The 236,413-nt window shown below is 39.7% G+C and overlaps 1 protein-coding gene across 3 annotated transcripts; it reads left to right on the plus strand.

Annotated features, from left to right (window-relative positions):
* Positions 1-10,207: 10,207 nt before the first annotated feature.
* SVEP1 (sushi, von Willebrand factor type A, EGF and pentraxin domain containing 1) lies at positions 10,208-210,905 on the plus strand. Of its 3 annotated transcripts, none has more exons than XR_011254209.1 (48): positions 10,208-12,033; positions 46,249-46,504; positions 50,114-50,290; positions 85,266-85,424; positions 86,360-86,539; positions 91,781-91,960; positions 98,984-99,181; positions 101,984-102,102; positions 104,542-104,671; positions 110,030-110,137; positions 110,882-111,013; positions 111,634-111,828; positions 113,096-113,217; positions 115,277-115,385; positions 120,193-120,357; positions 121,385-121,618; positions 123,440-123,601; positions 124,867-125,028; positions 135,329-135,490; positions 136,226-136,317; positions 137,401-137,497; positions 140,073-140,186; positions 141,019-141,132; positions 141,924-142,125; positions 145,714-145,871; positions 148,770-148,971; positions 150,852-151,027; positions 154,187-154,311; positions 155,464-155,587; positions 156,406-156,576; positions 158,045-158,218; positions 158,643-158,762; positions 160,646-160,822; positions 161,244-161,328; positions 162,406-162,597; positions 163,592-163,759; positions 174,575-175,247; positions 177,031-179,822; positions 181,879-182,104; positions 184,778-184,933; positions 189,667-189,730; positions 190,730-191,427; positions 192,594-192,770; positions 197,686-197,856; positions 199,055-199,150; positions 200,902-200,997; positions 205,519-205,612; positions 210,520-210,905. XR_011254209.1 is itself a non-coding variant. In XM_069575440.1 (48 exons), the coding sequence occupies exons 1-48, from the start codon at positions 11,497-11,499 to the stop codon at positions 210,539-210,541; spliced, it is 10,719 nt and encodes a 3,572-aa protein (XP_069431541.1). In that variant the 5' UTR covers positions 10,208-11,496; the 3' UTR covers positions 210,542-210,905. The 3 variants fall into 3 exon arrangements, 2 of the variants coding, with proteins under 2 accessions (XP_069431541.1, XP_069431542.1); XM_069575440.1 differs by having other exon boundaries at positions 191,254-191,427; XM_069575441.1 differs by lacking the exon at positions 86,360-86,539 and having other exon boundaries at positions 191,254-191,427.
* The last annotated feature ends 25,508 nt before the right edge of the window (positions 210,906-236,413 follow it).

Here is a 236,413-nt window from a genome sequence, read left to right on the forward strand (position 1 = left end):
ATTATTATATGTTGGGATTATTTCCAATGTCCCCAACATTTTACTTTTATAATTAGTACTGTAAATTCCAGCCTTGTACATAAATGTGTGTGTGCTCATTTCTGATTATCTCCTTAGAAAGGAATCCTAGGTAAAGGATATACGATCGTTGTGCTGTGCTGTGCTGTGCTAAGTTGCTTCTGTCATGTCTGACTCTTTGCAACCCCATGGTGGTAGCCTGCCACGCTCCTCTGTCCATGGAATTCTCTAGGCAAGAATACTGGAATGGGTTGCCATTTCCTTCTGCAGGGGATCTTCCCAACCCAGGGATCAAACTCACCTCTCTCAAGTCTCCTGCACTGGCAGGCAGGTTCTTTACCACTAGAGTCACCTCGGAAGCCCTGTATGATCATTATTATACCTTAAAAAAAAATCATATTATTGACTCAGACTGCAAAGGGCTAACCATGTGGAATAGCCCACTTTTATCAAAATTTGGGAATGGCAAATACATTCCATATAGAGTTAATAGTGGTGACCTGGTACTCCTTGATGGGAAGGACTGCTCAAGACCACATCTGGATCCAGCAGCAAAGAATGCTAAAATAAATAAGTGGTGTTTAACCTCAATGAGGGATGGAAGAATGGAAGCACATGTGCTTTGTGTCTGCCAACCCAGCTTTAGCCAGTTCCAGTTGAATATATATTCATCAATTTTTGCCAACATGAAATGCAAAAAAAAGTTTATTGTTTTTGCTATAATGCATATTTCCATAATTATAAATGTGGTTCCATAGCTTTTCATATGACTGGTGTCCATTTGCATCTATTTTTCTCAGAATTTCTTTTTCATTATCCTTTGTCTATATTCTCAATTGCCTTGCTAATGTAGACTTACAAGATGCATTATATATAAGGATGATAAGATTTTTTTCTGCCATTTTCCAATTTGTCATTGTCCTTTTAAATTGTTTATGATATTTTATGATGATAAAAGTGTTAATGGCTATGTGGTCAAATAAATTAAAGGTTCTTTTTGTGATTTCTTCCTTTGTTTACATGCTTGAAACCTTTTACATGCTACAATCTTAGAAATGTTCTTTTATATCTTTGGGTTTCTTTATGATTTAATTCATATTTGTCTCTTTAATGCATCAGATGCATGGGGCTTCCCTGATAGCTCAGTTGGTAAAGAATCCGCCTGCAATGCTGGAGACCTGGGCTCCATTCCTGGTTCAGGAAGAGCCACTGGAGAAGGAATAGGCTACCCACTCCAGTATTCCTGGGCTTCCCTTGTGGCTCAACTGGTAAAGAATATGCCTGCAATGTGTTAGACCTGGGTTTGATCCCTGGCTTGGAAAGATCCCCTGGAGAAGGGAAAGGCTACCCACTCCAGTATTCTATCCTGGAGAATTCCATGGACTGTATAGTCATGGGGTCGCAAAAAGTCAGACACAACTGAATGACTTTCACTCCCTCATTCAATGCATCAGAATTCTAATCTCCTCCTCCAAAGGCATTTCAAAGAGAAACAGACTAAAAAAGGAGATAAAAAAGACTGAGTAAGGAAATAGCAAGCAAACTGAAAACAGTGATGCTGATCATGTTGATGATAATAATTATAGTGAAGCTGAGGCATCATCCAGACACAGTGAAATTCAAGGTAAATATATATATATTCAGTGAATTGAGGCTAATTTTATGTTGTCGAAGCTGTAGTTAGCTTGTTTATGAGTAGGTATTTACTCACAGCAAATACAACTTTTAAAATATTTATGGGTAAATTTTAATATATCATGAAAATACAAAGCAAACACTAAAAATATTTTAAAAACTGTCAAAAATGACTGTACCAGATTTTAACATATTTTCAGTCTTAAACAGATGGACTAGATTAAAGTGAATGGGGATATGGAGTGTTTGAATAATGTATACAATAACATTGATTTATAAGACAGAACAATTTATCTTACAGCCAAAACTGCTTATCTTTTATTTCAAAATCTAATGGTATGTTTTACTGTTTGTCATATATTAGGTCACAAGAAATTTTAATAAGAACAAAAATGTACAGTCCTGTTCTCTGACCTCGATGAAGTAAACTGAAAATTAATTTTAAAATAGTTGAACAAAATACACAAACAAATACTCAGAGTTAAAATAATAACATGAAAAGAAAAGAAATTTCCCACTTAATAATTTCTGGACCAAAGAGGAAATAAAAATCTAATTATATGTTGCGTAGAAAACAGTGGGACTTCCCCAGTGGCTCAGATGGTAAAGAATCCATCTGCAATGCAGGAGACCTGGGTTCGATCCCTGAATTGGGAAGATCCCCTGGAGAAGGGCATGGCAACCCACTCCAGTATTTTTGCCTGGAGAATCTCATGGACAGAGGAGCCTGGTGGGCTACAGTCCAAAGGATCACAAAGAGTTGGATACAACTGAGTGACTTAGCCCCCCACCACACACAGAAAACAATAATGACCCTGCACATGAGGTTTAGCTGAAGTTACACTCAGTAGGAATGATATCTTTAAGAGCTCTATTTAAAAGACAATAAATAATAATGAATAAAGGACTCAAGGAACTATAAAATATTATTCAGGATAAGAGCATAAATTAATGTATCAGAAAACAAGGAGTCCAAGCACTGGATCCCTAAAAAGCACCACAAAATAGATGAAATGTTTATGAAAGCATCAAGAGAGAAAAAGTAAAATGACCAATGTATAACATTGAAAAGAAGCTAAATAATACCATTTATATGGAGGAGAATATAATAATTGAACATGCATGCTATTTAAAATTTTTAGTTAATAATTTTTAAATCTGCATTTAAATTAAGGACAATTTCCTAACTTAGAGTGTAAATTACTAAGACTTTCTTAAAAAGAGTGAAAGTTTAAATGAGCAGATAACCTTGGGAAGAGCAGTAAAGGAAAATAAAATTGTTATTTAACTGTGAAGTGAACAACTGAGCATACACACACACAGTGATGCTAGTTCTAAGCAGCAAGATGGTGTAAGTATATTCCACCCTATCTAGTGACAACTATAACATCTAGAGGGTGCATGTAACCATGATTTGAGGACTCAGAAAAGTTAATAAAGCAGGTGACTTGGGGGAGAAGACCAGAATATAAAATACCACTGAATCAGCAATGAGTTTACCACTTTCCCCCTCTGAAATCCCTTGTGGCTCAGTGCTATAGTCTGAAGTTACAAGTAGGCATGGGCGCACAAAGAGAGAGATTCACAAGAGGCATTCAAATTCAGGCTTAGAGTGGAAAAGCGTGTGTGTGTGTGTTTGCTCACCGTGTTTTTGTATTTCCCAAACCTCAGGCAAGATATAAAGAATCAAGTGAAAATTGTAGAACTGAAAAACATAATAACTGAAATTTAAAGTTTACTGAATGGGCTCAATAATGGACTCAAGATAACAGAAAAAGAGGAGTACTATCAATCTAGAATCATAGCTATAATATATATGCAAGTATGGACATGTAGACACACACATACACAGTACCAAGTGCTGAACGGGATGCTGAGCCATTAGAACACACGCATTTCTATTGTGAGTGAGCAATGCTACATGCAGCACCCTGAAAAACATCGTGGCTCCTTGTTATAACACTAAACATACTTTACCGTGCTGCTGCTGCTGCTAAGTCACGTCAGTCGTGTCCGACTCTGTGCGACCCCATCGACAGCAGCCCACCACACTCCCCCATCCCTGGGATTCTCCAGCCAAGAACACTGGAGTGGGTTGTCATTTCCTTCTCCAATGCATGAAAGTGAAAAGTGAAAGGGAAGTCGCTCAGTTGTGTCCGACTCTTCGCGACCCCATGGACTGCAGTCTACCAGGTGCCTCTGTCCATGGGATTTTCCAGGCAAGAGTCCTGGAGTGGGGTGCCATCGCCTTCTCTGATACTTTACCATATGACCTAGTAATCCTACCTCTGGGTATTTATCCTAAGTCAATAAAAATTTAAGTTCACACAAAAACCTGTATACAACCTTAGATGAATTTCAAAGTTATTTTGCTGAATGAAAATAAACTAATCTCAGAAAATTGCATACTATATGAATCCATTTGTATGATTCTTGAAAAGATAAAAGCACAGTAATGGAGAGCAGATCAGTTGGGTTGCCAGGCGTTAGGAGTCAGGAGACAGCGTAACTACAAAAGTGAGCTTTTTGGAGTGATGGAACTATGCTGTATCCTGATTGTGGATGTGGTTACATGAATCTGTGTATGTGTTTGAATTCATGGAACTGTACAGCCACTAAAAGTCAATTTTGCTGCATGATAATTTAAAACTAAATTTTATAAAGTAACTATAATTATGGCTGCCTCCACATGGGAGTTGTGGTGTCATAGTTTGTCAATAGGAAATTAATTACCTTTTCTGATCTTTCTCTATTCCACATGCTGGTGGGAGAAAAAAATGAGATAAAGATAAAAAGAATGTGCCTTTTAAAAACTTTCATCATTATTACTGTTTGTTTTTAGCAGAGCAACCTCCAGAACTATGGTGAAGATCACAAACTGAGTTTGGTTCAAGCCTTGACCTTGGATATAATATCTATGAATATAAATGATACTGTTCTATTTTTTACAGGTTGAAAATGATGAAAGATGAACACATTAAGCTCTTACTTCTAAGTGGGCATGAGGGCTGGTCCTGTCAGTGAATCTAGAGTCCATCAATGCATGTCCTTCTGGAAGAGAGTACCTTTGGAAAGTTGGTTCATAAATTCAAAGACACAGGCAATGTTTTGGGCATGCTCTTTTGTGGATGACTATCTCTGAAGAAGTAAAGGCAATGGTCACTGTAAACATAATAGTCCAAGAGCATTCTAGGGGTACCTTTTGTTACCACATGAAAAATTCTCAATCCATGTGCCTTTCACCAGTTCAAGATGTAAGTCCTTACAAAGTTTAGCTGAGGATAGGTTCAAGGATAAAGGGTCAGGTTTGAGATCAGGTTATCTAAGGCCATGTACTATAGATACAGATGCAGTGATGAACACAAATGATGTGTTAATTACCACCTTCACTGCAAGCTTGCATTGCTAGCAAAAGCCAACACGTAAAACATGCCAGGCATTAAAATGTAATAGCAATAAACTATTTCTATTTCCAGACATTATGGCCACTTCATACAGCCCTATTTCTTCACCTAAAGAAATGGAATGCCCATTATATTTACTTGAGGATTTATGGCAAGGTTAAATGAAATAAGCACATAAAATGATACATATTTAAACATTTTGTAAATCTGTATTTTGTGTTAAAACTGGGCCTCCGTGGTGGTTTAGCAGAAAAGAGCCTACCTGTAATGCAGGAGACATGGGTTCAATTCCTGGGTCGAGAAGATTCCCTAGGAAAGGAAATGGCAACCAACTCCAATATTCTTGCCTGGATAATCCCGTGGAGAAGAGCCGGGTGGCTACAGTCCATGGGGTTGCAAGAGAGACAGGATTTGGCGACTAAACGACAACTACCACAAGGTATTAAAGCCAGATTGACATTTATTTTTATTTATTTAATTGTTTAATTGCTTACAATGTCCACTGCTAGGACTCCATGAACTCCATCTTCAGATAATTCTACTTAAACAGTTGCTGTACAGGGGAGAATGTTTTTTATTAAATTCACAACTGAAAGATAGTCTTATAAAATACAGTCACCAGGTGGCATCTTCTTCCTGTCCCTACTGCCTGTCGCTGTGGTTCACTAACACTTTGATAGATTTTAAAACAAGACCTCATGCCCAGCATGCATGGAAAGTGAAACATTTCCTCCCTCTGCTTCCATTAACTGGGCTTGATTCTTGACATCTCAGAAGGACATTTAGCTAGCACCACTCTCTGCTTTCTTCCTTCTCCTTCCCTCTCCCCTACCTCAAATCCATCCTTTTTACAGCACCTGCTTTAATGCAGGAAGATGGTTGCTGTGAAGGGTGGAGTGGAGGTGGATGTCCCTAATAAAAGTCCCATTGGATAGGCAGGGATTGAAGTTCAGTTTCTTGTTTATCAGTGTGCAGCTAGCGAGAAAAATATGATGTATCCCCCATCCCTTATACCACCAACACACATTGCTTTCTCGCAGAAGTCTTTATGTCATGAGATGAATCCCAGGGCATTTTTCTTAGTCTGGCTATGGTGTCCATTTCAGTACTTTTAGGTTGCTTCTCAGTCTTAATTTTTGCTTGAGTGAAAGGTTTTTTTTTTTTCAATTGAAGTGTAATTAATTTACAATGTTGTGTTAATTATTGCTGTACAGCAAAGTGATTCAGGACATATATAACATACATTCTTTTTAATATTCTTTCCCATTATGGTTTATCATAGGATGCTAAATATACTTCTTTGTGCTAACAGTAAGACCTTGTTGTTTATTCATTATATATATAAAAGCTTACATCTGTTAACCTCAACCTCCCACTCCATCCCTCCCCTAACCTCTTGTGTTTTGCAGCAAGTTTTATTTTTGTTTTAGGTTTGAAGGGCTCTTCAACAAAAGAAACCACTTGTCACACACATAAACAATTCAATATTTAGTAGAGGGTTAATTGACTTAATTTTAATATACAGTCATTAAAAGGAGAGAAATAGAAACAATAAAGAATAGTAATAGCACATATATCAGCAACTGGGCTGACCAACATCCAGATTTAAACAGCGCTGGGAAGTCCCTCATTAACAGCAAACTGGAGTCCCAATTGGGAAAAGGTCCCAGGCGGTGTGTTGACCCAACTGGTGAGATTTCAGATTAAAGTTTGGTGGGCTCCTGCTTATAATCCCAGGCTGCAGACTGGTTTACGTGCAAAACTTCAGCTCTGCTTTTACTTGAACCTTTTTACAATGCTGTGTGTTTAACCTTGTGAATCATAGCATTTTGTTAGAACCCAGGGGGCTGGCCAGACCTCCAGGGGCTCAAGAATTCCAAGACCCACTCCCTTTCTCATCTAAGGTGCTGCCTGACTTGCTTGCTTGCATGTAAGCAGGGAATTCAAGCAGTGTCCAGGCAGAGCAGAAGCATATCAAAGGCTTGCTCTCCTGCTTCTGAAGACTTTTCCACTTTAATTTCCCTAACCCTTGGCAGCTGCCAGTCTGTTCTCTATGCCCATGTTTCTGTTTCATAGGTAAGCTCATTTGTGTCATATTTTGGATTCTACATATAAGTGATATCACATGTTTGTCTTTCTCTCTCTGACTTACTTCCTATACTGAAAGTTTATCTTATTTTGTGTCTGTTAATTGTCATACAGGCCAGAGTTTCTGAGCCTCGGCACTCCTGACACGTTGAGCTGAATGGTTGTGGGAGCTGTCCCATGCATCATAGGATGTTTAGCTGCGTTCCCCACCTCTACACTTGATGCCGGTTGCACTGTCCCCCCTATACACACAGATCTCCAGACATTTCCTGGTCTTCCCTGGTAGTAGGAGTAGGGAAGTCAGTAGGGTGCAAAATCACCCTCCAGGAGAATCACTGCTTTAGACCAAAGAGCATAACACAATAGAGAGCTCTGGGGGGAGTGCCAAGCACAGAGAAGTAACCTTGATAACATACAGGTAAGATTTCTCTAAGTCTCCACTCCTTATCACAAGCATAGGTAATGTAGATCTGACTGTTTAGCTCATTGGAAATATACAATGCTAGAGTATGTTGGTCTTATGCTCTTGCCCCTAGGGCATGTGTCAGAATTATCCGGGAAACTTTAAATGCACTTAGATCCACAGCAGAATATTGTTACTTCATCAATACTTTGAATACAAGGAATTTACTAGAATAGTTGATTGGTAATATTATATAATAGGGTCATGAACAAGTACACATTACTATATGACAAACATAATTTTAAAGAACATTTTAATAACTATTTTAGTATAATTGGGTGGGGTTTTTTTGGTGCCAAAAAAGACAAAAATTCCAAGAAAAGCTGGGATGAAAAATGTAGAAAAGAAGAATTTTATCAAATGCCCACAGTTGCTCAATTACAAATTTCTGCTAGAGTTGACCACTCCTAAGTACTTCACCATAGTTATAGGTAATATAGCAGGCACCAAGTGAAGTTACTATCCCCAACTAAAGATCAGAAAGTCCTTGCGAAAACTGATTTTTAACTCTTTTCTATAGGAATCTCTGCAATGTTAGGGCAGATTAAGCTTCCCAGAAGTTTCTTGATTTTTCTTTTTGAACTCGGCTGTTTTCCCATTTCATATGACTCAATATTGTAATTGTTTGCTATGTTCACCAAATGTTTCTAGCTTTCTGATTTCTAGAGCAATGTTAAGATTGTACTTCACAACCTTTGGAATGATACATGGCCATACATGTTTTTTCGGCAATGAAATGAAACAAGTGATGTGTTTTGGAGCAGTGAGTAATTCATTATATCCTCCTTTCTCTCCCATAGCATTTATGAAAGCATGTATTGAGAGGATAGCTCCCATGGCTCCAGGTTTGAGTTTATTATACAGGATCAAATTCAGCTGAAGGTAATAGGAAAACTCAAAAGGGGTAGAGAGTCAGTCTGAGATGAGTATGGGGGTTCTGCTCTGTGAAGTGTGCAGAATCCATGCTCTTTCTGGATTACTACTCACTTGTTGCTTGAATGTGGCCATTATTCTCATGATCCAAGCTGGCTGCTAGATGTCTGCTGCCAGGTTCATGTTCCAGGTAGAAAATGGAATAAGGGATGAAAGGAAGAGACAGCAGACAAAGGGAGCAGCTGTCTTTTAAAAGAGGTTTTCTGAAGCTGCCACACAAAACCAGGATTTGTATATCATTGCCCAGAACCTAGCTATATGGCTACATCCATCTGCAACGGAAGCTGGGATATATAATCTTCATTTTGGATAATTTTGTGCCCAGCAAAAACTCAGGAGCTCTATTTCTCTTCTAGGCCCTTCTAGAAGAGATGTACTAGATAGGTGACTAAGAGTCTCTGCCACAGTAAGCATATGCCCTAAGTTAGGGCAATTATAATGGCCCATGCATTCCACTGCTTCCCTGGTAGCTCAGACAGTAAAGAATCTGCCTGTGCAGGAGACCTGGGTTCAGTCCCTGGGTTGGGAAGATCCGCTGGTGGAGGGCATGGCAACCCATTCCAGTATTCTTGCTTGGAGAACCCCCATGGACAGAGAAGCCTGGCAGGCTACAGTCCATGGGGTTGCAAAGAGTCGGACATGACTGAGCGACTAAGCACAGCACATGTCCTCTCTAGTGCTGGGCTAGGGATGGGCATATAACCCATGCACACTTCAGTGACATCTTTCTCTAAGGTCATGGTGGTGATTGTTTTTGTTGAATTGTTTTTAACTTGAGCTCCTGGGCAAAAGTCTTTCCTTTTCAGTTCATAAATCTGAAGACACAAACTAAATCTAACATTCTAAGAGAAACAGAAGCAAGAGGAAAATGGAAGACTTAGGTTGTTCTTGATTTCCTTTTCCAAGCTTTTTTTGAGACAAATCCACCCTTACCCTTTCTCCAGTTTAGTTACTGAGCCGAGCAATCCCTTCTTGTTTACAGTGAGGAGAAGCTGGGTGCCTATTGCTTGCAACCAGAAAGTACTAAAACAATCGTCTACCTCTCTGGGTTTTTGTGGGGAACATATGAGTGAGTACACATAGAGGTTGCCATGGTGCCTGGCACATAAAGGTCCTGAAATGTTAGCTCTTAATGATGTATTTGAAATAACACAGAGTAGATGAAATTTGGACAGACTTTCTCTTTTTCAACAGTCTCAGCTCAAATGAGGTCTTGCTTATTCCTCAGGAAGATCCAGGAAGATTGAGAATTTTTTCTTCTTGCTCCCTATTCCCCATCCTTGCAATCATCCTACGACTCTATAATTGTTTGCAAAGTCTGTTTTCTCTTCTGATAGCCTTTGAACTTCTGGAAGATTGGAAATGAGTCTTATTCAGCTTTAATACCTCAGTATCTAATATTCTGGGGGACAAAGGAAATTCTGAGATTATTGATTTCCATCATGAAACAGATATGGAAACTGAAGCTAAGACTTGGAAATGTCTTGGTTCAGGTGATTTATATAATGGCAGAAATGTATCTGCACAAGGCTCCTGACTCCTCACTAGAATTACTTTTGCAAAGTTTACTCCATCTCTTCTGCAAAGTTTACTTCCTCTTTGCACTTGCACTACCCCTTTCAGGGTTTTGTTTTGGAAAAAAAGTAACTACCCCAGGGTGGCAACCTGTGTAGGTATGTAGTTATGTGTTAGGTGCCATTTAAAGTCAAGGAGGTAGGCCTCTGTGAGTCTCACCTGTTGAAACAGGCCATGGGCATACAAGAGAGGACTGGAGGATAGAAACTCTTACTCATCATCAGATTTCAGCACAAACTTCACGTCCTCAGTGAAGGCTTCCCTGACCTTTCCAAGGTCAAGTCTATCTGCCTGAGATCTTCATAGAATTTAGCATGGTCAGATGTAAGTATATACATTATTTATGAAATATTTGGTTAATGGTCATATCACTTGTTACCCTGTAAGTTTCTTGGGGACAAGATCTATGTCAATTTGTGTTCCTCCTTATATTCCAGGTGTCCTAGCACACAACAGGTGCTCAAAAATATTTGCTAAATTAATGAAGGGGTAACCAAACGGATGAATAAATAAATGCATGCGTGCAGCGCCACAACAGTCATTCTAGGGGCTGCATAGGGGTAGATGCAACCCCTATATATTGTGATCGGAGAGGACCCTCAAGAGGACACACACACACCCCACCGATCGGAAAGCCCCACCACAAAAGTCGAATAAAACATCCTCTTGGAGAAGGCTTTGAGGTTTCTCCGGAGAGGGGGAAGAGACACAAAAGGTGAGCAAGCAATTTTCAAAAGATGCTTTCAACTCCCTGGCCAGTCCGTGTGTGTTTTCCTCTACAAAGTGTTTCCAATTACTGTGGCACTCTCGGTATCTGGATCCATCTCCAGTGAATTCCTCTGCGGCTCCTGCCAGACATATGGGATCAATCAGGGCTTCGGCGCTGGTGCGCTTGCTGCGGGAATGTTGACCGCCTGACAGACGCGGGGTTCTGGTGTCATGGAATCTCCGAGAGTCTTTGGCTTGAACCCGGGAGGAGAAGAAGGGGGAGGAGAGAGATAGAGGCAGAGATAGAGGAAGGCGAGGGGAGAGGGAGAGACAGAGGAGGGAGAGAAGGAGGAAGCGGGAGATTATTCTTGACTGCCCCCTTGCCTTCAAACATTTTATAGGCTTCGGGGAGAGCGAGGAGGAGGAGGAGGAGTGAGGGGAGAGAAAAGACGGGAGCGAGAGGGGTAGCGAGCGCGCGCCTTCCCTCCCTAATTCTCGGGCTGCCGGAGGAGTCTGGACTGTGTCCCCAGTGTCAGAGGAGAGAGCGCTGAGGCTCGCGGCCGCCGTCCCACGCCCCGCGCCGCGCACGCCCCTCGGCGACCCCGGCGCCCGAGCATCTCTCCGCGCTGGGCAGACGCCTGCGCTCCGGGCGGCCGCTCCGTCTCTAGCGCAATGTGGGCGCGCCTGGCCTTTTGTTGCTGGGGTCTGGCGCTGGTTTCAGGCTGGGCGACCTTTCAGCAGCTGTCCCCGTCGCGCAATTTCAGCTTCCGCCTCTTCCCCGAGGCGGCGCCCGGAGCCCCCGGGCAGCTGCCGGAGCCGCCCGCGCCCAGCGAGGACGCGGCGGCCGCGGAGAGCAAAGTGGAGCGGCTGGGCCAGGCGTTCCGGCGACGCGTGCGGCGGCTGCGGGAGCTCAGCGAGCGCCTGGAGCTCGTCTTCCTGGTGGACGAGTCGTCCAGCGTGGGCCAAGCCAACTTCCTCAGCGAGCTCAAGTTCGTCCGCAAGCTGCTGTCCGACTTCCCCGTGGTGCCCACGGCCACGCGTGTGGCCATCGTGACCTTCTCGTCCAAGAACAACGTGGTGCCGCGCGTCGATTACATCTCCTCCCGCCGCGCGCACCAACACAAGTGCGCGCTGCTCAGCCGCGAGATCCCGGCCATCACCTACAGAGGCGGTGGCACCTACACCAAGGGCGCCTTCCAGCAAGCCGCGGTAAGGTGCCCTTCCCACCCACCACCGCCTGCCCGGCTATAAGCCGGGCTCAGCCGCGGGCCAGCCATAGCACCCCAAGTCAAGCGTCCCATCTCCAAAGTCAGAATCATACCTATCCTGTTGTGGAAGGGAGGGGGTTGCCTTGAAAGGATGGATTTAAAAGGCTTAAGGAGATGTCAGGCTCATTAAGTGGTCTTTGAGAACTCTATTAGGAAGGAGTCCTTGAGATGCTGTTCACATTCACTGTCGTGGGAACAAACTATGGGCAAACTGTAACACGTGAGTATGTTTTAGGAAGTGTCACTAAAGGTAAGAGGTGGAGTGACCTGAACATTTCCCCAATTCTCTGGGATGTGACTTTATACTTTCAATATGCACTTCATTGCTCTGAGTCCTTTACCAGACTTTTAAAAGAAGGAAGTCAGTTTCAGATGCTGGACTTTTACTTTGCCAAAATGTAACTTTTTCTGATTACAGTGTAATGCATATTCATTTGAAGAAAATTTAGAGCCTATAGAGATGTTGGGCACAGGATAGCAAGCCAGTGTGTGTGGAATGAATGAAACCAGCGGAGGAAAAGGGGGGAAAACCCTCTAATCTCATCACCCTTAAAAAGCCACTGTTTACATATTGTTAAATATTTGCCCAGTATGCACATCTGCTCATACTTTAAAACAAGCTAGTGTCTTGCTGTTTTGTAGCCTACATTTTTCACCTGTTATATCATGAAATGATCTATATCATTATATATCTAATATAATGTAGTTATTATATACTGACCTTACTTGCTAGATTATTATAGTCTATAATCTATTTGACCTGTCGTCTGTTGTTGAACAAAAGTTTTGGTAAACACAAATATTTATAGACCCCTTTGATTACTTCCTTAATACGAATTTCTGAAAGTTGCTTAATTAAGAGATGTGAACATCTGTAAACTACCTGATACATTTTGTCCAGTTCTGCCTTGGAGGGTTGTATAGATTTACATTCCCATCAGCAGAGTTCCCCCACCCCCCACCCCATAGCTCAGTTTGTAAAGAATCTGCCTGCAATGCAGGAGACCCCAGTTGGATTCTTGGGTCTGGAAGATCCCCTGGAGAAGGGATATGCTACCTACCCCAGTATTTTTGGGCTTCCCTTGTGGCTCAGCTGGTAAAGAATCCGCCCACAATGCGAGAGACCTGAGTTCGATCCCTGAGTTGGGAAGATTCCCCTGGAGATGGGAAAGGCTACCCACTCCAGTATTCTGGCCTGGAGAATTCCATGGGCTGTATAGTCCATAGGGTTCCAAAGAGTTGGACACAACTGAATGACTTTCACTTCACTTCAGCAGAGTACCACAGCAGTAAGTTTGCCACAGGGTCACCAGTAACATGTGCCAATATTTTTAATATCTTTGCCTATTTGGTAGGTAAACAGAGGTATCATTTCAGCAAATTCAGTGGTTTTCGTTTTATTGTGGAATGCGTATTTTCTAATACATTTACTGGGCATTTGTATTTTTCCTTTGAGGATTACCTGGTCATTGGTTTTGACCATTTGGCAACTATGGTGTATGTTTGTTTGTTGGTTTGATCATTTGTAAAAGCTCTTCATATAGTAAGACTGGTAACTATTTGTATACATGCTGCAGTTGTTTTTTCCAGCTCGCTGCCTTTTGCTTTTGTTTATCACAGTGTGGTTAAATGGATGATTTAAATTTGTATATAGTCAAATCTATCAAACTTTGTCTTTAAGATCCTACATTTGCTTATATTCTTAGCATGGCTTTCTCATTTCCCATATCAGAGAAATATTTTCCCATCTCACAGTTTAATCTATCAGGAGCTTATTTTAGTGTATGGTATGACAAAGATGTCTAACTTTATTTTTTAATAGTTAACCAGTTTCCCCAGCATCATGTGTTTACCAGCCATTCATCCTTTTCCAATTTAATTGAATGCCTCTTTTGTCATACACTTAAAGTTTATGGGTATTTGAGCTTCTCCTGGCCTCCTATGAATTTTTTATTATCCTGGATAATAGGATAGTTCATCCTATTATCTATTACTTTTAAGCTTTGCAAAAATGATGTAATTATTATAACTTTACAATCTATTTAAATACCTGATCATGAGAAGTCTCCATTTTCTAATTTTTTCTCTTTAAGTCAGTTCTCATATATTTATTATTTAATATGAAGTTTTAATTCATTGATACATATTCCAAATGAAACCAGCCAAGATTTTGATTTCAATATAGAAAATATAGAATTAACTTGGGAATTATTTATGGTTTATAATTATAGTCCTTCCAAGTCAAGACTATAGTGTGTCCATTTTTAACCAGTTCTTTTCATATCCTTCAATAAAGTTATAGATTTCTACTAATTAAGTTCTGCATATATTTTTCAGATTTAGACATAAATGTATTCCATTCAATATTGCTATCATGAATAGTGTCTTTAGAAATTAAATGTTAAACAATTTTTTAAAATTAAAAACATTGTATTGTGGTATAGTTTATTTACAGTGTTGTGTTAATTTCTGCTATACAGCCAAGTGACTCAGTTATACATATATTTTCATATTCTTTTCCATTATGGTTCATCACAGGGTATTGAATATAGTTCCCTATGCTATGTGGTAGGACCTCATTATTAATCCATCCTATATATGCTAGTTTACATTTGCTAATCCCAAACTCCCAGTCCGTCCCTCCCTGACTTCCCTTCCCTGTGGCAAACAGTCTTTTCTTTATATCTGTGAGTCTGTTTCTGTTTCACAGACATGTTCATTTGTGTTGTGTTTTAGAGTCCATGTGTAAGTGATATCATGTGGTAACTGTCTTTCTCTTTCTGACTTGCTTCACTCAGTCTGATCATCTCCAGGTCCATCTGTGTTGCTGCAGATGGCATTATTGCATACATTTTGATGGCTGAGTAATATTCCATTGTATATATGGACCACATCTTCTTTATCCAGGCATCTGTTGTTGATAGTTAGGTTGTTCCCACGTATTGGTTATTGTGCTGCTATTAACAGAGAGGTGCATGTATTTTTTCAAATTACAGTTTTTCCTGGGTGTATGCCCAGGAGTGGGATTTCTGGCTCTTCTGGCAACTCTGTTTTCAGTTTAAGGAGCCTCCATTCTGTTCTCCATAGCACCTGCACTGATTTACATTCCCGCCAGGGGTGTTGGAGGGCTCCCTTTTCTCCGCACCCTCTCCAGCATTTGTTGTGCTGTGCTAAGTCACTTCAGTCGTGTCTGACTCTTTGTGACCCTATGGACTGTAGCCCACCAGCCTCCTCTGTCCTTGGGATTCTCCAGGCAAGAATACTGGAGTGGGTTGCCATATCATCCTCAAGGGGATTGTTCCCAACCCAGGGATCCAACGCGCATCTCTCATGTCTCCTGCACTGGTAGGTAGGTTCTTTACCACTAGTGCCACCTACTTGTAGATTTTTTTGATAATGGCCATTCGGACTGGAGTGAGGTGTTACCTCACTGTAATTTTGATTTGCATTTCTCTAACAATTAGAGATGGTGAGTGTCTTATCATGTGCCTATTGGCCATCTGTATGTCTTTGGAGAAATACCTATTTAGGCCTTTGGCACACTTTTCAACTGGATTGGATTTTGTTTGTTACTGAGTTATATGAGCAGTTAAACAGTTATTCTTAATGTAAAGAAACATTGTTGATTTTTTAAACATGACTTCTATATCTAGATTCTTGTTTTTCTCTTTGATTCATTTTTTAAAAACACATTTTATTTTACTTATAATAAGTGTTTATCTTAGAAGATAAAATAATCAGAAAAATTTTCTGAAAATACACTTTAATATTTTGGCACATATCCATCTTGATCTTTTTGCAGTTGTCTAGGTAATAGGTATATATTCATACATGTACATATACCATGTATAAATAATGTTTACCCAAAGAAGCATCATACTGTATATTATCTTTTTTAACTGAACTTTTCCATCATATTTTGCAGTCTTCTTTCCATAATAAGAAATACATTTCTGCTTTATCATTTTTCATGGCCACACAGTATTCCATTTCAGGATGTGTGTTAATTTGTATCATGTAATTACCTATTATCATGTATTTATGCTGTTACAGGCTTTCCTGCTGGCTCAGATGGTCAAGATTCCACCTATAATGCAGGAGATCCTAGTTTGATCCTTGGGTTAGGAAGATCCCCTGGAGAAGGAAATGGCTACCCACTCCAGTATTCTTGCTTGGAGAATTCCATGGACAGAGAAGCCTGGTGGGCTACAGTCCATGGATTCACTGAGTCAGACACAACTGGGCGACTAAGATACACACAGGCTGTTAAGAGCAACACGGTGAGACCAAATCTTTGCTCATATCTCTAATAATGTCCTTAATACAAATTTCTGAACTGGTGGGTATTATTCCTCCAGAGAAGATGCCTGTTTTTAAGGCCTTTGCTGCCTGTGCCAAGTGGCTCTGCAGAAAATGTATACCAAATTATACTCCAACATACAGTGTGTAGGTTCATATCTAGGATACAGCCAGCGCAGGTATCGTTTGAACATGGCCCTCTGATTTATATGTGAAAAATAGAATCATTTTTATATTCCCCTTTCTTATTAGTGAGGTTGAACACTTTTTTCATATACTTTTTAAATACACTGGCCATATATAGCTTTTTTGAAAAATTCCTCTTAAAAGACTTTGGGATCATTAACCATTTTTTTTTTTCTGAAAGTGGTTCTTTTTCTTAGTGATTTGCAAATACTCTTTAAATTTTAATGATATTAACCTTTCTGTCCCCAAGTCTGCGGCAGGTATTTTTCCTCTGTGTTTCACTTGCCTTTGAATTTTGTTTATGATGACAGCATCTACCATTTTATCAGTGTGTTGAATCTACTTTTCATTTGTGTTTTTTCCCCTGTCTTGTGACCTTTGAAAGGCCTCTATGAGAGAAAAGAACTCACTAAAAATGCCCCTTGTATATTGAACTATTAACAGTTGCCCCAGGCAGGCTTCAGTTTTATAGGCTGTTTTCTGCTGGCCTCCACTCCTGGTGGAGAAGAACCTCGCGGAACCAGGAAGAACTTGCCATAGACCAGCTCCTCTGTTTGGCTTGGCCAGGTCTGCCCAGGGCCTCTCAGTATTGTTGATCCAAAACAGTTAAATGCATAATGAGTCGAGTACGGACTGCTCTCCTCAAAACCTACTCTGTCTTCAGCTTTCTCCTTCCAAATACTACATCCTGGCTCGGAAAGTAGAATTGCCAAAGAGGTCCCAGTGCCTTTCTTCAGTCTGAATCCATTTGTAATCCAACAAGCAGGGATTTCTCAAACGTTTGTGTTAACTGAACTTTCCCTTGACTTTATTTTCCTTTTCTCATTTTGGTTGGGTTATGAGAAGGTGCAGGAGAGGGTCAGCTGGGCTCAGTTCCTGTCTAACCTGGCAACCTGCATGTCATTATTGTAGCTTTGCCAGGCCTCTGATGAGCATGCTTAGGTTTAATTAAATGAGATATTCATGAAGAAATTTGATAAAAGATGATCAGTGTTTAGAAATGGCATTAGAAGAAGTTTCAATGGGAATTTTGGCAAAGGGATCAAAGTCTGTTTTGTCACAAGATTAGTTTGAAAATGATAAGCTGTGTGGTTTGATTTGGGAATTGAGACATTTTTTCATGGAGATGAGACAGTTTTTTAGGTTCCCCTGTGTGCATAGAATGGTGACATTGGAACTGATTGTGGTCTAGCCTTGATGTGAAATTGAAAATCACGGGTACATTTTTGAGGTTTGTCAAACCTCAAAACCCCAGGAAAATGAGTTTTTTAAAACTTTTCTGTTTGAAACTGAATGACCACACAGCTATCCACAGCCACAAACACAGGCAGACAGATATACAAACACATAAACATACATATATTGACACACTTGCAAGTACATGGTTACCCTCCCAGTTCAGACATCTCATTCCTCTTATATAAAATCTCGAGATGGAGAATTTTCTTTACCAACTTGAAATTTGCTGTTACCTGTCAGTACATATGATTGACAAAACAAAAAGGATAACAGTGTTGTTCATTTTTTATAGAGTGTCAGAGTTGTACCACTTAATGAAAGAATATATGCTTGGACACACTTTATTTGAATGGATGAACTGCAATGTAGATATTTTTTCTTGGGGACCACCCCCAACACTTATCAAAGAGTACAGGACAAAAGCAGTGAAATTGGCAGTTAATACAGATCTTTCCAGAGACACAATCAATAGAATAGGAGAAAGACTTAGCACCTTGAACTTAAAATTACATGAAAGTCTTTTAAAAAATAAACGAAATGCTCTTCAACTTTTCCTTTCCAAGGGATGACTATTTCAGAACAACCTTTATTCTTGGTTTTTCTCTCCATCGTGTGTTTATAAATTGCCTTTCCTCAAGTGTGTATTTTTGGGTTGAACCCTTTCTGCGTGCAAAACTCTTCAACATCTAAGCGCTTCACATTATAATAAAATTAGAGCCCCTCCTTCCACTTCCCTTTTGCTATCTGTTATACAAACATAGTATGCAGCTTCCTTTGAAAGAAAGTTCTTTTTTGCTCCAGAGTTCCAGAAATATGATCCTCTGGTGGGGAATATGCTGCCTTTCCAAAAATCTGTGCTTTAGAGGGACACAAGACTGGGAACAGATAGGCAGAAACTCCTCCTAGCTTCAAGGAAAGGAGATCATCGTTATATATCCACACTGGTGCGTGTTCATGCCTTTACCTGGGGAGTATTCTGCTCTCAGCCTCGTAGGAAAAAAGTATCTGCTTTTATGTTTCTGATAAAACCTGGAGTTGTGTGAGAGGCTAGTAGATTAGAGCTATTTTATTTTCATACAATGAACCAATACTGTGCAGCAGTCTTTCTGATGACGTGAATGCTGAAGGAATAAGGAAGGTGTAGGTTCTCCTTCCCTGTTGGAAAGGGTGGGAAGGAGTCATTCAGTCTGCACTGGATTCAGCTGCTCCAGACTCAGAGACCTTTGATTTAAATGTCAGGAATTGCTCAATGTTGAGGGAGCTAAGTTCTTTTCTGACGCTAGAAAGATGATCTTTCTAAATGGGCTTCTGCAAACGGTCTCTCTTTTGTGCTTCTTAAATTTTTAAACAGTTTTCATATTGCCTTGGTCTTCTATAGAAAGTTCTTTTGTAATCCCATCAGTACGTTAGACATGTGAATGAATGCATGAATGAAGCCTCAGTGCTTAGACTGAACCAGACCTCTTATATATTTCCCAGGTAAAGATGGTACTGAAAATCATTTGAGGGAGAGAGAGAGGAAGCAAGGGAGAGGGAGCACGTGCACAAATAATTATCAAATATTGAATTCCAGTTTCTCCTTAGTCTAGTATCTGCATATTTTATTAGTTTTGTTATTCCCAGCATACAGGGCACTGTGAAATGTATTCAGAAGGTGTATCTGTGTTACTGTTAAAGACACGTCACTATTGGCTACCAGTATTCTATGACGTTTGGTCGAAATGTATCATGAAGATACTTGGTCGATGACTTAATACTTAAACATAGAGGAAGGGTAGACTGCTTTTTCTAGTTCACTTCTGTGGTCAAAGGATAGGAAAGCCTCCCCCAGTGTCCTCGAGGTAAAAATGTGCTAGAGAGGATTTCTCTTAACAATGACCGTGAAGGAGAATTATTAAATGTATTCATTCTTGACCAGATATACCTTTAATTTGTAAAGTGACCTGCAATTTACAAAGCACGTTTATGTTATGATTTTACAGAATTAGTTTTACAGAAAAGACATGGATACGAGGAGAGGTTAGGTAACTAAATGCTACTTACAAGGCTAAGTAAAGGCCAAAGGCAGAGTCAGGCAAGATATCCGATTGGTCATCTGGTCTGTCTCCTCCCCTCGCACCACCCCACCCCCCACCCACATCTTACTATATTACCTTTGTGTGTTGAGTTGCATCAAAAGCCAGGGGGAAGCAGGGAATTCCATCTCCAGAACATTGAAAGTGTTACAGTCTAACCCAGAAGACAAAAACTGTGGCTTTAAAGCTATATTCATTCCACGGCTGCTTTTCAATTGGCCTTCAGTATGTGTGATATATATGGCCTATGTGTGTATGTGTGTGTATGCATTTGTGTATTTTAAAATATATATGCATATTTAATATATGTTTTAACTTTGGCAGGCATTTTAAAATCAGGAGATAGCATTTTTTAAAAAAATCTGAGTTTGGAGCTTTACTCTTGACAGACTAGCTGCTGCTGCTGCTAAGTCGCTTCAGTCATGTCCGACTTTGTGCGACCCCATAGACGGCAGCCCACCAGGCTCCCCCATCCCAGGGATTTTCCAGGCAAGAACACTGGAGTGGGTTGCCATTTCCTTCTCCAATGCATGAAAGTGAAAAGTGAAAGTGAAGTTGCTCAGTCGTATCCGACTCTTAGTGACCCCATGGACTGCAGCCCACCAGGCTCCTCCCTCCACAGGATTTTCTAGGCGGGAGTACTGGAGTGGGGTGCCATTGCCTTCTCCTGACAGACTAGAATATGTAACAATTCTGGGTGTGATTTCTCACAACTAATCAGCACCTGGCACTTGGGCTTCCCTGGTGGTTCACTTGGTGAAGAATCTGCCTGCAAGGCAGGAAATCACCTGCAATGCAAGAGACAGACCTGGGTTCGACCCCTCGGTTGGGAAGATCCCCTGGAGAAGGAATTGGCAACCCACTTCAGTATTCTTGCCTGGGCAGTCGCCTGGACAGAGCCTGGCAGGCTATAGTCCATGGGGTCACAAGAGTTGGACATGACTTAGAAACTAACGACCACCACCTGATATTTAGAATTTCATTTTGTGATCCTTGATTATGTTCCACACTCTAACACAGACAGATCATTGGCAGACCCTGAGACGGTTTAATCCCTTCTAGTTTGTCTTCTGAACTTGCTTTTTAACCCAATAAATTAGCTAAAATTAAATTTAGCTGGATGTAGTAGAAAAATCTAAAGTACCACTGGCTTAAACATGATAAACAGTTGGTTCTCTCTCAAACTAAGTTTGACTAGAAAAGTCAGAGCAAATATGGCAGCTCTCTGTCTTCGGGGATCCAGAGTTTTTACTTTCAGCCCTCTGCTCTATCTTCTCTTGCTTACCTCATGGTCCCAGATGGCTATTGGAGCTCCTACCATCAGGGGCTCATGCCAGACCCCAGAAGGAATAAAGGACAAAGATAGTCACATTGGTCTTTAAGAAGACTGTAGCAATTCACACAATACTTTCACGTAGATCTCATTGGGGGGAACCTGGTCTCAATCCCATCCTTAGCTTTATGGAGTTTTATTACTGAAGAGGAAGGAGAATGTGGATACTGAGGAAGTGATGAGGGGTCTTTACCAAACCAGTGTGTCAGGAAGAGTGTGTGTTTGTGTGTGTGTGTGTGTGTGTGTGTGACCAAAGAAATGTCTGGAAATCCACTTGTTTCTTCCTCAGTGGCCAAACCCAGCTCAAGATGGCAGAGCCAAACCTTGCCTAACTGCAAAATACCTTTGTTTGTCCTTGTGCTAAAGTCATACTCTTTTTCTTTAGAAAGAAGCTATCAAAGTTCCTGAGCAATTTGTTTAAATTTTGGCAACAGAAACTTCTTATCTTAGTTTCCCAGAAGCTTCTAAATAATTTGGCATTCACCCCCAAATAAAAGATTATACTGAGCATCACGGGGAAACAAATGCATCCCACAAATATAATCAATATTTTATTGTCGGTTTAGTAAACCCAAATGAATCTTTCTCAGGAAAATGTGGTTCTCCTTTGACTTTTCAGAGGAAGCTGTCAGGTTAAGAGACTTCTACATTAAAAGGAATTTCCTGTTATGTATTATCTCGGTCTTTCCCATAGATTTTTGAGACTGTTCTCTAAATCTCCCCCAGCCGTATGAAGAATGTATTTCTGGCATAGGATCTGCTTACATACAGTAACCTGCTTTAGCTTGGGGGCTAATTGTGGATAGGAAACATTCTCTGAGATGTTGTTGTAGCCCACGAATGTTGTTACAGCGCTTCACTTGAAATGAATGATAGTGGGAAGAAAATGAAATCTGCAGTCCATTAGTAAGTGCATTTTCTTAATCTATTTTGATGAAAAGGTTTTTAAAATATTCACCTTCCTTGCTATCTGTCTTTGTCATGAGGTCATTCCAGCAGTTGCCAATTTCTTTGTGTGAAGGGTCAAGCAATAACAATTTTTCGAATTCAGAGCATACTTTCTTCTTAGCTTCAGTGAATGTGAAAGCTATGACCTTGAGGAGAGGGTCTGATAACTAGATATGTTGAGATAGTGACAGCTACCTTGTTTTGTAGCTTGTTTTGCAAATAGATGTCTTTCAAAATTAAGGACAAAACTTCCCATGAGATTAATAGAGAAAAAAACATTTGAAAGAAAGTTCTTAGCAGGGCTTATTATAAGACTGAATCATTTATGGAGTAAAGTAAGTTTATAGAGTAAATGTACTTAGTCAGTGTGTGTGTGTGTGTGTGTGTGTGTGCACGTGCCTGTTCTCAAATCACTCGGTCATGTCCAACTCTGTGACTCAGCGGACTGTAGCCCTCCAGGCTCCTCTGTCCATGGGATTTTCCAGGCAAGAATACTGGAGTGAGTTGCTATTTTCTCTTTCAGGGGATCTTCCCAACCCAGGAATCAAACCCATGTTTCCTGCATCTCCCGCATTGGCAGGTGGATTCTTTACCACTTAGCCACCTGGGAAGCCCACTTAGTCATTTACTAAGTAAAATTCAAGTTGGATATTTTTCCAGTTCAAGAGTGGTAATAGAAAATATATTTTGAGGTACATGAGTTTGATGCACTATTAATTTCCTCTGAGATGATCCTGGAAGTTTTCATTGTTTAATGTCCATCGTGCTCTACTGGTTATAGGATATCCTGGTTGCTAATGTAAAATACAATTTTATAAAATTTCCAGTGATATTTAAAATGTATGTAATATGTATACAGTTAGTACATATACTTCTAATTTTCTCAGATATGAACTCTTTCAAATTTCTAGTAGTCCCATCTCTAAACTTAAGAGCCTCTGTGTTTAACCATACTTCCTTACCTTTATTAGAGTAAGGGTCTCTTCCCTCAGTCAAGGAAGACCTTCTGGAGAACATTTCTTTCCTCTGTCTTCAAGATCTTTCTCTTAATAGCTGTGTTTCTCTTCATGTAGAGCATTCACAATACATCTGTGTATTTAAACATTGGCAGTATGTTTCCAGAGTGATATGGTAAACTGTCCCTATGTTTGCAGTCTTAAAAGTATGAACAGTAAAACTAAGTTATCACCCATCAAAGAACTAGCTTCTCATAAGAAATCATTCAAGAAACATACAAAGGTTCCTGTAAAAGGCTGTTCATCCCAGCATTGTTTGGAATAGGAATTTAGAAACCATTTGGCTTTGATTTGGGAGGGTTTAATAAATGACCCACCTTTCTTGAATTCTAAGTCAGTTGAATTATAATGCAACAGTTCTAAATCAGTTGAATTATAATACAATCTGGCTGTGATTTGGAAGAGTTTAATAGATGACACCTTTTCCACCTCTGAGTTCTGAATCAGTTGAATTATAATACAGCAGAAGGCTGGTGGAGAATCAAGAATGCCTTCATCAGCTTAATACAGAATGTGGCTCAGGTGCACAACTCCCTAATACTGAACCTTTAAATTAGATTGACTTGCATCCCCAGAAGCAGGTGCTGCTGGACACATGGAACCTATCTTTATAAAACATAGACAGGCTGCCAAAGGCCAAAGAAAAGGGAAGAGGGAGAGGCTGAGGAAGCCCCCTTCCCAGGGGAAGGGTGAGAATGGGGGTATAGGGGTACCAGAGGGTAACTCTGATGGCTGATGCTACATCCAGAAACTAGAGGCAGAGAAAACCAAGTTCCAAGTTTAACAAAATAAAAACATATTCACAGTGAAATATATTCAATAACATCCTATCTTTGAAGGCTATTTAATGGCCTTGTAAATTGGCCAAATATCATATTAAATGAGCCAAAACTTTCTGTGTGTTTATATGTAAAAGTCCAGTTTCATAAAATAAATGTACTCAATAAAACTGGGAAGAAAAATGTCAAAATATTAACCATAGTTATCAATAGGTAATATATTTATTCATTTAAATTGTTTCTTCTGCCTTTGAAAAACTAGTTATAATGAACATGTGTTACTTACGGAGAAGTGACATACCATTGCTCATCTGGACACAGATGATTGAAGACATGCCTTTGGGGCATCTGGAGGTGTAGCCTGAAGCGACTGGTCTCAAGTATAAAAATCCTTTTAAATCTCAGTTTTTACCTAAATTGTTATAAGAACTTTATATTCTCTCCCACATTACAGCTCAGATTTAAGAAATAAAAATGATACTTAGGCTGATTATCAGGAAATTGAAGTGAGACAATTCCAATCTTTTTTTTTTTTTTTTTTTTTGTTAAGCACCAAATGCTGTTGCACCGAGCCCATCCGAACTGGAGGAGTGTCCTGGGTTGAAAGCACTGACCCTACACATTCTGTTACGCCCTCCAGCTGTCCCCTTTCTCCTTCGTAGTGTCACATTGCCTCTTGAGGATCAAAACTCACATAAAAATCTGCACACAGATGACAGTGGTTGTCTGGCCATTTGCTCAGAAGAATTCGGATGGCTGGCCACGATGTGACACAGAGCAGGGTGCAGAGGGTGCAGATGGTGGAAACTGACTCCATCACTTGCTGAGAGGTTAGGGGAACGTGGCCCTCCTTTTGGCTTGTCACACACGGAGAGGGATGCTGACCCACTACCCGTCAATCCCTCTTACTTTCACTCATCAAAGACATTCTTGACGGTAACTGAGGCGCTAGCCCACTGTGCTCTCTCTTTGCCTGGCAAAGAAATAAAGCCACTCTTTCCTTCTCCTTCATTGAAAAAAAAAAAAAAGACATTCTCAGTGCAGAAAGATGTTCTCTAATCCGTTAATTTCCTCGGAGAAGGAAATGACAACCCACTCCAATATTCTTGCCTAGAGAATTCCATGGATGGAGGAGCCTGGTGGGCTACAGTCCTTGGGGTCGTGGAGAGTCGGACACGACTGAACGGCTAACACACAATCCATTAATATCACGACATGTAAATAAATGCCTCAAAGGACCCATTTTCCGTACTCCATTCTTCCTTAGCTATCAAAGTTCTTTTTTTTTTTAATCATGATTTTTGTCCTATGCAGAAACAGGCAGCCTGTTTGCTTGCTGTTGTTGGGTGTTCAGTCGCATTCAGCTGTGTTATTTGATAGACTGTTTTGCTAATGGCATCTCTTTCAACTTGGCCTACACCAATCGAGTCATGTCTGCAAATACAGCCTCATCTTGATTCTGTTTTGTAGGTTTTACCTTTCCAGATGAAACTGTCATTGACTTTTAAAGAAATCAGGCAATTTTTATTTGCTTATTTGTGTTTTTCTCAGTACTTTTTCTAGCCAAGATTTCTCTCTTTTTAGTCACAATTTCCTTTAAAATATGCATGCTTGGCTTTTAAATGTTGCTCCCAAAGTGGTGATTCCAGGCAGATATTGTTGGAAGTTTCTAGCAATAAAGATACCAAAGTTTAGGCTGTTTGTATCTAATGAGTAGTAAAAAGTGTATATTTTAAGTACTCATCGGCAACAGGATGTGATATAGGACTTTCTCTGTGGTCTCAGATTTGGCAATGGGACGCATGGTTTAAAGTAACAAGCACTGAACAGTCCACATTTTAAGGAGAGCCACCCACTAGCTGCGAGTGATACAGTCCTCAGAGTTCATGGATGCTCTGCAGGCCTACAGGCTTCGCAGGTGGTGCTAGTGGTAAGGAACCCACCTGCCAATGCTGGAGATGGAAGAGACGGAGTTTAGATCCCTGGGTTGGGAAGATCCTCAGGAGGAGGGCATGGCAACTCACTCCAATATTCTTGCCTGGAGAATCCCCTGGACAGCGGAGCCAGGTGGGCTATGGTTCATAGGGTCACAAAGAGTAGGACACGACTGAAGCGAGTTAGGACACACACATGTGCTGCTGCTGCTAAGTCACTTCAGTTGTGTCCGACTCTGTGTGATCCCATAGACGGCAGCTCACCAGGCTCCTCCGTCCCTGGGATTCTCCAGGCAAGAACACTGGAGTAGGTTGCCATTTCCTTCTCCAATGTATGAAAGTGAAAAGTGAAAGTGAAGTCACTGAGTCATGTCCAACTCTCAGCGACCCCATGGACTGCAGCCCACCAGGCTCCTCCATCCATGGGATTTTCCAGGCAAGAGTACTGGAGTGGGGTGCCATTGCCTTCTCCACATGTATGTGCAGCCCTACCCAATCTCCTTCAGTGCCTGCCTAGCACCCTCCTCTAGTTTATACCATCAGAGAGCTGAGAAGTGAAGAACTGACCCAGAACTGGGACAGGCATTGGAACCTTTGCCTCTGGGGAAAGGACAGCTCCTACTGAAAGGCTGATCACTGCTGGTCCATTTTTTAGTTCTAGATACTTCTACACCGTGTCTCAAAATGTCATACTGTATAAACTTAAGTCTATAAATTTATTTGCCAAGCCTCAGTATAAAACGTGGTCTTCCAACTAAATTAATTTATCCTGATCTGGGATACTCAGTGTTCCTCTGAGTAATTACATTCCTTTTTTTTTTTCTTTTTAATATGCCGTTCCAGCTCACAAAAGAAAAACAATCACCCTTAAGACTATTTTAGTAGTTTCTTCAGATAAGAAAACCTCACTTTAGCAATCGGCTCCATGATCATCAGTGCTTAGACAAATCTTTCTTTAAGTACCTTAGGTAATGAACTGGATTCATTTATATTTTCAGTGCATAGTTAAGGAACATTGTCAGTGTTCTAAGCCTGTATTTATAAGAATCCTTTAATTCACTAGAGACTATACTATAGTAATTTTAAAAGTCAACACCTTTGAATGATGATGGGTGTAAATATGACTACAGTCTTTGATTAATCACTTAAATATATACATATGATAAGTCTTCTATGCAGACTCAACTGTAAATCATTTGGGGTCTAATTACAGTTTTGTTAAAGATATGAAACACTTACATGATAACAAGTGGGAAGCTGCTGTATAGCACAGAGAGCTCAGCTCAATGCTCTGTGATGACCTAGAGAGGTGGGATGGGGGAGCTGGGAGGGGGGCTGAAGAGGGAGGGGATAAATATATACATACAGGTAATTCACTTGGTTGCACAGCAGAAACTATACAACATTATAAAGCAGTTTTATTCCAATGATAAAAAAAGAGATTTGCAAAAAAAAAAAAAAAGAAACACCGTAATGGCAATTAATGTAGTTCTTCATACAAATTGAAATACAGAGCAAAACAAAAATATTTTTTTTAAAAAAAGAAAAAATAAACTTCCAAATGTCATTTATTTAGAATGCTAATAAATGTTACAATTAAATTTGTTTTTTTGATAAATTTAGGCTAAATGGCACCCCACTCCAGAACTCTTGCCTGGAAAATCCCATGGATGGAGGAGTCTAGTAGGCTGTAGTCCATGGGGTCGCTAAGAGTCAGGCATGACTGAGTGGCTTCACTTTCACTTTTCACTTTCATGCATTGGAGAAGGAAATGGCAACCCACTCCAGTGTTCTTGCCTGGAGAGTCCCAGGGATGGGGGAGCCTGGTGGGCTGCCGTGTCTGGGGTTGCACAGAGTTGGACATGACTGAAGCAACTTAACAGCAGCAGCATACCAAATACAAGACACAGTAAGTTCATGAACTGAGAATCTTCTCTTAACCTCAGCCGTCTTTGAATCTCCCATGCATCAGTGCAGTTGATGTAAAATATGTCTGGCTTTTTGAAAAGTTGGGTTGTTCCTGAAGCCCAGATATTTACAATAGAATGGTTAGATTCTCTGTGTCTTTAGTATATTCTAAACTCCTGCTAAGGGCTTCCCAGGTGGCTCCAGTGGTAAAGGACCTGCCTGCCGATGCAGGAGATGCAAGAGACACAGGTTCAATCCCTGGGTTAGGAAGATCCCCTGGAGGAGGGCATGGCAACCCACTTCAGTTTTCTTGCTTGGGGAATCCCATGGACAAAGGAGCCTGGCAAGCTACAGCCCATAGAGTTGCAAAGAGTCGGACACAACTAAAGTGACTTAGTATGCACACATGTACAAGCTCCTGCTAAGCTTTCCTTCATAGTTATTATTGAAATACCTGGTAAAAAGACATCTTTCCTGACAGCTTTGAGTCATAAATAGTGTGTTTCTACTTTCTCAGTTACATGTTTACACTTGAATTCTCTACACCATGTTTCCTAGCATTTGGTGCTTTTTTGGAAGGACAGTTTGACCTGATAAATTTCCAAAGCAGTTTTTCTGCTGGACAGGTCTAGGCACAGCATTGAATTCTTCCTTTCCCTTGTAGCTCATTTCTTCTGTAGTCCATGTCAACATCCATTTCCCCCTGAGACTCACATCCGTCTTCCTCCTCAATCCTTTGTCCTCCTGTGGAGGTTGTCCCATTCTGGATGGATTGTAGGTGGCAAGCCAGCATTTCAGATGGATCATTTGTAATCTTTCTCCTGGGAACTTGGACTCAGGCACAAAGAACTCTGAGAGAGTAGAACTTTCTTCCCAGTAGGTAGGAAACAGAGGTAAGACGATGCAGGGAGAACCAGAGGAATCCTGTCAGTGTGACAGAAGCTGAAATATGACACAGCAGGGCCCCAGGAGGAAAGAGATGGAAGGTTGGAGGGAGCGGCCACCTCAGTTCCTGTGGCTTGATCATTCCTGGTTCCAGTTCTTCTTAAAGCCCATTTCTTCTCCTTGCTCTTCGGTTTGGAGAGAGGTTTTTATATACTTCCAGTAACCCCCCTGCTTTTCTTAAGCTAACTCAGTGGATATCAAATCTTTATTGACTACCAGGCATGGTTAAAACACCGTTCATCAATTTTATCTTGAAATAGTCCACATGCCTTTAGTTCAAGGGTAACCATTCAGAGATTTTACCAACTTCCATTTGCAAGTGCTTCTCTACAAATAATTTTTGTATCTTTTCCTTATGTAAAAGATCAATTAATAGTTTTAGGTGAAACAGAAAAATATAGCTATTATAGTTTTTATCTTTTACTCTTTTTTCATATGTGTATGAGTACATATATAATTATGTAGTGAAAGAATGTTTTTTAAGTTTTATTTTTAAAGCTGCAAATTGAAAATTTTCCCATACACTAAAATTCTGCAAAAATTGCCTTCCTATTTTATCACAACTGGATTTTTAAGTATTACCAGTCAGTGTCATTTCAGAACTTTGCAGTTAAAACAGTCATCCCATGCATGGCTCTTTCTCAACCTTTCTCAGTATTTCCTCACAATTGAATTCTCTTTCATCTGAAAAAAAATATAAAATTTTTAAATTACACATTTCCATTTCTTGCCTCATTTTATTAGACTTTCCACATAGAAGTAATGAAACAGTCTAGCCTTGTTATTAAATTTAATGAGAATGCTTCAAGCATGTTTTTGCCCACTGGTTTATTCTGTTATATGAAGTTAGTACCCTTGTATTCTTTGCCTCAGTCATTTGTAAAATCATTAACTGATACTCAGGTATCATTCAAGGTTGCTTTCTCCTTTGACCATTTGATGTGGGCAAAAGAATAGACTCCCTAATATCTGTGACTTTATGGGCTAACAGCTACTCAGTTATACTGTATGGACATTTACCATGTCAGCTGAAATCATTTTATAAGTTGATTGATAAAAATGTTAATCATAAATTTGAATTTTTATCTTATTATTTTGTAGTAAATTAGCAGTTTGCGTGACATGTCATTTAGCCCTCTGTCACTGTCAGTTGGATTCTGATAACTGCACATTTTGCTATCCACATTTTCTTTATTCCTGGCATGTTTTTAGAACGGATGGTGGAATTTGGCATTACTGAAAGATTGTTTGATCTTTTGCCTGTTTTTTCTGTTGATTTTTTTTTACAGTCTGGATTAAGTCTATTACTCATCAACTCCCGTGCACACCGTTTCTCAATTTGATGTACTATCCCAGTGGGTCCACTTTAGAATGTTTTGTGTCTGTGTTTAATAACTAAAGCATGTATGTGGGTGGAAAAACTGTGTCCATAAATCTGAGATTAAGTTCTTCTTTGACCCTCGAGGTCTTTTCTGATTTGGCTGCTGCTGCTAAGTCTCTTCAATCGTGTCCAACTCTGTGCGACCCCATAGACAGCAGCCTACCAGGCTCCAGTGTCCCTGGGACTCTCCAGGCAAGAACACTGGAGTGGGTTGCCATTTCCTTCTCCAATGCATGAAAGAGAAAAGTGAAAGTGAAGTCGCTCAGTTGTGTCCGACTCTTCGCGACCCCATGGACTGCAGCCCACCAGGCTCCTCCGTCCATGGGATTTTCCAGGCAAGAATACTGGAGTGGGTGGCCATTGCCTTCTCCGCTGATTTGGCTAGACTTATAAAAAACAGCCTAAATCTTACTCAAGCCAACATTTTATTTTCAGTCTAGAAAGCCTGAGTAAATACAATTGATCTTATATTACAAATGAGTAGGAAAGCTCAGTCGCTGCAGAAGAGTCTTTCTACTTGTGCTCTTGTCTTTGCTTTATTTTTGGCTTGTTTGCTTTTAGTGAGTGGTTCTATTGTATCATCAAATAGAATGATTAAAAATCTGTAGCACAGTGCTTGGTTTATAGCAGAGGCTCAATATTGATTTGGTAGATTAAGTCTAAACTATAACATTCATAAGATTTTTTCATTTCACAATTGCATAGCAAAATTACTGTACCAAAAATTTTGACCTGTAATTTATTAGCTTATTTTGCATGTTGGACATATAGCTAGTGAAAATTAAGGCATCTGCTTGTTTATTGTTTCATCCACTTATTTCATAGTTATTGTTTGATCTTCAGTAGAGTAAAAATATGAGTCAGCCTTGCAGTAGAGTATCTTGCTAGCTTGGGATATGGCCAGATGTATGTGACTCATTAGAAAAGACCCTGATGCTGGAAAGGATTGAAGGCAGGAGAAGGAGGGGATGACAGTACAAGATGGTTGGACGGCATCACTGACTCAGTAGACATGAGTTTGAGCAAGCGCCGGGAGATGGTGAAGGACAAGGAAGCCTGGCGTGCTACAGTCCATGGGGTCACAAAGTGTTGGACGTGACTGAGCGACTGAACAACAAATATGTTAACTGTAATTATGTTGAGGTTGGTGTAATGGAAGGTAGTGGGGGACACTGAGGTGGGTTTAATGTTTGGGAAAGTTTCACTGAGGAGACGAACTTTGATCTGGCTTCTAAAGAGCTGGTACAAGTGGAGATATTCGCAGTGGGAGATAAGAAAGAGCTGTTTATTTCCAGACAGAACAAACAGAAGGAAAGCGTGATATGTCTTCAAACTTCTTAATAGGATGATGTAGCAAGTGTTTGGTGTAAGAGGTAGGTTGGGGAAGTAGAAGATAGGGATGAGGTATGGAATGTGACTGGGAATGTTATTTAAGACTAGGTGATAAAAAGATTTGTAAAGAAATTTTGACTTTATTTTGTAGATGGAGGGAAAAATCATGGAATTTTTAAACATGATTAGTTCAGTATTTCAGACCAAGAAGTTGGATGGCAGGTCAGACAATGGATCCAAACAAAACGAATATCTGGTACCTACACCAAGCCAGGGACTCTAGGATCATGGGGCAGGTAGATAATACAGAGATAAATAGGTCTGGATGGGTTACAGTAAGCGATGGATCACAAAGAAGTCATCACAGATTACTCCAAGGTTGCAGATTTATAAAATGGGATAGATTACAGTGCCATATTTGAAAAACAGGAGGAGGGAACCATTATTTGTTCATGGAGAGGATATATTGAATTTGAGGGACATATGCCATCTTCAGGAAGAGGTGTCCACTGGGCCACTCGAGCTTCACATTAGGAGTATGAGTTTATTTGAATAGATTTAGAAGTCATTAGTCTGTAGGTGAGACTCAAAATTCTGAGTTCACATGACATTCCCTAGGGGAAGAATAGAGAAAAAAGAAAGAGAAAGTTTGGAAATGATACAAAAGTAAAAAATAGAGGTAAATGAAACCCCGTGAATATACTACCAAGAGAGAGTTAACATTTTGATGTACACGCTGTTAGTCATTCTCATACCTATGTGTACATACATGTAGTACCTTTACACACACATGCACACTAATGTAATAAAACCATTATTTTTGGTTAGCTACTTTTTCATTTGATATTATTCAGCAATATTAAGGCTATTTCATGATTGCCTGTAACTTATGACTGAAGTGACTTAGCAGCAGCAGCAGCAGTATAAACCAGTAATCTTTTGTTGAAATTTCATGTTGTTTGTAGTTTCTGGTTTTCAAGTTATTCTCGGATATTCATCCTGTTGATCACTTTTTATGAGTTTCCATGGTTATTTCCTTAAGATATTCTTAGTCGTATAATTGTAGTTCAAATCACATGACATTTTTGCAGCCCTGGTCACTTTGTCATGCAGTACTCCCAAAGATTACCAGTTCAGGTAGCATTCTCAATAGAAGTACTGTTTCCCACATATTTTACAACTTTTAACTTAAAAAAAAATCTTTGACCATTTGAGAAGAGAAAAAATAGTGTTTCTATTATTGAACTTTATTTTGGTTGTTAGTAAAGTTAAATGATTTTCACATTTTCTGACAAATATAATTCATTTTTTGGGGTCTTTATTTTGTTTAAAAAAAGCCCTTGTTCCTGTTATTTTTCAAAATCTTTTGGTTTAGAGATATAGAGAAGTTTTCTCTCATATTTTAAAGGCCTTAATGCTCTATTTGATAAGCTTGATTTGTCTAGTTTGTCCCTTGCTTTCTAATTTTAATTTTTTTGATACAGAGTAGAAACTTTAAGAAATGCATTGCTAATGATGGCTTTGTCTTATTGCTTTGGCTAGAAATTTCAAACAGATTTTAAATAAGAGTGAAAATGCTTAGAATTACTGATTTGCTCCTTATCTAATTGGGAAATATGCTGGGTTTTCACAGCTGAGCATGACTTACAGTGTTTCTTTGAGATCAATACTCTACCATATTACTGAGTTATCTTTTTATTTCTTTTTTAATATAAATTTATTTTAATTGCAGCTTAATTACTTTACAATATTGTATTGGTTTTGCCATGCATCAACATGAATCTGCTACAGGTATACACGTGTTCCCCATTCTGAACCCCCCGTCCTCCTCCCTCCCCGTACCATCCCTCTGGGTCGTCCCAGTGCACCAGCCCCAAGCATCCAATATCATGCATCAAACCTGGACTGGCGATTCGTTTCATATATGATATTATACATGTTTCAATGCCATTCTCCCAAATCATCCCACCCTCTCCCTCTCCCACAGAGTCCAAAAGACTGTTCTATACATCTGTGTCTCTTTTGCTGTCTCGCATACAGGGTTATTGTTACCATCTTTCTAAAGTCCATATATATGCGTTAGTATACTGTATTGGTGTTTTTCTTTCTGGCTTACTGGCTTTTATTCATAAAAAAGCAGAAAATTTTATTGAATGCCTTTTTAGTGCCTTAGATTATTGTTTTCTTTTAATTGGCACAATTATTATGTTGCATAATAGCAAAAGACTTAATTTTAGTCTACTCTTGCATTTGAGAAATGAGCCTTATTGAATAAAGGAAAGGACAAAGATCTTCTGAATCTTATTTTTTATATAGATTAACTTTATTTTTATTGAATTATGTTTGATTTACAGTGTTTCAGATATACAGCAAAGTGATTCCGTTATGTTGTTCTTGTTGCTGTTCAGTCACTAAGCCGTGTCCAACTCTTTGTGACCCCATGGACTGCAGCACTCCAAGCCTCCCTGTCCATCACCGTCTCCCGGAGTTTGCTCAGATTCACCCAATGAATCGGTGACGCCATCCAACCATCTCATCCTCTGTCGTCCTCTTCTCCTCCTGCCTTCAATTTTTCCCAACATCAGGGTCTTTTCCAGTGAGTCAGTTCTTCGCATCATGTGGCCCAAGTATTGGAGTTTCAGCTTCAGCATCAGTCCTTCCAATGAATATTCAGGGTTGATTTCCTTAAGAATTGACTGGTTGGGTCTGCTTGCAGCCCAAGGGACTCTCAAGAGTCTTCTCCAGCACCACGGTTCAAAAGCATCAATGCTTCAGTGCTCAGTCTTCTTTATGGTCCAACTCTCTCATCCATACATGACAACCAGATACAGACCTTTGTTGGTAAAGTGATGCCTTTACTTTTTAATATGCTGTCTAGGTTTGTTATAGCTTTTCTTCCAAGGAGCAAGTGTCTTTTAATTTCATGGCTGCAGTCACCGTCCGCAGTGATTTTGGAGCCTAAGAAAATAATTCTGTCACTGTTTCCACTTTTTTTTCCCACCTATTTGCCATGAAGTGATGGGTAGGATGCCATGAATTTCATTTTTTGAATGTTGAGTTTTATGCCAATTTTTTTACTCTCCTGTTTCACCTTCATCAAGAGGCTCTTTAGTTCCTCTTCACTTTCTGACATTAAAAGTGGTATCATGTGCATCTGAGCATCGCTGTGTATCTGTGTATCTCTCAGCAATCTTGATTCCAGCTTGTGATTCATCCAGCCTGGCATTTCCCATGATGTACTCTCTATGTAAGTTAAGTAAACAGGATGACAGTATACAGCCTTGTCATACTCCTTTACCAATTTTGAACCAGTCAGTCATTCTGTATAAGGTTCTAAGTGTTGCTTCTTGACCCACATACAGGTTTCTCAGGAGACAGGTAAGGTGGTCTGGTACTCCCATCTCTTTAAGAATTTTCCCCAAGTTGTGATCCACACAGTCAGATTCAGCTATACATATATATTTTTTTCTTTATTCTTTTTCAAATTCTTTTCCATTATAGGTGATTGCAAGATATTAAATATATTCCCCTGGGCTATCCAGTAGGACCTTGTTGTTTATCTATTTTATATATAGTAGTTTGCATCTGCTAGCTCCAAACTCCTAATTTATTCCTCCCGCCCTTTCCCCTTTGGTAACCATAAGTTTGTTTTGTCTCACTGCCACCAAGGTGGATTTCTGTCTTTTGTTGCCTGTTTGGTTTCCTGGCTTTCTTTGCTTTTCAGATCCTTCTTCTCCTGTTTCCCTCTTAGCCTGCTCCCTTTCTATGACTTTCAGCTCCTGTTTTCAGGATGCTAAGGCTTTCTAAATCCTACAGATACAAGTGCTGTTCTATCATGTTACTTTCCTCTTTTCTTTTTCACTTTCTTCTTATTTCAGTATTAAATTTTGTATTCATCTGAATCTTCAAGTTGATTTTGCAGGTCTTGAGTTGACAGAATATTTTTATGGGCCTACTTAGACTTTCTGTGTTTTTCCCTTCAAGGATGAGTCTGTATCTAGGCTTGACCTACATGGTCCAGCACTGTGGACACTAGCTAGTTGTGGCAATTTAAATTTATACTAATTAAAATTAAAATTAAAATTCATATGATTCATAAAATTATGAACGTGGTTCCTTCGTTGCAGTGGCTTCCTTTCAAGTGTTCAGTAGCCACATGTGCCTGGAGACTGCTTTATTCAACAGCAAAGGTAGCATATCAATTATCACAGAAAGTTCTATTGGTCAGTGCTGATCTAGACCCTCTGTTTCTAGGCACAGTGTGTGGTTTATTTTTAACCGTCAATGGCAACCCACTCCAGTATTCTTGCCTGGGAAATCCCATGGACAGAGGAGCCTGGAAGGCTACAGTCCATGGTGTCACAAAGGGTCAGACACGACTGAGCGAATGACACTTTCTTCTTTCTTTCTTTCTTCACTAATCACTTCAATTTGTTTCATCAATAATAATAACAATAAGAGCAAATGTTATAGCCATGTATTCCAACACTAATTTACCCAGTTGATCGTTTGCTGCAAACACTTTGACTGGCTATACCTCTTCACTCATGGATGAGGAAAAGGACAAAAAACCCCTATCTGGTTTCTTTGAATTTTTTTGCTAAGTAAAATAGAGTGTAAGATACAGATAAAGTTCAGGAATTCACTATGAAAAACAGAACTAAATCCTAGAAAGCATTTGTTATGTGTACTTACCATATGTAAATAAAACACTGAAATGGTGATGAGAAATGAGATAAACAAAGGGGAGAAAAGAAAGCAAAACTGCCTGAGAAGCTAAAAGGAATCAAGAGAAAACTTTATGAAACAAAGAAATATTGTAACAAGAAAAATAAATGCAATGCTAGGATTCTGTTTTAAAGTGCCAGTTTTTAGGTGATTTTTAAGGAGTTTCTTTAACTGAAGTATAATTAATTTACAATGTTGTATTAGTTTCTGGTGTACAGCAAAGTGATTCCATTATATATATCTGATTTTTCAGATTACTTCCCACTATAGGTTATTACAAGTTATTGAATATAGTTCCCTGTGCTATATAGTAGGTCCTGTTTATTTTATATACAGTAGTGTGTATATTTCAATCCCAAACTCCTAATTTATCCACTCCCTCCCCTTTGGTAGCTGTAAGTTTATTTTCTATGTTTATAAATCTATTTCTATTTTGTAAACAAGTTCATTCACATCATGTTTTTAGATTCCACATATAAGTGATATTATGATATCTGTCTTTATCTCCTTCCTTCACTTAGTATGATATCTGTTGATCCAGGATTAATTTTTAATTGGAAGTAGAAGAGAAGCAACACTGCATAAAACCAGTGATATGAAAGAAAAGCTTGAGACATTTCCACCAAATTTAGAAGGAAGTAGGATGAGATAAAAATAAAAGAATAGAATGTATCTGGAAAAATGATGAACCAACAGATGAATAACTTTTTTCCCAGATATAGTGTTCATCAGTGTAAAGCAATAAACATTCCTTGGACTGAAGAATATTTGAGTATTCAAATTAAAAATGTTAACTAACAGATGAACCTTGGTGAAATTTTGCAATTTGAAGGATGAGGAAAGTAGTATGAATAGCTTATGGTATTTTTTAAAAATTGAAATATAGTTGATTTACAATGTTGTGTTAATTTCTTCTGTATAGCAAAGGGATTCAGTTTATACATAAATGTATGTATATGTGTGTGTATTCTTTTAAAAATTCTTTTTCATTTTGGTTTATCGCAGGATATTGAATGTAATTCTCTATGCTCTATGGCAGGACTTTGTTGTTTATCCATTCTCTGTATATTTCTGGTTGGCGTCTGCTAACCCCAAACTCCCAATCCATCTCTCCCTCACCCCCAACCCCTTGGCATCCACAAGCTTGTTATCTATGTCTGTGAGTCTGTATTTGTTTCATAGATAGGCTCACTTGTGTTGTATTCTAGATTCTACATATAAGTGCTATCATATGGTATTAGTCTTTATCTTTCTGACTTACCTCACTTTGAATGGTAGTCTCCAAATGCATTCATATTGCTGCAAATGACATTATTTTGTTCTTTTTATGGCTGAGTAGTATTACAGTGTGTGTGTGTGTGTGTGTGTGTGTGTGTGTACACACCACATCTTCCTTATCCATTCATCTGATGAACATATAGGGTGTTTCCATGTTTTGGCTATGGTGAATAGTGCTGCTATGAAAATAAGGGTGCACATATCTTTTTGAATTACAGTTTTGTCTGGGTAGGTGCCCAGTAGGATTCCTGAATCACATGGCAACTCAAATTTTTTTTTTTTTGAGGAACCTTTTTGCTGTTTTCCATAGTGGCTGTACCAATTTACAATCCCCAGGGCATCTTGTTTGTACTTAATGTTTCCTAACATGGAAAAAAAAAACATACATGGAAAATAAGCTGAAACACTGGCATAATTTACTAATTTTCTGCTCCCTGGAGGAAAGTGGCTTTGATAGAATCATAATAGGTATCGATTCACAGAATCAAATTTTTATTAAAAGATGACTTATGAGTTCCTCCAGTTGCTGTCTTCAGTCAAGGCTGGCCACAGTGAATAACTGCAACTCAGGTTGTGCTGAAGTTGGTGTTATATCTACATGCAGTTTAATTAATGGAGCCCAAGGGCAAATATTGTACCCACATCAGTATTGTTATAACCTCTCTATTTCTTTCAAGATCATTTTTCAAAGCAGTTCTCTTGTGGTCTAACTTGGAGGGTGTGGGGAGAGGGGATTGCAATCTTGTGTAATGGTGATGGATCTCGGGTGTTAGAACAGCGTTACACAACCCTGCATTTTTATCATTCTAATGACTCTTACTGGACAAGGGAAGCTTACTTCCCTGCCAGATATTTATACAAACTAATCAGAGCTTGATACAATACAGATGGTGATAACCTTTCGCTATACAAAGTTCACATTGAGTTTTTTGTTGGCCACAAAGGGTTTGCCTCATTCAATATTCTGGACAAAAAATTCCATTTCTTAAATGCTTTTCAAAGGATTGCAGATGATGTAAACTATTTCAGGAACACTAGGAGGAGAATCAAGAGTTGGTCCTCTACCACATTCCACCAACATTACCACAGATCTATTTACTTCTTAAATCTGTGGGATGAAAAAATGTTTTTATTGAATTATGTTCTTATTCAAGTATGATGAAGCCCAGAGATTGGGGGAGGGGTAAATTATTTTCAGTAAATCATCCACTCCCCCACCTCGATCGTTAAAGTGCATTCCAAACCCAGATCTTGTGTAATTCTTTGCTTGGACTTCTAGTCCTGCTATTCTTCTTACTATTTTAAGCTTAATATATTGTCTTGCCAACAGATATAATGGTTCCCGTAACAGCAGTTCTGTGCAAGAAAAGAAAAATAGAATCACAGCTTAAGGAGTTTTATACGTAATAGGTAGTACAGCCAGAAATCTCTGCAAATCCTAACCTGGATATTAAGGAATGTTATTGACAGGAGTTAAGATTAACATTGCAAGATGGTATTTGTGTCAGAAGGATGATAACAGCACACAAAGTAAGCTTTATCTTTTTTTTTGCAAAACTGTACAACATATAGCGCGCGCACACACACACACACACATATGCTGTATACTACTGCTCAGTTAAGACCAGCCTACTCAGGTAACTCTCTCCAGCAAATCCTCGCGTTTATCTGCTTCACTTATTCATTCATTCATTCATTGAATAAATGTTTATGAGCATATACTCTGTGCCAGGCACTGTCAAGAATATCATACCAAAAAAAAAAGTTTACGTTTTTTCCTCTTCTCCTCGCCATCACAATTGTCACTTTTTCAGTGTTTTGCTTGCCATTAATTGTCACAGCCTTATAGAAGGAAGAGAGAAGATGAGCAAAAGCTTTTAGGGGACGTCCATAGAGGTTAGGTTATGATTTCCAAGTGGAACAACTCAGAAAGACTTTATCACTTTAAGTAAAGGGTGAGGGTGGTGTAAGCACAACTTGCCCACATCTTGAGGTATTAGAGCTAGGGGTTACCCTTTGAAACATATGTATAACTTTAAAGACACAAAATAATGTCTCGCTTCATACCATCCAAAACAGATAATTGGATTTTTCCCCAGAGGTGACACTGAACTAAAAAATGTGTGTGTGTTTCAGTTTATTTCAGTTATTATTTATATTGAGAGGACTTTTTGCTTGAGTTGTGTGCTAAGTGAAAATGTAAGTACACACACACACACACACACACACACACACACACACACATATATATATATGTATCATACTCAATATATTTAAGTTCAACTCCAATTATTATTTTTACTGATATACTTCTTTGGCCAGAAGGATAGAAGGAACTTTTCTTCAGACTGGCTTCTGATTCACTTTGTTGTGTCTTTATAGCATTTAAGTGCTTCTTTGCTTTCTCTCATGACAGAATATTCCAAGCTCATGTTGTATATTTCTTGACCTGAATTAATCATTTGTTCAAGAATTCTTGGTTCCTCTCAGTGGTAAATGGTCAGGGTTCTAAGGATGGTCATTTCTCGTGGGGCTGGTCCTTGATTCTGTCTTTTTGCTTTTTGGCCTCTGTGTCTTTGAAGAATTTGATAAACTGACTCTCAAGCTGTATTGGAGAAGAGAATTTTCAAGGTTAACTGCAAGCTTTTTAAAAGTGGAAATAAAAGGATGTTAGACTTTCCTCACCAGATACAAAAAAAATACTATGAAGGTATGGTAACCAAAACTATGTGGTATTGACCAAGAGTAGGCAAACAAGTCAGTAAAACAGAATAAAAGAGGCTCTAGCCAGGAAAATAACAGGTCAGTCAGTCAATGATTTGAGGAAAATGGCTTATGAGGTTGGATAAAAATAAAGGGAGTATCTACTTTACATCAAAGAAAAGTGTATGGATTTAATAAATTTTTAAAGAAAAACAGAAGTATTAGAGAAAAGAATATGAGAATATTTTAGGGAGGGGAAGCTTTCTAAAGCAGTATATAAGAAGAGACAACAGGTATGGTGACACCAAGGATTTTGGACTGAGCGCTGGCTGTACTATGGGCTGCTGTTTATTGACTGCTATTCACTGAATGTGTACTATTTGCCAAGAACTGTGCTGCTGCTGCTGCTGCTGCTAAGTCACTTCAGTCGTGTCCGACTCTGTGCGACCCCATAGATGGCAGCCCACCAGGCTCCCCCTTCCCTGGGATTCTGCAAGCAAGAACACTGGAGTGGGCTGCCATTTCCTTCTCCAATGTATGAAAGTGAAAAGTGAAAGTGAAGTTGCTCAGTCGTGTCCAACTCTTAGCGACCCCATGGACTGCAGCCTTCCAGGCTCCTCCATCCATGGGATTTTCCAGGCAAGAGTACTGGAGTGGGGTGCCATTGCCTTCTCCAAGCACCGTGCTAGACATTGGGAATTAAGGAATTGAAAAACACACAAAAATGCCTGCCTTCAAGGAAGTTACATTTGGGAACAAGACTAGGCTTTTGTCTGAAGTTGTCCTTGCCTTTGTCACCTCTGAATACATTTGAGCTGGGCTGCAAGGAGGTTGAACCAAGTGACCCCCTTCTCTCCCTCCCCCTGCCCTTCATCGCTAGTTTTTGTCTCTTTCTCTAAATAAGGTGTGGGTGGTAGAGCTCCAAGAGTTTTTCCTACCTATTTTCGAAGATATCACAAGGTTACATCAGGAAGAGAAACTGTTTATTAAAAAAGAAAATATTTTCCTATCCACCAATTAAGATCTTTTTTTTAAGTCTTTTTTTTTTTCTAATACCAACTGTCATTTCTATTTTGAGACTTCACCCAATGACAGAAAACTTCAAGCCAACTCAAAATCAGACATTTCTCAAGCACTTCACTGTTGGAAACTGAGCCACATTCAGGAAGGGTTTCCTCTTCCCTTTCACTCTCTAGTTGAATCTAAGCTTTGGCGCTTCTGCAGAGCGGCCGCATGGGAGGAGTTGTCCACCCCTCAGTCCTGACATACTCTGCACGTCCATCCTCTGGAATTGTCTCAGTTCTCTCATCAGTGGTCACGATGACCATCGTTGGTCGTCTGCATATGAGTTTGTCATCTTTGTCACCCTTGGTGCCGTCATTTCCTAGGGCTTCCAGGATTTCTCCTCTCACGCAGTCTGAGAGAGGCATGGCTTCCAGGGTCCATTGCTGTCAGCCCCTCAGTTCAGTTCAATTCAGTCGCTCAGGCATGTCCGACTCTTTGCAAAGAGTCCACGAGGCCGTGGACTGCAGCACGCCAGGCCTGTCCATCACCAATGCTGGGAGCCTACTCAAACTCATGTTCATTGAGTCGGTGATGCCATCCAACCTCATCCTCTGTCATCCCCTTCTCCTCCCGCCTTCAATCCTTCCCAGCATCAGGGTCTTTTCAAATGAGTCAGTTCTTCGTATCAGGTGGCCAAAGTATTGGAGTTTCAGCTTCAGCATCAGTTCTTCCAATGAATATTCCTGATTTCCTTCCGGGTGAACTGGTTGAATCTCCTTGCAGTCCAAGGGACTCTCAAGAGTCTTCTCCAACACATCCTAAATATTGTAGGACTTCTCCAGAAGTCTTCATATTGCACTGATTCTCCTAAGTCTCTCCAGGAATATACAAGACTCATTAGGTCCTCTTCCCTTGAACATCCCACATAGTTATGTTCTGTTGCCTCATATCACTGTGACCAGTGGCACTTCTGTGGGACTTAGCACTATCCTAAATAAGCACATGGAATGAGGACTCATACATCCCTATACCCATCCCCACAAAGGGATGTCAGTCATACTCCTTCTGTGACTGAGTTGGGAGATATTAAGAGATTAGTGTACAGCAGAGAACCTCACAGCAATATATAAAATCTCTTGTTCTCCTCGAACTCTCTCTCCTTGGAGTTTTTTTTTTCTTTATTATTTTTTACTCATTATACAACTTTTAAAGGTTACATTCCAGTTACAGTTATTATAAAATATTGGTTTTGTCCCCTGTGTTGTACAATACATCCTTGTAGCCTATCTTACACCCAGTAGTCTGTACTTCCCACTCCCGTAGCCTTATGTTGTCCCTCCCTTTGTCTCGCCACTGGTAACCACTAGTTCGTCTTCCGTATCTGTACGTCTGCTTCTTTTTTGTTATATTCACTAATTTGTTGTACATTTTAGGTTCCACATAATACCATATGTATTTGTCTTGTCTGACTTACTTCACTTAGCCTAGTACCCTCCAAATCTATCAATCTTGCAGCAGATGTCAAATTTTCTTTCTTTTTTATGGATATATAATGTTGCAGCCATGAAATTAAAAGACGCTTACTCCTTGGAAAGAAAGTTATGACCAACCTAGATAGTATATCCAAAAGCAGAGATATTACTTTGCTAACAAAGGTCCATCTAGTCAAGGCTATGGTTTTTCCTGTGGTCATGTATGGATGTGAGAGTTTGACTGTGAAGAAGGCTGAGCACCGAAGAATTGATGCTTTTGAACTGTGGTGTTGGAGAAGACTCTTGAGAGTCCCTTGGACTGCAAGGAGATCAGTCTTGGGTGCTCATTGGAAGGACTGATGCCAAAGCTGAAACTCCAGTACTTTGGCCACCTCATGCAAAGAGTTGATTCATTGGAAAAGACTCTGACGCTGGGAGGGATTGGGGGTGGGAGGAGGAGGGGACAACAGAGGATGAGATGGCTGGATGGCATCACCGACTCAATGGACATGAGTTTGAGTGAACTCCGGGAGTTGGTGATGGAACAGGAGGCCCGGCGTGCTGCGATTCATGGGGTTGCAGAGTCTGACACGACTGAGCAGCTGAACTGAACTGAACTGAATATACACCACTTTTTTATCCATTCATCTGCTAACAGACACTTAGATTGCTTCCTGATCTTGGCATTTGTGAATAATGCTGCTATGAACTTTGAGGTGCATGTATCTTTTCAAATTTTATTTTATTTTGCTTTCTTTAGCTACAGACCCAGGAGTAGGGTTGCTGGGACATATGGCAGTTCTATTTTTAGATTTTTGCACAACCTCCATACTGTTTTCCACAGTGGTTGCACCAATTTACATTCCCACCAGCAGTGTACATGTGTTCCCTTTTCACCCCGTTCTCACCAACATTAGTTACTTCTGTTCATTTTGAGGAGAGTCATTCAGAGGTTCTTTTCTTGTCTGGAGTGAGGAATTAGCTCTCATGTACCAACTAGTCATTCCACGTCTTCTGTCACTCATCAAGAGGGTAGATTTTTAAGCTTTAAGAGCCAAGAATTTTGATGTAGACAGTAAACAGATCTTATTATGATTAGTTTATGCCAATAAAAATTTGAAGCTACATGGGGAAAAAAGCACTAAGAATTTTGAGACTGTCGATTGAGCCCCTTGGTGTGTGTACTTGGTAAATGTCTCCATTAGTATCCTCACGTTATCCTGCAACACACACCTGTCCTCAGTTCCTGTCTTCAGTATGGTCCCTTGGCACTATTTGTTTGTCTTTATTTCACTTTTTTAAAAAAATTGAAGTATAGTTGATTTACAGTGTTGTGCCAGTCTCTACTGGAGAAGGCGATGGCACCCCACTCCAGTACTCTTGCCTGGAAAAATCCCATGGACGGAGGAGCCTGGTAGGCTGCAGTCCATGGGGTCGCCAAGAGTTGGACACGACTGAGCGACTTCACTTTCACTTTTCACTTTCATGCATTGGAGAAGGAAATGGCAACCCACTCCAGTGTTCTTGCCTGGAGAATCCGAGGGACGGGGGAGCCTGGTGGGCTGCCGTCTATGGGGTCGCACAGAGTCGGACACGACTGAAGTGACTTAGCAGCAGCAGCAGCCGCCAATCTCTGCTATACAGCAAAGTGACTCAGTTGTACACATGTATACAGTCTTTTTTTCATATTCTTTTCCATTGTGGTTTATCATAAGATATTGAGTATAGTTCCCTGTGCTGTACATTAGGACTTTGTTGTTTATACTTCGCTTGGTTTTTGCGAAGGAGTGAAGTGTTTGAATACATTTTCTCAAAATGCTGGCTTTCCAGATGTTTTCCAGGGTAATTTTTAGTTTGTTTATAAATTCAGATTTAACAGCGTTATCTTTTGCTCACAGACTCTAAAACAAGTTGGCAGCAATTACTGAATTAGAATAAATACTTCTTGATTATGTACCAATGAAATATGTTTTCTATAGGCATGAATCTTAAAATCTGAGAATCTAGACCTTATAGCTGAGTCTGTCCTCTAATATGAATTGAGGCAAAGTTATTTTTAAGATCATAATATCTCCTTTTAACATTAACAGAACCCTAGGTTCCAATGTTGCTCTTCTTGAATCACTGCCTAAAAACATGGAATTCTTTCTAAGGACTTGCCAGAAAATGTCCCCTGGTGCTTCTTTACCTTTCTGACCCATTTCTAATGAACAGCAACATCAGCGAGTTTAATTATAAACCAGGCTAACCGTTGGATCTTCTGTGCCTCTACAGAATGATATTACAAAGCATCAATAGCAATAAAATATATACCTTTTTAAAAAGGTTTCTTTTTCTCTTTTATCTATGAGAAGGAATAGCATATAACACTATAAAGCATAACTCACTTATCCTAAAACATTAAAGCCCAACTAACAAATTGAGTGAAGCAGTAGTATTTTCTCATGAAGATAGGACACCACCGAAAAAACAGCTGATTTTTGTGCTAATACTGGGTGGTCCAAAAAAGACGAAGTGTTAAAGCAATTCTCCAGTTTTGGAAGAGCAGTGGAAAAACAAATAGAGGAAGCAAGTGAGCCATTGTTAACTCTGGAAAAGACGTATTCTGCTAAATTTTCTTCTGGTCCAGCTTTTACTGTTTGATCATGAAGTGGTTCAGCTAGGTAGGTAAGTGGGTAGCTAGCTAGATATATTTGGAGAAGGCAATGGCAACCCACTCCAGTACTCTTGCCTGGAAAATCCCATGGACGAAGGAGCCTGGTAGGCTACAGTCCATGGGGTCTCGAAGAGTCGGACACCACTGAGAGACTTCACTTTCACTTTTCACTTTCATGCATTGGAGGAAATGGCAACCCACTCCAGTGTTCTTGCCTGGAGAATTCCAGGGACAGAGGAGCCTGGTGGGCTGCCATCTATGGGGTCGCACAGAGTTGGACACGACTGAAGTGACTTAGCAGCAGCAGCAACTAGATATGCTGGGAAGTAGATATATAGGACTCAGATTTGGTCCAAATTTTGAGCCTGAAAATCAATTTTAAAATAGCTTAACAATAATTGATAATATTAATACAAATTCATTCCATAAACATTTGTTGCTCTTTATTAGCAAGCTCTATGCTAAGTAATTTTTATGGACTTCCAGAGTGGCTCAAACAGTAAAGAATCTTCCCTCAATGAGGAAGACCTGGGTTCGATCCCTGGGTTGGGAAGATCCCTTGAAGGAGGGCATAATAATCCACTCCAGTATTCTTGTCAAGAGAATCCCCATGGGCCGAGGAGCCTGGCGGGCTACAGTCCATGGGGTCACACAGAGTCGGACATGACTGAAGCAACTTAGCACGCATGGCAATAATCATAGTGATGATGAGGATGCTGATGATGATACAGAATGCTTTTGAGTTTTATTATGGTTCTGTGAGAGGACCATTGTAGGCGCTTATCTGTGCCTGTTTGTTTTACCCTCATTGATCAGTGTTCCATTCCTCACGCTTGTAGAATGTTAATGGTCGACACAAGCACTCCATTGCCTAATAAGGGAGGCGCAGAGTAGGACACACAATACAAACTCATACTAACTTTCTCTGTTTTATTACAGCAAATTCTTCGTCATTCTAGAGAAAACTCAACAAAAGTTATATTTCTCATTACGGATGGATATTCCAATGGGGGAGATCCAAGACCCATTGCAGCATCTCTGCGAGATTTTGGAGTGGAAATCTTTACATTTGGCATATGGCAAGGAAACATTCGAGAGCTGAATGACATGGCTTCCATCCCAAAGGAGGAACATTGCTATCTGCTCCACAGTTTTGAAGAATTTGAGGCTTTAGCTCGCCGGGCATTGCATGAAGGTAATGGAAACTTAATGGCATACCACAGTGCCTTTATATGGGGTTTCCTTCTTGCTTACTGCTTGAAACCCACCCTGCAGGGAAGACAATAGCAAGCCCTATGGGGTCTTTGCTGAGCATAATAGCCATATGTCTCTTGTGTATTATGAGATGCGTTAAACTTCATACATAGAGATGACACTCTGACCTTGCAACAGGAATATTGTTTTGCTTTTTAACAGCTGTGATATATTTTCACTAAAATATCCATATGCTTCCACCCGAGACCATTTGAATCAGTGGAATGAATGGAGGTGTGTTTTAAGGCCACACATGGAGTCAGAAACCTTGACTTAGATTTCATCTACACTTATCTGGAAGGATGAAGTAAACATTGAGAGACAGGCTTCATGAATCTCACCAGAATGTTTCCAGAAATATTTGTGAAGATTAGAGGGATAATAAATACTTAACACGTATTTATTGACCTGACAGTTTGAAGACTGATATGATATGCTTATGGATAAACTGAAGAGCAGTGAGAGCAATGGAGGATAGCATCAGTAAATCCATTCATTAAGTTCTCTGTACACTGTTTATAGTGTTTAGATGAACTTCCAGGTGTAGTATGGGCATGTATGTTGCTGTGATCCAGAAGAGAAAGTGTAGATTGGAAGTAGGGGATTGAGGATATAGCCTCAGACCAAAGCCATGAAACAAATTAGGCTTGATTTTTCAGATATCCACGTAAAAGATTGTCTGATGGGTAAATCATGGCCACACAAGATTTCCTCACAATTAGTGATAAGCTTCCCTGGTGGCTCAGATGGTAAAGACTCTGTTGCAATGTAGGACACCCAGTTCAATCCCTGGGTCAGGAAGATCCCTGGGAGAAGGGAATGGCTACCCACTCCAATATTCTTGCTTGGAGAATTCCATGGATAGAGGAGCCTGAGGGGCTATATAGTCCATGGGATCACAAAGAGTTGGACACAACTGAGTGACTAATATACATACAAGATAAATGGGTTGGCCCTACTGTAGTTCCAACAGAAGAGTTTGAAGCAGCATCTCAGGCTACCTATGGATATAGCAAAAAAAAGTCCCAGTCAGTCAACTAGTAACTGAGTGGCTTTGACCAAATTATTTAACTTTTGTACTCCTTAGATTTCTTATTGATGAAATAGGATACAAGAAGACTACCTACTTCATAGGTTTGTTCCAAGGAATATATGGATTAATATATAGAAAGTGACTAGAAAACTTACTGAGAGCTTATAACACTAAGCTGTCAATAACTGTCCATTATTGCTATTATTTTAAGCAATTCATCTAACATCAATGACCTTCAGTTTTCTCTGCTTTTAAAATGGAGCTATTATAACATGTGCCATATAGTTTTGTCAAGAGGATTAAATAAAATATTTAAATTTCACCAATGTAATATTTGGCACATGGCAGAAAGTCACTACCTGGGACTTTTTTTGTTTGTCCTTTTCTCTGGGAAAAGTGATATGTTGAGTGGGAAGACACAATGGCTGTTGCACTAGCTGGGATTATGAAATTATGAGTGTTGTTAACTGTGTCGTAGAGGACTTGTTTCGAGTCCTACCAGCATTCTGTCTTGTAGGATGGGGGCCTTCTGCCCGAATGCGAGTCAGAAACTGGATGGGACAGAGTCTTCAAGGAAAGGATTTTGGTTACCATATTGCAACAGGGTTTTGAAAGGCGTAACTTTTATTACTGTAAATTAGTATCTAAAATGTGTACTATTCAGATGGAGTTTCCAGATTCCGTAATAAAAGATCTTGTTTTTTTTTTTTTTCTGAAAAACATGATCAAAGCAAAAGAAATTAACCTCATTTCCCCTGTCTTGATGTCCTCTGAAGTTGCATCCTTTTTTTTTTTAATAGTTTTTTTTTTCATACAATTGTTAAAGGTTACTTTCCATTTACAGTTATTGCAAAATACTGGCTGTATTCCCCATGTTGTACAATACATCCTTGCAGCCTAATTCACATCCACTAGTTTGTACCTCTCACTCCACCACCCCTCTATTGCCCGTCCCCCTACTGGTAACCACCAGTTCTCTGTATTTTTGGGTCTGCTGAAACTACTTTCAATTTGGATGGATCCACTTTTTAGATTCCCAGGGTAGCTCTAGTGGTAAAGAACCACCTGCCAACACAAGAGACTTAACAGACACAAGTTCAATCCCTGAGTCAGAAAGATCCCCTGGAGAAGGAAATGGCAACCCACTCCAATATTCTTGCCTGCAGAATCCCGTGGACAGAGGAGCCAGGAGGGCTACAGACCATGAGGTCGCAAATAGCTGGATATGACTGAGACAACGTAGCACAATTTTGGCCTCAAGACTGTCCGTGTTTGTGGCCATTCTCAGTGGACGTAGGTTCCAGAATAATAGCTTTCCCCATATACAAGTTGTTCACTTATCTCTCCCAGACCTAAATGCCAGTGCATCAATCTCACAGCTCCATTTTTCTTGCTCCCTAGACTGCCGGATCAGCCTGTGTCTCAGAGGTAATTCCTAGGTGCCCATGTTGCAGACCTTATACCCACACCACAGTCTATTGAGTGAGACTTTAATAGGGTACTTGGCTGTACTAGTCTCTTTCCCTTAGGGCTGGAATCTTCCCTTTACTTTGTCCCTGTCTATTATTGTTCAGGTCTTAATGCATTGAGAGAGATGTTCCATAACTGAGGCCATCACCTGTCTCTTTTCTGGGTATTCATTAGCAGTTCATGTATGTTGCTGAAACTCACCCCGAGTTCCTACTGTGAGCCCATCACTGTTTCTGGGCCTACCACCACAGACCTAGTACTGAAATTCAGGCTGAGACTTTTGAATGTCTTCCACAGGGTAAATAGAACTTACTGTGCCTGAATCTAGGCCATTGATTCTTGGTAAGTCGTAATCAACTTTACCCTGCCCTGTTAAGTCACTTTCAGAACAGGACAGCTCTGCCTGGGTTGTTGAATTCCCAGCATGGCTCACTTCAGAGCATGGCTCGAGTAATCAGTAGTGGTCACCTTTTACATGTAAAAACTTATTTAGAATTGAGAGACAAACCAGATCCTAGTTCTATGATTCAACTTGTGTGGTGCCATTGTTTCAGTCTTTAATCAAATAATTACAGAAGTAAAGGTATGTGTTTTAAGTCAGTTGCCCACAATCAACACCCTTAGGCAGCAGTCAGGGCTGCAGCTTTATTTGTTTATTTGAGCAGGGACTCTAGAAATCTGGTTACTGCTGCCTGACCTCATGCTGGTTGGGAAGCCAGGAGACTGACCTGGAGAACCGACTGCATAACTTCCTGCTGCATCTGGAGATTCCTCGCTGAAACGACTCAATTTCTGCCTGACCCTGCCTGGCCTGGAGAACTGAGGATGAGGTCCCAGACTGAAAGAGTTTAACCGGCTGCACCAGATGCCCAGCCTGTGCTTGTGCAAATCACACACTTTGCTATTTGGATGGGAGTGGGGAGCGATTGGGAATGTGACAGAAATGAAAAGATATTTCCTTGTAACAAGAGAATGTAACATTCCACTGCTCATTCTTTTTTTTTTTTTTTTTTTTTTTTATGACCTCCCTGTTGTTTGTGCTTGCAGATCTGCCTTCTGGGAGTTTTATTCAAGAGGATATGTCCCATTGCTCCTATCTGTGTGAAGCCGGCAAAGACTGCTGTGACCAGATGGCAAGCTGCAAATGTGGGACTCACACGGGTCAGTTTGAGTGCATCTGTGAGAAGGGCTATTACGGGAAAGGTCTCCAGTACGAATGCACAGGTGAGTGTCTGGTCTGTGTCAACTCTATCAGTTGCCTTGCAGCTCTGTAGGAAAGAAGCCCCATGCTCAATGGCTTAACCACTAAGAATTTAGTATTGGTTTTAGACTTTTTTTTTTTAATGTGGACCATTTTTAAAGTCTTTCTTGAATTTTTTACAATATTGCTTCGTTTTATATTTTGGTTTTTTTTTTTTGGCCATGAGGCACGTGGGATCTTAGTTCCCCGACGAGGGATGGAACGTGCACCCCCTGCATTGGAAAGCAAAGTCTTAAGCCCTGGACCACCTGGGAAGTCCCAAGAATATTGATATTGCTCATGAATCAGTGAATCAATTGGGCAGCACTTTTGGTCCTCAATTTGTTGTTGACTGAGAGTAAGGTTGGTGGCCCTGCTGATCTTACCTGAGTTCTCTCACCTGTTTGGGCATCAACTAGCTGGAGGCTAGTCTAAAATGGCTTGCCCAGGACCTCTAGGGTGTTGTTCATGTGGCTTCTGAGACTCCATGAGGCCAGCCCAGTCTTCACGTGTTGGGCATAGAGTTCCAAGAGGAAGTAGAAGGCTTCAAGGACCTCTTGAAGTCTAGATCAAAATCTGGAAACGAGGAAGGTTTGGGGCTTTTTATTTGTAATCAGTCAATAGCCAAATCATCAAAATATGCTTCAGCCTCTGTGAGAGACTGGAACAATTGGGATTCTGGTCCTCAGGGTACCTGGAACTTGCGGGATTGTCACCAAAAAATGTAACATTCACTTTATGGTCTTTTAGCTCCTCCTAAGTCTCCACAAAGGAACATCAAAAAGCTCTAAAAAAAAAGTGACATCACTTCAAAATGGAATTCACTTCTTTGACATCTGTAATTTTACCTCTAGGTTTCCTTACCGCAATATCTTTGTAATTTTAATATTTTGTTAGAAAAACAACTTAGGATTCTGGTGTTTTAAATTATATTTTAGGATAGAGCAACTATTTAGAAGTAGTGTGTGGTTTTTCTGTGACAGCATTTTATTTGTTCTACTTTACTTAAAAAGCAGCATGGTTTTTAGAGGGTTTTTTTGTTTCTTTTTAAACAACTCTTCCCTGGTTTGCTGCTTGGGAAAAATGTATTCCCATGGAAATTAACACCCACCAGGAGAATTTCCGGGCAGTAGGCTTACTTTATACTGTCCGGTGTGGTCTTTCACTGCTTGTTTGATGTGAACGCTGTTTCATTTTGACATTTGGAAGGTAGGTAGGTCTGCTCTGTAACACAGAAACGTGGCTCTTCCAGGGCTGAACTTCCCAGTTTTGACCTGCTCTGTTTTTCTCCCTTTTCTTCTCCTCGTGAGACATTTCTTTTTGCTTTTTCTACTTGCTGTTATTTCTTTTTTAAAATGGAAGTGTAGTTGATTTACAATGTTGTTAGTTTCTCCTGTACAGCAAAGTGATTCAGTTATACATGTATGCATCCTCTCTTTTAATCCTCTTTTTCACTGTGGTTTCTCGCAGGACATTGAGTATAGCTTCCTGTGCTGTGCAGTAGAACCTTGTTGACCCTTTCTGTATATAAGTGGTGGCATCTGCTGGTCCCAGTCTCTGATACTGACTTTCATTCTCATTGCTCCTCATCGCCCTTCCCTCAGTTTCTTCTCCTCCTCCTCCCCTACCCCCTCCCACTGGTCCTGATCCCATCTGGCAGACACCCTTCCTGGGTGCGAGCATCCACGCTTGCCCAGCAGAATCACTCCTTTCTTGGCCCCGTTCCCATTCCACCCAGCAGGATTTCTCATTTAAGCAGGGAAAAAAGGGGGGTTGTAGAGAGTCAGCCCAACTGCCTCTGAGTTGGCAAAACGCCTCCCCTTGAGTCTTCCCACACTTCCATGAACAGCGCAGCTTGGCAGCCTCCCTGACGCCCCCTCCTTCCCTTCACCCGTCCGAGCCCACCAAACAGTCAGAAGCTCTCATTTTCTTTGCTGCATGCTGTAGTCAGCACGTCTGTTTCCGTGTGGTCTGAGACTGAGCTGCTCCCTACCAATAAGCCACTGCCGAATGGCTGCCCAGCAGCCTCAGCCATGCTGTGCCCAGCCCCTACTGCTCCTGGGCACTGTAATCTTGCATCCCAGGGGACAGGCTGCATGAAGACAGGGAGGCAGTTCACAAACCCTCTGCCCCCAGTTACCCAAGTCGCTGTGGCTGCCACCAGTTGTGCATTCCAGGCTGAAAAGCACAGCTGCCTTTAAGATGTATGCAGTGGGTGGGCCCATCAGTGCAGCCTCAGCAGAGGGGACAGAAGCACTTTGGCTGCTGGTTCTAGCCAAGAACACCAAGCACAAAAGGATTCATTTATCCATCCCTTTGCTTCAGTTAGTAAGCCTTGCTTATGTGCAAGATTTCAGCTAGATCCAGTTCATTGATATAAAACGTGATGTTATCATCTTTGATATTTGTTTCTTAGGGATGGGAGTAAGTGGTATCAGAACTCTGAGTTGTGCTTTGCACACTTGTGGTAGGCTCTGCTCATCACTGGCTTCTGTATGCTACGAGCTAAGAAAATAAATTATAACCTTCCTGTGACCTGAAGGACTCATTACTAGACTCTTACCGCTTGGAAAGGCAGAAAGAAATATTAGCTCTACATCATCCAGTACTGAAAACCTGGAAGCCGTGAGCCCCTTTTAAAATATAGTTCGCTGATAGATATTCCTGAGCACTTTCTCTGTGCCAAGCCCTGTGCTAGGCACCAGGCAGGGGTTCAGTGGACCGATAGACATGGTACCTACCTTCTAGGAACTTACAATCTAGCTACACAAAGCAATTTGTGTCGCAGACTGTGCTGTGTTGATACAGGATGAAGGAGGGAGCTCAGGGAAGGTTAGACTAATATCCTGCTCTCTAAACCAAGATCTGGGAGAAGGCAATGGCACCCCACTCCAGTACTCCTGCCTGGAAAACCCCATGGACAGAGGAGCCTGGTAGGCTGTAGTCCATGGGGTCGCTGAGGGTCGGACACGACTGAGCGACTTCACTTTGACTTTCCACTTTCATGCATTGGAGAAGGAAATGGCAACCCACTCCAGTGTTCTTGCCTGGAGAATCCGAGGGACGGGGGAGCCTGCTGGGCTACCGTTGATGGGGTCGCACAGAGTCGGACACGACTGAAGCGACTTAGCAGTAGCAGTAGCAAACCAAGATCTGAAGGATGGCTAGACGATAGTTACCTTATTGCTTCAGGAGAGAATGTTACCTTTCGTTCAGAATAGTTGGAATTCTGAGCACTTATCCTCATCGTAGAAACAATGCCTTTCCAAAGCAAATCATTTATCTTTCAAGCCAAAAGAAACCTTGGAGATTATCTGCTCTAAACTCTTCATTCTACAAGAGGAAATTGAGGTCTCAGGGAAAGGTGAGTATTTTGCTCAAGAGGGCATATCCCACCCACAATCAGCAGGACCCAGGAAGGGACCCAAGACATTTTTCTCTAAATCCTATTTCCAAGATATCATACTGCTTATTTTGCATTTTTTTTCCTGAAAAGCTTCTTGGATTCGTTGCTTTTCAGAAACCATAAGCACTGAATTGTACTCAAAGTGTTTAAAAATGCAGACAGACTGGCTCACTTTCAGCCTCTGACACAAACTATGTCACTTTGAATGATTAATTCCTTCTAATTCTCTGTTCCTTTTGTAAAATGGGCTTCGTAATGGTATAGTTTTATGTGTGTGTATGTGTGTGTGTGTATGTGTGTGTGTGTGTGTGTGTGTGTGTGTATTCTTTGTCATCTGAGCCACTGGGTGTATATATACATACACCCAGTGGCTCAGATGATAAAAAAATCTCCCTGGGTCAGGAAGATCCCAGTGGAGAAGGGAATGGCACCCCACTCCAGTACTCTTGCCTGGAAAATCCCATGGATGGAGGAGCCTGGTGGGCTGCAGTCCATGGGGTCGCTAAGAGTCAGATACAACTGAGCGACTTCACTTTCACTTTTCACTTTCATGCATTGGAGAAGGAAATGGCAATCAACTCCAGTGTTCTTGCCTGGAGAATCCGAGGGACGGGGGAGCCTGGTGGGCTGCTGTCTATGGGGTCGCACAGACTCGGACATGACTGAAGCGACTTAGCATAGCATAGCATAGCGTATATGTATATGTACATAGTGGGTTGGCCAAAACATTCATTTAGACTGTTCTGTAACATTGTATAAAAAACCCAAACAAACTTTTTGGCCAACTCAATATATATGTCTACTTAAGTATATCTGTAGATATGGGTGTGTATATACATATGTATAGATAGATAGATAGTTGGGTAATTGAGAGAATACACTTGGAGTGTCTAGGACAGTATCTGGCATGTCATTTCTCAATCAGTGGTAGTTATTGTTATGAGATAATATTGTGAGAAAACTAATGAATGAACGCTAACATGCTAATCTCAAGAACGAGGTACTGGAAGATAAAGGACAGCATCTCTTTTGTAAATCCTACTCTTCTGGGTGAGACTAGTGGCGTTCACTTGAGAAATCGTGCTGTCGGGAGGATAAGGAGAATCCGTGCATGCAAGTGAGTACCATCAAGAACCATTGCAGCTGCTATAGGTGGACAGAATATTGACCTAATGAGTATCCAGTGAAAAGCAAGAATCCTGCATGAGAAAAGGCAGTAGGATACTGTGCCATTTTATACTGAAGTAGAGATTGTTGGCTTGACTGGGGAAAAGTTACATGCTGAGGCAAACTGTATTTGTTAGTTAACTTCATAGAAAAGCGGAATACTAGAGATAGCTATAAGGGTCTTTCTCAACATTTGCTTGGGAGATGAGGAAAGTGCATCCCATGAAGGAAGTTTTTATTTTTTGGCTGTAAGTCAGTGCTTTATGAAAGGCTGTTGATATTTTGTCTTTTTTAAAAAAACTGACATAACTCATCTTCATTTACTGCAGGTATTTTGTATAATTCAGAAATTCAGGTATGGGATTTTAATACTACATGAGCAGGTTTAAAAGGTTGAGGAAATATCCTTCTAGGATTAGTAATTGAACTTAAGCTAAGGGAAGAAGACTGAAAACCTATGAAATCTAACAGAAAGAAGGTGCTTCCAATTTCTAGCTCTAGGTTGATTTCCTCATTCTTCACAGTGAACAAAGGCATTTGAAAGTGATGAAGAGGCTGATGCTGATGATAGCAGTAATAACTGATGATGATGATGATAATAATAGCTAATATCAATATTTTAGTAGCACTTACTGTATGAATCTGCCTGCAATGCAGGAGACCTCGGTATGATCCCTGAGTTGGGAGGATCCCCTGGAGAAGGGAATGGGTAACCACTCCAGTATTCTGGCCTGGAGAATCCCACGGACTATACATCCATGGGGTTGCAAAGAGTCAGACATGACTGACTTTCACTTTCAGTTCAGTTCAGTCGCTCAGTCATGTCCGGCTCTTTGTGACCCCATGAATCGCAGCACGCCAGGCCTCCCTGTCCATCACCAACTCCCGGAGTTCACTCAGATTTACATCCATCAAGTCAGTGATGCCATCCAGCCATCTCATCCTCTGTTGTCCCCTTCTCCTCCTGCCCCCAATCCCTCCCAGCATCAAAGTCTTTTCCAATGAGTCAAAAAAAAAAAAAAAAGCAATTATGGATAAAAAGAAAATAAAAAATAAATTAAAAAAAAAAACTCTTCGCATGAGGTGGCCAAAGTATTGCAGTTTCAGCTTTAGCATCATTCCTTCCAAAGAAATCCCAGGGCTGATCTCCTTCAGAATGGACTGTTTGGATCTCCTTGCAGTCCAAGGGACTCTCAAGAGTCTTCTCCAACACCACAGTTCAAAAACATCACTTCTTCGGCGCTCAGCTTTCTTCACAGTCCAACTCTCACATCCATACATGACTACTGGAAAAACCATAGCCTTGACTTGATGGACCTTAGTCAGCAAAGTAATGTCTCTGCTTTTGAGTATGCAATCTAGGTTGGTCATAACTTTTCTTCCAAGGAGTAAGCGTCTTTTAATTTCATGGCTGCAGTCACCATCTGCAGTGATTTTGGAGCCCAAAAACATAAAGTCTGTCACTGTTTCCACTGTTTCCCCATCTATTTCCCATGAAGTGATGGGACGGGATGCCATGATCTTAGTTTTCTGAATGTTGAGCTTTAAGCCAACTTTTTCACTCTCTTTCACTTTCATCAAGAGGCTTTTTAGTTCCTCTTCACTTTCTGCCATAAAGGTTATTGATATTTCTCCCGGCAATCTTGATTCCAGCTTGTGCTTCTTCCAGCCCAGCGTTTCTCATGATGTACTCTGCATAGAAGTTAAATAAGCAGGGTGACAATATACAGCCTTGACATACTCCTTTTCCTATTTGGAACCAGTCTGTTGTTCCATGTCCAGTTCTAACTGTTGCTTCCTGGCCTGCATACAGATTTCTCAAGAGGCAGGTCAGGTGGTCTGGTATTCCCATCTCTTGTAGAATTTTCCACAGTTTATTGTGATCCACACAGTCAAAGGCTTTGGCATAGTCAATAAAGCAGAAATAGATGTTTTTCTGGAACTCTCTTGCTTTTCCCATGACTTTCACTTTACTATATCTCAAATACCATTTCAAGCATTGATATATATTGATTCCTTAATGTTCAAAATAATTCTCGGGAATAGTGTTCCACTTTAGAGACAAGGAAACTAGAAGTCTGAGAGGTTAAGTAATTTATCCATAGTCACATAGCTAATAAGAGCTGATTTATGAACCAAAATTGTCCAGCTCTGGAGTCTACCATCTAGCCACAGAGATAGACATTTAGCAGATAAACATAATTAAAAATATAATTGCAAAGTGCTGTTAAGTATTAATTTGACCCTTATGAGAGCATCAATATTTGTTTACTTTCAACCCACGAGGTCACAGGTTCATGCAGTTCAATCTAATACAAGGCAGGAAAAGAAGAGAGTGAATGACAGAAAGGACTAACCCGATCTGGCCACTGCATACAGTTTTTTAATTATTACTCATTTACGGAATAAGCTGGGCTTCCCTAGTGGCTCAGCTGGTAAAGAATCCGCCTGCATTGTGGGAGACCTCGGTTTGATCCCTGGGTTGGGAAGATACCCTGGAGAAGGGAATGGTTACCCACTCCAGTATTCTAGCCTGGAGAATTCCATGAACTCTATAGTCCATGGGGTTGCTAAGAGTCTGAGATGACTGAGCGACTTTCACTTCATGGAATAAGCTGTAAGTTCCTTAACAGAGCACAAAGGTTGTATGATTTGACCTCTCTTTACCCTTTGAGCTAAAAGCTGGAACTAGTTATAGTTTCCCCCAAATACCATGATTTCATCCCTCAGACCTTTTTTCCTGCTTCTTCAAGTCCCCTTTCCCACCACAACTAACTGTTTGCCTTGTGCCTACTTCATCAGACTAGTGATTTAATGGGCAGTGGTTTTCTAGTTCACTGTGCATCCCCATTGCCTGCTTTCAGTGCCCATCAAGAAAACAGATATAAGTATGAGGCCAAGTTTAATACCAGAATGTTGAGCAAACAAAGAACTCATTATCTAAATCTGAGGCAATTGCTTGGTGTCCACATCTACCTTGGGCAGCATGGGATCCTTAGCACAAAGGCACGTGGTAAGACTTTTTAAGAATGTATTCAGTTTACTTGAATGCAAAATATTGATATTTGGTTAAATTTTGTCAACAATTAATCAAATACAGTGCATGGTAATGGTTAATTCCCTAGATGAGTCATTTTAAAAGGCTAGTTGTGCATAGCCAATGAACTCCTGTTGTAAATCCAAGCAGTTGCAGCTGTTGTGAATTTCCCCTCAAGGGATTCGAAAGACAGAGTATACAATAGACATCTTGAGGACACTGCTTTGCAGGCAACAGCTCCATTTCAGTGAATTTGGAATGGTGAGCAGGTTGAAAATTATACCTGGATGGGGGCCAACACTGAGGACCAGATAATGAGCCAAAGCCCCAGTTATATTATTTTTCATAAAAGGCTACACAATAGAAATGGAAACAGTGAAATATTTACATAGAAATATCTTATTACACATGTAAATGTATGCACACAAATCCCCACCCTCACCCTGCACACACACTCATTTTCCTGTCTAACTACTATATCATTTCTTTGGAAAGAGAAAGGACAGAGAGCTGTAGACATTCTTGAATAGAAACCAGAACATTTGGAAATCTTGTTCTCTAAGCAGAGCAGAGCTATTTTTTTCTCCCAGAAAACTTCCCTGGCTGTGCCTAATAATGGATTTGTAAGGTGTAAGGAATTTGTACAATGTATTCCTATTCACTTTTTTTATGAGGGAGTGTTGCTGGCATGTTGACAGTGGCTCTCATCAGCTTGAGGAGGATGGGTCACTGCTGCCTAGACTGGGCTAGTTAGTTTGGTTTGCCACTGAATGAGGTAGGGATTCAGTCCTGATGGTGTGATTTCCAGTCTATCATAATTGTTAAAACAGGATGAAATGTATCATTAGACTGTAGGTGTGAAACACTACCCAACTTCAAAGTCAGAATACTGTATTTCAGTTCAGTTATTGTCTTCTTCAGCTCTGTGACTTCTGTTTGGTACTTTACTATAGCTTCTGTTTCTTGTTGAAGTTCTCACTGTGTTTGCTCAGTTTTCTTAGAGTTTGGTGAGCATCTTTATGACCATGACTTTGAACTCTTTATCAGGCAAATTACTTATCTCTATTTAAGGTGGGTTTTTTTTTTTCCCTGAAGTTTTGTCTTATTCCTTTGATTAGAACATATTTCTCTCTTTCTTCATTTTCCTTGTCTCCCTACATTGCTTTCTATGCATTAGATAAAATAGACAGCTCTCTCAGTCTTGAAGTGGCCCCATATAGGAGAGGACCTGTATTTTTCAATCCTCCCCAGCTCTCGGTTGTCTCTTAAACCTTTGTGATTGTCCAAGCAGCTTATTTTATTGTACTTTATTATTTAAAAAAAAAAATTTTACTGGAGTAGAATTGCTTTACAATATTGCGTTAGTTTCTGCTGTGCAGTAAAGTGAATCAGCTCTACCTATACATACATCCCCTCTTTTTTGGATTTCTTTCCCATTTAGATCACCATAGAGCATTATTGTGGAGTAGGAAATGGAAACCCACTCCAGTGTTCTTGCCTAGAGAATCCCATGGACAGAGGAGCCTAGTGGGCTGCTGTCCATGGGGTCGCACAGTCAGACACAGCTGAAGCGCCTTAGTATGCATGCATGCATTGGAGAAGGAAATGGCAACCCACTCCAGTATTCTTGCCTGGAGAATCCCAGGGACAGAGGAACTTGGTGGGCTGCCGTCTGTGGGATCACACAGAGTCAGACATGACTGAAGTGACTTAGCAGCAGCAGCAGCAAAGCATTATTGAGTCAAGTTCCCTGAGCTATATAGGACAGCCTATTTTTATTTTTATGGTACCCCACTCCAGTACTCTTGCCTGGAAAATCCCATGAACGGAGGAGCCTGGAAAGCTGTGGTCCATGGGGTTGCTGAGGGTTGGACACGACTGAGTGACTTCACTTTCACTTTTCACTTGCATGCATTGGAGGAGGAAATGGGAACCCACTCCAGTGTTCTTGCCTGGACAGTCCCAGGGACGGGGGAGCCTGGTGGGCTGCTGTGTATGGGGTCGCACAGAGTCGGACACGACTGAAGCGACTTAGCAGCAGCAGCTGCATTTTTATTTTTAATGGCTCCCATTAGTTGAGGGTGTGCCAAAACCTGCAGGTGTTCCAATGGGGAGGATCTCAGTCAGCACCTAGATTCAGGCTGTTTGGAATGCATACCTTCAGGCAGCAGCTTTTAAAGTATGCAAATACATACAGTCTACTAGCGGAAGACTCACTCGCTGCCAGAGCCGGGCCATCTGGAGGTGTCCCCAGAGTGGTAGTCACAAAAATTGGGGCTCCAGAGGAGCGTCTAAACTCCTGTCCAGGGCGTATCAGCAAGGTGTGGCGAGAGGGAGAGAGCAAGTAAAGATGGCATCCAACTGCCTGGGTTCCCTGAGAGCACCTCTCTAGGCCTCTGTGTACTTGGCAAACCTGAGGCTACCCCTCAGGCTCCAGAACAAGCAAATAGGCCTCTTTCATAGAAAGTCAGTGCAGTGCTTCAGGCTATATAGTCTGTGCAGTGCCCTGGGGGTGCTAGCCTGCCAGAGCAGTCTCTCCCACTGTTATAAGGCCCAGAGGACTCCAAAGCAGCTAACCCCCACCCCCCCCCCCACCCCCCACCATCTCCAGAGCCAGGCAATCCCGGAGCATCTCCTGGGAGGCAGCCTCAAAACCCAGCCACCAGACGCGTGTGAAGCCTCCCTCTGGGAGATCCTGGAATTTTGGTTTGTTCAAGGAGAGCATGAAGTTAGCATCTCCCCTTGGAGAGCTCTGGAAAGGATTGTAAATAGCACTTACACGTGGATTTAATTAGAAACCTGCCCTTCGGGCTGCAGCTAGAATGAATAGTTAATTAACAAAGTCTGTGCTCCCAGGAGCTATTGCCTCTTCCTGTCTCTTGGGGGCGGAAGTGGTTTAAGAACTTTTTCTCCATTGGTTGCTCTTTGTCTCTTGGGACCCACGAGCATAAGTCCCACTCACTTCCAGAGCTGAGCAACCTATGGGTAGCGGCTACTCAGCAGCTCCCAAAACTGGGGCACCGGCCACGTTTGAAGCTCCCCTTTTGGAGGTGCTGTGGCTCTAGAGCATAGCAGAGGAAAAGAATAGAGATGGTGCCTTTTGGGAGAAAGAAGGAAATAAGAAAAAAGATGGTATCCACTGGCCAGCGTGAGGAAGAGAAAGAGGGTAAAAGATGGTGTCCGCCAGCCTGCAGGCCTCTGTGTGTGTGTCTAAACTCAGACACTTTAAGATGAGCAAATGAACTTTCAGTTCAGTTCAGTCGCTCAGTCGTGTCCGACTCTTTGCGACCCTATGAATCGCAGCACGCCAGGCCTCACTGTCCGTCACCAACTCCCGGAGTTCACTCAGACTCACGTCCATCGAGTCAGTGATGCCATCCAGCCATCTCATCCTCTGTCGTCCCCTTATTCTCCTGCCCCCAATCCCTCCCAGCATCAGTCTTTTCCAGTGAGTCAACTCTTCACGTGAGGTGGAAATGAACTTTAGTCCTATCAAATCTGGATGCCTCCAGACCCTCTGCCTCTGTGTTGAGCCCTGGGGCAGGTGAGTCATGAAAGACCCCATTAAGAGGCGTTTCTCAGTTCCTTACAGTCGTGGGTTTCTTGGACTTGAGCCCTGTTGGATTTCAAAGCTAAATGTTTTGGGCTATTGTCTCTCAGAGGCAAGTGTTACAAGTTGGGAGCCTACTGTGGGGTTCAACTCCTCCCTCCCCAGGGAGCAGCTCCAGGCTTTGAGTTCTCTCTGATTTGTGGGTGGCCATGCTGGGATGGGGTTTATGATGAGGTTTTGTCCCAGCTCCTCCTGCCTGCTTCTATGGGGGCTTTGTTGCCTTGGCCCAGTATGTGTGTGTGTGCACGTTCAGTCGTGTCCGACTCTTTGTGACCCCATGGACTGCAGCAGGCCAGGCTTCCCTGTCCATCACCAACTCCCGGAGTTTACCCAAACTCTTGTCCGTTGAGTCGGACAACCATCTCATCCTCTGTTGTCCCCTTCTCCTCCTGCCTTCAATCTTTCCCAGCATCACAGCTTTTTCAAATGAGTCAGCTCTTTGCATCAGGTGGCCAAAGTATTGGAGTTTCAGCTTCAACATCAGTCCTTCCAATTATCACTCAGGACTGATCTCCTCTAGGATGGACTGGTTGGATCTCCTTGCAGTCCAAGGGACTCTCAAGAGTCTTCTCCAACACCACAGTTCAAAAGCATCAATTCTTCTGCACTCAGCTTTCTTTATATTCAAACTCTCACATCCGTACATGGCTATTGGAAAAACCACACATAACGTTGACCAGGCGGACCTTCTTTCTCTGGGGAATCTTCACAAATCAGGGATGACACCCTCATTGGCAGGCAGATTCTTTACCACTGTGCCACCTGGGAAGCCTTGCTCAATGTGTTGTAGTTGCTTAGACGACCTTTAGGGTTTTTCAGAGGAAGTTGTCCCATATGTATTATAGCTGCAAATTCGGTGTGTGTTGTGGGAGAAGGTGACCCAGGGATCATCCTCCATCACTGTCTTGAGTGGAGACCTCCCAAAGTCAGTATGTCGTTTTCTTTAGAAATATTCATAAAAATATACCCAATATTCTGAAATTGTCAGAAAAAAGATTATGAACAATTCCTGCTTCTCATTGTAGAATATTCCTTGTTTCCTTCTTCTTTCCCCTAGTCACACTATAAGTAACTCTTTCCTATAGCGGTGAAGGGGAGAAGGAGGGAAAACAATTAACACCTGCTAAATAAGTAATCTTCAAATATTTTTGCTCATATAAGCACTGAAGAAAGATTGAAAATGCATGTGCCTCTCATTGCTTTTTAAGAGGCCATCCAAACTTTTCAACAGGGTTTTTAAAGATGGCATTTCCATAGCACTGTATTGATGTTTAAAAACCGTTGTGCAACTATACTCCAATAAAAATGTAAAATAAAATAAATAAAACTATTGTATTACTGTTAAACATTCCCACCAAAGTCTAAATACTAGAGCAAATTTGATTCTTTCTAGTAGTATCCATCTATGAACACACACTTAAATTTTTTTATTGTAGTTGATTTACAAGTGTTGTTAGGTGTACAGCAAAGTGATTCAGTTATACATATATGTATTCTTTTTCATATTCTTTTCCCTTATGAAAGTCAAAGGTGCTCAGTCCTGTCCAACTCTTTGCAACCCTATGGACTATACAGTCCAGGGAATTCTGCAGGCCAGAATACTGGAGTGTAGCCTATCCCTTCTCCAGGGGATCTTCCTGACCCTGGGATCGAACCAGGGTCTCCTGCATTGCAGGTGATTCTTTACCAGCTGAGCTTCATGGGAAACCTGCTTTTTCCCTTATAAGTTATTACTAAATAGTGAGTGTAGGGCCTTTCCTGGCAGTCCAGTGGTTAAGACTCTGTGCTTCCTCTGCAGGGCGCAAGGGTTTGAACCCTGGTCAGGGAACTAACACCCACATGCCTAACAATGCAGCTGAAGAAAGAGGAAAATATTGAGTATAGTTCCCTGTGCTATACAGTAGGTTGTTGTTGGTTTTATATATATTAATAGTAGTATGTATATGTTAATCAAAACCCCAGTTTATCCCTCTCTCACCCTTCCCTCTTTGGTAACCAAAAATTTGTTGGTCTGCAAGCACCTTTTTTTTCTAGTGCAGAAACTTTCCATGTTTTCTTAGATCTTCTTACTCCACTTCCACCACATAATTCTGTTCTAATGAAAGTATTTTTATGTCCTAAAGCCTTTTATTGATCACAGACTTCTACTTCTCTGCTACAAAAATTGTTGATATCAGTTGAAATTTTCACATGTTCTGTGACCAAAATTGCTAACAGATTGTTAGTTTTTCAATTGTTATTTGTATATAATGTGTCAAGCATTATTATACATTTTGATACTTATTACATATAAAAATAAGATACTGTTGGAGATTCATCTGTTAATCAGATGGCTTGTTCATTAATTCATGGAGGACAAATCCATGGATTTGTCATTCACGGTTAGAATAAGAGACCTTACAGCATTCATTTCAGTGTTTTTCATTCTTGCAGCTTTTAGTGCTGAAAACCTTCATGCAGAAATGTAGATGGGACTTGAAAGAGTTGGGCTAAATTGATGTCACGTAGTTCTAGGAATTCCTCCTGGGTGGCATGCCAAAAATAAAATGAGTTATCTATTATCAAAAAGTGATTCTAAATGATCTCTCAGCTGACAGTTCCCTTAGGTGCTTTGTCAATTCTATTGAAACTAAGGAATTGGAAAACTTTTCACCAGCAAAAGGAGTTTTTAGCCCATCATTCCAATCATCCACTTCCTCAAATTTCTGGGAAGCCCCCAAAGACTGGAAGTTTACCAGGACTTATTAAACGACTGTCTGTTACTATTTCATTTGGAACCATTTTGCTTAACCTAATCAATTTTGGGAAAAGGAAAATAGTACAAAGTTTAATAAACTTTTTGCCATTGAATAGTTTTTGATAAAGTGATTTTACCCAAAATGTGCATTAATACATTCTTATCAAAATCTTGGAGCCATAGATGTAGCTTGTTTAATTTCTGAACAAATACTACCATATCTATTTGTTAAAATATTTCTAACAGTCAAACCTATCCTCTAAATCAGATTTCTTTTCTGAGAAAAAAGGCTAAGTAAGCTAATGAACATTCCAGTGGCAGTCATATTACTTTAGAATTCTGTGATTGGCAGAGACACTGCCCTGAATTTGTCAGCTGGATGAAATAAGCTGCTGCCACCTTCAGTATTTCTTAAGGTTATTTTCTCCTTTGTTTTGCCCTTGTGGGATTTTTCTTAACAAGTGCCATATGCTTTGACAGTAGTCAGGGGTTTGAAAAGGAACAATGACGAATGAACAGAGATTTTACTCCCACCTCCCCACCCTGCAACATACATGAATTCGAAAATCTCAGGAATGAACCAAATGCCCATTTCTGGTGTCAGGAAATCTTGTTGAAAGATACTTTTTTGAAATATGTGGAAGACTAGAAAAGTTTCTTTAGGACTTGTTTTGTGATCAATGGCTGTGACTCCACGCTCCCAGCGCAGAGGGTCCAGGTTTGATCACTGGTCAGGGAACTAGATCCCACATGCCTCAGCTACAGAGGTTACATGCTACAACTAAAGATTCCAGATGCTTCCAGGAAGATCGAAGATCCTCATGTGGCAACTAAAGCCCAGTGCAGCCAAATAAATAGATAATTTTTTTTTTTAAAAAAGGAAGAAGTAAAAAAAATGTTTCTTAGAGGACTTGCTTATTGTGCCTTAATCTGAAGGGTCTCCAGATACAAGATTTTGAGTTGTGCTGGGGATTTATTGCCTTGGGGCAATGCACCAAGATTTAGAAGAGGTGAAAAGTACATGTTGCTTTTGAAAAGTGAACGAAGGGCAGTTGTGTCAAGGTGCAATAGATGCAAATAAAAAAGGTGCAGTAGATGCTTTCTCTGGCACATCAGTTTAGGTAAGAGTACATAGGGACACTGAAGTCCTAGAAGTTGTCTCTGTAAGAGAATTCATGCCATACCCACATGCCTCTTGCAAAGTCTTCGCCTGCTTATGTTCCTCATTTGCAGAACAGGAGACAGTGTGAAACAATGTTAAATTTTCCTAATGTCATTCATTTCTGAAGATGTTAGTGTGCAGACCCAACTCTCTGGGAGCCCAGAATCCGGCACTCTCTCTGCTCCATTTTATTGCCAGCAGTCATTCCATAGCACTCATTGCACCATCCTTATCTGTCAAAGAAATAATTCAGAAATATTTTGCTGCTCTTTCCAGGCTACATTTAAAATAAACGGTTGCTTCTCAGTTGTAGCTTAGCATCTCCCATGTTTGGTTCCCTGGGCTCTGCATGGAGTTGGTGCTCACTGAATATGAGATGATGAGCCATACTTGGAGGGTAGCCAGAGTTAGCAATTTGAAAATGATAGCCCAATCTAGACAAAAGGACTGATGCTGAAGCTGAAACTCCAGTACTTTGGCCACCTGCTGCGAAGAACTGACTCATTGGAAAAGACCCTGATGCTGGGAAAGATTGAAGGTGGGAGGAGAAGGGGAAAACAGAGGATGAGATAGTTGGATGGCATCACTGACTCAATGGACATGCATTTAAGTAAACTCCGGGAGTTGGTGATGAGCAGGCAGGCCTGGCGTGCTGCAGTCCATGGGGTCGCAAAGAGTCAGACACGACTGAGTGACTGAACTGAAGCTAGACAAAAGTCAGGCTCAGAGAAATAATGGACCCAGTGAGCTTGCTATACACTGGCAGTACTGAGATATGTGATTGAGTCCTTATGTGTGCATGTGTGCTAGGTCACTTCAGTCACGTCCGACTCTTTGAGACCCTCTGGACTGTAGCCTGCCAGTCTCCTTTGTCCATGAGATTCTCCAGGCAAGAATACTGGAGTGGGTTGTCATGCCCGCCTCCAGGGCATCTTCCTGATGCAGGGATTGAACCTGTGTCTCTTATGTCTCCTGCATTGGCATGCAGGTTCTTTACCACTAGTGCCACTTGAGAAACCCTTATACAACCTTGTAAATCCATAAATCTATAAATTGTTACGATTGCAGTTAGTGGCATGAATGCTAGTGATGAATCCTAGTTCTGTCACTTCCTTGCTGAGTTTTTCTGGGCAAGTTTTTTGACCTCTGTGAACCTTAGTTTCTTAGTCTATGAAGTGGGGTTAATAAAGTAGGATTGTTCAATGAGATAGTATGTGTAAAAAGCATTTAACACTGCTTGGCATATAGTAAGTCCTTGATTAATTTAAATCATGATGTTTTACCAGTGGTGGTTCTGAACAGAGAGAGGTTTTGCTGTTTGGGGACAGTTGGCTTTGTCTGAAGACATTGTTGATTGTCACAGTTGGAAGGAACTACTGTTGCCTAGTGACTAGCAGCCAGGGACGCTGCTAAATAGCCTATAGTACACCAAACAGCTGTGACAAGTTGCAAATGTCACCCTCTACTGAGGTTGCAACACCTGCTCTGTATTGACAAAGTGAATTAATGGTTTCATGAAAGACTGAGAAAACATTATTGTATCTCTTTTGAAAGTTTGATAAAAAGATGGAAGTCATGCAATTCTACCAGGCTTAAATAATCTCTTGGGTATGAACATTACAGTATCTTATGTTCCAGCTTTCCTAGGCTTAAAGCCCTTTCATGGCTCCAAATTTATCCTCCTTTGCTTAGACTAGTCCATGTCTTGTCTATCTGTTCAGTTTTACCAGTCCATCAGGATTCATAACAAACTCACGTTTCTTATGGAACTTTCCCTTTCATTCCTTGTTGTCCTGGCACACTTTGATCTAGATTCTTTTGGTTCTCATAAATATCTTTTTTTTTTTGGTTAACACTTACCACACAGCACAGTATCACCATTTTTGGTAAGGTTTTTTTTCCTTTGATATTCTCTGAATCCCTTTAGGGGAGGATTATGTCTATGTCTCTGTCTCTGTCCCCCACTTTATCACCTCTGCTACATGGCTATGAACTTGGAGTCAGCATTAATAAATTTTGAGTGAATGAATGAATGAGTAAATAAAGTAAATTGCATGTTTAGATACTAGAACACAGCATATGGAAACTCTGCTTGGTTCCCAACTTCCTGGGAATTTTCCATTCCTTTTTTAGAGAAATGAAGGTGAACAAGTCTACTGACCCTTAGAAGCACTGGCTAAGAATCAAAGTCAGCCATCTGGAAGCTCAAGTGCAACAGTAGGAAGTGGCTAATCACACATTTATGCCTTTCATGTTATCTAGTTACACTGCGATTATTTTACAAATATAGTTCTAAAACCATGGTATTATGTATGTATGTCTGTTTGTATGTGTAAAGCTATTTGCATGTATTGATGTTTTATATTGATGATTGATAGTTTGGGTAGTATTTTAATTCATAGCACAGTCAAGAGAACATTCCAGGATATTGTGGGGTTTTACCATTTAAGCAGTAGTTGACAAATACAAAGCAAACCATTATTGCTGTATGTAACATATGTTGTTGGTAGTTGAATCCCTAAGTTGTATGTGACTTTTTGTGACCCTGTGGACTGTAGCCCTCAAGGCTTCTGTGTCCGTGGGATTTCCCAGGCAAGGATACTGGAGTGGCTTGCCATTTCCTTCTCTAGGGGACCTTCCCAATCCAAGGATCAAACTCAGGTCTCCTGCATTGCAGGCAGGTTCTTTACCAGCTGAGCCACCAAGCAAGCATATGTTCACGTTTGGGAAATTTTTCATAAAACCTTGACATTTATAGATTTTGTCAAAATATGGAAGCAGTTGTAGGCAAATAAATTATGAACTATAGAATAAGTTATGAGAAAAAGTAATCAAATACATATTAGATGTGAAACGTGAAATAGGTAAAGGCATAACCATAAAGGTTAATAAGGCATGTTACTCCTTTTCACCATCAATATTTAAAATAAAAAATAGCTGTTTTACTATTTGCATATGATGTTATTGCTAACTTAGGAAATCGAAAAAAATCCATGGAAAACCACTAGAATTAATAGAATAAACTTGTAATGTGGCAAGATAAAGACCTCGTATCAATGAAACATTAAATTTGAAAAATGTCGTGAAATCCAATTTATAGTAATAAGAAAAAAAAAAGTGTTTCCTAAGAATAATTTCAGAGAGAAATATGTGACCTTCATGGGCAACTGTAAAATTTTATAGAAACTGATAGATGCATAAGAGTTCAAACTGTAAATTTCTGTAGGAGGAATAGTCCTCTCCAGTCATTCCAATATGCATACATACTCTTTGTCATATTCTGTTCCATGTATAAAGCAATATCCCTAGCCTGCAACCAGTCATACCTCTTTAGTGACCCAGATACTGCAGGCTCTGAGGTAAAGTTTCTGTGTCTTGGGTATTTCTGGATGCACCCTGAAATTTTTGCTTCTCTGCCTTTCACTTTTTAAATTTTTATTACACGTTTTGAAATATTATTGCCACGTGCAGCTTTAAGAACTAATACAGAGAAATCCCCTATTACCATTTTCCTAATTTTTCCCAATGGTATCATCTTGCAAAGCTATAGTTTAATATCACAACCAGGATATTGACATTAATACAGTCAAGCTATAGAACAGCATCACCACCATGAGAATCCATAACATGTCCTTTTAGAACCACAAACACTAACTGCCCTACTTTAACCTCTTGAAACCACTAGTCTGTTCTCCAAGTCTTTGATTTTGTCATTTTGTGAGTGTTATATAAACTTTCCTCCAGTGGGGGAAGACGGAGGAACACCACCAGGTGAATACAGAAACCCAGGTTCCTCATTTGCCCTGTTGACTGACACTGACATGTACGTGTGTGAGGGGATCCTCATTACTGCTGGATCTGGATGGAAGTCCTGGGTCTAGATGCCTGCTGATTGCTCTCCATGTGGTCCATTGACACTGCGAGGAGGGAACCTCTTCACTGCTTGGGTGTAATACAAGTTCTCATATACCACTGAGCCTACTCTGAGACCCACTCCAGTGGTGCAGGGAAGGACTCTTTGTTACTTCTGGATGAGTACGGAAGTGAGACACCCATCCTTACCTCTTTGGTCTCCATTAATATGAAAGACCCATCTCTCTGCTTGGCCTTCTCTCATACCAACCCTGGCAGACATGTGGGGGCGCCTTTCTAGATCTTTGCAGGAGTGGAAATTAGGCTGTCTACTTGGCTTCTGCCTGGTAAGGTTCGGCTTGGGCCACAGGTTTTTCTGCAGTGTTTGGCTAGAATAGCGTTGATTGATTATTGTCCAAAAGTGATCTATTTTGCTAGGCTGCCCCTTTCTTCATCCTTTGGCTGAGAGAGGTGTGTTTTGTTGTTTGGGAGCTTTTCTGTCCACGCCTGTTGGTGTTTTGAGGTTTCCAGGCTTCTTCAGCTCTTAAGTTGGGGATATGTGAGGGAAAAGAAAGCCCAGGGAACTTACCAGCATGTTGTTCTTTGAATCTTGAGGTCCTTGGCGGGTCTGCCTTATCAGTGTCATTTCATGTATATTTTATATATAACATCCACAGGTTTTAGCTGCACTTTAGCAGAAGGACTAAGGAAAAATACATCTACTCCATCCTCAGAAACAGATGCCTGTGCTTTTCCTGTGCATCATTTCTTTCTTCTCTGCTGACACTTTTTTCCATGATGGCTGTGTCAATCAATCCAGTGATATTGTTCTTTACATGTTATGTCTTTAGAATGGGTGATGTCAGTTTTCTCGTATTTTATGCCCAGTGATGACTTCTATTTCTGGAAAACCAAAAAGAGCCGAAAGGAAAATGGGAGTCATGGAGAAAAAGAGTAAAGCAGTTAAGCAAAAAAAAACCAAAAACTATAATTTAAGTTCTTAAATCATCCTTATGTATAGAGATACGTTGGGGTGAGTAAGTCTTTCCATGTTTGAGGATGAATGTTACTGTCTTTCAAAATCATTCTCCAAAAAGCATCCAAGGCGATCTTGTCACACGTCCTAACTTATTGTCATTTTTCTCATTGATTTAAGAAAAAATTCCTAGCTTTTGAAAGTGACCTGTTCAGCCCAGTGGTTCTTGCAGTCACCTTTCTAGCCTCACCCCCTCTTCCTTCCGGCTAGAGAGAACTCTGAATGTTCTCAAGCTGGTCCTCCCTTGCCTTTGTGTCTACGCGTGTTGACCCCTCTGTCTGAAACGGCATCACCCTGTTTCTATATCCCCTCACTTTCATGCATGGTTCTGGTCTCACCTGTGAAATCTCTTTGACCAACAAAGCTTACCTGACCACCCACTCCTGCCTCAAGTCTGGATAACATCTCCCTCATGTTTTACTACATAACATGGTACTTTGTCCCTTTATAATAATCTGTTGAAGACTTCAGGCAAAGCTCTATCTCACTCTTCTATCCTAGGAATCCCATTACTTGTCACATCCTTTTCACCCCTAGAAGGGCTCATGACATTTTAGTTTTACAATTACTTGGCTGTAAACTTGATCCCCCATGTATTGTGAGAGAAAAAAACAGTTCTCCAATTGGTTACATAACACAGAGAAGGTCAGACAGTGTCATAGCCAGTAGTAATTAGCAGAATTCTCATCCAGGGATTCTCCCTTGTGGCTTTTGCACCACACCCTTCTTTAAGGGATGGAAAGGGAGAAAGGTGGTGACATGGTGAAATTTAACATGTTGAAAGCATTGTAGTTGCCAAAGTAAAATACTTGCAGTTTTCTTTACACACAGATTAAAATTCAGAAAATAATCCAAACATTTGAATATGGGAATCTGAAAGGGAAACAGTGACTAGATGAGCGGAGTATTTCAAGGTGCAGTAGATTAGACCACGCAGATCATCGGAAAGAATGCCAGGCAGAACGGGTCATTCTGAATCAGGTTTTGTGGAAACTACAGAAGGAAGTCTTGTCCATTGATTCATTTAACTATTTATTGAATATCTTTTAGGTATTTCAGAAGGTTTGACTATTGCATAGTACTTCCCTTAAAGGAACTTCATATAAAGTAGGGCAATAATATTACAAAGAAGTCAGAATGTGTGCCATGAACCAAGAGTTACATTTAATCCAGTTCTAAGCAGTTGAGATTGAATAAAAATAAAATATGATGTACAAAATATACATATGTGATATGTAAAATGCTATGGCTGTTCAAAAAATATTTACTTTTAGTTTTGAAGATAAACTGTGTTTGAAAAATAGGATTAGCACAGTTAGAAAGGGGATACTATTTTGGACAACGAAAAGTATAGACTTGTGATGGGGATTGAAGTTAGCTTGTATGGATGGTAAAGTAGGTTAAATCAATAGAACAAGTGAGATTTAGGTCAAGAACAGTAAGAAGGTACTAAAATGTACTGGGACTTGAATTCCAGGCTATAGAGATAGCCTTTGGTCAACTGGCAACTATAAGCTATTGAAGACTTTTGAGCAGGAATATGGCATTTTGAGAGGCGTGTTATAAGAATATTAATTTGGTATCAGTAGCAGAAATCACTGACTCTATATATCCTAGAAAAAGAAATGTGTTTATAGAGGTTGCAGCTAAATCAAGTCATAAAATAATAATCAAGTCAAAAAATACAATAATAAGGTCCAAAATTATCACAGCAACAGTGGGTATAGCAACTGATATTTATCTGTACTTCCAAACCCCCAAAGTCCTACTGAATTGAGGTAGAGAGGAGGAAAGGAAAACATGAAAGGCAACTATGGCCTGTGACCTTACTCATCCTCATCACTCTTTATTTGACCCAAAGGGAAACAAATCTGACAACACCAAACTATACTCAGAACATTTCTTCCTTTCTGACTACTAAGACAGGTGTTCAGTTCAGTTCAGTTCAGTCACTCAGTCGTGTCCGACTCTTTGCGACCCCATGAGTCGCAGCACGCCAGGCCTCCCTGTCCATCACCATCTCCTGGAGTTCACTCAGACTCATGTCCATCGAGTCCATGATGCCATCCAGCCATCTCATCCTCGGTCGTCCCCTTCTCCTCCTGCCCCCAATCCCTCCCAGCATCAGTCTTTTCCAGTGAGTCAACTCTTCGCATGAGGTGGCCAAAGTACTGGAGCTTCAGCTTTAGCATCATTCCTTCCAAAGAAATCCCAGGGCTGATCTCCTTCAGAATGGACTGTTTGGATCTCCTTGCAGTCCAAGGGACTCTCAAGAGTCTTCTCCAACACCACAGTTCAAAAGCATCAATTCTTCAGCGCTCAGCCATCTTCAGAGTCCGACTCTCACATCCATACATGACCACTGGAAAAATCATAGCCTTGACTAGATGGACCTTTTCTTCCAAGGAGTAAGCGTCTTTTAATTTCATTGCTGCAGTCACCATCCGCAGTGATTTTGGAGCCCAAAAAAATAAAGTCTGCCACTGTTTCTACGGTTTGCCCATCTATTTCCCACGAAGTAATGGGACCAGATGCCATGATCTTCGTTTTCTGAACGTTGAGCTTTAAGCCAACTTTTTCACTCTCCTCTTTCACTTTCATCAAGAGGCTTTTTAGCTCCTCTTCACTTTCTGCCATAAGGGTGGTGTCATCTGCATATCTGATGTTATTGATATTTCTCCCAGCAATCTTGATTCCCGCTTGTGCTTCTTCCAGTCCAGCGTTTCTCATGATGTACTCTGCATGTAAGTTAAATAAGCAGGGTGATAACATACAGCCGTGACGTATTCCTTTTCCTATTTGGAACCAGTCTGTTGTTCCATGTCCAGTTCTAACTGTTGCTTCCTGACCTGCATACAGATTTCTCAAGAGGCAGGTCAGGTGGTCTGGTATTCCCATCTCTTGTAGAATTTTCCACAGTTTATTGTGATCCACACAGTCAAAAGCTTTGGCATAGTCAATAAAGCAGAAATAGATGTTTTTCTGGAACTCTCTCGCTTTTTCCATGATCCAGCAGATGTTGGCAATTTGATCTCTTGTTCCTCTGCCTTTTCTAAAACCAGCTTGAACATCAGGGAGTTCACGGTTGACGTATTGCTGAAGCCTGACTTGGAGAATTTTGAGCATTACTTTACTAGCATGTGAGATGAGTGCAATTGTGTGGTAGTTTGAACATTCTTTTGCATTGCCTTTCTTTGGGATTGGAATGAAAACTGACCTTTTCCAGTCTGGTGGCCACTGCTGAGTTTTCCAAATTTCCTGGCATGTTGAGTGTAGCACTTTCACAGCATCATCTTTCAGGATTTGAAAGAACTCAACTGGAATGCCATCACCTCCACTAGCTTTGTTCATAGTGATGCTTTTTAAGGCCCACTTGACTTCACATTCCAAGATGTCTGGCTCTAGATTAGTGATCACATCATCATGATTATCTGGGTCGTGAAGATCTTTTTTGTACAGTTCTTCCGTGTATTCTTGCCACCTCTTCTTAATATCTTCTGCTTCTGTTAGGTCCATACCATTTCTGTCCTTTATCGAGCCCATCTTTGCATGAAATGTTCCCTTGGTATCTCTTAATTTTCTTGAAGAGTTCTCTAGTTTTTCCCATTCTGTTGTTTTCCTCTATTTCTTTGCATTGATCGCTGAAGAAGTCTTTCTTATCTCTTCTTGCTATTCTTTGGATTTCAGATGCTTATATCTTTCCTTTTCTCCTTTGCTTTTCGCCTCTCTTCTTTTCACAGCTATTTGTGAGGCCTCCCCAGACAGCCATTTTGCTTTTTTTTGCATTTCTTTTCCCTGGGGATGGTCTTGATCCCTGTCTCCTGTACAATGTCACGTACCTCATTCCATAGTTCATCAGGCACTCTATCTATCAGATCTAGGCCCTTAAATCTATTTCTCACTTTCACTGTGTAATCATAAGGGATTTGATTTAGGTCATACCTGAATGGTCTAGTGGTTTTCCCTACTTTCTTCAATTTGAGTCTGAATTTGGTAATAAGGAGTTCATGATCTGAGCCACAGTCAGCTCCTGGTCTTGTTTTTGTTGACTGTATAGAGCTTCTCCATCTTTGGCTGCAAAGAATATAATCAATCTGATTTCGGTGTTGACCATCTGATGATGTCCATGTGTAGAGTCTTCTCTTGTGTTGTTGGAAGAGGGTGTTTGTTATGACCAGTGCATTTTCTTGGCAAAACTCTATTAGTCTTTGCCCTGCTTCATTCCACATTCCAGGGCCAAATTGCCTGTTACTCCAGGTGTTTCTTGACTTCCTACTTTTGCATTCCAGTCCCCTATAATGAAAAGGACATCTTTTTTGGGTGTTAGTTCTAAAAGGTCTTGTAGGTCTTCATAAAACCACTCAACTTCAGCTTCTTCAGCGTTACTGGTTGGGGCATAGACTTGGATAACTGTGATACTGAATGGTTTGCCTTGGAGACGGACAGAGATCATTCTGTCGTTTTTGAGATTGCATCCGAGTACTGCATTTTGGACTCTTTTGTTGACCATGATGTCTACTCCATTTCTTCTGAGGGATTCCTGGCCACAGTAGTAGATGTAATGGTCATCTGAGTTAAATTCACCCATTCCAGTCCATTTCAGTTTGCTGATTCCTAGAGTGTCGATGTTCACCCTTGCCATCTCCTGTTTGACCACTTCCAATTTGCCTTGATTCATGGACCTGACATTCCAGGTTCCTATGAAATATTGCTCTTTACAGCATCAGATCTTGCTTCTATCACCAGTCACATCCACAGCTGGGTATTGTTTTTGCTTTGGCTCCATCCCTTCATTCTTTCTGGGGTTATTTCTCCACTGATCTCCAGTAGCATACTGGGCACCTAATGACCTGGGGAATTCCTCTTTTGGTATCCTATCATTTCGCCTGTTCATACTGTTCATGGGGTTCTCAAGGCAAGAATACTGAAGTGGCTTGCCATTCCCTTCTCCAGTGGACAACATTCCAAATGTGTATCATTTATCTTGTTCTTTCGGTTCAGTCTCTCAGTCGTGTCTGACTCTTTGCGACCCCATGAATCGCAGCACGCCAGGCCTCCCTGTCCATCACCATCTCCTGGAGTTCACTCAGACTCATGTCCATCGAGTCCATGATGCCATCCAGCCATCTCATCCTCGGTCGTCCCCTTCTCCTCCTGCCCCCAATCCCTCCCAGCATCAGTCTTTTCCAATGAGTCAACTCTTCGCATGAGGTGGCCAAAGTACTGGAGTTTCAGCTTTAGCATCATTCCTTCCAAAGAAATCCCAGGGCTGATCTCCTTCAGAATGGACTGTTTGGATCTCCTTGCAGTCCAAGGGACTCTCAAGAGTCTTCTCCAACACCACAGTTCAAAAGCATCAATTCTTTGGTGCTCAGGTTTCTTCATAGTGTTGTTCCTTAGGACAAGCTAATTCATAACATGTGCATCAGTACAGTTATAAAAGTTGTCAAAATGTTGAAGTACATATATACTCGTTGGTCAAAATAGTGTTGCCCCCAAGTCCCTAAATGCCCTTTTACTGATCTGACCTCTCTCTAGGCTCATTGATCTCTCCCATAATCCAGCACCCAGAGAGGTCTCATCTAGCAGATAAGTGTGTGTGTATGTGTGTGCGTGCGTGCATGTGTGTGTGTGTGTGCGTGCGTGCGTGTGCTCTAAGTCACTTTAGTCATGTCCAACTCTTTGTGACCTTACGGACTGTAGCCCACCACGACTCCTCTGTCCATGGGATGCTCCAGGCAAGGATACTGGAGTGGGTTGCCATGCCTTCCTCCAGGGGATCTTCCCAAGCTGGGGATCAAACACGTGTCTCTTATGTCTCCTGCATTGGCAGGCAGGTTCTTTCCCACTAGTGCCACCTGGGAAGCCCAGCAGATTAGTGGGCATGCCAGAACTCTGCTTAATGTTCTAGCTTATGTATGCTCTTGTTGATCAACGATCATGCCATCTTGGTAACATTTTAAATATTACCCTTACCACAGATAAAGTTTTCACCCAGAAGGTTCTCAACTTTTGTAAGCAAATAGACTTCTGTTGGGCCTACACATGTCTGAATCTCAGAGAGAAATTCACTCTAAGTTTAAGTTGAAAGTCTGTTGAATTAAAATTCTTGGGACTCTTTTTTTAACTTTAAAAATTGTATATATGTATTTATTTTTGCCTGTGCTGGGTCTTTGTCGCTGTTTGTGGGCTTTCTCTAGCTGTGGTGCACAGGCTTTTCAGTGCAGTGTCTTCTCTTGTTGCAGAGCACAGGCTGTAGGGCACACGGGCTTCAGTAGTTGTGGTACATGGGTTTAGTTGCCCTGTGGCATGTTGCCCATGGCTGCCCTTCTTGGACCAAATCTTGGACCCTGCATTGGCAGTTGGATTCTTAATCGCTGGACCACCAGGGAAGTCTGGGACTTCACATTTAAATAATGATTAATTGGTAACTTAAAAAACTGTTAATACCCAGTGGTAATGAGACTACAATAAAATATGTGTTTTTATTCTTGATGATGGGAATATATAATAATTTGACAGTACTGCTCCTGGGCTTAATTGCTCAGTCATGTGCAATGCTTTGCGACCCCATGGACGGTAGGCTAATGTAATATTTAGTAGTATTGTATGAACTTACTGTCTGAAGATCAGTGTTTTTCTAGATAATCATGAAACTGTAGCTTAAAGAGAACTGTCCTTTCATTGTAGTCTCAGATATAAATGCTAAGGCTTTCAGATTTTTTGGTAGCATTATGTTGAACACTAAGCCAGTTGACTTATTTCTCAGGACTGATATCACAGGTGGCTCAGTGGTCAAGAATCTGCCTGCAATGTAGGAGACTTGGGTTCAATCCCTGGATCAGGAGGATCCCCTGGAGAAGGAAACCTACTCCAGTATTCTTGCCTGGAAAATCCCATGGACAGAGGAGCCTAGCGGGCTGTGGTCCATGAGGTCACAAAGAGCTGGACATGACTTAGTGCCTAAACAGCAACAGGCTAATGAAAAGTTAATATTATTTTGCTAAGAAAAAAATATAGTGGATGAAAAATATAAAAAAAAAAACAAAGTGATTGTAGGAAAGTTGTTTTTAATTGTAAACACTTGGAATCCAACTAAATACTAAACATGTAAAGCATGGTTAAACCAGAGTAGTATAGCTTATGGTAAATTTTATTTTCTTCTTTATACAAGTCTGAGTTATTAACTATTATAGGAGGAATAAATGAAATCAAAGATAATTCTAAAATCTCCAGAGGCCTTTCCTCAAAGTGATTACACACAGAGTTTTGTTAGAAAACTCAAATTGATCTCATATTTCTCACCCAGAGAGTTCATACCTTAAAACAATTAAGAATACAGAGTTTTCAACTAAAAAGACTTTGCATAAGTGTTATGTACTCACCCAGGTTATATTTCTGTGTGATATACGTGTTTATGTGTGATATGTATATATTATGTCTATACGTGTATGTATGTGTTTACACATATATTCGTAGTGTGGCTCTTATTTCACTGTCTTCTTTTGCACACAGCCTTTGAACAAAGTTGTGCTTTTTTGTTTTTGTGTAGACTTGTCCTAATCCATCACTAATCTCCTTTCTAGTCAGAGCAGGTGTTTACATTTGCAGCATGGCATCCTGCAGCTAGGGTGCCATTTGCTGCTATGGCACCATGCAGTTGCCCATAATTTTGTCCAGATAACCTGTGTTGCAGCCAAATGAGTTAACCAATCACAGGGAGGTTGGCAGGATGCTAATTCATTTTACACAGATTCAGATGTGCAGAATCCAGGTCAGTTGTCTCCTCGTCTAATCCTTGATGAAAATGGAAAGGATCCTGACTATTTAATGAGAGAGTCCCTCGTATGTATGCCTAGGTCCTTGTCTGGTGCTTCTGACAAGGACTGACTTAGCCTGGGGAAGCTGGTTCTTTTCTAGAGCAGCAGGTCCCTGTGTTCAAAACCCTAGCACACTATTTATAGGAATGATTGCTTATTCAGAATGAATCCATAACATTGAGAAGAAGCATGATATTGTAATAATAAAGAACCTTCTCCCAGGGGCCCCCTACCTAGATATAGCCAAAATGAAAGCTTTTGATTTCCACAATTCCCGCGTATATTTTCATCTTCATGAATGGGCGCTCTTGGAGTTGTGTACTTCACAGCCTGAAGGCAGCTGATGGAACTGCCCTGAAACTATATTCTTAAAGAAATTCATTAAGCTTTAAAGGTGAATTGTGCAAAGAACAGAGGCTCTTAATATTTATGGAGAGTTTTAAAATTAATCGTAGATTATTAATGAGAAAAAATTTTATAAAGTGTGAGTTACTGTATAATAAATATTATTAACTGAAATAGTCATCTAAAGAATTGATAATTAAAGAATGGAGGCTTCTTTAGATTTTATGAATTGCAAACTGGGTGATACTTTCATTTACTTCAGTCAAAAAATTGTGATGTCAAAAAATTGTGATGGCAGAAGGAAAATCTAAGAAACACACTTCCAGTAATCATAGCTGATAACTGCTAATATGTTTCTGAAAGGAGAAATTTTATTTTGACAACAAAAAGAACAATTTAAAAAAATATTTGGTACATTTCCAGGAAGGGAATGATTTCATATGATAAAGAAAAAAACTGTACCCTAGTCTTTACCATAACTTGTGAAACGTTTTCAAACCACAGTTAATTTCATCTTTTCAACTTTTGCTTGGTTTTAGATGAGGAATTTTCTCCCTTGGGAATCAAAGAAGTGGATTACACCTCTCCCACTAGAATTGTGCAATGCCTTTAAATAGTTCTCCTTAAGTCTGTTTTCGATTATCATTATGAATTTCACAATACCCTTCCAAATGTACTTTTGGATATTTTTATCCAAAACACTGTTCTCCAGTGTTGTAAATTCTTTATTAGTTAAAAGGTTTTGGGGAGTAACCGTGTAAGATTAATTCCTTTTTGTGTAATACCATTTTCAAATAAATTATAAAATCTGTAGATAAAATCTGACTGCTCATGTGACAAGTTTCTTTAACTTGCTTTTTAGTATTAGTCTATTTATAGAATCATTCAGTAATAGCATCAGAAAAGTCACAGCCATCATTAAATGTAACTTCTGTATTTTGTAGGAAAAGAAAAAAGCAAAAAACTTTTGGCAGTGACCCCGTAGCTTGTTAGTGGAGCAGCCAAGATAGTAACTCAGTTGTCTTGACTCAGAGTCTAATGTCCTTTCACTTTGCCCTGGTTGTTAGTCCCTCTGACTTCCATCCTTCCTTCACACTAACCCATCCTCCACCTTCTGTCCTCCTTTGCTGAGTGCCTGCTGGCTCGGGCAATGGGATGAGCAAAGGCTGAGTCAGATGACCAGAGGACACCCTAAACTTACAACAGTGTGTTCCCCATGGAGGGACAGAGACAAGCATGTATGTTACATACAGTGTGATAGGTGCCAAGAGAGGTGTGAGTAACATTCTCTGGGGCACAGAAATGAAGGTGACAAAATCCACTCAAAAAGTTGGGGAAGCTTTGAAGAACGAGTCTTTGAGGGATGCAGGAGGTTCACTCAGAGAAAGGACAGCATATGGCAAGGCAGAAGCTAAGTGGAAGATAGGAAAGGGAAGAGAGGGAGATAATGTGTACCAAGCACTAGAGCATCTACTGGGCACATCAGGCCTATAAAAGAAGTATAATTAGCTCTTTCATGATTAAGAAGCTTAAAAGTTGGGGGCATTATTATCACATTAACTGAATGCCAACTACATGTCTGGCATGTTTCTTTACTTAGATTATTTCAATTAACCCTAGCAGCAAATTTATAAGGGAATTGCACACGAAGAAACTAAATCTCAGAAAAATTAAGTAAATTGGTCCAGCTGCCAAGTCCAATAAACTGACGTGGGGGAGATGTGGTGCAAACTAGTCCCTGCTTGAGACTTCCTTGGTGGTCTGGTGGTTAGGACTTTGCCTTCCAACACAGGGGGTGTGGGTTTGATCCCTGGTCTGGGAGCTAATATCTCACTTGCTTCATGGCCAAAAAAATGAAACATCAGACAAAAACAGTATTGTAACAAGTCCAATAAAGGCTTTAAAATAAATAAATTAAACAACTAGTCTCTGCTCAATTCTGAAGCAGCGTCTGATCCGGATATGGAATTCACGCATTCATTGTAGCAGACTGACAGGAACGTTACAGATAGATCAAAGATGTCTTTATAGATCTAAGTAAAGAGAGAAGACTTCACCCTGTTGGGGCAGTTTTTGGTAGAAAGTGATTTGCTCAAATTTATATTTTAGAAAAATGTTCAGGCAGAAACATCTAAGATGGGTTAAAGAGTAGAGGTGAAGACTGAGGGACCAGTGAAATGATTTTGTGAAAATCTGAAAGAGAGGTGATGAGTTCAGACCTAAAATAAGAGAAATGCAGATGGAGAGATAGGCAAAACTTGGAGGGTTTCTAAGGCGTAAAATCCAAACAACTTGGTTTTCATGTCAATATTGAAAGAGATGGAAGGAGAAGGAGAAATCAAAGTGATCTCTGAGGTCAGAGAAGTAGTAACTGTGAAATGAAACATATACGTTTGAGACAATGACTTTCTCTTATACATAATTTTCATTTACTTTGAATGTTTTGGCACAATACCTATTCAGTGTAACAAAACAAGAAAATGTAGATCAGCAAAAATAAACAACCTTGGAAGCCTCATAATTCTGTCATTAATATATACCATGTGTGTTAGTTGCTCAGTCGTGTCCGACTCTTTGTGACCCCGTGGACTGCCAGGCTCCTCTGTCCATGGGATTCTCCAGGCAAGAGTACTGGAGTGGGTTGCATTTCCTACTCCAGGGGATCTTCCTGATCCAGGGATCAAACCTGGGGCTCCTGCATTGCAGGCAGATTCTTTACCATCTGAGCCACCAGAGAAACATACCGTGTGTACATAACCTTATAGATTTGTACACATTTATTAGGCAAAAGATCATACAACACATATGGTGTTTGCGACATGCTTTTATTTACACTTGACTACACAATTTTATTGACTTCCCTTGTCAACAGTTGTATTTTTATGGCTAATATGCCACTGGATGGATGTGTCGTGAGAATTTAACAGACCCTTCATGTCTTGACATTTGTGTTATCTCCAAGCTGTGTAATGACAAACTATAACTATACATACTTATGTATATAATTAACAATTATATGTACTTATATGCGTAGGTAGAAAATGTTGACTTTCACTTGGACAAATTCTTAGAAATGAATTGCTGTATCAAAAGAAGGGCTCCACTTGAGGGTTTTAGTGTGTACCCTCAGGTTTTCCTACAAATTGGGAGAAAGCCTGTTTGCCCAAATGCCTGCCAACAATGGGAATGGGTATTAATATCCTTTCAATTTTTTTCAAATTAAAAAGTAGTCATCAGTTTGCATTTCTTCCTTATAAGTGAGGTTAGACTATGTATGCAACAATTATTGGTCATTGTCATTTCTTTAATCTCCAGCTATTTTGTTCTTTGTTAACTTTTCTGTTGAAGTTATCCTGTTTTCATATGTTAGAAAAAGCCCTTTGTTTTAAACTTTTTTTTCTCCTTAAGGTAGTAACTTGTTTGCTTCTTGCAGATTTTTCTTTGAAATATTTAACATGTCTTAGTATATCCAATTATTTTTAACCTATTTTTCTGGCTTGTTTTAAGTTTATATCTTATCAACAGGGTGAAATTAACCCATTACTGTTATTGATGGTAAATAATATGTTTGGTTTTACTTCCATTACCTTAGTTTATGATGTTTTGTTATTAATTCTCTCTGCTATTTTCTTGTCCTGTGCTTTTATATCTTTGTTATTTGTGGTTTTTTCCTCCCTCACTGATTCGATGGTTGTGCACTTTTTCTATTCATAGTTTTGTGTATTCTTTGTGTCCAAATTTAAACCTGTTTTTCTTTCACTTTTATCATGTTGGTGTATATGAAATGAGAACTTCACCTTTTCCTCTTCCCAGCTATCTCCCAGTTTCCCTCAGATTTTAAATCTTTTTTCTTTGTAATATGTGAAGATTATTTTTTCCCCTTGGATTATATATATTTTTAAGAAGAGGCTTTATTTGATACTTGTTTTCATTTTTGTAATTATTTTAACAATATACTACATGTTCCACAACTTTCTTAATCTCAAGCGATACCATTTTTCTCAAGTATGAATTCTTTATTTTGACTTCTTTTCAATCAGTGAAATACATATTGATTTCCAGAAGCCATGCACATTCTCACATGTCTTTCTCTTTCCTCATATTTGCCAGTAGTTTGTCCAAATACAGAATTGGGGGTTCAAAATATTTTTTCCACATAGCTATATTTCTTATTCTTTTTCCTTACATTTGTTTTTGCACAGGAGAAGTGAAATGCCAGTTTGATTTTTGTTTCTTTCTTAGTTGCTTGTAATACTTTTCCTTTATTCTGAAATACTCTTTATTAATTTTGCTTGGAACTTGATGAGTTTTTATGGCACTAAAACTTCAAGTAAAGAGTATTTTCTTACATTAATATTACAACTTATCCAAGGTCTACTCAATTCTGTTGGTTTGGAATTTTATGGCTACTTTTTGCTGCCTCCAGTGACAACTTTAATTTTGCTGTTACAGTTTATGTTTTCTTTTCCATCTTTGTATTTCTCTTAATCATTTTCTTCTACAGCTGCTGACTTCTGTCTAAGGGAGACAGTGTTGTCTTGCATCTTTGTGAAGATCTGTGCAAATATTTACTGAACTTTTTATAGAAATGAATATTCAGAAATATGAATAATTCAATATTTAATGTTATGATGCTTTGAAGTCATGTTCCCCTTTTTCCTGCTGAAGTGCTTTTCATAAGTCACACATCATTATAACTATTTATAAAATAGTTATAAATTTATAAAAACATGTATAAAATGTTTCTTTCATTCTTAAATAGCTACAGATTTATCAAGTTCTGGGATTTTCTACTATATACATGGGAAAATGTTCTGTTTCATTTTTAAATATGATCAAGAATGTTAGAAACATGAGTACTTTTTCTAAAAATAACATTATGAATCTTCTGTCTCAACGCTGATTGTTTCCGGTTTTAGCATTATAGTTGAAACAAGGACTTTTGCATCCAGGAGACCTGGGTGTGAGACATAGAAAATGTAGTGATAAAGAACGTGGCCTCTGGATCCAAATTCTCCTTGTTCAGATCTCAGCTTTGTCACTTACTATATAATTTTGGCTAGTTATTTAATTTCTTAGTGCTTTAGTTTTCTCATCTGTAATATGAGATAAATGATACTTCATAGTGTCATTTCTATGATACTTCTTAAAGAGATTAAAAAGATAATTTACAAAATATGTGGAACAGTCCCTGGGACATAGTGAATGCTGTATAAATATTTGCTATAAAATTGTAGCACAGATTTTCATCTCAATTTTGTTGTAAACCTTAAAAAAAAAATCTTAAAATAAAAAAATAAGCCAGAGCTTATCTACCTAGAAACAGGCCTTAAACAAATGATAACAGGAAGAGGAAAAGTTTAAGTGTATTTAATTTAAAAATATTTTGCTTGCTAATTACAACCAAGATTAATGTGATGTTGAATTTTCAATATAAAATTATAATAAGCCAGTGTTAAGTACTAAAAAAAAAAACCTCATAGCTCTATAACCTGTTTTTTTTTTTTTTTGCTCTGTAACCTTTTAACTGAGTAACTTTAGCCCAATCATCAGGTTACTCTAAGCCTCCATTTTTTCTTTAAAATGGACACAGTACTAATAAAAATAATGTACTTATTCATAAAAATATTAGTAATTGTTAATATTAATTAGTACTGTGAGTATTAAATGAGATAATTTATATCAAATGGCATCACACGTAAGTGCACATTCCTTGGTTATTACTTTTTAAAAATGGTCTAATGTTTATTTGACAATGCTACATTTATTTGGCTTCACTAGGCACTGCAAGTTCTATTTCCACAGTTTCTTCTATTATTGAATTCTTAATTTTCAGTTATTTTACAGAAGTGTAACTCTAGAGAGAGTAAATACAGGTTCAAAGCCACGTTGTTGGTGCAAAGGGAAGATATGAAGCAAGGTCAGTTAGATCCTGCTTTCATCTTTTTTTTTTCCCCCTGAGCCTGGGAAAAGCAGAGTCTGTGATTCTCTTTCCTTCAAAGGGCCTATTTCTCATCAGTAGGATCATTTCCCTCAAGCCCTATACTTTCTCCTCATCCTTTGTCAAGTACTTTGAATCAAAACAAAGGACACAGTAATTCTATTCCATTGGGAGTGAGTGTTAGCAGCGCAGTTCTCGAGATGCAGCTGCAGAGGTTGTGGTGGGGGGTGGAGGTGTTAGGATATGGGTATACAGTCTTCAGAAGATTTTTTGAAGCATTGAGCATCATTGATTCCTTTTAGTCCCCTCGAGTACACTGTTTTGAGTTTTCCCGCAAATCAGCCCAGCCATGTCATGCTGCAGTGTGTTGTGATTGTAACTAATTGTGGGACATTAAGAGGCTACTTCACCCACTCCAGTGCTCTTGCCTGGTGAATCCCAGGGACAGAGGAGCCTGGTGGGCTGCCGTCTATGGGGTCACATAGAGTCAGACGTGACTGACGCAATTTAGCAGCAGCAGCAGCAGCAGCAGCAAGAGGCTACTTCATTAAGCTGCCGGTTACAAACTACATCACTCTAAAAGAGAAAAAAAAAAATCTTGTTTTCTCTCTTGCTTGAATTGTACGATTATTTGGGATTCTTTGGGATTCTATTGTTTGGGATTCTTTTTCCCCCAGTCAGTTTCCAGAATGGAATAATAATAATAATCCCAACTGATGTTGGGATTATTTGGGACTATTTGGGATTCTACTGTTTGGGATTCTTTTTCCCCCAGTCAGTTTCCAGAATGTTGTTCTCTGTCTACTGACATATCACATAAAATGGACTTCTCTGGCTTACCCACAGCTTGCCCATCCGGGACATACAAACCAGAAGGTTCACCAGGAGGAATCAGCACTTGCCTTCCATGTCCTGATGAAAATCACACCTCTCCACCCGGAAGTACATCCCCTGAAGACTGTGTCTGCAAGGAGGGGTACCAGGCCTCTGGCCAGACCTGCAAAGGTAAGGATCCCACTGCTGGCAGATAGGAAGTATAAAAGCTGATCTCTTTTAGGGAAGTAAGGCCAGTGTTTTCATCCAGTTCACTGGGCCTGATGCTCTAATCTTATTTGGGGAAAATTCTTTGTTTTTATTATCTAGCATTTCTTACCACTGAACATAGCCATATCTTGTTCCAGAGGAAGGAGGTCTGAGACTCCAGAAGTATCAACTATGAAAACAGACTTAGAATGAATGTTAAAAGAGGAGTCATAGGTGTTTTTTTTTTTTTCAGATAAATATTTTTGGTGGGGCCATGCGGCATGAGGGATCTTGACTCCCCGACCAGGGATCAAACCTGTTCCCCCTGTGTTGGGAACAAGGAATTCTCAAATCACTGGACCACCAGGGAAGTCTTGAGAACGCTCAAATTTAACAGCAAATTTGAATAATAAATGAGCTATTTTGGACCCTGGTGATGGTTAAATCCATTTAAAGAAAATATTTTTATAAGTTCTGTGCCTTGAAATTATTCATACCAGAAATTAAAAATATTTACTTACCCTATAATTTGTACAAGAAGCTGTGGGTCCTGGGATTGTGACAGACATGTTTTGCTGGCCTCACTCGTTCTTTATTCTATGCTGCTTTAATTGAGAAGGAAAATAGCTAATGACACCTGAAGGTCAAGAACTAGAAAATTTCATATTCACATGGATAAAACATTTTTTCAGGCTTAAATGTTTAGTCTGTCTTTAATTAGAAACAAACACCTACTGAGCATGAGATGTAAGTGTTCTTCCAAATATGCACTTACAAATTCATATGCAATAAATGGGAATACTGGAGGTAGTTTAGCTCTGTGTATAAAATGTCCTCTTAAACAGGAAATGTGGGAGGAGAATGCTTTATAGACAAAGGCTAGCTTTGCTTTTTAATTTTATTTCTGTAAATGTTAGTTGTCCACTGCCCTGCCCTGAAGCCTCCTGAAAACGGTTACTTTATCCGAAACACTTGCAACAACCACTTCAATGCAGCCTGTGGGGTCCGATGTCACCCTGGGTTTGACCTCGTGGGAAGCAGCATCTTCTTGTGTCTCCCCAATGGTTTGTGGTCCAGTTCCGAAAGCTCCTGCAGAGGTATGCAGACTGCCAATTCACATTGTTTATTGATTGTCTTGCTCGATGCCCTTGATTTAAACTCTAATGGACCAGTAAATTCTTTGTTGCTTTTGATTTCATGGACCACGGACCACAGAAAGAGAAAAAATTATAGGAAGTTTAGTCAGAACTACTAATAAGTTCAATTGACCACATCATCATAAACTGTGCCTTCTGTGTGTCTTTTATGAACAAGCAAAGGAAAGGCCTGCCTGGGAAGGAAATGGACAGGTTACCTTAAACTTCAGATTTCAGGCAGCCAAGACAGGGTCCAGGGAGAGTTAGAGGATGGTCAGCATGGGGCTTTGATGTCTATTTTGATGGCAGGATTTGGGGAACCATGCCAGTATCCTGTGCCAAGAGTAGTTAGCCAACATATACATCCCCAGCCTTGACTTTGAATAGACAGCATGCCATAAAAGTTTTGCTGAGGCTTTGACTACTCCAAGACCACATATCACCTTGCTTACTGCAGTAGTGGGAAGTTCTGTCTTCTTGGCTTCTCTCAGCTCCCACCCCCATAAGGGAAGCCAGCCTACTCACAACTTCAGGGTCACTTGTGAACCCCAGGAGACATTCGTCTTTGTATTTATCAGCTACCAATACTGAACTCATCTACAAATTTGCTTAAATCCAGGTCCTAATTCAGACTCTTACCTGTATTTACAAAAAGAACAGATTGAACAAAGGGGACCTGAAAGTAAAGGTGGGGGGTATTGGAATCACTGAGATTCAAAGACAGTTACCATTGCATTGGTAAAGTAAAATTAGGATTCCAAGAAATGGTATAAGCCTGAGATCGTAGTTAAAAGCCAAATTAATAAGTTAGAAAATCAACCCCAGAAATCCTTCTGAAAGTAGAGCAACATTTGAAGGATTAGAAAAAGGGTGAAGGAATCAAATGACATGAGAACAGTCAGAAGAAATAGACTCTTTGCAGACTAGGAATCCAGAGAGAAAATGGAGCGAAGAGGCACCCGTAGAAGATCAAAGAATGTATCTACACACTGAAATCTTGAAAATACATGTGACTGAAATCTTTGATACTGAACTTAAAACCACTTACTGAGTGCCAGAAAACAAATTATTGCAAACAGATCCATGTCTGGAAATAATCTTACTGAAACTTCTGAAAGCCTTGAAAAAATTAGAAAATTGTGCCTGCTTCACAGTTAGAAATGTTTAATAATATTGCCTATGAAGGAAGGGGAATCAGACTCACCTTGAGCCCATTTCTAGCCACTCTAAATTTTAGAAGATTGGTGAATATTTCCAAAATTCTGGAAGAAAAGAATTAGACCCTAGATCTCTAAACTCTGGCAAGCGATTGTTTATGTGGGAAGGCCAAGACATTCTCAGTCACATAGTTTTAAGTGGTAAAAAGCCCATTCCTGAAAAAGTTAATTGTAAGAACCTCTTAAATATATTCCTGTATAGTTATTAAGGTCTATGCATAATCTCTATCCCTTCTCCTAAATACCTCATGGCAAGAGGTGGAAAGCCTGACATTTTAACTTTCCCCTTACTGGCCTTCCAAAGGAGAGTGAGAAAATCAGGCAGACAATCCCTTTAGGATAAGATCTAGCCCCTGCCTCTTGAACCCTCTACAATCTCCATCCTGAACCTTGAATCCTATGCTAAAGCCTTAAGAAATGGCCACACCTGTCAGGAAGCCATCCCTTTGTAAGTTGTTTGAACAGCTTTGATCCTCTGGTCTATAGGGACCGATGGCCCCTATGGATAAGCCCTCCCTGTCACCCATCTCCTCTGGGATGGGATGACCTCTAACCTCTATATGTGCATACACAGACCTGTTGTGCCCTCATTCTATCCCTTACGCTCCATGTGTGAGGGTTAGTCAGGAAAACCCAGGAAATAATCCGTCTGTGTTATGGGGCCAGAAACTTATTTAAAGAATCAGACCTTACACAATTTTAGAAGGAACTAGAAAGTGGAAGTTTCAGAAAGAGAAACTGGAGCCTCAGAAGAGTTACTACCAACCCAAGAATCCAAGCCCAGGCAGCTGCTGTAGTGGAATCACAAGAGAGAAGTGTGTTGGGAAGCCTAGGAGAAGCTTCACCTCTGTGTAACCCCGCCCTGAGGTCCTATACCAAGAATCTAGCAGTGAGTTGGAGCCACCTTGGGTCAACAGGGTTAGCAGTTGAGATGTAGGGTGGAGACAAGCAAGAAAAACATGACCTGGACCCTACTGTACGTCTACATTTGTCCATCAGTGAGTCTGCCTGCACTGACTACTGCTTCTCTTCCATCTTCCACAATCAAGTGCAGGTTATTTGATCAACCCCAAACTGGCCCACTGTAAGGGGATTCTGACAGCATTTGCCAGCTTAACCAGCTTGTTACAACATGCACCACTGTATTTTTATTAATTAACTCCTCTATCATCTCTGCTAGTCTGTGAACTCATTATGAGCATAGAATATATCTTCTCCTACCCCAGCCAATCCTTGGTTATACCTCTGCTGAATGACTGAAAATCTGAATTTAACAAATACACGTGTTGGTAAGTATTACACTGACAAATACATTGACAAATTACATTAGTGGTCTTCTGTGTCACTTCCATCATGCAGTTTCATTTTTACAAAGCAGGGTTATTGCATTTTATGCAATTTGCATAATATAAATAAAATAAGTTTAGTCAAAGTAAAAGCAATGCTCAAGGATATGAATTTTCCTAAAATTTTTTCCATTTCATCTCTAGTGCTGCTTCCTAACTTATCAGTGAACAAGGTTGTCCTGAAGGCAGGTACTAATTCAGGCTCTTCCTCTGGCTCCTCATTAATAGATTTTTATAGGCATACTTCATTTTACTGCACTTTGATTTATTTTGCTTTGCTGATGTTACATTTTTTACAAATTAAAAACCCCACATTGTCAGATTATGTTGAATGTTTTTAGCAATAAAGTTAATTGTATTCATAGTATGGAGAAACTAGCATTTTAAAGATCTAATTTAAATCTGACTATAAAGACAGGATAATTTTAGTTGTTTTTTTGTTTTCTTAAAAGTCTTTCTAAAAGTGAGACAGAAATGAAAGACCAGTATAAAATGTAAAACTTTTCACAAATTTCATGTTACATCCTGAATGTTTTGTAGTGTTAGATAATAACTAACAGGCTTGATTCTTGTTTCTCTTATACATTCTTCATTAAGGCTGTCTCAATTGGGAGATGGACAGAAAGTGTGAGTTTGAGAAAAAATATAGCAATTTGTTCAAATGAGAACCAGAACATGTTCTTAAATTGTCTGCTACCAAGTAAACCGTTCTCTTAAAATACTAAATTGCTGTTTTCAAAAGGCTTAATAAATGTTTAAGGATTGCTTTAATATGAATGTCAAACACTTATTGCAGAATTTTCCAGCTTATTGAAATAAAAATGTTTTTGAAGTTGAAACTCATATGTAAGCATGTTCCTATCCAAAATGATAAAAATGATCATTCTTGGTTGAAAAGGAACAGACAATATTTAAGAACTAAATAGGATTTATTACATATGCTTTTGTTTTCCCAGAGGAGCAATGAAAGTTTATTAAAACCAACACTTTTGAGAAGCAATATAATTCGCATGTGTATGAAACACCAGTTCTCATTTACTATCAGTTCTCTTGAGACATGTTGCCAGTTCATTTTGTCCCAAGTTGGAAAGCTGGAATCGTTTCAGCAGTTTATTGAATCGAAAAGCAGTTGTTTAATGTGGTTTTCTAGATTTTATATATCTTGATCATAATAATTTATCTTATTCACTTTTAATCCTACCTGGCATTTGGCATTGTGCTACCTGTGATGATTACCTCAAGAAAAATCAAAATATGAAAGGCAAAATATTTTCTATGCCCTTGATGGACACACTTAATAAAAATTCTGCTTAGATGATGGACACACTCAATAAAAATCAAAACACAGAAGGCAACATAATTATACTCATTTGTCATTAATAATTGACTTCCTTTCAAACTAATTGAAAATCTAGGGCTTATGGTTTAACTTCTAATTCTTGAGTTTTCTCTAAGGGGTAATCAATCTTAAATATATCTTTCATGAAATCAGAATTTATATTCTGTCAACTCACATAATTTGAATTGGTTTCTTTTGAGTAGATTCTGTCAAACCATGATTTCAGTTGAATATGCACTGAATATTTTACCCCAACTTCCTTTCCTATTATTTTAAAATTAAATTTTCATCATAAGTAACTACTTGCTTGATAAGAAAAATTGACAAATTCATAAAAGAAGGAAAGACATCTTACCCAGAGTCCCAACAAAGTTCTTGATTACTGCATGGTCTTCTGGATCGGAGGCTGCAATCGGGTGTTGAGTTTGATGGAGTTGAAGCTCTTGCGGGAGTAATCTGGGAAGACAGGTTGTTGTCAGAGAGTGGGGTCCTTGGATTGGTCATGGTCAGGTCTGGAGGATTTAAGACTTGGAGGGGGTGCTGAAATAAGGGAAAGGACATGATTATTGAAGAAGAAGATGTGAGGAATATGACTCTCAGGTACTGGAATGATCATCTGTATAGATAATGAAATCACCATCATGTGTGTGTGCATATGTTGTGAAAGAGAGAGGGGAAGAAAGAAAAGGAAGAGAGAGAAAGAGAGAAATACGAAATCGTCAAAGAATGAGAAATGGCCTAGAAGTCTGCAGACAGTTGGGGGAAAAGGATGTTGAATGTATAATATGATACTTGAGGGGAGCTGGAGGCGTTCAGGAAGAAGGGAAAGAGAATGACCTGGGAAAGCAATAAGGAAAAAAGATGACCAGTCTCTCACCTTCAGCTCTGTCTGTAAGAAACGACAAGATTTTTTTTTTTTTACTAGGATAAGAAAGGAATATATACGAGTATAAATACACATTTCATAAGAGGTCTGAAAACTGAATTGAACCTGAACTCTCAGAATCACAGCAAAGGCCCGTTAAGAGCTGAAAGTCCCTCCCTTTGTCAGCCATCCCCAGGCTACAGCCATCATCCGCTGCCAGGGCCAGACTCCTTCAACAGCTTAACTCTCCCACCTGTAGGCAGAGGCAGACAACAGGAATATTACTTAGGCAATGCATTTGATAAAATACATACTTTAAATTATCCCACTCTAATTTTTAAAAATATTGCATTATTTACTGCTTGCAATCTGTAGGCATTATTAAATTTATAAATTTTTCTGTCTTTATTGAGTGATCTAATTGCTTTCGTATAGTGAGAACATGCCCTCGTCTCCGCCAGCCCAAACATGGCCGCCTCAGCTGTTCAGCTGGAGAAATGTCCTACAGGACCGTGTGCTTGGTCACCTGTGATGAAGGGTACAGACTAGAAAGAAGTGCTAGGCTTACCTGTCAAGTAAACGCCCAGTGGGATGGTCCAGAACCCCGGTGTGTGGGTAAGTTCTTCGGGCTTGGTGCCTTGGATGGGTCATTTCTGTAGCGCTCTGGTTTCTCCTGTTTTCTGTGAAGACCTGGAACTAAAAACTGGCTCATGATGAGTATAAATACACATCCGTCCTGAACACCTCCAGCTCCCTCAAGTATCATGTATGTATATAGATACACATTTATACTCAAGATGCATATAAACACATGCATATGTACATAGAATGACGAGTATAAATACACATGCATATGTATACAGATACGAGTATAAACACACATCTATATATAGATATACAAGTATAAATACACATCCATATGTATATAGGCATATGAGTAGAAAGACACATCCAGATGTATATAGATATATGACGGATACATACATGAACAAGTATGTGGTTTTACTCCTCCCCACTGGTAAAAAGACTTCTACACCAGAATCCAATTTTCTAAGTCCCTAAAGTTTACAGCTTCTAATAATAATGAATTTTGTTATACTTGGGGCACATTTGGAACAGATGTGTTTTAAAAGCAAATGCCATGTAATTCCCTCACTTTTGAGAACAGTTTACTTTACCTTGTTATGGAAATGATGATAAAATTATGAACCAGTGAATCTTGGCTGTAGAATTCTGTTTCATCAGAAGATTTTTCTTTATTGTCCTTCACTAAGAGTTGTGACATCTCACTCCTGTAGTTGGGTCCAGAATGAATGCAGCTTTTCCAGTTTGCTGCTGCTTATACACTGTAGACACTTTAGTCATGGTAACAACAATGATCATGATCGTTATGATCAACATGAAATGATGGCAGCCACCATTCAGTGAACCCTTAAAAGGTGTCAGATACAGTAAACCTGGGAGCACTAAGAGCTATTTCATTAAATAACCAACTTCCAAAATAGAAAGGAGAACTGTATGTAGGGAATAAGTTGTAATATGCCAGGATCCTAGATGAGATGACTTTTTAAATTGGTTTCTAGGTTTATTCTAGTATGATCTAGTAGGATCCAAGGCTAAGTGAGGGTCTCCAGGAAGGATGTTGGGCCTTACTGAGGAATTCAAAAAAGTCTTTGACCCTCATTGTACAGGCTCAGAAAGCTTGTAGGGGGGTATAAAATATTAAAAATCATAAGTAAAGTTTATTAGCAATGAGATAGCTGTTATGGCCTACTAAAAGATGTAGGCCTGACAGGCATTGTATTTCCTGGAGGCAGAAGCTACAAGGATTCCTAAACTGTAGACAGACTTAGTTGTAGTTCAGTTCAGTTGCTCAGTCGTGTCCGACTATTTGCAACCCTATGGACAGCAGCATGCCAGGCCTCCCTGTCCATCACCAACTCCCGCAGTTTACTCAAACTCATGTCCATTGAGTCGGTGATGCCATCCAACCATCTCATCCTCTGTCGTCCCCTTCTTCTCCTGTCCTCAATCTTTCCCAGCATCAGGGTCTTTTCCAGTGAGTCAGATCTTCCCATCATGTGCCCAAAGTATTAGAGTTTCAGCTTCAACATCAGTCTTTCCACTGAATATTCAGGACTGATTGCCTTTAGTTTGGACTAGTTGGATCTCCTTGCTGTCCAAGGGACTCTCAAGAGTCTGCTCTAACACCACAGTTCAAAAGCATCAGTTCTTCGGTGCTCAGCTTTCTTTATCATCCAACTGTCACATCCATATATGAATACTGGAAAAACCATAGCTTTGACTAGACGGACCCTTGTTGGCAAAGTAATGTCTCTGCTTTTTAGTATGCTGTCTAGGTTGGTCAGAACTTTTCACTCGTCTTTTAATTTCATGGCTGCAGTCACTATCTGCAGTGATTTTGAAGCCCAGAGAAATAAAGTCTCTCACTATTTCCACTGTTTCCCCTTCTATTTGTCATGAAGTGATGGGACCAGATGCCATGATCTTAGTTTTCTGAATGTTGAGTTTTAAGCCAACTTTTTCACTCTCCTCTTTCACTCTCACAACAGGCTCTTTAGTTCTTCGCTTTCTACCATAAGGGTGGTGTCATCTGCATACCTGAGGTTATTGATAACCTTAGACTTAGTTGGCATAAAACTAAAACAAAGGGAGTTAGCTTCTCCAGATATTTCACAGAATTAAATGAAAATGATGGATCTGTCCACCATAAAAAGGATGGTTTAGCAATGGAACATTAAATCTTAATAAATCCCTTTTGTTGGAAAGTTTTTTCCCTGGATTAGAATTTGTATCTAAATATTAATGTTTACTCCCAGGAATCATCTATGGTTCCATAGCTGAGCAAGCAGCTTTTCTTGTGAGGGACCCAGTCTTGTATTAAAAGTGGTAATATATTTAATAAGGTTGCTCTGGAGTTTTTCTTTAAAACTTTAATTCTTTAGTTTAACTTAAATTTTTAAAATGCTTTAAGCTTTAAGAATTCTCTTTAAAATTTTTGTACCCATCCCTGTAATGATTTAAAGCGGAATTCGATTTGAAGTAAACCATCCTTATTTAATACAATTTATTGGGGAACAACTCCCTGTAGCCCCCAAATTCTGACAATAGCCATCATTACTATGAAATTTTCCACTTAAACATTGATGGACATGAATAGAAAGTGTATTAGGGATTTCCCTGGTCATCCAGGGGTTAAGAATCTGCCTTCCAATGCAGGGGACTCGGGTTCAACCCTTGTCTGGGAGGTAAGATCCCACATGCGTCAGGGCAACAGAGCATGCGGGCTCAATAGTTGTGACACACTCTGGGATCCACAAGCCACAACTAGGAAGAAGCCCATGCACTGCAACGAAAGATCCCTCATGCCACGACTAAGACCTGATGCAACAAAGAAGAAATAAAATAATTAATTTTAAAAAGAGTATTGAGTAGACAGTTGCAAAATAAGAAAGTTCTGAACATGAAGTACAATGAGAGAAATCTTATTCTTACCATCGTAAGACAAATATGAACACACGATAATTAATATGGTAGATTTATGGTACAAGGATGCACAGAACAATGGAAGCAAACACGCCTCAGAAACAAACATTAGTTTGTAGAAAAATACAGTATTCAATAAGGAAAATTTTAGATATCGGTAGGGGAAAAGCTTATCTAAAAATTAGTTTGGACTCTCGCTTCATTTAAAAAGTTAAGTTCAATTAATTTTAGTAATTAAATGAGGCAGGTTAAGGAGTGAAATGTAGGAAAATGGGCAAACTACGGATTTTAACAGAACATAACTTCCTAAAAAGAAAAGAACAATAGATCTGAATATATAAAGCTTTACATTTCAGTACTTCAGACATAAATTCTCTATATTTAAAATGCAAACAAGAAAAAGGAAAAGTGATTTGAAACACATATAAAAAAGTCAAGGTCCTTATCATTTTCCAACATGAAACTAGACCAAAACAAAAATATTGAAGACTCCAAGGAGGGATAAAGGAAATGGATTAAATGGACAAAGGAGACATTTTAAAAATACAATTAAAAAATAACAAAATTGAGAAAATTCTGAAACCATAGTTATGAGACCTAAGTTAAATTATACACTGATGTAATTTCACAGATGTAAATATTTTTGTTAAACAGGAAGAATAAAAATAGCTAAACATTAAATACTAGGAAAAGAGTGACTGTAAGAGAAGTTGAAAGAAGCACGTAATAGTGTAAAGGAAGATGAATCATAAAAGGAGATGGAATGCGGTAGAGTGGATGAAAGGAAAATCTTTGAATAAAGTAATAGATTGTAGAAAGAAGAAAGAAAAACGCAAAAAAAGGAATTTTTCTAAGAAGCTATACCAAAAGACTATATAGAGGTTTGAGGTTTTTAAAGTAATGAAACACCATTTACGATGCATGATTTTCTAAGAAAATGAAAACTGTTAAATGAACCAAGAAGAAAAGTAGAAAAGCAAATAAATACTTACCTATGAGTGCTTTACAAAGTAATGGGAATATCAGAGTGTACTTAGTTGTTGCTCACTGACATAAAAAAGTTCATCTTCTGTATCTACTTTAAAAATGTGGATAGCCTTATTAAATCTGGAAAATGAAAAGGATGCTAGAATCATCCATGTTGTTTAGTAAGATTGTCTAAGATTTAGCTCTTGTAATAAATCATAAGGTTAGAGCTTAGAGGATTCAGAATCATCGTTTCTAAACTGTGTGTCTGCCTCTAAAATAAAATGAAACTACTAAAAGACTGAGAGTTCATTAAAGTCTTAAGAATACGAAATAACTCCTCTGTATAAATGATAAACAGAATATGTAATGAAAAACCACAGTCAGAGATCTGTATAAAATATAAAATATGTAAGAATAACCTCAAACAAAAATATATGGAACCTGTATCACAAACTACAAAATATTGCTGAGATAAAAAGAACATTTTAATAAAATTTTGTCAAAAGGCAGAGTTCTTTCCAAATATATGTATAGGTAAAATGCAACCTATTCAGTAGCCCCAAAGAGATTTTCTTTTTTCCCCTTCTTGGAACTGGGGAGTGATTCCAGGATTCATCTGGAAGAATGTGCAGGCAAAACTCACTAAAATAAGATTGAAAGGGAAGTGTAATAAAGAATAGTAAAAGGAAGTAGTTCTTTTGGGTTTTAAAATACATACTAAATTGCAAAAATGAAGAGTATGTAAGAACTGCCATCAGATCAGTGGGACTTAATGGAGTCCAAAAGTTATGAGTTTCATATATTATTAAGGAAGCATCATAGCTCAGTTGAGAAGATAAGATTTATTCAACTGATAATATAGGAAAATTGGCTCGCTCCTTGGGAAAAAGCAAAATGAATCAAAATGGAGTATTCATATGTTTTTAATACACACCAGACACTAATGTAAATACTTTATAGTTTTAAAATATAAATTAAAAATAAAACCATTAAAAGCTAGAAGAGAGTATAGTTAATATATGTAAATATTAATCCATTTCAGAATTTATTAAACATATAAGCAATGGGAAAAGAGTTTCCATTACATTAGAATAGATTAAACTGCCAGCTCAGGAGACATGGTTCAATCCCTGGGTCAGGAAGATCGCCTGGAGAAGGAAATGACAACCCACTACAGTATTCTTGCCTGGGATATCCCTTGGACAGAGGAGCCTGGCGGGCTCCAGCCATGGGGTCACAAAGAGATAGACACGAGACAGCAACGAGGCAACAACAACAATATAAAAATTCAAAATGCCATAAACAAACAATAAGAATATTAGCAGGGAATAAAATCTTGATATGGGAGCTAAAAGGATGATTTTCTTAATTTATAAACAACTGTCCTGAAATAAAGGATTTAAAGTCCCATATGTTGTTTATATTTGAACCACAAATTTGGCTCTGACAGTCCTCTTGATCAAAGCAGAACAGGAAATCTGGACGGTCATCTGGTACATTTGTTCTTTTTTGTTCAGTCACTAAGTCGTGTGAGACCCCATGGGCTACAGCACACCAGGCTTCTCTGTGCAAAAATAAAGAAACTTAGCAATTCTCAGGAAAAAATTACTTCTGTTGACAGAGAGGTTTGAAAGCAGTCATTTCAGGGAGAAGGCATGATTGTAGAATATTTGGGGGCACACAGGTTCTGCCATTTACCTGTTGGTAACTTAAGGAAAGTTAACTACGAGAATTACTGTTATGCCCCAGCGCTCTTTGGAGAAGCAAATGGCAACCCACTCCAGTACTGTTGTCTGGAAAATCCCATGGACGGAGGAGCCTGGTAGGCTACAGTTCATGGGGTTGTGAAGAGTTGGACACGACTGAGCAACTTCACTTTCACTTTCATGCATTGGAGAAGAAAATGGCAACCTACTCCAGTATTCTTGCCTGGAGAATCCCAGGGACAGAGGAGCCTGGTGGGCTGCCATCTATGGGGTCGCACAGAGTTGGACACAACTGAAGCAACTTAGCATGCATGCATGCATTGGAGAAGGAAATGGCAACACACTCCAGTATTCTTGTTTGGAGAATCCCAGGGACAGAGGAGCCTGGTGGGCTGCTATCTATGGGGTCGCACAGAGTCAGACACGACTGAAGCGACAGCAGCAGCAGCAACCAGTGCTCTTGTTTGTAAGTGAAAATTATAACACTAGTCATTCCTGCATAGAATTAAATGAGTCTATCCATGTAAAGCACTTGGAATAATGCCTGGCACATAGTAAGCACTAGATAAACTTAGTGATTATCATGTGGGAAATACAGACTGAAGATGCTGGTAGTGCTACCAGTAGGCTCACTACTACACTACACAATAATCAAATGTGTATGTGGGTTCATGTGCATATGCACACATGTCTTGTATTAAGTCCTCATCTAATTTTCCATTCTATCTCCATTCTACCTAATTCACCTGCTATTCTTCATCAGTGCTGAAAATAACATCATTAAGAGTCTGGGCCCTAATATAACACAGTGATTCTAGGGAGAATATAAAAACTTTTCTCAAAATCTGCTTGCTTAAAGATGCCACCATAAGCTCATAAAAATGGAAACTGATTGTTGAATCGTCACTTACCCCATGAAAGATAGAATCTAATTCACTATTTTACACTTCAGAGCCATAATGTAATATTCTGCAAACTGAAGATTCTCTACGCAAATGGTAAAAGTCACAGTCAGCGTTGATTTAAATACTAGTTAGAAATCTTTTAAAGATTTGATACACTGGTAGAAAACATGAGGTTACTAAAGAGATGTGTGTGTGTGCTTAGTCGCTTCAGTCATGTCTGACTCTTTGGGCTCCACTGTGGCCAGGGTCCTCTGTCCATGGATTCTCCAGGCAAGAATACCAGTGTGGGTAATTTTCCCTTCTCCAGGGGATCTTCCCGATCCAGGGATCGAACGTGTCACGTCTATCTGCATTGGCAGGCAGGCTCTTCACGTTTAGCACCACCTGGTTGAGCATAATTAACAATACAATGTTTGTTTCATGTCATATGCAGACATCTGCATGCAGACATCTGCATGCAGACAGATTGTATTTTTCTTGAATAAAGTGACTCTGCGGCATTTTGTAATTTGTGAGAATGCAAATAATATTTTCTTGCTCTCCTGCAATAGAACGCCACTGTGCCACCTTTCAGAAGCCCAAAGGTGTTACCGTGTCACCTCCCAACTGTGGCAGGCATCCAGCCAAACCTGGGACGATCTGTCAGCTAAGTTGCCGCCAAGGATTCATTTTATCGGGGGCCAGAGAAGAAGTGAGGTGTACCACATCTGGAAAATGGAGCACCAAAGTTCAGACAGCCGCTTGTAAAGGTAGGTCCCCATGTGGGTCAAGTTGAAAACCAAATTCTATATAATGACGTGTTAGTGCAGTGTCGGACTATCCTTCTTTGCAACTTTTGCTGCATACCTGTGGTAAAAGGGTAGATGTCACTCCGATACATGCTATGAACATTTTGGCTTTGGGATGGTGAATTTACAAAAATCCAGTACCACGTGCCAGGCAATGATAGAAAAAAATAGAAAACTAGGGATGATATTAGGGCCAGAAGTCAGGTAAGTTTTCCAATGGGAATTGAAAATCTTCGAAGCATTTCTAACTCCTATTAAGCAAGTGAGATTAATTTTTTTTTTGAAAAAAGCAAGTCATCAGCGCTTTAAAACCTGCATCTCAGTACATTCACAAGAGCACATTGCCAGCTTCCTTACAGCAAGAGCAGACTGCTGTGAAAAAGGAGGTATGGAGAGCAAGAAAACGTTCTTAGAAGTAAAAATATAAATCTCTCTAAGAGAAGGACAAGACAGTGGAGTGGAGGTTGTTGAAAACAGTGATTTGAAGGAGCAAATTGAGAATTCGTTCAGAAGGGAGAACTGCTAAACAAGGAACTTGGGTATCCCAGTGGATCAAGTTCAAAAGATAAAAGTTAAGAGAGATACCCAGGAGAAATTGAGAAACACCAGTGCCCTTTAATAAGGAGCTCCAGAAGCATAGAGAGGAAAAGGGATGGAGGGGAAGAATTTTCCTACCAGTAGAAGAAAGTTTCCCTGAGCTACAGAAAGGCTTGAACTTTTAGATTGAAAATAACCTCTGACCTTGTTGGTTATCTATTTTATATAAAGTAGTTATATCTGTTAATCTCAAGCTTCTAATTTGTCCCTCCTCGACCCCCAACAGTACGGTCCTACTGTATAGCTCAGAGAACGACATCCAATATCTTATAATTCCCTGTAATGGAAAAGGATCTGAAAAAGAATGTATGTATGTATCACTGAATCACTTTGCGGTATACCCTAAACTAGAACAACATTGTAGATCAACTATACCTCAATAAAAAATGAAAAGTACCATTATCAGAGGAAAAGAGTTTGTTGATCCATATGTACATAAACACGAATGATGTGAGTTGAAAAGCCTCTGAGTGTTGGGCAGGCATACTTTCACTACTTTGTGAAATTTTTAAGATCCAAAGTGAAAGCGAAGTCGCTCAGTCATGTCCGTCTCTTTGCGACCCCATGGACTGTATAGCCTACCAGGCTTCTCCATCCATGGAATTTTCCAGGCAAGAGTACTGGAGTGGGTTGCCATTGCCTTCTCCAGGGGATCTTCCCGACCCGGCGATCGAACCTGTGTCTCCTGCGTTGCAGGCAGACGCTTTACTGTCTGAGCCACTAGCAGGGCCAAAGGTAAGGAGAAAAATCTGAAGTTTCCAGAGAGAAAAGAGGAACTTCACAAAGGAAACAAGATTCAGACTCACACTGCGCTTTTCCTTTGCACCTCTAAATGCCAGAAGGAAATGTAGCAGTGTGCTAAGAATACAGAGGGAGAGTGCGTAGAAACCTGAAATTCCAAGTTCATTCACGCTATTATTCAAGTCCAAAGGAAAAATTAAATGCTTCTTTAGATTTTAAGAGTCGATATGCTCACGCACCGTTGTTGGGGGAGGTTGTCTACATAGTAGCCCCTCTGAGAAAGGGAAAATGTAAATTGAATAAAGCTTTTAAGAAACAAGAAAGTGAGACACAGATTAATCCGGATATATTCAGCTGCAAGTTGCAGAAGATTTAATATAACTGAAGAGGATTTATTATATCATAAGAACTTAGCTCTGCAGTGACTGTTGCAGCTATGTGGAATATTACCACATCTAATGCAGTATCTGTACTGCAAAGTTTCACACGGCAAGAAATATCTTTGGCTTTAATTTGTTGTTTGCTTTGACAGTACATTTTAGCATACTAATTAATTCTACTTGACAGTCTGTTTTCAAGTGCAGTCCCTTCCTACCACACTCAGCATTCATTTTTTTCTGTTTATTTCATTTTGAAAGTATTTATCAAGTTCATATTATATCCAGGTACTATATAATACAATGAAATAAGAAATCATGGCATTCAAAGAACTTCATTTATTTGGTGGGAAGAAATTCAGTTTAAAAATGGCAAGGTGCATTATGGCTAGGAAGGACAGAGGGCAATCAGAACTTGTGCAGTGAGCACCTAAAATGGAGCAGTGGGTCAGAAAAGCTTCCTGAGGAGCTTGTGTCTAAGCTGAGAATTACAGGACAAGTAGAGGTTACGTGCCTCCAGAAAAAAGAGAGTATTGATTCAGACAAGTAAAAGAGCATGAACAAAGGCCCAGGTATAAAAAGGATCATGGTGCTCTTGCAGGACATCTGATGTGGAGACTGAGTTCTGATTGGGGATCTCTAAGTGATGAGGCTAACAGAGAAGCAGGTACCAGTTGAGGAAGAACTTCGGAAGCCATGCTGAAGTACATCAGAAATCCTCTATGATTAGATTAGAATTAAAAATATTTCTTACCTGTCTCTTGTGGCCTTCCTTGATGGCTCAGATGGCAAAGAACCTGCCTGTCAATGCAGGAAATGTGGGTCGATCCCTGGGTAAGAAAGATCTCCTGGAGAAGGAAATGTCAGTCCACTCCATTATTCATGCCTGGGAAATCCCATGGAAAGAAGCCTGCCAGCTACAGTCCATGGAGTCACAAAAGAGTCAAACGACTCGGCTGCTGAGCACACATGCCCCCATCTCTTAAATGACTTAGTAATTATATCATTGCATCAGTATGTTAACTGCTATGTGAATTTTCTGAATTAGATGTGGAAGCTCCTCAGATCATTTGTCCTGCAGACATAGAGGCTGAGACCCAAGAACAGCAAGACTCCGCTAATATCACTTGGCAAATCCCAACAGCTAAAGACAACTCTGGGGAAAAGGTAAGGTTTGAGCAAATATTTGTGTCCTTTTTCAAATGGACTCTAAATACACTATAAATATGTGTGCTATTGAAAACTTTCCAATACTCTAATGATTGTACTGTCTCTAGCTGTACTCTACTCATAAATGCAAATGTCCCGTCTGATAACAGAATAATCAGCCTTGAATTTTTCATTAGAAATCTCAGATGAAAATCTCTAGAAACAGAAACTTTTCATTCCATGGATTTTTTTGTGTTATGTATCCTCTAAGATTACTTGGCTAAAAGTTCTTGGCCCTTTACTATGCTCTGAAGATCTTTTAAAAAAAAGAAAGATGGGGAATCAATCTTAGTTCCTATTTATAAACATATCTTTTAAAATATGATCCTGAAATGATAGTCTAAAGAAGATAACAGTGCTTCTTACTCTGCTTTCAAAAACCAGCATTATTCAAAACACAGTATTTTAGTATTTGCATACAAGAGCTTGAGATAATTATCCATCAGATATTAGAAAAGGAATTAGGAATTTAACACCCTCTTCAGTCTGTACTTTTAGTATTCACATACATGAACATGCTCTTAAACAGTATAGAGTTTTTCACACCTGTATGTCAACATGTATGTAAGTAGTGCCATTCAAGGGCACAATAAGAAACACAATATGTTCTGATAATTGTGTTGAATATACTTAACAATAAAGATAACTTTTTTATAGTGTATCATTTAATATAACTATCACTCTGTATCTGTATCACATCTCTAGAACTTATTTTATAAGTGGAATTTGTACCTTTTGTCCACTTTCTCTCATTTTGACCACCCCCAGACCCATCTTCTGGCAACCACCATACTGTCCTCTGTATCTGTGGTTCTTTTTTTTTTTTTCCCTCCACTTGTAAGAGAGATCATATGGTATTTATCTTTAGGTAACCAAACACAGCTTCTAAGCCTGATTTAAATGTGATTTCTAGACTTCTAGGACTTTCTGTTCTGCAGGTGACATGTGCGTTGCATGCTGCCTCATGTGTTTCCCACTTTCCATTAAAAGGCCTGTGAAAATATACATCATCGTCAACATGGCCATTGTCATCAAACACTAAGAAGAGTGCAGGGACATACTTTAGGATCCATGAGAATTTAGACTAAATGAAGTACCTGTGTGTTGAACTATTTTTTAAAAATACAATTTTTTTCCTTTTAATATATATATTTTATTGAAGTATAGTTGACTTACAATGTTTCAAGTCTACAGTAAGGTGATTCAGTCATACATATACACATATATTACTTTTCAGATTATTTTCCATTATGGGTTATTATAAGATATTGACTATAGTTCCCTGTTCTTTTTTTTTCTTTGTATATATATTTTTTTATTTTTATTTTTACTTTCTTTTACTTTACAATACTGTATTGGTTTTGCCATACATTGACATGAATCTGCCACGGGTGTACATGAGTTCCCAAACATGAACCCCGCTCCCACCTCCCACCCCATATCATCTCTCTGGATCATCCCCGTGCTCTGGCCCCAAGCATCCTGTATCCTACATCAAAATTGTAATTTAAAAATATTTCTCAATAGATAAACAGCAAACTAGAGAAAAATGCTTTGAATTTCTCAAATGTTAGAATGTTTATTACATATTAATGTAAGTTTATCTTTATCACATAATTTTCAAATGGACTAAGAGTGCAAACATATGATTCAAAAAGAGGATACATCTATCTCATGCAGTCGTGTGAGAATGTAATCTTACCATAAGACAGTAAGGAATTGGAAATTAAAGCAATGGCCTGATGCCATATTTTTGATTTATCAAAAAGTAATGATATTTAACATAGATCAGAGAACGCTGAATGGGAATTTTGATACTGGTCCTATCAAATACTAACAGTGGGGATGCAAATTTTTACCATAATCTGGGAAATAAATTTTATATTACCTATGAGTAAAATTTTAATGCATTTGAGGTTAATCTATTCCTGGAAAGAACAGAAGGACATAATAAAAATATTTTTTTAATGTCTGTGCAAAAACCATTTTTCCTAGTGTTGCTTATAGCAGTCAAGTTTGGGACCAGTTTAAATGTCCTTGAATAGATTTTTCTACTAAAAAAAGCACCGTATACTTATTTCCTAAGTTATAAAGATATTTAATAGTCATAAGTTCTGAAAACTATGTAAGAGCATAAAAAATGTTCTAAGATATTATGTTTAATAAATAAGGAACAACATTTCATATCTATCTGAACTCTATAAACTGCCTAGGTAGAATAGCCTAGAAAGGAATACACCAAAGGCTATGCCTGGTTTTTTTTTTTTTACTATATGTAAAACATTGTGTCATTTTTAACTTCACTTTGCTAATAATATATTATAAACCAAAAAGTAATAAAAGTGCTATTAATGTTAACTTTAACTTCCCAAATATTTGGAAATTTCTTTCCAAAAGGTATCAATCCACGTTCATCCAGCTTTTAGCCCACCATATCTTTTCCCAATTGGAGATGTTGCTATCACATACACGGCAACTGACCCATCCAGCAACCAAGCCAGCTGCACCTTCCATATCAAGGTTATTGGTAAGTCTTCAGATTACTTGGGTAAGTTTGTGAAAATAATCCAGAACCCCCAAAAGCTTTGGCTCTTTTTTATCTTCAGCAACTTCCTTTTTTTCCACTGATTCTTCCTTCTGTCATTGAAGCAGCTTCCTCTTTGAAACCTATGTACCCTTTAACTATCACTGTATCTCTGATTCCTTTCTATTGGAACCTATTGAAAATTCCCCAGTGGTTGCCATATCTTTTGGCTTAACTGCCATTTCTTAAAGTCGCTCAATTCTGACTTCTGTCTCCTCTACTCATAGAAATCAAGGTCACCAGGTAATCTCTAGAGTTAATCCTACTGCACACTTTTTGTCCTTATTTTATATAATGTTTCCATAGATTTTACATTATTGACAATGTTCTCTTTATCAAAACTGCCTCCTTTCCCATCTTCTCGGACACCAGTCTTTCTTGTTTCTTTCCCCCATTATTCTAATTTTTTTTTCTCCTTGATTGCTTTTTTAGGTTTCTCTTCCTTAGACCAACTCTCAAATGTGGATCATCCCCAGGATTCCAGCCTTGACCCTCTTTCTTTCTCTCTAGTTTTCCTGGTAATTTTGCTAACTGATAACTCCTGGATTTCTGTCACTAGCTCAGATTTCTCTTCTGAATTTCAAATTTATATAAAACTGCCTACTGAACTTTCCCATGTGAATGCCCCACAAGCATTTCAAATTCACTCAAACTTAAGATATTTCTTAGCTCAGAAAACATAGTGAGGACCTAGTTATCAGGCAAGAAATCTGGAAGTCATTCTTGACTCCTCCCTCTGTATCCAACTTCCAATAAGTTATCAGGTTCTACTGGTTTCATCTACTTAATACCTCTGAAATCTGTCCCCATCTCTCCATCCTCACACCCCACTGCTATAGATCAGTCCTTCTTTTTAATTTCATTTTCTTGACCTGGTTTACTTCATCGTCTCCTAACTGGTGTTTGTGCTTTCACTCAATTCAGTAGATATCAGTAGATACCAGATAGTACTCGGAAATGGCAACCCACTCCAGTACTCTTGCCTGGAAAATCCCATGGATGGAGGAGCCTGGTAGACTACAGTCCATGGGGTTGCAAAGAGTCAGGCACAACTGAGCGGCTTCACTTTCACTTGCACTCTCCAGGCAAGAATACTGAAGTGGGTAGCCATTCCATTCTCCAGAGGATCTTCCCGACCCAGGGATCGAACTCAAGTCTCTTGCATTGCAGGCAGATTCTTTACCATTTGAATCACCAGGGAAGCCCAGATAGATAGCCACCAATAAGACTTAATATGTGGGGAATATATGAATGAGGTGGTCTGCTGTAGTGCTCAAAAGTACAGACTGTGAACACAAACCACCTGAGTCCAGAGCCATCTCTCCTACTTAAGACAGAGTGACTGGCCACTTCTTTGTGCTTATTTCTTCATCCAGAAATAGAATTAATAAATGTATTACCTCATAGGGTTATTGTGAGGTTTTTAATTAGTTAAGATATACAAACTACTTGAAGTAGCGCCTGACACATTCAGTTCAGTTCAGTTCATTCACTCAGTCGTGTCCGACTCTTTGCAGCCCCGTGAACTGCAGCACGCCAGGCCTTCCTGTCCATCCCCAACTCCCGGAGTTCACCCAAACTCATGTCCATTGAGTCAGTCATGCCATCCAGCCATCTCATCCTCTGTTGTCCCCTTCTCCTGCCCTCAATCCCTCCCAGCATCAGGGTCTTTTCCAATGAGTCAACTCTTTGCATCAAGTGGCCAAAGTATTGGAGTTTCAGCTTCAACATCAGTCCTTCCAATGAACACCCAGGACTGATCTCCTTTAGGGTGGACTAGTTGGACCTCCTTGCAGTCCAAGGGACTCTCAAGAGTCTTCTCCAACACCGCAGTTCAAAAGCATCAATTTCTTCGGCATTCAGCTTTCTTTATAGTTCAACTCTCACATCCATACGTGACTAGTGGAAGAACCATAGTCTTGATTAGACAGACCTATGTTGACAAAGTGATGTCTCTGCTTTTTAATATGCTGTCTAGGTTGGTCAGAACTTTCCTTCCAAGGAGTAAACATCTTTTAATTTCATGGCTGCAATCACCATCTGCAGTGATTTGGGAGCCCCCCAAAATATAGTCAGCCACTGTTTCCACTGTTTCCCCATCTATTTCCCATGAAGTGATGGGACCGGATGCCATGATCTTTGTTTTCTGAATGTTGAGCTTTAAGCCAACTTTTTCACTCTCCTCTTTCACTTTCATCAAGAGGCTCTTTAGTTCTTCTTCACTTTCTGCCATAAGGGTGGTATCATCTGCATATCTGAGGTTATTGATATTTCTCCCGGCAATCTTGATTCTAGTTTGTGCTTCTTCCAGCCCATTATTTCTCATGATGTACTCTGCATGTAAGTTAAATCAGCAGGGTGACAATATACAGCCTTGATGTACTCCTTTTCCTATTTGGAACGGGTCTGTTGTTCCATGTCCAGTTCTAACTGTTGCCTCCTGACCTGCGTTAAATTCTATGTAAATATACTAACATTTTGCTCTTTTGGTTTCATATATATTTTTAGTGTTTATTTTAAAATTCAGTACATTGAATTCATTTTAAGAATTTTACATAACCTCTTGAAATAACTAATTGGCTTCTTACCCTAGAAATGATAAGTTTTGGTGAGAGTAAATAAACTGCCTTATATAAAAATCTATGTTTATGTCCTAGTGATTGGTTGTTTTTAATTGCTTTTTGAATGTTTTAAACATAAACATCACCAGTCACATGAAAAATATGTTGGATTTATTTTTATGGTGCTGTGATTTTAAACATGGACATGTGAGTCAAGAGTATGCCACGTTTTCATTTTTCACAATGAAGAGTCAGCATGGTGAAATGTAAAAAGTGTACTCGGGTGTCTAGCTAGATACTAGCTGAATTTTCCAATTCTGAAAGAGAGCAAGGAAATGGCAGGGAGGAGGGAATGGAAGAAGGGGAGGTAAAGAGACCGGGAAGGCAGGGGGAGAGGGAGACCAAAAATATTCCAAAGCCTACATTTTCTTGTTTTCCTCAGATGACAGAGTGTTGGTGTCTTAATGATAAATGAGAGGGAGTAGGAATGCTTTTGCTTAACATTCCACAGAATGCTGTCTCATGTGCTTTGAATGGACTTTCTTTTTCTGGAGATGCTGCGTCTGCTGGGACCTCCAGCTATTTGACAGTCAGTGGCCTCTGCGAACTGCTCTCTCTTATCCCCAAACTTCAATTTTTAAGTGTTTGGCTAAAATCAGATAACTTTAGAAAATCTTGGAACTATTTCATTTGCACTTTCTTTGGGGAGCATAGTAAATACTGTTAGATTTATAAATTTAACTATGTGTTGGCTTGATTCCGAATTCTCAAAATGCACTGGCCTCCTACAAGCATTCCTTCATTCTTTTCTTTATGCAACAGCTTTTTCTGAGCAACTGTTATGGGCCAGGTGCTGTGCTAGGCCATGGAGACTTGTGAGCCAAAGAGGCTCCATCGCTGGTTGACAGAGTTCACAGCCTAAGAAAGCAGTAAATCAAAGATCCTACACTAAAGAAATGCAAATACCAGGAAGAGAAAAACTGAATATTTATTCGCAAGACTTAGCTTCAAACAGAAATCTGTATAGTCTTACAAGTACACCTCATTTCATTTCAGGATATGTGTTTCCATATATATAGATAGTATATCATCTTAATCTTGATGCCTGTGACTGTAATTTACCAGCTTACTGACCTCAGGCAAGTCTCGTAAATTTGCCTGGTTTGAGATTCTTTACCTATATAATAAGAAAAATACTGTTCATCCAGTCTCCCTCAAAGACACTTTATTACAGATAGAATGGCATTTCATATGTGTAAAAAATCAATAGTTATGTGAAAATGTCCTCCTTTACTACTTCTTGATTGTACTTTACTGACCTCTTCAAATTCCACCGCATTCTATCAGAGTGTGAAACCTGGCTCACCCGCACCCCGTCAAACCCTTCCTTCAATGTAGGTTACAGTGCCTAGCAACAGACTTACAGATCTTTTATTTCTACCATGGCTTTCACCCCCCTCCATTGCAGCCCTGTATTCCCGAGTCTGCACCCTGTTCTTTGTCTTTACCTGGAATTTATCAACCTAGGCATCTTAGACCCCAGAGTCCCACCTCTGGACGTAACCTCCTGGCCTTCCAGCAATATCACATCCTCACTTTTTTCTGACAAAGGTTCGTATAATCAAAACTATGGTTTTTCCAGTAGTCATATACAGATTTAAGAGTTGGACCATAAAAAGACTGAGCGCAGAAGAATTGATGCTTTCGAACTGTGGTCCTGGAGAAGACTCGTGAGAGTCCCTGGACACCCAGGAGATCAAACCAGTCCATCCTAAAGGAAATCAGCCCTGAATATTCATTGGAAGGATTGATGCTGAAGCTGAAACTCTATGCAAAGAGTTGACTCATGGGAAAAGAGCTTGATTCTGGGAAAGATTGAGAGCAGCAGTGTAACAGAGGATGAGATGGTTGGATGGCACCACCGACTCAATGGACATGAGTTTGAGCAAACTTTGGGAGATAGTGAACAGCAGGGAAGCCTGATATGCTATAGCCTGTGGGGTCGCAAAGAGACCGACATGACGAGAACCTTAACAATGACGACACTTAAATGTCTTATGTATTCTGCAGCATGACTCGGATCTCTGCCCGTTGGTCTTCCATGTAGCATCTGTCAGCCCTTCAGTTAAGAGGAGGATCGTTCAAGAGATCCCTGTGAAAGCACTGCTTTGGTCATTTCATGCCTTCTCAATATCTGGGAATGTTTACTTCACTTCTGGGTGGATCAGCTCAACTGCCACTGGCAAAACTCACAAATTAAATGCTCACCACATCCTGAATTTACCATTGATACTGCTGTGTTCATGGTGGTTTTAGCAATCTGGTATTTCTTCAACAAGTAGAGTGAAGCATAGCAAGAATCAGCTTTTTCTTGTGATGCTGAGATTAGGGATGAAGCATTCATATGTGCCCAGTCATGTGGAACTGTTTGCTACCCCAAGGACTATAGCCCACCAGGCTCCTCGGTCCATAAAATTATCCTGGCAAGAATATTGGCGTTGGTTGCCGTTTCCTTCTCCAGGGGCCTTCGTGACCTAGGGATTGAACCCACATCTCTTACAGTTCCTGCATTGGCAGGTGGATTCTTTAACACATCATCATCAAAGGGATCCCAGGGCCAGCCTTGTGTCAAGGTCAAGGTTCTCCACCTGCACAAGTAGACTTCGGTTCTCTCTTGCAACACTCCTCATAAGTTTTGAACATCAATTGTGACTTCATCCTCTGATTTCATGTTTTTTAGATGTAGAACCACCTAGCATAGACTGGTGCAGATCCCCGCCTCCAGTCCAGGTCTCTGAGAAGGAGCATGCTGTGACCTGGGATGAGCCTCAGTTTTCAGACAACTCAGGTGAGAATGCAGGTATCTTGTTGTCAACATGTTACCACCAAATAAAAAGCCTTTAAAAAGATAAAAGAGAAATAAAAAACAAATTACTCTAAATATAGTAGCATGGATAATTACAGAAGATGTTTTAATGCTAGGATAATTCTATATATTTTAACATTGTTAGTCTTAACCTATCCATGGCTTTTCATTCATTATTCAGTGGGGATTTATTAAACTTGTGCAGTGTATTTTATTTGAAAGTGTTCTAGTAAATTCATTCAGCCTCTAAGCTTCCTTTATCCTAGAGACATAAACTATGCATCCTATTGGCAAGTCTAAAGCAGTTCTATGTATTCATACTCAGTTCTTAAACATCTGCCAAAAATGTTATAAAAGCTCATGGGAAAACAGAAAAAAGTGAGCAAATATAGCTGAAGTTCACTTTAAAGTTTTCGCAAACACCCTGAAAACAAGGATGCAAGTGAAATGGATTTCTTAAGTAAATTTCCAGTATTCACAGAGACTGATCTAGTAAAGGAAAATAATCTATTTAGCAAGAATGCCTTCATTTAATGAGGCTTTTGAGTCAACTATTTCTGTAGTTTAGTGTAAGATTTTATAGTTTATTTTCTGTTAGCCCAGTTAGTACCAATAGAATGTTCAGCTGGTTTGTATAAAGAGTAAATGAAAATTCTAATCACATAAAGTGACTGCACACAATAACCCCCAGATTGGAGTCCTCCTTTCCCCTTCTCTCCTTTTTAGGGGCCGTGTTGACCGTCACCAGAAGCCATACACCAGGAGACCTTTTCCCTCAAGGGGAGACGGTAGTGCGGTATACAGCCACTGACCCCTCAGGCAATAATAGAACCTGCGACATCCACATTGTCGTAAAAGGTATACTCTGCATAAGCCTCCAAAATCTAGCTGACACTTGAGATGTGTAATCACTATTGCACTCTCCTTTGTGAAAGAAAATAGGCTATGAACATAGCTGTTTTAAAGTTAGAATACTGACAGATTGTATTGAGGTTTCTAATGATTTCTTCACTTCATGGTAAATACACAGGCTTTCTTCTGAGCTAGTCTGTAACCACTTATTAACATTTTCTCTAAAGTTACAAAGTATTGTTTTTATGATCCTATTTTGAATGCTTGGGGAGACAGATTCCGAAAACTTGTTGCTATGTAACGTTATTTGGTTTTCCTTTTTATTAAAAGAATGCCAAAAATAACAGTTGCACATCAGAAGTACTTTTAGCTTTTCATAAAATATGCACAATTATGCATAGGTAATTAATTGCACATTGGTACAGCTTTTTAGCTGTACCAACCTAGGAATCAAAAAGCAGAAACTGCAGCAGCCTCACACTATGGAGGCTATTTCACTATTGTGAAAGTTTTTCTAGGAGTAATGGTGGACAGGAGGAATTCTTTTCAAAATTCAGCTTAGACACTTAGATTTTAATTTATATTTTAATACCACTGTATATAAATAATTTATTTTTTTTACATAGGTTCCCCCTGTGAAGTTCCATTTACACCTGTAAATGGGGATTTTGTATGTACTCAAGATAGTACTGGTATTAACTGCACATTAAGTTGCTTAGAGGGCTATGATTTCACAGAAGGATCTACTGACAAGTATTATTGTGCTTATGAAGATGGTATCTGGAAGCCACCATATTCCACTGAATGGCCAGACTGTGCTAGTAAGTTCTAAATTTTTCTGGGCTTCTTTAGTATGTGTGAATATGTGTTTGACTACCCATATGTGTAAATTTCTTAACATTAAAGAGAAAAATTGCCTTAATACAGGGTTTAGATTTGGTAAGTAGGAAACAGTGCCATGAATTTGAAGTGTTTATAGATAGGAGAAATGTCTATCCCTCAATTTAAAATATTAGCCCAGGATCTTATTGCTGATTGGATTGCTATAGGATAAGACTGAGTTTATAGGAAAACCATCTTGGCCCCTTCATTATTATTTACCAGAATTGTCAGAAGAGTCAGCATGTCATTCTTGAGCTGTAAACTTGAACTAAAGTATAGTCTGATGTCTGGAGAAGAACTTCATGTTTGGGAATGCATGTAAGAATTAAAGATTTTAAAATTTAAAAAATAAAAAACTAAAAAAAATAAAAAATAAAAAAAAAATAAAGTAAGAGCCTATATGCTTGATGCAGTCAGATCAGTCATACTCTTTTTGGGAAGTGATTTAGATCTATTCTGTAACCTTGTGTATTATCCTAAAGATAATCCAATGTCTTCATCTTGTGTAAATAATAATCTCTGGAGTGAATCTTTGATCCACTACTGTAGATGGAGTTTAAATGCCAGTGTCTTACAAAGTAAAACCCACTTACTTGAGCTGTATCGTTCCTAAATTTGGTAAATATAAGTGATATTACTCACCTCTATCAAAGATTTAGACCATAGGATTTTAATATTGATATTGTTAGGAGACTGTGAATATTTTGAGACTTCTTGCTGAGTCTTAACTTCTAAACTTCTGATCCAAGGAAAAGTTTATCTCTGTGAAATTACACTTTTAAGAAATATAATTTCACATACCATTTAGAAATTTTTTAGTGTCTATTGATTGAAAATATAATATAAAAATATACATTATAAACTTATATAATATCTTTGCAACCAGAATTTTTCAAAGATTCCCAGGAATATAATGAAAAAAATGTTTGTATCTCTTTCTCCCTTAAATGTTCACTTTGACATATGATTGGAAGGTTAAGAATAATATATAAAAGCAAATATATCACCAGGTAACTGGGTACATGGCTGCTTGGCTGGTGGTTTATTATGATCAATTGATTAATGCCTGGAAACATTCCTTAACTATCAACTTTTGTTTTTATAACAATCCCATAAACCATGTCGGGATGAAAATACCAATTTAATTCCACAGAAATTAAATTTGTGTTTTGAAAACACTAACCAACTGAAACTGGTTTTTTCCAGTAAAACGTTTTGCAAATCATGGGTACAAGTCCTTTGAGATGCTGTACAAAGCAACTCGCTGTGATGACACAGATCTGTTGAAGAAATTTTCTGAAGCATTTGAGACCACCCTGGGGAAAATGGTATGTCAGTAGCGTTCCTTGGTTGTTTGCCATATTTTAAAGGATGCTGTGGAGTTTTCCATAGTTGCTCTGCATCACCTGCAACAGAAATTCTTTGTCTTGATGAGTTCCTTTTTCTTTGTGACCCAAACTTGCTCCTCATATTTAGAATTATTCATAGGTTTTGGTCTCCTGGAGTGAATTATAAGTAAGTCTGTGTTAAAGCACTTTGAATTTTTTAAAACATTCAGAAAAACTTAGAGTCCCTTTGGTTTGAGAATGTCTGCTTTGTTGTTTAAAGTATGACAGAAATGCCCTTGTTGTCTGTTTTTCTTTTATGATCACTGAACATTTAAAGGGTTTTCTTTTTCATGCAAGTTTAGGACTCTTTCGGGATTCCAGGAGAGCAAAGCAATGTATTTAAGTGTATCGAGCATCTTGAAAGCAGGAAATGTTCTCTCTCTATATATATGAGTATATAAATGTTTTATATATGTTTTTTATATATTTATAGTATATATATATGTGTATGTATATATAACTTCTGTGAAATCATAGTCCTCTAAGCAACTTATATCCCTAACAGAGTTGAGTGGCTTAGATTTAGGATAGATTCTGAAAGTAGATGCAATAGGAGTAGATTTGATGCAGAGTGTGAGAAAGAGAGGTGTCAGGAAGGGGTAGAGGACATGAGCACAGGTACAGGGGTGAGTCCACATGTGATGTGTGTGAAAGAAGGATCGTTTGTGACTGTCTGATCTGTGAAAAAAGATACAGAATGATCAGACTGGAGTAAGGCTGGGGAGGAGTTGTTGGAGGTTTGAGAAAAGAGAATGTGGTACGAAATGATCTTCTAGGAGAGCATAAATGAATATACTAGAGAAATGTAGGACTGGCCGTAAGCAGGGATGTGTTTTCTCCCAAACTATAGTTGAGCATATGGGCACAACTGTGGAGAAAGCAGAGCAATCAATTTAACTGGGGTTAAAGTTCTCCAGACAAATTGAGAAGGGTGCATGCAAAGGAGTAATTCATGGTGACAGACCAAGGAGGGTGTGTGCAAGGGAGTAAGTAATTTATGGTGATGGATCAAGATGGGATCCAAGATGGGTAAATAAGGAAGTGAAGACATCAGGGGCTGAGGGACAGTGAAGAGGTGACAGTGTCAGTGGATTACAGAAGAGGTGTTGGATTCCTGGGTCTAAGAGAGGGTGCAGTTACTGGTAAGGACAAGACCTGAGGGTATGACTGAGTAACTGACTAAGTAAAGCTGGAAGATAGAAGAGGAAGTGAGAATTCAAGGTGATGGAAGGATCAGCTGGCTGAATATAGAAATCACCCAGGGCTATACCAGGGACACTTACTAAGGTTCTTGGCATGAGGAAGTGACTCGGAATAGGGGAGGGCTATAGGTGACGGGCACAAGGAGATCAGTGTGTGGTATGGCTTACTGCAGGAGCTTCAAAACTCAGGCTTCAAGGAGGTTCATGGGAGTATGAGCTAGAAACAGCACTAAAGAGTGAGGAGGACACTTCCTCACCTCCATGACCACCACCTAAAAAAACAAGGAAGTCAGGTTTAATTGAGAGCAAAAGTGAAAAGAACAGAGAGAGAGGAGATGAATACTAATAAGGGTTTGACTGGTTCTTGACTGTGAACTTCAGAGGGCGCCAAGGAAAGTTTTGAGGACTTTACTTGGAAGAGGGTGGGAGATGGGGCCAGAGAAAAGGGATCTAAAGAGTCATTAATAGAAAATTGTGAATCAGCTATACTTCAATTGAAAAAAACAAAACTCAATTGGGGTGAAAGTTCAGAGACAGATATCCCAGGCCTGAGTTTCTTGCGGTAAGTAATGTAAACAGAGAGAAAAGGCATGAGACTGATCTTGGTGGTCCACGGCACTGAGAGGAGGTAGGGGAGGGCAAGGAGGAGGGTCAGGAACCTTGTTAAGGACAGGGAGCGCTCTGGGGTCCTTTCTTCCTTCCTGCTGATAGAGATGTGAAGAACAGGAGCATAGAGCTTAATCAAGGCACACCCAGATGTGAAGCACAGTTTGTCCTGTTTCATTTTTCTTTTACAGGTCCCATCATTTTGTAGTGATGCTGATGACATTGACTGCCGACTAGAGGACTTGACCAAAAAATACTGCCTTGAATATAATTATGACTATGAAAATGGCTTTGCAATCGGTAATGAAATTATTTAGTGTGGGTAGTTGGGAAAACTGTTGTGCAGGCTAAGAAAATCATTCCAGAAGAGTGGGGCAAATTAGAAAAATAACCTTTCACTTATTTATTCATCAAGAGTTCTAGGATGACTGGATAACCTGATCCTGTGTGTAATGATATTTATAGGTATGTAATTCTTTCAAAATATTAGCCAGAATGCTTCAGGATGATAAATACTAAGAAAACTAAGTCACATTGTGATTGTAAAATTCAAATATTTGTATGGTGTCTTAGAGTAGTAATAGTTATAAGGTACTAATGGCAATTTTTATATGGCATTTAACTTAAATTGGAAGTCATTTATTCAAAATAGTAATACATGTAAAATATTCACATTCCTCACTTATAATATGTTAAGACTCAATCTATTCCAGTCTGATATACCTTCAAGTAGAATTTGGATGTTTTCTTCATGTAGACTCTGAATGTTTTTTCTTCTGTTTTTTAAAGAAATAATTGACATACAACTTTTACTAAGTGTACTCCAAAGTGTGTTATGGGATTTCTTTGTCCTTTCCAGTAATTATACTTATTTTTATTTCATTCTTATAAAACTGTCTCTACAGAACTTGCAGAGTAATGTTTTAGAACACAGTGGTGATACCGTCCTGGTTAAATACATGAATTCTACAACCAACTAGTAAATGTCTGAATCCTGGCTTACCCACCTACTATGAGGCAGGGGAGGAGAAGGCAATGGCACCCCACTCCAGTACTCCTGCCTGGGAAATCCCATGGGCGGAGGAGCCTGCTAGGCTGCTAGGAGTCCATGGGGTCGCGAAGAGTCGGACACGACTGAGCGACTTCACTTTCACTTTTCACTTTCATGCATTGGAGAAGGAAATGACAACCCACTCCAATGTTCTTGCCTGGAGAATCCGAGGGACGGGGGAGCCTGGTGGGATACCATCTATGGGGTCACACAGAGTCGGACACGACGGAAGTGACTTAGCAGCAGCAGCAGCAGGAGGCAGGGAAAGAGCTTAAGTTCTCAAACCACTCTGTGCCTCAATTTTCTCATCTTTAAACTGGGTGTGTAAGAGTGCTGAGCTCATAGGGCTGTTGTAAGGATTAAATGAGGAAATACAAGAGAAAGTAAAGTGCTTAGATTATTTGAAGCAGTATTAATTCACATGAGAGTGGACATTCTTTTTGTTTTTGACACTAATCATATTTCTCTTAGTGATTTAGCATTAAGAGTGATATTGACTATTGCTTTAGAGCTTTTAAATTGAAAAATATTATTTCTGCATATGTTTTTTGCAAAAATTTGAAAAATACTAAAAGAATAAAATTGAGATAACCTGCAGTTCCAGAAATAATTGTTACTATATTAATGTGTATATTACTGTACTGCATTTGAGTGTAGACCCATACTATTTCGTAAACATGATTTTCTAGTTAATATTTTATCGAGGATACTTTTATGTCATAAATATTTCAGTGCAATTTTTTGAACTTTTTATTTTGTATTGGGGTATAGCTGATTAACAATGTTGTGATAGATGAACAGTGAAGGGATTCAGCCATAAATAGACATTATCCACTCTCCTCCAAACCCCCACTGCCATCAAGGCTGCCACATAACACTGAATAGAGTTCCATGTGCTGTACATGGATCTTTGTTGGTTATCCATTTTAAATATACCAGTGTGTTCAATGCAGTTTTAATGACTACATATTTTATGAATTTGCTGTAATTTATATAAACAGTTTCCTATTGGTAGACTTTGAGTTTGTTTTCCAGTTTTAACAATTATAAATAACTTCTCAGTGAACATAATGGAAGTTAAAGTTTTAGATAGAAGAACACAAAGTGGCCTTGGTGGGGGCGTTGGCAGTGGCACCTCTAGAATACCAGTGCGTCTTCTGTCACACGTGACCCAGGTTCCCGCTGCCCCCAGACTGTCGAGGTAGGTTGCAAGGGTGCAGGACTGCACACAGAGGGAGTCAGCTATCATCATGAGACTTTGTGATGGGTGACATGTGTCATCCTGTAAGAATCTGAATACTGTATGGTGCAAGTGATGCAAGGGATCCTGAGAGGCAAACCTTCTTCCTTGAGTGTCTTTACACCACTCACAAAATCATTAATATTTATAACACCTTGGCATGTCATAATGTGTGGAAAAGAAAGGGCCAGTAAATATACTAAAATGATTAGATCTTACACTACTCATGTAGTTCAGATTAAAACTAAAGTGAGATGCCATTTTTTATCCTGTCTGATGAACAAATTTGAGTAAAAATCTCAATACCCAGAGTTGGCAAAGGTGTCATGAGATAAAAATTATACTCACATATTGTGTGTAGAGAAGAAATTGAAGAGCATTTGGCAATATGTAACTAAAGGGTTAAAAGTGCTCAGACCCATCTGAGGATATTTCTCAAGATAAAAGTCATACTAATGTACAAACATGTACCATATTTTGTAGATTCCAAGATGTACATATTTCATTTGGGTATTTATGGAATTGGGTGGTGTCTTCTCACTGACGGTGAGAAGATTTTATGACATAGTGTAGTACAAGGATGTTCTAAAATTTTGAAATAACCTCAAAGTCTGAAAATATAAACTTAGTTTGTAGTGAAAGTGAAAGGAAAGTGAAGTCGCTCAGTCGTGTCCGACTCTTTGTGACCCCATGGACTGTAGCCTACCAGGCTCCTCTGTCCATGGAATTCTCCAGGCAATAGTACTGGAGTGGATTGCCATTTCCTTGTCCAGCAGATCTTCCCGATCCAGGGATGGAACCCAGGTCTCCCACGTTGTAGACAGATGCTTTACTATCTGAGCCACCAGGGAAGTCTAGCTATAGAAAAAGATATTAAACCATTTGATACAGAAATATTATATTGTTGAGAAAATTTGAAAAGTGATTAGCAAATAATATTCATATAGCATGATCTTATTTTGTTAAAAGTACAGTATGTTTATATTTATTCTAGCTGTATACATATATATATATATATATAAAGAAAGCAAGTGAAGTCACTCAGTCACTTCTGACTCTTTGTGACCCCATGGACTGTTGCCTGTCATGCTCCTCCATCCATGGGATTGTCCAGGCAAGAATACTGGAGTGGGTTGCCATTTCCTTCTCCAGAGGATCTTCCCCACCCGGGGCTCAAACCCGGTCTCCTGCATAGCAAGTAGACTCTACTACCTGAGCTACCACACACTATGTGTGTGTGTGTGTGCATAAATGTGTATGTGTGTGTTTATATATTCATAGAAAATATTCTTGGCTAAAATGTTATGGTCATTATTTCTGTGTGGTGGAATTATAGACAATCTTTTACATGTTTCTCTTTGTTCCTCTGGGATTTTGTGATGTTGTGTTTTTTACAATGGCTGCATGACACTTGTAGGGAAAAATGTTTAAGTGAAAAATAAAACTATTGATCTAGTTCTTTTTAAGTGGCTAACAGCATGAATTAAGCTAAAAAAGAAACTCAAAAACCAACTTACTTAAGTGGACAAACCTGTATAAATAGATTTGATGTTTAAAGCACATAACTAAGCAACAACAGTGTGCCTACATCAATATTATTTACTCTCACTGAGCTTTTAGAATGAGTCTAAAAGCTAGTCTAAAAACTAGTCTATGAGCTAGTTTGCATGAATTAGCTGTTATTCTGCAGACCTATAAGATAGGAATAATGATCTCAATGTAGACCTAAAGAAGCTGAGATTCAGAGTAATGAAAGTAGCTTGATTAAGATAGTACAGGCATACATCATTTATCAAGAAGTTACCATCTGAACCATGCAGTTGGTCACAGTGATATGGAAGGCATCTAAAGAGACACATAAAACCATGCTTCTCACTCCAGTATTCATGGCCTCCCTGGTGGCTCAGATGGTCAAGAATCTGCCTGCATTGTGGGAGACCTGGGTTTGATCCCTGGGATGGGAAGATCCCCTGCAAGAGGGTATGGCACCCCACTCCAGGATCCTTGGGCTTCCCCGGTGGCTCAGACAGTAAAGAAGTCCTGGATTTGATCCTTGGTTTGGGGAGATTCCCTGGAGGAGGGCATGGCAACCCACTTTAGTATTTTTGCCGGGAGAATTCCATGGACAGAGGAGCTTGGCAGGCTGCAATTCCTGGAGAGTCTGATGTGACTGAGTGACTAAGCACAGCATACTGCCTCCAGCAGTTTCTTAAGTGTGTAAACATTTAACTCATAATGCTGCCCTCAGAAACTAGCATAGCTATAGAAAAAGACATTAAACTATTTGACACAGAAATATTATAATATATTGTTGAGAAAATTTGAAAAGTGATTATCAAATATATATACATAGTATTATCTTTGTTATTATCTTTGTTAAAAGTACAGTATGTTTATATTTAAAATATGCAGATATGCAAATATCTTGAATAATCTTCACAAAGGGAAATCTGTTTATGCACATTCAGTTTGTGACACTGATATTAAAAAAAGACAAGAATGGAACAAACCCTGAAAGGAAATAAACATTGATTAAAATCTATACCCACCTCCCGTTTCCTCTAAACCTACTATAATTATTAGGCTGAAGATAGAATGGTTTAAATGCCTACATAGCTTGTTCATTGCTAATCTAAATTTAATATGAAGTGCCCAAGACTACAGTATAAAATTACAGGCAAAACTTTATATGTAGAACATTATGGGCAATTTAAATAGTGATCAAAGACAACGTAATTTGTGGCTGAACATTAGACCCTAAAAGCTGATAAAGATGCAGCTCTACAGTCTTTTATTTCTCTACCCCAACTTTTCAGGACCTGGTGGCTGGGGTGCAGCCAACAGGCTGGATTACTCTTACGGTGACTTCCAGGACACAGTGCGAGAAACACCCACGGGTGCTGGCAAAGCCAGATCTTCACGGATTGAAAGAAGTGCCCCATTATCCGACCACAAAATTAGGTTAATTTTTAACATCACAGGTAAGAATAGACTGTCTGTTTGAAAAGGTTAATATAATGGGAAATTCTTGGTTGGAGATCTATTTTCAAACTTTCTATGTGTTGTCAATATTAGGAAATTACCCTGGAACTGTATATTAGGGCAAGCACAATCACCTTGTTACTTTTCATAATATCACAGATATATTTTATGATTCTCATAGCAACAAGCCCCTGGCTTCAAACTCCTCTTGACATGTTGAACTAAGGCATGTAAATAAGACATGTTGTTCTTAATATTCTCCATGTACTAGCTACTCAGTAAATAATAATTTAAATTTGTGTGTATCTTTCCTGGAATGTTCTTTTAATTGTGATTAAAAAGTCACATAATATAAAACATACTATTTTAACCATATTTAACTGTACAATTCAGTGGCATTAAATACATTCATCATCTCCCACCATCATCTATCTCCTGGATTTTTCACTTTCCTAAACTGAAACTCTGTCCCCATTCAACACTAAGTCCCCATTCCCGCTCCCCACCCCCAACCTGACCCCAGGATTTACTCCTAGTGTTCTTTCTGACTTTGAATTTGACTATTCTAGGTCCCTCATATCGGAGAAGGCAATGGCACCCCACTCCAGTACTCTTGCCTGGAAAATCCCATGGGTGGAGGAGCCTGGTAGGCTGCAGTCCATAGGGTCGCTAAAGTCAGGCACAACTGAGCAACTTCACTTTCACTTTTCATTTTCATGCATTGGAGAAGGAAATGGCAACCCACTCCAGTGTTCTTGCCTGGAGAATCCCAGGGACGGGGGAGCCTGGTGGGCTGCTGTCTATGGGATCGCACAGAGTTGGACACAACTGAAGCAACTTAGCAGCAGCAGCAGCAGCAGGTCCCCCGTATAAGTGGAATCAAACAGTATCTGTCTGCACCTAGTGTATATTGGAATGCGTTTTTAAAGTTAATATATGTCATTTTTTAGGGTAAAAACTCACTCCAAATGGCTTGCTGCAACACGGTGTGTGTGTGTGTTTTCTTTTGTTTTGTTTTTATCTCAGCTAGTGTGCCATTACCCGATGAAAGAAACGATACCCTTGAATTGGAAAATCAGCAGCGACTCATTAAGACGTTGGAAACGATCACAAATCAACTGAAAAGGACCCTTACTAAGGAGCCCATGTATTCCTTTCAGCTTGCCTCTGAAATGCTTGTAGTTGACAGCAATTCCTTAGAAACAGAAAAGGCTTTCCTCTTCTGCAGACCGGGCTCTGTGCTGAGAGGCCGAATGTGTGGTAAGATTTCTCGCTGTCACCAAAAATATTTGGTGCCTGTTGGGTCAGAGGACACAGGTCGAGTCACCCTACAACTGTAAAGGGGTATTGTCCTGAAATCTACATTTGTTATTGTTACGTGCTTTTTGTCTCAAAAGTCTAGATAACTACTATTGGTCAGGATAAGATTACTTTAGGTAAGGGACTCAAATCTTAGTTTTATTTCTAGATCTTTAGACCTCACAGCTTTCAGCAGCAACTCCAGTGACAAAAACTAAAACTTTGCTGACCACCTCTGTGTGCTGACTGAGACCCTGTCTTGTTTAATCCTGTTTAGCTACTGTATGAGGTACCATTATTATTAAGTACATTTTATGCATGAGAAAACCGAAGCCAAGAGGCTAAGAACTGAAGTCTTTTAAGACAATAAGCGATTCAGCTGACATACTCACCTAGGCAGCCAACACAAAATTCACATAGCATAGAATGAACCATTCTGAAGCATGCAGTTTAGTGGTCTTTAGTATAGTCACAGTGGCATTCAACCATTACCTCTATCACAGTTCCAAAACATTTCCATCACCCCCAAAGAGACCCCAGACCCGTTAAAGTGCCAGGCCCCTTTTCCCCTCCCCCCACAATCCCTTAGCTTTTACTGACTTTAGACTGTCACAATCTGAGTCAATTCCAGTCTCTTTCCTAAGCCAGTCATCATTTATAGATAGCAGAGTCTCCTCCAAGCAAAATCTACATGCTCAAACAGAACCAAATGACATGAGGCTTCTGTTAATCTCTCTACAGTGTGGGATATTATGTCCTGGTCAGAAAACCTTCATCAACAGTTCTCATTGCTATTCCCAGAGCTCAGCTAGGTTTTTCACACTGGAATAAACCCAGCTCATCAAAAGCACGTTAATATTGTCATTCTGAGCCCCCTCTTGTTTCTTTCTCAACTTGTAAGTAAAAATCTGGAATTGCCTTGGCCAGAGTTTTGCATTTCTCAGTGTGGTCTTCAGCCTACCTGTGTCAGCATCCCCTGAAGTGCTTGCCAGATTGCAGCTTGATTCAGGTCCCAACCCACAGGGGATGCCTCCTGACCCTTTGGGTTCAGGTCCTTGGAATCTGAAATTTTAGTAAGTTGCCTGATAATCACCCAAGTGATTCTTTCAGGTGTTCTCTCTGTAAGAATGCTAACTTTGATAGCAACCTCTCAGGGAATTTAATATCCCACTTTGATTTCAGAAATTCTGCACTCCGAGCCTGCCAAAATAGTAGACCAAATCTCCAGGGAAGGAAGGTTTTGAAACTGGCCAGTTTCTACAGGGTCTTTGGGTCTGAGGATGCCTCAGACTTGCACATGGCTTCAGTGCAGTCTAAGCAGGGAGAGGGGTCAACTTAACTCATTTGTTCTAAGCTCCCCACCTTTGTCTGTTTTTATTTCCAGAAGTGATGCTATAATGTACAGTTTCATAAGGGAAACCATTCAGAAGAACAGCGGAGAAACCATTTTTAATATGTCAAAGCCCCAAATTAACTGCTTTATTTTTCTTCCATTCGCTGTGTGTTTCCAGAATGATCTGGTTTATGCTTTAACCCACACTTCAAAGCCCGCATCCTATAAGATATAAGCTTGGTCAGTTAAGAATTTGCACTTTCTTAAAAAAAAAATCTGTTTGTTGGTTTAGAGGACTACATTTATGGAAAACTTATCTTATGAGTAAACCTCTGACAGTGAAATTTAACTTACAAACAATAGTAGCTGGAAGCATGCTTTATTAGTCTCATACCTAAGGGACAAAAGTATGTTCCATACAATATTCAGCATTTCCTGCTTGTTTTCAGTCAACTGCCCTTTGGGAACCTACTATTCCCTGGAACATTCTGTCTGTGAGAGTTGCTTGATGGGCTCCTATCAAGATGAAGAAGGGCAGCTTGAGTGCAAACCCTGTCCGACTGGGACTTACACCGAATATCTCCATTCAAGGAGCAGCTCGGAATGCAAAGGTAGTTAGACCAGAAGCCTGAATTTTATTTCCACTTAGGAAACCTCGCTAGCAAATAGGCTGAAATATGAGCATTACCAAAAGCAATTTCATTAACTGATTTTTTTTCTTTCTTTCAGTTATAAGCGATTACTTGAATGTTTCCCTCACTCAGAGAAGTCCATTTACCTTCCTTTTGGTACAGCCCATTGCTGTCTAAATCAAACTCCACCGTCAAGAACTTTAATCTGTTTTCATCAGTTAATTCCATGTGTTTTAGTGAATCTCACATTAACTGGTAGAAGGGACTTTCATGACTGTTAGCAAGCATTGGGCTGCTTTTTGTTTGAATAATATTTGATATGATGAGATTAACTCCATTTACTTGGAAATGAATACAGACCCATATGCACATCTTCTTGCTACTAAATTATCCAATCTTTCCAAAACATTGTTATAGTTACTCTCAGTGACCATTCCTAATGGAAACATCTCTTTCACGTTGTGGCTAAGATGTGTCTGAAAGAAGGAGTTGCAGGCATGTTCCTCCTTGCCTGTTGTTGCCAGTGCAGGTGTGGGTGCTTCATGACACGTGTAAACTTGGGAGCAGTGCTGGGCGACCGCACATGCCCTGAAAATGCTGGCATCGCTGAAAGTGAGATTAATCTGGAGGAAAAGGGCAGAAGGAGAGGACAGTGCACTGGGGAAATCTGGCCTGAGGCCCACTCTACTACAGAATCATTGCTGTGCATTTTGGAAAGTTGCTCAATTCACCTCTCTGGGCCTCATGCTAAGACTACTCTTATTCCTCCTCTGCCAACCCTCAAATGAAATGGTGTCTGTAACCACGAGGAGGTAAGAGGGCCAGTTCTTATTTAGGGTGAAAATGGTGCCAGCATAATGACGAGAGGAAAGCCCAATTGTGGGTTTTGTTTCTGTCACTCAAGAGAACAGCGTACAAGCTGGGAACTTGTACAAGAGCAAGTTTCCCTATAACAGCTGGACCTGGTCAGACGCAGATTTCTAACTTCACTGCAAAACTATTTATCGACATTTTCGATGTGTCCAACACCATGCTGGGTCATAATAGAAGGAACTGGAAATGAGCCTATAACTTATTAGTATACAGAAGTATGAAAAATCTAAAAGATAATGTGTCTGCTTGGAGTTCTTTGTGACCCTCATTTTATCCTAAAAAAATGAAAATATGGAAAACCCTATTGTACACAGTGCTACTTTCATACAGTTGATGTCATTATTATTAACCATTTACATTTTTCATTTTAGCTCAGTGTAAACAAGGCACCTACTCATCAAATGGGCTTGAAACATGCGAATCGTGTCCACTGGGCAGCTATCAGCCAGCGTTTGGTTCCCGGGGGTGCCTCTTATGTCCAGAAAACACTTCAACTGTGAAGAGAGGAGCTGCGGACATTTCTGCTTGTGGAGGTTAAGTCTTACACACATTGCTTTTTTTTTTTTTTTTTCCCCCAAGCCTGTGCTAGGTTTTCTGCATGGAAGAGTGGAATCTTGTTAGCAGAGCCATATGTCTGCTATATGCAAAGAATGTAAATAACTGTCTCTTCATAGAGTGTTTCCTTCTATTCAGCCAGTCGGTACTTAAGTGTAAACACCCATAATATAAACACCATCCTGGTACTGTTAGGGACACTCAAGAAGCACATGACTTGGTCCCAGGCCTCAACACTAGTAACCATGTGACCACATGGTATGAGAGAAATACTTGTCAACCAGGAACTTAGATTTTCGTGTACAAAATGAGGTCTTGTCTTATGTTCCTTGAAACTCGAAAAATACATCCTTCGGATTGTGACCTTTGTTCCCTGCAGTTTGAAGATTTTCACGAGTGGTTATCCACTCTGACTGCCTACTAGAATCGTTGCACATTCATATCAGTATTGTAGCCACTTATTGACTAGAGACATCTTAGTACATCTTTTGTTACCTGAACATTATTGACCAGAATGTTTCAATATTCACTTATATACCAGATCATTAGGCCACAGGAGTTAATTTCTGCAAAAAATGCCCCAGTCAGTAACATGTTAAAAATTCGGAAACCCAGTCTCCACCCCCAGAGAATTCTGGTGTAAGTTTACTGGTTTTCTTCTGGAGATCCCCCCTCTCCCAATGTTGTTGTTTATGTCTGACTCTTCTGTGACCCCATGGACTGGAGCCCACCAGCCTCTTCTGTCCTTGGGATTCTCCAGGCAAGAATACTGGAGGAGGTAGCCATTTCCTTCTCCAGGGGATCTTCCCTACTGAGGGATCGAACCCATGTCTCCCTCATTGCAGGTGAGTTCTTTACCACTGAGCCACGAGGGAAACCCAGAGTTGCCCCAGATTCTAAAATGCGACTAAGTTTTGTTTCTCAAGTGTCACCATGGAGGGTTTGTTGAAACATGGATTCCTGGGGCCACCCCAGAGATTTTAATGCAACAGGTCTGGTAAAGGCCTTGAGAATTTGCATTTCTAACTGGTTTTCAGGCTTGCCTGATAGCACAGTTGGTAAAGAATCCGTCTGCAATACAGGAGACCCTGTTTCAATTCCTGGGTTGGGAAGACCCATTAGAGAAAGGATAGGCTACCCACCCCAGTATTCTTGGGCTTCCCTTGTGGCTCAGCTGGTAAAGAATCTGCCTGCAATGTGGGAGACCTGGGTTCAGTCCCTGGGTTGGGAAGATCCCCGGAGAAGGGAAAGGCTCCCCACTCCAGTATTCTGGCCTGGAGAATTCCATGGACAATATAGTCCATGGGGTCACAAATAGTTGGACATTCTCAGGTGATGCTGATTCTGCTTGGTCCAGGGACCCCACATTGGGAACCACTGGTTAAATAGAAATATGAAGATTACAGTTTCAATTTCAAATAGTTCTAACATCCTTACCAGGTACAGCTTTCCAGCAGTGTAAAAACTGGAAGACAGAAACAAAAGTAAAAAATGAAAACTTAGAATGACAGTGGGACTCCATCTGACAAATCAAAGTCAGCCTATTGCCAGAAACTTAAAAAAACAACCTGCAGTGACGTTGCAATTCAGTGGAACTTTGCAAAAAAATAGAAAGTTGTTTACCTCTGTCTGTTACACCACTGGGAACAGAACAAGCATGCCTGGCAAAAAATGACTTTTTAAAAAATTGTGTGTTCTACCTATTCTATATCCCTTATTGAAAAGCCGAAGGCCTATGGCAATCTGGACTTCCCAGGTGGCACTAGTGGTAAAGAACCCCCCCGCCAATGCAGGTAGACTTAAGAGACACAAGTTTGATCCCGGGGTGGGGAAGATCCCCTGGAGAAAAGAATGGCAACCCACCCCAGTATTCTTGCATGGAGGATCCCATGGACAGAGAAGCCTGGCAGTCTGCAGTCCATGGGGTCACACAGAGTCAGACACGACTGAAATGACTTAGCATGTATGCATGACAATCTGAAAGTTTAAAAACATCTCTTATTGAATGAGTGATGTTTTAATAAGCCAGTCTGGTGGTTCCTGATTTCCCCAAGGTACACACACATATATACATCTGTATCCAGTTAGAGACTGAGATTCCTGGAAAATGAATACTTAGAATGTTTTGAGTGTAGATGTGGGGAGGGGGCAGGGGGCAGCATTGCATTCTGGGAGTTACAGTCCCTGTAAGTTGAATGCTACCCTAAATATATGTTTTATATGCTGCATCTGTTTGAATCTCAGAACCAGAATCACAGTAGATGAAAGCCTCTTAGACATGAGGAACTGGGCAAGTAGTGTTCATCAACCTAATGCTTCACTGAAGAAATGAGAAGAAAGGTTAGCTAGGAACTACTTGAAACTCATAAACCATGCGTGTTGTGTAATACCAGCTGTGGATTTTTTTTTTTTAATTAAAAGTCAAACAAAACCTCACATTATGGTTGAAAGAGATCTACCAAAGACTCTCTTATTTTGTCAGTATACAGTCTAACTTTGGAAGAAAGTCTGCAGGAAAAATAAGTCTTCTCCCTTTCCCTTCCTCCCTCCCTCCAACTGCAAAAGCCAACTAGGATTTTTACAGTGAAATAAGTTCATATTTGACAATTTTTTTTCCTTGAAGTTTCCAAATAATCCTTGAGGTTTTCTAATACCAAATTGCCACAATTAAGAAATTGTAATTCCCAGAAATTCTTTAAACTTCTGGTAACTGCTCTATTTCTAATATTCCTAGCATATGTTTAACCACATTCTACTTGTCGTGAGTGGAAAATCAATAGTAATTGGCAATGACGCTTTCCCCTGCAGTGCTGGATAAGCACCATTTTGTTTTTACTTTAAGTGTGTGTGAGTTCTAGAGTAGTCCCTCACATACATTTCTGTAGTTTTTAATCAACACCCTTTCTCCCCGCCCCTTCTTTCTCTCCTTTTCCTCTTTTTCTTTCTGTACTGCTTTATTTTTATGGGCATGTTGTACAGTTTACCTTATTTTTTGCTGATGTATCACTTTTTGCATTATATAGCCTTTGAACTTATAGTATGCTAATGGAGATCATTGGAGAAATAACTCCAGAAAGAATGAAGGGATGGAGCCAAAGCAAAAACAACACCAAGTTGTGGATGAGACTGGTGATAGAAGCAAGGTCCGATGCTGAAAAGAGCAGTATTGCATAGGAACCTGGAATGTCAGGTCCATGAATCAAGGCAAATTGGAAGTGGTCAAACAGGAGAGGGCAAGAACGAACGTCAACATTTTAGGAATCAGCATACTAAAATGGACTGGAATGGCTGAATTTAACTCAGATGGCTGTTATATCTACTACTGTGGGGAGAATCCCTTAGAAGAAATGGAGTAACCATCATAGTCAACAAAAGAGTCCAAAATGCAGTACTTGGATGCAATCTCAAAAACGACAGAATGATCTCGTCTGTTTCCAAGGCAAACCATTCAGTATCACAGTAATCCAAGTCTATGCCCTGACTAGTAACGCTGAAGAAGCTGAAGTTGAATGGTTCTACGAAGACCTACAAGACCTTCTAGAACTAACACCCCCAAAAGATGTCCTTTTCATTATAGGGGACTGGAATGCAAAAGTAGGAAGTCAAGAAACACCTGGAGTAACAGGCAAATTTGGCCTTGGAGTACAGAATTAAGCAGGGCAAAGGCTAATAGAGTTTTGCCAAGAGAACACACTGGTCATAGCAAACACCCTCTTCCAACAACACAAGAGAAGACTCTCTATATGGACATCACCAAATGGCCAACACCAAAATCAGATTGATTATATTCTTTGCAGCCAAAGATGGAGAAGCTCTATACAGTCAGCAAAAGCAAGACCAGGAGCTGACTGTGGCTCAGATCATGAACTCCTTATTGCCAAATTCAGACTCAAATTGAAGAAAGTGGGGAAAACCACTAGACCATTCATATATGACCTAAATCAAATCCTTATGACTATACAGTGGAAGTGAGAAATAGATTTAAGGGACTAGATTTGATAGACAGGGTGCCTGATGAACTCTGGACAGAGGTTCGTTACATTGTACAGGAGACAGCAATCAAGATCATCCCCAAGAAAAAGAAATGCAAAAAAGCAAAATGGCTGTCTGGGGAGGCCTTGCAAATAGCTATGAAAAGAAGGGATGCAAAAAGCAAAGGAGAAAAGGAAAGATATACCCATTTGAATGCAGAGTTCCAAAGAATAGCAAGGAAAGATAAGAAAGCCTTCCTTAGAGATCAGTGCAAAGAAATAGAGGAAAACTATAGAATGGAAAAGCCTAGAGATCCCATCAAGAAAATTAGAGATACCAAGGGAACATTTCATGCAAAGATGGGCTCAATAAAGGTCAGAAATGGTGTGGACCTAACAGAAGCAGAAGATATTAAGAAGAGGTGGCAAGAATACACAGAAGAACTGCACAAAAAAGATTTTCATGACCCAGATAATCACGATGGTGTGATCACTCACACTCACCTAGAGCCAGACATCCTGGAATATGAATTCAAGTGGGCCTTAGGAAGCATCACTACAAACAAAGCTAGTGGAGGTGATGGAATTCCAGTGGAGCTATTTCAAATCCTGAAAGATGATGCTGTGAAAGTGCCACACTCATATGCCAGCAAATTTGGAAAACTCAGCAGTGGCCACAGGACTGGAAAAGGTCAGTTTTCATTCCAATCCCAAAGAAAGGCAATGCCAAAGAATGCTCAAACTACTGCACAATTGCACTCATCTCACATGCTAGTAAAGTAATGCTCAAAATTCTCCAAGCCAGGCTTCAGCAATACATGAACCATGAACTTCCAGATGTTCAAGCTGGTTTTAGTAAAGGCAGAGGAACCAGAGGTCAAATTGCCAACATCTGCTGGATCATGGAAAAAGCAAGAGAGTTCCAGAAAAACATCTGTTTTTGCTTTATTGACTATGCCAAAGCCTTTGACTGTGTGGATCACAATAAACTGTGGAAAATCTTTCAAGAGATGGGAATACCAGACCACCTGACCTGTCTCTTGAGAAACCTATATGCAGGTCAGGAAGCAACAGTTAGAACTGGACATGGAACAACAGACTGGCTCCAAATAGGAAAAGGAGTGCATCAAGGCTGTATATTGCCACCCTGCTTATTTAACTTCTATGCAGAGTACATCATAAGAAACGCTGGGCTGGAAGAAGCACAAGCTGGAATTAAGATTGCCAGGAGAAATATCAGTAACCTCAGATATGCAGATGACACTACCCTTATGGTAGAAAGTGAAGATGATCTAAAAGGCCTCTTGATGAAAGTGAAAGAGGAGAGTGAAAGTGTTGGCTTAAAGCTCAACATTCAGAAAATTAAGATCATGGCATCCGGTCCCATCACTTCATAGCAAATAGATGGGGAAACAGTGGAAACAGTGGCTGACTTTATTTTGGGAGGGCTCCAAAATCACTGCAGATGGTGATTGCAGCCATGAAATTAAAAAACGCTTGCTCCATGGATGGAAAGTTATGACCAACCTAGACAGCATATTCAAAAGCAGAGACATTACTTTGTCAGCAAAGGTCCATCTAGTCAAGGCTATGATTTTTCCAGCAGTCATGTACAGATGGAAGAGTTGGACCATAAAGAAGGCTGAGTGCTAAAGAATTAATGCTTTCAAACTCTGGGGCTGGAGAAGACTATTGAGAATCCCTTGGACTACAAGGAAATCCAATCCGTCCATCCTAAAGGAGATCAGTCCTGGGTGTTCATTGGAAGGACTGTTGTTGAAGCTGAAACTCCAATACTTTGGCCATCTGATGCGAAGAGCTTACTCATTTGAAAAGACCCCGATGCTAGAAAGATTGAGGGCAGGAAGAGAAGGGGACGACAGAGGATGAGATGGTTGGATGGCATCACCAACTCAATGGAGATGGGTTTGGGTGGACTCCGGGAGTTGCTGATGGACAGGGAGGCCTTGCGTGCTGCAGTTTATGAGGTCGCAAACAGATGGACACGACTGAGCAACTGAACTGAACTTGAAATATCATTAATAAATATAGCAGTTATATTTAAGTATATTACTGTGTCAGGCTTCCTAAGTACCTCAGTGGTCAAGAATCTGCCTGCAATGCAGGAGACCTGGCTTCAATCCCTGGGTCAGGAAGATCCCCTGGAGGATGAAATGGCAACCCACTCCAGTATTCTTGCCTGGGAGAATCCCATAGCCAGAGAAGCCTAGGAGGCTATGGCCCATGTGGTTACAAAGAGTCAGACACGACTTAGCTACTAAAAAAGAATTAATATAACTATGTTAGTATAATGTAATATTCTTTATATATTTCATCTATTATCATGTATTAGGATATTAAACAATCTTGAGTCCTTGGTTAACAGTCTTGAGTCTTGGTTACAAGAGTCTGAATTTTTTCAGTTTTTTAAAAATGATTTTTGCCAAAATAATAAGTCCCACAAATGGCTTTTGGTTGATGGTGGTGTTTACATATGGTGCCAATAGAAGGAAAGATTATTTGTGGAACAAGATAACAACACTTGACCATCTAGGATGAAGTTAAAAGGCTCAGAATGAGAGCCCTTGACTTCTGGCTTTGTCATCAGAAACCAGTGTCTCCAAGACTGTATTTTTTCCCTTTGTACCATTAGGAAACAGGCCTGTAGGGTTACATTTTTCCCTGTTCATTTTAATGCTCTATTTTTAATTCTATTTTTATGTCACTTTTGGCATATTTAAATATTTTTTCTCCTTCTCTACAATAAAAGAGGTGAGAAAGATTTTGTTTCATTTTTCTTGACTTAGAAACCATAGTTTCTTTGTCCAAGATTCAAATCAAAAACTTTCTCCGCTCTTTCCTTGTGGTGTTAATCCGTTGGGAACTGCCATGTATGTGTCATGTCTGTGTGTTTAATACTGTAGTAGACAGTGCTATTTTTATGTGTATATGTATGTTACACGTTCATATGTTGTATGAGTGCGTGTTAAGTCACTTTAGTCGTGTCTGACTCTTTGCAACCCTTTGCACCACAGCCTGCCTGGTTCCTCTGTCCATGGGATTCTCCAGGCAAGAATACTGGAGTGGGCGGCCACATCCTCCTCCAGGCGATCTTCCCTACCCAGGGATCGAACCCACACCTCTTACATGTCCTGCACTGGCAGGCGGGTTCTTTCCCACTAGCACCACATGTGTGCATGTGTATGTACTAATTACATATGTAAATCATATATTAAATGCTGATTATCCACTCTTAGAAAGTAAATTTGTGATGACAACTGTTTGCCCTTGGAATATAATTTAAACTAATTTCCACCTGAAAGTTTATTTTGCACTTTCTGGATCAAAAAGCAAAGAATAGGCATCACAGTACTATGTTTGCTGTTTTGAGATGACAACTGGCTTATTGATTTTTTTATCTTAAGATTTTATTATTATTATGTCTGAGTATAATTGTTGACTATTATAGTATAATTATGTCCTACAGCTGGAGAAGGCAATGGCACCCCTCTCTAGTACTCTTGCCTGGAAAATCCCATGGATGGAGGAGCCTGGTGGGCTGCAGTCCATGGGGTCGCTAAGAGTCAGACACGACTGACTGGCTTCACTTTCACTTTTCACTTTCATGCATTGGAGAAGGAAATGGCAACCCACTCCAGCGTTCTTGCCTGGAGAATCCCAGGGACGGGGGAGCCTGGTGGGCTGCCGTCTATGGCGTCACACAGAGTCGGACACGACTGAAGCGACTTAGCAGCAGCAGCATGTACTACAGCTGACAGTATAATTCTGTCAGGTTTTAGGGCACAGTCTTTTTTTAAGAATGAGGTCGTACTGAAAAAATTATATGAAAAAAGTAGTTTAATTCACTATAGTATCTTGAGCTTTACAGGTAGCATTTATATTTCTAGCATATGATACACATTCATAGATGTCTTTTCAAACAGAAAATTTATACTTTTATCAGTGGAACATTTATGCTTTCAGTTAACTATTAATAATTAGCTTTTTGGAAAGTATTAATACCTCTTCTAAATAGGCAATCATTTTTGGAAATTTGAGAATCAGGAAACCTATTATAAACTCCTGTAAGTTTAGTTACCTCTCCCACTCCAGTACTCTTGCCTGGAAAATCTCATGGATGGAGGAACCTGGTGAGCTGCCATCCAGGGGCTCGCTAAGAGTCGGACACGACCGAGCGACTTCACTTTCACTTTTCACTTTCATGCATTGGAGAAGGAAATGGCAACCCACTCCAATGTTCTTGCCTGAAGAATCCCAGGGACGGGAGCCTGGTGGGCTGCCATCTATGGGGTCGCACAGAGTCAAACACGACTGAAGCGCCTTAACAGCAGCAGCAGCAGCAGCAGCAGCAGCAGCAGTAACAGAATAGACTATTTTATTATTGGTGAAACCAAGATACTTAGAGCTTAAAACTTTTCTTGAATGTGGCAAATGTAGCCACCAGATTTTTTTTTCTAAATATGCATTAATATCTATGTTATCTTCTGCCATCTATTGATTCAACTCCTGAGTTTTTTCAGTTGGGTACATAAAAGAGATCTTCTACAAAAGACTTGGCTGGCTGGCTGTGCTTAAAAAATTTGATCTAAGCATCTTGAGATTATGACAGGCGTGTTGTCCTTTATTTAATGTCTGTTGCCCTACTGATGAAGGGATGCCACCACTTGGAGTATCCTGCTTCCTTGAGCCTCAAGTGTATCTCTAAATCTTTCAACCTCTTTGGTAATTGTTTCTGCTAAACTAATTTTTATTATCAAGAATCCAAGACCTAAAGGAAAAGTATGCTGATACACTGAGTAGCTGTTTCCCTGTGTTCTATCTTCCATGCCTAATTTTATACAGTGAGGTCTTAATAGTTATAGTAGTTTTCTCAGCTTGTAATGACTTTCGGGCCCACCCAAATGACTCCAGTTCACACACTCCACCTGAATTTGCCTTTGGATCATTGTCTAAAACCCCAACCCACAGCTTTAGTCATGGATAATCTACCTCACTGCCCCTCTGCCAAATGTAACCAAAAGTTATTGAAGGAAATCCATGTTATGTTTGGAGCTCTTTTCTTTTTAACTTTATTTATTTATCTAATTATTTTTTGGCTATGCTAGGTCTTTGTTGCTTCTCTGGGCTTTTCTCTAGTTGCGGCAAGCGGGGACTGTTCTCTAGTGTGACGCTTGGGCTTCCCATTGCGGTGTTTTGTCTCGTTGCAGAGCGCAGGCTCTGGGGCGCGTGCGCTTCAGTAGTCGTGGCTCCTGGGCTCTAGAGCACGGTCTTAACAGATGTGGCGCATGGGCTTAGTTGCTCTGCGGCTTGTGGGATAGTCCCAAACCAGGGATCAAACTCCTGTCTTCTACATTGCTGGGCAGATTCTTTACCACTGAGCCACCAGGGAAGCCTGGAGCTCTTTTCTCATATTCCACCAAATATTGGCAAGAAAATTTTAAACTTGGTTAAATGACAGTATTCAACTACATGTAATATATGAAAAGCATTTTAAACACAAAATAACATTAACAGGTTTTAAAATAAAAGACCCCCAATACATAATAGCAACTATACAGGAGCAATAACCATTTCAGATAAACATAAAAATAGAACTTCATGTATCATGAAAATGCAAATCAACAGAGCAGTTCCATTTTTACTTTCAGATAGAAAAAAGGTATGCTGATGAGCATGCGATGAGAAGGGTGATTTCATACACTGCTGATGGGCTGTAAATTACATTTTTAAAATGATTTAGGCATGATATATTTATGGCTTTAGATTTTCATATCTTTAGCTTTAACTAAAGGCAAGTGTAATCCCAAGGAAATAATCAGAGTTAAAAAAAAATTTAGAAGATTTCATGTCAACATTGTTTATAATTTTAGAAACTATTAGAAACAAACAGAACTAGTAGAAATAACTGTAATTGTTCAGTAGTAGAGGAAATACGAGAACAATTATGGCCTGCCAGTGAGATGTAATATATTTCATTTATTAAACGTGTTCTTTAATGATTTGGGGAATGGTTTACTTGTGATATAAAGTGAAAAAATCACAATACAATATTATATGACCAATTCTGATTTTTATTAAATTAATGTGTGTTGTTAAAGATGGGAAGGAAGCAACAAAGTATTTACTTAAGTGGTCTGAGTATTACTTAATGATCTGGGTATTAAATACATGCAGGAGAAAATATCAGCAATGTGATAGCTTTCTTACAACCAAAGGTTAATGCACTTCTTTCAGAAGTAGGGTATATTGCTTTATAAGCACAAATGGTATTTTCTTTCTCTTGCAGTGCCTTGTCCAGTGGGAGAATTCTCTCGTTCTGGGTTAATGCCCTGTTATCCATGTCCTCAAGACTACTACCAACCCAATCCAGGGAAGTCCTTCTGTTTATCGTGTCCCTTTTATGGAACTACAACCATCACGGGTGCCAGATCCATCACAGATTGTTCCAGTAAGATGACACTACTTCATTTCTCACGTTATCCTGTATGGGAGAGTTTTATCTCCACAGTAACTTTAATTGCGACTCTTACTATGTTCAGTGCCTTTGGGTGTCTGGATGTAAGCTGTCCTTTGAAGGGGTTTTTGATGACAATGACTCAGATTCTTCACTCTGGGAATGGCGAACTTCACAACCTCCAAATTTCAAAGAGTCTAGAATTTAATGACATGTCCCATCTGTCTCTTATGTTCTGTCTTTTTATGTAACTAAAGGAAAATATATGTGGCTTTACTGACTCTGAGAAGCAAAATCTTGACTGTGGCATTTGAATAGAGTCTGTTCGTAGAGAACAAACTGTGGTTGCCCAGGGGGAGAGGAGGAGGTAGAGGGGGGAATGGAGTGGGAAGTTGGGAGTAGAAGAGATCAGCTAATATATATAGAATGAATAAACAGCAAGGTCCTATTGTATGGCACATGGGACTGTATATTCAGAATCCTATGATAAACCATAATGGAAAAGAATAAAAAACAAATCTATAAAAAATATGTGAAGTTACATATATATTCACTTATATATATATATTTAAAACTGAACCACTTTGCTTCCCAGCAAAAATTAGCCCAACATTGTAAGACAGCTATACTTCAGTTAAAAAAGAAAAAGGAAAAAATAGAATGCCCTTAATTGGCAATATCTACTACACCAAATACGTTTCTCAGATATTTTCCCTTTAACTTTGTTAGGCTTTAGTTCAACTTTCTCAGCAGCAGAGGAAAGTGCAGTGCTTCATTCTCCTCCTGGACATGTCAAAAAGAAGTATGAAGTCAGCAGTCAGGCAAGTCTACTTTGTATTTGTAAAATTTTCTCTAATGGAGTGCTTGGAAAACAATTTCTCATTATACATGTCACACAGAGGAAAACTACCAGACTTGAAATTTCAGCTAATCAAGGCTCATGAATATTATCAATGAATAATTGCATTTGCTTATGACTTATAATAGGGACTTTCCAAGAATGCACCATTAGAAGTCCTAAGTACCAGAAACTGGAATTTTTCCCTGCGATGTCTGGTGTAGAGAATTGTGGATGTAGAGAGTCTTTTGATTTGCTAATAATTAACATGTACCATGAGCATAACCCATCATTTGAGTAAGCACGTTGGGATTAGCCAAGGGCCTTTTCTGATTAGCAGGACAAGTTACTCAACTTCCATGAAAGATATTTAAATTTTTTGCCAGCTGGAACGGCAGGGGGGAATCATTTATTGGAGAAAAGTTGTGACTTTTTTAAAAATTAAGAAACATAAACATAATGATTCTCCATTTATTTTTTAAAGACTAGTTAAGACCAATTATTTTGAGTGATTCAGCCATTAATCTGAATTCACCTTGCCCAATGTCATAATAAATTCCTAGGTTTTAAGTATTTTTAAGGAGGATAATGAAGTTATATTTCTTATTTTAACTTCCTGCTTCCAAACAGTCTCACTTGTAAGGGCTTTGTAAGTGAAGCTTTGAAACTGAGCCCAATGGACATAGAACCTCTAAAGACATGACTGTCACCTCTGGAGACATATTAGAATCCACTGGCTAACTTATAAGGATGTGCAGATATAACTTCCAGAGGTTCCTGATTTAGCTGGTCTGGTTGGGACCTGTCCTTAGTAAACTTTTTAAATGCCTTAAATGAAGTCTAACGTGCAACCAGCACTGAGTGACACTGCCTGGGTTTAGCAGAGCATCACTCAAGAGTAATATATAGCATTTGTGCCCATATATGGCAGGTACCAGTGTTATGCAGGTAACAGTCCTGCTGGACTCACTTGGAAATAGGAACCAGCTAATGCTGTACATCCTCTAACTCCCTACTCAGAATTGCTTTGAAATGAACTTGTCTCTGATAAATTTTCTTTTCACAGGTTTTCCATGAATGTTTCTTAAACCCCTGCCACAATAGTGGAACCTGCCAACAACTGGGCCATGGCTATGTGTGTCTCTGTCTGCCTGGATATACAGGTAACACAGAGGAATGCAAATTTTCATGTATCTTTCATACTGCATCATTGTAACTTGAAGTTTCAAACTTTGAAACTTTAAAAATAAATGCCACAAGATACATTAGACTGGGGACTTCGCTGGCAATCTAGTGATTAAGATTTCACCTTCAAAAATGCAGGGGGTATGGGTTTGATCCCTGCTCAGGGAGCTAAAGATCTCACATAACTTGTAGCCAAAAAAAAACAAAACACAGAACAGAAGCACTGTTACAACAAATTTAATAAAGACTTTAAAAATGGTCTACATAAACAAAAAAAAACCTTAAGATAATGATGCGCAAAAATTTGGTTGAACAAGACAGACCAATATGTGAAATCACTCATTATTAGAGAAATGCAAATCAAAACCACAATGAGGTACCACTTCACACCAGTCAGAATGGCTGCGATCCAAAAATCTGCAAGCAATAAATGCTGGAGAGGGTGTGGAGAAAAGGGAACCCTCCTACACTGTTGGTGGGAATGCAAACTAGTACAGCCACTATGGAGAACAGTGTGGAGATTCCTTAAAAAATTGCAAATAGAACTACCTTATGACCCAGCAATCCCACTTCTGGGCATACACACCGAGGAAACCAGAATTGAAAGAGACACATGTACCCCAATGTTCATTGCAGCACTGTTTATAATAGCCAGGACATGGAAACAACCTAGATGTCCATCAGCAGATGAATGGATAAGAAAGCTGTGGTACATATACACAATGGAGTATTACTCAGCCGTTAAAAAGAATTCATTTGAATCAGTTCTGATGAGATGGATGAAACTGGAGCCGATTATACAGAGTGAAGTAAGCCAGAAAGAAAAACACCAATACAGTATACTAACACATATATATGGAATTTAGGAAGATGGCAATGACGACCCTGTATGCAAGACAGGGAAAGAGACACAGATGTGTATAATGGACTTTTGGACTCAGAGGGAGAGGGAGAGGGTGGGATGATTTGGGAGAATGACATTCTAACATGTATACTATCATGTGAATTGAATCGCCAGTCTATGTCTGACGCAGGATGCAGCATGCTTGGGGCTGGTGCATGGGGATGACCCAGAAAGATGTTCTGGGGAGGGAGGTGGGAGGGGGGTTCATGTTTGGGAATGCATGTAAGAATTAAAGATTTTAAAATTTAAAAAATAAAAAACTAAAAATTAAAAAAAAAAAAAAAGTATACAGATCTTACAAATGACAATTTTCTTTGCATATTTTGGAGGAAGAATAAAGAATCATCTTCTCTGTGAAAAAATCACATCATAACTTACAATTTAAATTTGAATACAGTTCCAGAGGTCATGTCCAAGGTTGCATTCTAACACAAATTAAATGCATGACAGTCAACCTAGAACAGATTGTCTAGCATAAACATTTTTAAACAGACTCCAGTTTTTCTCATTTGTTTCACACGAATGGAAGTGCTTATGGCCATGATGTGTTGTTTATTTCTATCTTTCTGCAAGCTGTGCTTAGGAAAACAGTATGGCTTTGAACTTGATTATGGAGGAATTATGTAAGAATTGTGTTTTCTTGCAGCTTGGTTCAAATTCCAGTTCAGTACAGAAAGATAATGTTTTTTTTTGAGGAGAAATGAACTATATATTAAATGTTGCAGTTCATTTAAAATAATTTCCTGTTTTCTTCTAGAAATGCAGTTTTTCCTTTTTGAGTTTTGTGTCACCAACATGAAGTATTTTCATGAGAAAAGTGGTATTTAGATAAAAGAATTCACCACGATAGAGAAGTTGGAAGACAAAATACAGAATATTGTCATTCCACTTATTTCAGCATGCGCACGCATGTATGTGTGTGTGTTTCAATTTTTATAAGAATTTTTGTCCCAAGATTTCATAAGAAATAATGATCTTGTCCTAGAATTTTATAAATGATAGGTGGTTGAGAAAAGCATAGTATCGGACAATGATTCTCAAATGTTGATGCTCATTAGGATCATCTGGAGGATTTCCTAAAACACAGACTGTGGCATTTCTGTCACATTCCCAGAGGATTGCAGATGCTATAGGTCCAGAGACCATTCTTTGAGACCTCCTTGTGTAGAAGAACATGGATTTCAGCAGAATTAGTCCATAGAAAAAGACTGTGTGTACCCTATGAGAAGATAAACCCTATTCTAGGATGCCTGGCATATGAGTTGAGCTCTGGCAGGATTTAGCACCACCCCCATTCCTCAGCCAGGTGGCCTTGGTAACAAGTACATGTGACTTTTTACTTTTCACTTTGGAATCAAACTAATTCCTGGCTCCATTTTATCCTTCCAGATTTCTCTCTTTCCCCTCTACTTCTGACTTGGGATCTTTTGCTGTCTTTTATGTATCCTTGTAAGGATAGCTTAAATCTGTTTAGAAAGAGGTAATACCTTCATGAAATGACTTAATTAGATGGTAATTCCTAACATACTGCCTTTTTCTTCATCACTGCCACTCCCTATAAATTCAGGTTATTGGGATAATTACCTATAAAGGACGGTTCTGTTTCTGTTCATCCTCTCTTTGATTGACCTTCAGTGTTCGCATTTTAGGCTTAAAATGTGAGATAGACATTGATGAATGCAGCTCACTGCCCTGCCACAACAATGGAATTTGTAAAGACCGAGTTGGAGAATTCATTTGTGAATGCCCATCTGGTTACACAGGTAGGGAGAGTGTCTTATTCTTATAGTATTAACCTTTAAAACCTTAAAATAATGAGTTACCATCTCACACCTGTTAGAATGGCTATCATCAAAAGGTAAGAGATAACAGTGCTAGTGAGAATGTGGAGAAAAAAGGACTATTGTGCTTTCTTGGTGGGAATGTAAATTGCTTCAGCCATGGTGGAAAACAGCATGGAGGTTCCTCAAAAAATTGGAAATAGAATTACCACACAACCCAACAATCCCTCTTCTGGGTATCCATTCAAAGAAATGAAATCACTATCTCAAAGAGATATCTGTACTTCCATGTTCATTGCAGCATAATTCACAATAGCCAATCACCAAGATATGGAAACAAGTATATATCAAGAGATGAATGGATAAAGAAAATGTGAGGTAGGTAGGTAGGTAGATATCCTTCAGTGCTATGTCGCTTCAGTTGTGTCTGACTCTTTGTGACCCTGTAGACTGTAGCCCACCCGGCTTCTCTGTCCATGGGATTCTGCAGACAAGAATATTGGACTGGCTTGCCATGCCCTTCTCCAGGGGATCTTCCTAGAGGGAAGGGATCGAACCCACACCTCATTATGTCTTCTGCATTGGCAGACAGCTTCTTTACCACTAGCGCCACCTGGGAAGCCCTATGTAAAACATGTACCGGGATATTATTCAGCAAATAATTGTATTTGGCAAAGAGCATATTTTTTCCACAAATATATTAGCCTTGATTTCCAATTTCTCTGCTCTTAACATCTGAACAACTTGCATGAAACTGTTAGTCTTAAATTCCTTTCAGTTTTCTCAAGCGCAAATATTCTGTGATTCTTTACAGGTCAGCTGTGTGAAGAAAATGTAAATGAGTGCAGCTCCAGTCCTTGTTTAAATAAAGGAACCTGCGTTGATGGCCTGGCTGGTTATCACTGCACGTGTGTGAAAGGATACATGGGTAAGATGTTTCTGTTCTTCCTAGCTGTCTTAAAGAGTTCTGTAAAGCCTCACAAATCATGATATTTACTGTTATATATGTGACATTATGTAAGTTAATGTTAATTTTATGATTTTATGACTGCACCATGTTTTTATAAGGGAAAGTCCTTATTTTTGAGGAAATTCACACTGAAGTATTTAGAGGTAAGACAGCATCAGGTCGAAAATTGACTAAAGCAATTCAGAAAAAGTAATACGTTCTTATACATGTCTGTGTATATATGTATATGTAGAGACAGAAAGAGAAGACGAGTTTATATGCTAAGACAAACACTCAAGAAGTAACTGGAGATGATAAAATATTATTATAAGTGAATGCTAAATAATAGAATATATATTCTATACATATACACACACACACACACACACATACATAACTGGTAAAGAATAAGTCCAACACAGAAAATGATCAGTGACAGAAAGAGGCAAGATCAAAGATACAGATGAACTTTTGAACTATGTAAGCTAGTTTCATTTTTGTTTAAACATTATCTCAGGCGTCCATTGCTAATGTTAGTTCCAGAAAAAGGTAAGATTAAAAGAGCAGATTATAAAAAATACAGTCCTAAAATGATTTAGAAAAGCCAGAGCTTATTTAAGGATAGGTCCCTAAGCTGTTTGGTCACCTAGTGGCTCTACAGCCTCCATTTCATCCTTTCGAAGCAGCATCCTCCAAGGAGTCCTCACCTTGATTCCAGTTTTCCAAAGGGGTTAACCTTTGAGCTGTCTCTCATCCTCATCCATCCCCAGGCCTACACTGTGAAACAGAAGTCAATGAATGCCAGTCAAGCCCATGTTTAAATAACGCAGTCTGTGAAGATCAGCTTGGGGGATTCTTGTGCAAATGCCCACCTGGATTTTTGGGCACCCGGTGTGACATAAACATGGATGAGTGTCTCAGCCAACCATGCAAAAATGGAGCTACCTGCAAGGATGGTGCCAATAGCTTCAGGTAATAGACTAAGCCTGGCTCTCCTTGCTGTTTTTATTATCTTAACTGTTCAGTCATTCTACCATCTTTACAGAATATTACTTTGAATTCCAGGCCAGCCCTTCCCAAATCCTAGCCCAAGGATAAGCTATGGTAGAATCTGACTACCACCTGATGTTCTGATTTCCTACCTCTTGGGTAAAGTCTATAATTTTGTAATAGACAATCTGTATGTTTTAAGTTCCCCTGTGTTTCTGAAGCAGAGCCGGACTTTGAAACCACTGTTCTATACTTGGAAAGTCATAAAAGATAAAAGGAAGGACATTTATTCAAAAGCAAATGCAGAATCACTATTCAAAACCTAGTTTTAAATGTTTTATATTTTAGCTGGCGTTTTCCCACCAACTAAAATCAGAAGGAATAGTGCAATTCTACCATCACAGAGCCATTCTATGACCATGATTTTCAAACTCTTTTTAGTTTAGTGTCCCTTGTTTCCAGGGAAATCAGAGTGTAAACAAATAAAAAAATTTAAGCTTTTGTGTTTGAAAATAGTGGTGTTTTGGGGGAGAAAGACTGGCTTCCTAAGGCAGGTCTTAGGGTACTGGTAGAAAGCAGTTTGAAAACCAACACTTTTTTTTTAATCACTATCAAGTCGTCTCTGTTCCATTCAGTTCCCCTTGCAGGATCTGTGGCTTCTGCAGTACAAAAAGACAGACTGGCCTTGCTTGCAGAATTTTAGGGAACTTTACTGTCCTCAGTGAGCAACTGGTTCTGCAAGTTTTCAAAAATTAAAAGCTTAAAAAAAAAAAATTCTACCTCAGTTGCAACATTTCCCAGCCCCCTTCCATTACCATCCCCCAAGAGAGCTAGAACAATATCTGGAAGAAATAGGGAGCCAGTTTTGCCATTGAGACTTTCATTCTCAATGTGAAAATAAAGATCTCAGTGTAGCATCAACTTTTCATAGGTTTTTTAATATCTTCAGGCATATAGCACCTAACCACAGGCAATGAGACATTTCCAGATGAACAGCAAGAGTTCCAAACTCTCCCCAGGGTCCAAAACAATTGATCAATACCAAATTTGTCTAAATCCTAACTAGAGGAAAGGTGAAGAAGGCAAACTCTCCACTTCAAAAGGAATGCTAATTGCCACCGAAGTGAATCTGTTTTGCAAAGATACTGAACTACTATAATGATATCAAACATGGACAGATATACAGCAGAAATTAAAATAACATTGTAAATCAACTACAATGAAATTTTAAAAAACAAGTATTTTTAAAGTATTTCCAAAAAAAAGCATGGACAGATAAACATGAGTGAAATTCAGCCAAAGTAGATTTACCATCAAATACACAGAACTCCATAAAGATGCCCACCAATTCCAACTGAGATTTTCTTTTAAACCTCCAAATACCATTTATTTATATTATTACCAATATCAAAGAGATCCCCATATAAACATGCTAGTAGTAATATTAACTACATTTATTGGGCAGCTCCTTTTTAATTAAAGATATTTCAGATATACTGAAAATTACAGTTCAGTTCAGTTCAGTCGCTCAGCCGTATCCGACTCTTTGCGACCCCATGAATTGCAGCACACCATGCCTCCCTGTCCATCACCAACTCCCGGAGTTCACACAGACTCGCATCCATCGAGTCAGTGATGCCATTAAATTACAAAGAATAATAAAAGTCATACACTCACCACAGTAGTGATCAATCCTTAGCCTTTTGCTATATTTGGTCCATATCTATCATTAAAAAAAAATAAACTCTGAAGATAGATCTGGAGTCCCTCCAGTAAGCGTACACACACACACATCCCTCTTCTTCCCTAATAGTAACCACTGTCTTGAAGTCGGTTTATAACTTTCTCATTCAGACTTTGCGTTACTACATATATGACTTCATAAACAATAAATATTATAGTTTTACATGTTACATAAGTAGTATCATACTATACATATAACCCTTTTGTATTTTGTTTTTCCTTTTGATACTGTATTATCAAGCTTGGTAATTTGCCTCTAGTTTGCTCATTTCAACTGCCAATTAGTATTCTATTGGATAATTATACCACAGTTTATTTTCCTAGTCACTTCTTCATGAACATGCAGAATGATGCTGTTGTGGAAATTCGTTATATTTGTCCTTGAACACCTGGCAGTCATCTCCCAGAATTCATACTAGAAGTGGACATACAGGGCTCTGAAAATGCAAACCCTCCACTTTGTTTGACATTGCCACATGGTTCGTGACACTCTTGTCAGTATTTGACATCATCGGATGTATTTTCCATTTGGAGGAGTTTAAGTGGCTTCTTGCATTCCCCAGAGACTGTATGGCGTGCTGATTGAGATCGAAGTCCTTCACCACCACTTAGTATCAAGAGGACTTGGGCAAATTAACCTCTCTGAGCCACGATTTACTCATTGTAACTGGGAATAATAATATTCTTCATCATTATAAGGATTGAATTAATGTATGTGGGGATTCCCAGGTGGTGTTAGTGGTAAAGACCCCACCTGCCAATGCAGGAAGACCGTAAGAGACACGAGTTCAGTCCCTGGGTCAGGAAGATCCCTTGGAGGAGGGCATGGCAACCCATTCCGGTATTCTTGCCTGGAGAATCCCATGGGCAGAGGAGTCTGGCAGGCTACAGTCCATGGGGTCGCAAAGAGTCAAACAAGCTAAAGCACCTTGGCATGGCATGTGTTAGTGTTTAGAAGAGCATGTGAACTTTTTATATTTTTCCTAGCACTTCGTGGTGAGAGAAAATGGCAGTGTGTGAATAATACTTCACCTTGACCAGAACTAATTTCTACTCTATTTTTACCACTGCAACATTTCAAGTATATGTTGTCTTCAGTTCAGTCGCTCAGTTGTGTCCAACTCTTTGCAACCCCATGAATCGCAGCACGCCAGGCCTCCCTGTCCATCACCATCTCCCGGAGTTCACTCAGACTCAGGTCTATCAAGTCGGTGATGCCATCCAGCCATCTCATCCTTTGTCGTCCCCTTCTCCTCCTGCCCCCAATCCCTCCCAGCATCAGAGGGATTGAATGAGTCAACTCTTCTCATGAGGTGGCCAAAGTACTGGAGTTTCAGCTTTAGCATCATTCCTTCCAAAGAAATCCCAGGGCTGATCTCCTTCAGAATGGACTGGTTGGATCTCCTTGTAGTCCAAGGGACTCTCAAGAGTCTTCTCCAACACCACAGTTCAAAAGCATTTAAATAGGTTTATTTGAATGAACTTTAAAAAGTAAGAGTTAAAGCACCATTTTAATGTGGAAAATGTGTTTCAGCATTTCAGGATTTTTAAAAAATTCAGTTAAACTGAAAAAAATGAAAAACAAAAGCAATTCACCCATTTTTCCCACCCCATGCCTCTGGCAACTGCCAGTCTGTTTTGTAGGCTGTGGGTGGGCATGGGTGGGTGTGTATATACATATGTATATTTAGATCCCACATACAAGAGAGCTCATATTAGCACCAAACTTTCCGGAGTCTTTCTAGACAGTGCTGCCGTTAATGGGAGACTGCTTCTGATGCCTTTCTGCAACTCTTCTAATTGTTACAACATTTTGTATTCTTTCAGGTGCCAGTGTGCAGCAGGCTTCACAGGGACACACTGTGAGCTGAACATCAACGAATGTCAGTCTAACCCCTGTAAAAATCAGGCCACCTGTGTGGATGAATTAAACTCCTACAGCTGTAAATGTCAGCCAGGATTTTCAGGCAGCAGGTGTGAAACAGGTATATGTGAGCTTCATGTTGTTAAGAACGATACCAGGTACAGTGATAACAACATCAATTTTTACCTGCACTAAGCACAATCTATATACCAAAGACTATGTGAAGCATTTTGTACTTATTTAATCTTCACAGCCATCCTGTAAACTGGGTCGTGTTATCTCCAGTAGCACAGAGGAGGGGAGGTCGAACATAGAGATGTAAGGGTGAAATGGAGAAAATCGAATTTAGCAGAACTCTTCACATTCTGCGTGTTTAGAAAGGACACTCGGATAAGTCACTTGATTGAGAAGGTCAGAGTCCGTGGATATGTTTGAGAATGCTAATCTGCTTTCTCAGAGCATAGGAGTCTTCTAGCTCTAGGACTTTTGTTCCGTTGACTGGGATATGCAGGACTGGGGCTCCTGAAATGGGGGAGAACCAGGGCCCTGAGCAGGAATGGAGTGTTGCCGTCTCAGTGGACCTCCACCCCCCTCTCTCCTGCCGTGTCGGTTACTCCACTCTCTCGAGTTATTCCCATCAGCCCACAGGTGCTTAGTCTCTCATCTTGGATGACTCCCCAGCCCCACCTCTCCTTCCAGCTATTCTGTTTCAAAGCTTCCTTTCACTGCTCAGTGCTTTTCCTGTCTTGGATATTCACTGTTGGTTTTATTTAAAACAGTTTGTTGAACAAAAAGGAAACAGACTCACAGATAAAGAGAACAAACTAGTGGGTACTAGTGGAAGGGGGAAGATGGGAGGGCAAGATGGCCATAGGGATAGAAGAGGGACAAATTACTATGAATAAAATGAATAGGCTACAGGGATAAGCATAGGAAAGACAGCCAGTGTTTTATAATAGCTATAAATGGAATATAACCTTTAAAATTGTGAGTCACTGTGTTGTACACCTGAAACTTATTTAATATTGTAAATCAGGTATATCTCAATTAAAAAAATAATAAAAGACATACAAAACACTAAAGAAGTAATATGTTATTTATTTCATAAGCAATATGTATTTAATTTTGAAATTGCTTCTCAGATTATCATATTTACTGAAATGAGCTTCTTTGACGATAGTATTGCATACTTGCTACTACCTTAGACAATTGAAAAATGCTTCACAAGTGCCATGATATTTTCTTTTTATTAAAGTGTAGTTGATTTACAATGTTTTGTTAGTTTCTGGTATACACAGAGTGGTTCAGTTATATATGTTTATATACACATGTATATATATCCTTTTTCATATTCTTTCTCCTATACTATATTGCAAGATATTGAATACAGCACCCTGTGCTAAACTTGTTCATTTTATGTACAGTAGTCTGTATCTCCTAATCCCAAACTCCTAATTTATCCCTTTACCCTCTTTGGTAACTATAAGCTTGTTTTCTACATCTGTTAGTCTCTTTCTGTTTTGTAAATAAGTTCATCTGTATCATTTTTTTTTAAGATTCTACAGATAAGTGATATCACGATATTTGTCTTTTTCCATATGACTGACTTCATCTAGTGTGATAATCTTTAGGTCCATCCATGTCGCTGCAAATGGCATTACTTCAATCATTACCAGGCTTCCCCGGTAGCTCAGAGGGTAAATCGTCTGCCTGCAATGCAGGAGACCCGGCTTTGATCCCTGGGTCGGGAAGACCCCTGGAGAAGGGAATGACAACCCACTCCAGTATTCTTGCCTGGAGAATCCCATGGATGAAGGAGCCTGGTAGGCTACAGTCCACAGGGTCGCAAAGAGTTGGACACGACTGAGTGACTTCACTTCACTTCATTCTTTTTATGGCTGAGTAAAAGTGAAAGAGGAGAGTGAAAAAGTTGGCTTAAAGCTCAACATTCAGAAAATGAAGATCATGGCATCTGGTCCCATCACTTCATGGGAAATAGACGGGGAAGCAGTGGAAACAATGTCAGACTTTATTTTGGGAGGCTCCAAAATCACTGCAGATGGTGACTGCAGCCATGAAATTAAAAGACACTTACTCCCTGGAAGAAAAGTTATGAGCAACCTAGATAGCATATTGAAAAGCAGACATTTCTTTACCAACCAAGGTCTGTCTAGTCAAGGCCATGGTTTTTCCAATGGTCATGTATGGATGTGAGAGTTAGACTGTGAAGAAAGGTGTGCACCGAAGAATTGATGCTTTTGAACTGTGGTGTTGGAGAAGACTCCTGAGAGTCCCTTGGACTGCAAGGAAATCCAACCAGTCCATTCTAAAGGAGATCAGTCTTGGGTGTTCTTTGGAAGGAATGATGCTAAAGCTAAAACTCCAGTACTTTGGCCACCTCATGTGAAGGGTTGACTCTTTGGAAAAGACTCTGATGCTGGGAGGGATTGGGGACAGGAGGAGAAGGGGACGACAGGGGATGAGATGGCTGGATGGTATCATGGACTCAATGGACCTGAATCTGAGTGAACTCCGGGAGTTGGTGATGGACAGGGAGGCCTGGTGTGCTGCGATTCATGGGGTCGCAAAGAGTCAGACGCGACTGAGCGACTGAACTGAACTGACCTGAGTATTCCATTTGTGTGTATATGTGTGTGTGCCACTGTGAACATTGAAGTACATGTATCTTTTACAATTAGAGTTTTCTTCAGACATATGCCCAGGAATGCGATTGCTGGGCTGGTTCTGTTTTCTGGTTTTTGAGGAAACCTCCATACTGTCTTCCATAGTAGCTGCACCAGTTTGCCTTCCCAACAGTAGAGGAGGATTCCCTTTTCTCTACACCCTCTCTAGCATTTATTATCTGTAGAAATTTTAGTGATGACTCTCCTGACCATGTGAGGTGATACCTCATGGTAGTTTTGATTTACATTTCTCTAATAATTGGTGGTGTTGAGCGTCTTTTCATGTGTCTCTTGGCCATCTGTGTGTCTTCTCATACTTTTCTTGTTTGTTGCAGAACAGTCTGCAGGCTTTAACCTGGATTTTGAAGTTTCTGGGATTTATGGTTACGTCATGCTGGATGGCGTGCTTCCGTCCCTCCATGCTGTGACCTGTGCATTCTGGATGAAATCGTCTGACGACATTAATTATGGGACGCCGATCTCCTATGCCCTGGAGAATGGCAGTGACAATACCTTCCTTCTAACCGATTATAACGGGTAAGCAGAGACATCAGGAAGGCCACGTTAGGACTTATCCTGGCACCGGGTTAGAACTGACATGGGTGGGGATGGAGCAGTAGGAGGGTCAAGTGTTCCAACAGGACAGCAAGGTGACGGTAGTCAAACAGAGCATCTGGACAGGTCCTATACGAAGGCAGCATTTCGGTGGTAGTACCTTATACATGGATTGTGTTTTGCTGTTTGCCAAATATTACCATCTGAGCCACCAGGGAAGCCCAGATATTTTCTTATGTATTATTTCATTTGAGCTTCACAAGGACTTGAGGAACTGATGCCCCTTAACAGGTAAAATGAATGAGAAGCTAAATGCTTTCCCTCCCAAATCTCACACCATGGGAGTGGCAGAACTGTCAAACCGACTGTTCAGACCAGTGCGCCTTTATTTGCATATCAGAGTGGCCAAAGGTCAGAGGATTTCCGTGGCACTGTTTGTCCTTGGAAGACCCTTGTATTGAATAAGAATCCATTTGAAATCTCCAGGGTGCAAGATGACATTTTTTTTTTAATGTCTTTTTGGATTAATTAGTTCCAGTTTGGGGCCCCATCCCTCTGGGCTGATAGGAAAGTCCGCTTCAGCTGTTTCTCTGATTTCTTTCACTGCTAGTGACTTCTTTCTAGTGACTGCTTCTCCTGTCTTAGATACTTATGAATCATCTAAAACCCACAGAGTTTTGCTAAAGAGCCACAGGCTCAGGCAGGACTTTGATCACTGGTTATCTGTCCACCCTGCCAATCACTGAGCTGTCTACTACGTCTGCCTCTGTGGTCCTTTGAGAACGTCTGCTGTTTGCCACGTGTGGAGTCCTTGGCAAGGCTGAGAGTTTATGCCTTTTGATTAAGAAAGAGTCTGTGGCACACCAGCCTTTTCCTCCCAGGTTCACTCAAACATGTGGCCTTTTGCTCTGAACAGGTTGCAGGCCTCAAGGACAACACATTGAGCTCTCTTTCCTTGCCTCAGTCCATGAGATTCTCACTGTTCTGGTGAAAATCTTTCCATCCTCAAACCCTGTCCTTCTTAGTGGACTGAACATTCAGAAACAAAATGTAAGAAATTTCAAAATCCTCCCCCGAGACAGATTGTATAGAAAGAGAAAATCTGTTGCCTGCTTAAGTTTGGGAAGGAAAAACAGTGGGGAAACAATTCGTGTTTTAGAAATATCTTTTCATAAACATCTTTGAATAGGGGTTTAGAAGATGCTGATACAGTTACTCAATGATTTCTTCTTTATCAGTTTCCCCTAATCTTTTCTTTTTCTCCGTTTGCTTTTGAAGATACTCCACTTTCCACTGCTTCTTAACTTGGGCATTTCTCTAAGCAACATGGTTGTAGGAACCCTTTTGTAGCTGGTTACCTCTGTTTAGTTCCAATTATTCTTTCCCTTGCATCAACATACTTCATCTGCCAAGTGGCTGTTCTGGCAACAGAGAGGTAGGATTGACTTCCTAGGACATCTCTGAAGTCTGTTCCAAGTTGTAGGAACATACGTCCTAGAGAAAAGAAACCAGACTGACATTTGTGCAACCCTCATTCCTTCCATTCTTGACTCATTCTCTCTAGAAGAGACAGTTGGTGAATTATCTCAAATTGGGCCAGTTTGTTTCAGCTTGTCCTAAGGCATTTTCCCTACCCCTCAGTGTTTAAGAAACACAAACCAGTTTTCAGTGAGCTACAGTACAGTAAAAGGTAATTAGTAATCAAATCTGCTTCTATGAAACAAAGGTTCAAATGGAGAAAAAGAGGTAATGGTTGTACCCAAAGTGCTTTACCCACAAAAAAGGAAGAAAGATAGCAACATGCCCCACATAAGGGATTACAACATATGACTGATGATTGTTTCCCTTGAATCTTTGTGCAGCTGGGTTCTTTATGTAAATGGCAAGGAAAAAATAACAGACTGTCCTTCTGTGAATGACGGTAATTGGCATCACATTACCATCACTTGGACGAGTACTGGTGGAGCCTGGAAAGTCTACATTGATGGGAAGTTATCCGACGGTGGCATGGGCCTCTCTATAGGATCACCCATCCCTGGTACGTCTTCGCAAACAGAATATACTTCCATTCGATGCTAGAGGCTGTGGTGCTTTGACGAACAGCAAGTTTGCTAAGTTCTCTCTCCCATTTACCACCTCCTGATTACCCAGACTGTGAATTATTAGAAGCTTTTCCTAGGTGAGCCGTGTGACTCTGTATAAGAAATGCCTTTGGGATCTAAAATAAGACTACCAAGATGCATGCTGAACTGACTGTGCGTGATTACTAAATTGTCTTCCAAGAAGGAGATGAATTGCTGGTGTTTTGTTTGTTGGTTTTGTCTGTTGTTTTTTTTTTTCTTTTTTTTTTTAGGTTTGGTTTGTGATCAGTATACACACTAAACAAGTAGATTCAGAATACAAGCTGGAGCACTGCTAATAGTTATCTATCTTTTATGCCCTTTTTCTCATAGAACTCAAACTCTCTTCTAAAAATACTTTTAAACAAATATTTAGAGAGTTGAGTTTTGAAGGAATGCAAAAGTATTAAGTGTTCCAGGGTTCTCAGCATTGTACCTGGCAGTAAGCCTGCTCTATCTAGGTTCTTCTGTGACGTATGTCATGTGAGGAGGAACAGCTGGAGGCTCCCTGTAGTAAATAAGGAAACATTAAAAGTGTTTCTGCAGGAAGTGGTGTTATCCTGTGAAGTGAAACACTGGGTTCCTTTTGTGTTTAAAGTGTTTTTAACTCTCCCTTCTCTGGGTGGTGAGATTGCAGGTGGGTTTTATATTTCTTGATCCTTTTCTGATATTTTTATAATGAGCATTTATTTCATTTATGGTAAAAAAAAAAGTTTCTATCTTAAAAGGATTGGAACAATAATAGTAGCTACCCACGGGGATGATTCTCTGACCACAGCAATAAGAATGAATTATAGTCCATAACTATTGCAGAACTCCATTTGACAGACCCTAGTGAGTGAATGACTGTGGTTTGAGTGACCAGATTTATTGAAGACTGTGTTAGGTGAGATAGAAATTCTTGGGAAAGGACCATTATTAGAGCAAGAATTAGGGGTAGAGGAAGATTCTGTATTTGGTTTTAGACATATTGAGTATGAATTTTAATCCCATGAATGTATGCAGCTAAAAACATAATTTATATCAAAATGACAGAATTGTCTTTTAGTGATAGGTTATGTTTGTCAAGAATTCAGCATGGTGAATGCTCTTACAGAGTCCTAGGGGGTGTGAAAATTGATCCAGACTTTCTGGGAAGCTATTTAGAAACACTCATCAACAGCTTTAGAGAAACTCTTTGCATGGAACCAACAATTCTCTACCAGGAATTAATCAAAAAGAAAGAATCAGTGATCTGAACAAATCTCTGCGTATCTATATATTTAGTTCAGCATTACCTTGGTACCAAGCCTGGAAACAACCCCAGTATCCATTAAGAAATAGTTGTTAACTTAGTTAATTAAGAAAATTATGGATTGTTGCACATTCGCATGATAACTCATGAAATGAAAATATGTTCAAGAAAAGCAAGCTTCCAACATCATGTGTAGTAGGATCCTATGCTGTGTGTTTTAAAATCTCTCTCATACACACATACTAAAAAATAATTTAAAAAACATATAATCTAGAAAGAAATATACAGAACTGTTAAATGATTTTTCCTGAGTAGGAGGAATTCTTTATACTTAATTTTTAAAAACGTTCTTCCATGTGTATGTATTTATTTTTAGTTATTAATTTTATAAGAGAAAGATATAGATTGGGAAATCATGAATGAGGGCTCTACAGACATGGATTGGCAAGAGATCACATGGGAGAATAAGTGAAGGAAGAAGAGAGGAAGCCAGGGTAGAATGCTGGGTGCATCGGAATCTAAGAGGCAGGTGGAGAAGGGAGACTGAGGATGAGTAGAAAGGCTCAAGGAGGACCAGGGCAGGATGCTGTCATGGAAACCAGCTGCAAGCAGGAGGGCTCCTGGCAGGAAACAAGCGACACACTCAAGAAGGATAACTGAAGAATTTCATGAAAGGACTGTTTTCAAAGATGTGGGCTTCCCAGGTAGTGGTAAAGAACCCGCCTGCCAATGCAGATAGACGTTAAGAGGCGCGGTTTCGATCCCTGGGTTGGGAAGATCCCTTGGAGTAGGAAACGGCAACCCACGCCAGTATTCTTGCCTGGCCAATCCTATGGATGGAGGAGCCTGGCAGGCTCTGGTCCATAGGGTCACAAAGAGAACACAATTGAAATGACTTAGCATGCTGTCCTGGGCAAGGTTAAGAACCAAAATGTGGTAGTAAAATACCCCATGACTAGAAGCGATGGAAAGTCACAAGAGATGTACATGAAGTGACAGAGAGTGGGAGCTGTCACCAGAATGTAGGTGAACCTGCAGTGATGGGGAGAAATCACCCAGCGGGAGCAACGATACAGGAGAGAGGAAAGCAGCCCCTTCCCTCTGTTGCCTGGGGGGAAGGTATCCAAGAAGTTAAACTTGTCTCTCATCCCACTTTCTTACCTCGGGCTGGTCTCTCCATTGGCCAGACAAAGAGGCCAGAGGACTGAAGAAACCAGGTGGTGTAGTCCATGGGTGTCAACCTTGTGGCCACAAAGCAGAGTGGAGAAAGGGGAAGGGTAGCTCTCGAGGGGTACAGACCTTCTAGAGTGCCAGGAAGGGCAGTTTAGTGGAATGAAATGCTTGCAAGAAACAAGTGATACAGAGAAGTCACCAGAGGTGAATATTGAAGAGTTTCCCTTGGATTGGGTCATTAAGCAGCCACTGGAATGAGAATGTTCCTTGAAATTGGTAATATAACTTTAAGCATTATAGGCTAAAGAATAAGATGATGAAGAGCCGCTACTGGTAATCTGTCATGGAGGGTAATTTCCGAGAGCAAAAGAGGCAAAGTAGGACTTAGCTACTTTGTTGACATAAAATATTATATGCATATATATGTATATATGTAGTTTGATAGTTAAATATTTATAAATCCAATCTTGTGTTCCAAATCCTCTTTGATTTTTCAGTTGCTATATAGAATGTCGAACTCATCTTACTGATAAATAATACAGTGAATGTAGATAATTTAGTTTCTCAATAATTTCCCCTGAAACATCTGTATAGGCTGTGCCTTCATTAAGTTAGCATTTTAGGAATAACAGCCGGGCCTCTCTTCTTCCTTTTTTCTCTCCTTTTCTAGGTGGTGGTGCATTGGTTATTGGGCAAGAACAAGATGAAAAAGGAGAGGGATTCAACCCAGCTGAGTCTTTTGTGGGCTCCATAAGCCAGCTCAACCTCTGGGACTATGTCCTGTCTCCACAGCAGGTCAATTCCATTTTCAGTGTATGACAGTAATGACATGCAAAGGTACAAACCTAGTACAAATGTGCACAGCCTAATGCTACCATATCTATGCCACCGCTGAGTTTTCAGAATATACCAGCAGTATCATTTGATGCTATGATAGTAGACTAAGCTAGGCAGAGGTTATTTACAGCGTCTTGGTGATGTTTTATATTTTTATTAGACATGACTGTGTAATAAAATCTTGTGATTTCAGAACTAGAAAGAATCATAGAGAAGAATATTTCCAATCCCTCTGACTCAAGAAGCAGAAATTTAGGGCTGGCACAAGATCACACATACAGAGTAACAGATGGGCTAGTGGTTAAAGCCAGCCTACAGTCCAGTGGCGTGGGTTCAAGTTCCAATTTCACCATGAACTCACTCTGATGATTTTGAACATGTTACCCCATCTCTCTATGCTTCAGTTTTCAAATCTATTAAAGATAAACAAATAGAATTGCATAGTGGAGTTTTGGCAGAATGGAACAAAATCCTGCATATAAGATTGAGGTATTGTTTGGCACACAGTAAGGGCTTGTCAGGCTTCCCCGGTAGCTCAGTGGTAAAGAACCCACCTGCCAATGCAGGAGCCGTGGGTTCGATCCCTGAGTCAGAAAGATCCCCAAGAGAAGGAAATGGCAACCCACTCCAGTATTCCTGCCTGGCAGGCTGCAGTCCATGGGGTTGCAAAGAGTTGGATACAACTTCGTGACTAAACAACAGCAAAAGTGCTTGATAGATGTTTACTCTTACTATTATTGTGGCAGAACTTGTCTGAACCTCAGCTTTCTCACCTCCAGATAGGAGATAGGAGGCCAGAGAGGAAGTGCCCCTCAACACCTTAACAAACTGCAAAGTTTAAGACAAGAAATTCTATATGTAGAATTTCAGAATTTCCAGTGACTATGAAATATTTGGTAAAAGGAATGGTGGGGGTAGAGGGGAGAGAGAGAAAAGGAAGAGAACTTTCCTTTGCCCCTGAAATCACACCCTACATCCAAAACTCTGCTTCCCGCCCCCCACCTCTCACTAGTCTGTGAATGTTTTCAGCAGGACCAGATTAAGATATAATAACTCTGTCTTCCAGAAACAAGTGAGGTTTGTCTAAAAGATGGATTTGTAAACTTTCAGGTGAATTCGCTGGCCACCTCATGCCCAGAGGAACTCAGTAAAGGAAACGTGCTAGCCTGGCCTGATTTCCTGTCGGGAATTGTGGGGAGAGTGAAGATCAATCCGAAGAGCATATTCTGTTCAGGTTATAGCTTGCTTCTTCTTTGGACTCTGCTGTCTCTTGATTACTCCGTTATTTTCTAGCAAAAGGAGACATTTGATTCTCCACTGGTCAAATAGTGTGTGCTAAATTGTGTGCACTTATCAGTCTGCTGTTTACCTAATAATTCATGTTTAGCCTACCTTATCTAAAGGGTCTGTTATTTTTTTTATATATATACTTAAATACCTTTGTATAACATGGTACAAAATAATTGTGCACAAAACTTGAACAAAGGTAAAATAAGAAAAGTAGGATGAGCAGAGGGATATGGTTAATTTTTTTAAATGCCCAGCAAAGTCCTGTCCCCCAGTTTGAGATGGGGTATTCTCTTGGCTCTGTAATTCCTAGCTATCATCCACGTGCAGGTAGCACAGAGGGAAAAGAAATAGATGTAATAATATACATACTGAGTGGTCAAACTCTGAATGGTCCCAGCTGCCTCCTAAAATTCAATATATAATATTTAAAGAAGTTTCTGAAGATATGCTAGAATTCATGGCTTTTGTTAACTCATAAGAACATTTTATTAATTCTGAAATGCTATTTGTATTTCAAAAATACCATTTTCATTAAAAATATTCAGCAGACTTCTGCTGAAAGAGGAAAAGTTGTTTGTTGACTCCAATAGTTTTTTTTTTCTAGAAATTTTGCATGCCAGAGATCTGGTTACACATTATCTTGTTTTAGTATCAATAGAGTGGCTCTTCAATGCTAGTACAATATATGATTTGAAACCCTTAACCTGGTGATGTTGCCTGTGTGTTTCTGACAAGCTCTGAACCAGTGTTTTTTGCCCTCAGATTGCCCATCTTTAGAAGGATCAGTACCTCATCTGCGAACTGCATCAAGAGACGTAAAGCCAGGCTCCAAAATCAGTCTGTTCTGTGATCCAGGCTTCCAGATGGTCGGGAACTCTGTGCAGTATTGCCTGAATCAAGGACAGTGGACACAACCATTGCCTCGCTGTGAACGTGAGCAGAGCCTTTATTGAAGGCATTTCAGTAGCTCTTGAAAATTACTGGAACCCTAAGAGCACTTTTTGAGGAATGCTAGATAAAAGTGAAGTATGGTGGATTCATGTCAATGTATGGCAAAACCAATACAGTATTGTAAAGTAATATAAAGTAAAAATAAAAATTAAAAACTAAAAAAAAAAAAGTGAAGTACTTCTTAACAGCCAATATAGCAGATACTCATTACTTTCTTTGTGTAATGAAGTGTGCTGGGCACCATGAGGGAGGTGGGAGATGAGGATACAGAGAGCCCACCACCCGTGAAGGCACCCAAGTGGCCCAAGGAAATGAATGGAGGAAAAGACAGATGTGAAGCCTGGAGCCCAGATGGGTCGTTGCTGGGTGGGAAAACAGGACTATATCTCTTTAAGTTGGATGCACCCATTCATTCATTTATTCAACTTTGAAAGCACCTAGTATGTGCTAGACACTGAACTAAGTTCTGGAGATACAGCAGTTGGGGAAAGTCTCTCTTCTTGTGGAGTTTACGTTGTAGTAGGAAAGGCAAGAAGTAACAAGTAACATTATTATTTACAGTAAGTAAGAAGAGCAAATGCCAGAATTAAAGGCTTTGAAGAAAACTAAAGTGGGGTGGTGCTGGTGGTGGTGTAGTTGCTCAGTTCTGTCTAACTCTTGGGACCCATGGACTGTAGCCCTCCCGGCTCCTCTGTCCATGGGGTTTCCCAGGCAAGAATACTGGAGTGGGTTGCCATTTCCTTCTCCAGGGGATCTTCCCAACCCAGGGATCAAACCTGTGTCTCCTGCATTGGAGAAAGGCTCTTTAGCGACTGAGCCACCAGGGGAAAAGCAGGATAGGGAGATATAAAGTGAGAGGGTTGGGTGGGAGCAGGACTGCTGTTGTAGACAGGGTGATTGGGGAAGTTGCTCCTTAACGTCTCTTTCCACCTGCTGCGTGTTTATCTGTTTATATATCTCTCTCTGACTAGACGCCACACTTTGTAAGGCAGGGATTTTGTCTGTTTGCTTCAACCTAAGCACCCAGACAATGTCTAGCAGGGAGTGGGGTCACCATTATTATTATTTTTTTTTAGTTTTATTTATTTGGCTGTGTTGGGTCTCAGTTGCGACACTTCAGATCTTTACTTGCGGCACGTGGGATTTGGTTCCCTGACCAGCAATGGAACCCAGGCCCGCTGCTTTGGGACGGGAAGTCTTAGCTACTGGACGACCAAGGAAGTCCCTCCATAAGTATTTTGTTAATGAATGAGTTGCATGCCCATTGTGAGCCAGACACTGTGCTTGATGCTCTGGGCTCAAGCGTGGCTGCAGCCTGCCACCACCCATGTAGTATTTTCAGTGTACTGTGTGTGTGCATTGAAGAGTTCATGCTTAACTCAACTACAGGTTTAATATAAATAAGATGTTCATTGAGTACTTTGCTCCTAAAGTAGTTGTCACATTCCAGGCATTAGCTGTGGGGTGCCACCCCCTTTGGAGCACGGCTTCTATTCAGCCGAGGACTTCCATGCTGGCAGCACAGTGACCTACCAGTGCAACAACGGTTACTATTTGTTGGGCGATTCAAGGATGTTCTGTACGGATAATGGGAGCTGGAATGGCATTTCGCCATCATGTCTTGGTGAGATGAATCTCGGCAATTACTGCATGCCTTTATTCTGACTCTGTGGGAGATAATTGTCCCAAATTCCTGAGGCTCTTGTGGCATGCCTTTGTTAATTTCATCTCATCCTAGTCAGCTCTGGGCAAGCCACAGTGACAAAGCAGCTGTCCATGGACATGCCAAACATGTTTTAAATTTTTACCAGGCCCAATATAAGAATATCTTTTTCTTTCTTTCTTCTACTTATCCACCTATAAACTGTGGAAATAGCTTTTATTGTAGATCTGCAATGTGATTATGACTATTACATCTAAACTTCATGAAAAATATACATAGTGTGATGTATTAAGTGATACATAATGATTTAAAAATTAAAAAAAAAATGTTTGCTCCATAAGACAAATCCATCAGCCTTATGGCCTGTAAACCGTCTCTATTTTAGATGTTGATGAATGTGCAGTTGGGTCAGACTGTAGTGAACATGCCTCCTGCCTGAATACAAATGGATCCTACGTCTGCTCGTGTATCCCGCCCTACACAGGGGATGGTAAAAACTGCGCAGGTAACTAGGCTATGTGTAATTGGGAAGTCTATTTCAATTGTTCAATTCAAGTGTATAGTTTAAATGTATTTCATATAAAAATAAGACAGTATTTTCAACTTCAAAGGGGGTATGGAGAAGAAAAATCATCTTTGAAAAGATACTTTAAACAGAGAAAGACAAATACATGATATTGCTTTACATGTGAAATCTAAAAAAAATGATAGACATTAACTTCTGTACAAAACAGAAGCAGACTCACAGACAGAGAAAACAAACTTATGGTTATCAAAGGGGAAAGTGGAAGGAGGGATTAATTAGGAATTTGGGATCAGCATATATATACTATAAATGCTATATGTAAAATAGATAATCAAAGGACCTACTGTATAACACAGGGAGCTATATTCAATATCCTATAATTATGTGTAATGGAAAAGAATCTGAAAAAGAATAGATACATATGTATAAGTGAATCATTTTGCTGTACATCTGAAGCTAACACAACATTGTAAATCAACTTATACTTCAGTAAAAAGTATTTAAAGATACACAAGCAACAGTTGGAGGTGCTTTAAACTAGCACTGTGCTTTTCCTAACTTCACAAATTCTCACATCCAAGTACTAACCAGGCCTGACCCTGCTTAGCTTCTGAGATCAGATGAGATCGGGCGTGGTCAGGGTGGTATGGCCATAGATCCCAATTTCTGAAAAACAAAACTGAGAGCCAACATTATCACCTGACTGTTGAAGAAATGTCTTCATAATAGAAGAATAATAGAGTGGGTCTGGAAATATAAGCGGTGGCCTCTGCTGCCTTCATTCAGAGCAAAGAGGTTACTTCATCACCTCTTCACTTTCAGAATCTTTCCTCTGCCTCAGCCACACAAAATTATATCATTGGGGGAAAAAAATAGACATCCTGCCTTACCACTTGCTTTACCTGTATTTTGTGATAAGGTCGATAATACTCAACCCATCAATGTCTTTCTATACTAATTGTGAGAAAGCAACCACTAGAAAAATTAGAACTTAATGAGGAATTCTCAGAATCGGTCTTATAATTGCATCTACTTTTTGTGAGGGTTCCATGTAAAGTCCAAAAGACCTTCAGAAAGATTGAATCAGTATATCTCCCTTTTTTGAGAATTTCAGTATTCGTATGCTTCCATTGTTCAGCTCTGCCCTAAATCTCCCTTTCTATAATTCCCCTTCCTAGAAGGGGTGACTGACCCTGGGTTTGCACATAGCAGACTTATGATCTGGGAGCTGTTTGAAAGGGGAGGCAGGGAACTTCCCTTCAGTGTGCTTTGCGGCTGCCTTTATATCGTCTTGAGAGAAAGTCAGTTGCACTTAAAAAGTGGTCATTTCGTTGGAAAAGACCCTGATGCTGGGAAAGATTGAAGGCAGGAGGAGAAGGGGACAGCAGAGGACGAGATGGTTGGATGGCATCACCGACTCAATGGACATGAGTTTGAGCAAGCTCCAGGAGATGGTGAAGGACAGGGAGGCCTGGCGTGCTGCAGTCCATGGGATCGCAAAGAGTTGGACACGACTGAGCGGCTGAACAACAACAAGTGAGGTTAGGAGGAGGAGGGGCTGAAGCCCTTCTGAGCCATGCCCTGGCACCACCACTAATTCCTCCCTAAACAGTTTCCTTTGGGGACAGAGACATTTTGTTTCTTTTTCTTATTCATTGCTGTTTCAAAATACTGTTTTACAAAAGCTTATTAAATCATCTGGTGTGTCCTTGGAATTCATGCCTTTCCCTTCAGGAGTTTTTTCTCCCTCCTTCAAGATTTAATTGGTACCTTAACTACAGTGGAATTCTTTTGCTATGAGACCTCATGTGGTTATGTGAAAGACCCTGTTGACCCACAAAAACTGTTTTCTCTCTTTCAAGAACCTATAAAATGCAAGACTCCAGGAAATCCAGAAAATGGCCACTCTTCTGGGGAGACTTACACCGTGGGTGCCGAGGTCACATTTTCATGTGAAGAAGGATACCAGCTGGTGGGGGTGGCCAGGATCACATGTTTGGAGTCTGGAGAATGGAGTCATCTGATACCATATTGTGAGGGTATGTTGAGTAAATTCCCCTGTGTTTATGGTATACAACAGTGCTAGAAAGTCAGGTGGAGAAATGCCAAGTGTGGTCCCAATATTTTTTATATTTTAAAGCCCCATATTGGACTGATATTTATTTTTGTAACAATTTTTTTGATGTGGTCCATTTTTAAAGTCTTTATTGAATTGGTTCCAGTTTTGTTTCTGTTGTTCATGTTCTGGTTTTTTGGCCACAAGGCATGTACATCTTAGCTCCCTGACCAGGGATCAAACCCATACCCCCTGCACTGGAAGGCAGAATCTGAACCACCAGACCAACAGGGAAGTCCCTAGGCTCATATTTAAACGTGACCAAAATCCTGGAGCTGCCCTTAAAGAGATTTTTACATATACTGGCTAAGAAAAGTAATGCCTGTTGGTTTTCCTCCTTTAAGCTGTTTCCTGTGGTGCACCAGCTCTCCCAGAAAACGGTGGCGTTGATGGATCTGCATTTACCTATGGCAATAAAGTAATATATAGGTGAGTGTCTAAGATTAACACTGCATCGTAGATGTTGTCAATAACATGTTGGCAGTGAAAGAATACTGGTAAAAAAAAAAAAAGAGTAATCCCTGAGGATGTTTTCAGATTAACATGGAATTAATTGAATTCTACATTTGGGCTTGGATCCAAAACTCCAGTTTATAAGCAAAAATATTCAGCAGCTTGTAGGGCCTTCTTTCATAGCATCTTAAGGACTTATTTTAGATAGGACCATCATCAAACCAGGAATTTGCTGTTTGCCACGAACAGACTCACAGACATGGAGAACAGGGGTGTGGTTATTCAAGGTGGGGGGCGGAGGAGAAGAGGGAAGGATTGAGAATTTGGGATGAGCTAGATGCAAACTATTATATATAGAATGGATAAATGAGTTCTTCCTGTATAGCATAGGGAACTATATTCAATATCCTATGATCAAATATAATGGAAAAGAATGTATAAAAGTCAAAAGTGAAAGTGAAGTCGCTTCAGTTGTGTCTGACTCTTTGTGACCCCGTAGACTGTAGCCTGCCAGGGTCCTCTGTCCATGGGATTTTCTGGGCAAGGATAATGGAATGGGTTGCCATTTCCTTCTCCAGGGGATCTTCCCGACCCAGGGATTGAACGTGGGTCTCCTGCACTGCAGGCAGACTCTTTACCATCTGAGCCACATATATATGAATATATGTATGTATGTATATGTATAACAGAATGTGTACCTACATATAACTGAATTAGTGTGCTGTGCAGCAGAAATTGACACAACATTGTAAATCAACTATACTTCAATTAAATTTTAAAGAGTAAACTTTCTGTTGGCAGATGCTAACCCATGACGCAAACTAGAGGCAAGTCAAATGCTTAAAATCCATCCTTCTATTTATTACCCAGCAGGGTCCCTGTGGGCAAGATGCATAGTATTCAATATTGAAAAATTTTTTTCAAAGACTTATTTCAGTAGGAAAAAAAATATTGTAGCAATATGTATAAATTCTTAGTCTTTTTGGAGGTTTTGGCACAGATGAAGTTATGCAGAATGAATTCTATTCTGTTATTTTCTTTTATCTTCTTTAGGTGTAATAAAGGATATACTCTGGAGGGTGAGAAAGAATCATCATGTCTTGCTAGTGGTTCTTGGAGTCATTCTCCTCCTGTGTGTGAACTGGTCAAGTGTTCTAGCCCCGAAGATGTAAATCATGGGAACTATATTTTGAGTGGGCTTACCTATCTTTCCACTGCATCATATTCATGTGATAATGGATACAGGTACAGTCCTAGACAGCAGCCCAGCTTCCTATAGTACCCCGTTACTCATTATTTACTCAATGGGTTTCACTTCCATGTGATTGGCTGGCTTTAAATACAAGTTTCTAAGTGTAAAAGATATTCTTAAACATGTTTGCTTCTTAAAGCTCAGCCTATAGTAAATGCTTAGGGAAATGTTCCATCTAACTTTGAGAGCTCCAGTTCAATACTATAAACATTTAGACACTAAACATGAAAGCCAAATATGTTTATGAAGCATAACATAACACCTAATAAAATGCTTTGATGATTTTTTTTTGGTAAACAAAACATTGCATAGAATATTGTTAAAAAAATCATGTCAAGATAAAGGCCTGGGTCTTTAATACTGTTAAGAGGTTAATTTGATTAATGTTGTGTGTGTGTGTGTGTGTGTGTTCAAAAAGAAGTGAAAGAGTCCGGCTGTGATCAAAAACTTGGCTAACAGATCGAGTGAACGGAAAATGGAGTGAGTTGTACAATCAAAATCTGGTTGGCAAGTGAGAGTGGCGAAGAGCTCCTAGATTTTTAAATTCAAAGGCAGACCAGAGGTCAGAGTGATGAACAGCACTGTTCAGATTCCCAGGCTCATGGCAAAGACGGTGCCCTTTGATTTGAATTACTCTGACTTCCTGGGTGTCTGTCTCCCTTATCACTGGACCCTAACCAGGCTAATACTGCTTCTTATCCAAGTAATCTGCTGATCCAAGGTTTGGAGTGCTTGACGTCACCAAGGAGCACATTAAACCATTTTATTTTATACCCCAGTTGTTGTTATGTTGTTTTAGCCTACTCATAGTTTTAAATGAATCTACAGCCAAACTCAGATTTTTGTTTTTATATAAAGCAATAAAATAGAAAATTCATGTGTTAAAATTTCCAAGTGGCTCCTGTTCTCTCCTAAGCCCTTCCTAGTTCGTCTCTAGAGCAGTAAGTCAATCGCCAGGGAAAGAAGTGGCTCCTTTCTTTCCTGTAGTTTGCAGGGCCCTTCCGTCATTGAATGCTCGGCCTCAGGCAGCTGGGATAGAGCGCCACCTACCTGCCATCTCGTCTCCTGTGGAGAGCCGCCGGCCATCAAAGATGCTGTCACCACCGGGAGTAACTTCACCTTCGGGAACACTGTCACTTACGCTTGCAGAGAAGGGTGAGTAAACCCGAGGAAGGAAAGGATTATTGGGAGACGGTGGTCCCAACTGCAGATGGACTCCATTGAACACTAAATTAAATTTCCTGGCAGCCAAAGCCAAAGAGAGCTTGATATTCTTTTCTTGTAAGAAAGGGAACATATTCTCCTGTAAAAATAGTGTTTTCCTGGAATTAAAGTAATTTATCAAATTGGGCCTTAAAGAATGGACATTGGGCAGTGCAGTGGAAAATATCTTGATACTTTAGTTATAGAGGCAAAAAGCACATTTAAATAAGCATTTGTGTCTTGTCCTCTGCAAAACCAAAGGTAAGACTTTAGGTCACAGCACAGAGATGGCCACGTCTGCATGAATTAAAGTTCAGGTTTTTACATTTTTACTACTCTCATTTCATTTAGAGATGTAAAAGCAAATAGGAAGCAGTTTACAAAGTGCTTTCCTACTCCTTGCCTCATTTTATCCCCGCAAAAACCATGTAGGACACAGAGAAAGGAAAGGTTCCCTCTGGGACAGTGATCTGCCTAAGGTCTCAGGCAGGGAGTAAAGAATTGAAGGATGATTAAATCCCAGATCATCTGGCATTTAATTGCTCATTTTTTCCTGTGCTTCCTCAATAAATGTTTTAGCAGTGATAGTTGATAGTGTTCACACTCCAGATTTACAGTTGCTTTTCATACAGTTGTAACAAGTGACAGCAGAGGGCTTGCCATTTTCTGCACGTGTGTCTCAGTTCTGTCATTTGCTTACTGTGTAGCCTTGGGAAAATGGTATAACCTCTCTGCACTGCTTGTACAAGTTCATTAAAGGGTCATACTCCTTATGGCCATTGTGAGGAATAAAATTATATGAGGCATGAACTAGCCAGAAGACAATATCTCAACAGACCCTGCCATTATTATGATGTCAGAAGAGAGGACAGAGTTTCTAGAACATGAATGTTGAAGTTCATTTCACTTAGATAAAAAGACCATCCCACTAATACAGGCCGCCAGAAGGTGGCGACAACATTTTCTTGCAAAAAGCTCTTGAGTGTCAAATACTCAAATAGTTGACAGAAACCCCAGATCTTAACATTTTAACCTAAGTGATCTTAACACTTGACAAGTGAAAAAAGAAATCTTGAATATTAAAATGTCAGTGTAGGAATTAGCTTTTCAAAACTTATTTTATTAAAGCATAGTTGATTTACAATGTTGCAATGTAAACAAATGTTACAATGATTTAACTTGTAGAAGTTAACTTTCCATGGCCTCATCTCTCCCCTGTGGATTGACTCATTTAAAAACTGCTTCCTAATGAACTGCATAGTACTATATAAGGTTAGTCATTTAAATGTTTGTGAAATCTTTTCAAATATGAATGTTTCAAATAATAACTAGATATTGACTACTTCTGGTTTTTTTTGATTACAAAAGTAACCTATTACCACTATATAAAATTAGAAAATAAAAATATATTTTTTTAAATTGCCCAAAGATAAATGCTGGTAATATTTTACTATATCTCCTGCTAGAACTTTGCCTTCACATATAGTTTTAAAGTTCATCTCTTATAAAAAGTCCCATATTTTCTTTTTTTCTGTATAAATCATTCATTTGTATTATAAGCAGAGTTTTGTATCCGCCTAATGTTAAATCTATATATTATGAAAAAAAAAGGATTTATTAAAAGACAAACTAGAGATAACATTGAAAATGATGATAAATCCCAGCCTTCGTAAAGGGTTTTGCATTCTTCAGAGGACTTTCCTGGGAATTATCTCAGGTGTTCCCTTCCACAAAGTGGGGGTTTTGGCTGAAGAAATATTATTCCCATTTTATAGTTAAAACAGAAGGTGTTGGGGCCATATTGGCATACAGACTCCTTCAGCTCTAAGCAAATAGACACTCTGTGGGAGATTTCTTCTCATTGGAAAGATGGAAACCAAGTCTGTCCATCTAAATGATATAGTTGTTAAAGGGCATGAGGCCATTTTTATTAAAGTGCTTTATATATGCGAGAAGCTCTATGGCTTTATCAGTATTTTCTGTATCGTTGTTGGGCATCCCTGGTGGCTCAGTGGTAAAGAATCTGCCTTGCAGTGCAGGAGATGTAGGTTTACACCCTGAATCGGGAAGACCCCTGGAGAAGGAAATGGCAACCCCCTCCAGTGTTCTTGCCTGGAAAATCCCATGGCCAGAGGAGCCTGGTGAGTCACAGTCCATGGGATTGCAAGAGTCGGACACAGCTGAGCACGCATGCACCTATCATCATTATCATTATGTAAAGAGATGACATTTTAATAATATAAGGGAAACTATCTCAACCAAATTAGTAGAAAGTACACGCAGTCACAAATCACTACCACCCATGTTTTTTTTTCTAAAAAAAAAATATTAATAGCTATTAAGAGATAGCTTTATGTTTTTGAAAGTAAAACTCAATGCGAGGAAGAACAGTTTTGCCACTTTACACATATTTACTCATCTTTAGAGTGTCATGAGGGTGGCTAGCCTGGAGAGCTTTTGTTTTATTCCTTTTTTCTGGGCAAATGTCTAATGAAACATTTAAATATATAAAGGAGCACAGAGCCAAATTAAATAATCTCTATTAAAATTACCTGTGTATCCATTGCTGACATAAAAGAGCATGTTAAATTTTTGCCATAGTTATTGCAGATTTCTTTCTATAAAAAGACATATAATATTACAAAGATAACTGGAAGCCATTCTCACCACCTACTCTTTCCAAAGTAAATGTGTATCTTTTCTGTATTATATAAATAGGTCCTCATTAATATTCTGTTGATTTATGTGTTTTAATTTTTGTGTATGTTGCTTCATATTCTGAGTATCATTTTGAGGCTTGATTTTCATTTAATATCAAATTTTTTATATTTATCTCTTGATACATTGGAAAAATCCCTGATGCTGGGGAAGAGTGACAGCTATTAGAGAAGGGGGCGGTAGAGAATGAGATGGTTAGATAGTATCACCTACTCAATGGACATGAATTTGGGCACAGTCTGGGAGATAGTGAGGGATGGGCAAGCCTGGCATGCTGCATAGTCCATGGGGTTGAAAAGAGACATGATTTAGAGGCTGAGCCTAATGTGTAACTCTTGACACATATAAATCAACAGAATTCATTTTAATTGCAGAATTCACTTTAATTTCCTTGTAAGAATGAGCAATCTCTAAATTACCCATTTCCCTACTGGTAGAGGGTTAATTGATTTCCACTTTATTTGCTCACACAACGGTGCTGATGTAAACTTCCTTGTACAGGTCTCCTGGTCCATAAAAGGAAGTATACCTCTGGCCTATAAGAGTTGGAATTATCGGGTCAGGGAAATTGCTTTTTCCATCCCCCTCCTTCCTTTTGGGTTTAATGCTTCTGATTCCTGAAGTACGTCTTTTATATTCTTCTTTTGGCATGTACTTCAGACAATCTTTGTCTGAAAATAATAGTATTTTACCCTTGCTCTTGAATTATAATTTAGCTGGGTATGCATGCGTGCACTCCAAATTTCTTCAATCATGTCCAGCCGTTTGCAACTTACGGACTGTATCTCACCAGGCTCCTCTGTCCTTGGGAGTCTCCAGGCAAGAACACTGGAATGGGTGGCCATTTCCTTCTCCAGGGGATCTTCCCTACCCAGGGATCGAACCTGCATCTCTCTTACATCTCCTGCATCAGCAGGCATGTTCTTTACCACTCCTGCCACCTGGGAAGCCTCCAGCTGTATATGCAAGTCTACATTAATAGTTTTCTTACATAAACATTTTTGAAGATGTTATTCCATTGTCCCATGACTTTGAGTATTTCTGTTGAAGATTCCATCAATCTAATTTAGTGATCCTTAATCAGGAGCAGTATTGCCCTTCAGGAGCATTAGATAAAGTCTGAAGATGTTTTGATGTCCCACTTGAGGGAAAGATGCTATTTAGCAGTGAGCAGATATACTCTGCCGCTGCTGCTGCTAAGTCACTTCAGTCGTGTCCGACTCTGACCCCATAGACGGCAGCCCACCAGGCTCCCCCGTCCCTGGGATTCTCCAGGCAAGAACACTGGAGTGGGTTGCCATTTCCTTCTCCAATGCATGAAAGTGAAAAGTGAAAGTGAAGTCAGTCAGTTGTGTCCGACTCTTTGCGACCCCATGGACTGCAGCCTACCAGGCTCCTCCATCCATGGGATTTTCCAGGCAAAAGTACTGGAGCGGGGTGCCATCGCCTTCTCTGAGATATACTCTGGGGATGCTGCTAAAACATACTACAGTGCACAAGACAGACCCCCACAAAAAAGATTTGTCTGGTCCAAAATGTCGATAGTGCTGAGGTTGAGAAAATGGTTGAATTGTTCCTTTGAACACAGTGTGTTTTCCCTTTGATTTGATTTTTTTTTTTTTTTTTTGTCTTTTTGTTTTGGTGGTTCTCTGTGTTATGACTAAAGCTGCGTTGATTGTTGTTCATCTTGTTCAGGGATCACTGTACTTCTTACATCTGAGTATTTGTATCTTTGGCCAGTTTTAAAATAAACTCTTTTTCGCTTCAGATATTCTCTCTTCTTCACGTTCACTTTACTCTGTTTCTAGATATATATTAGTTTTATTAGATATATACTAGGGCTTTTATTTCTGTCTTACATGTTCATTTATCTCTCACATTTTCCATACCTTTAAACACTTGGGTTGCATTTGGGTAATTTCCTAATTTATATCTTCCAGTCCACTAGTTTTTCTTTCTGCTGTCTATAATCTGCTTTTGAACTGTGTCCATTTTTTTAAAGTTTTATTTTCTGTATTTTTATTTTTAAACTTGCTCTTTGTTTATTTTTCAAGTGTCTTTTTACATAGTCTCTGCTTTTTAAATAGAATTTTGAGGCTTTTGTCTTTAATTATTTGAACATATTTATTTCATATTATTTTTTAAATTCTAGACCACTTTTTCTATTATCTCAATTTATTGGTGCCCTCATCTTGCTGTTTGTCTACTGACCATTCATGATGAAAAATATGCATGTGTTTTATAATTTTATATTGTATCCTTATAGTATTGGCGCTTGTTTTAATCTATGACAGTTCTTTAATGATCTGAGTATATGGACTGTTTTTCCTACTGCATAACCCCAGGAATATCACCAACCAAAACCCAGTTTTACATTTATTTATCAGTTTGAAGGCTTTCCATACAAAATGATTGGTATAAAGCCTCTCAGTCGTGTCCAACTCTTTGTGACCCCAGGAACTATATAGTCCATGGAATTCTCTAGGCCAGAATGCTGGAGTGGTAGCCTTTCCCTTCTCCAGGGGATCTCCCCAACCCAGGGATCAAGCCCAGGTCTCCCACATTGCAGGTGGATTATTTACCAACTGAGCCATAAGGGAAGCCCAGCAATATTGGGGTGGGTAGACTAACCCTTCTCCAGCAGATCTTCCCAACCCAGGAATCGAACTGGGGTCTCCTGCTTGGCAGGCCCATTCTTTACCAACTGAACTATCAGGGAAGCCTGATTGGTATAAATCCTATCCTCAAATCCACATGCGATGCAGCCCTGGGTTCTGCTACCTTAGCTGGAACTTTTTCTAACCAGATTCCTAGCAAGTGCAGGGATCTCACTTGTCACATCACTGGGCCTCAAGGTGCAAATTTTCTAGTGAATATCCTTTCACTGAATGTCCTTCCAGGACATAGAATCATGCCAGAGATTCAGCTATTACTCTCTACTTCAACCCCAAGGTTATATTTACTGCCCTTACGTCCCTTTCCTGTCCAACCCAAGGGCAACCATAGCATTTATTCACAGACTTTTCTGTTTTTAATTTCCTCTTCATTTCTGGCACATTTGTTGTCAGCTTAGCTATGCATTTAAAATAATTTTTGTTGTATTTCATTAAGTATTGCATAGAGGCAGTTTTCAGACTATATTATAGCCAGAACAAGAAGTCAGTGCTTGTCCTTACCGCTTCACTTCTTTTCCATCTCTTCCCCGACAAGAGAAACACGCGCTGTGTCTGCCCTATTCCAGGATAGAATCACTGTGCTCACGTCACGGCTTTTGTGTACTGTCATCTCCTCCCGTCTCCTAAAGTGCTGTTGGCCGGACAAGAACCTGTTTCCCTCTCTAACCCTCTCAGTTCCTCTTCTCCCTTGGGCTGCCTCCCACAGGCCGCTGCCCTGCACAGTGTGTGAGCTACCCACTCCTGCTCACTGGGGGCACAGTCACACCTTCTTGCTTTGGTCTCAGTGTTTTTGTCGTCTTATACCAGTGCTGTGCTGTGCATGAGCCTTTCCTTGGATTAAGAAGGGACAATACCTTCTCAAGATAAGGCTGGAAGAGCAGAGACTTTAGGAGCCTAGAGTAGTAAGATGAATGGGAGATAAGGAATGTCTCATTTCTGTCTCCTGCCTTGAAATTGGTCTTCCAAATCCATCTTTTATTAAAATGTTACACTGGAGGTTTTTAGCTTTCTGCCTCAACTTACAGAATGATCACTTATTTCCCATTTTCCTTTTCATCCTCATATATTTTCTCTTGGTAAGAAATTCAATCGGAAGGAAGGATTATTGACAGCCTAACATCCTGATAGAATGTTTCCTTTTTGAGTCTTCTCAAATAGAGACTTTAAAAATGCAATTACTGTATATACTACAATAACATTTTTATAATCTTTTTCAATTGAAAATAGAATTACTTACTGATACAGATTTATACTTTCTGCTGATCTTATTATATTGCAGCTCTTTGAAGACTAGTATGCTGCTCTTTTAAGACTTCTTAAGAGAAGAGCTAATAACCCACTCATAAACCCACTCATAAAGTCTTCTCATAAAGCTGCCCAGGCCCATTAGTAAGTATTCATGCCATGAATCAAACCACTGAAAATTGCATCTGGAGATTACTCTGCCCATTTTCAAAGGATTTTTTGATCATTCCAGAAGTATGATAATGCATTACAGCCAGTTAATCCTAAAATGTTCCTTCTACGGCATCACTATAATATCAGTGGGACAGTCTTCTTAGGAATTACAGAAATTTTTCATTGTTTTAAAATATATATGGCCCGGTTTTAAATAACAGACTTCAAGGGTGTCCCCATTGTTTTTTGAATGAGACTACAAAATGTCACACAGAATAAAATTAAATATTTCAACGTTTTAGATTTTTACCAATTCCAATTTTTCCTGTTTTGGTAGCCAACATTTATAGGCCATATCTTATCATCAGTATAAAACTTCATCATTTTTAAATGATTCTTTTACATAAGTAAGTTAACTATGTCCTCCAGAAAGGTGAGCACTCATTTAGATTTCTAACATAATGGAATGATGTGGCAGTTTGATCAAAGACTGGTTATAGTTCTATCTAAGCAGTAACTACAAATTAATCCCTCTTTTTGTCATTCAGAGAACATATGTTTCTTTAGCATCTTAAAAGACTAACTGATGTATCTTAGAAGACAGTTATTTCTTCATTGAATATTTTATCTAGTCTAAAGCACTGGCTTTATTTCCACCTTTTGAAGTTATTCAGTATAAATTTCTCTGCTTCTATGAAATGCCAGCCATTCAAGTTTTGATGGCTTGGTCCCAAGGTTCTCCTACAAATGGATCACTGGAGCTAATTGAGAGGTTTCAGAAAGGGATCCCAGCCCTTCATACGTTCCCATGACTTAAAAAAAAAAAATGATCCTACACTCTGGTTAAGATGTCAGGCTTGCAGCATTGGAAGTGAAGGTATCGGGAGACAGACATTTCAGCCAGCTCACCCTCAAATCTGCCTTTCTCTTTCTCATGAATGGAAGTGATTCCAAGTCTGTTCACTCTCAGAGTCACTGTCCTCTGAGTCTATTCCAATAGGCCTATAGCCATTTTCGAACTGTGATATCCAGAGCCGAATGCATATTGGAACATAACTACAAAAAAAAAAACCAAACACTAAATTTAGGGATTGGCACGTGGTACTTAAAACATAACTGTTATTTCATCTTTCTTCTTCTCTTTCTGAATAAATGAGTTTCTAGAGATACAGTAACCCTTTTAAGGATGTCACCATTGACCCGTTTGATGAAACTAAAGTCTTTTATGTGGGCTGCCACTAAGCCAGGTTTCCCTCCGTGCAATTTTTCTTCGTTGTCTATATACAGGACCTCCATTTTATCTTTGTTAAATACTACCTTGTATGATTAGAAACATTGAACTGGACTATTAAAGCCCTTATCCTTCACCCTACAGTTACGTGTTGTTTACAAACCAGTGGGCTAAGGACAGAGTTTTGTGGCATTCACAAGATAGGACATGCCCAGCTAGCTTACTTCTGTTAACCAGTCCTCTTTGGGTCATCCAGTTAACAAACCACTTAAATATCTTCCTCTTCTAGCAGCATTTTGCCAGCTAAAATCTTACGAGACACCTTGCAGAGCAACTGTCAAAACCGGTTTCCAGTTCATTTATGCCTGCCACACTTTGACTCATTAGCCATCAGAAGTTGTCAAAAAACACATGAGATCCTAGTGGCCGCTGCTTCCTTTTCCAGATGTTCATAAGCCATTCCTGTTTGTAAATCTGCAGAAGGCCTCGGCTATACCACACTCCCATTTATTTGCTCCTGTTGCTTTTCATCCTTTCCTGCTTTCTTCATGACTCCTCTCAAAAGCTGTTTCATCTGGGACACAGATGTGTAAACAAGGACAGGCACTGGTATTGCCTTGTGCACTAGGGGAAGAGATTCTAGCCCATAGCATCACCTCATTGTCCAATGAAGGACTAAATGATGATTGAGAGTGATAAAGAAAAGTCAAGACAAAAGGATGGTGTCCATTCTAGGAAAGTATGGATAGTATCAAAAATACGTTCTTTAAATTCATTTGTTCAAAATACAAGTATTTAGTGGTAATCTCCCCCTACATTACAGAAGTGCTTTTTTGCTGTGATTTTCCCATTAGCAAAGAGTAGTTAGTGGAGATTGTCCAGCAGATCAGAGGTCAGAGGCCTAACGAAATGCTGCCAGATTACAAAGCACTGGTTTTGAGTCCTTAAAAGGCTTTGAGGAATAAGGAAGGTTCTGGAGGTAGAGGCTTCTGCCTCAAAGCAGCTAGTCTCATGACATAAAGAAGCAGTTTATAGATGGCACAATGGATCCTCATAAATCATGGATGTCTCAGATGATGTCTGTAAACTTCAGCCAATGAAATATAGTAGCAGCATTAAAGGACCTTGTGAAAATGATGATACATGGTTCAGAGTGTTCCAAGCGTGTAAATTTGTGCCATAAAAATAGAAAACATTGAGGATGTCTACAAATGGAGCATGTTCTACACAGTAATAGCCGAAGCTAGGAACTCAGACCTTGGACAATGGATTTTTAATAATAAAGTTTTAATATACTGTCTTTGTATATCTTCCCAGACCCTTTAAGATGGAAGCCATCTAACAGTTTATTAAGTTCAGATTCTTATACAAAGGACTGAGCTAATCCACAACATCAAGCTTCAGCAGACCCCAACTGGAGACTTCTTAGCTATTGAGTACAGCTATGAGTGTTTGCTTTGAGACCATTTCTACCCACAGCATAATATATGATTATTATAGGTAGGGAGGTTACAAACATCTCTGATGTTGCTCGATCATTGTTTACCTGATCTCTGTTTTCTATAGATTTCATAAATCTTACCAACAAAGATAAAGAAATTCCACCCTCTCTATCATAAGTGAAATTGGAGATGTTAACTAACTGATGATTTAAGAATCTGCTGAAGAGTCAGTCAAATAATTTGTACTAGTAACACTGACATACAGTTTCCACAGTATACCCACCACCTGTGATGTAACTGATCTCATTTTAAGGAGAGAAGAAGAGAGAAGACAAAAGTGTTAGAATTCAGTAAACCAAAATCAGATCCTAACACTGCTGCTTGCATCTGTGTGATTCTTAGCAGATTATATAGCCTTCTGAACCATCACTGTAAAATGAAGAAATTAGTATTTCTTAGCAGAGTTCAATTGCTACCAAATTATTTCAGTCCCCTTACCCTTCATTAGTATCAGAATGACAGACCAATCAGATGTTAGGCATTCCTTTCAATCTCCCCATCCTCTTTCTCTTCAGTAAGAAAGTGAAAATGAAAGTCAGGGTGTAATTATTCTAATACTGCATATCCTGATATTGTGTTCTACTTCATTGAGAGAGTACTTGAGAATACGATTTTTGTAAATCATCAATCTACCATCATATATGGTGAAAAGCCTTGTGCGTAAAAAAGACTTGAGAGTTATTAAGCAAAATGTATTTGTGCTGGTCAAATAGCCATATTCAGACATAGCTTTTAATGCTAACAGTGTGGTTAAGGCCTTAGGAATCACTGGAGACTGAAATTATAATCTCTCCTTTAAAGTTCATTGATTATAAGTAAGAGAATAACTAAGAGTTACATAGAGGCTACCTATGGTTTATCAGAGCTTTTAGGACAAATGATCAAGTCAGCAACTGAAACTATCTGTAGACAGATGAAGTTCCAACTAAGTTGAGTCAAACAGAACCATAACTTATTCCTCATTTTTATTTGTAAGAAAATGTATAACAATTTTTAGAGTTTCTTAAATAGCAAAAACCCACTTCCCTTTCTGAACAAGCCCTAGTATTATTACCAAGATGTGTATCTCAGATGAAGATGATTTGGTCAATAAGCTCAGATTCAAACAGTAAATAGTGTTTTAAAGGATAAAGAATAAAAGTAAAGTCATTGTTGGAAAGATCAAAAACAAAAACAGAATAAGATACAAACACCTTTTCTCAAACATACTTTAGTTACTGTTTCTTTCTCCCCAATCCAATAGCTACACCCTTGCCGGTCCTGACACTATTGAGTGCCTGGCCAGTGGCAAGTGGAGCAGAAGTGACCAGCAATGTCTGGCCGTCTCCTGTGACGAGCCGCCCAGCGTGGAACACGCCTCCCCAGAGACTGCCCATCGGCTGTTTGGAGACATTGCATTCTACTATTGCTCAGATGGCTACAGCCTGGCAGACAACTCCCAGCTCCTCTGCAATGCCCAGGGCAAGTGGGTTCCTCCGGAAGGTCAGGCCATGCCCCGTTGTATAGCTCATTTCTGTGAAAAACCCCCTGCTGTTTCCTACAGCATCTTGGAATCTGTGAGCAAAGCAAAATTTGCAGCAGGCTCAGTTGTGAGCTTCAAATGCATGGAGGGTTTTGTACTGAATACCTCAGCAAAGATTGAGTGTCTGCGAGGTGGGCAGTGGAGCCCTTCCCCCATGTCCATCCAGTGCATCCCTGTGCGCTGTGGGGAGCCGCCCAGAATCATGAATGGCTATGCAATTGGATCAAACTACAGTTTTGGAGCCATGGTGGCTTATAGCTGCAACAGGGGCTTCTACATCAAAGGCGAGAAGAAGAGCGCCTGCGAAGCCACAGGACAGTGGAGCAGCCCTACACCCACGTGCCACCCTGTATCTTGCAGTGAACCACCGAAGGTTGAGAATGGCTTTCTGGAGGTAAGAGACTGATTCACAAGTGTCCCTGGCTTTCATGCTGACAGGGCCAGCCCACTGTGTGGCTTACTCAGAAGCAGGGGTGTGGAAGGAAATCCAAGGAAGAAGGGGTACACTTATACATGTGACTGACTGACTTTACTGTACAGCAGAAACTAGCATAACATCGTAAAGCAACTTACTCCAATTTTTTAAAAATACTATTGAAAAATAAAGAACCAGGGGCTTATGATTGAATAAGAGACTAAATCTATAGGCAGTAAATATTGGAGAGAATTTGATAGAGGTTATAAATCCTTTTAATCTATAGCTTTCTACCTTCTGCTAGCATACAGACACTTGAAATACTTTTCAGCAGTATCTTGGCCCTAACCATGAAGTTACAATAAAACAGTTTTAAGAAAATATTATTTTGCTTTATAAAAGTTGTTGCATGATGGATGTATTATTTATTTTTATAGAAATCAAGGTCGAAAAGGAACCTAGAGAAATCTGTTAACATCTCTAATTTTTAGACACAAAGTAGGGCGGTAAACCATCCATTCACTGTGGGACAGCTTTTGCGATTTTCTTTTAGGGCACCTAAAGGTAATTTTATCAGGACAAAGCATTATGTCATATCCACAAATGTCCTCCTTTCTCATTAATATGTGTCTGCTCATTAAATCTATCAAGAAATCAGGAATAAGAATCTATTCCCCCAAATCAAGGGCCATTTTAAGCAGATTATATTCTAATTAAATACTTTTTAAAAATTCACACATGCATATAGCACCGTTTCTCCTTTATATTTTAAAACAGTGAAAGCCTTTGTCTAAGACCTTTGTTCAGAGGTATTAACTTTCCATTGAAATGAGAGTGTCTAGTATATGTAAGAAGGCTTTCTTCATTTATTCATTTAACAAATATTTCTGGAGCTCCTACTAGGTATCAGGTAAGCAATCGAGATCTGGTATTTAATAATTCTGAATAGGTCTGTGATTAGATCCATCATGGTGTTTATGTGTATGTGGGATACCCAAGAAATAAATAGGTAAACAAAGTAAATAATTATGTCCAAATACTGGGAGGTTTACTGCAGCACAGAAGCTAGACTTTACCATGATCACTAACAAAAGAACCATTGTAATGTTTTTAAAGTTTTCATAACTCATTCATCTTAGTATTGCCTAAAATGATCTATTATTATATTATATACTTATGTATCTGAATGTTGAGCTCATGAATATTATATTTTTTGTTTAAAAGATAAAAATACTACTTTTTATCTTCCACCCTTATGTTACGGCAGCAGTTTTTTTAAAGTGCATTAAAAAGGAATACAAACTCTGACAATAGGTCCATACATATTAAAAAAAATTTTTTTTAACAGCACAAACAGATGTATTTTTGTGTTGTGTATGTTTTCTGCAAGTAAAACAACAAACTATAGCATTGTAAGATTTGTTTGAATTTACCAAGCAGTTTATAATTTTTGGTATTGCTCCATCTACTCATCAATTTAGAGACTTGAATTTTTCCCTTTTATGGTCTTACCACTGTGGCTAGTATTTCTGCTATAGGTACTGATTACTTAATTTGACCTTCTATCATCCTTTTCACTTATTTAAATTGAAAAAATAGAGTGGACCTATTGGAAAAATATAAGTCCTCATTTGCTAATGTTTTAATTGATCTATTTTAACACAGGCATTTTAGTTTAGCTCTTTACCATGATTCATTGTATTTTGTCAGTTATATTATCTGTTATACAAACTGTGTTTAATTGTCTCTCCCTGTTATCCAGCATACAACTGGCAGGACCTTTGAGAGTGAAGTGAGGTACCAGTGTAACCCAGGCTATAAGTCAGTTGGAAGTCCTGTGTTTGTCTGCCAAGCCAATCGCCACTGGCACAGTGAATCCCCTTTGTCATGCATCCCTCTCAACTGTGGGAAACCTCCCCCGATCCAGAATGGCTACATAAAAGGAGAAAATTTTGAAGTAGGGGCCAAGGTTCACTTTTTCTGTAATGAGGGTTATGAGCTTATCGGTGATCATTCTTGGACATGCCTAAAATCTGGCAAATGGAGTAAGAAGCCAAACCAAAAGTGTGTGCCTGCCAAGTGCCCAGAGCCACCCCTCTTGGAGAACCAGCTCGTATTGAAGGAGCTGACCACAGAGGTGGGAGTGGTGACATTTTCCTGTAAGGAAGGGCACGTCCTCCAGGGCCGCTCTGTCCTGAGATGCCTGCCGTCCCAGCAGTGGAATGACTCTTTTCCTGTCTGTAAGATGGTTCTGTGCCGCCCACCTCCCCTCATTTCCTTCGGTGTCCCTGCTCCTTCTTCTGCTCTTCATTTTGGAAGTACTGTCAAGTACTCTTGTGTGGATGGGTTTTTCTTAAAAGGAGATCCTACCACCTCCTGCCAAGCTGATGGTACCTGGAGCTCTCCACTGCCAGAATGCGTGCCAGTGGAATGCCCGCAGCCTGAGGAAATCCTCAACGGCATCATCGACGTGCAAGGTCTCGCCTACCTGAGCACAGCTCTGTATACCTGCAAGCCAGGCTTTGAGTTGGTGGGCAATACCACCACTCTTTGTGGAGAAAATGGTCACTGGCTCGGGAAAAAACCAACCTGTAAACCCATTGAGTGCTCAAAGCCCAAGGAGATTTTGAATGGCAAATTCTCTTACACAAAGCTACACTATGGGCAAACCATTACATATTCTTGTGACCAAGGCTTCAGGCTCGAAGGTCCCAAAGCCTTGACTTGTTTAGAGACAGGAGATTGGGATGTGGACGTCCCATCTTGCAATGCCATCCACTGTGATCCCCCACAACCCATTGAAAATGGGTTCGTAGAAGGTGCAGACTACAGCTACGGTGCCATGATCATCTACAGCTGCTTCCCTGGGTTCCAGGTAGCTGGTCACACCATGCAGACCTGTGAAGAGTCTGGATGGTCAAGCTCCATCCCGACATGTGTACCCATCGACTGTGGTCTCCCCCCTCACATTGATTTTGGAGACTCTACTGTGGTCAGAGATGGTCAGGGATATTTTAACCAAGAAGACGACATGATGGAAGTTCCACATGTGACTCCTCACCCCCCTCATCATCTGGGAACAGTGGCTAAAATCTGGGGAAACACGAAGGGGTCTCCTGCTATGCATTCGGCAAAATTTCGATACAACACCCTGGTTTCGTATAGCTGTAATCCGGGATATGAACTCCTGGGGAACGCTGTGCTGATCTGCCAGGAAGATGGGACTTGGAATGGCAGTGCTCCGTCATGCATTTCAATTGAATGTGACCTGCCCGTTGCTCCTGAAAATGGCTTTCTGCATGTTACAGAGACGACCACGGGCAGTGCCGTACAGTATAGCTGCAAACCTGGACACACTCTGGTGGGCTCCGACATCAGACTTTGTCTGAGGAACAGAGAATGGAGTGGTGCTTCCCCACGCTGTGAGGTCATCTCATGCCCCAAACCAAATCCAGTTACGGATGGCTCCATCCAAGGAAGCACCTACTCGTACCTGAGCGTGTTGTACTATGAGTGTAATTCTGGGTATGTGCTGAATGGCACCAGCAGGAGAACATGCCAAGAAGATAAAACGTGGGATGGAGATGAGCCAGTCTGTATTCCCGTGGACTGTGGTTCACCCCCGAGCTCAGCCAACGGCCAGATAAAGGGGGAGGAATATACATTCCAGAAAGAGGTTCAGTACACTTGCAACACAGGCTTCTTGCTGGAGGGGGCCAGCAGTCGTGTGTGTCTTGCTGATGGAAGTTGGAGTGGAAACACTCCCACCTGTGTGCCCGTCCAGTGTGCTCCCCCATCACAGGTGGAAAATGGGGTGATGGATGGCCTGGACTATGGCTTCGGGAAGGAAGTGGTGTTCCACTGTCAGGATGGGTATGCATTACATGGGGCCCCCAAACTCACCTGTCAGTCAGATGGTAACTGGGATGCCCAGGTTCCTGTCTGTAAACCAGTCAACTGCAGCCCTCCTGAAGATCTTGACCGTGGCTTTCCTAATGGCTTTTCCTTTTATCGTGGGGGGCAGATAGAGTACCAGTGCTTTCCCGGTTATAAGCTCCATGGAAGTCCTTCAAGAAAGTGTCTCTCTAATAGCTCCTGGAGCGGCAGCCCCCCTTCCTGCTTGCCTTGCAAGTGCTCCCCACCAACCATTCAGAGTGGAGCTGTTAATGGCACAGATGTCAGTTGTGGAAAGGCAGCTCAGATTCGGTGCTTCAAAGGCTTCCAACTCCTGGGACTCTCTGAGATCACCTGTGAAGCCGATGGCCAGTGGAGCTCTGACTTCCCACGCTGTGAACACCTTTCTTGTGGTTCTCCTCCAACGATACCAAATGCGTTCATCATTGAAAGGGGTTCATTGGAGGAAAATGTGATAACTTACGCCTGCAAGCCTGGGTATGTCATCCAAGGCAGTTCAGATCTGATTTGTACAGAGAAAGGGACGTGGAGCCAGCCTTACCCAGTCTGTGAGCCCCTGTCCTGTGGACCTCCACCGTCTGTCTCCAATGCAGTGGCAACTGGAGAATCATACACCTATGAAAGTCAAGTGAAGCTCAGGTAAGACCATGCATAGCTCTAGAGTCTCCAAGGGGCGCAGACAGGAGGGTTGTAAAATGAAAAGTGATAAAGCAGAAACAAGCTAGTTGGGAAGAAAACATCTTCTCTGGGCTGTTCTCTGAAAACTGAAGCTTTCAACACTTGGCCTTATTCTGCCCATAATTATCCATAGATTGGCTTGTAAAAGTAAATTTCCACATTTTCAGATTATAGTTTCTAAAACGGTTATCATAATTAACGTATTCTGTTGAGCTTCTTGGACCAGCAAGATCCTCTAACTAGCTTCAATACCTATTAACTCATAGGCTCTTTTTTGAATGATACACTGATACATTTCTTTGGTATCACCTAAGAATTATATTCATATATGTAAATGTTGGGGAAATAGGGCAAAAACTGAAGAATTCAGGTCAAAAGTCACATACTGTTAACGGGCAACGTAAATAAGGAGATAGTCTTAAGAGGACGTCTAACCTATGCTGTCTGAGCAAACTAAGCATTTAATGCACAAATGGTAACTTTTTGCTGAAAAATTCTCTATTTAAAATGTAGTATTAAAAAAAGATGAGAAAATATGGAATGAATGTATAATTTAGATTTTTATTGGAATAAATGCCTGTAATGTGCAAATATATCTAAGCCCTCTAAATCAATTTAGATTTTGTTGGTATCTCTGAAGGAATTAGGGATTGTTCTTCACATATTGGCTTCTTACGTTCTGTGAATAATAACTCTTCTTAAGCCTGTCTGTTGTAGACATTTTAGCCCTTCATTTTCTCTTACTTGCTGTAAGAAACATACCCAAGGGAATATTGTCAGTGAAATGAAAGCTAAGGAATAGTGGGTTATGCACCAAGAAGAAAAACAAAAATTATTCCTTACTTTTTTTTTTTTTTAGTTTTTTATTTTTTAAATTTTAAAATCTTTAATTCTTACATGCATTCCCAAACATGAGCCCCCCTCCCACCTCCCTCCCCACAACATCTCTCTGGGTCATCCCCATGCACCAGCCCCAAGCATGCTGCACCCTGCGTCAGACTGAAGTGCATATGTGGTTTTCTATTTGGATGTTCGGGTGTCAGATAGCTTGAGAAATGACAATACCACCTGCTTCCTAGGACTGTCCTGTTTGTTATTCCTTGTGTGTTGACTATCTTCAGATCTTCACTTGTTAGTAAACTGATCATTCCAAGTTTGCAAACCTGTGACTGTTACCTAGCCTGGCAGTTTGTGAAATTTTGAAAATATACCCACCCAATAAATATTAATTAAATGGTTTCAGTATAGTGGTAAAAACAGGGCCTCTAGAGCCAGATTCCCTGGGCAGGAATCTCAGCTCTGCTGCCTCCTGGAGAAGTTATTTAATCTCTCTGGCGTCAGTTTCTTCACCTACAAAATGGGAATAAAAATAATCACACCTATTCATAGAGTTGACATGAAAATGATTTAATATCTGTAGAGCAATTAGAACAGTGAGTGGAATCTAATAAATATTCTGTAAACATTTGTTGAATGAAAAAAATGCAAAATTTTCAGAATCCCTGAGAGTTTAGAGTCAGATTGACTTGAGTTTGAACACCAATACTACTGTTACATGATAGCTGCTAAACAAGATTAAAAGACACACACTACATAGAGGACTTGGAACAGTGCTTGGAACAAAATAGATTCCCCGTAGATACTAATTGTGCTATATTCTTACTCGTATCTGAGTTTATTTTGAACCTTGTCTAGAATTTCTTGAACTGTTAGGTATTTTCAGAATAAAAATGAATTCAATAATGGTATTATCCGGAGCAAAGGTAAATCATGTCAACAAAATTTAAGGCAAGTTTAGACGTGGCTCCTCTTTAATGTGCATGACTGAGGATTGATTTGATTATCATCGTTATCCTGGTGCTTTTGCATGGCAACACCATCTCCCTGACGTTTGAGTCCATTTTAATATATCATATAAAATGTGTGCTGAGCTTTGTAGCAGCTTCTTGAATCCAAGAACAAGTCACCAACTACGTTGCATTCCATTTAAGGCACTCTCTTTTCTTTTCCATTGCAGGTGTCTAGGAGGTTATATGATGGATACAGATATAGACACGTTCACCTGTCAGAAAGACGGTCGTTGGGTCCCTGAGCTAATTTCTTGCAGTCCTAAAAAATGTCCTCTGCCAACAAATGTAACACACATACTTGTTCATGGAGATGATTTCAGTGTGAATAAGCAAGTGTCTGTGTCTTGTGCAGAAGGGTACACCTATGAGGGAGTTAATATATCAACATGTCAGGTAAGATTTTCTTAATTAGAACATGTAGGGTGTAACTCATCTATATATATATATTTTACTATATGTGAGTGTGTGTATGTGGATATATATGTCAGTGTGTCTTATGCTGTGTGTGTGTACATATGGATATATGTGTAAGTGTATAAGTAAGTGTGTGTATAAGTATGTGGATATAGATATAGATATATCCACACAGGCAATATCTTGCTATCCTGAAAAGAGAAAATGCCTCAAGTTTCCCCTGTCAAAGAATTTGCGGAGTTTTTTCATAGAAATATAAAAACCTACATTTCTTTCCAATATTCTCATTTTTAAAAATAAGAAAGTGCCAAGGGTACGTGAAAAGTACCAAAGATAGATAAAATGTTCAGATATCTATAACAAAAGATTCATGACAGATTAACCATGTGAATGCTTTACACATGGACAGTCTGTGCATAGAAATGAGCCGTGATCGTTACCACATATGTTTCTGGTTTTAGGAAAAGAGCAGAGGCAGAAGAAACAACCTGGAGTCAAATTCTGCCTCTGCTTATCCACTTTATGGTTACTTAGAATTGCTTAGCTTCTATGAGCATTCCTGATCCAGTCTAATTAGGGATTATCAGATGACTGCAGCCATGAAATCAAAAGACACTTGCTCCGTGAAAGAAAAGCTATGACAAACCTAGGCAGCATATTCAAAAGCAGAAACATTTTGCTGACAAAGGTCCATATAGTCAGAGCTACCATTTTTCCAGTGGTCATGTATGGATGTGAGAGTTGGACCATAAAGAAGGTTGAGCACCAAAGAACTGATGCTTTTGAATTGTGGTGCTGGAGAAGACTCTTGAGAGTCCCTTGGACTGCAACAAGATCAAACCAGTCAATCGTTAAGGAAATCAACCCTGAATATTCATTGGAAGGACTCATGCTGAAGCTGAAGCTCCAATAATTTGGCTACCTGATGCGAAGAGCCGACTCATTGGAAAAGACCCTGATGCTAAGAAAGATTGAGTACAGGAGGAAAAGGGAACGACGGAAGGTGAGATGATTGGATGGCATCACTGACTCAATGGACATGAGTTTGAGCAAACTCCAGGAGATAGTGAAGGACAGGGACAAGTGGTGTGCTGTAGTCCATGGGGTTACAAAGAGTCAGACATGACTTAGGGACTGAACAACAACATATCAGCATGACATTAGTGTGACATTTTTTAGAAGGAGAAATGAAAGAAATGGAAGAAATTGTCAAAAGCAAATCCTAATAAAGGAATCATGACAATTTTTCCTACTAGGGGAAAAGTTAATATATGCTAAGATAAACTCCAGATACATCAAAAGAAAATAATGCTGTGTAGCTTTTAAAAGTTAATAGTAATACCTAGAATAATCTATGCAAGACATATATTTATTGAAGCATTATTTACAGCATTGAAAAGTTAGATATAATATATATTTCCAACATTAGGGGAATGGTTAATTATGTGACAGGTGTATATTAATATACATAAAATTACTTTGGGCTCATCTGTAGAATAAAGTGTTTAGTCTTAAGTCCTGTTTCGAATGCTATTCAACTGATATGCTATTTCCTCAAAGAAAACAATATAACATTAGCAAGAAAATGATTGTCTTCAAGGGAAACATCTGTGTGCACCTCTTTGTACACCCCAAAAGAAGACTGGAAAATGTTAATACTAATTGTGGGGGGGGTGGGAATTAAGTAAATGTGTATGTGTGTTTGGTGTTCAATCGCTTAGTCATGTCCAACTCTTTACAACTCCATGGACTGCAGCACACCAGGCTTCCCTGTCCTTCACTATCTCCCAGAGTTTGCTCAAACTCATGTCCATCTCATCCTCTATCACCCCCTTCTTCTCCTGCCCTCAGTTTTTCCCAGCATCAGGATCTTTTCCAATGAGTTGGCTTTTTGCATCAGGTGGCCAAAGTATTGGAGCTTCAGCATCAATCCTTCCAGTGAATATTCAGGGTTGATATCCTTTAGGATTGACTGGTTTGAACTCCTTCCAGTCCAAGGGACTCTCCAACACCACAGTTTGAAAGCATCAGTTCTTCGGTGCTCAGCCTTCTTTACGGTCCAGCTCTCACATCCATACATGACTACTGGCAAAACCATAGCTTTGACTCCACAGACCTTTGTTGGCAAAGTAATGTCTCTGTGTGTGGTGGTGTTTTTTTTTTGTTTTTAACTTTGTGACTTGTTCACAATATGTCATAGAATGTTTTCAAGTATTTGTGTTGACATGGAGAAAAAGAAGCCATCTTTTTAAACTTTGGGTGGTATGCCTAAATGTGTCTATTTCTTATCAGCTTTAGATTAAAATGTAGAATTATGTAAAATATAAGGGTGTATTAAGTCATGGAATATTTGTATCTACCATACAGTTCTCATCATAATGAAGACATACTTCTTGGTGTTCTTGATTTTTTTTTAAAGGATTTTATTAGGAGGAAAATGCTTGTTTTATGAGTTTTAGAAATGTCTAAAATTGTTTACTGATGACCATCTGATGTGTGTTTCTTAATGTCAAAGATAATAAGTAGCAGTAGTAGCAAGTTCTAGGTCCTTTGACTATCATTTGAGGATTATCCTGTTATATAAGCAGTATTTGGAGACGTCTTCATTCATGCGCACTAATCCCTAAGTGTAACTAATAATTTGTTATTTAGCTTGACGGCACCTGGGAGCCCCCATTTTCTGATGAATCCTGCAGTCCAATTTCTTGTGGGAAACCTGAAAGTCCAGAACATGGATTTGTGTTTGGCAGTGAATACAACTTTGAAAGCACGATTACTTATCACTGTGAAACTGGCTATGAATTAGAGGTAAGCAAACAAATTGTTTAACCACAATTAATTTGTTTTTCCAATATACTTAGGAATATTTTTAGTATTACACCATTTTATCTCACTGATTTGGCTCCTAAAAGGCTTTTTTACACTTTTTTATACATTGTTGCCTTATAGCTTAACCTTTTCTTGGAAGTATTTAAAATGACTTATAATTTTAAAAAGCAGAATAAGTTTCAAATTAAAAAATCAAAGCCATGAAAAAAAATGGAGTTTACATACCCACCCCAAGACTGACATTGTTACTTTAGTTGGTCACTTCAACCTATGTTTTGGCCTCTTGTTAACCATATTTTGCATAATCTGTCACCATGGGGCAGTGTCCACAGGGATTTAAGTATGCACAGCTAGAATTTCGTCAAGCCATGGGCTCAGATACCTTGGAGGGTTTTTTTTATTGAGATGCCAGCTTCCCTCAAGGTAGGTATAGTCTGAAAAAAAGTGCTAGGAGCTGTTTTAACCAAATGATGGATCTCAAGATCACGCCTGCCTGGTTTGTAATATTAAAATCCTGATAGCAGCACCAATTTACTCTGGTGGGAATGCTGCCATCAAAACATGGTCACATCATCAAACTTGAAATATGAGGCCTTTTTTATATTGTATAATGTTGCCCTTTGATTTTTCAGGAAGCTTTATTCCCTGTTTTTGTTGTTATAATGGTATTAAATGGAGGTTTTGAGAAGTGTTCATTGCCAAAGATTTGTTAAATGTGTATGGTGTGTTCCATTATTTTGCTGCTCACCATAGAATCAGAGAATTTTCATAAGCAAGGTCCATGAAAGATGAAACTAGGCTTATGTGGATCTTGTTTTATTTCCTCAAAAGATTCTTTTTAAGGGAGAAAAGGATGATAATGTAATGGTTGATGGCAGTTGGAGAGCTTTTCTGTTTTTGAAACTCAGTTGTTCTTCATGTGAGAGTACTACCCTTGCATTTTGTTAAGAAAAATGGTGTAAAATCTAAAGCAAACTGATGGGTCATTAACTTTGAGGAAGTGGATAATTTACCTTAAAATGTTTGGAAAAATCCCAGTGGTAACCACAAAATTGAAAGAGATGTTATAGCAATTGTTATTACTCCAAGCTATGTGTTTGGAGCACCTGAGAGACTGTCTCTAAATATTTATGTCCAGTTATTTACAGAAATAATCAAATCCAGGTCTGGAACATGGTATGTAGAAGATTAGCCTAGAAAATCTTTATCATATGAGATAGGAGGGAATCTATCAAAGGCAGTATATTTAAAAAGAAGAAAACTCAGGAGACGGACTTCCCTGGTGGCTCAGAGGTAAAGAATGCACCTGCCAACGCAGGAGACATGGGTTCAATCCCAGGGACAGGATGATCCCACATGCCGGGATAGCAACTAAGCCTGTGTGCCACACCTGTTGAGCCTTTGCTCTAGAGACCAGCAGTTGCACCTGGTGAAACTCTCTCACTCCAGAGCCCATGCTCTGCAACAAGAGAAGCCACTGCAATGAGAAGCCTGTGCACCGCACTGGAGAGTAACCCCCGCTCACCGCAACTAGAGGAAAGTCTATGCAGCAGCAAAGACCCAGCACAGCCAGAAATACTAAAGTTGTAAAAAAAGACCTCAGGAGCCAATTGGATAAGGCTCCCGAGATGGCCAAGATGAAACCTTTTTAGCCTCAGTAAGGGTAATAACTTTAATGGCCACATCAAATATGTCATGAATGACAGACTCATAATGATACTGAAAGATTATTTGGTAACTTCTAGGGGATTCCCATGGGCAAATTCATTATTTTGAAAGTACAACAAAAGGAGGAAAAGTATCTTTTCAAGGCTAACTGGATGACTCTTTGAGACCCCATGAACTATACAGTCCCTGGAATTCTCCAGGCCAGAATACTGGAGTGAGTAGCCTTTCCCTTCTCCAAGGGATCTTCCCAACCCACGGATAGAACCCAGGTCTCCTGCATTGCAGGCAGATTCTTTACCAGCTGAGCTACCAGAGGACCCCAACTGAAAGACTCGATAACCAAATAGTAGATGAATTCCAGTCAATAACGATAGAATTCAAACCTCAGAATTTGCAACTCTTATGAATTAATGGATTTAGGTTTTCATCAGCATGGCTACTGATGTCAAAAATAGTAATAATAATAATGGAGCCAGACATTATGCCTCTCAATGGAAAAACATACCATTAGGGGAAAAGTCTTACCATAAAAAGAACTTTTGAATTTTTGCCTTTCTTAACAAGTTCCCCCAGTACCAAAGGTGAGTGGCTGGGAAAGAATAGGGACTTAGTCCCAACAGACCTCTGTTGCAGGCTCTTTGCTTTTGCTGGATGTAAAGATGCTAGGGAACCTCTCTGAGCCTCTGTTTCATCCTGTCTGCAGTACATGATAACCACCTTTGCAAAGTTACTGCAAGGATTAGCGATAAAAGGAAGTGGCAAGCACTACACTTTATACAATGTCTGAGCTCAATAGAGGGTAGTAATTGTCATTACCCCTAGTATTCATATGATTACCAAAGTCAGACAAAGCAATTAAGACAACTAATGTAAATCATGGTCAGTTTTTCTACTCTGTAAATGTTATCATTTTTATATAAGGATTAACAACCTTTTTGAGACATCTAAATCCCCCAAATGTCGCTACACATGCGATCGTCTCGAAATATAAATCCCTACAGGCAACTGAGGAATAAATCAAAGAACACAAAAATGGGATAATCATGTTCTAAAATTGCTATTAATCAGCAGTAAAGTGGTTTCTATGATGCTAAAAATTAATATAGTTAAGTTAATTGTTGATTAAGCAGATACATTATGTCAAAAATAGTAACTTGATGCTGATCTGGATCTAAAACTCCAGCTTAATTATCAAAGCAAGATATGTAAAGGAATAGAGAGAGAAAGAGAGAGGGGGAAGTAAGTAATAAGTCATAAAATAATAAATAGTAAAATTTGCAACTTACTAAGAAGGGAGACAACAGATAGTGTGTGATTTTCTTTTTACAGCAATAGCTACAGAAAATAGAATTTTATTGGAACAAAAATTGAGATGATTGAAACAGAGTATTTATTATGGAAAATATTAACAAAGGAAAAAAATTAGTGAGAAAAATACTGTTGGCTTAAATTAACTACTTGAGTGTAGTCCACTCTGGAATACCCAAATAGGGAGCTGACTTCAATAGTTTGTCATATACTTCCTCAAAATTAATAAATAGTTCACAAAATACAATGTATATTTTCCTTTGCATATGTAAGTATATAAGCACAGGAAAAGTACAGCAGATATTAACAGGGTTTATCTCTGGATGAAGAATTCTAGAAAACTTTTTACTTCTCTTTCATATTTTTTAAGCCTTCTATAATCAACACATATTACTTTTTCAATAAGAAGAAAATAATATATATTTTTAAAAACATTTATTTTTTTTGGTTCAGTTATTTTTTGGAAGGTCAAGTGAGTATCCTTCCATAGATGTCAGTGGAGTTTTTGTAGGGGAAGCTTTGTCAGTAAACTCGGAAGAAAATACCTTTGAGTAGTAGGGGATTAAGGATGAAAGACAACAGTTAAGCAGATAAAAATCAAAGTAGAGGTGATAGCTCCTTTTCAGACATATTGCTAATTTAGAACCAGCTCCAAGAATGTGTATCCAAAGAGCTCTGAGGATTGAAAAACCATCACACAGAATCCATGGGTGCAGTTCATATACTTAAAGCCAAGCCCCTTAACACACTACTTAAAACCCAGAATGTTACAGAATTTTATTTATCTTATTAATTGTTCCATAGCAAATTAGGAATTTAAAACATAGGAAAAGGTTATCATTAGAAACATTAGAAACAAGATCATTAGAGACAATATCATTAGAAACAAGCAAAGTTAAACCACAGAAAAAGAGGACTGAAAATTGTATCCAGAAATAAAAACCCAGTAATCTTAGCCTAGCTCAGCATATAGTAACTCTGAGGGGTAAATAGCTGATATCCTCCCCCCTCCCCCTACCCTACCCTCCCATCCCACGCCAAAGGTCTGTGAGATATAGGAAAATATATCAAAAGTCCATCGAGGATAACAACTATAAATGATGTTTCAACAAGTTTATATTATTTTTACCCTTATTTCAGAAGGCAGGGATATAAATTTTTAGAAAGATTTTTGCTCAAAATATTTAAAATTTTACTTGCTTGGGCCCTTAATAGGGTAAGTTTAGATACAATGGATAAGTTACATTGTCAAAAAATTCAATCCTGATCTCAATAAGATATCTTGACCTAGTTCAAGTCCAAGGGTATATATAAACATTCACTTCTTTGCTGTACCTCTCAGATACTGAAAAATAAACTCAATTCAAAATAATTTTAAAAATCCTCAGTAAATAGACCTCTCAGATATTTCGGACACATTCTATATCGGTCTTTGCTGCTGGTTATAATTAGTTGTCATTTAAGCAGAAAGTGAAACAGTGTCTGTACCTGAATTACACTGGTCAGCCAGAATATGAATTTTGAGGTAATTTGATGAAAACATTTTTGAAAGTCTAAATCCACTTCTTAAACTGTATTTATTTAATGAACTCATTTAGCATCCCAATGCCAAGGATTTCCGGTTCCAGCGGAGTTGACTTTGCACTCGTATTTTTTCATTATCATCTTTTATCGTCATTTATCATCATTTATCATCATTTATTGTCTTGTCAGTGACAGTTTTTATTGATCCACAGGGGAACAGAGAACGGGTGTGTCAGGAGAATGGACAGTGGACTGGAGAGGTGGCGACATGCAAAAGTAAGTCAAATGACTCTTGGTCCCCAAACGATACTAAGGACACAGAATAATAATGTGGCCACATTTTCTTTGCAAGTTGTTTCCATAATTAAAAACAAAATTTGACTCCATGAACTGTAAAAGAACCTTTTATGGGCTTTTGCTCACAGGCACTGAAATAATATAACACTGAAAAACTGTGGTAGAGATTAATGATTAGATTGGAACAGAACACAAGATTGCTGACTCTAGAATGGCAAACATTTTGTTTCGAAACTAATTACTGAGTTTACTTGCCTTCTTTCTGTGGGTTTCCCCCGAAATAATGATAATCTAGAAAACTTAGAGCTGTTTCCTTGGTAACAGTAGTGGGTAAAACTAACATCTTCATAACATTGACACATCTGTCCAACAAATGAATATTCACATTTTTGCTGGAATTTTGCATTAATTCATTGTATGAGGACAGCCAAGTTTATTTAGCAGGATGTGGGTGAATTCAAGTGACTCAGTTCCTAGGATATGGCTCATATGATTCCTCTGTCAAAAAGCAATGTATTTAAATCCAACAGTTACAAACCAGTCAAATGGCAAGTTTAAAATTTTTTTTCTCTTAATAATTCTGGAGTAGTTATCAGATTTTCAAACCAGAAGAGACTTCTTGGATAACCTAGTCTACCCGCTTCTGTTAACCAATGAGAAAGAATGAACTGGGGGAAGGGATGTGACCTGCCCAGTATCAGAAATGAAGTTAGTGGCAAGCCTATACTAGGACTTGGGGTACCTGAGTTTTGTTCACTTTGTTTTGAATGTAGATTAATGAGCTGATTTTGTATGCAATAGGAATCTTAAGTCTTTTAAACAATATTTTATGGCTAATGTTCAGTGGAGAGTATGACTTTGTAGCTCTAAAAGGGAGCTCTGTGTGTGTGTATATAGAAAGACATACATAAACATTGAGTAACATCTCAATGTTCACATCAATGAGCATTCCAAATAATAGCATTTTTTTTGTTTCAGTTGTTCGTGATCAAACAGTGCATGATCAAAAGTGAATGTATGTACAGAGGAGGGAAGAGGGGAACGAAAAGGAAACATGTCTGAAATAGGAAACTGCTATGGTGGGGGCTTCCCTGGTGGCTCAGAGGGTAAAGCGTCTGCCTGCAATGTGGGAGACCTGGGTTCGATCCCTGGGTTGGGAAGATTCCCTGGAGAAGGAAATGGCAACCTACTCCAGTACTTTTGCCTGGAAAATCAAAGAGTCTCAAAGAGTCTGACATGACTGAGCTATTTCAGTTTCTTTCTTTCTTTCTGGGGTTGGTGAGGGGATTGTTTCCTTTTTGCAGCAGGTTTAATTCAAGCTACAATGATAATGGTTTGTATAGCTTCTATTCTGGAATGCAAGATAGTAATAGAACACTCTATGTGAATCCTGTTATTCTCTGTGGTTTTTTATTTCTAAATTATCAAATAAGTGATATAAATTCCCTGTATAAAGAAGAGGGTTGGGAGATTTAAGATGAGGCTTTGCTTTTTCTTCTTAGAGATCATGTGTGAAGCTCCACTTGAGTTTCTGAATGGGAAAGCTGAAGTTGAAAACAGTACCACTGGGCCCAGCGTGATATATTCCTGCAACAGAGGCTACAGCCTTGAAGGGGCGCCCGAGGCTTCCTGCACAGAAAATGGGACTTGGAGCCACCCTGTTCCTCTCTGCAAACGTGTGTGTTGACCATAGGAGGGGTTTAAATCAGAATCAGTTCCCTGGCTGTCTAAAACATAGTAGAAACTCCATTGATAAGTGAGATTGGCCCAGAGAAAGAAATCTGTGCATATCCAAGCCGAATACTATGGGATGTTTTAAAAATCAACTGAATTATATAAAATAGCCTGTCTGAGAATCAGCTTTCATAAGATTCCTTGGATGAGTACAAGTCTAAAAACATTCACAGAAAATGCAACTTAATTTTAAAAATTTGACATAAATGTATAATGAATTACATGTGATAGGAGTGATGAAAGAAAATATATTTAATGTTCAATATTAATATAACAAAGTAAACATAAATATAGTGTATGAAGATAATTAGCTATAGCCACTGAAATGAAAACAATATTCCCAAGCAAGGTATAAATTGAGAAAACTCTGGCTATTGTTTAAAGTATTACAACACATTAATCAAAGCTTTGAAATTCAGCTGACACCCTTCTTACACACAAAAGACTTTTTTTGTGCCCATTGAAAATTAGAAGAACTGAAATTGTGTGAAATCGGTGTTGTATGCACATCACAGTCTTACACTAAAAGCGACACTTCCTGGTTTTCCTTCAGACCCGTAGAAAAATGAGTCCATTTTTACCAAAAAGCCTGGGAAACTCTATAATTTAAGTTCTGATGCTCTGATAGAGTAGTGTGGTCTAAAGTTATATTCAGCTCTCTGAGAAATGTCTGGCTTTTCTCTGGCTCATCTTCTGAAGGATGTTCAGTAAAAGAAAGTGCAGGGGCAGTAGGAAGTGTTCATCCCACGTTCTTAATAGTCTTCAAACATGAAGGGGATGTTTGATATACTCCTTGGTTTCCAGCACAGCTTTGGTTTCACTGGTGAAGGGCTGCAGTTGTGAACGAGCATTTAATTTGCCATCTTAGAATTTTAGGACCATGCATTAGTGGTTGAATAGCTTGATGTTTTCAGATCTTACCTATTTTATCCTGACAAATAATTTCATGGGGATGCAAAATAAGTCTATTTAATGTTTGAAGTTCTATATTTTGAAGCCTCATAGTATCATCACTGGGAACTCAACTCGGGCAGAGTTCATACTCTGCCTTCAAAGAAATGAACTAGGAGAGACAATATCAGTAAACATTTTCTTTTCTTTTTAACAGCAAATCCATGCCCTGTCCCATTTGTGATCCCTGAGAATGCTGTGCTTTCTGAAAAGGAGTTCTATGTCGATCAAAACGTGTCTATCAAGTGTAGGGAAGGCTTCCTGCTCCGGGGCCAGAGTACTATCACGTGCAACCCTGACGAGACGTGGACGCAGACAAGTGCCAAATGTGAAAGTAAGTGAACACGTGGGAGCCAGTGAATTTACTTAGTGGGAAATGAAATTTTCTCATCTTCCTGAGATTATTTTCAATCAAGTAACTTATATGTAAATATTTAGGTCTCTGTCTTATGGTCATCAACTTCTGTGTTGCTATTTAAAAAAACTTTTTTAAATTTAATTTGAAATCCAAACATAAAGAGACACTTATCAGGACTAGGCTAAAACCTGCCTGGCCAGGATTCACTTGAATAGATTTTCAAATCACACTTTTCTAGGAATGGGCAGGATGTTAAATCTAAAATACGTATTTTTCTCCACATTGTTGAGTCTCTAGACTACCCATTAATAGGCTTCGGAATAGAAAATTTATTTCACAGTAGTTCTCCAACTTGAGCAGATATCAGAACCACCTAGCAGGCATGGTACAAACAGGGCCCACCTTAGAGTATCTGACTCAGTAGGTCTGGAGTGAGGCCTGAGAATTTGCATTTTTAACAATTTCCCAGGTGTTGCTGATGGCAATACTGCTGGTCCTAAAAACACAACTGGAGAACCTGTGGGCTAGCACCGTGCTGATACATAACAGTCTGGCAGCATCTCTTGCAGCCTTGTGACAACTCTTGACATGTCTTTGTGCTTTTTAAAAATATTTTAATATACATAAGCATTTGCTGTTTTATTTTTTCTTTTACTGACGTATACTAGATTTACAGTGTTGCTAGTTTCAGGTGGACAGCAAAGTGATTCAGCTACATGTATCTGTATATAATCTTTTTCAAATTATTTTCTATTATAAGTTATTACAAAATATTGATTACAGCTCACTATGCTATTTTATATATATATATATTTCTGTGTATCTGTCAATCCCAAACTCCTAATTTATCCCTCCCCCTCCTTTCCCTTAATGACTTGGATAACCTTGATTAACCCTGTCTTGACCTGGATAACCACAGTGGTGTGGTCATTCACCTAGAGCCAGACATCCTGGAGTGTGAAGTCAAGTGGGCCTTAGGAAGCATTACTATGAAAAAGCTAGTGGAGATAATGAAATTCCAGCTGAGCTGTTTAAAATCCTAAAAGACAGTGCTGTTAAAGTGCTGCACTCAATATGTCAGCCAATTTGGAAAACCCATCAGTGGCCACAGGACTGGAAAAGGTCAGTTTTCATTCCAATCCCAAAGAAAGGCAATGCCCAAGAATATTCAAACTACTATACAGTTGCACTCATCTCACATGCTAGCAAGGTAATTTTCAAAATCCTTTAAGCTAGGCTTCAACAGTATGTAAACTGAGAACTTCCAGATGTACAAGCTGGATTTAGAAAAGGCAGAGGAACCAGAGATCAAATTGCCAGCTTTCGCTGGATCATACAAAAAGCAAGAGAATTCCAGAAAAACATCTGCTTCATTGACTACACTAAAGCCTTTGACTGTGTGGATCACAACAAACTGTGGAAGATTATTAAAAAGATGAGAATTATTGAACACCACCTTACTTACCTCCTGAGAAACCTTGTGTGCAGGTCAAGAAGCAACAGTTAGAACTGGACATGGAACACGAACTAGTTCAAAGTAGGAAAAGGAGTACGTCAGTGCTGTATACTGTCACCCTGCTTATTCATATGCAGAGTACGTCATGTGAAACGTTGGGATGGATGAATCATAAGCTGGAATCAGGATTGCCAGGAGAACTATCAACAACCTCAGATATGCAGATGATACCACTCTAATAGCAGAAAGTGAGCAATTAAAGGGCTTCTTGGTGATTGTGAAAGAGGAGATTGAAAAAGCTGACTTAAAACTCAACATTCAAAAAACTAAGATCATGGCATCTGCTCCCATCACTTCATTGCAAATGGAGAAAAAATGGAAATGGGAGCAGATTTTATCTTCTTGGGCTCCAAAATCACTGAGGACAGTAACTGCAGCCATGAAATAAAAAGACACTTGCGCCTTGGAGGAAAAGCTATGACAGACCTCGATAGCATATGAGAAAGCAGAGATGCCCTTTTATCAACAAAGGTCCATATAGTCAAAGCTATAGCTTTTCCAATAGTCATGTATGGATGTGAGAGCTGGACTATAAAGAAAGCTGAGTGCCAAAGAAATAATGCTTTCCAAGTGTGGTGCTGAATAAGACTCTTGAGATTCCCTTGGACAGCAAGGAGATCAAACCAATCAATCCAAAGGAAAGCAGTCCTGAATATTCATTGAAAGGACTGATGCTGAAGCTCAATACTTTGACCAGCTGATGCAAAGAGCCAACTCATTGGAAAAGACACTGATGCTGGGAAAGATTTAAGGCAGGAGGAGAAGGGGGTGACAGAGGATAAGATGGTTGGATGGCATCACCAATCAATGGACATGAGTTTGAGCAAATGCCAGGAGATAGTAAAGAACAGGGAAACCTGGTGTGCTACAGTCCATGGGATTGCAAAGAGTCAGACACAATTAGCAATTGAACAACAACTCCTTTCCCTTTAATGACTGTAAAATTGTTTTCTGTGTCTGTGAGTCTTTCTGTTTTGTTCATTTACACCCTTTTTTAGATTCCATATATAAGCAATATCATATGATATTTGTCTTTGTCTGACTTACTTCACTTAGTATGATAATCGCAAGTTGCTGCGAATGGCATTCTTTCATTCATGGCATTATTTCATTATTTATTAATAATAATGGCATTATTTCGTTCATTTTTTTAGAACTCTTGATACATCTTAACACATGTAATGCATCTTCCCTGCCCAATATCCTACACTCCTGGGTTTGTATTCTATCCTCAAAATGTCCTAGTCCTCGACTTATGCTGATGCCCTAACTTCTTTAATTTTGGAGTTCTCATCTGTAAATAGCACCAGAAATTCCTATCTTATAGGTTTGTTTTAAAAAAATTAATGAATTGATATATATTTGTGATAATGCTATCTCCTGATAGCGTAAAATAACCCCAAACCCCTGAATTTTCCACCAGCAGCCTACTGCAACGTTAGAGTTTTTATTTTATTCCAAGAAAGTGTTTATCATACTTTTAGCTGGGGATTTGGTTCCCAAATCCTGATGAAATCTACCCCCAGTTAAGTGAGAAGAACTAAATATGTATAAGCCAGACTGTCTAGGCTACTTTAAAGCCATCAGCCTGAACTAAAGTGAGCCAAGTGGCCTGATTCTACCCGCATATCCTCACATTGGTCTTGGCTCCCAGAGACTTACTACTCAGAGCACCGGAAGCAACAGCAAGGAGGGACATGCCTTTATTACAAATGTCCTTTCAGTGCATGCTTAATTACTCCTCAATATTCTTGGGAAGATCAGGGGTTGCCTAGGAGAGGAGACAGTTTCCACAGTTGTTTGTTATCCCGAGTCCTTCTTTTGCATTTTCTATTAGACAGGAGGTCTGTGGCTTAGAACAAATATCCTTCCTGAGACTGAATTAGCCACCTTCCTCATCTTTTTCACCTCATCCTGCTATTTATCAGTACAAATCAGCGATTAAAATTCAGTGGACATGAGAATCTCCTGGAGAGAGTATGTAAGATACAGATTCATAAGCCAGAAAGCCCAGAAGTTTGCATTTTTAATAAGAATCCAAGCTGATTCCCACATAGGTGGCCTGAAATCTCTGCTTTGATAACCACTTCTGTAAACCAGCCAGCAGCTCACTGTTGTCTCTCTACCTACTGTTCCTCTAACCTGGGAGCCATAGTCCTCTGATTCACTCAAGTTTAACAGCCTAGTCCAAAGACCACTGTCACTGACAATCCCCTAAGCATAATAAGTTACACTGACCTCAATTTTCTGTAGTATGGTAACCAGGCCTCTAAGACAGCTGTTTTTAAATTATATGACTGTATTTCTTTGTCTGTCTTTACCCATTTGTTTGAGCAAAGGTACAGCATTTTCTTCATTTATTTCTTTCCAGTTTCTTATACACAGTAAGGCATGAATACATGTGTATTTGATATGTGACTGATTGAATTAATGTTTTTAACTACCTTAGAAGGAAAAGAAAATTTAGAAGAATCCAAAAATTTGATCATGGCCTCTGGCAAGTTTTTAAGTGGTATTATGGCCAGAAAGTGGCCTTTTAAAAGCCAGTTCATGAAAACTCATCTAAAAGTTAGCCTTGTACAAAATGGAAACTGATGAGCGTCCTGGCTCCAATCCAGCCCTTGTTGTATGATGCACTGCAGAACATCTCTAGTTATCTAATTTATCCCCATAAAATTCCCAAAGCAAAATTAGTTATAAACATTTTTATTTAAATATTCAAAGCATGCACGTTTAAAAGAGAGAATTATCCTTCAGTCTTACATATTCCAAAAGAAGAGGGTCACTGCTTATAGTCTTGAAAAGAGGGAAACTAATGTGAAAGCTTGAATTTCATAAACCCCTTCAAGCTGTGTAAGTGGAGTTATCTTTAGGTTAGAGACAATATTTATTCCTTTACTCATTTTTCAAATATTTATTGAGAGCCCATTGCCCCAGGCACTGTTCTAGGCACTGATAAAACAGCCATGATAGAATCTGTATTCCTGCAGATCGTGATCTTTAAAGTGATAGGCTGTAAATAATCCGCATCCACTTCTCTTCTTATCTGATAAGCTAAGCATCCTGCATTGAAATTCTTATATCTCTTTGGTGAGGTATAAGAAGACAAGACTTCGTGCCTTGAGTATAAAATACCTCAGCTTCAACATATTAATCAGAAGGCAAAACCTTTGATCTTGTACATCTAATTTTTCTACAGAGCAGCAGGAGATGCTTTTAGTTTCTGGTGTCTTTTAGATTTAATGTAGTTAAAAAGGTTACCTTTGTGTATTTTATCTTTCTTCTTTAAGTCCTAGAAGTGAGACTATGCTCTCTCCTCTCCACTGGCTGAGTTAGTATTGAAAGCTTATTTTTTGTTTGTTTATTTTCCTATAGAAATCTCATGTGGTCCACCAACTCACGTAGAGAATGCAATTGCCCGAGGCGTACATTATCAGTATGGGGATATGATCACCTACTCCTGTTACAGTGGATATATGTTGGAGGGTTCCCTGAGGAGTGTTTGCCTAGAGAATGGAACCTGGACATCACCTCCTGTCTGCAGAGGTAAGGAGATATTTGAATGGTTAGTTACTAGTGAAGCTGTAGGAAAATGTATATGGAAGCCTGATATGGCCAACAGCTAGTAGGCATGCTATTTTATCTTTCCTTGGCTTTCAGTTTTCTCTTATCATGTGTGTTACTTTCCTTAACTTTACAAGTTGGAGTTTTGAAAGCTTGCACATAGACCTTTGGCCCAGTACCTGGCCCCTTCCTGAGTACATGGCTCCTTAAGCAAGTCTTCTCTCCAGATCTTAGGAGTGTTCTCCAGTCGCTAGGCAGGGCTGTGTCATGACTGGGTCATGAGGTCAACCTCCTGAACACTCAGGTGTTTCAGTACAGATACCAGTTCTAACCAGCCATCCTTAGCAGACCCCTGTGCCCCATAAGGAATGAGGCCCCATATGGGATCCTATCGTGGCTAATATAGTAAATTTTTAAATCTTTTAAGGAGCTTCCACATTGTTCTCTATTGTGGCTGTGTCTGTTTACATTCCTACCACCAAGATAGGAGGGTTTCCTTTTCTCCACACCCTCTCTAGCATTTATTATTTTAGACTTTTTGATGATGGTCATTCTGACCAATATGATACCTCATTAGAGTTTTGATTTGCATTTTTCTAATACCTGGTGATAATGAGCATCTTTTCATGTGCCTGTTAGCTCATAGGTTGTAAGAAAATATGCAGACTCCTCTCGAGAGGGGTGCTAAGGAGCTACCTCCTCAAGAAGTAGCTCAAGTGTCACTTAAAGTCAGAAGTCAAGTGAGAGTTGTGTGTCTGTTTACTTGTTTGCGTCTTCACTTCTTTAAGAGAATGGGGAACACTGGCATCACCAGAGAGCTATTAGCCATCAAAGGCTTCCTTTAAGGGAATTTTCAAATCTCCTAGAAAGGCATTTCCCCTGGTCCAGATCAACGAAGACAATCTTTTATATAAACCACTTTGTTCTCTTTTGCCCTGAATCCCCAAACTACTAAAACGTTTGATAGTTATAATCTCAGAACTACCCAAACTTGTTTATGTCCCTCCTGAGCCCCTCACGTTCATCCCGAGCCAAATCTTGAAACTGGGTTTCGTTTCTCTTCCTTAAGACTTGATTCAAGGAAATACTCTGAAATGTAAATGATCAATCCTATTTTCTGACAACCAGCCTTGCCTTCCTGAATTCCCTAGACTTATGATCCATCTTGCTTGTTTTCCAGCTGTCTGTCGATTCCCATGTCAGAATGGAGGGATCTGCCAGCGCCCAAATGCTTGTTCCTGTCCAGATGGCTGGATGGGTCGCCTCTGTGAAGAGCGTGAGTCTGTCCTTATATCTTACAAATTGTGTCCTGAGATTTTACTTTGAGTTCCGATGGTTTGCCTGGAAGCTGCCAACTTAGGGGTGTTACTAGGAACTGGCTTTACTGGTGGCAGGAATTTTCTTGCTTAAATCCCGTAACAGACCAGACAAAGGGCTGAGAGCTGATCTATGTATGTCATTTAGTTGCAGAAGATCTAGAATATTACAGACCTTGAAAATATAGTTATCAAGATCCATCTAAGGCCGTCTCCACCTGCCTACTGGCACAGATTTCCAGGAACCTTCTTGGGAAGGAGCTTATAATAAAGAGTTTCCCAGCCTTGGTCTCCCTTTATCTCAAGTCCATTTATCTTCTATGCTGCTTCTTGCTACAGTTAGTATAAATTCATGGCATTGCATAAAATTGTACTTTACAGGTAAGATAGGGAGCCCATCATTCATTAAGGGTAGCTCTTTCCAATTAAAAAAATTAATTGGTACTCCAGTAGCTATATAATGCTTGATACTTTAATATAGAATTTCAGTCCTCAGGAAAAAATATATTTAAATTTGAGTTTCCAGGAGAATGTGAAAAAGTGGCTTTAATTTTTTTAATGTCTAAACCATACTTTGTTTCAAAATCTTTAAAAATATTTTTACACGTGGATAAAATTATTGGGCATCTATTAATCTCATTGAGTCATTGATATCATGGCCATTGGTCTATAACAGTTTTTCCTAAGGCCAGACATTTTATTAGAAATTCGGAAACTTTTTAAAGTGTAAGTATTTCAACTAATCTAGAAAGGAAAATATACAGTGGAAATCAGTTTAGGCTGCTAATAGCTCACCAAAGCCAGTGTCATTCAGAAAGAAGAGAATTTTTCCTTCTTCTCCCCAGTCCTACCTTCCTACTTAGGGCTTCCACGTGTGACCTGCTAGAACTCCAAGGATCGTGACAGGCCTGGCTTAGTTCGCTGAACATGTGCCTGCAGTGCGTTAGATGAGGGCCTCCCAGGCTTTCCTGTGCTTGCAGACAACCTGGGAGAGGGTCAGTGCAGGTTCTGATTCGGTAGATCCAAGACAGGACCTGAGATTCTGCGTTTCCAACTAAGTCCTGTGTCAATGTTTCGGTCTTGAGAACAATGCTTTGAATACCAAGTCAGTAAACAGTCTCACTTCTTTTAAACAGATAACACCTCTTTACAGAGCTCAGTGATTTCTAGTAGGAGAAATGATTGCCATGGAGAATGTCAGGGAGGCCAGATTCAGTCACCGTTAGACCTCAGCTCCAAGGAAATAAAGGATAGCAGCTACTAAAGTGTTGCCCACATCAGCCCATGGAAGAGCTTATCTGACTGCCATTTTCATATTTAATTACAGCCAAGAAGAGAACCTCAAGGCAGCCAAACCCTCTGAGAGCATTTTATGTAATTTGTAATGGAAATTTGAAACGATAATGAATGAAAAACATTCTGCTTATTTTGTGAAGAGAAAGCAAAGCACTTAGCAGGCATCGATTTCGGTGTCTCCTCTTGGAAAGAGTGCATTTGGCATTGGAGTCACGAGGCTACACGAGGCTAAGGGTCCAGATTGACTTTCTGGATTGTGTTTTCCCAATAATACTGATTAATAAACACAGCATATACGGGAAGGTTATCTAGTGGGTCATCTAAGGTTTTACTCCTCCCGGAAAATATCTTTTGAACACTCGATCATGTCTGAGTGTGTGGGTTTTGATCCAGTCCTTTTTGATCTCCTTTCTAGCGATCTGCATTCTTCCGTGTCTGAACGGCGGTCGTTGTGTGGCCCCTTATCAATGTGACTGCTCACCTGGCTGGACAGGATCCCGCTGTCATACAGGTAGGCGTCCTGTCATAGTTGGTTTTCTTGGTTCCTGGACTCCGTGAAACCTTAGAGAACACCGATGAGTGTGACTAAGATTCAGAGGTGGCAGTAAAACAAAAGGGTATCAGGGTTTCTCACGAATTCCTCAAGATGGTCCCTTGAATGGTGGTCTCAATGCTCAACCTATGTCTACCTCAGAGACACCTCTCAGGGTTGTATGACAAATAAGAGCATCTGAGTTAACTCATTGGTCAGCCTTCTTCATGTCATTTGCTCTGTGTTGCAGAATGTAGACAAAACATAATGTAGAAGTTCAGAAGAATATTTATTTAAATCTCTATGAAGCTAAATCACTAAATTCACAGGAACTATTTAGAAAGAACAGGCTCTAAATAAATGCAATTGAAGTTAAAGTGAAATAACAAGAGATGGTTCCTTATCATGGAAGACAGTAACAAACTGTTGTTGATTTAATTGGTGATAGACATGTCCTCAGAGCTACCCATGCTCAAATACCTGCCTATCCGCTATACTTTGCTATCTAACTGCTTGATTTTGATCTTTCCCTGCCCTCACTAGATTATATGCCACTGGTGGGCAGGGATAGTTGTGATCTTTATATTCTCAGTAGCTAGCATAGTGCCCGCATATGACAGGTTTTTCAGTAATTGTCTAAATAATCCCACAGTCTAAAATGATAGATTTTTTTTTACCTTTTTAATGTCCTAATTGTCAGGCAACTGTTAAAAGCATAGAACTCACTGTATTTATTTTGCTTTAACTCTAACCCTTACTATTCCTCTTGTAAATAATAATTATACCACTTCCTAGTGAGGTTAATTGTAAAACAGAGCAGGCCAACTGACACCAGAGCTTGTCACAAACTCTAAGGCTCAAGTGACTATATAATTTAGCCTCCAAACTGGGAGGTTTGGGAGGATGAGAGGGGCTATTAAGAAGCAAATCAGGGAAATGGGAGTCAAAGGTGCAAAAACCCAAAATCAGATGGGCAGCCACCCCACATAAAGCCGAAAGTAAGCCATCCATGAGTGTAGGAAAGGAAAAATGTAATACTAGAGGCTAAATTTGAAGCTTTTATTTGAAACTTTTTTTTTTTTGCATTTCTCCATTTTTATTTTTATCAGAGAAAAGGCAGACTTCAAATGAAATGGTACAGTGGTTGACTCCTGATTGTATTATCACGAGTGCTCTGTTGTAAACCTTGTTATTTTAGAGTACCATAGATGAGCTTTGGGTGCTATAGGAACCCATGACATTTCACTCTTATATTAAAAGTTTGATATGTATGTTTCTTGCTGTATAAGTGGGCTCATAACTTTCACTAAAGTCTCAAAGAAGCCTGTTCAGTTCAGTTGCTCAGTCGTGTCTGACTCTTTGCAACCCCATGAATTGCGGCCTGTAACACCCCTTAAAATCTGATATCGCCATCCCATGTTCTCACTCATTGTTTAAACTTTTTATGGAAAACACAGACAACTTTTAGATTCCTTTAATGCCTTACATTGGTTATGACTCTGTTGGTTATAGAGGAGAGGAACCAATTTGAAATACCTCAAGAAAAATTGAATGAAATAAAAATAATAGAAAAAGTAGGGCTAGAGCAAGAGGTATTTGAAAGTCTTAAAGTAACATTTGGTATTTCTTTATCACAAATCAACTTTGATTTTTTTTTTTGTATGTGTGTGTGTTTATTATTTTGCTATGCTGGGTCTTTGTCACTGTGCGGGCCTTCCTCTAGTTGCCGCAAGCGGGGGCTACTCTAGTTGCGCTGCTCCAGCTTCTCAGTGAAGTGGCTTCTCTTGTTGCAGACCACAGGCTCTAGTGGTCCACTTGGGCTTCAGTAGTTGCAGCTCCCAGGCTCTGAAGCATGGCTCAGTAGTTGTGGCACACGGACTTAGCTGCCCCTAGGCACGTGGGATCTTCCCGCATCAGGGGTGGAACCCATGTCTCCTGCATTGGCAGGTGGATTCTTTATCACTGAGCCAGCAGGGGAGCCCCAACCTTGATATTTATCTATATTTCTCATGCATACCAAATTGAACCTACCTGCAAACCAGCTTTGCCCTTTCCCAGGCATCTTATCTCTGTAGGTGTTGGCAGCACGCTTCCAGATGGAGACACTCTCAAGTCGCCCTCCCCCTTCATCTGCCAGTATCAGCACTCTTTTCTGTTCCTTCCCACTCCATATCTCTTGCATCCTACTCTATCTCCACTGTCACCAACTAGTAGAAGACCTTTCCTTTGGATCACTACCAGAGTCTACTACTTAACCTTCACATTTCTATTTCCAAAATAACACCATTACACACAGCTCTGGGGATATCTTTGCCCTGTTTAAGAACCTGAGATGGTTGCTTGTTGTCTCCACATCCAGCCCAGATTCTGCCTCCTGAGGCGCTGCGTGGACTGGAACCAGCACACCTGATGCACTCACTTCCCTTCCTGCCAATCACATCTTGTCCCCTGCAGACATGGCTACTGCCTAGTCAAACTCACCTCCAAAGCCCTGCCCAAGTTTCCTCTTATCCCTAAACTTGCTGTCTACCACGAAAATCTGTTTTCTAACATTCCATCTCTAGATATTACACAGTTAGCTAGAACCATGCCATTTAAGGATCTTCCTTGGTCACTCAACAGTAAAGAATCTATCTGTGATCAGGAGACACAGGTTCAATCCCTGAATCAGGAAGATCCGCTGGAGGAGGAAATGGCAACCTACTCCAATATTCTTGCCTGGAAAATCCCATGGACAGAGCCCAGCGGGCTAAAGTCTATAGGGTCGCACAGAGTCAGACACGACTGAGGGACTAAACACACACACACGTGCCATTTAAAGCTCAATTGATCTGACTTATTTGTATTTCTTTTAGTTCCTTAGCTCCCTGACATTAAGCACCTTACTGACATGAGCCATATGGTCTTTATGTTATTCAATTTTGCTGCAGCTACCTCAGCAAAGATCCCACTTCTATCCATTAGGTATTAAACATACAAAAGGGTATAAAACAGGAGCTCTTGCTCTCCAGAATCCAGCCTAGAAAAGAAGAAGGGATGTAGAATGGCCTATAAATATGTGACTGGAGGCTAATTGAACTCTCTACATGATCAATGGTAAAATGAGTAAACCACCCAAATGTAAAGTGAGGTCGCTCAGTCGTCCGCCCAGGGATTGAACCTGGGTCATCCCGCATTGCAGACAGGCACTTTATGGTCTGAGCCACCAGGAAAGTCCAGTAGATGTTCAGAAAACGCTTCATAAGCGTAGAATCAAAGGAAGAGCAAAAGGAGTCCCCAGGTGGAGCTCATTCCAGACAAAGGCATAGATGTGTAACACAAACTTGATCAGCTAACTAGAGCCAGAGCAGAAGCCATAGAGGCGGTGGAGGGGTATGACCAGAAGTGAAGTATAAGGCTGGGCAGAGCCAGATTAGGAAGTGCCACTCAGTTGTAGATTATTGAGTTTTATTTTTGCCCTTCTTGACCCTGCTTCATTTCATAATTTCCTTTTTGTTATATTGCAAATATGTGCATTTTGTTGGCTTGCTTGTCAAGAAAGCTCGCCAAGAGCAAAGACTGGTGTTTTCATTCTTGTCCTTTCTCAGTGCTTATCAAGTGCCTGCATTGCCGATGTTTTCCCAATATTTTATGAATGAGTGATAAAGAAGTGACATTTCTTTATCTCTCACCAAAGATGAGTTTTTCATCTGGGGAAGCCTGCATTTCCAAGCTATAATGAGACTGAAATATTCCTCATTTCCAACTTTCTCTGAACAGGCATCTTATTTATTTCTTTGATTTGTTAAACTGGCTGGTCTTCATCTATTTTTAGTGTCCTTAGGTTTTTTTAACAAGTAGATTCATGGAGAAGAAGAGTTTGACCCTGAGACTATGGACCTGTGAGAAAGATGACTGTATAGTAAATCTCTCAGTTCTCACTCAGCGTTACATCAGTAGCTCATTTTTAACTCAACCCCAGGCTCTGTAATTCCAATTAAAGTTGGTAAAAGCCATGAAATACATTTCCTAGCAAGCACAAAGGGCTTTAGAATCATTTGTTATGTTAGCCAGTCTATGTGCCTGATCTAGCATCCTAAGAATTAACATCTGATATAACGACTTCATCAGTCGTAGAGTTCATTGCTGGCTCTCTCAAGAGCTTGACAGTCTCGTTGAGCATATGAATAATTTTCAGTTCAAAACAGTATCAAATTAGTTACTTAAATAAGGATTAAAGAAGAGAAAAATTAGTGGACTCGGAGTTATCAGCAAAGGTTTCAGTATGCAGGTAGAACTTAAGCTGGGATTTAAATAGAAAGATCGACTCTTGCTTGGAAGTACAGAGGGAGGTGATACCACATTATGATGTGAGATTGAGCCAACTGGCAGGATGCAGTCCATGAGGAATGGTGGCAGCTGGAGCAGAAAGCAGAGTCACATCTTATTCTGCATGTCTTCATGAGCATCTTCATGATTGCTTAGTATTCATTAAGTAAATGCATGAATTTTTCATCCCAGCTGTCTGCCAGTCTCCCTGCTTAAATGGTGGAAAATGCGTAAGACCAAACCGATGCCATTGTCTCTCGGCATGGACAGGACATGACTGTTCCAGGTAAGACAACCAAACACTACTGTTTATCTACAGCATGAGAAGACTGAAATTCAAGTTAAGTTGCCCCAAGAGCCAGAAGATATCTCTGGTTTGAAGGTAAGCATTTTGTATCCAGAAATATCCATTTTGAGATTTGAACTAAAACCAAATGAAGAAGTATTACTTAATATTTGACAGATAAAACAGTGATTCCTCAAAAACACACATTTATTACAGCACAAATACTAAAATTGAAACAACACAATTTTAGAGGATTAGCATAGCCTCTGTATGAGGACATGCAAATTTATGAAGTTTTTTGACAAAGAAAAAGGGGTTAATTAAACAAGTTAATGCCTTCTTGAATGGTAGATTGCACCCTTCATAAGAAAGGATTCAAATAAATGATAAACTCAATATGTTTTACTGATGTTCATTTGCATCCCTATTTATAATAAAAATAATATTGAAATTGATGATAAGGAACATTTATTTTTAAAGTCAAAATTTTGGTCCATATTTTTTACAGTATATATAGTCAGTATTTAATGGACTAGAAGAAAATTTATGTAAAAATGTGTTATAGCAATTGATTTCTCATTTGTAAGCAGATAAATATCATAGTTGAGAAAAGATTATCCCAAAATAAAGGGGAAATAGTTTGAAAGTTTAAATATCATAAACTTTTTATTGAAGTGTAATGGCCACACAACATTATACTAGTTTAGTATATTAGTATAACATAGTGATTCAATATATCTGTGTGTACATATTGTGCAGTGATCACCCAGTATAGTTAACTATGTAAGTCCATGTATGTAGTTATAAAAAATTTTTTTTCTTGAAATGAGACCTTTTAAGATCTACTGCTCTTAGCAACTTTCAAATGTGCAGTATGGTATTATTAATTATAATTGCCATGTTATATATACTATTCCCATGACTTAGTTATTTTATAACTGGAAATTTGTGCCTTTTGACTCCTTTTACCCATTTTGCCCAACCCCGCCCCCCACCCACCTCTACCTCTGGCTGACCACCAATCTGTTCTCTGTAAGTTTGGTTCTGGTTTTTGTTTTAGATTCTACATATAAGCAAAATCGTACGGCACCTGTCTTTCTCTTTCTGACTCATTTCACTTAGCCTAATGACCTCAAGGTCCATCCATTTGTCACAGTTGACAAGATTTCATTCTTTTTATGGCTTAATAATGTTCCATTGTGAGGTGTATGTGTGTGTGGTTTATAAAGAAAATTTTCTTTATCTTCTCATTCATCGATGGGCACAGATTGTTTCCATGTCTTGGCTATTGTAAATAATGCCGAAATGAACATGGGAGTGCAGACATCTTTTCCAATTAATGTTTTCATTTTCTTTGGATAAATACCCAGAGAGTTGCTGGATCACATGGTAGTTTTATTTTAAATCTTTTGAGGAAACTCCATAATATTTTCTACAGTGGCTGCACCAATTTATACTCCCACTAATAGTGCACAAAATTTCCTTTTCTGTACATCTTCAACAACGCTTGTTATTTCTTGCCTTTCAGATAATAGCAATTCTAACAGGTTTCAGATGACATCTCATTGAGTTTTAATTTGTATTTCCTGATGGTTAGTGATACTGAGCATCTTATCATATAAGCTGTAAGTTCTTTATGTAGTTTGAACATTAACTCATAGGATATATGGTTTGCAAATACTTTCTTCTATTCAGTAGGTTGTCTTTTTATTTTGCTGATGCTTTTCTTTGTGGTGCAGAAACTTTGGGTTTGATGTGGTCCCACTTGTTTATTTTTGCTTTTGTTGCCTTTGCTTTGATGGGAATTTAAAAAAAAAAAAATGCCAAGGCTGATGTCAAGGAGCCTATGGCCTATGTTTTTCTCCTAGGAGAAAGAAGAACTTATGGTAACTTATTTTACCGTAAGTTAGTGAAAGTGAAGGTGAAGTCGCTTAGTTGTGTCTGACTCTTGGCAATCCCATGGACTGCAGCCTACTAGGCTCCTCCACCCATGGGATTTTCCAGGCAAGAGTACTGGAATGGGTCACCGTTGCCTTCTCCAACACAAAACAATGTTACATCTTTAGAATGATCAATAAATCATCTTTCCAACTTAACATGCAGCTGAAATGAAAAAAGAATGACAGGCTAGGGACAGAATACTGTGAATTTTGTACTGCTGGACTTGTCACTCATGAAATGATCATTAGCTAATGGTCACTAAATTTATATATTCAGGAAATGATATATAGAATACTGCAAAAACACAGTGGAAGACTGAAGTTTGCCCGTTTCAGCTCAGGAAATCCCTTCCTTCACTCCCAAGCATGTTGTCCTTTCAACTCCAAAGTTCACTGCTGTTACTGGTTCTCCTCCTTTTGTGACCATATATATGTGGATTTATTTCTGGGTTCTCTATTCTGTTTCATTGATCTATGGTCTGTTTTTTATGCCAGTACCATATCATGTTGATTACATACTGCATCGTACCACTGATAAAATATTTTCAATATTATAACATTGTCCTCATAAATATTGCAATGTTGGAATATTACAACTCTATTTAAAATTTTTAATATACATCATTATAATTACATCACTTAGATCTGTATTATGTACATTTACTTCTATAGTATAGGAATCATTGAAAAAAATGGGTATTTCCATATTCATTTTTTAAAGTGAAAAATTCAGTTAACTGAAAAGAGTTATTCTTTTTTCATGTCCTTTTACTTAATTTTGATTGGACTATTAAAGTCAACTTGCCAAGATAAAAATCTATTTAAATACAAACTTAATTATTGAAAATATCTGTTTCATGCTAATGAATTTCTTCATATCAACTCAAGTATATGCATCTCTGCAGAGAGAAAAAAAAATGAACCCTGAAGGACAAATTTGGATTGTACAAGTATATTTAGAAGTTTCTAACATAAAAATGATAGTTTTACCTGAGAGCAGTGTTGAAAGAACTTAAGAAAATGAGAATCAAACTGGAGAGGATTTCTGGGGAAATAACGAGAGCAAAGAAAAGAAAAAGCAAAGATAGAAACAATAAGGATGATAGTGACTCAAAAAGGAACAGGAAGTGTTTGTAACATTCTTATTTTAAGCTTTGTTTCAACTACTTCATCTTACAGATAAGTGAAGGAAGCTCAGAGTTTGTGTGGTTCCCTAATATCAAAATACAATTGACCCTTGAACAAAATGAGTTTGAACAGCATGAGTCCACCTATATATAGATTTTTTTCCCAATAGATCCATAATACAGATCTACACAATCTTCATTTGGCTGAATCTGTGGATGTGGAGCCACAGATACAGATGACCAACTGATTGTAAAATCATCCACCAATTTTTGACTGCTCAGAGGGTCAGCACCCCTCACCCCTGTTCAAGAGTCAACTACCCCATAGGAACTTTTTCTTGACCAGAGGATGTCCAGAAATAACTTACTTTATAAACAATAAAATGCTATTAATAAAGGTAATAAAATCTAGATTTTTTTAATTCAAAAGCTTGATAAAGGAATTTTAAAAAATGATGGCAAATTCAAGAAAAAGTCAACCCAGAAGACCCAGCAGCCCTCATCAAATGCCTTTCCTTATACTGTGATGGATTTTTCTGGGAGACCTGTATTAGCTAGGACTCTGTTATTGCAACTCCAAGTGGCTTAAGCAAAGAAAGGAATCTGTTATCACAATAATGGGACCTCATATGGAACCCCATACATGCGTTGGCTGAGCAGGACGGCAAACAGACGGAGGACTTGAAGACATCTAAAGTCTCTCCCCTCCCATCTCACCTCCTGTCTCCAACATCTTCTCCATCGTCCTGCTGCAGAGCGCTTTCCTTTGCATCTCAGTTCACGTAGAAGGACCCACTGCCCATGGAAATAGTATGCTGACCCATTTTAAAACTGTAGGAGAAGAACTCATTAGTCCAGATTAATTCAAGGGCCCACCATGGATCAGTCAATGGTGATCCTAGGTTGGATTATTCTAATGTGGAATTCATTTTGCTAAAAATGAATTTTACCATGCCTTTAGGTAAAGGGTGGAAGAGACTGACAATTCATTGATGAAAGAAAGGTGGAATATAATTTCCTGAAATGGGATGGAGAGAAAGCTTTTCTGAGAAATCAAAGCAGTAAATGTTTACAAATACTTCTTTCTTTTCCACAAGATTGAGTGCCTTAAAGTTTGTCTCCCTCATGCTTAATAAAGACATAAAAACTGATGCTCACGGTAAAGAATCCACTGCCAGTGCAGGGGACCTAAGAGATATGGGTTTGATCCCTGGGTTGGAAGGATCCCCTGGAGGAAGGCATGGCAAACCACTCCGACATTCTTGCTGGGGAAATCCCATGGGCAGAGGAGGCTGGCAGACTGCAGTCCATAGGGTCTCACAGAGTCAGACATGACTGAAGCGACTTAGCTGGTTGACAGAGCAATATTCAGGCGTCGTGACAGCTGGTGGAGAAATGCCCTGTGGCATTCATTAAGTCCCTCAGTCTGTACCCTCCTCTACTGATGAATTATTCCCAAATTGTTCAGTCCTCAAGGAAGATACTGTGTTTCCTCTGACTGTGCACAGAAAATGGATCCTAAACAAATGCCATCAATAAAAACCATAGACAGTTCATTCTGTAAGTGACCTTTAGGTTCACAAAGTCCAAAGCCCTCGTTCTACAGATGAGCAGATTTTCAGACAGGAAACTAGGGACAGAGCCAGGACTAAAACTCCAGTGTGCTGTGTACCTTAGTACTTTTTCTCTGTGTCCCTTCGTTTTCTCAAGGAATGACCCCCATCCATCCAGACCACATCACAGATGAGGCCAGGTATCTGAGACTTTCAGTTGTGTTTTAATCAGCGCCCAAACAGCTGTTCCCCTTTCTTTACTGTTGAATCTTTGTTTTTTGTTCTAGGAAAAGGAGGACTGGGTTTTAACCACGGCACAACCAACCAGCTCTCCTGAAATGCAGGATCATCTCTTCCTGGCAGTCCTGGACATCACACAATTTACATGAAGACTTTCCAACACGGTGCTGGGTCTCGTCTCATTTCAGTCAACTTGTTACTTTGGGTTGACCTTTTTATTTTGTGTTATAGTCTGTTATTTCTTGTGACATACCTTCTTACATGTTTCCATTTTTAAATATGCCTGTATTTTCTATATAAAAATATATTAAATAGATGCTGCTCCACTCTCACAAAATGTACATACTCTGCTGTCTATTGGAAGGTTCCTGGTATACATTTTTATTCAGTTACTTAAAATGATTTTTCAATTAAAATATATTTTGCTACTAAATAATGTTTTTCCAGTAGTGCCATTTTGTGAGGGGAAAAAAGAAGATTCGTGGTTGGTGCTACCAGCATGTTATGAGATTACATGCAATGTACTGAGAAATGACAGCAAAGGAGACCCCTTCATGCTGGATCCATCATGTCTACAATAATATATGTAACAGTAAAAGTTTCCTTTTATTTAATTAGAAAGTAACTATTGCACCTACTATCCTCCATGCAGAACACTGTTCTGGTGCTGAGGGCAGCCTGACTAATTCCTTCTCCAGCATTTAGAAAGCTGTGGGCATCAACTTAGTGGATGGGGGGGAGGGGGAAACATGACCATGGTTCACAAGCTAAAGTGATTCACTTCCTTCTCTCAGCTGGAGTGAGAAATGCAAGAACTGGAAGATGAACAGAGAGCCCATTTCTGGGTCATAATCCCACCGCTCAGTGCTTTGGGAGAAAGGAGATTGGAATAACACAACATAAAAGGGGAAAGGAAAAGGCAAATGGGGGAAATTGCCACAATTGTGCTCCTGGCTCCACTTGCCAAAAAAAAAAAAAAAACTGAATTTGCCTAAGGCACAGCTGAGCTGCCCCTCAATTCCCACTGCTTCCCCCTAGCTCCATCACGATCCTTCTACCAGGATAAAGATTTTGTCAGACTTTGGGGGCTGGCGGGGAGGAAAGCTGCAACACTGCATTTTGTTTAAAATAGGAAAATCGCGGTCAATTCATCTCATCCTTCGGGAGAACTGCTTCCACACAAGGCCCGGAGCTCACTGTATCACTGTGAAGAGACATATGATAGAGATCTTGACTGTCCGAGTGGTTCTCACTGTCTCCTCTTCTGTCAGCCACTGACTCCTCTTCCTTCTTTCTTCTGACAGTCACCCTCTTGACCAGTTTTCCACGCTTATGAGTATTCCTTTTATTTAATTGATGCCCCCATCGACTCCCAAACTATGTTGATTTTTGTTATTTCTGATCATAAAACTATCAAATCCTAAATCTAGAAAAAAAGCAAGGTGGTACCAGAAATTTTAAGCTAAGGAAAGCTACTACATTTGAAAGCAAAACTCAGTTCTGAAAATGTACCTACTAGGTAAAATTTGTATTGGGTTAGTTTGAATAGATTAAAAGATCTATGCCTAACAGTAAGTTATATTAGTTGAGTTATGCAGACAGGACAAGGAAGTAAAGTGTCATACGAGTGAGGTTTGCAAATGATATGAGGATCTACATACCTAAAAATGTGATTCATAGAGAAATAATATTAAAAGCAGTTGAAAAAAATTTTTTATTTATTGCAATATAGTTGATTTATACTGTGTTCATTTCTGCTGCAAAGCAAAGCAATTCAGTTACGTGTGTGTGTGTGCATGTGCGCCCACATATGCAGGCACGTGAGTATGCATGCTCAGTCTGTCCAACTCTTTGTGACCCCATGGATTGTACCCACCTGGCTCCTTTGTCCATGGACTTCTCCAGGCAAGAATACTGAAGTGAGTCGCCATTTCCTACTCCAGGGGATCCTCCTGACCCAGGGATTGAACCTGTGTCTCTTGCATCTCCTGCACTGGCAGACGGATTCTTTACCACTGCACCACCTGGGAAGCCAATATATATTTATGTAGTATATGTTTATATGTTGCATCTATGTCCATATACTGTGTATGTATAGTATATATATATCCTTCGTATTCTTCTCCATCCTGGTTTATTACAGGATGTTGAGTATAGTTGCCTTTGCTATACAGTAAGACCTTGTTGTTCATCCATTCTATATACGATAGTTTGCACCTGCTAGTCCCAAACTCCCAGTCCATCCCTGCCCCACTCTGCCTCACCTTGGCAACCACAAGTCTGTTCTCTCGTCTGTCTGTGAGTCTGTCCATTTTGGTCATGTTTTGGATTTTGCATATGTGGGATAGCATATGTTTTTCTTTTTCTGACGTCAGTTAGTGTGATAATTGCTGGGTCCATCCGTGTTGCTGCGGTGGCATCCTGCATTCTTTTTGATGGCTGTGCAGTGTTCTGTTGTATACATGCCGCATTTCCTCATCCATTCATCTGTCGGTGGACATTTAGCTTGTTTCCCTGTCTTGGATTTTGTAAACAGGCTGCTGTGAACATAGGCTGCATGTATCTTTCCGAATTATAGTTTTTCCTGGGTGTATGCCCAGGAATGGGATTGCTGGGTCATATGACAACTTTAATTTTAGTTTTTTGAGGAACCTCCATAGTATTTTCCAAACTGGCCATACCAATTTACAGAACAATATTATTTTTTAAACCTTTAGTACTAAATAATATTCACTATGAATTCTTCAATTTCTAAAAAAAAAGGAAGTAAGGGTGTTTGTCCAGTATTAAAATCTGTAGGAATTGAAATGGTGCATTCTGGGTTGAGAAACAGGAAAACATCAGTGTGAAAGTATATACCGACAAGTTTAAATGTTCTACTTAAAAACTCAGAAGTCATCAAGAAAGCATCAGCAACCAGTGACATTTTTGTTGTAAAATATTAGAAAGTTAGGTCACTGGCATTAGACAGTAGGTAAAATTTTGAAAATCCTTTAATTTGTATTCTCACCACATAAAAATAAATTCAAGATGGATTGGGGAGTTAAATATTGATTATCTAAAAAATTTAAAGACTTAAAATAATCTTCTAGTTTAGAAGTTACAGGAAAATTATGGTAGGAACCAGTCTATCCTGAAGGAAATCAGCCCTGGGATTTCTTTGGAAGGAATGATGCTAAAGCTGAAACTCCAGTACTTTGGCCACCTCATGCTAAGAGTTGACTCATTGGAAAAGACTCTGATCCTGGGAGGGATTGGGGGCAGGAGGAGAAGGGGACGACAGAGGATGAGATGGCTGGATGGCATCAGCGACTCGATGGGCATGAGTTTGAGTGAACTCTGGGAGTTGGTGATGGACAGGGAGGCCTGGCGTGCTGTGATTCCTGGGGTCACAAAGAGTCGGACACGACTGAGTGACTGAACGGAACTGATACTAGGTCTTCAGTGCTATGCCTGGTCTTTCTCGAGTTGCGGTAAGCAGGGTCTTCTCTGCAGTTGCTGTGCACAGGCTTCCCGTTACAGAAGCCTGTGCTCCTCTTGTTGCGGAGCATGGGCTCTAAGGCCCTCAGGCTTCGGTAGTTGTGGCTTGCAGTTTCCAGAGCACAGGCTCAGCCAGTTTGTGGTGCAAGGGCTTAGTTGCCCCTTGGCAGGTGGAATCTTCCCAGACCAGGGATCGAACCTGTGCCCCCTGCATTGTCAGACAGGTTCTTTACCCCTGGACTACCTGGGAAGTCCAGCATTTTTAATATTAAAAATCAGCAACAATTTATATGACTAAAATTCCTGGAATTGGTTATGGAATTCATGGTATTGGTTATGGAATTGAGAAGATTAAATATTATTAAGCCATTAAGTATTACATTTACAAAGAGTTTTGATAACAGGGAAAATCATGGCATAGTGTTCAGTGGAAAGCAGTATATAAAATGTGTTTATAGTGTGCTTTCAATTGTGTAGAATATCCATATGCAAGATTCATAGACATTTACAAACTTTGTTAATAATGATTTTCCCTAAGATAGAAAACAATGGTGATTTTTATCTCATCCAATTTTCCCTTTATTTCTATCTTCAATGAACATGTATTACTTTTACATTCTTAAATATACTTTAATATTCATATAAAATAAACTTAAATTCATGAAAATGAAGTAAAAGCCCCACACGAATGAGTATAATATCATCTTTCTGTTTTCCCTAATTAATCTGGCATTAGCATTGGCATGTTTGTATAAGTTTAAAAATCATGCCTCCATGTAATTTAAACTCTCCTTAGAATGAAACTTGAGAGAAAAGTTCAGAGCAAGATGGTTAGTAGGTTAACATAAAAATGGAAACTGTTACCAAGAGGAAATATCAATCGTGAGCTGTTTATATATACACCAAAGGGAAATATTTGCTGATGATCAAATTAAGGAACTTAAATCAGTTATTAAAACTCTCATTGTATTTATAGAATATATGCTTGTGCTTTATGCTCCAGGGAACATAAGAGACAGACACTTAACAATACTTGAAATTTACCAGCCAAGTTACATCAGAATTGTACTTCCTTAACAACCAACATAGCAACAGCATTGCTTTTTTGTTAGGAGGAATTATACTTAATTACTCATGATTCTCTCCTAACTCTGACCTTAAAACAGTGACAGTAACTTTAGACTTTCCCTCCCCCCCACCCTGCCCATCTCCCGGCTAATTATCTTAGCAATCAGCTCTTCAGGATCACCTGGGTCAAAGTGTAGCTTTGGATAGAGCCTGAAAGAAATGCACTGTTTTGAAAATAATAAAAAAGCTGCAAACATATTGTAAGGGCCACATGTCTTCAGCTGGTACTACAGCTACCTCTTCGAGCCACAGTAATCAGCCAACGAAGTCACTTAAAATATATGATCCTCGGTGGAATATTTCTGGGCTGTTAAATTCTGTGCACACAGCCAAACTGCTTAAAAGAGACCACACAGACTGAGGCTCTTGGGGTGTCTGTAAACGTTACAGTACAGATCGCTGTTTCTTTCTCTTCCGAGAAAATGCTGATCACACCCACGCCTCATAGAAACCACTCTGTAGAGTGTTTGCTCCACCCACATGAGTCCTGACCTGTCTAATTACACACCTGATCCTCGCCCTTCTGAATCATTAAAGGTCTTGCTTTCATTACGTCCACTGTATCTTTTACTTTCCCAGCAGTGTTCAAGGTCATTTATGCTTCCCTAAGTTAAAGTGTATTCAGTCAGCAAGGATAATAAACACACAAAACGACAAACGAGAAAAACCTGAACGAATGGAGTAAGATGAGGATCACAAAGAAGCGGCAAAAACCACTTGTGTGCATTTCTCAGTTCTGCCACTTTCTTCAAAGAAAGCGGAATCCTTTACTGAGAGTCTATGAAATGTATAGTCAAAAGGGAAATGTTTCCAAATGTTTTTTTGCACACCTTAGAGTTTGTATTCTGCTTTGTAATTTAAACGGTATTTTCTTCATCGTCTCATAAAGTTGTGAGAACGGAAAGTCACATGGGTGCCTGGCATTTAGCAGTGGCTGAATAAATACCTGCATCCCTCATGCTTTTCAGGCCCTCTGCACCCCATTTCAGCTAATTCTGCAAAGCTCCCTCTTTACATTTAAGAAAACCGAGGCAGTGAAGCAATGCCTACAAGATCTAGAAATTATTGCCTGACACCTGAAGACCAAGGCTAAGGTTGAGAGGAACCAGCCACAGCACATTCTCAACCTTCAGGAACCTTTATAACTATGGTACTTTTTTATTACAGCCTGTGTTTCTGAGGTTTGCAAAAGAAAATGTTCCTAATCATAAAGCAACCTTGGTTTTCTTAAGAGTCCCACCAAATAACTCCAGGCCATGTTTAAAGGACAGCTCAAAGTGTTCCATAAGTCATGGCTGCATCATTGAAAAGGTATCATGACGAATGGCTTTCAGGCCTCTGGATATCCATGGTCTCATCTTGAAGCCTTTGCACAGGCATTTCCTTTACCTGGGTCACTTTCCTCTGCTCCCAGTTCTCCCCCAACCCCAGCAGCAGCAACAGCACTTGTTTTTGAGCCTTCGGATGCTGTTGTCCTTGTTCTAAACTCTCCTGCCTCCATCCCGTTCTCACTTCTCGTCAACATTGCCAGTTAGCAGAACAGACAAACCAACACTGTTATTCAAGTGTAGAATGAATACTCTGGGTGTCTGTGGGTATGGGTGTGAAAGATGTAAGATTCGGGGGAAGAAACAACAGGTTAGGTATATCTGGAAGCGGTATTACACACAAGTGCATGCACACCACAAGCCATTTTATTCCTATCAGAATAGTTCACAGTCTTGGTCCTAAGATTCCGCCCAACTTGCTACACTTGAACCTTGAGTATACCCCCAAAACACAGAGATGGCCCCCAGAAGCCTATAAGCATGGTGTGAAAGGAATATGCATACACTTTAACAGAGTAGACTCTTGGGTGCTAAGGTGTCTCCTGTCAAAGTAAAAGCACAGGCACTGAGCTCCAGTTGATCCCTCATCGCCCAGGTTGTCAAGATGATCAAACTCTGATAACTCCAAGTGGATCAAAGGTGTCGACAGAAAGGTCCACCCACTCGTGTGTATTCTTGGCCTCGTGTACATTATCATATGAGTATTTGACTGATCCTGCAGTAGATTGAAGGAAAAGAAATCTACCCAAGTCACAGTAGCCATCATCCTACTCCCTAAGAAGCAGAATCAGCCAGTGTGTTTTCTCGTCTCACCTTCTGATATATAAAACACTTTAATTTATCAATTCAACTCTCTTTCTGTCTACTTCTAACTTGATACGTTTTCTTTCTCTCATAGAGTAGATTACCCTTCTTATTTTTCTCCTGATCAGTAGTTACCCACCCCTCCAAATCTGTGGTTCTGAGGCTAGGCCATGGTACATAGTATCATTTGCCGGCCTGCCTCCCTCCATGAAGGCAGAAATTATGTCTTATTTATCAATTTATCCTTGGTGATATTTGCCATAGAATAGATACTAAGGAAAGAATGAAATAGTAAAGACCTGTGGGGAAGAAAAGCTTTCATACAAGATAACAAAAAAGTATTAAGGGGGAGCCTGGAATACAGTATCATAAAAATAAAACATACTTTAGATAATATATGTGTGTATGTGTGTGTGTATAATTTTTCCTTAGAGGCAAACAACCCAGTTTCTCAATCCTTTTTCATAATTTGCCTTTCCAAAGTCAAAGAAGAAATCTGAAAGGTGAAAATGGTAATGGCTAGATTGATTCAGAGGATTCTGAGAAGTGTCCAGCATCCTTAACAGTTGGTGTCCTGAAGAGGTTTGGAAAGACATTTGATAGTGACGAAAGTCCTTCTGATAAAAGCATCTTTATTAATCAGGAAAAATTAGACATAAACTAGGTATTAGATGAACATTTGGAATTATTGTTAATTTCACTGGTTGGTATAATGGCATTTGATTATTTTTTAAGCCTTGGTAGTTTAGACAATCATACCAAAGTATTTACTAATAAATTATAGGCATGCTTAGATTTACTTTTAAATGCTCCAGAAGAAAATGTGGTGGGGGTGGGGTGCGGGGCTTGGTGGGAGAGGAGAGATAGGTATAGCTAAAGCAAGAAGAGCAGCATGTTGATAATAGTTGAAGTTAAGATAGGGATAATTGAAGTTCATTATCCTCTCTTCTCTACTTTTGTGAGTGTTTGAAATTTTCCACGATCAAGAAAAACATGTTTATGTCGCATGTATTGGCTAGTATCCAGTAAATCTCAGGATTAATATTCAGGAGTCTGGGAGTAAAAGCATTGTGATTGGAGCCACAGAACAAGCAGATACATGGTACTTTGGGAACCCGTAAGCTGAAATTATGGAATAATAAGATGGTTCCTTCTTTTATTTTTTAAAAATGTTTATTTCTTTGTGGATGTCTTTGTTGCTGTGTGTGGGCTTTCTCTAGTTGTGGCAAGGGGGGTGGCTACTCTCTAGTTGCACTGCGAGGGCTTCTCATTGCTGTGGCTCCTCTTGTTGCAAAGCACGGGCTCTAAAGTGCTCAGACTTCAGCAGTTGCAGCTCGCAGGCTCACTAGTTGTGTGTTCCTTCTTTAAAATGTTCATCACAGCACTGTTTATAATAGCCAGGACGTGGAAGCAACCTAGATGTCCATCAGCAGACAAATGGATAAGAAAGCTGGGGTACATGTACACAATGGAATATTACTCAGCCATTAAAAAGAATACATTTGAATCAGTTCTAATGAGGTGGATGAAACTGGGGCCTATTATACAGAGTGAAGTAAGCCAGAAAGAAAAACACCAGTACAGTATACTAACGCATATATATGGAATTTAGAAAGATGGTAATGATAACCCTGTATGCGAGACAGCAAAAGACACAGATATATTGAACAGTCTTTTGGACTCTGCGGGAGAGGGCGAGGGTGGGATGATTTGGGAGAATGGCACTGAAACATGTATATTATCATATGTGAAATGAATCGCCAGTCCTGGCTTGATGCATGAGACAGGGTGCTGGGGGCTGGTGCACTGGGATGACCCAGAGGGATGGGATGGGGAGGGGGATGGGAGAGGGTTTCAGGATGGGGAACACATGTACTCCCGTGGCAGATTCATGTCAATGTATGGCAAGACCAATACAATATTGTAAAGTAATTAGCCTCCAATTAAAATAAATAAATTTATATTAAAAATAAAAGAAGAAATACACATGAGAAAGAACATTGAATGTGAGATTAGAAAACCTCAGTATTATGTAACAACCTAAATGGAAAAAGAATTTGAAAAAGAATAAATATATGTATATGTGTTTAAAAAAAAGATAGCTGACTCTTTCTCATGCTTAGTTTTCTTATTAATATGTAAGATACATAAACTTAGTTGCCTCATTCCCTGGGCTCCACAGCATTCCATACATATGTCGATTAAAACACTTTTGTCATTCTGTCATAACTGATTTATGTCTGAATCTCCTTAATGGCAAGATTGAGTTCTTATTTATGGGTGAAGTGAAGTGAAAGTTGCTCAGTTGTGTCCAACTGTTTGCAACCCCACGGACTAAATAGATAGTCCATGGAATTCTCCAGGCCAGAATACTGGAGTGGGTAGCCATTCCCTTCTCCAGGGGATCTTCCCAACCCAGGGATTGAACCCAGGTCTCCGGCTTTGCAGGTGGATTCTTTACCAGCTGACCCACCAGGGAAGCCCAAGAATACTGGAGTGGGTAGCCTATCCCTTCTCCAGGCGATCTTCCCAACCCAGGAATCGAACCTGGGTCTCCTGCATTGCAGGCAGATTCTTTACCAGCTGACTGCACCAGTCACTTTACCAGTGACTGCTGTGTTCTTGCCTGGAGAATCCCAGGGACAGGGGAGCCTGGTGGGCTGCCGTCTATGGGGTTGCACAGAGTCGAACACGACTGAAGCGACTTAGCAGCAGCAGCACCACCAAATACCAGGTGCAGTTGATTAAAAGCACAAGCTCTGGAATTTAATCAGTCACATTCAAGTGCTAGCCTCTTGCATTATAAGCTGTGTGAACTGAACAACATGCCTCTCTGTCCTCATCTGCATAGTGAAAGACCTGCTCCAATTGTTGTGAAGATCAAGTCTCACAAATAAGGAGATACTCACAGAATTTACTGAGTCAGTCTATCTTTGTCAGTCAAGTACATTTCCTTGTGAGTTTCACTACTACGCTAACAGTCAGTTGGTCGGTAATTCAGGTTCTTTTATCTCCTAACCTCATATTCAGTCCGGGCAACTGGGCTAGACTATGGGAAACCTGGCCACATACTGCAAGCCAAGCCCTTCAGTGGAAATTGCAGGCAAATTAATCCCAATGCAACACTGTTGATGCTCTAGATGAGAAAATAAGGCATTTTCTGGATCTTACCCATTTGATGCCTGGATGACCCCAAACCTTTTCCACTAAAGAAGGGACAGTATTAGTGTGTGTGTGTGTGTCTGTGTGTGTGTCTGTGTGTTTGTGACTCAATCATTTGGATGTACAGCAGAAATTAACATTGTAAACCAACTATACTTTAATGAAATACTTTTTTTAAAAAAAGAAAGGACAATATTGAGATAAGGGTACTATCAGCATTGGGAAGTAGAGTTGAAAAGCACTCATGCTTGGTCTGTTGTGCCATGCTATCAATTTGCCAAGACAATCATTTTTGCTGTTACTATCCAGCGCCCCTGCTACCAACACACTACCATGACCCTCCCCACTTAGTTCTCCTGGCTTGGTGTGTAGGATTCTGACCCAGGTATCACAATAAGGCCCTGAGAACTAATAAACTCTTGGCCAGAATTGCTTCACCACATCCCTAGCTAGTATAACAGTGCTACGATAGCAGTTAAAGTTAAATAGAAATCACAGTATTCGACAGGATATTAAATATGCTTCATTCGTCCTAAATGCATGTGTTTTAACATCTTGGAACTACAAATACCTTTTAAAATGGCATTGTGTGGCACAGTTGGCATGTTAAGAGTGTACCTTGCCATCATTGTAGCTTAGATTCTATAAGAAGTGATCGAATGACATCATCAGTTCCTGGCATTGTATCAGTGTAGCATTTGACATATGGAAACTTATAAACTTAGGTGAATTACTGCCCAGAGCTCTAGAGATATTTCCTGGGTCTCTGAAAAGCCATACTGAGCCTCTGTGTTCTCTAAACCCTGCTGCTGCTAAGTCGCTTCAGTCGTGTCCAACTTTGTGTGACCCCATAGACGGCCTCCTACCAGGCTTCTCTCTCCCTGGGATTCTCCAGGCAAGAACACTGGAGTGGGTTGCCATTTCCTTCTCCAGTGCATGAAAGTGAAAAGTGAAAGTGAAGTCGTTCAGTTATGTTCGACTCTTAGCGACCTCATGGACTACAGCCCACCAGGCTCCTCCATCCGTGGGATTTTCCAGGCAAGAATACTGGAGTGGGGTGCCATTGCCTTCTAAACCCTGCTATTTCTAATTTTTAAAAAAAGTATGCATCAAGATAGAAGAAAAACATGTAAGTTCTTTGAAACTCTGAACTTTGATTTGAGAAAGGCTCTTTCCTAAGTGTCACTGTTTGTATGAGTCGCTGTGGAAAATCTCTCTTCCCTGACCCGCGTCTACCCTGGCCCTCAATTCTATCAGTTTTTCTTACAGCTAAGTGAAAGCTATGGGGAAAAGGAGTTGGCTAAATCCACCTTCTTTCCACCTAAGATGCCACTTACAATAGTCATTCCCTTTCACGTACTTGAAGTACCTTCTCCGCCCAGTGTCTTCCTTGTCATCAAGGTCCTGGGTGATTCACATTAGCATGAACTGGAGGGCTTGTCTGTTGGCAGCAGTATCTGGACTACACCCGTCCACCCTGAAGAGGAACATGTAGTCTTCCTTTTTTTTTTTTTTGGTTGCACTGGGTCTTCCTTGCTTCCTTGCATGGGATTTCTCTGGTTGCAGTGAGCAGGGGCTGCTCTCTGTTGAGGTGCATGGGCTTCTCATTGTGACGGCTTCTCTGGTTGCAGAGCACAGGCTTTAGGTGTGCAGGCCTCAGTAGTCGGAGCTCACAGGCTTAGCTGCTCCATGACATGAATCAGGGGTCTAACCCATGTCACCTGCATTTGCAGGGACTTCCCTGGCAGCTCAGACGGTAACGCGTCTACCTACGGTGCGGGAGACCTGGGTTCAATCCCTGGGTCAGGAAGATCCTCTGGAGAAGGAAATGGCAACCCACTCCAGGACTCTTGCCTGGAAAATCCCATGGATGGAGAAACGTAGTAGGCTACAGTCCATGGGGTTGCAAAGAGTTGGACACAACTGAGTGACTTCACTTCACTTCCTATCCACTGTGCCGCCAGCGAAGTCCTGGTCTTCCTATTGCTGATATGGTCATTTTTCCCTTTTCTCTTGGTGTGCTGACCTTGAGCCTTATATTCATCTTTCCTGCTTCTGCAGTAACAATCACAACCAATCAGTCCTGCTAACAGCACAGCTCTCTGTAATATTATTGTTACTGGAAGGGATACAGACTTTAGTGAAGTTCTTAAGGTCCTTGAGAGTCATGGACTCTCTTTACTTTAAAAAAATTTTTTAAACAATATTGCAGTGGTTTTGCCATACACTGACTTGAATCCACCACGGGTGTACATGTGTTCTCCATCCTGAAACCCCCTCCCACATCCCTCCCCATCCCATCCCTCTGGGTCATCCCAGTGCACCAGCCCCGAGCACCCTGTCTCATGCATCGAGCCTGGACTGGCGATTCATTTCACATATGATAATATACATGTTTCAATGCCAGTCTCCCAAATCATCCCACCCTCGCCCTCTCCCGCAGAGTCCAAAAGACTGTTCTGTACATCTGTGTATACTGCGTATACACAGTATGCTGTGTATATTTTTAGATTTTTAAACATGAAGCTCAGGGCTGAGGAACTTACACAGAGTGACATCATCATTGTCAACAGAGTAAATAATAGAACCTTGGCGACCACCACTAGGGAATAGATACCTCTTCCCTGTGTTTAGATGCTCTCCAACTGCAGTTTAAGAAGACCAGCTAGACTGCCGTATTGAAGAGCTGTCATCCTCTTCGTAGTTGTTCTGGACCATAAAAGGGTTTTTTTCCTCACAAAAGGGTATGAGAATACGCTGGACATTTGTGTTATCACCCAGAATGTGGTGACTTTATACGTGCAGCAGTGTGGATGGGAAACGGAGCTTGATTTGCCTAGGATTCCACTGAAGATCAAGATAGAATCAATTGTCCACATCAAAGAGTAGGTTTGTGGAAGGGGTTAAAGCACATCCCACACTGCAGTCTTGGTGCCCTCACCTCAGTCAGGCAGTAGGTCCCTAATCTTTGACCCGTTAAATGCCTTCACCACTTGAGGATCTTCCCTGGTTGGATCCATTCGTGATCATTCTTTCATTACAGTAAAATTATTTAACATGGACTTGGGGATGTATTCTTCTCCCCATACTATTAAAGATCTTGAAAGCCTACATTCCTTCTTGAACAAAAATACACAGGAACACACACAAAATTCAAAGAAGATTCATTTCTTTTGTCTCAAATAAAGCTGTGACCAACCTAAAAAGTGAAGTCGCTCAGTTGTGTCCAACTCTTTGCGACCCCATGGTCTGTAGCCTACCAGGCTCTGAGGAGCCTCTCAGTCCATGGAATTTTCCAGGCAAGAGTACTGGAGTGGGTTGCCATTTCCTTCTCTAGGGGATCTTCCCAACCCAGGGATCGAACCCGGGTCTCCCGCACTGCAGGCAGACGCTTTACCATCTGAGCCACCAGGGAAGACTTGGTGACCAACCTAGACAGCATATTAAAAAGCAGAGACATTACTTAACCGACAAAGGTCCACATAGTCAGAGCTATGGTTTTTCCTGTAGTCATGTATAGATGTGAGAGTTGAACCATAAAGAAATCTGAGCACCGAGGAATTGATGCTTTTGAACTGTGGTGTTGGAGAAGACTCTTGAGAGTCCCTTGGATTGCAAGGAGATCCAACCAGTCCATCCTAAAGGAAATCAGTCCTGAATATTCATTGGAAGGACTGATGCTGAAACTGAAGCTCCAATACTTTGGCCACCTATTAAGAATAACTGACTCATAAGAAAAGACCCTGATGCTGGGAAAGATTGAAGGCAGGAGGGGAGAAGGGGATGACAGGGAATGAGATGGTAGGATGGCATCACCTACTCAATGGACATGAGTTTGAGCAAGCTCCGGGAGTTGGTGAAGGACAGAGAAGCCTGGCTTGTTGCAGTTCATGGGGTCACAAAGAGTTGGGCATGACTGAGTGACTGAATTGAAAGGAGATAAAATCCCTTCCCTGGTGGCTCAGATGATAAAGAATCTTCCCACAATGCAGGCAGTGCCATTGTTGCAATAATCTAGCATAATGATTGCCAAAGGTCACTGCCCGTGTTTCCAACATATTATGAAATTTATGTAAGAGATCCAGCTCTTTTGTGACAAAATTCCCCAGGGTCAGGCAGAAAGCCATTCTCTGAGACTCTGCTCCCCAGATCCTCCTGAATGTTTGGACCATGAACAGGGCTGGAGCCTCTGGGTTCCTGCTAGTTTTGTGATGGTCAAACAGAGAAGCAAAATTAGCCCAAAATTCAAGACTGAATACTGAAGTAAGGTCAGTAGTCATCACCTTATACTCTGATGAGATGGGCTAGATCACCCTGGAGGGCTTGTCTCCAAGACCTAGAAGAAGGATGAGGGCAGTTTGATCCTTTTCCTCCTCCTACATAAACTGATGATAGGGACCTCCCAGGTGGAAAACCCCCATTAGAGTTTGTCCTGCATGGGACTTGGGGAGAGTGGAGGGAAGCGAAGATCACCTGTAAGTCAGAGCACACGACCAGTAATCACAACTGGATTCTCCATCCACAGATTGATGGACAAAAAAACAAACAAACAAACAAACAAACACAGAAATGTTTGGGTTCTCCTTGGAAATTATTGTAGAGAAAAATGATGACAGTCTTTTGGGGTTTAGTTATGGTGAGTCGAGTGGAAAAGGGGTATTCCTGTAGCCCACACAGTAGGAGAAAATGTTCCCATTTTGATCAGTGGTATTACTAGCATAAGGCTTATAACAGTGGCATTCTCTCTTTCTTGTCCCTTATAGACCTAGAGTATATAGAAACAGTATCTGTTGAGCCAGTGCCATCATTTCTATTTTACATATGGAGGACACGTTGCCTTCTGCTCCGTTGCACTCATAAAATTTCTAATTCTACTATAGATGATGCTCCTCTGAATCAGTGTCTCTGCCTCTAGCCTGTATAGGACACATGCTCAGTTGCTTCCAACTCTTTGTGACCCCATGGACTGTGGCCTGCCATGGGGGCCATGGGAATTTTCAGGCAAAAATACTGGAGTTGGTTGCCATTTCCTCCTCCAAGGGATTTTCCTGACCCAGGGATTGAACCCCTGTCTGCTGCACTGACAAGTGATTCTTTACCACTGAACCACATAACATTAGTATAAAAATCCTTCCTAAAGTATGCTTTTCCACCATCGCTGTTTCTTCTCAAGAACCTGTAATGTTTCTTCTTAGCTGCTTATTAACATCAGACTCTTCTCTGTGAAGTCCCTTTGTAATCTGACCACAGTCTACCTATCCAGTCAGTTTCCTTACAACTCATCTCCAAATTGCTCTACATAGAGGGATACAATGTTCAAACATCTTTCATACAACTGTTATACAACTCACGTTTCCACTTCATGTATTAATGCTCTATTGTCCTTCATGTGCAAAAGCTATTTTTTTGCTTTCTTTTTATTTAATGTAAGTATAGTTGATTACAATGTTGTATTAGTTTCAGGTACCAGCAAAGTAATTCAGTTATACATATTTTTTGAAGGTTCTTTTCTATTATATGTTATTACAAGACATTGAATATAGTTCACTGTGTTCTACAGTAGGTCCTTGTTGGTTATCTATTTTATATGTAGTAGCATGTTTATGTTAATCTCAAACTCCTGATTTATCCCTCCCCCACCTCTTTCCCGTTTGATAAACGTAAGTTTGTTTTGTTTGTGGGTCTGCTTCTGTTTTGTATATAAGTTCATTGGTGTCATTTTTCTTTAGATTGCACATATAAGCGATAATATATGATATTTGTCTTTGACTTACTTCACTTAGTATGATAATGTCTAGGTCCGTTGGTATTGCTGCAGATAACATTATTTCATTCTTTTTTATGGCTGAATCATAGTCCTTGTATAAATATACCATGTCTTTCTTATTCTTCTTTATCCATTTTCTGTTGATGGCCATTTAAGTTACTTCCATGTTTTAGCTATTGTAGATAGTGCTGCAGAGAACATTGATGTGGATGTATCATTTCATTATAGTTTCCTTTTTATGTATCCCCAGGAGTAGGATTGCTGGATCATATGGTAGCTCTATTTTTAGTTTTTTAAGGAGCTATTTGTTTATATAACTTAACAGCACAGATTTTTTTCCAGACCTCTTTCTCTTTTCTTTTTCTTCCTCTTATTGATTTACAGTAGTTGATTACAATGTTGTGTTAGCTTCAAATGAACAGCAGAGTGATTTATTGATATATATATATACATACATGCATACATATATATTCTTTTTCAGATTCTTTGTCATTGTAGGTTATTATAAGATATTCAATATGGTTCCCTGTTCTATACACTGGGTCCTTGTTGTGTATCTATTTCATATGTAGCAGTATGTATCTCTTAATCACAAATTCTGGATCTATCCCTACCCCCTCTTTTATTCATATCTAAGAAAAGTTTACAGTGGAAAAGTAATATGAGTTTTTATATTTTAATTAAATGTGTGATAAATATATGTGGGTCTGGTACAAGAATAAATACATAAAGCAGTGGTAGAAAAATAGAAATGCTTAAACATGCCCTGTCAGATATTATCTCAATAGGTTATATAGGAAACATCATATATAGCAAGGGAGAAAGATTGACAATCCATAAATCAGATCAAGGAAAATGTAAATATATCCTCATCTGTTCCTCAACAACAAAAGAAATAGTGAAAGTATTAAAAAGTAAAGTGTACATGGACACAATGGGGGAGGAATATATGTGATATTTTATTTGTTGAAGGATGGGTACATCCTTTGTCCGTTATGTATTATGATTGTCCTAGGTTTTTATAATTAGTGTTTTAATCATTACCAAAAAAGGTTTAAAAACTGAAATTACTTTTTGTTATCAGGAAAATTATGAGTATTCACTAATAACCACAAAAAGAGGGTATCTTCCCTAGTATACAATCAGTGGAGCAACGGCAAAATACATGACCGACAGATTTGACTAAAAATTTAATTTCTATGCCTAAAAAAAGTATTAATTACCAAAAAACCTAAAACATAAAGAGACTCTCACAAATTAAAAATCAGGCGTCCTAATAAAAAATTAAATACTGAATAATTTTATATAAAAAAATAGAAATATATATGTTCAACCACATATGTAATCAAGGAAATACAACTTTAAACTATAATGATATAACATCTTATCTATCAATTTACCAACAAGTAAAGTCCTAAAAATCAGTGAGTGAAGTCACTCAGTCATGTCCAACTCTTTGCGACCCCATGGACTGTAGCCCACCAGGCTCCTCCGTCCATGGGATTCTCCAGGCAAGAATACTGGAGTGGGTTTCCATTTCCTTCTCCAGGGGATCTTCCCGACCCAGGGATCGAACCCAGGTCTCCCACATTGCAGGCAGATGCTTTAACCTCTGAGCCACCAGGGAACCTAAAAATCAGTACTAATAATTAAAAAATGGTGAGATGAGCAAATTCATGGACATGGTGATATAAGTTATTTACTGGCACAAGCACTCAAGAAGGAAGTTTTGCATAACACATCAAGATTCCTTAAAATAGTACATGCCTAGGAAATTACTCTCAGAAAATAAAGAGTTTCCGCAATTACTTATTGGAAAGACACTCATCACAGTTTTATGTGATGCTTTGTGACTGTGAATTTGTGAAGAACATAAGAAAAAGGCAATTAAGAAACTAGTACAACATTGTAAAGCAAGTACACTCCAAAGTAAATTAAAACAAAAAACAAAAAACACACAATGCACCCAAATGATAAAATGGTATGCAACAATTGCAAATTATGCAGTCTGAGTTCATTAGATAATCAGGAAACGTCCCTAGCATAACATTAAGGGAGAGAGCAGAATGCAAAACCACACAGTAATAAAATGGTGATTTGATTAAACTAAATTGCCTGTGTGTGTAACATCAAAATATAAACAATGGTGGTAATACAATCTTGGAAATAAAACCTCCATTAATTATTTTTCTAGTTTCCTGTTCTCAGTATTTTGAAATGTTTTTTTTTAATAAAAAAGCTATCAGAAATAAACAAGTAACTATAGATTTTACAAGAAGCTTTGGGGACTTTGGGAGGACTGTAAGCCACCTGTGGACGTGAGAGAAGTAAATAAAGACTCCAGTGTTTTCTGAAATAAGGAAAACAAAGGGATCTTTCAGTAGGAAAGAAGCTATGTCAAGGTTTTAGTCAGTTCTTTTCCTTGGTGATCCCCTCTGCCTCAGTTTATCCAAGGGCACACTGATTCTTCTTTCCTTCTTACAGAAGGTTTGCTGATTCAAGCAGATGGTTTTCTAAACTAACTCCCATGTAACTTCTCCCTCACTCCAAGTAACAGGCATTTCCTTGACCTCAGCTTGTGTTCCAGCCCTTTCCATGCCTGAAGGAAAATCCAAGGACTTTCAGGATCCAAATCTAAGAAGTTTGGGGTAATGACATACATGTTTTTCCTTCCTTTTACCGCAGTGTCACATATCTCACAGCCATGTACTGCAGCCACAGCCCACAAAAGTCAGAGGCAAGAGTTTGCCCCAAGCTGGCAGAAATTGCCCTGTGATGGTTATATTAATAATTACCCTAATGCTAAACAACTCACCTTTGTGAACACTTTGCCTTTGGCGCAGTTTTTCATACCTACAATTTCATTCACTTCCCTGAAGGCTTGTTGTCGGGGGTTAAGAGATGCTTGAAAATTTTCTGTCTTGGTCTTTCTGTGGGTCCTTGGCCTCTTGCCTTTCTTTTTCTCCCCACTATCTGAGCTCTGTACTATTCACACTACCAGCCATTGTGACTCTGGCCCCATAACCTTGAACTAGTACCAAGGGCCTCTCAAGTAGCACGGCTCCTTCCTGCTCTGTCCTATAGACTAGCCATCAGCCTAGGGACCTAGCAGAGTTTTGCTTTCTTTTAGTAAAGGGATCAGGCTTCCCTGGTGACTCAGATGGTAAAGAGTCTGCCTGCAATGCGGTAGACCTGAGTCAGATTCCTGGGTTGGGAAGATGGCATGGCAACCCACTCAAGTATTCTTGCCTGGAGAATCTCCATGGACAGTGGAGCCAGGCGGGCTACAGTCCATTGGGTCACAAAGAGTTGGACACAACTGAGCCACTAAGCACAGCACAGTTAAGGGATCACTGAAGGTTTTATTCCTATCTCAAGGTGAAAGCTCCAAGCAAATATTTTTCTTGGTAAATAACAACTTCTGAATGTTACAATTGCCCTGGATTTCTGGAAAGAGCAGTTGTTGCATTTTTCATCAATATCACGAGGCTGATCCTTAGTTGATAGGTGCGGGATGGCTAGCTGAACCAGTTGTTAAACTACTGGAATGTGTAGGCTAATAAGCAGCCTCTGCCCTCATGTCCCACTTCATTGAGGCTGCCCCAGTCCCTCCTCTAGGACACCCTGGATCTCCCTACAATCCAGCAACCGGAGGGGTTAATACCTGGCCAGGTACCAGCTAAGCTGATACAGATTTGGATTGATCAGTGGCCAAGGCACTCAGGGTGTAAGTTTTGTTTGTTTGTTTCCGTTCTTTTCGTTTGTTTGTTTTTCTGCCTCTCACAGCTTATGGGATTTTAGTTACCCTGATGGATAGATAGATACCCTGATAGATACCCTAACCACTGGATAGGCAGGGAATTCTCAGGGTGTGATTTTGATTGCTGCTTCTTTATCATTGGGCTTCCCTGGTGGCTCAAACTGCGATACATCAGAGGCATGGTTGGTCACTTGGGTATGTCCGACTCTTTGTGACCCCGGGATATGTAGCCCTCCAGGTTCCTCTGTCCATAGGATTCTCCAGTCAAGAATACTGCAGTGGGTTGCCATTCCCATCTCCAGAGGATCCTGGATCCTGACCCGGGGACTGAATCTGCATCTCCTGCATTGCAGGCAGATTCTTTACCAGCTGAGCCACCAGGAAAGCCCAATACACCAGATCAATATATAAATCAGTCCCTTTGTTACAAAAAACTTCTAGCCAGCTTGAGCACCCAGCAGAATCACCTGGAGGGCTAGTTAAACCACACATCTGGGCCCTACCCTCAGAGATTCTGATTCATTAGGTCCAGGGTGGGGCCTGAGAATTGGCATTTCTCACAATTCCCAGGCAACCCTGAGGCTGATGCTCGCAGTCCTCTGTTCCACAGACAGCTCCCTGATCGACAAGGATCTCTAGAGCAGCTTCTCAAACACCAATGTGCATAAGAACCACCTGGGGACTCTTTCAATCCAGATTCTTATTCAGAACATCAGGGATGGAGCCTGAAAAGTTCTGCTTTTCCTTTAAGCATCCCAGGTGATGATGCCACTGTCTATATGACCTTGAATAGCAAGGTCTTCTGAAGAGAATTCATACTTCTCCTCTACATAATCAAAGTCCTCCCTTACAAATCCTTTATCCTTTCTGTACACAATTCACTTCCCATCCTTCTTTCATTTATTACTCTTTGTAGTTCCTGTAGCTTCTTTCATTCTTTTTTTTCTTTAATGACAAATTCACAGGTGATACTAATAGTCTGAGAGCATCCTGGAGAGTAAGACCCTAAAATGGCTTTAACTCTAGGCCTTGGTTGCAGAGCGCTTCAGAACAACCCCTTCTTCCTCTCACATTGTTGTTTAGTCGCTAAGCTATGTCTGACTTTTCTGTGACCTCATGTACTGTAAGCCCACCATGCTCCTCTCTTCATGGGATTTCCCAGGCAAGAATACTGGAGCAGGTTGCCGTTTCCTCCTCCAGGGGATCTTCCCAACCTAGGGATTGAACCCAGGCCAAAAAAAGAAGTCACTGTTTCTCACAAACATATCCTTGAACTTCTCCTTCTCACCACTCAACTAAAGCTGAAGTCAACTCAAAGAAAGTATCACCCACTGGAGTGTTCGGTAAGACAGAATCTAATCTTTTTTTCCTTAGGATAAAACTAATCATGATCTGAATCTTATATTAATACTGAACAGTCCTTCACATGTTGGCATGTCTCTCTAAGTTCTGAGGTGGATTGCAAGTCATGTATATCAATGATTTATCTCTTTATTCTTATTTTTTAGTTATCCTTTTAAAAATTATTTTCTCTTGGCCCTTTTTTGCTCTTCCTCACTCCCTTTTCCTCTCACTGACTTTCTTTTCTTTCTTTCTCTCTTTACTTTTCTTCCCACTCTGTTTTTTTTTTCTAGTTAATATTTTTAAGATTTTAAATTCTCAACCAATGCTTAGGATTCTATCCCTGGATAATTTTTTTTTAAATTTTAATGCAACCCTGAGTACTCAGAGACTCCACCCAGACTGTTATGGAGCTTCATGATTCCAACAATGAGGTCAGAATTGAGTCTAGGAAAATACATGTGCATGCATGTTGGGGAAACAAAGAAGACAGTCAAGTACAAAAGGCAAAGCTAGAGTGCCCTTTTCTAGAAAATACTTGACTGAGAACTTTTATCCAGGACTAGAAACTTGTACTTCTTACCAACTAGCACTTTTTCTGCAAAACATAAAAAAGATGTGTTTTTATGAACTTGGTCATTCATTTCCTGGACCTTATAATAGTGCTTAATTCCAGCTGGATATAAACAGACTGCTGAGATCCGTCAGCTCCTGCCCTCTCTGCCCTTGGGCTGGGCAAGCTGCTTTGCTGCAAATTCTGTGGAAAAATCTGCAAGCCCTAGTACCAAAAGGCAGAAGTCCTGGCCCAATCTTGCTCCACTTCTAGGAACCCAGGGACATGGCAGGAGTTTGTTGGTTTAGTAGCTGTGCCTAAGAGTTAAATCTGTACCATCTCCTTTCCAAGTGCGGTGGAAGGAAGTTCAAGAAAAGCTAGTTCCATAAGGAAAAGGATAGTGGAGATGATAGATACTTTATTGTTGTGGGGGAAAAAAAGGAATTCACTGCATTCAGTTCATCCAGTACTAACTAGCTCACTAAGAGACCTGCAGATTCGTCAGCTGACCGTATGTTCCTCCCTGTCTGACGGGTGACCCAGACTTGAATTCAAAATTAATTCTGGCTAGAATAAGTTATCTAAGCTTGCTGCACCTTGATCATCTCATTTTGTAGAGTGGACACAATCACCTTAACTAGGAGAGTATTTGTAAAATAACAAAGTGATGCCGAGAACAGAGTCCATACTTTGAAACAGCGTTTCTCAACAGGGGGCTTGGAAGATGTTCAATTTGTACCAACATCTATCTTTCCTTCTTGAATGAAAAAGGAAAAGAAGAAGGAGAGGAAATGGCAGGATCTTCAGAGGATAACCATGAATAAAATTCCAGGCCATGATGGTAAAAGCATCAAAATCAGCTCAAACTCAAATGCTGATAGAAGCCAGGTAAGTAATATTAATAAGCAAACCACCCCCATGCACAAAAAAAAAAAAAAAAGGATACAGTAGATACTCGACAGAGACATTAGAAATGCTTCAAGTACCTATTATCATGGTAGAAGACAAATAGCTGTACACCCTCAACAAAAATGGCATCTTCCTACCCCACCTTGGGTTCTTGGAGCAATGGAGGATGGTGAGGATAGGACCCAGCTGGAAAGAGCACGCTCCTTCTAGCAGGGCAACCACTGCTCTTCGTTTGACAGTCATTACGCAACGCAGAAGGAGAGGCCCAGGGTTGCCAGATCTTAGGACTCCTTGCGAGAGGAGTAAGAGGCTTTGTTTATCCCTAAAATATTCCAGTTTGTAAATGTTGGTCAACCCTCTGATATGACCAACAGTTGGCCATCAGGGTCTTGTGGACATTAGTTTACAACCTAGGTTGCTTCTCCTTTTCAGAGCTCTGCCGGCTCAGAAGGTAGCATATTGACTTGCAGTTTGCCTTTTGTCCACTAAGAGGTAAGAAAACCCTTTCTGAAGTAGAAACTTGGAAAGCCAGAGTGATACATGCCTTTGCTGACTTGAGCTAGAAGCTCTTTTTCATATCTGTTTATATCTGTTAATTATCTTGTATAATTATAAAAGCATATATATTTATAAAAGATATAAAGAAATAATCATTTTAAATATACTTCTTTATATCTGTTAATTATCATCATATCCCTAGGAGGTGCACACTAACTCCATTTTACAGATAAAGAAATAGAAGCTTAGATAAGCAATAATTTGCTCAAGAGCTCACAGTAGCAGCATTCAGGTTTGAAACCAAGTTGTTTCATCCAAGTCTGGTGCCTCTTGTGTATTGCAAAGTGGAAAAATAACAGTTGTCTGAGTCTAAAGCTTGTTTTCCTTCCACCTTCTCCCTTGATAAATATTAAGCAGTTAGAGAAGCTCAGAAAGAAACTTAGATGACTGGAATGCCAGTTGGTAAATAATTATTTCAGAGTAGTAATGAATATTTTGAGTCTGGACATATTGCAAGACAGAAATTAGATTCCTCAGTCCTAAAGTTAGATTTTGCGCTACTGTTGTGTGTCTTGAATGAGAGATTTTTTAAACAGCAGTGGCAATGTTGAGTCATAGTTCTGGCAGTTTGACCCAAGTGGAGAAATTTCTATAATACTGTATCTGAGTGGTTACCAGGTAATTATTAGAAATTCCAACTTAATTTGGTTTAAACTATAAAGGGATTTGCTGTCTATGGAAACAAAAATTCCAGGCTTTGATTGAACTTCTGGCAATATTTCATCCTGCGGACCAAGAAACTAAAAGCCAGGTTTCCTCTCTGCTTTCTGAAACAGTAGTAGTAGTGTCAGTTCCTCAGTCGTGTCCAACTCTTTGTGACCCCATGGGCTGTAGGCCGCCAGGCTCCTCTGTCCATGGGACTCTCCAGGCTAGAATACTGGAGTGGGTAGCCATTCCCTTCTCAAGAGGATCTTCCCAACCCAGGGATCAAACCCAGGCCTCATGCATTGCAAGCAGATTTTTTACCATCTGAGCTACAGGGAAGATCTGAAACATTGGTATTACACAAAGACTGGGTTCCTGCATGTTTTGTAGTAGCTGCCAATCAGCATCTTGTTTATATCTGGTTAAAGAGGAAATTTTAGTAACGGTCACAAGTGCTAGGAATTGCTTTCTCTTGTTTTCTTATCTTCTTTTGGGTAGTTCAGTTCAGTCTCTCAGTCTTGTCCAACTCTTTGCAACCCCATGAATCGCAGCACACCAGGCCTCCCTGTCTATCACCAACTCCCGGAGTTCACTCAGACTCACATCCATCAAGTCAGTGATGCCATCCAGCCATCTCATCCTGTCATCCCCTTCTCCTCCTGCCCCCAATCCCTCCCAGCATCAGAGTCTTTGCCAATGAATCAACTCTTCGCATGAGGTGGCCAAAGTACTGGAGCTTCAGCTTTAGCATTATTCCTTCCAAAGAAATCCCAGGGCTGATCTCCTTTAGGATGAACTGGTTGGATCTCCTTGCAGTCAAGGGACTCTCAAGAGTCTTCTCCAACACCACAGTTCAAAAGCATCAATTCTTCGGTGCTCAGCTTTCTTCACAGTCCAACTCTCACATCCATACATGACCATAGGAAAAAACATAGCCTTGACTAGACAGACCTTTGTTGGCAAAGTAATGTCTCTTCTTTTCAATATGCTATCTAGGTTGGTCATAACTTTTCTTCCAAGGAATAAGCATCATTTAATTTCATGGCTGCAATCACCATCTGCAGTGATTTTGGACCCCCCCAAAATAAAGTCTGACACCGTTTCCACTGTTTCCCCATCTATTTCCCATGAAGTGATGGGACCAGATGCCATGATCTTCGTTTTCTGAATGTTGAGCTTTAAGCCAACTTTTTCACTCTCCTCTTTCACTTTCATCAAGAGGCTTTTTAGTTCCTCTTCACTTTCTGCCATGAGGGTGGTGTTATCTGCATATCTGAGGTTATTGATATTTCTCCCAGCAATCTTGATTCCAGCTTGTGCCTATTCCAGTCCAGCGTTTCTCATGATGTACTCTGCATAGAAGTTAAATAAGCAGGGTGACAATATACAGCCTTGACGTACTTCTTTTCCTATTTGGAACCAGTCTGTTGTTCCATGTCCAGTTCTAACTGTTGCCTCCTGACCTGCATATAGGTTTCTCAAGAGGCAAGTCAGGTGGTCTCATATTCCCATCTCTTTCAGAATTTTCCACAGTTTATTGTGGTCCACACAGTCAAAGGCTTTGGCATAGTCAATAAAGTAGAATTTTTTCTGGAACTCTCCTGCTTTTTCCATGATCCAGCAGGTGTTGGCAATTTGATCTCTGGTTCCTCTGCCTTTTTCTAAAACCAGCTTGAACATCTGGAAGTTCACAGTTCACGTATTGCTGAAACCTGGCTTGGAGAATCCTGAGCATTACTTTACTAGCGTCTGAGATGAGTGCAATTGTGCAGTAGTTTGAGCATTTTTGGCATTGCCTTTCTTTGGGATTGGAATGAAAACTGACCTTTTCCAGTCCTGTGGCTACTGCTGAGTTTTCCCATTTGCTGGCATATTGAGTGCAGCACTTTCACAGCATCATCTTTCAGGATTTGAAATAGCTCAACTAGAATTCTATCACCTCCACTAGCTTTGTTCGTAGTGATGCTTTCTAAAGCCCACTTGACTTCACACTCTAGGATGTCTGGCTCTAGGTGAGTGATCACACCATCGTGATGATCTGGGTCATGAAGATCTTTTTTGTACAGTTCTTCCATGTATTCTTGCCACCTCCTCTTAATATCTTCTGCTTCTGTTAGGTCCATACCATTTCTGTCCTTTATCGAGCCCATCTTTGCATGAAATGTTCCCTTGGTATCTCTAATTTTCTTAAAGAGATCTCTAGTCTTTCCCATTCTGCTGTTTTCTTCTATTTCTTTGCACTGATCACTGAGGAAGGCTTTCTTATCTCTCCTTGCTATTCTTTGGAACTCTGCATTCAGATGCTTATATCTTTCCTTTCCTCCTTTGCTTTTCGCTTCTCTTCTTTTCACAGCTATTTGTAAGGTCTCCTCAGACAGCCATTTTGCTTTTTGGCCTTCCTTTCCCATGGGGATGGTCTTGATCCCTGTCTCCTGTACAATGTCACGAACCTCCGTCCATAATTCATCAGGCACTTTGTCTATCAGATCTAACCCTTGGTCTAAAT

This window comes from Ovis canadensis, chromosome 2, assembly GCF_042477335.2.
Source record: "Ovis canadensis isolate MfBH-ARS-UI-01 breed Bighorn chromosome 2, ARS-UI_OviCan_v2, whole genome shotgun sequence".
In the NCBI taxonomy this organism is placed as follows: domain Eukaryota; kingdom Metazoa; phylum Chordata; class Mammalia; order Artiodactyla; family Bovidae; genus Ovis; species Ovis canadensis.

Bases quoted from the DNA above. Each gene is read 5' to 3' on its own strand.
- SVEP1 (XM_069575440.1), top strand. From the start codon at position 11,497: ATGTGGGCGCGCCTGGCCTTTTGTTGCTGGGGTCTGGCGCTGGTTTCA. The intron at 46,505-50,113 runs GTAATGGAAACT...TTGTGCTTGCAG, and splicing joins TCGCCGGGCATTGCATGAAG to ATCTGCCTTCTGGGAGTTTT. The intron at 140,187-141,018 runs GTAGGGAGAGTG...GATTCTTTACAG, and splicing joins ATGCCCATCTGGTTACACAG to GTCAGCTGTGTGAAGAAAAT.